General features: G+C 34.9%; 1 protein-coding gene and 3 non-coding genes across 7 annotated transcripts; 2 read left to right on the top strand and 2 right to left on the bottom strand.

Moving 5' to 3' along the window:
* Window positions 1-868: 868 nt before the first annotated feature.
* On the top strand, window positions 869-940 carry TRNAE-UUC (transfer RNA glutamic acid (anticodon UUC)). The gene has a single exon. It is a non-coding gene; the product is annotated as a tRNA-Glu (tRNA).
* A 55,988-nt stretch (window positions 941-56,928) lies between these two features.
* Window positions 56,929-243,366, top strand: LOC118197980 (WD repeat-containing protein 62-like). 4 transcript variants are annotated; one of them, XM_085819943.1, is made up of 31 exons: window positions 56,929-57,069; window positions 127,447-127,538; window positions 133,576-133,696; window positions 138,777-138,869; window positions 145,341-145,457; window positions 153,397-153,495; window positions 160,839-161,024; window positions 164,966-165,126; window positions 166,530-166,605; window positions 166,730-166,843; window positions 169,224-169,364; window positions 173,223-173,289; window positions 175,635-175,749; window positions 180,960-181,051; window positions 183,869-184,068; window positions 184,856-185,047; window positions 187,318-187,493; window positions 192,150-192,254; window positions 193,784-193,901; window positions 194,904-195,081; window positions 196,129-196,217; window positions 199,744-199,937; window positions 202,158-202,249; window positions 203,776-204,016; window positions 206,781-206,811; window positions 219,007-219,072; window positions 222,533-222,635; window positions 225,263-225,355; window positions 228,717-229,475; window positions 233,083-233,159; window positions 239,452-243,366. In XM_085819943.1, exons 1-31 carry the CDS (start codon window positions 57,028-57,030, stop codon window positions 239,677-239,679), a joined length of 4,458 nt encoding a protein of 1,485 aa, XP_085676069.1. In that variant the 5' UTR covers window positions 56,929-57,027; the 3' UTR covers window positions 239,680-243,366. The 4 variants fall into 4 exon arrangements, with proteins under 4 accessions (XP_085676069.1, XP_085676071.1, XP_085676070.1 ...); XM_085819944.1 differs by having other exon boundaries at window positions 56,930-57,069; window positions 194,904-195,051; XM_085819945.1 differs by lacking the exon at window positions 219,007-219,072.
* On the bottom strand, window positions 109,635-109,706 carry TRNAE-UUC (transfer RNA glutamic acid (anticodon UUC)). Its single transcript has one exon. It is a non-coding gene; the product is annotated as a tRNA-Glu (tRNA).
* An 8,545-nt stretch (window positions 243,367-251,911) lies between the features above and the next one.
* Window positions 251,912-252,031, bottom strand: LOC118197982 (U5 spliceosomal RNA). Its single transcript, XR_004759684.1, has one exon. It is a non-coding gene; the product is annotated as a U5 spliceosomal RNA (small nuclear RNA).
* Window positions 252,032-288,358: the final 36,327 nt, after the last annotated feature.

Here is a 288,358-nt window from a genome sequence, read left to right as displayed (position 1 = left end):
GCAATTTACTCAATGCTAAATAGACTTGCCCCTGTATTTTTATTTTTCTGGCAAAGCATCGATTCTATAGATAGATTTTCATGTTACATTATAAAAAATTAATAAATAAATAATTAAATAAAGCAACTATTTCACTAGAATTATTTCATATGTACAACCTTCGTAACAGTACTTTTATACATGTAAACCGTAACGTATTGTTGCAGTTGAATGAGCATTGTTTAGAGATTCCTAAATATCGTCAGAATATTCGTGCAGATCAGACTGAGTTTACTTTTGTTGATACCCTAGAAATAACACAGAATAAAATTAAATTATGGTATTTGTTTCAAAGAATTTATTTTAAATATATTAAACACATAATTTTCTTTCATTTAAAAACAATTAAATTATATGTTAGTCAACTGCCCAATAAAATATAATTCTTAACAAAAAGAAATAATGAGGCAAACATTGAATTATTTTGGTATCAATTTAGAAAAAAACAGTTTTCACACATGGCCAATAAAACCTAGTAAAACATAATAAAAAAATTTCGTGTTACCAGACCTTTGTGTTTATTGGAACAATCCATTAGGTTTTGTTTCCAAATGAACAACCGGAAATGATACTTTACTTAAAGCTCATTGCTGTTTAAAACATGAGTTTAGCGAGAATGCCGATTAGATAATAATTAATCAGCACATTAGATAAAATTAATAACGTGATGTGGTCAGTACATCAATTTAACTTAAATAATTCATCTTCAGAACAGCAACCGTTATGAAAGTTTCTGTGTTTTCGAAAAGCGGCGAATTTAAAAGTGTCCTCCCACGTTGACAGACGAGCTGGCTGAAATGAGAAATATGTTGAGGAAGTCCTATGCAAGTCCCATGTGGTCTAGTGGTTAGGATTCCTGGCTTTCACCCAGGCGGCCCGGGTTCGATTCCCGGCATGGGAAGTTTATTTTTCTTAATCATAAGCTGGGTTTTGAACATAGAATAATTGGAATTATTTGAATCATCTGAACTTCTTTTTTCTTCTCCTCCTCTCTCTTCCCCCTCCCTTCAATTTTTTAATTTTGTGTAAAAAGAATATTTGTTAATCAGTTTTTTATCAAAAATGTTCAATACGTTGAATGAAATAAAGTTAATTAAAATAATTTTAAGTTTACTCTGTAAAAAATAACAAAAATTTTCAATATTTAAGCTGTTTCAAAAAATGACAAATAAAATAAATAGTATTCAGATTTTGCTAACATGAAATAATAATAATAAAAAAGATAATTTATAATTAAAAATAAACTAACAAATTAACAAACGGAAAAAATTATTGAATGATTCAGTTTTTAACGATCCAAAAGGGCTCTTTTAATGTTTAATACACAGCAAACATCAATCTTTTAATGTTTCTTTCATGTGATGTGTTTTCAGCACATCTTAATGATGTGTTTTCAGCACATCTTTTAATGTTTAATAATCAGCACACATTATCAATATATATATGGCTTAGGTCGAAGAGCGAAACATTTTGGAGGATATTAGATGAATATGCGTTTGGATCAACATGGAAATGTTATTTATCTTCTGTATACTTGAAAAGTGAAAACATGTGTAATGTAATTTATAAAAATATTGAATGTTTTTAATTAGATATATCAGTAAAGTGAAAAAAAAATATTATTAAGAACTGCATGTATCACTTTTAAGTAGTTTAGTTTATTATGGATAACAGACAAATTAAATATCCAAGAATAATTAATAGCTTACGTTTTTCCGAATGGCAACCGGCTCGAATGCAAAGTGAAACAAAGTAAAATCCTTTTCTGTGACTCTAATAACTTTTTTGAGCTAATAATGCGATACCGTTATTTTCATGCACACACATACGAAAGAAACATATTCATTATATATAATATATATGTAACACTAAATAGTTAAAAAAAAAAAAAAAAAAATCTGAAATGTTTCAGATTTTAAATTACGTCCAAAGGGGCGTTTTTTAACATTTTGTGTGTTACCTTTCTTTATTAAATATCATGTTCCTCGCACTTAAACCATAAGATCCAGTGCAACAGCAATATCGCAAAATAGTTTTAAAACGAGCATATCTTTAGAATTTCCGATACAGAGACTCACGCGCTGGAGATAAAAATGTTTTTTCTGCACAACGTTGCCATTGCTCGCTTTGAAATCCTTGAGTTTGTTAATCAAAAATTCGTCAAAGTTTTAAAAAATAGGAAATCGATCATAAAACAAATTTCAAATTTCAAATTTGGTCTTCCACATGCTCATATTCGTTGGAGGATTACGTTATTCAAAATTCGATGACTCTATGTACCGTTATTTTATGACAATGTGAGAAATATACATACATTTACGCAGATTTTCATTATTTAATTTCTTCAAATATAATGCAGGACTCTAACATTTTATGGCAACAGTTTGAAAAGTGAACCGACATTTATCCGTCCGACGCAAAATGCCAAAACGAAACTAATAGTCCTTCGGGATTCAAATCCCTTTGGACTAAAAAAAAAAAAACAAAATCTGAAATGTTTCAGATTTTAAATTACGTCCAAAGTGGCGTTTTTTAACATTTTGTGTGTTACCTTTCTTTATTAAATATCATGTTCCTCGCACTTAAACCATAAGATCCAGTGCAACAGCAATATCGCAAAATAGTTTTAAAACGAGCATATCTTTAGAATTTCCGATACAGAGACTCACGCGCTGGAGATAAAAATGTTTTTTCTGCACAACGTTGCCATTGCTCGCTTTGAAATCCTTGAGTTTGTTAATCAAAAATTCGTCAGAGTTTTAAAAAATAGGAAATCGATCATAAAACAAATTTCAAATTTCAAATTTGGTCTTCCACATGCTCATATTCGTTGGAGGATTACGTTATTCAAAATTCGATGACTCTATGTACCGTTATTTTATGACAATGTGAGAAATATACATACATTTACGCAGATTTTCATTATTTAATTTCTTCAAATATAATGCAGGACTCTAACATTTTATGGCAACATTTTGAAAAGTGAACCGACATTTATCCGTCCGACGCAAAATGCCAAAACGAAAGTAATAGTCCTTCGGGACTCAAGTCCCTTTGGACTAAAAAAAAATTTCTCTAATCAGCCAGAATTTGCTACTTCAAAGAGAAAAGAATAAAGAAAAATAATTCAAGAAATCTAAAACAAGGTGTTGAATATCATATAGCATATCTCCAATAAGTAATAATCAATAATTATTATAATTAATTATAATGATAGTATTTTAACATAAAATACGCAGCAATGTTTTAATATAATTAAATAATTATAATATTGGTTACAATTTTCCATCAGACTAAATTCGTATTTTCAACGGCGTCACAAAATTTATATGCATTTCGAAAAAATCTGATATAGATCTTTCTCTAATACGATGGTGTAAATAAAATGAAATAAAATAAATAAATAATAATAATAATAATCTGAAAGGATTCAGATTTCAACATCGCACCAGATGGTTTGTTAAGGTTTCTTATGCTCACGCTGAACTCGCAATTTACCAGTATGTTCTTAGATTCACTTTTGCTAACGCAAATTTTTTTTTTTTTTTTTTTTTTTTTTTTTTTTTTTTTGTCTTTTAAACATTGTTATTAAACATTACTTTCTTCGTCTTACGGTACTTAAAATTCAAGACTAAAGTCTCAAATTTTTTAAAAGTAGCATATTTTTAGAATTTCTGAGAGTTCAGTTCAGTTTCAGTTCTTTTCGTCGTATAAAAGTTGTTTTCTTCATAAGACAACTTTTTTTTATTTTTATTATTAACTTTTTGTCTTTCTATTTAATTTTTTAAACACCCTTTTCTTCGCATTTACGCCCCATAAAATTCAACGACAATATCAGAAAATATTTAGAAACAGCATTTCTTTAGAATTCTCGACAGAGGGCTGAAGAATTGCCACATATTTTTCTATACTCCCTATATTTCTTTAAAAATAATATATGGCAATAATACTGGGTGGCAACATAGTTTCATTTGGAAAGTGGTACGGGCAACAAAGAGAAGTTCCAGACTAATAGCGTCGCTGGTGCTAATAACTATAAAATAGATTGGAAATTCAAAATTCAGCTGTTTGAGTGGAATACACCTGCGTTGAAAATTTGGTAGCTCTAGATACAACAGTTTTCCTAGAGTGCGAGACGCATTATTCATACAAGCATATATACAAACAAACATGCATACAGGTTCTTCAAGGTCTACGCCAGAGACGGTGTACATATATACAGGTACACAGGTTCTTCATATACGGTGTACATATATACAGGTGTACATATATACATATATACAGGTTCTTCAAGGTCTACGCCAGAGACAACCTGTACGGTCGCACAGGGCAGCAAAATTTAGGGCCACCAAAATTTTTAGAAGGATCTGGCTGGGAAATTTAGGACTGGCAATATTTTTAGAACAATAAAGGAGGTGCTGAGCAACAGAATTTAGATATGGTAATATTTTTAGAATTCAGAGGGGCGCCGAGCAGCAGAATTTAGGGCTTGTAGAGATTGTCAAAATGCTTAGTGCCGGCCCTGTCTTCTTTAACGCTTTTTGAGAGAAACGTAGAATGACGCGCCTATTTTTAATTCAGGGTAGAATAATCCTGTTATCAGCTAATGCAGTCGTATTTAGTGAACTTAGAAGTAAAAGAAATTATTCCTTTATCTCTCCTTGATGGCAGCAAATAACGAAAAGCCCATGCCTCGTCGGCGTGCTGCATTCGAATATTTAAAACCGAAGTTTTCTGAGATTTCACTTTTCTACCTATTACCATGGAACATAAACATCGTGATATCAATTTTACTCGTGTACGACAGATGATAGTAATGAGATACATTATCTCGTCGGAATATATCTCATTGTGTTGTCTTAGCTTTGCAATAGGAAAGCAGAAAACATATAATCTATACGTTAAAACGAGTGTCCATTTGCTGCGTTTGCGCGTGTGTTTATAATTCACACAAATCTTCAGTTTTATTCCGATCTTGTTGAAATTTTGTGCATTTGACCTTCAGAACAAGAGAAAGGTCACTGTCTACATAATCGAAAAACTACTCCACGGGGTGAACACTCTTTATAGTTAGAGACGTTTTATTCGAATTTAATGAGGTTTTGCTTGTAGTAGCGATTTGTATCATAAATCGTCATAAACATCTGTGTCGTGAATGATCATAAATATCTGAAGCATGAGTTAATTGTCATAATATCTATGGCATGAATTATCATAAATATCTGTATCATCTATCAGTCAGTTATCTTAAATACCAGTATCATGAGTCGATTATCATAAATATCTAAAGCATGAGTTAATTACCATAAATATCTTTATCATAAATATCTGTATCATCAATGAATTATCATAAATATTTAGAATATAAATTTTCGTGAATATCTCTATTATGAGTCGATTACCATAAATATCCCCATCATAAGTAAATTATCATAAATATCTTTATCATGAATTGTCCGAACGGGCTGGCTGCATGGGCGTTTTCGTGGTTTTCCCCATGTGTAACGTGTATACGAGCCAGTTTCACTCAGAAAGTCCTCCACGAAGGCATCTCTCCCTTTAGGCAGATAGCCCTCGAGGCTTTGCTATAATCACACATACACATGAATTGTCATAAATATCTGCATTATCAATCGGTTATCTTAACTATCTGATTCATGAGTCAATTACCATAAATATTTTTACTTCGAATTGTGCTAAATACCTGCATCATCAATCAATTATCTAAATATCTGTATCATGAGTCGATTATCATAAATACCTAAATCATGAGTCCATTACCATCAAAATTTTTATCTTGAATTATCATGAATATCTGTATTCCGAATTGATTATCATAAATATTTCAATACTGAGGCAATTATCATAAATATCTGTATAATGAATTATCATAAAAATTTGTATGCTAGATCGTCATAAATATTTATATTATCAGTCAATTATCATGAATTATCATAAATATATGTATCGTGCGAGAATTATCATAAACGTCAATATCATGAATTATCACAAATATGTTCATTGTAAATCGATTATTATAAATATCTGTATCATATGACTATCTGTATCATGAATTAATTGTCATAAATATTTGCATCATGAATTAATTGTCATAAATATCTGCATCATGAATCAGTTATCATTAATAACAAAAGCAGTAGGGTATTTAAGCAATCTCGGGTTAAGAAACTTTCATACTAAAATTCCCTTAAAGAAATCTATTTCACACCTACTTTGCACAAAAGAGGAAAAAAAAATTCTGCATGTTCTCCCCTCCCCGATACGCGAGAAAAACGAATAAAAGAGGAGGAAGTAACGCTCACTGGTACACAAATATTCGTAGTTGAAGTTGTAGTACTCCTCCCGACGCTTGATCAAGATTTAGTTCTTTAAAGGAGGGGAAAGAGAAAAAGTAGAATAAAATTTAAAAAAAAAAAAAAAAAAAAAACTAAGTATGGTTTTTTTTCAACTGCAAATAAAGAGGTCTTTTTCGTTGGAGCTCAGAGCCTCCTTCTCCGCTTTTTTATTATTTTATTTTCTCACTTTTTTCAAGAGTTTCTTCAATCAAAGATTACGCACTTAGTTGTCTGGTCGTTTACATCTCAAAAGACTTACGACGGAAACCCACCCCCTTTACACACATGAAATGGAAAAGGAACTTTTTTATCCCAGCTGCTATGCAGTTTTCAGGCAGCTGTTTAGCATATTGACCCGAAAATATTGGACACTTTGTCATTTTATCTGTAATATTAAACAACTAAGAATCTTCTTTGTGTGTATGCATGTATGTTCCTCTCACTGTGAAAAAACGACGGCATCTAGAGTCACCGAATTTTCAGTACGTCTAGTCCTCCATTTCAACATGGGCAACTCGAAGCTTGGATTTTGAATTTGTTTTTGATTTACTTCATATTTTGCATGAATTTAACGAATTTTTATTTAGCTGTCTCATCGGTTTGAAAGCGAGAAGTGGCGACACCGCTCGAAATGAAACATTTTTTTTTTTTTATATCCGGTGCACCAGCCTTTTGCCATTCGGCAAAATATTTATCTTTCAGTTTTAATTCACTAATTCGATTATTTGAGAGCAGTGCGTTGCCACTGTGTTACATACAATATTTATTATCTTCTCGCACCAACATGTTGCCATTCAGTAAAGCGTAACATATTCAACTTTCAAATTTAATCTTCTGCTATTGAGTAGCAAACCATTTTTTTTTTTTTTTTTTCCCTTTAAATTTCTAATGAAGCCGGCAATAAATACAAATATCCTTATGATATACAGAGATCCAAAAACTATCAAAATACAATAATAGTATAATAGAATACACAGAGAAGTCTAAAGTACAAAGAAGAATTACACAAAAAGAAAAATGCAACGATTGAAAAATTATATGTAAAGACAAGATCAAGTCTGCAATCTATTTAAAAGATCTCTAGTCTCCTAGTATCTGGAAAAACACTGATCTGAGAGAGGGCTGAGCAGACTAGGAGATACGTTCATCACTGCACCATTTCAGCAAAGGGGGCAGGCAGGACTATCAACTATTTGGAATTGTGACTGACTACTGAATACTGTGAACAAACCAAGTGACTGAAAAGCAATAAAAGCACTTGAAAAAATTTTTCAATGCATTTAAATGAGATGGCTAATTAGATTTATAAGACATTTTTATGCAGTTGGACCGTTGTACTTATTTTAACCAGTTGGACTTATTTAAAACCATGAACGACTTGATTTTCACGGCTCCTCCCGACATAAACTGCCATATTATGTAAAAAACTTTAGCCAAACGAAGGGTAACCATAAACACTTTCACTTTCGACTTCTGTTTGCCGAATTTGTGGATTAAATGATAATAAACAATAAATGACACAATAATAAATAATAAAATGCAATAATATATCTGAAATAAATCCAATAATAACTCAAATACAATAACAACTAGCTTAAATATGGATATGGATATGGATATGGAGAAATGAGGTGGACATCCATTGTTTAACCATGGGCAGTGTGAGTATTGTCCAGCCACACTAGCTACCCAGATAAATTACACCTCACAGGACTTACCGGCGATCCTGCCAGGCAATGCTTTGAATTTTACCAGACCGCGGGCAGTGCCTTTCTTTTTCCCTTAAATATACATTGGTGTTTTTACAGTTGGTGCCTTTCGTACGTACATGCTATGAAGGGCAGCTCCATGTACGTGCGAAAGGCACCAACTGTAGTCGAAATTGACCAGAGTTTGCTCGCACGGCGCAAAAACAACACTGACAGGGTACTTCCACAACGGTGTATATTCGGGCGAGTTATGCCGTGAAAGTGGCCAGTGTTTTCTTGTCCAGGTCCAAAATCTGGAAGCAAGCACATTGATATCAATGGCTGTAGACCACGTAGTAGAACGATGGACAATATATTCAGATTGCTAGCAATTCTACAAAACAGACGAGCTTGAAAAGGCTGGTTACAATCATTTAACTGTGAATCACACATTTAATTTTGCTGATCCAACAACGGGTGCTTATACCAAAAATGTTGAAAGATTGAGGAGGTCTATAAAATGGTGAAACAAAAAGCAAACGTACATCATCTAGAGTCGTACTCTTCGGAATTCATGTGGTGTAAATTCTGTAAGAAAGATAAGCATTGCGATGTTATATTAAAAGCAATCACGGAGATATGACAGCCACAAAATATGTGCAAGTGGTTTAAACATGGCGATAATCTTGGCGTCATTTTGATAACGGGCGCCTTGAAAATCAAGCAGTACTATTTTTCTTTTTTCATAATAACTATTTTAGGGGGCTGGTGGAGTAGAAAAGGATCTCTCCTTTCCCCCAGTTGTTATGCCGTTTTCAGGCAGTGTTCAGCATGATGACCTGAAAGTTTTAGCTACTTTGTCCTTTTATCCGTATCATTAAATAATGCAGAAATTTGTCGACTTAATGCCGAATGAGCCAGTTCCCAAAACAGCCTTAACAGTGTTGTTCCCATCCGGGCTTACAGGGGAGGATTCAATAATTTTATTCCCAGTTGACTCCTATCGGGGATTGTTCCCTCATTTCGTTTGTAACACAATCTGTGTTCGTACACCCTTTTCTGTAAATAAGAGAAAGTAAACTGCTTTAAACGGCATAACACATTTTTATCATGATTTGTTTTGATGGGATATGAATACGGACGAAAACAAGACACAGTGTACTCTACATTAGTATTATTAGATTGGTACTGCACATATCAGAGGTGGCCAAACTTCATGTCAATAAAAGCCGCATGGTGGAATTCAGGTAAGTTCAAGAATTGTAATTAGATTTTCCGAAAGTTCCAAATCCATATTTAACTTATTTTAAAAGTACTGAAACTTTCAAATCGAAAGAAACGTCTGATTCTAAACAGTCATTCAATGGAAATTTGCCTTCGATGATGCGTCGAAGCCAATGCGAAGTTTTGTGGTGCTTTTGCCCTCTAATTACAGCTTGATGCGGTAAGAAGTACTCTTTTCCACCTTTTAAATCCTTCGATTCTTCCACGAATTCTTATAAATTTTGATCTACGACAATTTTGCAGTGTTTCTGTAACTTCTGATCCTTCTTAAATCTGCACCACAGCGACTCAAATCCTTTTGCTGCCACCTCAAAATTACCCCGTAATTCTCCTTCAAGGTCGTTCCACGTCAGGTAAACCGTTTGTATGTTGTTCCTCAAAATTTAAGGATTCTGGAAATTTTCTAAAGATAGCATCGTCTTCTTAGTCGTGACTATTATCAGATTTATTAGAAATTTCCAAAGTTTTCACTTGCCATAAATTTCTCATCATTTCGGACATCGAATCGGCTTCTAAATTATTTTTAACTCGTATCAAATTTTGTATGATACTAAACGTTTGTGATGCATTTAGCTTGTAATTTTGTGAGGCGTTTGACATGCGTTTTCTGTTCCACTCACTGACCATCCCAGTTTAGATTTCTTTCCTACTAATGACTCAGAAATTCGGCAGATCCTTTCTCTAAAACATTCACAAGCAAATCTAATTTTTAAAGACTTTTTTTAAAAAATTGTTTGATAGTATCAGAACATTTTTTAATAACATTGTTAAGTTTCCTGACTAGCAAAGGGAAAGATAAAATAAATATGTTTCAACATTAACCAGTTTAAGTTTATTAAAAACTTTGTAAAATGATAAATAATTTTCTTTTGGACACTGAGGAGTTTTATTTAACTGTGTTCAATAAATATATTTTATTGGCATAATAATTGCGCTCTGACCATCCTTGCCATATACGGAGTAGCAAAAGTGGTCGAAAGTAAAGTCAATAACACTGAGTCGGCATGGAGAAATCTTTATAACATGGGAATTCGAAATTATCTAATTATGAAGAACTCGAGGCAATAACTAAAATCATATACTAGAATAAATAAGTAAATAAATCTGAAAGGTTTCAGATTTCAACGGTCGCCCAAAAAGGTTTGTTAAAGTTTTTTTCCACTCCCGCTGAGTTCGTAAGCTACCAGTCTGCTGATAAACACTCATATTAATCCCCCTTATTTTTTGTCTTTTTAGCTTTATTGTTAAGCATAATTTTCTTCGCATTTACGTCGTATGCAAATCAACAGCAAAATTACAAAAACTTTATAAGCAGCATAGCAGTTCATCTCTAGAATTCCCGATACAGCGTTGTGTTGGCATACATATTTCTGTTTTTTTTTTTTTTTTTTCTTCCCCAGTTTTTTCTCAGTTTATCCTATCAATGTTCAGTTTTCTTACTAACATGGCTTTATGAAACCTTTTTTCGTCTTTTATTAACGTTTAGTGTATTCACTTTATTTATTAAATATTACGTCTTTGGAGCTTACGCACATAAAATCCAATTCAACAGCAAGCAAAATCGCAAAATACTCAAAAACGGCATATCTTTAGAATTTTCAGTAGAATTCATAATATATAGCTGCTTTTAATCATATATAATCATATATAGTCATATGTAGTGCTTAATCATACATAGTCTTACAATATATATATGTAATCCTGAGATAGTATATATGTATAGACACCAAGGCCATTCAATATGTATAGAAAGATATCATCATGATGCCCTGAGATAGTATATAGAGTATTCAATATTCGATATACAGCCAATAGTATATGGAATTAGTCAATAGTTCATAGACTTTGAGCGAATAAACTTCGAAAAATAACTAAACAGTCAGCCCATTCGCCTGGGTTCGCCAGCTTTATGTGATTACGGTAAAGCTTCGAGGGCTACTTTCCTAAGAGGAGGCATGCCTTCGTGGAGAACTATTTAAAGCTGTTATTTGTGAAGTTCTGTAAAATGAAGGAATTCTATGTAACAGAGTTGGATGACATTATTTTATGTTCCGAATTGCAAATTCCAGAGGCTGTTCGCGTTTGTTTTAGAAGACTTTGCTTTGCTATTAAAAAAAATCGTCTGCTTCGAATTTTTTTTTTAACTGCAACTGTATTTTTGGAAGTTATCGTCTGCTACTTGACAGTTTTGTTTTAATGTAGAAAGGCGCTTTTAAAGAAAAAGCGGGTGGAAAGCTATATTTGTGCTCTTTCCGAAGAAAATTATTCGTATCGAGTTATTAAAAAACGTTGTGAAAGCCATGGATTTTGGATATCGAAAGTTAACATAGGTAATATTGGCAAAAAGAAAGGGAAAAAAGTCAATGTTTTGCTTCAAGTGCAAAAATTGTTCCAAATACATATCCAAGAAAAAAACTGAATGTTTCGCATGTTGCAAAGGTGAGGGCTAAATAAAATCCGCCAAGTCTTAAAATAAAATCCGCCGAGTCAAAGGGCAATTGCAAAATCATTGCTCAGTAAAGTGATTTATGCTGATTTGTATTTTCAAAAGACGAAAAAACATAATGTGCATCGTTTTTCTCCACGAAATATCACCAAACGCAGAGCGCGCTGCAGAATTCTGTAATAAAAAGGGATCCGTTATCATCAAAGAGTAGAGAAAAATCTTAAAACATGACTCAAAGAATATAAAGAAAGTTTTTCAAAGAGATTTATGATTGTTGCTGGTTTTTCAATTAACGGAAAATTATAAATAAAGAGAGCGGAGAAAAATGTTAAAATCAACTGCACATATTATTAGGAACCTATTTTATACCCAATTTTCAAATAGGAAATACCTTCTCTTTACCCATAGTACTATCAGTCAGTACGACTGTATGAAGACAAACCAGGCAGCCACACCTCAAAATTCACTGTTAATTTCCTGGAAAAAAATAGAACAAGAATTGGATATCAATTCCATATTCTTCCTCATATCCCTACTAAGCCTCCTGATGTATCACCCATGGAATTTTCGGCTTCTGGCGACTTTTAAAAAGTGAGTTGTCCAAACGTTGACCTATAACCCTTCTTAGACTTTGAAAGCTGCTCAAAAAGAATGGGATAAAATTTCTTTTCCGATACTACAAAAGGCTTTACTGTCTTGAAAATTACGGTGCACAAAGATAATGATGAAAAAGGGCATTTTTTTTAGCGTTTTGTATGTTACCTTTATTTATGAAATATCAAGTTCTTCGCAATTAAAATTAACATAAAATTCAATTCAATAGCAATATAAAAAATATTTAACATAATAGATAAAGATATGCAAAACAGCAAATTTCCGATACACAGTCTCCCGCGCCGGAGATAAAAATGCACTTTTTCGTACACTGTTGCCATTGCTCGCTTTGAAATCGTTGAGTTTGTTAATCAAAAATTCTTTAATGTTTTACAAAATATGAAATAAATAATAAAACAAATTCCAAATTCAAAACTTGGGCTTCGAGATGCCCATATTCGAATAGAGGACTATGTTATATAAGGTATTTCTCCCGCCTTCTCGTCATGCCTTCGTGGTGTGGTGGTCTGCACGCTGGGCGCGTATTTCAGAAGTCCACGGTTCGATTCCCGGAGAAGGCGTTACTAATTTTTCAATCTCTCTTGCTTCCAAAAAATCCTAAGGCCCACCAGCGGCCGAGCGGTAAAGTCGCTGAACTCTGGTAGTTCGGTCCGAGGTTCAAATCCCGCGAACGGGCTGGCTGCATGGGCGTTTTCGTGGTTTTTCCCATGTGTAATGTATATACGAGGCAGTCTCCCTTAGAAAGTCTTCCCCGAAAGCATCCCTCCCCTTAGCCAGATAGTCCTAGTGTGCTTTGCCGTAATTAAATAAACCAAACCAAACCAAAAAATCCTAATGTCTCTACAGTGGCGCCCGAACAAAAAAAAGGGTGTTGGATGATGATTCTCCACACCCAGGATTTGGCGATTGGGTCCCCTTAAAAACCCCAGTAGCCCTTTACAAGGTATTTCTCCCGCCTTCTTGGCATGCCTTCATGGTGTGGTGGTCTGCACGCTGGACGCGCATTCCAGAGGTACGCGGTTCGATTCCTGGCGAAAAGGAGGTTGCTCATTTTTCTTCTTTCCTGCTTCCAAATTACCTAATGTCTCTGCAGTTAATACCGTTGTTTTTTCACAGTGCGAAAAACATACATACATTCATGCAGCTTCTTCATTAACTTCTTTAAATACAGTAGAACTCCAATTATCTGAATCAATTGGTACTGGATACCCATTCGGATAATCAAAAATTCGGATCATTGGATTTTTTCCGAAGAAAGGGTCTATCTATACGTTAATTTTTTACTGTATATACTGTATGTTGAAAACGGGAGAAAAAATTATTTTAAAAGACAAAGTGGTTTTAATTAATTAAAATGAAAAGGCAGTATTTTTACGTACATCTTATACTATATCATACTGTAGAGTACTTACAAGTGCTGAAAGTCATTGCTTGTTGAACATCTCGGTCAAAGTAAGCTGTTTGACTGCGTTCGTCCGTTTCCGGGCAGCCAAATCCGCTTGATAATTTTAATCCTTTAATTTTAATCCGCTTGACAATAAGAAATTACATGTGGTTACAATCTTAATTTTTTTTAGTCTTAAAATTTTTCTTAATTTCTGAAAGTGATTCGGATAATCGGCAATTCGGATAGTCAAAGTTCGGATAATTGGACTTGTACTGTATAATGCAGTTCTCTAATATTTGGTTCACTTGAAAAGTGAAACGCCATTTATAGTGAAATGCCACAAAATACCAGAACGAAATTAATAGCCCTTCTCGACTATTAATTTTCTATTTGATAACTTTTATTAGCCCAAAAATTATCAAATAGAAAATTTGAAACACAATTGTAGGCAAAATACTTCTGTATTGAAAATATGAAACAATTATATTACGCAATTAGCAGGAAAGCGTTGCTTGTTGTCTGTCAGAGGAATGAAGACAACAGTTTGTTTATTTGGCCTAGCAGAGAGTAGTCCCATTTGAGCAATTTCATCGCAATGTACATTCTGTAATTATCTGAAACGATGTGTCAACATTCGGACGTCTGTGGTGCTAAAATCACCTTATCTGTTGGTCAACATTTCTCAAATACCTCTTTCGGTAACATTTACTCGTTAAAAAGTTATTATGGTATGACTAATCAAAGCATGATTCAGTTCACCCTCTCTGGTTGTCACGGGCCTTGTTGTTTTATGATAAAAACCAGTCATCGAGTGATTCAGCCACGTGTTTGCTTAATTTGCGTGGCGCATTTCTAACACCATCTTTATCGAATGCCCTTTGGATACGTTCTGAAACGGTAAAGAAACTTTACGGCAAAATCAGCAGATGTTTCCTGTACATTGAAACCTCAATTTACGAACTTAGTTCGTTCTTGAGGACCGGGCTTCAATGGAAATGATCCTGAATCGGAAAAATTTTTGCTCGTAAGAATTAATGTAAAATGTAAGATAATCGCTTCGACAACTGATTGACTATTCTATGGATTATTATAGATGAACTATTAACTATGAATAATTGATGAACTATTATCTATTGATGATTGACTACTGACCATCGGGGAATTACTTATGTCTACTGACCATAAATGAAATATTGACTATAGTATCGATTTAAAACTGTAAAACTGTAAGCAGTATCGATTTAAAACTGTATAATATTCGTATATTCTGTTACATCAGTAAACAATGCACCATATCTGTGTACCCAGTTTTTCATATGAATTTTCGGTATTAAGTTTTGAGGGCCGTAAAAAAATTGCAGCGAAAATTTATGCGTAAAAGCGCCAAATCTAGCAAACGCGCCCATTTAACCATTTAACAACGCGCCAAATCTAGCGTACGCGCTGATTTCAGATTGTGTAAGTTTATATAGTTCTATATTTCTTAAGACGCCATTGAAATACTAGTTTAATTTTTAAATCCTTTTTTGATTTTAAATCCTTTTTTGATATCCTATGGATTTAACAATTTGGGAATTGCCCATGACGAAAAGTCGGCAATAGAATTTTGGGTAAAGTGCAGAATCACTCACTGCTTGACGCGATTTTAAGAATTGCACATACTCGGTATCCATGTGCACATCGACCTATTTTTCACTTGAAAAAAAAAATCCTATAATTGCACAAAAAATGGTACTGCGCACACCCTTGACTTTACCTATGTACACATCAACCTATTTTCACTTAGTAAAAGAAAATTGACAAAAATCCAATTGATTTTACCCTTGTAAAAGGCGGCAAACAAATAAGTGAGCTTTTCTGCACTTTACCGAGAATATTTTCAAAGAAAAGCATCATTCATTATAGAAAATTACGTTTGAACAACCAACGAGATGAAATTATGCTTTAGCTATAAGTCGGTAGCGAAATAGCGATGCAGGCATCCATTCAGTTATGTTTAGCAATTTTTATATAAATGATAATAATGATCTGAAATAGTTATTTACTCTTTTGCTTCCATTTAGTCATGTTTAGCTTTTTCATATAAATTATAATAATAAAAAAGTATTATATGAAATTAACCTTTCATCTAAAAACATCAATCTTAGATAGTTATTTACTATTATACTTCCTTTCTTGCCGCAATTATTTTTGGCAGCATTGGCATCAACAATAGTTTGGCGATTTTTTACGGCCCTCGAAACCGAATAGTACCGAATTTTCTTATTAAACGCATATGTATCATCTTTGAGTCTTTGCGAGAAGTCGCGACACAGATCTCCAAGTAGATGTTGTTGCAGTGTATGTTAGTAAAAAAGACTAGATGGTACAGGTGTATAAGAAACTGAACGGCACCAGTAAGTTCAGTGGTCCGGTGCTTGCTAGGCGTTCAAACCAACCAGTAAGTTCATTCGTTATATCCGGAGCTTGTTACAGAGTGTTCGACTGTCTACTCAGCCATATTCTTTGATGCTAATATTTATCACCAATTTTTTTCGCATATTCTTAATCCACACCCGATAGAAGTCTACAAACACACTTCATACGCAGAAATTCTGTCTAAAGCAAAGAAAACAGAACAGACAGTATATTTTCCAAGGCCAAACACCTCATCAGTCAGTCCTCCTACGAAGCGTAGCTTTTTCTGATAAATGAAGAGACGACCATTTTCACTTCGAACGTATTTCTAAGAAAAATAAATGGTTTAACAATAGACTTTAAGCCATAAAACACGACTTACTACGAGAATAATAGGAAAGGGATATATTTTTTTGGCTCTTATACACGTTGTCGCTGGCTCGTAATCGCCGCCTTCGCTCATGCTCAGACCGTTGCCATTCGGAGGTTGCTGAACTCTACAGGGATATGACAAGCGATTAAATTTTGACATTTTCGCCACAAATTCTTTATATTATACTATATATTTCGGGGAATTCGCACAGGTGTTTCGAATGCTTTAGATCATGCCGTTATTTCCTCGCGTATCCTTCCCCCCCAGCTTTTTAGACAAAGTCTGAAAATTTAAAAAACATTCGCATAATTTTGCCCTTCCCTTATTGTACACAGTTTTTCCCTCTGAGGGCCAGTTTACTGGCAAAATATATTTCCTCGAATATTTAATTTTAATGCAATGTATTCGATTTGTATTTGTAGTTTTGTATTAGCATCTCGTCCATTTTATTTTCTCTCGCCTTGATAATTTGAACGTATTTTGTGAAGATTCTTCGTTGAGCTCTTCGGACGTGACACGTGTTTTCACACTTAAGAATTTTTCCAAAAACATGATTTCACCAGTTACTTAAATTCATCCCTCATGGGAACTTCGGTCAAGTCTCATTCATGTGAGGTACCCCTGGGGCTTTACAAGCCACCTGAGCTGGAAACGTCGCGCTCAGTTCCTTTACCGTCAGATCAGCTCAATATCCATCAGATAGTGTAATGTTAATATAAGTATGTATTTTTATTGAAATGAAAGTTTATAAAGTATTTTCTCCCTCCTTTCCTCATCGCCTTTGTGGTGTAACTGGAAACACACTAGACGTGTATTCGTGTATATTTTCTCCCTCTTTTCCGCTTGCTTTCGTAGTGTAATTGGAAACATACTGCGTATTTGAGAGGTCTAAGGTTCGAATCCTGGCGAGGATATCGCAAGTTTTTCCTATCTCCTGCTTCATAATAACTTAATGACTTTACAAGTTTCTTTAAAAGAACTACTACTCTGATAGTTACCCGTAATTTACCCACGATTATTTATCATTTGTTATGCTCTTACTGTAACCGCGTCCTTCGGAAGTGAAGTTATTCGCCAAATTTTTCTTTTACCATTTTCAGACGATAGAATAAGTTAAAAAAAGGGGGCGAATGGGCAAGGAAATGCGCGAATCGCTGGCACTCACAATTATTTCTTGTACTGCTGATCTATGTTTGAGTGTATGCTGGCAAGAAGCACCACAATTATAGTGCTTTAAATCCCTCTTTTGTCGCCAGGACTAGAATGGGAAGTTTATAGGTATTGTAATTGGTAATTTTTTTTTTTAATGGCCGGGATTTTTAAAGGGTAACTGGTAATAAATATCATAAAAATGACAGTGTTGGAAGAAAATGTGATAGACAATTGCCACGTGTAATTAATTATACGAAACTAATTTGAATTTTATTTTCTGTTTTCTTTTGTAAATGTAGAAAAAACGGTACATCCCTTAGGTAAACTCTATTTTTTTCCATCCACCATCGGATAATTCTGCAATTAAATGATCAACTGATCCAATTTATAACTGGGAAATCTTCGGTTCTTCATTTCCTGCCGAGGATGCAATTGATATTTTAACACTTTTTTCTCTTTGCAAATTATTTTACATAAGAAAAGGTATTGGGTACACTTGAAATATATCTCTCTGTCATCTCACAGACATCGTCTACTTCTCAATGTACTTCAGGTTACTAAATTTTCTTTCTCTACCATAGTAAAATATTATATTTAATTAGGTAGCACGCGTTTCATTTTAATAGGAATTAAGCGAAATAAGGAAAAATGTATCGCTTTTGATTAGGTAGCTTACCTTTCATTCTAAACGAAATTGAACAAAACAGAACAAATAATGATTGAAGAAATATTGAACAAATATAAATCACTCATTGTTTAATGTTTCAAACAGAGTTTTCAAGGGAATAGCGTTTAAAAGATTAAACTCTGATGATTAATGAATAACTCAAACCGTTGATAATAAATTTGTAATGTTTGCAAAATTATCTTTCTAATAGTGCTGTAATATCCTACAGATTTATACTTTTGGTACTGTCTGATTGTAATAGGAAAGGCAGGTGCACAATTAGATGTTATAGTAGTCCCATACACAAAATTTCAACATTCTATAGCTAATCGTGTTTGAGCTATGCGAGATTTGTATGCACAGAAGTCATGAAAAAAGTTCATTTTGAATCCATTTTACAATCCATTTAGGAATAAACAGTCCTTTATTCTGTCCGCACGTACAGATGTCAAGCAAAAAAAAAAAAATTGTCAAAATGAATTCAGGAAGAGTCAAAATGGATATTTCCGTTGAAATCTGAAACCCGAAAGTTTTCGCGATTACAATGCTTCGTACAAAGAAGTAAAAAAACCGCATTGGGCATAATAGGAATCCTTCTGTTTACTCATAAATATCGTGATGGCAGCTACAAATCCAGAAGCAGCGATCCGTGCTGCGCTCTAATTTTGCCTTCATCGAAATCTTTCTCGGGCGTTGCTAAAGTATAGGAATTCTCTCTAATGCCTCTATCACGGCTCATTTGCGGAAATGATACTCGTTAATCTACTTCTCCAAGCTGTTTCCAGAACCCCCGCAAAGCAAGTATGGAATATGAGTAAAAGTCACTTTTATACCTGCGTACATATCTCGGTCATACGGCGGCGTTTCTTACTGGAAGAGCAGTTCTCTCTATTGATTAATGGCGCTATTGCAACAAGCTCCCAGAAAGCTCCTGCTTATATCCGCGTCACCGTCGTTCATTTTTCAAATTTATGAGGAGATCACAATGGGCGAGAATGTAATTGTCGAGGGCACATCCTCAAACTGCAGGAAATCTTTCAGACATTTTTTTTCGCGGAGATTCCTAACGATGATATTTCCATTTCTAAATGTTCGAAATTAAGTTAAAGTAAAAACATTCTTTTACTGGTAAATATCTGGATACCTAATATCGTTTAAATGATTTCTGAAATGAAATGATGTTATTTCATTTCATATCTGAAATGAAACGAACGCCATGATGTTGCAAATGTCTCAATTAAAAAAAAGTTGATAATTATTTTAAAGTTTTATTAACAACTAGTTCATTGCCCGGGCTTTACGCAGAGTGAAGAGGCTTCATTTTAGGGGGACAGGATCGTGTTTTCGAAACCTCAAACACACATAGATTTTTCTTTTGTTTTAGTTCAAGATGAACTGTGCAGAATTTTATCAAGCTCCATTATAACTCCAGAACAGAGTAGAACTAAAATGGCACCATGTAACGGGTTTAGTAAGAACTAATACTTGCTTCATTAAAGTTATGTCTTCTTTCGGAAAACCACTATCCATTTTGGCCGATTTCTTCACCGTTTCCGAAATATTGGCGAAAAACTGCTAGAAAGCGCACTTCAGTTCTGCTTAAAAGATTCGGCACCGTTCTGGAATGTTCTACACTGTTCTAATGAGTAAACAAACACGACACCATCCAAAGGTTTTAGTAAGAACTGATATCGGGAAAACAACAACGGCCACGTGAACGTAACATAGATGACGTAATTTCAAAATTAAATAGAATAGAAATATTGACCTTTAGTTTTAGGGAAAAAACAATTGTCAATTCTTTGCTTGACATGCATGACTTCCACTGATAGCGGAAACCTAACAACGAGGACGTGAACCGAAGATGGCTGACGTGTACGCAAAATGGGTATCGTGAGCTCATTGTTCGAATTCAAATGTCCTAGAGTGTGGACACCATGGGTATGGGTTTCGAAATCTTAAGTACACAGTGACCTTCCTCTTATTCTGAAGGTTAGATAAGCAAAATTTCGTTCAGATCCGAATAAACTGTAGATTTGTAACTGTAGACACCCACACACAAATGTACTCTGTTTTATATGTAAAGATGATTTTAGGGAATCCAGACAGGAATTTTAGGGAATCTCACTTACGAGATCAGTTAGTAAATAATAATAACTAAAAAGCTTATTGCTTTTAAATCACTTAATCTGTTAATTAACAACAGAATAAATTTGAACATGTCTTACGCTTTGCTGAACGATAGTGGACTGACTCTTGGAAGATAAAAGCATTTTACATCGGACAGCGGCAGCTCATTTCTTTTAGATCGCGGAGTTTTCTGATAAAATTTGAAATAAAAACATCTTGCACTTTGCAGAATGCCAGTGAAAAGCTTTCAAATACCTGGGTTTTAATCAAAAGTTCATTAAATTCGCATAAAATTTCTATATAAAGAGCGTGGACTACGAGGTGTGGCTTGTGTGACTCACGTTCAAACAGACTGACACTCGTCTTTATAGAAGTTAAAACCATCACAGATTTGTTCATGCCAGATTGCTTTGCTAGTTCAGAGCAAGAGAAAGAGAGTTTAAAAAACTATATTTGTTAAGTTACAAATGAGGTGAAGCCGACGTGCTGCTTCAATGAAGCTGACAGTCAGTTGTGATTGTCAGAAAAAAAGGGCCCAGAAATCTTTGTAACTGTGTCCGGTCATGAGGGTCCAATCCCTTTTATGAAAATCAGTCGTTCTTTGAAAAGGCAAAAATTTTCCTAACTATGTCTTGATATTAAGGCACCCTCATCTTTACGCAGGTAAGTCACTGCTTGAAAAGTTAGAAATCTTTATAACGGTGTCCCATCGCAAGTGTGTCCCCACCTGTACTCAAGTCAATCGTTATTTGAAAAGACGGAAACCTCGTCAATAACGGTGCCTCGTCAATAGGACGCCCTCATCTTTGCACAGGTAGGTCGCTCTTCGAAAAGGCAGAAACCTTTATAATGGCACCTGGTCACATAAGTGCTCTCCCAGTTATGAAGTTCAGTCTCTAAATTGAAGAAAAGTAACCTTGTAACCTTCATATTGTTGAGTTCTACGGGTTCTTGGATTTGGATTAATTGATGACAACACTTGATGAAGAATCAAAACACAAATTATTTAACCAACCAGTATTGCTCAGGACAGCTCCAAAATCGCGTTTACAGTCGTCGAAAAATTACTACAAACGCACTGAAACAATCGAACGACAGCGAACAACAGCCTTCAGGCTATCAGGCTATAACGATGAAGACAGCTTCACGGCAAAACACTAAAGTACAGCTCCCGACTCGGTCGATCGCTCTCGGAGCTCAACACACTCAAAAGAAAACTCGACGATACACTGCTCGATAAAACTCGAGGATACACTCAGTGGCGTAGCTAGGGTGGGGCAAGGGGGGACATCTGTTCCCGGGCGCAGCATCTAAGGGGCGCCAAACTGATGCTAGGAAAATTTTCAATGAAATATTTTCCATTCTTGGCACACAGAAAGGGGCGCAAATCCTTCAGTTGTCCCCCTTCAGGACGTAGCTGGAAACTCTAGCTACGTCCCTGGATACACTCGATATGCTACTACTCCGCGTCCAGGCAGGGTTTATACAGAGGCTGTTCACACATTTTTTAGACGATGTATATTGTATTCAAAAAACTAAATTACATAAAATTCTTGTGTTTTAAATGTTTTATTTGACATCCCTTATTTTGAACTATCTTTCGACACCGCAATTTCCAGGGTAATAATGCCTTTTGAAGTGGCAGAAGAGGTATTCTATCCCATTCCTCCCGAACAGCTTTCCAGAATCCTGTTAGGGTTTTGGGACAACGTTTGGATAATGCAGTTTTTAAAAGTCCGAAAGCACAAAAATCCATAGGTGACACATCGGGAGATTTAGTAGGGATATCAATGAAGTGTATGGCCTTGATACCAGTTTTTTGTTCCATTTCTTTTAGGAAAGTTAGAGTGGATTTTGATGTGTGACTGCTAGCTTTGCCCCGATGCAGTCTTACAGATGTTAAAGCGATGGTATTTCATTCAGAAAAATTGGCGATAAAATATGTTCCTGATAGTATTTGGAGTTAATCTTGACATTTTCTTTGCACTCTCTTTATTTTTAACTTGCCATTATAAAAAAAACCAGCAACAATCATGAATCCCTTAAGAAAAACTTTCTTTCGATTCTTTGAACCATGTACTTAAATTCTTTTCTCCCCTTTTATGATAATAAATGGCTCTTTATTTTGTTACAATCATTTAAATTCTCTTTCTTCAGATTTAAATCAACGTTTATCATTTTGTTTACACCTGTTGTATCTTCGCTTCTAATTTAGCACTGTGGTGTGGAAGGTCTCTATAAAACTTTTGTAAAATATCACTTCTCTTTTTTGCCAAAAGTTCTGCCGTCTCGTTTTCATCACAATGTAATCGGATCCACTGAAAAGCGACCTTTCTCTGAATCCCTTGGATCGGTTAATAAAAAAGAATTCGTGGATATTTATTTAAATAAAGAGCAGCAAAATATGCGGATAATTTAATAGGCCTTACAAGGAAGTCATGTTGTGTCCTTTTTTTAATACTAATTAAAAAAAAGGCAGATTGAAAGAACAGGAAAAGATTGAGAAGCTTTGTTGCAAATCAAATTCTGCTCAACCCTCCTCCTCATTGTACCACTGTCGAAAGGATGGACGTCGATCTCAGAATATTCTCTTTCTTCCTGGAGGCATTCTCCTGCACTCTAAACTTAATAATGTACGAAATATTTTATGCTTCTAGAAATGGAAATGCGGATGAAACTACTCGGAAGGTATACTACGTGATGAACTCGAAACTTTTCTTAAAGTTATGTTGTTTGTTTCGGTTCTTTTCTGCGTTTTTCTTTTCCAAAATCTTTCTTTATACATCCCGCCAACCTCTATGCATTGGTAAGAGGCAATATTTTCGGTCCAGAATTTCGAGAGGGAGTTTGATTGAATAAGCACGAATGAATCTTCCCATAACATGTTATCATTGTTTTTACAGTGATGTCTGTCTGTCTGTATGTGTGTGGTGATTTTTTTCGTCCGCAATAACTCTTACATCAAACTTCCAAAAATTTCTACTTTCCATATTTAAACTTTGCACATTTATATAAAGCGTTGATTTGATGTTGGGGTAAAATTGGACAACCGAAAGGGGTACTTTACTTGAAGTCCAGAGTTTTTAAGCCGCCTTACCGGGATAGTGGTTAGCGATGCTGAGTGCCGTACCTGAGCAAAGTCGTATTGTCACCTGTATGGTGCTCAAGACTCTTGCCAACGACAGACGCAATCTTGCACTATTTGCCACGAAGAATTTCGTGGACTTGCTCTGATGTTACTGTTATACAAGTGAGATAAATAACAACAAAAGAGTTTTTAATAAAAAAAAAAAAATAATAAATAAATAAAAAAAAAAAAAAAAACATGCCTTCACTTCGTAAAAACAAAATGGCGTCATAAAAGAAAAAAAAAAAAAAAAAAAAACTAGCTGGTTGCTGTAGCAGGGTTGGTCGCGCCAAAGTTTCGCCAAAAAATCGCCAAGTTACCATAATGTAAAGATTCACCAAAACTATATTAAAATACAATTCCAAACTCTTCAGTTTTATTATTTAGGGCCACATATTAACAGATATATTAGATTAAAACTAAACAGGCAAAAAATGATCTAAAAAGTAAAAATTGAATCAAATTATTAAAAATAATTAAGAAAAGTTAGTAGACCCTAGTAAATTAAGCTGGATGGAAAAGTAAATATATAAAAATGTAAAAAAATACACGATGCAAGTGTTTGTAAGGTTCATTATTTAAATTAATCAGTTATTTGTTATTTCAGCCTTTACTATAACTTCTGTTTTCCGCTTCCTTACCAGAATGCAAATGAGTTAGAAAATATTTAAGCTGAAATTTTTGGATTGTAAAATAGAGGGTATTTCTGCCTTTCGCGGGCACGTTACGTCAGTTCTGCCGATTCTGAAAAGTTTGTAATTATTCAGCTTTGCCTGATTGCTGCCGACATTTAAACACGATACGCCTATTAGAGTTTTTGATCCAGCTTAGATTTAAATTTAATTGCGTACTTTTCGATTACTAGTCTAAGTTTTAAAATTTGAATTTGACTGTTACTTTAGCCTGCATCGCCACAAGTGTAGTTGATTCTGTCAGCACAAGAAGTGCGTTTATGTTCAAAGCTCTGTTTTGAAAAAAAAAAGGTTGTTCAAACCGTTTCAAATCTCTGTAATTATTTCAAACACAGCAATAATTCGTTTTATATCTGTTAGAAGTTTGGAATTAGTTTGTAAGTTCGCTTAGCTATAGTAAAAAGTTACTAGATCTACCTAAGTGTAACCTTGGCGTCTTCTCGCACAGGAATGAAGATGAATACAACCGCGAAAGGATGTAAAAGACCCTTTTGTTTAATATGAAATGTTTAACAGAAGGTACAGACTTACGTGCTTACTTAAATCCCCGTCCGCTTGCCGAGAGAAGAAAGTAAAAGGTAATGTAGCACTAATTTAAAGTAAAGAGTAGTAGACTACACAATTCAATTTAAAGTAATAGTTTAACTTAGAAACCTATACCAGCAGGATACTAGCTCGACGGCAAGTAGCCGTTATTAAGATTAATAGCCCGTAGAAACTAACAAACGTGCGCTCACAATAGCGAAATCACGCTCTGCCTAACCTTTTTTTTATCTAACAGTTTAAATACTCTTGTTAACTCTACTTCATTTACATGGTGGCGAGGAAACGTGAGGGGAAATAAGAGAATTCAGGAAAGGCTCACAAACTAAAATGACTATCAGTAAAAAGTAAATAGAACCCCAAAGTCAAATCAAACACTGAGTATTCAAGGACTACCCAGTTAAATATTACTAGAAGCAGACTCAGTCACTCAACTGGAGCGTCAGAATTGCAGTGTCAACGATAACATGCCGAACAAATATTAATTTAGAAGTCAAACAAGAAACATTATTAATCAAGCAGTTAAGCAGTTAAAAAAGCAGTTCACCCAGTATTATTAATCAAGCAGTTAAAAAATTCTCATCTTAACACACCAAAATGCACACTCTTGTTTTAGGAGATTATAAAAATTATGTTGTCATTCCTTTCTTTCCATCAATTAGCTATAAAGTTGCACGTATTTTACAGAAATTTAACTTTCGGGTCGTTTATTCTCCCATCAATAAAATTCCGAGTTCCATACTCAAGGATCCCACTCCGGATATGAATTCCTAGGGTATTTACAGGATCCTTGCCAGTGTGGTTTAATTTACGTTGGCCAAACTAAGAGAGCCTTAAAATTTCGCGTTAAGGAACATGAGGCATATGTTAGAAAAAAGGAAACACAGAAGTCTTCTGTTGCCCAGTATTGTTGGTCCGAAGATCACACTTTTAATTTTTCTGCAGCCAAAATTATTCAAAAAACATCTTCCATTGGGGAACTGGATTTTCTAGAGGCATTTAACTTTAAAAAAAATCTTTCCATTCTAGTTAACGACCCTAATTCCAATCCATCTTTGCCTTCAGCCTTTAAAGAAATTATGTTTTACTTCTGGTTTCATCAACAGATGGCGCCAGTATCTTATCTCCTGTCCGGGTTTTTTTTTTGTCTTAGCTTATCTAATCATTATATCTTATCTCGTTCTTTTGGTTTTTGCAGCTGAGGATGATGGTTCGGTAAAACCATCGAAACTAGCCCTGTGAAAATTTAAAAATATAACGCTGATTCTTGTTGCTTGACTTAAATTAATATACCGTTATGGTTTGTTGATCGCTGCATAATTGCTGTGGGGCTCCGTAATTTTTCCGGTTGTCCAATTTCACCCAAAATCTGATCAACTTTTTATATGAATGCGGAAAGCTTCCATACTGAAAAAAGGAATTTTTGGAAGTATGCTATAAAAGCTATCGGGGATTAAAGGATCGTCACACACGTACATACGCACAGACAGACCGAAATCATCGTAAGAAAAAAGTCAAAATGTGTTGTGGGGACTTTCATACGTGCGTATTCACTGGAGCTCACTATCGAAATTTTAGACTCAAGACATTATCTCCTTTCCTTATAGTAAAGCGTGGTGGATGAAGCGGTATGCCCAGGGCGGCACATCTTTAAGGGCGGCACATTTTTGCCCCGAAACATTATTTTACAGCGTCTACTCAACTGGATCTTCGAGGTAGGTGAAGAATAATTAGATATATAGCCGTACAGTAATAAATTGAGAAAAAAGTGTTTTTACTCTATGTAAAGTATTAAAAGAAATCACCACGTGATTTCAACAACTACTTACTTTTGTTATAACCTTTTTATTTCATCAAAACTTTTGAATGCAAATTGCGAATATCAATTGAATAATGACCATGGTGACATTACTAAGAAAGAATTCTTCGTTTAGAAGGAAGTATTTCAAAGATTTATTTCCGGTACTGCCATGGAAATCGAAACAGGAATGTAGAAAAGCGATCTTTTTTGAATTTTTTTGCAGTTTATTCCAAAATACTGTTGCAAAATGCCCAGCTGCGGTGAGATAGCTGGGCATTTCGCATTTGGCGATATTTGGTGACTAAATTGGCGATATACCATAAACGGAGCGAGAACACTCTAGAACGCATTCTTAGCGGTTTTATCAGGAATATTCTCGAACGTAGATTTAAGCTATATATACTTTGCCTGTACACAAAGAAAGCAGTAGAGTATCTTGAGTTAAGAGATTAGCTTGAGACCGATCGACCGAGTCGGGAGGTGTACTTTAATGATTTGCAGTGAAGCTGTCTTCGCTTTTATAGCCTAAAAGATGCGTTACTGATTGTTCCATTTTTTATTTTAGCGTGTTTATTGTAGTTTTTCGACGACTGTAAGCGTGTCTTTGGCACTCCTGTGTAATACTGGCGAATAAATTGTGTTTTGATTCTTCATCTAGTGTTATCATCAGTTACTCCAAACAAACGTGTAGAACGCAACAGTACAATCTCCAAAAGAAAGATCTAAAAATTGTAATTATAGTGCTAACTTTACTGTCGGTTTCTGTTAAGTGTTGCTAGTTGTGAGAAAGCTCTCCTTAATAAAAATCCTTTAAATAGTATTTAAGAACTATAAGTATTTGTTTTGCATTTAAGAAATCTTTCTCAATTGTTTACGTAACAGCGATATCAATGACTTGGATGGTTTTGGAACAAAAAAAAATACAAGCAAAATAAAAACATAATTTTAAAACGTTGCAACTAAAGTTCGTATTATAAAAAGTAGAGTTTTAATTTATTTCTCCACATGTCGTTTTGACATTTTTGTAATTATTTGTTTGTAAATCAATAACCGCGGTAAATTGAGGGACCGCCACGGACGGCAAAAGTTCTAGGTACCCATTATGTATACAAGTTGGCGCGAAATAAAAACGAGGTTAAATAAATGGCATCTGGAGAAGAAGTACCAATGCAGAAATTTACAGGAACATATGCTTATCTAGACATCATAAATTTTATGATGTAAGGATGGGCTGGTTACCTAATCAGACTGCCCGAAAGCAGAACAACCAAAAAATATTCACGTACAAGACGGTAGGCACTCGCAGTGTTCCCAAAAAATTTTGAACTGAAGTAGCAAGAGAAAAGTGCTTTAGTAGCACGAGACGTTATAGATCTCGAGGATGACACACTCGAAGATTCCTTAGGTTACGGATTGTAATTCGTTTCTTGGACGTTGTAGTACGTATGTTAACTTTGACGAGAATCGTAATAACAAACTGTTGTTGATTTTGTATGATTCTATAGTTTTGACTAAAATCTTAAATACAAAATTGCTAATTTTCCTTGGTTCTATAGTTTTGACGAAAATATTAAATACAAAATTGCTAATTTTCCTTGGCTCTATAGTTTTGACGAAAATCTTAAATACAAAATTGCTAATTTTCCTTGGTTTTATAGTTTTCACGAAAATCTTAAATACAAAATTGCTAATTTTCCTAGCAATTTTGTATTTAATTTAGTTTTTTGTCAAAACTATAGAAAAATTGAATTAAATACTTTACTAATTAATTACTAAACTAAATTAAATACAAAATTGCTAATTTTCCTTGGTTCTATAGTTTTGACGAAAATCATAATATCAAATTGCTAAGATTCCATGGTTATACAGTTTTGGACGAAAATTTTAAATACAAAATTGTTAATTTTCCTTGGTTTGTAGTTTTGACGAAAATCATAATATCAAATTGCCAAGTTTCCACGGTTCTATAGTTTTGATGAAAATCATAATATCAAATTGCTGATTTTCCATGGTTCTTTAGTTTTGACGAAAATTTTAATATAAAATTCTTGATTTTCCATGGTTTAAATCTCCATTTTTTATTTTAGCTAATTCTCAATTAATTTAAATTGTTATTTTTTGGTTTAATTTATTTATATTCACTGTTAGATTATTTAAATCCCGTTTGCATTGATAACATTTTTGTATTAATTGTTTTGATTTGGCGGTTTATTTTTGTCATTCATTGTTTATTGCTTTACTTTAATTATTAATGCTGTTCAGTTACTATTCGTTCTGATTATTGAACTTATTTTACTTCGTCAGATTCTCATTGCTGATAGTTCCTTGTTATTTTATTTGTGTTGTTATTTATAATTAGGTAGTTATTTCAATTTTGAGCAAACATTCACGCGGCTTAGCTTCTATAAGTGTGATTCTGTTTTGTTTGAACTGTAAATGTAAATTATTCTTAAATTTTTTCTTTTTAAAAATTAATCAAATAGCGTTTGAAATAAAAATAAGTTACAGAACAAGCGCAGTGAGTACACTCTACGGCAGCTATCCGTTTTCAAATATGAATTTTCGTTTATGCTTTAATAAAGCATTGAGCATTAAATTAGTTCTATGCGCTCTCAGTTCTCAGACTTTTTATAACTCATTTATACAGCTTTTGTCTTGTTTGCTTTAATTTTTTCTAGCTGATTCTCAAACATGAGAATCATAAGCCAAGCATTTTGAAAGAAAGTGTTGAATTTTTTTCATGTTACTCATAATTCACACTTTGGTTAATACAGCAGCTATAATCTGACTTAAACACAAGAATCCTGCTCATAGTTCACCAAAATATTAAGCAAAGCAATCAATGAAACACGAGAAAATATCAGCTTCTAATGTTGACAATTGAGTGCGCATGCTCATGGCTACGATTGCAGGTTGCCAGTTAACACTTTTATTTGAGCCTACATAATTTATTACTTTTTATTAGAAATTAATTTTAATAGACGAATTATATTAACATACATGAATTTTATGATAGAATTTTTAAAACAGTTATGTAGTAAAAAAGCTGAACGAAATGATGAAATAACAGAAAATTCAGAAATTCGCATAATTTTAGTAGTAGAAGTTTATTAAAAATAGCAAATTTGAGAAAACTCTCACGATCTGGCAACATCGAGCACTCGAAAAAGAGGGAAATCAAAATCAAATGGCTAAGCCAGGAGTTCTCAGCCTTTTTTGTCCCACGCAGAGCTTTCACCTTCATTTATCTCTTCCTTTCCTAAATACGAAAAATATATGTATTTGTAATATAACAATCAAACATTGTAATGAAGCAAACTGAGATGTTGAATATCTGAAAAACATTGATAGCATCGAACGTACAATGTTGACTTATAATGAAGAACTACTTGGCAGCTGAGAAAGAATAAATATTATTAAAAAAAAAAGATTTGGTATACTACTTGTGCCTATTTCAAATTGGTTAGATTGTTGCTACGTTTGCAGTAAGAAGAGAGCAGCAAGCAGCAGTCCAGCTAGGCCGAAGTGTAGAAAGCGAGTGTAGTTGTGTTCAGTATAAAATCTTAATTCGGAATGACTTAGTTTTGTTTCTCAGTGCATTTGATTGGATAATTAATTCTGCTGTCATACGACATGGATTAATCTCGAAACTATGGAGTGCAGAAAAAGATTACTGTTTTTAGAATAGAAAGGGGAAATACCAGATTAAGCATAAAGGAGCTATTATTAATTTAAATTATAATTTATCTTATGTATACATTTATTTAAATTTAAATAACTTTTAATGTGTTTTATAAATTAAATTTAAAAAATAAGCCGCCCAGTCGGTAGAGTGGTCAGGGAAACTGACTGCGATGCCGTAGGGCCTGGGTTCGAATCTCGGAGAAGGCATGGTTGTAACTGTCCGCCCCTTCTTAGGAAAGGCGATGGAGACCCACCTATTAGGTGCCTCCACAATAGGGAGATCACCACATCCGGCCTTGTATAAATTAATGGACTGGGTTGCATTTGTAATTGTTCATAATCTGCCATTGGAAAAATAAATAAATAAATAAATAAAACGGGAACAAAAGTACTCTTTTAGTCATAAACTAAAATTAAATACTTAACAGCTAAATGAAAGGCTGACCACATTTCCTGCTAAAACTATAGTTTCCTCCTGGTTGAGAACTCCTGGTACAGAGAGAGCGAACTTTGTTACATAGAGTATCCCTATTAGAAGACCTGAAGTGAACAAATTTTCATCTGAATGAACAGCATTTTCACTAAAAGAAGATGTTTGACTGTACAAGACATTTCATCTTAAACGTAAAATCTTTAATTCAATTTACTTTTAAATATTATGTAAAAACGTTTTTGAGAAACCATCGCAAAACCTGACAGCCCATTAGAATATCAGCAAACGTTAAAGAAGAAAATAATAAGTGATAAATTCTGGCATAAATTGTGCCGCATAATCATATTAATTGATTTTTTTGAGCGATTTTCTCTATATACTATGAATTTTTTATTTTTTAAATAAATAAATAAAAAATCTCGTTCCCCCATGAAACTATGAAATTCCCTTCCCAGGGGGCATTCTCTCCTGGTTGAGAAATCCTGGGCTAGATTGTGTTGAGAGATACTTTTCTAACTTAAAGTTATAAGGTACTTTCTGCCTCCTTGCAGCATGCCTTCGTGGTGTAAGAATAGCACACTAGGCGCGTATTCCAGAGGTCCGTGGTTCGAGTACCGGCGAAGGCATTGCTCATTTTTCACTTCTATTGCTTCAAAATGGAATTCTTTACAGTGGCGCCCCGAAATAAAAGGTGGCAGATGATGATTCTTCACCACCAGGCTTTGGCGATTGGGTTCCCTAATCCCTAGTCACTCTTTAAAAGGGGAGTATATAAGGTATTTACTCCCTCCTTTTAGCATGCCTTTGTGGTATAACGATTGACGCGTATTCGACAGGTCCGTGGTTCGAGTTCTGAAGGCATTGAACATTTTTCACTTGTCCTGCTTCAAAAATACCTAATGACTGTACAATGTCATTAATTGGAAGATTAGGATCAAGAGTAGAATAGTCTGGAATGAAATTCTAAAGAAGACCCACTATGAGCTGTCGAGCCATTGAAGAAGAAGAAGAAAAGCAAGATCAGTTACGCGGACCTGATTACCTTCATGAATCCTTAAAATGTTTTCATGTGCCTCAAAATGCTCGTTGACCTTCATAGGCTTGTTATGGGCAGTTAATTTCTTTACCACTTCATGACCTGTAACGGCATCGCACTCACTGCATAGTTGCTCCCCCACAGAAAGCAATTACATTCACCTCTGCGTTAGGCACAAAATAAGTCTCACATGACAAAAGAGGCTCACTGATGGATTGACCAGACTCTGTATGAGAGCAGATGGTCAAACAAAAGGCGGGTGCATACTGTAACACTCGCAAAAACTCACAAGTACTGTCTAATGCATGGCCTTCTCATTTCACGTCACAAAAGAAACCGCACGATATGGAAGTCTCACATTCAGAATTAATTTCTTTGGAATATGTGTTAATCGTTGAGCGATTTAAATGCCCTACCAGAAATGACTCCACCCTCATCCTTTATGTCAGTGTGAGCGATTTAGCAAGTCGCGATTCTCTAACGAAACGAATAATGTTTGAAATTAAAATTACTAATTAACAACTGCACCTTTTTAAGGGCGTATGTACCGACGTATCTATGTCCTTAACTATGTATAAATTAATGTACACTTTGCACACACACACACACACAAGTGGGGGGGGGGGAACGGTTCTGTATGTACCGTTCTATTGAGCCGATTGACGAAATTTAATTTGCGTTTTTCATGTCTCGAAAGCGCAATTTAGGATATATATTAGATATGTATACAGCATCGTTCTAATATAAGTATTTTGACACAACATCGGACTTTTTCAGAACTCAGGATCACGGCATTAACTAATACTGGACCTTCGGAAGGAATGCTTAACTAACTGGCTAGCTATTCGGTTAGTTTAGCTAGTAACTGGCTAGCTTTTCTTAACTAACTGACAGCTACCTGCCTAAGGGAAGAGATGCTTTCGTGCAGGGAATTTCTAAGGGAAACTGGTTCGCATACACGTTTCCACATGGGGAAAACTACGAAAATGCTCATGCGGCCAGCTCTTTCGCCAGATTCGAACCTCGGACCGAGCTACCAGTGTTCAGCGACTTTACCGCTCGGTGGCTGGTGGGCTTGGGGGAGGGAAGGAGATTTCAAACATTTCATCTCATGATGAAACAGTACAGCCAGTTTATATCTACAGACGCCAGAAAGTCTATGTCCAAAACTAAAATGCTGTTCAAAGGATGAGTAATTGTTTGGAAATACTTCACGTCAATTTAGAAGGAAAAATAAATAAATAAATAAAAGTAATTAATAAAAAAATAGATAAAAAAATCAGAGAGGGTTCAGATTTGAACTGCCTTCCCCCCAAAAAAAGGGCTTTTTAAAAGTTTAATATGGTTTATCAGTGGAGATTATCAATTGAGGCAGTCCAGGTGGAACAGGGAAACATTTTTGAGGATAATACATGAGTATGTAGTTTAGACTAATATGGGAAGGGAACGTTATATACCTTCAGAACATTTGAAAAATGAAAAACTATGTAACGTCATTCGTAAAAATATTGAATAATTAGATATATCATGAATTAAATGCATTTTTATTGATATTGATCCTATTTAAAATTTGAAAAATAATACTCTTGAGAACGGCGTTTATTACTTTTAAATAGTTTAGTTTGTAAATGAGTAACAGACAGACTATATAAGAAAGAACAAGATCTTACTTTTAGCCGAGAGGCAGCAGATTGGAATGAAAAGCGAAACAATGCAAAATCTTATTTCGAGGCAATAAGACCATTTCTACTAAAAAAAAGATCAAAAAGTTTTTAACACCTTAGAAGCAATAATAGAAGCAACTTAAGTGGAATCTTTTTCAATAGATCCAATATTTGATGAACATCCAGTATTTTGATTAACATTTGAACTAACGTTGAAAACATCTGAACGAGTATGAACATCTTATTAACATTTGAATCAAATTTCCCACTACAAACCTTTTCCAATAGAATAGACAGAAGCAACTTAGAACACAGCCTTATTACCAATTAGAAGGAATTCTTCAGTGGCGGTGCTATAGAGCTTTTGGTATTCTCTGAATTGCCGCCTTTTTTGATATACAAACAGATAACTAAACAAAATGGCAAACTAAGAAATAAATTAAAACTCTATGTTTATTTTTGAAGAAAAACTTTAATTCCAACATTTGAAATTGTATTATTATTGTTGTTGTTATTTTTGCTGGCAAAACCATCAGTGACATCGTGCAAGTCAACGTGATTTCTCCAACTGCTGTTATGTAGACCGCGTAGAAAAATTTCTTAAAAATGCAGAATAAAAAACATTTGTAGTTTAAATAATTTTTAAAGGATTTTTACGTATAAACTGTTTCTCGTAACCAACAACAGTTGGGAGTACAACCAACAACAGCTCTCAGGAGTATTACAGTATACTTGAAATTTTGTTCTGGACTTTCTACTGTTACGAATTTTGTACATACGTAAATAATTTTACTGAAATTATATTTGAAATTGTAATATTTTTTTGTATAATGTAACGTGGTATGCTTGAAAGAGAAGATGCTCTACCGGAAAAATGTAGGAGCAAGTCTATTTAACATTGAGTAAATGGCTATCTCGTTAAATTGGCGAGATATCGAATAGCTGGCAATGAGTTTAGCGACTAATTTTTATCGCTAAATTTGGCGAGAAATCGATAAAAGTCGCCAAACCTGGCGGCTATTTGGGGACGTTTTTGTCCGGTCCCTGTATAACTGTAACGAGTATGTAATTGAATAACTGTAATTGATCCTATATATAGCTATAACCATGTCCGTCCCTCATATGTCTTCCAGTAGTTTCGAGAAGTGGAAGATAATTCAGATTTGTCGCCGGCGGGGGGAAAAACTCTATAAGATCAGGGAGAGCATCAGTTTCTGAGTTGTTTAGTTTAGCGTGAGTTCGGAGTACTGGGAGATCTCCGTAGGATCTTCACATTTTTAGATGCGCTTTGCAGTGCGTTGTGTTTAACTTTCTTAGAAGTTTGAAGTGGAATTACTGATTGTGTTGTGTGATACTGGGAAAAGCTGTACGGATATTTTTAGGAAAGTTCCAGAACTGTAAAGAGTTCCTTCTGGCAAAATAAATTTCATTAATATATCATCGGTTCTGTGTGCATTCAGTCTATTACGAACCCGTAACGCACGCAACAATGTTATAAAATAAACTGCCAAAATTAAAAAAGACCACCCTTCCATGTTCCCGTTTCATTTCCCTTCAGAATTATGAAAGTAAAACTCTGATATCTTAAATAGGAATTCTTGCTTATGAATGTCATCGGGACCATTATTTAGTTTATATTCGTAATTTTCATTCAAAAGTTTTGAAGGTATAGCAAAAGTGTGCAGTCGTTGAAATCTAGTGGAGATTTCTTTAAATATTATATCTGCAATAAAAACTAATTTGTTTTTCCTACATACGTAAATACATTCAATTCCATATGGCATTTCAGAATCTCATTATTCTTCATCTGCTTTAACGATTCACGTAACCGGAATAAAATAACGTTTCACGCAAAAAATGCAGCTGTACTTATTCCAGTTACGGGGTCTCAAAAGAGTCCCGTATTGTTATTTTTCGTCACTACCTCCCTGTACTGGGAGTAGGTAATTTGCGCGCTATTTGCCTTCCTTGGATGTGGTAGCCGTTTCTCAGGCTTCCTCTTCGGAATCGAGCCCTGATTCCTCGTCACGCGTTGCGACTATGATAGGCGCCTACAACACGGTAATACCTTTTAGATAGAGCTTGCAGAATTCTAACAAAGTTCCGCGAGTACCAAAAACATTCTTTCTTAGATCCAAAGGCTTTCACCTTAAGTACATTAAAAGCTCATTTACTCTAAAGTCACTAAAAGCTAATATACACTAATTTCCATCCTAGTGAGGAAGTTAAAGCGTGCCCACTTATTGCGTAAAAAATACGTATATCAGAAAATATTTCTGATTAAAATTTGGAAAAACCTCCGAAAGGTTTCAGATTTCAACGGTCACCCAAAAGGGCTTTGTACATTCTCGCTGCATTCTCGAGGCAGCGTTTAAATGTTGGCATAATAGTTTTCCACTTTTTTTCCTGTCTTTTCTCAGATCATCACACGAATGTTCAATTTTCTTACTAACATAGATTTACAAAACTTTCTTTTTTGTCTTTTTCTTATTAATGTTTTGCGTGTTTACTTTATTGATTAAATATTACGTTCTTGTCGCTTATGACACATAAAACTGGATTCAAGGGCAAAATCACAAAATATTTAAAAACAGCTTGCGTTTAGAATTTCCGATAGACAGTCTCAGTCTCGCGCTCTGGGATAATTTTTTTTTTTTTTTTTTTTTCGTAGAGTGTTGCCACTGTTCGCTTTGAAACCGCTGGGTTTGTTAACAAAAAATTCGTTAAAGTTTTACAAAATAGGAAATAGATTAAAAAAAAACAGCCCAAGTTCGGGTGGAGGACTACGTTATTGAAAGTTTGATGGCTCTAGGTATCGCTGTTTATCACAGAGCGAGTACATTCATGCAGATTCTTCATTATTTAATTTCTTTAAATATAATACAGGGCTATAATATTTGGTGGCAACAATTTGAAAAGCGATGCAACGCATTTAAGTATTTAGACGCGAAATGCCATTTCGAGACTAATATCCCTTTTGGGTTAATGATTTTAATACACATGATCCTTTATAGTAATTTTATATGATTTCTTACGTATTACATGACACAGCTTTATACCAATAAACAATTCATTAGAAATTTTATTACTAATTTTTTGTAATCAAGGAAATTTTGATTGTGCCGATCACTTGCCGATGCATATTCGGCTATCGAGCTCCTATCGATCTCTTGATCCTCATTGACCTTCTTTAAAACTTCATCGAACCAGTTTGGAACCCCTGGAATAAAAAGCAGCAACTTAGGATAGAACCTTTTTCACTTTGATGGAACCTCTTCCTATCTTTGATATATAACTACGATAGAAATCTGACAACAAAATTTCTCTCTCGTCACAACATACATCAAATGTATGTAGAAAATGTGGCAAGTTCTTAAGAAATCAAAACCGATCACCCAAAATAAGAAGACAGCAACGTAAAACAGACGACATCCGCTGGTAAACGGGGGGAGGAGGAAAAAAAAAAAACAAAACAGTGTGGCATTCTGCCTGTTTTATATCCAGGGTATCAGAATAACAAGAAAATCATTCATCGCAAGAACTTCTTCAAATCCTTCTGATAAAAACTTGCGCCCTCCCCAAAGAGAACCAAAGCATTCACTCTATTGCTAACACGCTATCATCACCTCCACCCTTTGTGGGGGCCCCAACCTCCGACGCTGCGACACTCCCAGAGTGGAGGAATGTGTCATCTGGAGAGCATCGCCACCTTCGACCTTCTTGGAAACCGTTTAGAAGAGCAAAAGAAATGCAAGTTGGTGCAAACGATAATGGCCGGTGATTAACTTTCGAGTCGGCTGCATATGACACGTGTATATATGTATTTTTAGAAGCTTTCGGGTGTTGTTTGAAATTAAATATGACTTGACACGATCGTTGACTCTTCATTAGTGATGATGGTGGCGATAGGTTTTATGTGAAACGCCGTGGGAAAAAAATGGGGTGCACTGAAAATGATGAAATTCCAGACAAGTTTTTTCCCTCCCTTAAAGCAACAGGACTTTATTTTGCCCTTTTTACGGTAGAAGTCGCTTAATGCAATGACTTCTGCCCTCGGCTGTTTTGATAACATTAAACGATGAGAAGAAATAGTCTTCGAACAGCATCGGAATTTAACTAATTTAAGTATGAACTATAGAAACACATAAATAAATACTTTCATAGAATATTTATTAGGAAAATGTAAAAATTTGCTTATAAACTGTCCATAATTTTAGCGCAATAGTTCGGTTATGAATTGTTCGTATTATTATTTGACTTAATCTTAAAACCCAAGGGGCATCCCTCATTCGTGGTGCAAAGAGAATTTACCAATGTTAAATTTAATATAGGCAAAAAATCAAGCTTAGTTTGTCGTAGATGTTTTCAAGGAATTATATCTGATCACTTTTAGAATCTCTTTAGTTCATAATCTAAGTCAAACTAAGGTTGCTTTTTTTTTTTTGCCTAGTTTTAAATAAAACGACTCAAATCGAAAACAAGCTTCATGGTGTCGCCCAACCGGTATAGTGGACTCTTCTCCCGGGAAGCATATTTCACAAGTGCACATCAGCGTAGCCACTGAGGGAGGAGTTTCGAAAGTGGACCAATGAGCTACTATTGCTCTTGTGACGCTAAATCTTCCTGCATGTGAGCGTATGTTGTTAACGTTTTAATTTGTATTTGTTTTGCAGTTATAAATGTAATAGCAGAAAATCTCATAGTGATTTCGTTTTATGAGTTTAATTAATCGCTGACATTTCACTTTCGCAATTTTTATCACGTATTAATATCTGGATTGATGTTCACGGCATATTATCGCTCTTTACGTCGAGAAAATGACTCAAGCAAGAATTAGCGTCGAATATTATGCATTTACTAACACCTGTGGATTAAGAGAATTCAAGTGTATAGTTTTTTTTTTTTTTTTTTTTTTTTGATTGAGCTGAGAAGGATTGAAAGTGTTACAGTGACTCTAGTGTTTTCTTATTTCAGAGCTTGCATTCTTTTGATTTTTAAAGTATAAGATTCAGAATACATATTGTGTATGATCTGATTATATCCATCGTTAAAAGTTATATGTGAATAAATTGAATATATTCGTTGTGAATAAAATAAATTCATTTTGTTTCATGAGTATTTTTGTGTAGATAGTACATTTAAGAGGGAGAAGTTATTACGTATACGAATGCAAGCGTATACGAAAATGCGTATACGAAAGTGATAGTAAAAATCACTTTGAATAAAATTCTGCATTGGCTACTGTTATATAACATCTTTTTCATGTAGACTACAATAAAAAGTGCTGACTGCTAATAAGATATATAATTGGCGTAAATATTTTTCTCATATGCATAGTTTATGTAAAGATAGCGTTTGGGCTCAGATGTTTATCACATATTTATTTCATCTTATTTACCACTTATTAAGTAATATTTCACATCGATATTCTTGCGGAGTATCCAAGAAATGGACAATGCTTTAATTATTTTTTAAAGAAAATTGCGTGGCAGAATATTTTCAACCATCTTGCTTAGATCTTAAGGCACGCGAAAGGTCATGTGACATGACAGAGATATTGGATGCCCATTGGCCATCCTAGAAGCCACTCCCTCTGTGGCTGCGCAGGTGTGCACTTGTGAAATGTGCTCCCGGTGTGGTGTGGTGTATTTAATTATGGCAAAGCACACGAGGGCTATCTGCCTAAAGGGAGGGATGCCTTTCGTGGAGGACTTTCTAAGGGAAACTGGCTCGTATACACGTTACACATGGGGAAAACCACGAAAACGCCCATGCAGCCAGCCCGTTCGCGGGATTCGAACCTCAGACCGAACTACCAGTGTTCAGCGTCTTTACCGCTCGGCTGCTGGTGGGCCAAATGTGCTCCCGGGAAAGGCATGAATGTTTGTAAATGTATAGTGTCGGTGCGGCATGGCGACACTCTCTATAAGCCGAAAGTCCTCTCCTGTGGTTTGGTAGAAGGGGAGAGGGGTGTGGACCCTTGAACCCTTCCCCCCCCGGGATGCTCCCCATCAATATTGGGGGGGGGAGGAACCGAACTTTTGATCCGAGTAGCTACGTATTTTCGATATTGTCATATACAAGGGGGGGGGCTTTGGCAGCTCGATAACAATATCCTAATGATAAAAGTGATCGCATTAGGCGACGTCAATTACATTTACATTCGCTTTCTGAAAATGACTCGAAATTTAATATTTTTTCAACGAGTTTATGAAGTTGGGTGCTAGATTTAAATTTTCATTACAGTCAATCCCCGTGTTATAATGAACTTCGAGGGACCAGAAGTTTGGTTCGCTATATTCGATCCGATAAAGCGGGTGGGTATACATACATATAATGTGCTTTTGATACCGCAGACTGCAATAAGAATAGGAGATGCACAACTAGATGCCACAGCAGTTCTCTATACGAGACTTCAGCGTTCTGCGGTACTTGTATTTAAGTTATTCCAGATGCATACATACTGTTACGAATTTTGACTATATGTGAATACTTTTAGTGAAATTGTATGCAAAATTTTAGTATCTCTTGTATAAACTAACATAAAAGAATTAAGGGTACTATTCCGTTTTAAGGACCGTAAAAAAATTGCAGCGAAAATATATGCGCAAAAGCGCCAAATCGAGTAAACGCGTTCATCAACCGCGCACCAATTCTAGCAAACGTGCCGATGTGCGTAAATTTAGACAATTCTATATTTATAAGTCGCCACTGAAATACTAGTTTAATCTTTTAATTCCTTTCTAATAACGCTATGGATTTAACAATTTGGGAATTGCCCAATGACGAAAAGTCTGCAATAGAGTTTTTTCAAAGAACAGGCGTCATTCATGATAGAAAATTATGTTCGAGCAACCACGAGATGAAATTATGCTCTAGCGGTAACTCAGTAGCGAAATGGCGGTACAGGAAAGAAACCTATAATGAGGAGAAAGGATTAAGATATCAAAATTGGTTCGAAGGATCGAAAATTGCCTTCCTTACAATCGTTAGGTTCATCTATTTTTGCATCTCCTGAATTTTGTGAACTCCAGCTGAAGATGAACCACAATACAACTGTAGACTGGAACAGTTACATGCGTGAGGTGTGTGCCGCAACTTTATTGACTCGGCCTAACTTGAAAATCGGCGGATGGGGCAAAACTATTGAAGTAGACGAAAGCCTTTTCAGTAAAAGAAAGAATAACGTTGGACGGGTTCTTCCGCTACTATGTGTTTTCGGCGGATTATGCAGAAAATCGAATGTATGTTTCTTCTCAATCGCTGTTCCAGAACGATCGGCGAAAACTTTTTTGAACGTCTTAAAAGAAAATATCGCAGAAGGAAGCATTATTTATACTGACTGCTGGAAATCATACAAGTCGGATGAACTGCCGGTTTTGAACATTTTTCTGTAAGTCACAACTACAATTTTGTAAACCCCGAAAGTGAGTGTCATAGACAAACAGAAGAGCGGCTGCGGGGCAGTGGCGTAATAAAAGTCGCACTGCTCGACAGGCTTTCGATTATTATTTGTCCGAGTTTACGCTTGAACAAAAAACTGAAATATTCCCTGGTATGTTGGAAGACATAAAAAAATTTATTGGATTGGAATGGATTATTTAATTATGGCAAAACACACGAGGGCTATCTGCCTAAAGGGAAGGATGCCTTCGTGGAGACCTTTCTACTGGCTCGTATACACGTTACACATGGAGAAAACCACGAAAACGCCCATGCAGCCAGCCCGTTCGCGGGATTCGAACCTCGGACCGAACTACCAGTGTTCAGCGTCTTTGCCGCTCGGCCGCTGGTGGTCTTTAAAAAAACCTATATCTCTCGTTTAATTTCAGTTACGTTTAGCCTTTTGTTTATAAATTATAATAACAAAAAGTGTATTTACTTGAAATTAGCCTTTAACATATATATAATAATATATGTTAAAGGTTTTATATATATATAGAATATAACATCTAAATTAAAACAATAATCTTAGATAGTTATTTACTATTATGTTTCCTTTCTTGCGTTAGGGTTACCGTAATTATTTTTGGCAGAATTGGCATCAACAGTAGTTTGGAGATTTTTTACGGCCCTTATAACGGAATAGTACCGAATTAAGAATGAAGAATGCAGAGCTCCTTCTCGTTTAATCGGAGGAAATTATAAAAGACTGGTAAGAGCATTCAGTTTTCAGTTCAGTTCAGAGTATTGGGAGTACTGGAAGATCACTCTGAGAGCTTACGCGTTGAGACTTTGTACATTATCTTGTGTTTAACACTCTTAGGAGTCTGAAATGGTAAATAACAATGGTAATAATAATAATGGTAAATAAGACGAAAAAAGTTATAGGAGTAATTTTGCGGAAATTTCCCGAAGAGTTTCTTTTGAGAAAATAAATTTTATTAAGCTATCATTGCTTCTCTTTGCTTTCAGTCCATTGCGAACCCCTACGCATGTAGCAATACATAAATACATGTGTACGTACGTGCGTTCAGACAGACGTCACGAGAAAAATTCCGTTTGAATCCAATTTGAATCTATTTTACAATCCGTTTTGTAAAAAAAGTCTTTTATTCTGTCCTTATGTACAGACGTTATGCAAAAAATTGTCCAACTGGTTTCGGCAATGGTCAAAAAGGATATTTGCGTTGAAATAAGACGCTCGAAATTTTTCGCGATTACAATACTTCCTTTGCTTCGACCATTTCATAAAAATATTTAGCATTTCTAACTGCACATCTCATGATTTAAATGCATTTTCATTTCAATCAATCAGATAAAAAAGTAGAATACATATTTTTCAGAACTGAGTTTATTGCTTTTTAATCAATTTAGTTTCTTACTCAGGAACAGAAAGATTCATCTTCCGCTTTATTGAATGGCAACACGATGGTGAGTGGAAGTAATAGGTATTCTATTTTGCCATTGGCAACATAGTGCTTTCAAATAGCCGAATTTGTGAATTAAAATTAAAAGATAAATATTTTACATTTTGCCGAATGGAAAGATTCCGGCGCTTTGGAGATAAAAATGTTTTATTTCGAACACGGTTGCCTTTTCTCGCTTTCAAATCTCCGAGTTTCTTAAACAAAAATTCATTAAATTTGTGCAAAGTATATAAGTTAAATAATATAAGTTATAATAAGTTAAAAACAAATTCAGAACTGAAAATTCGGGCTTCGAGAAACATATGTTTTGATGGAAGATTTGGTCGCTGTAGGTGCCGTCGTTTTCCCACAATGCGTGGACCTTTCATGCGTATATAACAGATTCATTGTTCATTCTTAATTCCTTTTTTAAAGAACAGTACATGTCGAAAATATGTGGTGGCAAAAAATGGGAAAGGGATTCGGACATAAAAGTAATACGGAAAAAGTTAGTTTCGATACGGTTTGGTGTATCCGATTTTCGTACCAATTTTCACATCGGATTTTCTGTCTTTTGATGCATTTTTGTTTCCTTAAACTTAATTAAAGGTGATTGTCTTTTGCAGTGGTCTTGGTGAGTTCTCTCGGGAGTGGAGCAATTCGGGCTTAAAAAAGTGCGTTTTGTGGCCAAATATAATCAACATCCACGAAGACGAAAGTGATTTTTATTCAATATCTAGGTAACGCAAGTTATTTAATACTATATAATATAGAAAGAATTTAATGTAAATCTGTATTTATTATTCTACAGTTTGTTTAAAATAGCACCGTAATTCAGATCTTATTTATGATAGATACATTCATTATTTCATTTTAATAAAATTATTTAAGCAATTTATTTACAACAACAACATACACACAAAGAGACAACACAAATAAACACAAAGTGTAATAAAGTTTTAAAGAAATCTCGCCATTTTTGAACGAACAACCAACTTTATTAGTCAAAACTTACAGAATAACTGAAAAACATTCTTTAAGCGTGCGCATCGTCTGAGGATATTCTTTGCGGATAATCGTCTGCGGTAATTTACATTTCTTGTGTTTGTGTTTATGTGATTATGGCAAAGCCTCGAGGGCTATCTGCATAAGGGGAGGGATGCCTTCGTGGAGGACTTTCTAAGGGAAACTGACTCGAATTTACATTTCTTAGTGGAATTATGTTGGTAGCGTTTTTGTTATGTTGGTAGCAACGCAAATACGTTACAAGAGAAACAGAAAGCCATCAAAGTAAAACTTTAAAACAAAGTAAACAAAGAGTAAAGAATTAAGTAAACAAAGAGTACTATGAAATTTATATAATACCACTTTTCAGTTTGGATATTTCCCCTTTCCATCTTTTACAAAACAATGATGACGTAGCTAATTCGCAACTTAAAATTTCCAGAAATGAAATATTTCTCATAACCTTAGCTTTCATGTTGAATAACTAAGTACAGTAAGACCCCGCTTAACGCGGGGAATACGTTCCATCAAAGTAGAGCGTAATGCGAAACAGTGCTAAACGAGGCTATCTTAACATGTAAATAATGGGGTTAGGGGAAGATGGATAGAAAATTGGTTAGGTATTAAGTTTAATAATGTTTTTTTTAATAAAAATAAAACCAAACATTTATTTCTTACCAAAATAGAAACAATATAAACGAATATACTTATAAAAACAAATAAAATTCTCAGTCAGTCAGATCATTCAGTCTATTCTGTTTCCAATTTTCTGCCTTTTTGTCGAGAAAGCATTATGATAGATTGGCTTAATGGCATACTGCGTTCAATTTCGTCGTCAATCCATATAGACAGTCGTTTTTCCATTTCCTCTATAATGTTATTTCTAGAACGGGTAATTCTAGTTGCAGAGCTTGACGTAGTTGCTGTAGCCGATGACAGTATTTTTTTCTTTATTCTTAAGAATTGTCCTTATTGTTGAAGTTCACCAGAATCTAATCTTCTAATCGCTTGCATTTTAGTTACCAGTGAAATGCTTTTTCTGGTTGCTTTCTTTTCTTGTTTTTTATTATCACCCATGATAAAAACTAAAGATCATAATACTTGTCACTGTATTAATCGTTATAGTATTATACAAATTTATACTTACAATAATGTCAACAAATGTTTCAAATGATAAAAATGCGTCCGTACAACACCGCACCAAAGAAGAAACACAACTACACTGTTTCGTATATGTTATTTGGAAACCTAGCGCTGCGCGCAATACATATTCTTTGCCCGTAGTGCTGCGAGCAATTTCGGGGAATCCCCGGGTTGAAATAAAAGAGCGCTAAACCGAAACAGCGCTAAACGAAACTGCGTTAAGCGGGGTCTTACTGTACTTATTTTCTGTACCCCGGAGCTAGCTAGGCTGCTGTTTGCTGTTTCTCTTCCTATCGCTATAATATCAAAAATGTAAATATTACTCTCTGGAACAGGCACGAGTAGTGTATTCAGTAGTTTGTGGCCGAAAAATGTTTAATTAAAGTGAACGAAATATTTAAAATTTTCCATGGTTCATCAACATTTTTCGGTTCAACATCTGTCTGCATCATTCCCAAATTATCACATATATATATGTTATTTTACAGTATTAACACCAGAAGCATATAATAACTTTCAGGTCAAAATCAGAGACAACTAAGTAATTACAGTTACCATACATTAATACTTTTTCTGCATTTAAATTAACATTTGAAACTCTTGTTCCAATAAATAAACCTGTCAAGAAGAGGCATAAAACAACTCAAAAGAGAATTATTAATAATTATATAAATTTCTTTCTGTTCGTAAGAAGAAAACATTTGCATGATTTGGTAAACTGAACTTCTATATCTGTGTTTCAATTTTGCCAGATCACTGCCATGTCTAAATAACATAGTCAACCTAAAACATTTTTAACTTGATTTGCAAACAAATGGCATTCTATTCTTACTATATATAAATAAAAAATTGTAGAATTACGTATCTCAATCTCATCGGAAACAAATTTTTAAATAATAGTGCTGCCATCTATGGGAAAATATCGGAACTAATTTTATAAATGAGAAATTTTTAAACTGTTTTCAAAATATGCTAGTGGTGCCATCTATAGAAGGACATAGAAGTTATACAACAATTTACGATCTGACAGGTGATAACGTAGTAGTTTTCAGATGAAAATAGCTAAAAAATCAGTTTGAATCGTATACATGTGAGAAATTAAGATTTAAAATTTATTGAATATTCTATAGATCGAAATTTTGTTACGTAGATTATTCATAGCAAACTGAGGGACAATTATTCTTCATTTTAGCTTTGCTGTTCACTAAGTTTTTTAAAATTTATTTCAGAAGAAGTTGATGAATCAGGTCTCGAATCAACAGCCTTGATAAATCAAGCGAATTTTCCATTAATATCAGATTATTGAAAGTTTTGAATTACCTGAAAGGGATACCTCTGGATTTCTATTAATACAGAATATTTGCTAGTTTTTCGTTAATACAAGATAGAGGTAATATTAATTTATTCCATTAATATAAGATTAATAATAATTAATTAATCCAACAATACAAGATTTTGCATTAATATTAATTAGTAGAAAAATCATACATATTGATGAATACAAGATTAATTCCATTAATATGTTACCGGCAATGTATGAAAGCCTGTTTTCTATAGAATACCTAGGCATTTTATAGAATGCCCAAAACTGCCTGGCAATGTATGAAGCGATTAACATTTCTTAGGCATTCTATAGAATGCCCAATGACAATCCCGCAAAGTATGAAATACATCTCCGATTCGTTTCGAATATCCATACATATAACACATTCATACATAATCCATACATTTAATGCATTCATTCCATTTAATATATTTTCGTATATTGTTTTATTTAATAACTTGATCATAGCCTTTTTTTGGTACTTTGCTTAAATAACCCTTGTCACTCGAATGCTTATGTATTGTATACTGTTGCGTGCGTAAGGGTTCATAAAAAACTGAATGCACATAGGTTGATAAAATTTATTTTAATAAAAAAGAAGCACTTCAGAACCACTATCAACTCACAACTGAGAAACTGACACTCGCTCCAGTCTTATATATTTTCACTTGCCCGCCGAGATATTTCTAGTACTTTCTGCTTCTCAAAATTACTGGAAGGCATATGAGGGCCGGATACGGTTAGAGTTGCATATCAAATCAATGAGATACATTCTGAAAGAGAAGAAGAGGAAAAATGTGGTCACGTATTTAAGAACAACAACATCCGCATGTGCTATGTTTGCAATGGAATGCAGATATTCCTCTGAAATTAATTGATTTTTCGAATTTAGAAATTTATGGCTATTGCGAGAAATTAAAAAAATATACTTGGAAATGATTTCTCTTTTCTTGATATCAACAAGTAGGGTCTTTAGTTATTCAATGAAAAACATGTGAACAATATTTGTTTCAAAGTAATGCCGGATGGCCGAAATAAAGAAATCAATTATGAAACATCTGTGCAAATTTCTGCAGAAAACGAGGTAAGATTTATAAATTTTTCTTATGCGTGATGCTAACCAGTACTAATAATATTTTTATTAAGAATATTAAGTGTATATCAGTTAATTGAAAACGACTCCCAAGACCTTAAATCTAAGTGTAATAATAGTATATTCATAGTTCATGAATAGTTGTTCTAAATTACTGAAATAGCCGAATTCGGGAAAGATCTGTTTATCTGCAAGAACATAAATACAAAGCCAATTGTCTCTCATTAATATTAATTAGTGTCATAGAACATTTTATTCAGCTAAAATTTTATTAATTTCATCAGGCTATGTCTTAATATTTCAGCTGTTGTAATCGATTTTTAATGAATACACATAAACATCGGAATATTAATTTGATTAATACCTTCCATTGTAGATATTAAGGATACCAACAGCTGTAATATTAGAAACATCAGTAATACTGAAACATTTTAATATAAAAGGATGCTTTTATAAGAATTTATATTTAATTCTAAATTTTCATGGGAGATTGCTGATTTTTTTTAGTTTAAATATTAAATTAGCATGTATATATAGTCCTTGAAAATCAGTGGTTGTGTCAGTTCCTAGTTTGAGATAACATGTGCATGAGCATGAGCCAACAAGTATATGCATTAGAATTACACTAGTCTATATCCTATGGTAGATCTTTTCAATAAATACATTTAAAAATCTTTTCAGTTACATGATTTTAAAATAAAAAATTCTGCACATAAATTATGTAATTTACAAGATTAAAAATAACTTCAAATTTATTTTTTGAACATTTAAAATGTATACAGATAGTACTTTTTTATTATTTATTATTATAAAAGGAAGAAAAATGTATTATGAAAAATTATTAGTTTCACAGCTAGTACTGCAGTGAACTCAGTTGCACAAATCTCGATATTTTTCTTTCCGACATGTATATTATAGTATACAAAATGTTTTAATTTGCAGTTTCTACTATCAATAGGATAATAGTCAGTTACTAAAAATTAAATTTTAAGTTGTATAAAAATTATATATTAATTTTGAACTGCGCAGAACATTGGCATCGTTATTCTTACATGATTTAAGGCTCAACTGCATTTACAGTGCTCCGGAAATTTGACTATTACGATTTTCAGAAACCGACTATTTATATTTACCGTTCTGCTTGTTAAGCTGATAAAATTATAACTTAAAAATATCTATAGTAACTTTCATTTCAGTGTAGACTAGCACTCTATGTAAACAGGATTTAATGTAGTCATTTTTCCGTTTTTTTTAGAAATGAATTAGTTATCAGATCAAGGAAAGAATTCATAAATAATTATTAACAATTGAAACATGATAAAGCAGCGAGCAAAATAGTATCATGGAGATAACAGTAACATATGAGTTACCAAAATTATACTCACCAAAATTTAGAATTAAGTATAAATTCTTATAAAAGCATCCTTATATATTAAAATGTTTCAGTATTACTGATGTTTCTAATATTACAGCTGTTGACATCCTTAATATCTACAATGTAAGGTATAACAGTTCATTATTGGATGAAATAATAATTAAAGATGAAATGCAAATTTCATAACTAATTAAAAATAAACAAAGTTCCCGAATTTTCAACACATCTACCCTAGCATTACAATTATTCAAACTGCAATATCTATTGCAGCGATACAGAGACCGGTCAAAAATGTCATCAAACAGTGTCCAAGTGTGGCGATTTTGGGTGACTTCTCGCTAAATTTGGCTACAAAAATCAGTAGACAAACGTCGTCAGCTTGGCGATATTTCGCCAATTTAGCGATTTACGTTAAAGTTAGAATTTCTCCTGTATTCTTATTTTTCCGACAGAGCATCGTTTCTCTCAGCCTTTCATGTTACATTATAGAGAAAAATACATCAATTTCACATATAATTTTACTAAAATTATCTATATATGTAAAAAATTGGCAGCAATCCAATGCCTAGGAAAAATACATAATTCTCATATTTCATACTTTTTCTAGGAAGGCCAGGCAGTTATAAAATGTCTAGGTATTCTAAAGACTTCTGACATTTCATACCTTACTGGTAGCGAATACAAGAATTAAATCCTTAATTTTACTGAATTTTTTAAGCTTTTTGAATTAATAAAACTAAAATTATTTGAATTTGATTCATCCACCTCTAATGACTGAATTCTAGCAGCACCATTTTTTCTATTTAATTTTATTTGATCTAAGTTGTCTTGATATTTATAGGACTTTTTGTAAAGATTCCGCCCGCGTTTAATCAGTTAATGGTTATATTTAAATTTGTTTTAAGTCAATAAATTGTATACTGATGATTTTATGCAAACTTTAGTATGTATAGGAATTGCCCTATTTTCTGGCATATTTTTCTCTCTCTCGTAATTTTTCCTGTAACTTTTAAGCGTAAGGTTCTAATATATTTTTTTTTATTTTGTTTTATTTTTTTTTTTTTATTTTCTCCTCAAACTACTTCGGAAAGTGAGCTCCCCTAAATTTTAAAAATGTATTCGCCTAATGAATATAATAATTTTTAATGAAGATATTTTGAGGTTTTGTGTATTTTTGCCTTGCCGCGGACTGACAACTGAATTAATTGAATAAGAAATCTATCTGTAACGAAATTCGAGGAAATACGTTTAAATGAAATGCAAGAAAAAATGCGTAAATTTAATATTCCGTACAAAGAAGTCATGTGGTGTCCGCATCAGATTTTTTATATTCATGAACTAAAACAAAATGTGTCAGCTGAATAAAATGCAGACGGAATTTCATCCTCCCTTCTAAAATTATGAAATTCTGCCCTGGTTTACGTAGTGATTGTGTTTTTATCTTATATTACTAGAAAAAGTGGATGTGTGTGCCGTGGGCGCAATGTTCACTTTTACAGAGTGTTAAGTGTTGCCACATTTTTATTATTATACTCACTATGTTATTTACATTTAGGACGTAAATTGATGAAAGAATCCGAAAGATTTAGTCTAGATATTGTCACATGTAAGTATGGTTACTGCCTGGAGTTGTGAAAAACGTTTCAAATTTTTGTTTAAGTTTTTTGCTCTTCTGTCATGTTTATTCACAAAGTTTATACGAAGGGTTAACACACAAAAACGCTGCTTCAGTATTTGAAAACATTTTTAATTCCATTTCTCTCTTTTTTGAAGCTGAGGATGGCAACGATTTTAAAGTACTATACTCCCTCAAGTATTTATACTTACGCACGTATTGCCACCGTTATCGCTTGTCAATTCAGTATACAATTGTCTGAACGCTTGTAAAAAATGTTCGAATGAATGACTTCCGAAGATAACAGCATCGTACATGTATCTTTCAAGTTTCTAAGAAAAAAAAAAAAAAAGAAAAAGAAAAAAAAAAAAAAAAAAAAGGGGGTTCGAGTTATAAAGCAAATATACCCCAAAATAACTAATAAATGCAGTTTAAAATGATAGGTGCCCGTTATACACCGGTACGCATTATACGTCGGAATATACGGTATTTTTATTTTCTTTCCATTTAAAAGTACTTTGATAAATAAAAGCTTTTCATCCCTATTCAGGATTTTCTGGGGAATAAAAGTATAAATTATTTGCAAATTGAAGTTAGCCAAAAGGCATAAAATTTAGGGCATTCATGTAGTATGTGATCTACGGCTTTTAGTTAGTTTTTTATTTCCTAGATGGCGTCACTAAAAGCTATTTTTATGATATGAAAATAAATATAACTAATTTAAAATGCGTAAATGAAAATGATTCTATTACACTTAATTTAATAAGCTATTAAACATTTAACTGCACTGAATTTAAATTTCTTCCAGTTTTACAAAACCAAATCAGGAGTGGCTCTCAGAAGGGCAGCTTTCACGAGTCCTTCAGTGATACACACTACTAATAGCGTTTCCCGTGTTTTTATGCTTGGTGGTAAAAAAAATGTAGATGAAATCTGTCGTTAGAATTCTTTAAACAATTATTCCCATTAAAGCGTAAGATAAATCATCTTTCTCCTTTTACTGTATGAATTATCATACGCAGTTCAAATGAAAGATAATCACATTAAAAATTTTTGCCCCAAAAGAACGTTAGTCCCGAATGAGAGTTTAGCCTCGAAACGGCATTGCGTTGAGTCACAATAAACGGTGTATCACTTTTCAAATTGTTGTCACCGAATATTATCGCCCTATATTATTATATTTGAAGAAATTAAATAATGAAGATTCTGCATTAAATGTGCATGTTTCTCGCATTGTGGAAAAACAATGGTATACAGAGCCATTAAATTTTGAATAACGTAGTCCTCCACCCGAACCCTGAAGCCTGAATTTTGAATTTAAAATTTGTTTTATTATTTGTTTCATATTTAGGAAAAAATTAATGAATTTAGATTAACAAACTCAACGATTTCAAGGCGAGTAGTGGCAGCATTGTGCGGAATAAAACATTTTTATCTCCATTGCTCGAGGTTGTCTATCGGAAATTCTAAAAATATGCTGTTTTTAAATATTTAGGGATTTTGTTGTTGAATGGAATTTTACGTGGCGTATGCGCCAACAATGTGATATTGAATAGATAAAGTAAACACATGAAACGTTAATAATAAGAAAACAAAAAAGGTTTTGTAAAAGCCAACTCAGTAAGAAAAACTAAACATAGATAATATAGACTAAGAACAGACTGACCCCTTCCCCGGAAAAAAAAAAAAAAAAAAAAAAAAAAAAAAAAAAAAAAAAAAAACTCGAGAAAAAGTGTTAGCCAACACTTAATGCTGCATCTAGAATTTTAAACGTATACTGTTGTGCTGCTGTTAAAATTTTTGCAATTTTACTGTTGAATTGTATGTGGCGTAAGATCGAAGAAAATGATGCTTAATAGTTAAAAAAACACGCACACAAAATGAGTTAGTAAGCGTGAGGGTAGCAGCGGACTCGCAGACTGGGAGGTCAGCGAGAGCGTAAAAAAACCTTTACAAACCTTTTTGGGCGACGTTTCAGAATACTTCAGAATACTGAATTGGAGAACAAATTCTAGAAATTAAATTCATCATGGACTGTCGATGCTCATCGGTCGGTCGGGTTCTTTTCTGATTAATTTTAAACTACTAAAAAAACTCTGTTTGCATATAAATATATTCCAAAACAAAACGATTATTCTTAGTGCAAAAGTTCACAGCTGAACTGATTTAATTTTTGACAAGAGTGAACAAAAATTAATGAAATCTACATCCTCAAATCTTTGAATAAGATTTATAACACATTGCAAAATTAAATTAACTCTCTTTGTAGAATTTCTGGTACTTTATTTACGTTAATTTTTAACGGTAATGAGAAACTTGAAATCATAAACTCGGACTTCGGATAGCGAAAACGTTGAAATCTTTGCAATACCGTACTTGCAACAAATACATAATTGAAATTCGTGGCCCGCATGCGTTCTCGGGTCTTCAGTTTGAGATCACTTATAGAAGATCGTTTTGCAACAGAAGAAAAAAACAGGTTGGTGTTTATCTCCCAAATCTTTGAAAGCATGATTGGAAAATATCGTCCAATAGCATTACAGAACTATAAATATCTGTGCTCGTTATCTTTGCGTGTGTACAACCTCGACAAAAGATTAAAGAATCCATTGTTTTTACGTGGTCTGAATTTTTAATTATGATTATAAAGAATCTATTGAGTACTTTAAGTTTCGCGACGATGAAAGGACCCTTTTGCTGCTGTTATCATTAAATGCCGGAAAAGAAAAAAGTAAAAAAAAAAAAAAAAAAAAAAAAAAAGAGTCTGTGTTCTTTAGAATAGATTAATACCAGCCTGCTTCTCACATCCTCCAGTCATGACAAGTTCGAATAACTTAGGATTAGAAGAGCGCTCTCAAAGACTCGAAGACAAAGGGATGCCGACACATGCAAGAGGGCTATTCGCTTGGTGTTTTTCATTCACGAGGTGTTCTTCGGGTTCGACAGCCCGACAGAAAATAGTATCAGAGCTGTTCGATTAATTCGGCCGCTCACTCTTTCCAGGCAATCCACGACCAGAACAATGGTCCATCAACTTACCCACAGCTGTCGCCAGGAAAACTGAGAAAAATTCCATTTCCAGTCAAACTGTGGCACTAATAGTATTTCTGGGCAGCTTCTAAGAATGGGGGTCCAGGTTATCGGGAATTCAGAAAATTTTCAGGAGCACTTGGGGTTATAGGCACCATAAGGGCGGAGCAGACAGCCTGGAACTTCAATCAGGAGTGGCCTCCGTAGAACCTTAAGTTTTTTTAAGTATATGTAAGAATATAAAAATCTCCTTTTTTTTAGACTGCTAGAAAATAGCTAGAAAATGGTCTGCATTGAAAACGTTAATGTTTATTGTGGAAATGGAATTCCGACAGTCAATCCCTAATTTATATTTGGGACTAAATACTTTTTTTGATAGTGTGCGTTTCAGCAGCTTCTTGCATACGGAGCTTTTCAAAGTTGAAACTGACTTAAAGCTACCTTTCATAGATAATGGGCAAAGTGAGACTTGACGATTCGACAGTCCGTTCCGTTGAAAATGCGGTAGCTAAACACATTAATTTTGATGAAATATTAATTTTGAATGTAAACAAATTTTCGGAAGTCAAATCTCTCAAAAAACAAATTTAGCTTTTTTTTATTTTATTTATTTATTTTTTTATTGAAAGAAAAGTTACCAGAAACACGTTTTTAAAACATGAAAAATGACAGATTTAAAAGTTTTTTTTAAATATATGTTTGTCTGTCATTGCACCCAAAGGGGCGTTTCGTTAACGTTTTGTGTGTTACCTTTATTAAATACCATGTTCTTTGCACTTAAACCATAAAATTCAATTTAACAGCAATATCGCAAAATAATTTTAAAAAGAGCAAAGCTTTAGAATTTCCAATACAGTCTCGCACGCTGGAGATAAATTTTCTTTTTCGTACAGTGTTGCCATTGCTCGCTTTGAAATCGTTGAGTTTGTTAATCAAAAATTCGGTAAAGTGATACAAAATATGAAATCGATAATAAAACAACTTTCAAATTTTCAAATTCGAAATTTGGGCTTCCAGATGACCATATTCAGGTGGAAACGCACGTTATTCAAAATTTGACCGCTCTAGGTACCGTTGTTTTATCCCAATGCGAGAGACATACATAAATTTATGGAGATTCTTCATTATTTAATTTCTTTAAATATAACACATGCAATAATATTCTATGGCAGCAGTTTGAATAGTGAACCTACATTTATAGTAAACCAACGCTAAATGCCAAAACGAAATTAATAGTCTCTTCAGGACTAAAAAGAGAAAAAGTGAACCCCTTGCAAAGAAAAGTAAACTACGGCAAACATATTAAAGCCCCCGCATAATTTTCAGCTTATGGCGAATATATATAACTAATTGTACCTTATTTTTTACTCTATAGCATTAAAGCGGAAAATTTTCATGTCTCGGAAGACGGACGATCTCATAGAGATGTTATGCAAGTCGGCGATTGTTCGTTAAGACGGAAACCATCGAAAATATACTACTATCAAAAAGTTCCGGCACCCTGGTGGAAGCTGCCTTTTCCGAGTTTAAACTGGGCATCATAATGGTGCCAACACATGATAGGGATTTCGCCAAGACAAGTAATCACGAAGCTGCTGTATTACAAAGGTACTTCGGAACTAATGCAGTTGCCAGCATCTTCCTCGTTTGTATTTTCAATATCACTCTCTGCCTCTTGTCCTTTCTTGAAACAACATCGGCATCACTCAAGCACTGAAAACACGGTGCTATCGAATCGCTATCGAATCAATCCTCGATACTTTTCTGATCGACATTTAAATACTAATACGACACGTACATGCGAAGGAAATGTGTGAGGTAATCGTTGACTTAAAGACGCAGTTCAGCAGTTTTTAATGTATGCTTGGATTTCTGCATGTTTGCTTTTTACACACTCTGTCACAAAGCCTTGAATATGTATGTGTGTGCGGGGGGGGGAAGTGCTCTGCCACGCACGGATGTCTGTAAACCGGATAATCGAATGTACACTGTATATCAATAAAAAAAACTGGCGGCACTCTGTGCGTATGATTTTGGTTGAGTTATAAGATATTTCGCCTGTCTTCGTAGTGTAGTGGTCAGCACGCTCGGTGCGTTTTCGAGAAGTCCGTGGTTCAATTCCCGGCGAGGGCATTGCTCATTTTTCAGGTCTCCTGCTTTCGAAAAACCTAATGTCTCTACAGTGGCGCCCGAACTAAAAGGGTGGTAGATGATGATTCTCCACCCCCAGGATTTGGCGAGTGGGTCCCCTAATCCTCAGTCACCTTTTAAACGGGGGAGTATATAAGGTATTTCTCCTGCTTTCTTCACGCTCAATGCGAATTCGAGAGGTCCGGGGTTCGAGTCTCAGCGAGGGCAGTGCTCATTTTTCATCTCTCCTGCTTCGAAATAACCTAATGCCTCAACATAGTAAGGTTTAGAATCTCTAGAAATTTTGAAGATACTAACAAAAAGAAAAAAGCCAGCTCTCTGCTCATGTGATCCAAGATCCATTAAGATTTAAAAATCCCAGAAATCTCAAAATTGCGAAAAACAAATCTGGCATTTTGCCTACATGACACCTTGCTCAGTAAGGTCTACAGACGCTAGAAATCTTAAAGATATAATAAATAAATCAAAATCGGTACTATACCCATATGGCTCCATAAACTCGAGAAATTTCAAAAATCCCCCCCCCCCAAAAAAAAAAAAAAAACCACCACTTTTTCTATGTCACTTCTAAGGTTTATAAAGTCTAAAAATCTGAAAATTGATAAAAAAAAAAGGGCAGTTTTGCTACTTATTACTGGTCTGTTAAGGTTTATGTACTCCAGAAGTTTCAAGCATGCAAAAGAGAAAGGAGGCACTCTAGCCACATGACACTGGGTTGCCTACATGACTTCTGTCCAGTCAGGTTTATAAACTCTAAAAAGACACTCTGTTCATATGAAACCTGATTTAGTAAACATGTAGAGATTTTAATGACTAGCCGCTTGCGCAACTCGCAGCCTAAAATAGTTGTCAGAAGAAAGAAAATATATATAATGATTTTAGTGAATCCAGCTGATGTCATTTCACAAAAAGATTTAATATTTATAATTAGACGTCTCATGATTTAAATGCAATTTTATTTCAATCAATCACATTGAAAATTAGAAAAAATATGCTCAAGAACTGCGTTCATTGCCTTTAAATCGCTTGGTTTCTTAATCAGTAGTAGACATATCAAATTTGAAAGTTAAATGTCGTACGGTTTTATTGAAGGGCAACACTTTGGCGCATGGAAGATAAAAAGTATTTTATTTCGAGCAGTAACAATACGTTGCTCTCAGATAGGTGAATATGTTGATGAAAAATGCAAGGCTAATATCGCCCATTTTACCGAATGGCATCAGTCTTCCCCGTTGGAGATAAAAAAATTTTATTTCGAAAAGTGTTGCCACTGCTCGCTTTCAGATCTCCGAGTTTATTAAGCAGAAATTCATTAAATTCGTATAAAATATGAAAAACAAATTCGAAATTCAAAATTCGGACTTGGAAGTGCCTACGTTTGCGTCGAGAATTAAAAATTCGTTGGCCGTAAGTGCTGACGTTCCAGTGTGCGAGGAACACATATACGTACAAACAGATTCTTCATTACTTAATTTTTTTTTTTTTTTTTTTTTTTAAATAACGCGTGTCGATAACATTTGGTGGCAACCAATTAGAAAGTGATACGAGTTTGTTTAGTACGATTCTAAGAAACGATACGATTTCTAAAAAAAAAAGGAGAAAAAAAGAAAGAAATCCTTTCAAGAATGGAATGACACTAGCATGCACATTAACTATGGAAGACTTTTATGAGATAAGAATTCCTCTGACATGTCAAAGCACAAAGCTAAGGAATTATCCTCGTTCTGCCGTAACTCGAGTAAGAATCGTCCGTCTGTCAGTCGGATCGCGGGCGAAAACTCCCATCCACCTCCGACCGGCCGGCCAACGCTCCGCTCGTGACGTCACAAGCCGTCAGGTGAGGCACTACCCACTCACGGCGTAGGGGTGGTTGAATATCCATCGCACGGCATACTCGAACCGAATAGAGCCGAAGTTGCCAAACTGTCATGGAGAACGACGATGCGTCTTCGAACACAGCTGCGAAAAAGGTAAGTTCCTATTATTTATCAATTTAATAATTTGATCGTTGCCGTCGATGATGTAACTGAACCCCCCTCCCCCGCCGACTTTCTGAAGGAGGGCGATCGTCGCGCACAAGTGGTGTGGATTTACACGTGGCTAAGCTTCTGTTCCTGTTTTGTTTATTTTCTCTTTTTGTTTCGTTTTAAAAGACCATCATCTGTATTACTCGGAGAATGTAGAATGTATGTCAGAGAGTTTCCACTTCCACATAAATTATTCTTTCATAATTTCGCGTGGATGGAACGTATATCGTCATTTTCAACTACATTCTGTCCGAGAATTTTTTTTAAATCCTCACCAGGTGGAAGTGACAGCTGTCAATAATTTGTGTTGCCAAATTGATCTCCTTAAAATATTCATGTTGTTCTCGAAATTTAATATAAGTTAAAAATTTATCGACGTCGAAGTTCTCCACCCTTGGTTAATTTTGTCTGTATTTACAAGCAAAGATTTTCTGCGAGAATTTAGCTAGACTCTGTGCATTTATTATTTATTTATTTATTTATTTATTTGTTTGCCGGTTGTTTCTATCCCTTTAGTCAATTTTGTCCAACAAAGATTCGGGTAAAATTTTTCACTTAAAATTTATTTCGATGGGCAAAAATATTCTATGAAATATTTTTTTTATGTATTTGCCGGCTGTTGCCATACGCTCAGTTGATTTAGTTTTGTTCTTTAAGAATATTTTTTTAATACTGTATTTGATTAAATGATCAAAACATACTCATGTTATTCTAATGCATGAAAAGCTGTTTAAAACACTTACCGATATACGAATTCTCAATTCAAACCTATTGTATTGAACAGTTTTGCTATATAATATGAATAAGTGCTAATTCGCTTAATATACTTTGCTTTGTAATTAACATTATTCAGCTACTGATGTGATAATAACACATCAAATAATCTTATTAGTTGCATAATTGATGGTTCTTCGATTCGTATCAGAATTGTTATTTCAGATTCACTTTGAGCTTCCCATTTGCAAGTAAAAGTGTTCTATTTATTAATATTTAGACATGTATTTATTTGTCTTTAACTTAAAAGTGTACAGAACTCGCATTTCAGATTTATTTTAATTTGGATTTATTAGTAAAAGTGTTCTATTAATATCTGAACGTATATTTGCCACTTATTATCATTAGATTTGGTTTATTTGATTACGGCAAAACACGCGAGGGCTATCTGCCTAAGGGAATTGATGCCTTTGTAGAGGATTTTCTAAGAGAAATTGGCACGTGTCTACTTTATACATGGAGAAACCCACGAAAACGTCATCCGTTCGCCTGGAATAGAAACCAGGTCGAACTACCAATGTTTAGCGACTTTATTGCTCGGCCGCGGGTGGGCCATTGCCATTAACTTAGTGTTGTAATTACCTTACGTGCTGCGATTAATGAGTCTTTGCTGCTTATATTCGTTGCAATTTCATTATTACTCCCCATTCTATAAAATATTTGTGCTTTAGAATATTTGTTCAGCACACGAAATCGTAAGCCAAATTTGACCAGATTAAAAATTTTGAATTTAGGTTTACTTGCATTCGTAAATAAAAGTATTCTATTATTATTTAATCATGTAGCTTCCATTTATATCTTCCATTCACTTAATAATCCATTTAATTTCACTTAATAATCCATTTAATTATATATCTTCCATTCACTTAATAATTATCTGTTGTAATTAAAATTAACCTTTGTTGCTATATTTGTTGTGATTTTTTATTATTATGAAATTTAAATCTTCAACTACTATATGAAAGATAAGAAGATAGTCTAGAAAGAAAAGCTATAATGAATTTAAAACTATCAGATATTATCCATTAAATGTTCTAAATATGTATATACTATATTACTCTTGGCATTTTCATTAAAGAATTTTAGCTCACGAAATAATTAGTCGAATAAGAAATATCAGTTCGGATTTACTTCGAACTCTCCTCCTAAGTAAAAATATTCTATAAAAATTCAGTTATTTAGTCGTCGTTTGTTCCTTTCTGCTTTATATATATATATTTTTTTTTGGTCATAGTTAAAGGTAAATTATTATTTTAGGTATATTGCATACCATGCTTTTCAAGAAATTCTTATTTTGAACTGCATTACTAATTAAAATAGTCTGAAAAGATTCATGCATTAACAGTTTAAAAGTATTAGTTATTATAAAACAATTATAAATATATAAATTTCTTGATATTTAAATTAAGGGATTTGATTCGACCTGCATTTGTAAGTAAAAGTATTCTATTTTAATTTAGTTATATACTTGCCTTTTGCTGAAATTCGTTTAGTTTTTTATATGTTATAATTAAAAATACTCTTTGCTGCTATATTCGATGCGATTTCATTGCTATATCTTTGGTAAAATATATGAAGCTGCAGACAAATAGTAAGCGAAAGCAAATTTACAAACATGAGTAGTAAAACCTATGGTCGAAGATTACATTTTGCACCTTTATATGCATCGTTCGACAATTAAAAATGTATATAGATGTACACTGAAGAGTCAGAACATTATAACTACCTACTCAAAAACGAGTTGCGCGACCTTTGGCCTGCGAAACAGCTGCGACTCGCCTCGGCTTGGATGCCAGAAGTTCTTGGTAGATGACTGAAGATGGGTTGTACCAAATGTCCGAGCAGTGGTCACGCAAAATCGAGGTGTTCCGACATGATTGTGTTTGAGCTTTGAGTTGCCGTTGCATGACATCCTAAATGTGCTTTCTTAAGTTAATATCCGGCGAATCAGGTGGCCAGGACATTAACTGGATTTCATCCTAATGCTCCTCGAACCATTCCAGTACAGTTCATGACTTGTGACATGGGGCGTTCTCCTGCTGGAAGATTCCATATCCAGTTGCGAAGGCAGACTCTATGTAAGGGTGCAGTTATGTTCAGATAGTCCGCAGCTTTCATGGTCTGTTCTACCACAACTAAGGGTCCCAGAGCCGCACATGGGAACGTCTTCCAAAGCACAATACCACCACCACTAGCCTGTGTAAGACTTGTTGTACGGGGGGGGGAGAAACTGTTCGCCTTGAATATGGCGTACCCTTACGCTACCATCCACGTGATGAAGGAGAAATCGTGATTCATCCGACCAGGCAACTTTCTTCCACTTATCCATGGTCCAATCACGATAGCAGGCATAGTTGACAATGACACTTGGTCAACAGAGGCACACGAGCGGGACGTCTGCTGCGTAGTCCCATATCCAAGAGTGTCCGCTGAACTGTGAGTTCCAAAATACTTGCTATTGGGCCTGCATTGTATTCGGCTGTCAGCTGAGCCACTGTCTGGCGCTGATTTTTCTGTACTAAGAGGACAATACCTGATGTCCTTTTTCTCTGATGACACGTGGACGTCCAACACCTTGGCTTCTATTGCTGATTTCACCGTCATTTATCCCCTTTGCATGAATGCTAACAACGGCAGATCGTGAACAACCTACCAGTCGTGCAGTTTCGGAGACATTTTCGAGTCTTCAGGCCATTTCAATCTTCCCTCTGTCAAATTCGTTTAGATCAGCAGTCTTTCCCATCGCTCGCAAAAGTAAATGCAAGAATGATTCCTTACCTTCTCTACAGCAGCAGTTAAATATTATTCCCACTAAGCCAATTGCCCTCCATATCATCCAGACGAGTTCATTAAAAAATGTGGGGATGGTCATAATGTTTTGGCTCGTCATATATATACTATATACAAAATGTCCAACAAAGGAGTCCCTAATTTCAAAATTTAAAATCTTGAAAACAAAGGTCGATAGAAGAATGCAACAAGCGGTATATTTATTGTGAAAGCTCTCCACAGCATACAAAACTTATACAAAACTTTCACGTTAATAGTTCATCTTCTCTGAATCACTCTCGTTGGTTCCACAGACTAGACCACACATTTTCTGCCAATACCTTCTAAGTTACTCACCAGCACGAACCAGCCCCATTCCATCGCCGTTTAACGGCTGCACATTTTAACGTTTATTCTCCATAAACCGCCACTTGCCTTCGGAGCAACTGCGAAGACTGGTTAAAGCCTACAGTAGCTAAATACTTGTGAATCTCCACGGTCCACTATCGTAAGAGTCATCAGCTTCACTCTTGAAACGGGAAAGGAGGTTAGCATATATAAGGAGGAGGTTGAAATTGTGTATTCTATTGAACAATGTGTGTTTCTGGTACTGGAATACCAAAGGTTAGGTTACAGTCCTATGGCAACAAGGCATAGTTTCCAAATATGATAGAATGTTCCCGAAGGATCCGATGGGACACCCATTCACAAGATCTTCGTTAAATGTCCAACGATAGGCAGCATGGCCTTTGATCTGGTACGGAGTTTTTGTCGCAAGCAAACTGCAGCTACTAATGAAGATGTCACTATTGTTTCTGGAATTATTCTGCAAAATCCAAGGAAATTCGTCCGAAGAATTGCAGCAAAGATTGGTTTGAAGCATTCCAGCATGTAGAAAATACCAAGATATGTTTCCTTTCAAGATCCAAAGTTACCAGGCGCCAGCGAACAGCACCATCTGTTGGCAGTTTTTGTAACTATTATTTCGGAACTTTATACAACAGTCTTACAGATTTCGCAATAAACACACCGCTTGCGGGTATTCTTTAATCGATCTTTGTTTTCAACATATTTAATTTTAAAATCAGGGACACCTTTTCTGGGCTCCCTGTATACATATATAATTTATTGCAATGTACTATATGTTATCCGCAGTGTGTGAAACGATTAATATTTCATACATTTTCTAAGCAGAAATACATGCCCGATTCGTTTCGAATATCTATACATTTAACACATTCATGCATACTCCATACATTCATTCCATAATTTCATACATTTTTATATATTATATTCTTTAATAAGAAAAGCGTAAATTTTGTTTCGCACAAATTTAATTTTTCTTTACGTATTTTGAATAAAAGTTTTGAACGGCACTCTTTCATTATTTTCTCAAAATGAAATTTGTATTTTTGAAGAATGCACGTCTCTTAAATAACAGCCATATCATGACCGTTTTTCCATGTGTTGCCCACCAGCGGCCGAGCGGTAAAGTCGCTGAACACTGGTAGTTCGGTCCGAGGTTCGATTCCCGCGAACGGGCTGGCTGCATGGGTGTTTTCGTGGTTTTCCCCATGTGTAACGTGTATACGAGCCAGTTTCCCTTAGAAAGTCCTCCACGAAGGCATCACTCCCCTTAGGCAGATAGCCCTAGTGTGCTTTGCCATAATTAAATACACCACACCATTTTCCATGGGTTACCTAAACAGCGTTTGTCGATTAGGGAAAGTATATACTGATTCTCATATTTCATTGGCCTATACCAGGCATTATAGAATATCGGCGTTTCATACATTGCCGGTAATGTATATAGATATATACATATATTAGGAGAGCTCGAATCCCGAAGAAGGCATGGTTGTAACTGTCCGGCCCTCCATAGGAGGCAACGGTGGCCGCCTATTAGGTGCCTCCACAATAAAATGGCCTCTACATCTGGCCTTAGGAGTGGCCGTTGCTGAATAGGCGAGTGCTGGCCATTGGATTAAAAAAATGTATTTGGAACTACCAGTGTTCAGCGATTTTACCGCTCGGGAGCGTGTCACGGGCGTACCACGAAAATGCCCATGCAACATCCCATTCGCCGGGATTCGAACTTTGTACCAAACTACCAGTGTTAGCGACTTTATCGCTTGGCTGGTGGCGAGCTGCCTGGTAACACAAAAGTGTGGGATAAAATGAATTACAACTGGCACTTTTCATGCTACCCTAGACATATATAATATTCACAACATATTGGAACATTGCTCAGTAGTAACGTATTATCCGGATAGTTAAAGTTGGATACCATCGAATCATGAAAGTTGGCGGTGATTGGGCACAGGTCCCTCTCCTTCAGGAGCAAAAAAGCTTCTGCAGAATTTTTCTCTCCTGATTTTTTAAAAACAATTTTCTTGGAAACATCTATTCTGAACTAAGCTTACTTCTTTGTGTATTTTAAAATTTTATATTGGCGTGTTCTGCTCCAGCGAATGAAAGATGCTCTCCGAATATTAAGATTAGCGGCACAGCATCGGCCAAATAATTTCCAGTGATCTGTTAATAAAAATGCAATGAAAGAACTTATTTATGATTCTGGTTGTATTTATATTAAATTAATTAAATTATATGGACGTGACCGTGAACCAACGGGATCACATATGAGACGCCTACTCTTTCAGTATTAAGCATCCTATTTTACTAATACAAACTTTAATAACTACGGTTATTTATTGCAGCTCCGAGATTCGGTATGATGAAACCTGAAAGTACAAACACAAAATAATTTTCAAGGTGTTCCGATCTCATTAGCGGTCGTTAAGAATGTAGCACGAGTTCCTCCGTGCGACGCGTTACTGGCTGTCCTTTACGTAACCAGCAACACGCAAAATTAGAATAACAAGATGACGTCATCGCAATACCTGTATTCGCATTAAAAATAAAAAACAGCTCAGTCATAATTCAAGCCTTTAAGCATCTTCATTACTAGCCAGTTCCGGTTAAAATTACTCCCCCCCCCGTTGGCCAGATAAACATTTAAGTTAAAAAAGATAAATACTTTTTTATGTCTGAATATTTTAATTATAATATCTACTATTAAATAATAAATAATCTTGCATGTTTGTATGTATGCATGTGTATTTGTGTGTTCCTCGCATTATGGAAAAACGGTGGAACCTGTAGCCACCAAATTAAGCCTGCATAGTTTTAAGGCTAGTGCTTCGAAGCCCGATTTTTAAATTTTTTTTTTTTTTATTTACCTAGAAGCCCGAATTTTGAACTTGGTTTTTTTATTTGCGATCTTAATAAAATCGATGACCAAACTCAGCCATTCAAAAGCAATGCGTTGCCATTCGACACAGCGTAAAATGTTTATCTTTCAAATTTAAGCAGCAAACTATTTGTTTAAAACAAAAGTGTTGTCATTGCCGGAAATAAAATATTTTGTCTTCCTCGCAATAGTGTACAGCCATTCGGCAATGCTTAAAATACAGGGTGGGCCAAATAAGACTTACCAATGTTAAACACAAATAACTTTTTTTATTTTTTGATATAATTATTTTTTTCTTTTTGTAGGTTAATTAAATTTTTGGAAATTTATTATGGAACCATACACTACAAAACAACGCTTTAAAATTATCGAGTTTTTCTATTCTTGTCAACGATCAATTGTTATAACTCAGCGTAAATATCGGCAATATTTTAATTCAAGATCACCTTCCACAGCCTTCATGATTATTAATTTACGATTCTTTTATGGGGATATTTAAAAGGCAAAGAGTATGTTAGACAGCTGAAGCAGATTATTCGAGACGAAATACTGAGCCTTTTACCAGAAACATTATGGAAAACGCATTAAAAAGAGCCAATCTCTGTATCGAGAAAAACGGTGGACATTTGTCTGATGTCATATTTCATACATAATTTCCATAAAATATATTTAATGTATAAAAATTAATCAAAATAAATGATTATTACAAGAGTTATCCGTGTTTAACATTAGTAGGTCTTATTTGGCCCACCCTGTATTTAAATTTTCTTCCAAATTTAATACATCCGTTACCGATTAACAAACTAAACGATTGAAAAACAATAATCTTTATTATTATTAACGCAAAAAGGACTCGAAATTTTGCGCCATCCACTATCAATGCGTTGTTTCACTTTTCATTCGAGTCACTTACCATTCGACAAAATTCAAGACTTTTATGCTTCAAACATAATCTGTCTGTTATTAACTATTAAATTAAGCTCTTTAAAAGAAATAGATGCATTTCTGTAGAATATTATTTTTTACTTTTGAATCAGATCAAATAAAATAAAATTACGTAAAAATATACTTGATTCATGATATACGGCATTTCCTCGCGTATTTTCTCTCTGAGTTTTTTAGCGCTAACTTCTGAAAATACTCGCCTAATTTTCTTTTTCTTCTCTTTTAACACCCTGTGGGCTAGTTTGTGGGACCCTATGGGAAGTTGTATTTACATTTTTGTACCAGCATTTCATCGATTTTATTTTCTCTCGCATTTACTATTTGAAACGTATTTTGCGACGATTTTCTTTAAGCTACACGGAGGTGGCAAGTGTTCTAATGCTTAAGAAACTTTCCAAATATGAGATTTCGCCGTACTTCTATTATTTACGTTTCAGCTCACCTTAGTCCTATCTGTTGTTAATGTGTTTGATGTTTCGAAAACCGGGTTTTCTCTTCACCCTCTTTCTGCTTCCTTCCTCAGATATTCCTCTTGAGAAGAACAATTATAATTCATTCACGTGAGGTGTCTCTGAGGCTTTACAAGCTACTTCAGCCGAGTGTGACGTATCTAGTGTAATTATCGTGAGATATATTCTTAGTATCCATCAAATATTGTACTGTTAATATTACTATGTTTTCTTACTGGAATGTAGGTTTAAGTCTTGCAAATTTCTTTCCTCCTGATGATGAGCGACCTATTTTCCCTCGAAATCAATTGAGATTTTTTGCCTAAATCTAAGCCAAATAAAAGGTTGTTTCTTTATTAACTTCAGGACTCGAGATATGTAACACTCCCATGTTAGTCTAAATGTGTGTTCATCTAGTATGCTCTAAAATGTTTCGCTATTGTACGTGGGCCATCTCTATGGATAATCTCTACTGATTAATCATATTATACTTAAAAAGAGCCCTTTTGGGTGGCCGTTAAAATCTGAGCCCTTTCGAGCCTTTTTTAATTATTAGCCAGACTTATAAAAATTATCATGTATTTCTCTTTATTATAATAAGTGTTTTAGGTGGTTGGCCGTGAAAGCGGTTATTTCTGTTAAAAAGGTTCTCAATAAGAGTGAGATAACGTTGAATTAAGTATGAGTCAGTAAAGATAAATAAGTTGTTTTTGAAGTTGTCATGGTAACGATGATTCATTTCTTTCAAAATAATCGTAGTATCAGTTGAACGTTAAATTTGTTTACAAAATGTTACTGCATTTAATGAAAACTATTAAAAACAGAATAATATGCTTTTATGACAGGTGATTTCAGACGAAGAGGACTGATGTGTTTAAGCATTATAAAATTCCAATTTCTAAAGCAATGAAGAACAGAGCTTTTAAGCAGTAAAAAGAGCATATGCATTTGATAATCAAAATATTTTTGAAAAGGGGTTCGAAAAGCTGTTTAAATTATTAAAATAGTACCCGGGGGAAGGGTAGGAAAAAATGACGGTAGGCTTATAAGGTATTTCTCCCACCTTCCTAGCGTGCCTTCGTGGTGTAGTGGTTGTGCACGCTGGGCCGGTATTCCACAGGTCCGCTGTTCGATTCCCGGCGAAGGCGTTTGTTAATTTTTCATCTTTCCGGCTTTTTCAAAAATACCTAATGTCTCTACAGTGGTGCCCGAACTAAAAGGGTTGTGGATAATGATTCTCCTCACCCAGGATTTGGCGATTGGGTCCCCTAAAAACCCTAGTCGCCCTTTAAAAGGGGGAGTATATAAGGTATTTCTCCCGCCTTCCCGACTTTTCTTCGTGGTGTAGTGGTTCTGCAGTCTGGGCTAGTATTCCAGAGGTCCGTGGTTCGATTCCCGGCGAAGGCGTTTGTTAATTTTTCATCTTTCCGGCTTTTTCAAAAATACCTAATGTCTCTACAGTGGTGCCCGAACTAAAAGGGTTGTGGATAATGATTCTTCTCACCCAGGATTTGGCGATTGGGTCCCCTAAAAACCCTAGTCGCCTTTTAAAAGGGGGAGTATATAAGGTATTTCTCCCGCCTTCCCGACGTTTCTTCGTGGTGTAGTGGTTCTGCAGTCTGGGCTGGTATTCCAGAGGTCCGTGGTTCGATTCCCGGCGAAGGTGTTTGCTAATTTTTCGTCTTGCATGCTTCCAAAAAATATCTAATGTCTGTACAGGCTCTTCCTCTTTTTGTTTAAAGAGCCGCTGGTGATGAATGCGTAGGATTATTAACAGAAGTGTTAGGATGTTATAGAGCAAACAAAGAATTTTAAACACGCATATGTTTTATTTGCCCAAAGAAACATTAGCCCAATAGGGCCATTAGTCTCGAAACGGCATTTAGAGTTGAATCACTTAAATACGTTGTATCACTTTCAAACTGTTGCCACCAAATATTATCACTCTGCATTATATTTAAAGAAATTAAATAATGACGAATGTATGTATGTATGTATGCATGTTTATTGCATGAATTTTTGTATGTTTCTTGCATGTAATTCATGCATGATATTCACGCACAGATATAAGCGTCTTAATTTTTGTTATCCCATCAGACTGTTATGGTGAAACGTAATTTTACATTAAAAAAAAAAAAAAAAACCTGAAAGGAACCTGAACCTGATTTTAATGTCTCACCAGAGTATTTGATAAGGTTTTTTATGCTCTCGTTGAGCTCGCGGTTCATCTATTCTGTTCTGCTGTTGGATTTACCCCAGCTGCTACAAATTCTTTTGTCGTTTTAAATTTATTACGTTGCTTTAAATTAAAATGACCAACCAACGTACCTGTGTTCTGTCCAACATTCAACTCTTGTTTTCAGTCTCCAATGATCTGTCTGGAATATATATATATATATATTATTTACTAAAGAAATATTCATTTTATTATCTCCTAAGATTAATTTTAGTAGAATTTTCTTAAAAGAGTGAATCCATAGTAAGTTCAGTTCCGAAAATTGTTTTAAAGTAACTTGAATGTAAATTGTTAAAAATGTTTAACGGGGACTTGAATTAAATCATGAATAACAAAATTTCAATTGTAAAAAGAAATAAATTAAAAGCAAGTAATTAAATTAAAAGTAAGTAATCATTGCCATTGATCGGAAGTTATTTGACTTTTCAAGGGAAACAAACCAACTCCCGTTCAATGAACAATAATTAAGAAATAAATACGAAGGTGTTTCGTCCTTTACTCAAGTAATAAGGCGATGCCAAACCGGCAATTCAAGCTAGGCCAAATATTTTCGTGAAGAGAAGGGATCAAGAACCAATGCAGAGCACCAAAGAACTCATTCCGATTAAGCATTTTCGCTAATTCAATTTTGAGTGAAAAGCAATTTCTGCATTAAAACTGATAAATTACTCGAGTAATTGTCCCCCGACACCCTCGTGTTTATGCATTTTAATTCAAAACTATTTGTAAAAATTAAACATTGGAAATTGACATTATGAAATAGAACTCAAAGTAATTGAAATAAACATTAGAAAATTACGAAATATAAGAAATATAATGCAATCTTTGTAAAAACAAATAAAAAAAATAAATAAAAATTTAAATTTAAAATATATATAATAAGAAAAGGGAATGTATATGAAGATATAAAAGGCCAGAAAAAGCATAATTAACTTACGTTCTTTCTAGTGGGAAGTGGGCATATTTGATGTGTTAATATTGATGTTAACTCTCCAGTGGACGGAGGGATTTAAACTTTTTTAACTGCTTGATCCCTCTCAGATCGTGTTTTTGATTACTCTCATTTTCGAAAACGTTTCTCGTAAACGTAAACACTGATCGACTGACTGCGTCCATGGTATACACATTTTTTTCTCTTCATCTTTTCTCATATAAGACATTAATCTCAACTCAGTTTAATGTTTTAAATAATAGCCTTAACATAACCTTTTTTTTTCATACTTTGCCTAAAGAGCTATGGGATGCCTAGGTATTATATACAATGCCTAGGGAAAGTATGTGTTAATTCTCATATTTCATACTTCAAACTGGAGGGGGGGAATACAGTACACACATTATCAGAGACAAGTTAAAATTTATTTCTTATTTCGAAAGGCGACGTTTCGAAATTAAACTTTCTCTGTTCTTCGATATAAATTATTCTTCGAGAAATAAGTTACTACTTTCACTCTCTCAGAATGATGCGTTCAATCGTTTCTGACAGATTCTCCCGCCTGGAACTAACAGTTCATTCAGTAAATTTATATGGGAAAATTTATGGCTCCCATTCTATTGCTTTGTTTGTTCGTGATCAATTGTGTCATTCTTCAACACGCTGCGTTAGCAGTCATAATTTGTAATCACGTTTATTTCAATACATGTAAGAATAGTGCTATAGTTTTAATAGTAGTAAAATAGTGCTATAAATTCATTTAAAATAGTGCTAAAATTAATAGTACTAAAATGGGTTGTAAATTCATTTAAAATCTTACATTAGTGAAGGCAAAGAGAAAAAAGTATGTGTGGTGTGGACGCACTCAAGAAGGGTTGCCATAACACTGTAATGTCGGAATTTCAAATTGGTGGCGTCCCGAATGCGGCCAAGAGGGGGGACCTTGACGTTAATTGCGAAGGGGAAAATGAACAGGTGCGTTAGGGATCATAAGGGGAGATATATTGTAAAAAAAAAAAAAAAAGTGTTTTTAGGTCTCATTCAGTATCAGTATATCAGGAATAAAAAATTGAATGGAACTACAGAGTTCTTGATTCTTCACTGTAAGTCAGTAATGCATACAAGGATGTACATGGTACTAGAATGGAGACAAATTATATGGGATGCGAAAAGTTTTGAAGTTAAAATTCCATTTAATTGATTTTAATTATTTATTTACTATATCGATTTGTTACTAATTATAATGGATTGGAATATTTGAATATGAATTAGCTGAATATTTAAGAAAAATATTATGACTGCGGGAATAGAAAAAACATTTTTTGAATATTTGCTTTTCTATAGAATGCAGATGAATTCATTTATACTCAATGAAAATCAAAATTTAGTAGCTAATTACAGCTACTAAGTATCTTAGTTCGAGCACCTTAGTTAAGTGATTCGTATTAAAGTGCCTTTTTTTTAAAACAAATATTTAAAGGTTTCAAGAATAATTAGAAAAGGACATAATTCTTTTCTTACCCTTAAATTCTTCATTAAAATTAGCTTCGTTTGGCTTTTTTATCGCCCTTTTGGTGGTTTTTAGTTCAAGAAGGACTCGATTCTGGAATTACGTCCATTAGAATTGAAATTGTTTTCTGATATATGCTAGAAAATTGATTCCTTGTTAAGCACAATTTTTTCTCAAAATGGTGGTCTCTGAACTAAAGTACGAGAAGTGTGATACTCTGAACACCTGCATGAAGATTTCTGAGGAAAATTCTTGAACTCTGAAGTGCTTCTATTGATTAAATAAATTTTATTAACCTATCAGCGGACCTGTGTGCAATCAATCTATTACGAATCCGTACGCACGCTACTATATATTTTACAAATTTAATCTAAACTGAATGTAATATAATTATCATTTATTGATTGATGTTATTTTACTAGCGTAATTTATCGTATATAAAAAAAAATCTTATATGGACGCCACATGACTTCCTTGTAAGGCCTACTAAATTATACCCATTTTTGCTGCACTTCATTGAAGCCTATTTCATCGAATTTCATCACAGATATTGTTCTCATTCAATGAATTCATTTCTCACTTCGCGGCATGGCAGAAATACAGAGAAACTGAAAACATCTTAATTAAAAAGTGTAAAATACAGAAAAACCTAAAACACTAAATACCGTTAAAAACCTTTAAAAAAAAACTAAAACCGTCAAAATTAGAGTTTCTACGCCAAAAGAAGCAATTCGGGCCAACGGGCAAGAAGACACATTTTTCGGTGCCCTAAAGTGAAAGTTAAGTTTCGGTCCCGCTGAGCAAATTGACACTGACTACAAGCTTTTGTTTAATTCACTTGTGATTTTTTCTGTGGTCGGAATTTCGCTAACGACTTTTAATCTATTTCATGATAAGCTACGGAGTTCAAACTTTATGTAGACATAATGACAATGCAGTGTGATGAAGGGAATTTTCAAAATTGGATATGGAAATTTTTCTTTTTTCTTTTTTTATGTTTAAGTGATTTTTCGCGCGTATCTTCGTTTAAGGAATAAACTAAACATATCAAAATTTTATTGCTACACGGAATAGAGCGAGAAAAAAATCTTTTCAATGAAACTTATATGAAAATTGGAACTTAATTTCTGAATTCTGACGAATTTTTGACAATGGCTCGATTTTTTAAAACTATTTGGTATTCATTATTTTAAGATTTCAATATCTAAAAGTTCTTTTGTTGTTGTCCTTAATCTCCCTTCTCTAATAAAGAGCAAGCCCACGAAATTCATCGTGGTATGGAGGCATGATTGCACTTATCATTGGCAAGGGCTTTGAGCAAGCGGTCATTTGGCTTAACAGCTGTGACTTTGTAAGGTCCAAAAAATCGGGGACGGAGTTTGATTCCAGTTCCAAATTGAGTACGTTGAAGTGCGACTTGATCACCAACTTTGTATAAGTTTGGCTATTTGCGGCGTTTGTTATATTGACGTCTATTTTCTTCTTGAAGTCTGAGAATATTGTTTTTCGCTTCGTCGCGTAATCTTTCTTTTTCTTGTAAAGTGGATTGGAAGTGTTCCTCTTCAAGTATTTGCTTAATTTTGATATCGTCTTTGTTTTTCATCTTTATTCCAAAAAGTAATTCAAAAGGCGTGAACTTAGTGGCTTGAGATGTAGTGCTATTTATGATTCTCTGCACAGAAGCAACATGTTTAAACCACTTTTCACCCTTTAAGTGACAGCTCGACCGGTTCCGTCCCCAATTTTGAAATATATAATATACATATATATATATAAAATTATAGATGAATTCTGTGAAAAGAAATTTTAATCTGTAATTAGTATTTTACTGTATGGTAATTTTTGTTCTCCTTTTATTGCATCAGCTACCATATTTATTTTAAATAAAAGCTTATCGTATAAAAACCTTTTTTTAAATTTTATTTTTATTGCTTAAAATGATAATTCGTGGAAAGATTCCTTGTGTTACCTATCGTTTCCGAATTGGAACAATGCCATTTTGCCTCAAAACGCCCAAGTTACCCAATATTCGTGCAAGGTTTTTCTTTTCCCTTTTAAATACCTGTTGCGTTCGTATTTCTTACATTGAAAGGGAATTTCGTACAACGTTTCCATGACATGTGGGAGTCATTCTTCACTTCAAATTACAGAAATTTGATTCCCACGCGCATTACTCAATGACACCTGAATGATGGAAAAGATACCCAACTCCCTAATTTAGCAAAATACCACCACAGAATATGTAGCTCTTGCGTAATATAATTTTCCCAGAGACAACCTGGATTTTTATCGTTAGTACTACAGTAGGGGTTTGTTCACGATGATTTGAACATTATTAAGCGCCAGAGTGACACTGAAATGTGTAACTGTTCTCTTGCAGATTTATCTAAATACTATTTATGTTTATTTGTCCAAAAGGAATATTAGTCTTGAAACATGAATGTGTGTTGATTCTTTTTAAATGTCAGCCACTGGTAATGCGTTGATTCATTTTTCATTCGAGTCTGTTGCGATTCGGCAAAATGTAAGCTATTGCTCTTTTCAATCGAATCCTGGCACTTATAGATGAATAAACTGAGCTATTAGAAAGCAATCCATGCAATTCTTAATATTATTTTTTGAACTTTCATGATATATTTAATTGAAAACATTCAATTTTTATAGAATGGTGTTTTATATTTTTTTCACTTTGCCTTTAGACAAATGATATAGAACGTTCCCATGTTAGTCTAAATGTCTACGCATCTAATATCCTCTAAAATGTTTCGCTGCTCCACCTGGACCATCTCTAGCGATAATCACCACTGATAAAACTCTAAAAGAGCCCTCTTTGGGCACCGTTCAAATCTGAACCCTTTCGGATTTTTATTGTAAAATTTTTTATTATTACCAGAAGTGAATTAATAGTCTCGAGCACCACCATTTTGTCCGCATCACTTTTCAAGTAAAATGACGTTGCCCCCCAATGTTATCGCCATGTGTTATTTTCAAAGAAATAATTTAGCAAATATTAAAAAAAAAAAAAAAAAAAAAAAAAAAAAGAGTATGGTAAACTTAATAATCATCTGGAATTCTAAAGTTAGGCTATATTTGTATATTTTGTGATATTGCTGTTGAATTTTATATGGTACAAGTGCGAAAAAAAATGATGTTTGATAAATCAAGTTTTAAAAAAATTCTGAACGCTTTCAGATTTTTATATTGGGCCCAAAAGGGCGTTTAGTGAGCATTTTGTGTCTTAGCTTTGTTTATTAAATATCATGGTCTTCGCACTTAAATCATATAAAATTCAATTCAACAGCAATACCACAAAATATTTAAAAATAACATATCTTTAGAATTTCCGACAGACAGTCTCCCTCGTTGGAGATAAAAATGTTTTTTGCCGTTTCGTGTTGCCTTTGCTCGCTTCGATATCTTTGAGTCTGTTAATCAAAAATTCGTTACAGTGTTATAAAATTTGAAATAGATAGTAAAATAAATTCGAAATTCAAAATTCAGGCTTCCAAGTTCCTGTGTTCGATTGGAGGATTACGTTATTCAAAATTGGATGGCTCTAGGTACCGTTGTTTTTTCACAATGCGAGAAACATTCATGCATTCATCCAAATTCTTCATTATTTAGTTTCTTTAAATATAATACATCGTGATAATATTTGGTAACAACAGTTTGAAAAGTGAATCAACGCAGAAAATGAAACAACGGAAAATGCTGTTTTGAGACTAATAGCGCTTTGGCTCTAACGCCCCTTTGGGCTAAAAAGAAAAGAAAAGAAATACAATGATTTTAATGAGAGTAATTTTAATGGGTCCAGCTATTGTACAGGATTAGTTTAACATTATTGGATCAAGTTTGTGTAATTTATAAAACTATTTATTGATTTTAATAAAAAATTCAAAATATTGCTTTTGTTATTACATTAATCTAATCAATCTTTGCAGTTCAATCAGTCTTTGCAATTATTTTGGACGGTAGACTAGAAGCAGGCGAATATTTTTAACCGCGGGCCAAAAAGTTCTTTTTTGGTACGTCATGGATGTGATAGTTTACGGGGTTTAGCGGTATTTGCACACAAATCGAAAAGCAGGAACACTTGAGCGTAAGAAACATTCATTGTTGGATAGGTAGTAGTAGTTTATATAGTTTATCAAGAGGCATTTCCGTTGAAAACCACATTCTCTTGACTGTTTTCAATGACTTTGAACAGCGACTTGGATTATGAATTTGTATTACAAAATTTTAAGTTACTGGCCAGTACAGATACAGATTTCATCAAAATGTTTATATTATGCAGTTGTTAACGTGTAAAGATTGATAAGTGTCCTAACTTTTAAAGTGCCAAAGTTTCCCCGAAATACAACACATTTTACAGCTCAGTATCTTTATATGATCATGAAATTTTGATACTCATTTCGATATCCTTAATAATGTTGTAGATTTTTCCGTTAAATCCTATGTGATATATCTGACTTCGAATCTAAAATTTCTAGAGAACACAAAACCTTGTCTAAAACTTAAAGGTTTATTTAACTGGAACTTCAAAAAGGATGAAAACTTAACATCACAAACGAAAACTTAACATCTTAGGTGGAAACATTCAAAGTGCTTTAAAGTAACAGCTATGCCGGCACGGTGAAGAACACTTTCCTCTAAAAGACAAAATCCATCTAGCCCTTTCGGCATATATCTCCATTCGCTGGATTCAGACTTCAGCTCCTACGTGTTTTGGATTTAAACGGCTGGACTGGAACTAGAACAGGACTGGATCAGGACCGGAACAGGACTGGATCCGGAACAAGACGGGAACCAGAACAAGACGGGAACCGGAATCTATCATCCCCTGGCTTCTCCCCCGGGCAGGTCTGCTCTGGCTCGAACTAAAATGAACTGCGCCGCTACCAAGGAAAGCACCTCCTTTTATTGACGGCGGTTGCCGTTACTACAGGCGATTATGCAAATATTTAACATCCTTCCACCTAAAAAAAAAAAAAAAAAAAAAGAAAAAAAAGTGAACTTTCACAACAAAGTAAAACAATGCCAAAGAGCCTTAATATGCCAGTCTGTCTGGCGGAGTTACAGTTCTACCAGATCGTGTTACAGGTTTCACAGATTTATCATCTACACTGAGTTTAAGTTCAGACAACGAATCTTGTTTTTCATTCTGCAGCTTCACGGGTACATCATTTTGCGTTACCTCTAAAAGATACAGAGTTCGAACTGCTCTAAGCAAAATTCCATTTCGGGTCTTTACTCTTGCAAGCCGATTTATTCCATCAGGTCCTGGAAGTAGTTCTACGACACGACCAAGTTGCCAAAAAAGTCTTGTCACTACTACCGATCAAAACAATATCATCCAATTTAATAGTAACTTTCTTTTCAGCTCTTTTATGCGAAAGCTTGAGAATTCTCAAATATTTTTTACGAAATCTATTTTTAAATGCTTCTCGTACAGTTTGAATATACTGAAATCTATTTTGTAAATTACTTGATTTAAAACCGTATTTTATATCCCGCAAACTACTAGTTCTAATTTCTTTTAAAAAGTCGGCAGGAGTTAAAGCTTTAAATTCAGGATCGGAAGGAATTACTGTCAACGGTCGGTCATTAAGAATCGCTTCACAGTCACACAGTATCGTGTACATTTCTTCATAATTTAAACAAGCATGTTTAAGAAACTTTAAGGACTTGCATCATCATTCCGATAAGACGTTCCCACCAACCACCCCACCATTTTGACCGGGAGAGTTGGCGAACTGAACACCCTCTACTTGGAAGATTTGCAGGGTTAAGGTGACCAGGTGTATGCCTCCAGTCCTCCACACGTGTCAAAAGCCTTATTTCCTGTACTCTATTTTGTACAAACGTCCCCCATGGTTCTTCCCTTTTTATCCATGCAAGGACAGCAGTTGAATCTGTCCAGAAAAATGTACTTCTGGCCTCAAAGTCTTTTAGAACGTCTGCAGCAAGACGAGATGCAATAGTTGCTGCTAACAATTCTAATCTTACAATAGTAGTTTCCTTTTTACCACAAGGGGAAACTCTAGACCTAGCCTGAAGCAACTGGACTTTAACTGATTCAGTTTCTTCTACACGAATGAAAACTACTGCCGCATACGCTGCTTGACTGGCGTCACAGAAAACATGTATTGAACACTGTTTTGGCTGATATCGTATCCACCTTGGAATTTTAATGTTTTTCAAAAGAAAAATGTCTTTTACCCATTTCAAAAATTTACTTTTAATTTCAGTGTTAACTTCTTCGTCCCATTTTACTTTTGTTTCCCATGTACGCTGTAATAACATCTTAGGTAATATAAAGACTGGACATGTTATACCGATGGGATCAAATACTTTATGGGCTATTGCCAAAATACTTCTTTTCGTGACTTTCTCGAAACAAAGATTTTGCAAATTAGCAACATTTATTTGAAGAGTATCGCCTTGTCTTTCCCATAACAAACCTAATACATTCGCAATAGTTTCTGTTTCTAAACTACAGTCGGTATATTCCCAACCCCGTAATTCAAATTTTCGTTGTGCCATAACATCTGAAGATACTTTCATGAAGCGCTGTAATTCATTTTCACTTCCGACACTTGTTACACAGTTATCAACATAGAAACTATTCATTAATTTAACAATAATGTTGGAAGGATATTTTACATATGCATCATTTTTCTCTAAAATTGAATTTAGGTGATATTGAATAACAGCTCCAAGTAAAAATAGACTACTGGTTACACCAAATACGACTCGACAATGACGAAAATGCTTCAAGCCATCTTCACCCTTTATCCAGAGAAATCGGAGGAAGTTTCTGTCACTAGAATTCAGGTCAATTTGTAGAAAGGCCTTACGAATATCAGAAATCACCCTTATTTTTTCTTGGCGAAATCTATTTAAGATTGTAGAAATAAATGCGATAAGGTTTAATCCTTTTTCAAGACAATCGTTGAGACTCGGAGAACACTTTGCTTTAGACGAAGCGTCAAATACTGGCCGTGACTTCGTAGTGAGTGAGCGCCACCAAGGAAGACCACTGACCTGGTCTTAGCCTCACAGTGTGTTATCTTCCTGGCAGAAACCATCTACTCTCTGCTCCATCCTGCTCCGGGAATGCAGCCGAATAGACGGCTAAGAGCCTCATAAAGTCTACATATAAGCTTGGATATTGTTGTACGGGGAAAGAGTATCCTGTTAGGAACTACTTAAAATTAAGCAAAGAAGCAATCAAAAGACTGTTAAGAATCTCTGTTAGAATAGACAGAAACTTGTGTTAGATAAAGTAAAGATAGGAGGACTCTGCCTGAAAAATTAACTGCCGTGGATTTTCTGGACTTGCTAAATGTCTACATGCGGGTGCTTATCCTGACACAACTGTCATATATTTATGGAGTTTTTGTGAAATCGTTGGTCCTGCATGGAGGAAAGTTGTAACCTATTAAATTATTGCACATAGTAAACTTTAAAAATAAATAAATAAAATAAATAAATAAATAAAGAGATTAAAAGATGATTAAAAAAAATCCTAGCGCCCAAACATAATTTAACGCAGTTTACTTTCCATGTGCCTGACTCTTATGTAAGAACCTTTAAAAGACTGTGTACCTGTTATCACTAAGATAACAAATTCCTGCATAATTTAGTTCTTTGCGCATACTTAAACTGTAGTTGTTTTACAAATTGAACCATTCACCTACATTTTCTTTCGTAGTACTTGCAGACAGGATAATACATACATAAGTACAAAACTGAATATTAAAGTGAAAAACTAACATGATACTGAGTACAGAAATACAGAAAGCTGATCCCTAATGCCTGCATACATAACACTTAAAAATGCATACATAATACATGAAAACTAAAAACAAAACTGATAAGCATAATACATAAAACTGATCATTAAGTAATGCTATGTAGTCTAAATCCTAGCCAAGTACGAACTGACCTTCATAGTACATGCAGAGAAGGAATAAATACAGACTTGAGTACTTTAAAGTGAACATAAACAGAAAAGTACAGCACCGTACTCAGTAAAACTGATATCTGATTCCAAACACTTGAATACATAATGCTGATACATAATTACAAAGAGAAACTTACCTACAATAATTCCATAGTTAGGTTTATCACCTTAGAACATGCACATAATTTATACAAAACATAATTAAGCACGTAATGCTGATCACTAGGAGAGATTCAAACATGCAATTGATCACATAAATACAGATATTTCTTCCCTAAAATTTACATAAAAAGTTGAATATTTACTAAAATTAAGAAGGCAAAAATGCCATACCAATAATAATATCATTCATAAACTTGAGGTGATAACATAAGTTGACCTTGCCCTTCTTGAACCTATTTATCACAAACTTGTAATTTAAATACACGATTAGTAAGTGTAGGAATAGCTCATTGCTGTTGAAGATTTTACTGGCACGATCTGGTCTTGCGAGTCCTAGACCTGTACATTAATTGCAAAAGTAAACATTTTAAAGAATATAGCGCTAAGCACTTGATTATTTCTATTTGGGGACACTTATCGTCGTATTAGAGAATACTTTCTCTGACAATGGCTGATTACCGCTTGTAGATTTTTATTTGCTGTTTTGTTTGTTCTCATATTTGCCGCCCATTGTGGCCAGTAAGCTTGACTTGGCTTTCTTATATGGTACTGTGTCGTGTTTGTGCAGTGGAAGACGTAGTGGTCTGGATCCCCCACCTCTCCACATTGACATCTTTTTGTGTCACTCAGGCTGAATCAATGCAGATAGGTCAGGAATGGGCCATGACCTGTATAAAACTGTGTCTGACTACCACGATTGCAATTTAACTCTAGCGTTTTTTTTGGGAAGAACATATACGTTCTCCTTCCTGTATCTGCTGTGTCCCATCTGGCTTGCCATCTGTCTATCAGTTGTTTTAGAGTGATCTTTTTGAGATGAGACCTAGGTAATTTATCTGGCAGTTCTGTTCTTGAGACCTCCTTTGCCGCTTCTTTTGCCAGGGTGTCTGCTTCCTCATTGCCTTTAATGTCCACGTGAGCCGGAACCCACGTGAAGCATGGCCTTTCTGATGGTAGAAGACTGAGGAGGATTTTTCTAAGTTCTTGGACAGACTGGCTTCTGCTTTTGTAACCTTTGATTGCGTCATGTGGGTAAGTCTGTTCCTCTTCACATAATTAATTGCTGCTTTAAGTGCTGCCAGCTCAGCTTGGAATACTGAGTTCCTACTGCCAAGTCTTCTTTTCCATTTATACACAACTGTATTACCTTTTAGAACGCAGAAGGTACTGCCAGTACACGTCTCGGTTTTTGAGCCATCTGTAAATATAGCTGTGTGATTATCTTTTGGTGTCACATAGTGGCCTAGAATACACTTTTTTAGATGTGTTTCAGCCGGATGTCCTTGCGTCACTGGCTTGTGTTTTTCAAAGTCTTCAGCAAAGTGGTGTTGTTCCCATAGAACTCCATCCTCACCTAGCCTTAACACTCTTGCAATTAACGACTCTCTTTCCGCTTGCAGGTCTAGCGGGGGAATTCCTGCTAGAACCTGCAGAGCTGTCGTTGAAGTAGTTCTGTAGCCCTTGCAGATGAGCAAGAGTTGCAGCCTTTGCATGGACAGGAGTAATCTACGCATGCTTACGTTGAGTGTATTTCTCCAGATCGCTACGCTGTAGAGAACAATTCTTTTTGTTATTGCTTGGTACCACCTCTTAAGCACCCATGGTGGTGCTCCCCACTGCAGTCCTGTTGTGCGTAGCATTGTGTTTGTGAGTGCGATACATCTTTTCCTGAGTTCTTTTAAGTGGGGAATCCAAGAGAGATTATTGTTGAGGATAAATCCTAGGTATTTTATGTTTGGAGAGCATTTTATTGAGCTACCGTTGAGTCTAATGGTAGGATTTCTTTTCATTACTCTTTTACGTCCTATAAATAGCATGGTAGTTTTTTCTGCTGAGATCGTAAGTTTATGTGTTTGTGCCCACTCTAAGAACCTATTTAGTGCATTTTGTGTAATTTTCCGGATATTCTTCCTTCCCGAAGTTACTAGAAGGAAATCATCCGCAAAAGCTTGCAGATGTATTCCGCTCTCCATCTCAAAAAATTAGAACGCTGAATTAGCTATTAGGTTCCACAGGGTTGGCCCTAGACAGGAACCCTGTGGACAGCCTCTCTCCAGTTTATGCTGGATTATTCCATCGTTTGTAGTTACTTGAACTTGTCTGTCTTCAAGGTAGCTCCTTATCAACTTTAAGATCTGAATTGGACAGTTGATTGAATCTAATTCTTTTGTTACATCGGACCACCAGACATTATCGAAGGCTCCCTTTATGTCAATAGATATTACTATTGAGTGATTGTCTTCCTCTCTGTTATTTTTCAGCACTTTAAGGAGATCTGCTACTGCCTGTTCCGTAGATATTCCTTCACGGAAGCCATACTGTTTTTTATTAATTACTGAACTTTTATTCAGGAAATAATTTAGCCTCCTTAGAATGATTTTTTCTAGAACTTTGCTAATTGTGGGAAGGAGACTTACCGGGCGGTAGGAGGTCGGATCCGAGGGATCTTTCCCCTTTTTGTGAAACAGAGCAATTTCTGCCAGCTTCATATCTTTCGGAAAGTGTCCTACTTTCCAGCCTGCTTTGCAGACTGAGTGGATCAGCTCTGGAAACTCATTATGCAATGCCTTGAGTATTATATTGTCTATGCCATCCGGCCCCGGTGCCTTTTTCCTTGCCAAACCATTTATGATTAAGTCTACCTCCTCTATTGTTGGTGGGAGATAGTCTCCATTTTTGGAAGACCAGAATTTTTCCTGAAATTGCGTCCTTATTAATGTATGCATTTCTGAGTCATTGGCGGGATCATCTGAAGGAAAAACCGTTTTCAGTATTACAGAAAGAGTATTTCTTGTATTTGGTGCGTCAGGGGCACATTCGTAGTCAATTGAGTCGGTCTAAAGACCTTACCTGCGGCGATTTTTTGTATTCCCAAAAATTTCCAGTATTCTACTACAGTGTTCCTGCCAGGAGTCGGATTTGGCCTTTATTATCTGTAGTTTGTATTGCGCAAGTGCCTTCTTGTACGTCTGCATTTTTTGGTCCCTTTGTATGGAATCTGTTTCTGACTGTGCCAGTCTTCTGAGCGCCCGAACTCTGCTTCTGTTTGCCGTTAGTTTGTCATTCCACCAGGAAAGTTCTTTCTTCTGGCTGGGTGTTTTTTTCTTATACGTTGGTTTTGCTGCACTTGTTAGAGTTCCAATTAAATGCCTGTAGGCATCATTCAGTCCGTCTACGGTGTTGCTTGCTTGGAAGTTGAAAATCAATTGACCTACATAAGGACGAAGCAGATTAAGGAACCTCTGTTTTAGAGTATAAGTTAACTGAGCGCCTATTAGATAGCTGATTATTCTGTGGTCGCTCAGAGAGGGAATGTCCATAACATGCCATTCCGACATTTGATTTGCTAATTGGGAAGAAACCATGGTTAAATCCAGCCAACCTTCCGCCCTTATAGTGCGAAAGGTGGGCGGTGAGTCTGACGTGTTTATGATGCCTAATCTGTTTGTCATTGCATATTCTAAAACCATTTTGCCTCTTACGTTTTCCACTCGCGCCCCCCCCATAAGGGACTTGAAGCATTGAAATCACCTGCTAATAAGATTTGGTTGTTCCCTTTTCTGACGACAGTGCTGATTTCTATTAATAGTGGATCTAATTCCTCACTTGGTGTAAAGTACACATTAGTAATTTGAAGGTGTCCCGTAGTTGTCTCTAGTTTAATGGTAACTGAGTGTTGCGTCTGAGATGTAAGGAGGGGAGATAGCGGACCATTATAGATTATGACAGCCTGTTGAGAGGTTGACTGGAACGTCTTGCTTGTGGGGGGAATTCCTGGCAGATGACTATGTGCTAAGTACGGCTCTTGTATGAGGGCGATATCCTCATTTTCCTTTGTCATAATATCCATGAAGTTAAGCGTTGCAGATCTAGCTCTCTGCAGGTTTGCTTGGAGAAACCTGAGTCCTGTGACTTGTTGGCGGAATTGGTTACTGCCTACATCCGTTGTTGCTGTGTTTTGCTGCCTCGTTGCAGTTCCTGTCGGTACACGAGACATTTTGAAGAACATGCCGGATGACTTGCGTCAAAGTCTGTGCTATTATGCGTATTTGAGTGAACACAATTCGCACAATTTTCCTCTTCTGCCGTACACTCTTGTGTTAAATTACCTTTTCCGCACTTAGTACAGGCTGGTGGGAATCTGCAATTTTTACTTAGGTGGCCAAAGGTTTGGCAGTTGTAGCAGCGGGTTATTTTTACGTATTCTCTAAACGGACACAATATAAACCCGCTTGTGGTCGAGAAGCCTGTCTTTGAAATCTGCTGTCACTTCCAGTATCCAATTACAGCTAGTTTCGTCCCTAGGTCTCGAGCCTTTTGGAAAGATAACTGGCGACCGCGTTTCTGGCAAAAGATCTTCAAATGCTGCTTTTATTTCGTCTGCCGTTATGTCACAGGGTACCCCAAATACTATAAGAGAGCTCCTAAACGGACGGGAAATCCTTAGTTGTAAGTGCTCTGTCAGCACGCTGGACTCTTCAATTACTTTTATAAGTTTGTGCAGGTGTGTGGCTTCTTTGCACCTAATCAAGAGTTCTTTAGATCTCGTGGCCCTCACTTGCTGTATATTGATGCCAAGCTTATGAGGTTTGATGTTGTTTAGAACTTGCGCTTTTACACTATCTGACGTGCGCTCTGAATCTTTCCCCTTGATAAGTAAAACGTGCTCAGAAGGCTTTTGCTTGGGAATGGCTGTTGCTTGTATGGAAGGGGGCTTCTTTTTCTGAATCTTACCGACCACAGTTGCTTAACTCCGGCGGTCTTGTTGTCCTGTAGGATGAATTTCCTGTAGCTCCGGGACCTTAAAACTGTGCTCTCTTGCTTGAGAGAAGAGACTGGCATTAAGTTGTCGTTCTAGTTGAAGTATTTGTCCCTCCTGTCGTGCAATTAAGATTTCCTGATTAGAAGCTATAGCCAGTATTTCTGTGATATAATTGGACACCGCTTCGTGGTCTGCGATTTTTAGTTTAGAACGGCCTCTGTACTCTTCTAAAAGTGACTTGATGTGCAGAGTCAAAGTGTTAATCCTATCTAATCTGGAAGATGGATGGTCTAATCTCACTGGGCTCACACACTTCGAACTGGTAGTCCTAATTGATCTAGTTGGGGAGGTTTCTCTTGACCCTATTTAACATGAAATAGTAATATTAACTTAATAAAATACTAAGTGAGTCTCTCAACCTGTTAAAGTTGTAATCCTAGCACAGAGTGCTCACTCGTTCGATGAAGAGTAATATTAGCTTAAAAATAAAAAACTCAGAGGATCTCTCAACCTGTTAAAGTTCTAATCCTTGCACAGAGTGCTCACTCGTTCGATGAAGAGAGTCGGAGGAACACAAAGCAAATGTAAGAACAGTATATAGCACTGAAGTTACGGTATTAGGTGAGAAAACTTCATATGCTTGCAAGAACTAGCGCTAATGGCAGGAAGATGAATACTAATAACGAAGAGGGGAAAAAAACCGTCCGCAGCGCACTATAACATTACAAAATTGGAATAACAAGTAGCAACAAACAATACATATAATAAGCAACATACAATAAGCAAATTACTACTACAGGTAAACAATAAAATTGTAGTAAAAAAAAAAGATTAAACAAATTAGTAGACAGTTAATCACGATAAATTCAAAACCAATTGATATTATGCATTCATTAATATATAGTATATATATTAACAATAATGAAAATAATAAAATTATTATTAGTTGTTATAATAAGCAAAATAAAATTATATAAGATAAATTATTGCACACTAATTAAGAATCATTAAGATAAATTAATGCACTCTTAATAAAACCAATATTAGATTAATAAGTCAGCAGAATTTTAACAGTACCTACTATTACAGAAAGATTTATAACAACGCTGAGGATTAGATAATTGCGTTAGAATGTTGTTTGTTAGAGTCTGCATTTAGAATAAAATAATTCACGTTGTGAACTGAACTACTTGAATACTTCGGGGTAATTAAATTCAGAAAAGTGTACCTTTTGCAGTCCTCCCTTGAATGTGTATAATCCAGACAGTAGCAATACAAGTTGGGTAGTTATCTCACATCTAGGAAATGCTGTTATCCTTTCCGCTGAAACTTGAATCCTCTCAAGGTCGAGAATATGGGGGAATTTTTAACGATTCTCAACAGACCTCCAACTTCTGCAAGCACAAAAGAGGCGAGGGGTGAAAACGTTCTTTACAGGTGTCGATTATTTTCTGCAGAGACTTGCCTAAGTAAAGTTTAAATTAAAATGAATAATTAAAATCCTAAAAGCCGTACAGGAACAAAAACCTTTATCAGCAATTTCTTCGTTGATCACTGCACATTTGAATATGACTTTCATAAAGAATTTCACTGAAGAGGCACTTGAAATAGATGCAAAACTGCAGGCATGCTTCATATAGCTGTCAGTTACTCGTAAGACGTGATAAATTCAATCAATTGTTAATTATTTATAAACGATGTATATTATAAGTCTTAAAATTTACACCTCCGTATTCTTGATAAAGTTCTGCAACTATTGATACATGATTCGATGTTCAAGTATCGATTTTTTCCGCCTTTATTTAGTAGAAACGTGAGGGCTTAAAAAATGTGACGCTCCCGCCTTTTGCACTTGTTATCGCTCTCCGTAACTTCGTAGTACTATGTTCCTTAACAACATGTCTATGTGGCAAATAATGATGGGGTAAATCTAATTCATTTACGGGTACTTCCTCTATTATGCCCTCTTTGAGCCATTCTTGGAATATATTTTCATACTCTTGGCGAAATCACTGTCTAATTGAGATTTCGGAAAAAAAAAAAAAGTGTCCTCATCGCTCTAAAGGAAACTTCTTCACTCTTGCAACTGGGCTACGTCGGGTACTTCAGCTAATTTTAAATAAAACTCATTTTTTGTGATGTACATAATATCGTAATATGTATTGCGCGCAACATTATATAAGCAAATCAGTATATTTAGTTTTTTTTTTTTCCAGCATGGAAAAATAATAAATATACAGTTAAATTGGCTTACTTCAAAATAATAGAATTTTACTGTATTAAAAAAATTAATTCTAATTTTTCAAAACTCCAAAATCGGTTATTCTGTAGAGACATTAGGTACTTTTTTGGAAGCAGACGAGATGAAAAATTAGCAACTGCCTTCGCCGGGAATCGAACCGTAGACCTCTGGAATACCGGCCCAGCGCGCAGAACCACACACCCGAAGGCACGCTAGGAAAGCGGGAGAAATACCTTATAATACAGAGTATCATTTAAGTTTCTAATCAGTTATATTATGATAGTTCTCTTTTCTATCAGTCTCGTTTTCATTTCCGTGCCAAAATGTTAATTTCCAACGCGCGCGATATTCAAATTAGGTAAAAAGAAGGAATTATTTAAAGGAAGGTTTTTCAGGGTGAATTCAGAGCGTGTTCTGCCTGCTTGAAGGCTACGTTGTTAACTTTGATTCTTTAACGATCACTACTCTGCGGCTTTGAGTTGTTTTTGCCATTAGGCTTGTTTACGTAGACTTCGATCAGAGCCAGCTTGTGCGCTAGTTATACTGTTAAGCCATTATGCTACACTTAAATTTCATTAGTTCATCCATTCATTATGTTTGATTTAAAAACAAAGCTATTGGTATCTGTAAGCAGGAAACCACAGAATGTGCAACTGTTCCTTCTGAAAGTTTTTTAGGTTATTCTGCTCAACTTAACGGCTTTTATTTAAAAAAAAAAATTCTTTGCAAACAAAATTTTCATATAGTATGGTGATATAAATGTTATAGAAAATTTTTTACACTTTTACAAAGAATGCTACGCTGTTACAAAGAATGTTACATTTTACGGAAAATTCTCTGTGAAGTATAAAATTTTGCTACAGGTATGACGTAGATGTTATAAAAGATTCTGACACTGTAAAATTTATGACAAATTAAAGCGCTGTTGTAGAATATTTTACCAAGCGTAATGCAAAGTTGATGAGCAGAATTGTTAGTCTGAGATTCTGAGAAAGTATTTTGCGAGTTCTAAGAAAATTAAACAGTTTAGAGACATTATTTAACAAAATCAAATAATGTTACAGAAATAAAAATTAAACTATTAAAATAACAAACTAAATAATAAATTTTAAAAATAAAAATTTAAGTAAAATTTTAATTAAAATAAAATTAAAAAAAAAATCTGAAAGGTTTCAGATTTTAAATTACGTCTAAAGGGGCGTTTTTTAAACATTATATGTGTCGCCTTTATTTATTAAATAACATGTTCTTCGCGCTCCTTTTATCTTAAGAATTTCCGATACACAGTCTCGGGCCCTGGTGATAAAAGTGTTTTTTCTGTTTAACTTTGCTATAGTTCGCTTTGAAATCGTTGAGTTTGTTAATCAAAAATTCGTTGAAGTCTTACAAAATATAAAATCGATTATAAAACAAATTTCAAATTACGGTTTCCAGATGCCCATATTCGCAGGAGGATTACGTTATTCAATATTGGATGGCTGTAGGTACCGTTGTTTTATCACTATGCGAGAAACATACATGCATTTATGCAGATTCTTCATTTATTTATTTTCTTTAACCCTTTCGCCGTCTTCTCCTGTCTGCGAAAATTTCTCCCCAGCGGCCCTTTGTTTTTCGCAGCGTGTAATGTTGTTTTCTCTTTACATACATAACTTTCGTAGTGGATGAATGTCAATGAATATTAAGTAAAATTATAAGGAAATAAAGCATAATGGAAAAATAATAATATCTCTGCTTATTTCTAACAGCAGGATTAATTTGATAACATCTGATCCAGGCGATCCACTTCTCCCATTTTGTTGTTGTGATCTTTTACAATTATTGATTTTTTTACAGTTCTTTTCCGTGTTTCAACATCAATCATAGAGTTATTATGGAGTGTACTCATCAAACCGTATATCTTTCTTGTCTTTCCAATTTACAACCTCATTTTTTCTCTTTTTCTGCTGAGTAGACGTTGAAGATCTCTCACTGTCTTGTATATTATGTAAAATGGCGCCAATATTCACACAACCCGGGGAGAAATTCAATTAGAAATAGAATGCCTGATTAGTACTGCCCTCTAGGAGATATTAGAACAAACAAAAATAAAAACTCAAACAAGTAAATATTTAGAAAGCGTTTTAAACGTTTAAAAGTATTAAAATGTAGAAGAACGCTTGAAGCGCGTTACGGCCGCCCTGCAGAAGTTTCACTTGAACGCGCTAGACGCGTTACGGACGACGAAGAGGTTAAATATAATACAGGGCGATAATATTTGGTGGCAACAATTTGAAAAGTGAACCCACATTTGTAGTGAATCAACGCAAAATGCCGAAACGAAGAAATTAATAGTCCTTCTGGGCAAATTGCCCCTTGGGACCTAAATAAAAGTAATAAAATAATATTGCAAAAGTAAAACTATTAAGTATATGTGCGACTTTTGTGTGTCCTACTTATATTAATAACATTAATAGGTAAAAAATTGTAAATAAAAATGACAATCAGATTGCTGCTGTTGTAAGATAAGATAGATAGTTCATTAGAATCTGAAGCTTTTGGCGAAGACATTCATTCCTGAGAATATGCCGAAACCATTCACAAGCTCTGTTTTTTGTACAGGGTCAAAAATGTAGATCCTTGGTTATTTGACACTGAAACGAGTAGTGGTCTAATGTACCTGCTAAGCCACAAATCCAACTGTCTTTGTTATGTAGCCCAAAACAAAATAAGTAGGCCACAAAAGGTTTGTGAGCTTCTGTAAGCACGAGTTCGTGCCGTCTGGTTATTTGGTTTAATAAAGAGTTCTTTACACCCTTTTCCTATCTCTATTATTGTTTGCAAGAAACATCTAGGGGAACGAAATACATCTCTCTATTAGAAATTAAAAAGAAACAGAATTCTTAATGACAGTTAATTCAACTTAAAAAAAAAAAAAAAAAAAAAAAAAAAAAAAAAAAAAAACTGAAAGGTTTCAGATTTTAAATTACGTCCAAAGGGGCTTTTTTTTTTTTTTTTTTTTTTTTTTTTTTTTTTTTTTTTTTTTTAACGTTTTGTGTGTTACCTTTATTTATTAAATATTATGTTCTTCGTACTTAAACCATAAAATTAAGTTCAACAGCAATATCGCAAAATAATTTTAAAATGAGTATATCCTTAGAATTTCCCATACACAGTTCCGCGCGCTGGAGATAAAAAAGTCCCCCCCCCCCCCGGGTAGAGTGTTGTCATTGCTCGCTTCGAAATCGTTGAGTTTGTTAATCAAAAATTCGTTAAAGTTTTATAAAATATGAAATCCAAATTCCAAATTTGGACTTCCAATTGCCCATGTTTTGGTGGATTTGAAAAGTGAATCGGACATTTATAGCGAACCAAAGCAAAATGCCAAAACAAAAATAAGTGCTTCAGGACAAATTTTCCCTTTGAACTAAAAAAAAGAAAATCTCTGAAAGCTTCCAGATTTTATATTGCGCCTAAAAGGACTTTTTTTTAACGTTCTGTGAGTTACCTTTATTTATTAAATATCATATTCTTCGCACTTAAACCACATAAAATTCAATTCAACATCAGTATCACAAAATATTTAAAAACAGCCTATCTTTAGAATTTCCGATACACAGTCTCGCGCGTTGGAGATAAAAAAGATTTTTTTTTCCGTACAGTGTTGCGGTTGCTCCCTTTGAAATCGTTGATTTTGTTAATCAAATGTTCGTTAAAGTTTTACAAAACTTGAAACAGATAATAAAATTAATTCGAAATTAAAAAGTCGGGCTTCCAGGTGTTCATATTCGGTTAAAGGACTACGTTATTAATCATTCGATGGCTCTAAGTACCGTTGCTTTTCACAATGCGAGAAACATTCATGGATTCATAAAAATTTTTAATTATTTAGTTTCTTTAATTACATGGCGATAATATTTGGTAGGAATATTTAGTTTAGTTTAGTTAGTTAGTTTGAAAGTGAATTTAGTTAGTTTTGAAAGTGAATTAATTAGTTAGTTTGAAAGTGAATTTAGTTTGAAAAGTGGGCCAACTCAGAAAGTGAAACGACGCAAAATGCCGTATCGAAACTAATAGCACTTTGAGTCTAACACCCATTTGGACTAAAAATGGAAATTGAAAAAAATTGTAATTAAATAAAAATTACAAATACGTTAAAACGTGGATTTGTGCCTGTCATCAAGTGATCGAGATGTATAATGTTTTATTTCGAAATAAATATTTAGAGGCGAAATTTTCTTTCTCTAAGCTTTCTTTTCTAGTTAGTCTTTTTCTATCAGCATTATTCATGCTGTTTTTCCCCCTCCCCTTTTTCTTCCCTCTTCTCCATTTTTGTGTTTTTATTTGGAACAGAAATGTGTTTTGTACAGAGAAATAAAAAAATTCTGATGTGGGTATCACATGACTTCCTCATACGGCCTATTAAGTTATACGCATTTTTTGCTGCTACGTCATTTAAAATTATTTCCTCGAATTTAGATATACTTATTAATCAAACAATCCATTTCTCGCTTCGCGAAGGCAAAAATACACAAAATTCAAATCATCTTCATTAAAAATTGTAAAATACAGAAAAGTCTAAAACATCAAATACAGTTAAAACTAGTTTTTGCAATTTAAAATTTGAGTTTCCTCGCAAAAACAAGCAATTCGACCAACAGATATAAAGACAAAATTTTCGGTGCACAAAACTGGAAGTTAACCTTTTGATCCCACTGAGCAAAAAGATACTGAAATTGGTGCAACCAACTGACTTAATTGACTGTTCTTCTGAGAGTTTCAAATGTAAACAAATGGCGGAATCGATAGGCGGAATCGCCACTTAAACTTTTAAATTGTTGATATTTCTACAACTATTACATGCAGATTAACTTAAATAAGCCTCAACCGGAACATAAGTTAATTAATAAAAATTTAAGGAAAAAAAAAAGCATAAAAGCCTTAACATAAGAACAAAATACTTCAAACCATTTTACATTCCGTTTTTTGCGATAAAAAAAAAAAAAAAGTCCTTTATGCTGTCCTTACGCACAGATGTCACCCCAAAAAATCGTCTAAATGGATTCGAAAGCGGTCCAAATGAATATTTTCGTTGAAATATGATACCGGAAATTTTTCCCAATTAAAATACTTCCTTTAATTTGCACGAGAAAGTAAAAATCGCCCGAAAGAGTATTTTACCCCATTTTGCTGTAGTAGTCATCGTGTTAAGATACATAAAAAGCGTTATTTCAGCCCCAAAAGAAAACTTTATTCCAATACCATATAGTAGCTCTGTTCGACAGATAGCTGTAAAAAGTCGAAATTATATATATGGATTAATATTAGCATGAAAATCCTAATTTTAAAAATTTGTAAAATAATGAATGTATTTTGTTAAAACCTCTGATAGCAGTATTGCTGGCGATTTTCGCGATTCTTCGGAGGATTGTATATTTAATACAAATTTGACGCTAGCCTATTCGTCAAAAGTTTTCATGTTTCGCATTCAATGTTTCAATTTTCAAGACGTAGAATTCTCAAAAATATTTCAGCTGCTAGTATTCTTTAGAATCGATTATTATCGTATTCTAACATAATACTGAAGCCCCAATTTCATTAATAGTTTATGTAACCAGTGCCTAAATTAAGTTTAAAGCATCATTGTGGCATCACGCTGAAATAGATATTTCACGGCCGTGACCTTCTATCTCGCTTTCGTATTTTACATTGAGAGTGGATGATAAGTCTGGAAGGGACTCGTTTTTTTACTTGTGCTTAATAAAAGAAGCTGAAACGGCACGATTTGTATAAAAGTCTGAATTGGGAAAGCCTGAAATAGGACATAGCCGTTCCACTACGCAGTCATTAAAAGCAGGAATATGAAATAATTTGTATATATATATATATATATAAAACTACTTATAAAACACACCTATAACCCTAACGTTTGTTGTCTGCCCTATTTTCGCCTCGTCAACATATTAGGGATATTTAATGACCATCACGTCAAAGAAGTTTAATTGAACCTCACGCCTACCAGACGTCAAATTGGATGTCGGTTGAAAAGGTCTCTGGAATGAGAATGATGGACGTAAACATTAGAACTTGCAATTAAAACTGGAAAAAAATTTAAAAAGGCGTCTGAATAAACTTGTTTATCACGGAGGAAAAAGATTAAATATACTGACTGATTGCGAAAAATGATGATACATTATTTGTATTCAATCATTCGCCTTCTGTTCTAAGCCAGTCGTTTCACACGGCGTTCAGTGTGATTGCGGTTGATGTTATCATTCGGGTATAGTAGTCATTGATTGTCCAAAGTCCCTCCTGTTTCTATATCAAAGTATTGTGCAATCAATAATTTGGTTAATATTATCAAAGGATTATAGAATAGCTTTTTGGCTGAAGTGCAGTTGAAAAACGAGATCAAAATACATTATAAAAATTGCTAAGCATCAGAGAAATGTCGTCGTGTAAGAGAATATGTCATCAAAACGCCTTACTTTCGGGCCTGGCCAGCGGCCGAGCGGTAAAGTCGCTGAACACTGGTAGCTCTGTCCGAGGTTAGCATCCCGCGAACGGGGTGGCTGTTTCGTGGTTTTCCCCATGTGCATATGAGCTAGTTTCCCTTAGAAAGTCCTCCACGAAGGCATCAATCCGTTTAGGCAGGTAGCCCTCGAAACTTTGCCATAAACAAATAAATCAAACCAAACCAACTTTGTTTTCGATTTTAGTCAACAATTTGAAAAAAAAAAAAAAAAAAAAAAAAAAAAAAAAAAAAAGGGGGGGGGGCTCAGATTTTAACAGTCGCCCCAAAAAGTTTGTTATGATTTTTTTTATGTTCTCGCTGAGCTCGAGGTCTACCCGTCTGCTGTGCGCTCACTCCTGCGAACCCATCCCTTTTTGTCTTTTTAGCTTTATTATTAAGGATTACTTTCTTCGCACTTACGCCATATAGAGTTCAATAGCAAAATAGCATTTTTTTTCTATTTTCTTAAGTCTGTAGAGACATTAGGTACTTTGGAAGCAGGAAAGATGAAAAATTAACTATCGCCTTCGCCGGGAATCGAACCACGGACCTCTGGAACACCGGCCGAGCGTGCAACCACTACACCACGAAGGCACGCTAGGAACGTGGGAGAAATACCAGAAATACCTTATAAGTCTATCATATCAATGTACAGTTTTCTTAGTTGTACAGTTTTATTTCTTAGTATTATTAACGTTTTGTGTATTAAATTTATTAATTAGTATTATATTCTTTGTACCTACACCACATAAAATTCAGCTGTATAGCAGACTATTTAAAAACAACATATATTTACAATTTCCGATATACAGTACCACGCGCTGGAGATAATAATCCGTACAGAGTTGCCATTGCTCGCTGCTTTACAAAATATGAAATACAAAATTCGAAATTCAAAATTCGGGCTTTCAGGTGCACATCTTTGTGTGGAGGATTACATTATTTAAAACTGGATCACCCTAAGTACTGTCTTTTTTTCAAAATGCGAGAAACACACATACGTTCACGCAGATTCTTCATTATTTAATTTCTTTAAAAGCAATACAGGTCGATAATATTTGGTAATATTAACCGGATTGTTGATCCTATAAGCGATGCATTTTCTATACTTTCGTATGCTACCGGGCGGGACTTCTGCTATTCGATTTCAATAATCGAATGATAACATTGTTAGCCCAAACTAGACGTTAGTCCCGAATGGGATATTCATCTCGAAAAGGCATTTCGCGCTGAATCGCTATAAACAGTGTATCACATTTCAGATTGTTGCCACGAAATATTATCGCCCAGTATTATCTTTAAAGAATGTATTTATGCTTCTCGCATTGTGAAAAAGCAGCGGTACCTGGAACCATCCATTTCTGAATAACGTAGTCCTCCACCGGAACATGGGCACCTGGAAGCCCGAATTTTGAATTTCGAATTAGTTTTATTATTTATTTCATATTCTGTAAAACTTTAACGAATTTTTGATTAACAAACTCAACGATTTTAGAGCGAGCAGTTGCGAGCGACACTGTAGGAAATAAAATATTTTTATCTCGAGCGCGCGAAATAACGAAATTCTAAAGATATGCTGTTTTTAAATATTTTGTGATTTTTGTTGTTGAATCAAATTTTATGGGGGATTAAGCTCCAAGAACGTGATATTTAATAAATAAAGTATACACTTAAAACGTTCATAATAAAAGGAGGAAAAAAAAGTTTTGTAAAGCTACCTTAGTAAGAAAACTGAACATTGATATGATAATGCTTCTTTTAAAATTTTTGCAAAGTTGCTGTTGATTTGTATATATGGCTTAAGTGCGAAGAAAATGCTGCTTAATAAGAAAGCTATAAATACAAAAAAAAGGAGGGTCAGTAAAAGTGAGTCTACCGTCGGACTGGTAGATTGCGATCACAACGAGAGGGTAAAAAACCTTAACAAACCCTTTTGGGAGACCGTTAAAATCTCAAAACTTTCAGTTTTTTAACAGTTTAATTATTAGTTTAATAATAATAGAAATATTATACATGCATATTTAGAGGTCGTTGTAATTAAAGTTAGGATGGTAGGGGTTCACAAGCAAAAAAGAGGTCCAGAGGCCTCGATTTAAAAGACAGCCTCTAGCCTTGTTGCTCTCAACAATTTTCTCATTTGATTTATTTCTTCGTTTTAGGCACTATTCTGATTTTATAAACGTTCCAATCATTTCAGATTTTCGCAGTATCACTGCCAGATACCAACTGGTGAACATCGAGCATTTTATTCATCTTTCTAATCTTCACGCAACCCTTTTCATTTCCAACGCATATTTAGATAAATAGATGTTCAAATCTGGTATTGGCCTCAAAACTCTTATCTACTCTCTTACTAGATGAGCATTTAAAAATGTAGGTTACAGTTAATCCCCGGGACATGTTCAATTATTCATAGGCGTTGCCAGAGCGATTAGGCAAGCTCTCAATCAAAAATTCTCGCCGCCATGAAAGTCATCGAAGGGTTTAACTGGCCATGGGCTGCCTGTTTGTAATCTCCGGTATTTTTTACAACGCAGTCTGGCATCACCTGAATTAGTGAATTAGAAATGACTTTCTTCTGGCAAATCAAAATGTGTTTGCCAATTCTGAGAACGTAGGTGTTCTATGAATTATGCAAAGGGAAAGATGATTTAAATTGCGAGTCCTTTGCAAAATTAGCATGCCAAGACTGAGGAATTTTAATACAGTGAAATGCGGCTATAATGAATTTCAAAGAACCGAAAGTTTCGTTCGCCATATGCCGTAGTTCCTTATATTTATTTTTGAAAAGAAAAAGGAGTTATCTGACAAAATTTGTAAAAATTACTGACTGATGATCTTCCCCCCCCCCAAAAAAAATCAGTTATTTTTTATTTTATAAAATTTGTAAAAATTACTGACTGATGAACTCCACCAAAAAACTCACTTATTTTTCATTTTATAAAATTTGTGTATAACGACTCAATACTCCATCGTCTAAAAATTAGAATTAAAACATTTTTTTAACCCGTCCTGCGCTGTAGCTGCAGGATTGAAGTAAAATAAAATTAAAGCACCTAAATTAATTAGTAAATTGCAATAAAAGCAATGCAATACCTCTATAATTTAATTCTATGAATTCTTTCTTTAATTTGATTAGTTTTGATATTGTGCTAAACAGGGCTGTGGAGTCGGTAGGAAAAATGACCGACTCCGACTCTGATTCCGACTCCCTCATATATATATATATGTATATATATGTAAATAATAATTTATTTCCTAAACAATATTGATTAATTGATTATATTATCTCCTAAGTTTAATTAAAGTAGGATTATTTTAAAAGAGTGAATCCATACTGGTAAGTTATATTTTGAAAGATGTTTTGAAGTAACTTGAAAGTAAAATGTTAATAATGTTTTAACGGGGACTGGAATTAAATCATCATGAAGAACAAAATTTCAATTGTAAAAGGAAAAATTAAATTAAAAGCATGTAATCATTGTCATTGATCGGAAATTAGTTGACTTTTCAAGGGGAACAAACCAACTCTCGTTCAATGAACAATAATTAATAAATAAATACGTAAATACGGAGGTGTTTCGTCTTTAGTCGAGTTAGTAATTGCGCAAGTAGTAGTAACTTGTTTTCGCACTAAATGAATTTAAGATCATACAACATTATATATATGTAAAGATATACACATGGGTTACAGCTTATTTTTTTAATATAAAAGAAATAATAGATGCTACAGAAAAAAAAAATGATGGCATAGCAAATTATTTATAGCATTTAATATGAAATGGAAAAACTGGCATTAGTTATTTCTAAGAAACAGTATAGCTTCGGCAAGATTTTCTTTCTTGGATGGCTATAGATCCGATTTGATAAACTTCCGAGCTGAGAGGAGTCTTTCCACACTAACTTGAGTAGGAGGAAGAGCTATTACTGTTAAGGCTACTTCTTTTAACTTTTCAGTATAGATTTTTAGAAGTTCTAAAAGAGGTGTCTTGCAAGCTCAATCATATTTCTCTATTTCTTCAAAGGTTGTGTAGAAATCTTGTTTGTATTTTTTTATTTTAAGGCATTTCCTTTCATTCTAAACGCTCTTGTTTTTTATTTTCATTCGCTTTGTCTTAGCCTTTTCAATATTATCCAAAAATATTTCTCGAAATCTAATTCATCAACGGAAAAGGATGATAGAGACTCATTTGCAATGTCTGCAGTTTGACTGTCCTGATTTGAATTCTCCAATTGTTCTGAGAACAGTTTCAATCTTAATGAAAGTTCATAGATGACTTTCTTTGCCTTTTTAATTTGTTCGTCATCCAAGAAAATTCTGTGTTTCGGATCTCCATATATTGAACCCAGCAAGATCTCATTGTCTAGCAAACTAGTTTCTCTTTTCTTCATTGAAGAAATGATTCCTTCTGCAATAAACCCCCCCATTTCAGAAAGAACAAACACCCCATTCCCGCCTCCTGTCAATTCTTCAGATTGCAGCCTTTTTTTGTGCTATATACGGTATAGAAAGAAGAGTTTCCAATTCTGCAAGATCATTCCGCAGTCTTTCTGTTAGTGAAACATTAGGGTTATCTACATCTTCTAAAAAAGTTCTTAATTCTAAAAAACCTCTTTATCATCAAATATGTACTTCCTTATCGCATTGTTTGATCAATAATTGCTCCTTTTCCTGCCCGCTTCCTAAGAATGGCATCCATTTTAGGAGTTCTTGCTGCTATTGCTGCTTACCTAAACTTACCAGTGAGATTTGTAACTAAATGAATCAGTTTAATCACTAATGGCAAATATCACATCCATCCTCTTTCCTTATATTATTTATTAATAGGTCAATAAAATAGAGAATAACTGTTTAATTATGTATACTGTCCATAAATAAAAATAATAACTCAGCTTGTCATTAATTTTTTTCAATTCATTTTAATTTCATTTCAAATTCAAACTGTCCATGGAGTCGGAGTCGGAGTCTGTTTTTAGCGACTCCATCTTCGACTCCTTTTACCCCAAAATCTGCCCGACTCCATGACTCCGACTCCACAGCCCTGGTGCTAGCTTTTATTCCAATTTCATAATAAATTTAGATGCTTTAAGTTTATATATAATATATATATAAGCTAATATATATATATATATATATATATGTTTATGTGACAAAATGCTTTAGCAGTAGTGCTTATCGATGGACATGGCCCAGGTGGAATAGCGAAGCATTTTGAGAGGCTACTAGATGAACACACATTTAGACTAACATGGGAACGTTATATATCTCAAGTTTCAAAATTGGCGTCGATTTAGGCCAAAACCTCAGTCGATTTTGAGGGCAAACAGGTTCCTCTTCGTGAGGATCAAAGAAATTTGCGAGACTCAAATCTACATTCTATTAAGAATACATAGTAATATTAACATTACAATATTTGACGGATATCTGACAGTAATTGATCCGAACACGTCACGCTCGGCTTAATTAACTTGTAAAGCCCAAGGAGTACCTCACGGGAATGAATTATGACTACTATTCCAAGAGGAACATCAGAGGAAGGAAGAAGAAAGAGGGCGAAGAGAAAAACCCGATTTTCCAAAAATATATATACTTTATTGCATACTTGCCACGCTTCTGTATAACGAAAAATCTTAGTAAAATACGTTTAAAATAATAAATGCAAGGAAAAATAAAATCGATAAAATGCTGGTACAAAAATGCAAATACAAAGTCATTACACTGAATGCAAATAAAAAGAATTAAGGGAATGCAATATTTTACCTAAAATTTTTGTTTTTTAAATGTTCTATTTCATAACTCATATCATTCAGTCTTACAAGTAACAGGTAAACTTCGTTACTTTGGAAAAAAAAAAAAAAAAAAAAAAAAAAAAAAAGACAATAAAGCCTTTTGTAGTATCCGAAGAGGTATTTTATGCCATACCTTTGGAACACCTTTCCAAAGTCGATGGAGGGTTTGAGGTGGATGTTTCGACAATCCGCTTTTTAAAAGTCCAGAAGGGCAAATATCCATTGTACAACAGGAGATTTAGTAAGGATACGAGCGAAGGGTATGGCCTTGAGACCCGTTTTCTTGTTCCATTTATTTTCCAGGAAATTAACAATGGATTTTGACGTGTGGCTCCTTGCTTTGTTTTCATGCAGTTCTACTAATTGTTGGCCCGGAGCGTAAAGAGAACATATTCCCTATTTGAAAATTGTGTATAAAATATATTCCTGGTAATATATTAAGTTGGATCTTAACATTTTTCTCCACTCTCTTTATTTTCAGTTCGCCGGTATATGGAAAATCAGCAACAATCATAAATCCCTTTAAAAAATATTTAGATTCTTTGAACCGTGTTTTAATATTTTTATCCTCTTTGATGATAATAAATGGATCTCTTTTTATTGCAGTCATTTAAATAAACCCAAGATTTCTCTATTGAGACAACACTTTTTTGTTTTTTGCCTGAATAAATGTTTCTCAGAAAGTATTCTGCGTTCGGCGCTATGTTTTGTGGACAAAGACGACGCACATTACGTTTTTTCGCCTTTTTTGACTCAAATCAGCATGAATCACTTTGTTTACAGTTGACAGTGAGCATTTTAATGATTTTACAACTGTCCTTGGAATTGGCGGATTTTCTTTTAACACTGAAGATCTTACAGTGTTTACTTGGATATGTATTTGGAACTATTTTTTCACATAAAGTAAAACTTTTTTCCTTTCTTGTTGGTAACATTACCTATCATAACTACTGATATCGAAAAATCATGGCTTTCACAGCGTTTTTTAAAGCTAGATACGAATAATTTTCTTCGGAAAGAGCACAATCATAGCCTTCCATCCATTGCTTCTTTAAAAGCGCCATTTTGCATGAAAACAAAATTGTCACTTAGCAGACGGTAACTTATACTTTCAGAAATATAGTTGGAGTTAAAAAAATTTTCCACGCAAGTAATTCTTTTTGATAGCGAAACAATATCGTCTGAAAAATGTGTGAATAGACTCTGTGTGTAGCTAGACAAACATAAGAACGTTATATATTTTCTGTCCATTTGAGAAGGGAAAAAAATATAAAAGGCCATTAACAGCAGATTAAATCTGCAATCTTAGATTTTTCCGACTGGTAAGAGACTCGAATGAAAAGTGAAACAACGCATTGACACTGAGCGACGCGAAATCCTGTTTCGAGCCTAATATTCATTTTAGTCTAAAAGTAATAAAAATGAAGAAATGCTTTTATTGCTTTTAAATCGTTTAGTTTGTTAATCGATATTGGACGGATTAAATCCGAAACGAAAAATTAAGTATTTTACGCATTGCCGAATGTCAACAGACTGGTGCGCGGAAGATAATATACTTTACTTTGGGCAGCGGCAAGAAATTTTTTTTTAAGAGATGAGTTTTCTGATTAATTTTGAAAAAAAAAAAAAAAAAAAAAAAAAAAAAAAAATGAATATTTTACACTGTGGGGAGTGGCAGCGCATTGCATTTAAATCGCTTAGTCTGATGACGGAAATTTTATTAAGTTTGCACAAAACAGAAAACAAATAAAAAAGAAATTCGGAATTCGGGCTTCGAGCTGTATAGGGTCGAGTGGGGGACTATGTTATATTTAAAATCTGAAGCATGAGCAAGATTCGTTTCTTCTATCTTTCGGTTCAAGAAATTGAACGTTGAGAAAGTTATAACTAAGTCGTTGTTTTATCTTAATCGCCCTCACCTTCAACCCCGCATCGTTTTTAAGTATTTGTAGTTTAATCGCCCTCGCCTTCAACCCCGCATCGTTTTTAAGTATTTGTAGTTGGTGGGGGCACTTACTGGTCACCTTAAAAGCATTACGAGAGGGCACTGCTTCACGGCAGGCGCATCTCAAACAATGGAATACCTCATTGATCGGAAACCGAAGAAAAACTTTTAATTGCCTCGCAAATTCTACTTGCACGCAACCGATATCACCCGAACAATCCCTCATCAACTTTTCAATCTGGTTTTTATAAATAAAAACAAACAAGCGATCTATATATTTATAGCATCAATTCCATTGCCTTCGGAGTCAGAGGGCATCGAAAGGACCTCGTGAGATCACTTCCGTCGAACGTCTGCGATTGTTGTGTTGTGGAAAATGCCCATTGAAGAGTTGAAATCTCTTCCGTTATCGCCGAGAGTCCATGTGCGAGAGTGAAAATGACAGTTCACACATGCGTAACCCATTGTCGAGGTCGTGCGTTAATTCTTCAGCCGCATGGGGCTTGTTTCGCTGACCGCCTTGGACTTAGTCATCTTCTCTTCCTGTGCGTCTGATGAAATTATGATTTTATTTACAGCACCTGGTAGCTTTTCTTTGTTTTAAACTTTTCCTCTCGTAGCGATATTGTTGATGCTGTAATTAATCTAACCGCAATGAGAATCCAGATTTTGATGGCTTTAAAAAGGCCCTTAAAAAAAAAAAAAAAAAAAAAAAAAAAAAGACTTCCCAATTGAAAAATTATAATATAAAAATCTGAAAGGTTTCAGATTTTAAATTACGTCCAAAGGGCATTTTTTAAACATTTTGTGTCTTAAATATCACATTCTTCGCACTTAGACCATAAAATTCAGTTCAAGAGCAATATCGCAAAATAATTTAAAAAACAGCATATCTTTAGAATTTCCGATACACAGTTTCTTGCGCTGGAGATAAAAAAATGTTTTTTCTGTACAACGTTGCCATTGCTCGCTTAGAAATCCTCGAGTTTGTTAATGAAAAATTCGTTAAAGTTTTACAAAATAGGAAATCGATAAAAAAACAAATTCCAAATTTCAGATGTGGGCTTCCAGATGCCCATATTCGTAGGAGGATCACGTTATTCAAAATTGGATGGCTCTAGCTACCGTTGTTGTATCATAGTGCGAGGAACATACATACATTCACACATATTCTTCATTATTTAATGTCTTTAAATATAATACAGGGCGATAATATTTGGTGGCAACAATTTGAAAAGTGTAACAGCGCTTGTATTGAATCGACGCAAAATTGCCAAAGAGAAATTAGTAGTCCTTCTGGGCAAATCTCCCCTTTGGACTAATAATATAAAAAAATTAAAAAATCTGAAAGTCTTCAGATTTTATATTACGCCCAAAGGAAGGTTGTTTTTCATAAAAGTTTTGTGTGTCACCTTTATTTATTAAACATCATGTTCTTCGTTCCATAATTTCCGATACACAGTCTCTCGCGGTGGAGATAATTTTTTTTTTCCCGCACAGTGTTGCCATTGCTTTCTTTGATATGAGTTTGTTAATCAAAAATTCGCCAAATTGTAAATAAGTAATAGAACAAATTCCAAATTGGCTCTTCCAGATGACTAAGAAACTAAACGATTCGAAGGCAATAAACGCAGTTCTTCATCTCTTATTATTAACTGCCAGCTGGACTCATTGCAGTCGTTATATATTTTCCCCATCTTTTTACGAATTTTACTTCAGAAATTCGAGTGCTGAAAAATTTTGCGAATAATTTATTTCCCGAAAAGCGCGTTTGGAGTAAGCATATAACAAAGAAAAAGGAGTCATAGATAAACTACAGGTAATTGTCCCCATATTATTTCTTTAAAAGAAACCTAAATTCCAGTAAGAATACAGAGTAATATTAACACTGTAATATCTGAGAAAAATTAAGCCAATATCTGACGGTACTGCGCGACTTGTGCAGCTCAGTTACCTCGTAAAGTCCTAGGAGTACCTCACATGAATGATCTCAGTTCGCAAGATTAGCATCGCAGCAACGAAGGTGAAGGAGGGCAAACAAATGACCCGAATTTCAAAAAAAATCGAACCTGTTAGCAATAGATAAGGCAACATTAAACTGAACAGAAGTAAATACCAGAAGTAAGCTGAAATCACATGTTTGGAATATGTGTGAGAACACCTCCCACGTCTGGGTAGCTTAATGAAGAATCTGGACAAAGTACGTTTTAATTCAAAAATTCAAGGTAAAATTAAATGGTTGAAATGCTGACATAAAAGTGTAAATACAAACTGAACACGGTTACGTTAAAAACATAACAAATGAAAAAAAGTCATGGATAAACTACAGGTAACTATAAAAAAAAAAAAAAAAAAAAAAAAAGGAACTTATATTCCAATAAGAATACGGAGGAATATTAACATTACGATAGCTAACAAACTATTTTCGTTTATATTTCCCTGCAATTTCAATCTCGCCCATTCTTTTAGTTGTGTCTGCTATTTCTTAGGCCTCCGTTGACTTATAAACAAACAGAGAAGGTGACTGAGCAACCGACTCGAAGAAATGGTAAGCCAAATGTCTGTTTGTGTTTGCTTCGTTGTGATAAGTCGGTTCTAGTATTAGGCTGGCATAAATTTCAATTGTTAGAATGGAAAGGTTCGGCGTGGTCTTCGCAGGTAGTTTGTCTTTGTCATCAATATGTAAACAATTAACTGCGTGGACGAATCCATTTCGAAATTTAGAGGAGCTCGTTCTCTGAGTGCATTGAGGGAGAGGAAAATAAAAAAAAATTCAGAAACTAACACTGAACAAACAGGAAGAAAATGTGCGAGGAAGTACTTTTTTTTTCCTCTTTTATGAAATTTTATACGGTTAAAATTTCAAAAACTACAATAAAAGATTCGCTGATTCCCTTTTCCTACTTTAATTCACTGCTGAGGGAAAGAGCATTTGTCGTATGTCGTCGCAAACGTAAACCACTTTCGGTTGCCGTACATCAGGTCATGGCCCGTGATTTTTGTGAATGAGATTTTGCGCATGGCTTTTACGCATCATTTAATTCGTAAATGGGATGGAGCGGAACATCATGAATGAGAAACCATAACTCTTACGTTCCGAGATCCAACGAGTAGTGTTTCGGAATGCTAATGGGAGACCAAGTAGCCTTGAAAAGAATGGAAAAAAGTACTCTGCACTTTTGTCAGGATACGTACGTATCACCTCGAACAGACTGAATTGGCTTCGATTGCTTTTACCTGATACTTATATCGGGAGAGTTTAGCGGGTGTTTTAACGTGATGGTAGATTTTTGAGTAAATTATGCATTTTCTCCCCTTCCTGGTGCTTAACGGAATGGGGAACAGGGAAGTGTTTTCAAGATAACGAATCAAGGATATGTCGCTAAATTTGAAATTTTTTTATGCAAGCGCAGACAATATGCGCTAAAAAACAATGACTCTACTTCCTCGCGTATTTTCTCCTTCTCTTAACTAATCTTATCATCCGTAAATGGAGAGTTGAAAATTATGCCAGCCATTTAATTTCGGAGGAATACGCTTACGATAAGAACAAAACAAATGGCACGTATTCATGGATAAACTACAAGGAACTATCACAATATTTATTTATTTTTATTTTACAAATGCCAATCATTAGCCGCTTAAGCCATTAGTTCCACGAGCTCTCCAGTACTTTTTATCAGTGACCTCATACCGAGAAGGGAAGGTGCAATGCAACTATTTAAATGTTTAAAAATCCCAGTAGAAATAGTAGTAGTAGTAGGAACTAAACACTCGGGGTCCTGCGACCAAGCTGACCACTTGTTCAGGGCATATGCTTACGCATCCCGGGGCCCGCGGTCAAGAAAGCAGATTTTCGGGCACTGCAGGCCTTGGCCCATTAGGGCTGTTACGCTACTGAGTTTTAGCTTTAGTAGTAGTAGTAGTACATTAAAGTCCCAATCACATATGTTTCCGCTACGAGGGACTGAACGTCCAAAGGGACAATTCTCAGAACCCGCACATTTCCACGAAACTCACATAGCTAGGTTACCATTTTCACTTATTACAAAGACTTGAACGCCAAACAGTAACCGGTTATCTCTTAGATTGGGATCACGTCATCCTTCAGAGGCAGAACTTTCATCTGGTTGGTTGATCTCTACCCGGGACAGAGCTTCGGCCGAAACATTTTCCGCGAGGTTTCAAAAAATCACATCGTAGTCAGTACATCGTTTCCGCAGCTAGGCGGGACTTCCCTTCCAGCGGAATTGATTTTTTCTAGGAATGCTCCCGTTTAAACCAGTGCTACCAGAATCTCATTTCTCAGAAAAGTCCCGTCTAGCAGGACCCGTCGCTAGATGTGATAACCTCTCAATGAGAAGGGACTCCTAGACCTAGGTTTACAGAAGTCCTAAAATACTTAAGATGCCTCAACTCCTAGGGGCGATCCAAGGAGGCATAACTCTCCCCCGGTCAACCCAGGGAGACAAAATTGCACACACTCAAGGGTTAGGAAGTGCAAGTCAAGGCGGCTGTCAAGCAGCCGCCAACAGAGAAAACGAAGATAAATGTCAAAGACTGTCCCCTAGTACTGACCAAGGGAATCGAAACCCTCGAAAGACAACCTTCGCTATCTAAATATGTATCGTCCCCAGAACCAAGGGGCAGACAAGATAGTACCAGTACGGTCCCGTCGAGCCTGAACCTACTACCGCATAAACGATGGTTCTAGTCAACTGTGAAGACTGATTTACCCCAGAAGTCGATTTCATCTTCATAAGGAGCTTATTCTCTCTGCATTTGGAATAATTCCAAGAATACTTTTAATGTGTATAAATATGTTATATTTTTTTCAATCACGCGTCTATTGTAAATATCAAATCTGAGAAGTTTTGGATTATCTCATAATATATTTTTTATGAAATTCTCTTCAAAGTTTCATGTAAAGTATCACTTCCGGTTTATCCATTTGATTCAAAATCTAATATGTTGTTCCCATCGACGTAAAAGTCTTAAATATTAAAGTTAAATGTTTTGGATCTTATTTTAATAATGTTATGAATTTTGTGTAAATGTAAATAATTTTAGTGAAATTATATGCGAAACTGTAGTATCTTTTGTATAATGTAAAGTCTCTCTGCCTGAAAAATAAGATTACAGGAGCAAGCGTATTTAACATCGAGGTTTCGCTAAATTGGCGAGAAATCGCCAAACTGGCGATGGTTTTGCCAATTAATTTTATTGAAACACGGAAAAAGCCAACGCAGTGGAAATTATTTATTGAGAAGATCCTTTTTATAATGAATATTTTTACACGACTTTTGCAAGACAGTGAAAGTTATTAACAGTCTGCATTTACATGTTATGTTGAGCTAAATTTTGATATACATTTATGTATATCAAAATTAATTATATGTAACTGTAACCGTATCCGGTCATTAGGTGTAACTTTAACGGTATATGCCTACCAGTAATTTCGAGAAATGCAAGGTACTAGAGATTTCTCGGCGGCCGGGTGGAAACTATATAAGACTGCTTTCAGTTGTTCAGTTCAGCGATGAGTACGGAGTATTGGGAGATCTCTGTGCGAGCTTCTCTTTTAGATGCGCTTTGCATTGTTGTTTAACCCTCTTAGTAGTTTGAAGTGTAACTATTGATTGTGCTGTGTGGTGCCGATAAGAGCTGTACGAATATTTCTGTGGAATGTTCTAGAACTGTGAAGTATTTCTTTCGGTAAAATTAATTTATAAAGGTATCGTTGGTTTTGTCTGCATTCAAAACATTACGAACCCGTACGTACGCAACAATATAGTTTTCCATTAAAACTTGTTGCATTCCACTTCCGGTTGTCCATTAAACACTGTTATTTGGCTTTCTATAAAGTACCACTTCCGGTTGTCCCATTTTACCCAAATTCTAATCAATTCTATAAAAATGCAGAAAGCTTAAATTCGAAAAATAAAAATATTTGGAAGTTTGTTATAAGAGTAATCGTGGAAAAAAAAAAAAAAAAAAAAAAAAAATTCAGTATGAATGAAATTGGTTTATTCTTTCCCAGCGACAACCAAATCGTAAAAATAATTTTTTTTTTTCCTTACCAAACCAAGAAACGAAAACTTTTGACACACCAAATTAATACGTATAACGTATGACGTCATGGTTTAAATTTAATGTAACCTAATAACTTTTTCTCAATATCAATAGAAGCAGTGACGTGACAGTAACATATCGTGGCAGTTATCCTAATCTGAAACTAAAAGTTGCCAACAGCAGCTGTTTATTTAAAATGCTGACATTAACGAAAAATTTTCGACATACTATGACGTCACAGCCAATCGCCACTTTCTTCAAAGTCAGAATGTAACCGTATATAATAATAACGTATTTAATTTTTTAGAATGCTATTTTTATTTCATATTTTGCAAAACTTAAAAAATTTTTGATTAACATACTCCACGATTTGAAGCGAGCAGTGGCAACAGTTTTCGAAATAAGCAGATTTTTATCTCCAGTTCGCGAGACTGTTGCCACTCGAAAAAAATGCGTGAAAAAATCAGCATTTTCGGAATTTTGAATTAATATCTCGATTTATTAAAGTCGTACGAAGATGAGAATGAACGAAATGGCTTCCCAAGAACTTTTGGAATTCGGTGGTACCTCTCTCGAAATTTATAACACCCACCGTTCGGGAGGAGATGATGTTACAAACAAACAAACGGACAGACAGACGTGCACAGATTTTAAATAAGTACGCATAGTAACAACGTGTTTGGGGGACCCTCATTCTTGCTTATTCACTGAAAATTCGCAATCGAATTTTCGGACAGACACATTACATCCCTTATCTAAGTATATTGGTGGGCTGGAGGTAAAAATTTATCCGAAAGCTATTTCGAGTAGAATTTCGGCTGAAACGAAAACGATAACACGAGAATAAACTTAGTTAATATTTTTCGAAAGCTCAGGTACACTTTCTCCTGTACACAGATGAGAATAATGGGTCATTAGTTCGAAGCTCCGAAATAAAACACAAGCTGCAGAAACAAAATTTTTAAGAAGTTGTTAAGATTACATAAACCTATATAATACAAGAAAGCGTAACATTAAGCTAAAAAAAAAAAAAAAAAGCTTCTTAATTCAGCAGCTATTGGAAAGGAGGAGTCTATATTTATAAAAATAGACGGAAGTCACGTGGAACGAACGGAACCCTAAAGAAATATAAGAGAACCTTTTGCTGTTCCTCCAGACGTAATAAAGGAGTGTTGCGATCGTAGAAGACATGGATGGACTCTTTCGGAACAGAAAGAAGCTTCAAATGCTGTAACCTTGATGACGATAATGATAATGATGATGATGATGATGATGATAATGATGATGCTGGAATTAATCAGTTGTAAAGCGATAAAAAAAATTACTTATTTTCTAAACGGTAACCAGAAACTATGTTTCTTCTTTGCAAATTGTTCTCTGATAAAAAAAAGTCTGAGTAATTTTTTTTTTACGTAATTTTGTTTTTTACGTATTTTAATGAGTAATTTTTTCTTTTTACAGGAAATATTTCTGAACTCTAATCCTGAGAATTAAACTAACGAGGGAATTTATTGAAACTTCCTAAACTTAAGGGATTTTATGTTTTAGTAATCAAAATATGCAAAAAATACAAGCACTTTAAGGCTTGATATCTTTACAACTGATGGTTTATGATCGTGAAATTTTGCATTATTTCGATACCCATGATACAGTAGGCTTCGATTAACATAATCACTTTGTCCATGACTATTTTAAATCGACTGTTGACTACTAATTATTTAAAATGGGTTTTAATATATCTCTATATTAAGCGGCGCCTAAGCTATCGTATTTGCTCTTTATTTTCCGAATACTGAAGCATTTTAAATATAAAAAAATAAAGTACCTTTATCAACACCGATATGAAATTCTAATATATTCAAAACCCACTAAAACGAACTCCCGGAAGTAAAGAACGAACCTTTTAGTCACGTCTAGTTCTCTCTACACTTAATGCCGTTATACCGAATCCTCCAAAGACATGAAGTCGGATATAACGACCCGTATGGATATTTTCAATTGAAACGTTTTTTTGTATTTTTCATATTTTTTTACACATAAAAAGTAGAATGTACGTAAAACAAAATATACTATAAAGTAAAACATATGTAAAACAAAATATAAAATAAAAATAAATAACATAAATACAATACAAAAATAACATTTAAAAAAGTTGAAAGGGTTCAGATTTGAACGTTCGCCCAAAAGGGCTCTTTTTTTTAAAGTTTATCAGTTTATCAGTAGCAGTTAGCGATAGAGATGGCCTCAGTGGAAATAGCGAAACATTTTATAGAATGTTAGATGAATATAGATTTAGACTAACATGGAAACGTTATGTATCTTGTATCGATTGGAAAAGTGAAAAAATAACATGATTCTATAAAAATGTTGAATGTTTTTAATTAACTGTATCAGAAATTAAATGCATTTTTGTTTAACTGAATCAGAAGTCAAAAAATAATATTCTTAAAAATTGCATGCATTGCTTTTAAATCGTTTAATTTGTTAATTGATAACAGGCAGATTAAATTTAAAGGGAAAATTTCGTAACTTTTCCCGAATGGCAAGAGACTCGAATGAAAAGTGAAACAACGCAAAATCGCTATAGGCTACCTTTTGGGCTAATGCATGGGTTCTTAATCGGGGTGGGGATTTCATATTTTCAAGGGGGGAATGTGATCAGTAATTATGAGTGATTAATAAGTCATTTTTTCTTTTTACAGGAAATATTTCTGAACTCTAATATTGAGAATTAAACTAACGAAGGAATTTATTAAAACTTCCTAAACTTAAGGGATTTTACGTTTTAGTAATCAAAATATGCAAAAATACGAGCACTTTAAGGCTTTTATTTACCAGTTAGTTTTATTTCGTAAATATAAAAAACTACTTTTGTTCGAGTTTTGATATTTATTATCATTTTTGTATACTTTTCTTGTCCAATTTATAAAACGTATTTAAAAAATAATTTAAATTTAAATAAATGTACATCAGTTCAAATGTTCAAGTTTTAGAATGGAAGGGGGGACTGATCATCTAGTAGTGGTGAAAAGGGTGCATGGAGCTAAAAAGATTGAGAACCACTGAGCTAATAAAATAATACAAATATAAAAATAAGATATATAATTGGCAGAAATTGAACCCAAATATCCGATTATTCAAAATTTGGAGTAAAGTTTTTGTAAAAAAAGAATAAAAAGTACATTTCGTTTGCGAGATATCTAAATGTTTGGACGCAACTGAATTTGAAATTCTTTACTGCGCAATTATGGTAGCATTTCTAACTAAATAACTGCGTCATAATTTAACTATAAACGACATCACATGAATCTTTTTTTTAGTAACAATTCTGCCTTAGTTATACAGTGATCTCGATGGTATCACAATTCATTGAGAATTTTCGAACGGTCGTGCTACGCCAGCTCAGAAAAACTAGTTTTAAGTCGACTCGCTCAGCTTCATGCGGACCGGAAATGACGAAACTGGAACGGAAATCACTCTTTTTATTTACAGTTTTCGTGACCTGTTGAGGATTTACTCTTTGATCTTCTACTCGAATCCCGCCTTGTTCACGGACAACGATGGCACAAACGACACTTCCCTTTCGGAATAATATCGTCGTCTTTAGAACGTTGCGAAACATTAATTTAATATTTATTTTTCAGAGAACGACGTTCCAGAAAAGAAGTTTAAGATTTTTTTCTCGACGGAACTAACGGAATATTTAAGCGACAATTTATTATCCTTTAATTTATGCCGGTGTTTTATTAAATTTTTATTTATTATCCGGTTTATTATTATTAATTATTTTATCAATTACCCGGTTTGCTATTATTAATTATTTTATTAATTACCTAGTTAATGCTTATTAATTATTTTATTTCTTTTTCCTGAATTTTAGAAATTTTATTCGCATTTAATATCCGACATTTTATCAATTTTTATCCGGTAATTTTCTTTAAAATGCTAATATAGTTTTACAGATATTTATCATTTTTAAAAAAATTTTTTTTATAAATAATTATTCTTTGGAAAACAAATTTATCTGCTAAAGTGTTATTTTGTAAACAATTTTCATCTATCACGCATCAAAACGTTTTCCCATGTCGAGAATTGAACCATCATTTTTTTTAAAAATTTGTTTTATAAATAATTATTCTTTGGAAAACAAATTTATCTGCTAATAAGTGTTATTTCTAAAACAATTTTCATCGATCACCCATCAAAATTTTTTTCCCATGCCAAGAATCGAACCCGGGCCGCCTGGGTGAAAGCCAGGAATCCTAACCACTAGACCACATGGGTCTTAGCTCAGATACCTTATCGGCGAAGCATTTAATTTTTCAGGGAATAAAATTCGGTATTAGTGTATCTGAGGATAATGATGCTCAAATTTCTTTTGAAAGAGGTAGTCGCTAAGGTGTTAAATAGATTTTTCTTACATTTTATTGAATTACACGCTTTTATCTTATTTTAATTTTAAAAAAAATCACCTATTTTAGTTATTTTTGCTTTTCTACTTTTCTTTTTGTTTAACGCGTGCGATTTTTCACATGCGCCGTTTTCAACTGATAATGACACTATCTGAATTCCACCGTAAGTAGAAAGATTAGTATAGCCAACACCCGCTCAATGGCGTTAGTCACATGGATCCTCGAGGCAGAGGAAGAATCATGAGATTCTGAGCTGCCATACAAAAGTAGAAAAATAGCTTTTGCTCATAGAGTATTTAAAAAAATCTCTTTGGGATTACAACAGCAATATGCTCTTGTCATACCCCTTTTGTTCCGTCAACGCTTTCGAATGACTCTTACGAATCTGAACTAAATTATTATAATATAAATAAAGAATTTCTCGTTAAGAGAGAAGTACTTTAGAGTTTCATTCCGTTGCTGCTAGGGAAAACGAAACAGGAGAGTGGAAGGACAGTCCTTTCGAATTTTAGAAAAAGTTCCAAATATTGTAACACTGTAACGAACTTTCCTAACGACTGCTGTAAGTGTTGCTGGTTGTAATCAGATTTTCTAAATAAAAATCATTTAAGGAGCATTTACGAACTATAAATATTTATTTTGCATTTAAAAATATTTTTACGCTATCTGTACTAGAGCAACCGGAGGGATCAAGTAGACCTCTATGACATCATTTACGGCTAATTTAATTTCTGAAAAGCGCGTTTGCGGTAAGAATAGAACAAATGAAAAGTGGTCATGGGCAAACTATGTTGGATTTCAAAACAATGTAGTTTGTATTTTGTATTTACTTTCCTTTAAATTATACTTATAATTTTACAATACTTATTCCTTTTACTTTTTGGCCACTAATAATTGTTGTTAGTTTGGTTTCTTTGAAGTGGCAGCACGGCAATTCATAGAATTTGGAAAATATGTTTCTGTAATTAGTTAGGCTTATTGAAGATGAATTGTATGTTATATACCTGAGTGATGTTTTATTAAATAAATGAATACTTTAGAATATAGTAGTCTCTTTAGAGTCCGTGATACCCTGGTAACGTAATAGTTTGACGGGTAAGCGAAAAAACTACTGCTAACTATCACAATATTATTTCTTTTAAAAAAATCCTCTGTTGCGACAAGAATACATAGGAATATTGGCATTACAATATCTGGCGGATCCGTTCTAATATCTGACGGTAATCTGACTGGCTCTGTAAGCTTGTAACCCACCAGCGGCCGAGTGGTAAAATCGCTGAACAATGTTAGTTTAGATAGAGCCAGAATTAGACTTGATAAGGCCCTAAGCTGTTTGAGATATGGGGCTCTTTATAAGACATATAATATATCTAAATACTATTAATACTATATTTTATTTTGGGAAGGGCCTCAAGAAAGTGGGTGCCCTAAAGTGTGTAGCTTAACGTAAATCCGGCCCTGAGTTCAGACCGGGGTTCGAATCCCGTCGAACGAGCTGACTGCATGGAAGTTTTCGTGGTTTTCCCATGTGTAAACGTGTATAGAAGCCAGTTTCCCTTAGAAAGCCTTCCACGAAGGCATCCCTTCTTTTAGGCAGATAGACTTCGAGTGTTTTGCCGCAAATAAAGAAATGAAACCAGTAACCTCTTAAAGTCCCAGAGGCACCTTACATGAAGAAGTCTTGACCTCAGTTGCCAAAAGAAACAACGGAGGAACGAAGAAGGGGCGAAGAAAAGACTCAGAAATCAATGAAGAATCTCCACAAAATTCGTTTCAAATAATAACTGCAAGAGAAAATAAAATAAACGAATTGCCAATACAAAAGTGCAAATACAAATTGAATAAAAATTTAAATGATCAACGGAATGCAATATATCCCTAACCTAGACCTCAGAGTGGAAAACTATGTACAACAGAGAAGGGGAATATTATGCGAATTATTTTTAATTCAAAATCTAGCTTTGAAAAGCTAAAGAGAAAAAATACGCGAGGAAGTAGGGCAGGCACATATTATGGCATGGAGTTTAGAAACGTCTGGGATTGGATTATTCAATTATGGCAAAGCACACGAGGGCTATCTGCCTAAAGGAAGGGATGCCTACGTGGAGGACTATCTTAAGGAAACTGGCTCGTATACTCGTTACACAAGGGGAAAACCACGAAAACGCCCATGCAGCCAGCCCGTTCTCGGGATTCGAACCTCGGACCGAACTACCAGTGTTCAGTGTCTTTACCGCTTGGCCGCTAGTGGGCCCAGAAATGTCTAGGTGTGGTGGTGTATTTAATTATGGCAAAGCACACTAGGGCTATCTGCCTAAGAGAAGGGATGCCTTCGTGGAGGACTTTCTAAGGGAAACTGGCTCGTATACACGTTACACATGGGGAAAACCACGAAAACGCCCATGCAGCCAGCCCGTTCGCGGGATTCGAACCTCGGACCGAACTACCAGTGTTCAGCGACTTTACCGCTCGGTCGCTGGTGAGCCCAGAAATGTCTGGGAAAATCGGTTGTAAGCCTCCGAAAATGTGCATTACTGAATCTTTCAGAAAGTCGCCAAGCTGACAAAAAAATCGGGAAGGCCTGTCAGGAGCGAATTTTGACCATACTCGGGGCCTATTTGGACTATTTTTACAATTCAAACGTTCATGAACTCAGACCTAAAAAATAACATAAACACTTAAATGCAAAACATGTGGCCAAAAGTTAAAAATAAATCCTAAAATAATGATCCTAAATTAATAAATACACAAAACAATTAAAAACACTCCAACAATGCAAAAATACAATGCAAAAGGCTTTAGATATTTACACATATTTACAGTATTTTATGACTGGCACCTGGACGGATCGACTGTGTGGAGGATTTGGGTTTTTAAGCTGAGAAATATGTAAGCCGTGTAGTTTCCCATTCACGTGTTTTGCTGTGGCTATTTATAGAATTTACTGTAAAAAACAATATCGTGCGTTCCTTTTCAATTTTCCCTTCTATTATTCTGGCTCATCCAATTCTATTTAAGTCGGTGCATATCGCCATTTTTAATTGCAACAATGGAATCTTTCCGACTACCGATATGCAAAGCGTAATGTGTCTTATCGCTGTGCTGGATCTACAAGCATAACTCAAAGCTATTTAAAACGTCAGCATTTGCCTTCGAATTTGACATCTTTTCCACCCTCCCCCTGCCCTGTGATTTCCTCGACAATTCTGTAGGAAAGATGCATATCTGTGCTGTCATCAAACACTCAACCCCGAGCTGCTTCAGTCTCTATGTGCGTTTAGAAGCAGAGCGCATTTTTAAATGGCATCTATCAATCAATGTGCATCTCTGTATCAGCCAGACTATCATTCATGTTATTAAATCGTAAAGAATGTGCGTATGTATGCATTGGAAGGTCGTATAAGTGTGGTCTGACCAGTGGCGTAGCTAGAACTTTAGTCTCCCAGAGCGGAATCTGAATTTGCCGCCCGTCTTGACACACACACACACACACAAAAAAAAAAAAAAAAAAAAAAAAAAAAAAAAATTAAAACAAATACAAAATGACATATAAGGAAATAAACTTAAACTTTACATTTATTTCTGAAGAAAAATTATATTTTAACATTTTAAGATTATCATTTTGCTTTTCAGCCCTATTTCGAAAAAACAACGGTACTTAGAGACATTAGATTTTGAATAACGTAGTTCTCCACGCGAATATGGGCATCTGGAAACCCAAATTTCGATTTTGGAATTTGCTTTTATTATCGATTTCACATTTTGTAAAATTTTAACGAATTTTTTATAAACAAACTCAACGATTTCAAAGCGAGCAACGGTAACAGTAACGGGGGGAGGGGAGATGTTTCCAGCGCGCGAGACAGTGTATCGGAAATTCTAAAGATGTCCTCTTTTTAAATATTTTCTGATATTTTTGATGAACTGAATTTTATGGTTTAAGTGCGAAGAACATGATATTTAATAAATAAATTTAAAACACAAAACGTAAAAAACGCCCTTTTGAACGTAATAGAAAATCTTAAAGCGTTCAGATTCCCCCCCCCCCCTCCCTCAAAATTCTCCTTGACAGCAGAGGGGTCCACTTGATTGTTCCAATTTCTGTTATGTAGGCTACACAGAAAGATCATTCAAATGAAGAGTAAATATTTGTAGCTCTAAACTACTTTTTGAATAATATTTAACTTAGAAAACACTTCTCACAACCAGCAGCGCTTACAGCAATTGTGAGGAAAGTTCGCAATAGTATTACAATATATTTAAATTAGTTCCAGAGAATGTATTTTAAAATAAACTTCAAAAATTCAAAAGGACCGCCCTTAAACTTTCCTGTTTCGTTTTCCCTAGCAATAACGGAAATAAAACTCTTAAAACACTTCTCTGTTAACGAGGAATTCTTTCTTATTAATGTCGCCTTGATCACAACTTAGTTGATATTCCTCATATTCCATTCAAATGTTTAGACGGAATAAGAAAGGTTCGATAAGGATAACTGTTAAAAAAATTTTGTGGTGTGAAGTAGAAATACTTTGTAGAGACATTAGGTTATTTTGATGCGGGTGACGTGAAAAATGAGCAGTGCCCTTTGAAAAATGAAAAATGGAGCTTTTGAAAAATGAGCAGTGCAGAGACATTAGGATTTTTTTAAAGGCAGAAAAGATGAAAAATAGCAAACGCCTTCGCCGGGAATCGATCCACGGACCTCTGGAATACCGGCCCAGTGTGCAGAACCACTACACCACGAAGGACGCTTGGAAAGTGGGAGAAATACCTTATACCCTCACTGGGACTCGAACCTGGACCTCTCGAATACTCGCCGAGTGTGCTACTGTTACACCACAAAGGCATGCAGAAAGGAGGGAGAAAATCGCGCGCTGGAAGTTTGCATTCTGACAGGGAAATGAAACGAGGCTTGTCAGGAAAGGGAATCAACACAAAATAATGGGTTATAAAAATTAAAATGATCTTTACAACCTCAATAAACCTAAGAAATTACAAAGAAGACTGGATGTCTTTTCTACTTCAGAAAAAAAAACACATTTGCAGTCTATTCATTTAATCAGTTTCATGCTGCAAGAACTACGTTATATACTATTGATAAGAGTTAAAACCATGATGTTTAAATGCTTACAGATATATGAAGGACTTATGTCAAAAATAACTTTATTCATATTACGACACCCTTCTCAAGGATGCTGATGTTTATTTAATGATGTTCATTTACTTGATTAAAAATTTAAAGCCTCGCAAACGGTAAAATCGCTGAATATTGGTAGTTCGTTAGGTTAGGTTATTTAATTATGGCAAAGCCTCGAGGGCTATCTGCCTAAGGGAAGGGATGCCTTCGTGGAAGACTTTCTGAAGGAAACTAGCTCGTATACATGTTACACATGGGGAAAACCACGAAAACATCCATGCAGCCAGCCCGTCCGCGGGATTCGAACCTCGAACCGAATTACCAGTGTTCAGCGACTTTACTGCTCGGCCGCTGGTGGGCATTGTTAGTTCGGCCTAGGTTGGATCTCAAGCGAACCAGAAAGTCCTCCACGGAGGCATCCCTTTCTTAGGCAGATAGCCGTAGTATGGTTTGCCATATTATACCACACTATCTATGATTAACAATTTTAAATAAATATGAATCAATATAAGCGGAGAAGTGTATTATCTGTTCCCGTGCACATATTACATGGAACATTGATTGCCAGAGCCCCCACAGACTAGAGATTGGACTTCTATTTTCCACCCCAATTTTGAGGCAGTGCACCCCGGCGGGGATCCGGGGGTCTCCCACCTCTCTCCACTCCCACCAATCCACATGAGAGCACTTTCGGCTCGCCGCATATTTAGAGTGACTTCATGCCGCACCGAGACTATACATTTATAATCGTCCATGTTTTCTGCGGGACTCGAACCCGGGCCACTCGGTACCGTGGTAGGCTCTACTAACCACTACACCGTTTGAGCAACCGTGTATTATTTAAAGTCTACGCCGTCTGAGCGACGGTGTATTATTTAAAGTTTTAAATAAACAACCCAGTTCGTCTGAAAAGTATTTAAATTTATTATTATTATTATTATGTTACGTACCATTGGAGGTATTCTTTTGACGTAATTAACTTTACTAAATATTAATCAACATTTACATGATTTTCAAAATTATTATAATGTTTAAAATTTTCTGTATGAGTTTTCCCAGAAAGCAAGCTCGTGAAAATTGTGTACAAAATTTTTATTCCTTGAAATAGACATAATTTCACATAAATAATTAAACTCATAGTATCTTAAACATTATTAATGGGCCAAATAACATTTTTATGCCAGATTAAGCGTCATGGCACATCTTTGCTTGGAATATGAGATTAGTTCAATTGACCGAATCTCTTTCGAAAGCACGACATTGAAAAAACTTAAATTTTAGGTTTTCATTTGTAATTATTCATTTGAAATTTCATAAAGTTGCCTGTATTTCTATGAGCTCTTTATGTTTCTTAAAATTATTTTATGGTACTACATTTTAATTATACTGCCTTGTAGATATTGCTAATGAAGTAAAAATTGGGAAATATTTCTTTGCGCATCTTAAGAATTGACACGTTTTTCTTATTTGTTCAAGGAATTAAGCAGCGATTCAGGTAGTCGGAGTTATAGTGTATATTTTTCGCCTTATGCAATGTTAATTTACCCGAAAATATACGTATATTTTCCTTTATCGTAACATACCCGAAAACATACGTTTACGGATCCAAAGGTACACATATTTTTTTCCGCTTAATGCCACATTTTTCTATACCCAAAAGTATGCGTATATTTTCCGTATTATTTGATGTCACGTCTATATATCTAAAGATATACTTATATTTTCCGTATTATGCGAAGTCAGAAAATAAAATTCGCTCTTTTAACAGGGAAAAAAAAAAAAAAAAAAAAAAAAAAAACCGAAATGTTTCAGATTTTAAATTACGTCCAAAGGGGCGTTTTTTTAACGTTTTGCGTGCTTCCTTTATTTATTAAATATCATGTTTTTTGTGCTTAAACCATAAAATTTAGTTCAATGTCGCAAAATAATTTAAAAATGATCATATCTTTAGAATTTCCTATACACAGTTCGACGCGCTGGAGATAAAAAGGTCTTCCCCCGTAGAGTGTTGCCATTGCTCGCTTTTAAATCCTTGAGTTTGTTACTCAAAAATTCGTTAAAGTTTTACAAAATATAAAATCGATAATAAAACAAATTCCAAATTTGGTCTTCCACATGCCCATATTCGTAGAAGGATTACGCCATTCAAAATTGGATGGCTCTAGGTACCGTTGTTTTATCACAATGCGAGAAATATACATACATTTATGCAGATTTTTCATTATTTAATTTCTTCAAATATAATGCAGGACTCTAACATTTTGTGGCAACAGTTTGAAAAGTGAACCGACATTTATAGGAGTCCGACGCAAAATGCCAAAACGAAAGTAATAGTCCTTCGGGACTCAAATCCCTTTGGACTAAAAAAAAAAGAGGGTACACCAATGGTGACACCATTAAGGAATGGAGTTACACCCAAAGTAAATATTACACCAGTTTTGTTCGAATTTCCTTGTCGGTCCTCCGAAAGCAAATTTTACGCATCGCGTAGTTGTGAAAAATGTGCAGGTGAAATAAATTGTTGGAAAATACGATATCACTGCATCCCGTCATGCGTGAGGCGACCACTTTAACACAAGTCGGCGAAGATCTTTCGTGTAAATAGCTCGCCTAATCTGTCGTCTGAATTCTTCGGCAATTCCGCACGGGTGGTCGTAGCTAAATCGTTCTGTTAATGAATTTCGTACGTAAACGATAGAATGTTCTTTCACTTTGGGATGAAATGTTATCCAAAGAAGTTAATTTTCAATGTCTTTATTGTCACAATCAGGTTCAAATCATTCTTCATGATGATTTCGACTTTCGTTCGTTGATACTGCTGCAAGCTATCATCTCATGGAGATCTCTGTAAATAATCACTTCCAAATCAATAGTTAGAAATTTATTAGAATTAATAATGGCACACAGCAAAAATTAATAGGCGTAAATAATTGAAGAACTCGAATGCCAAGTAAATACTTCCTAACGGGAAATACAGTTGAACAGTTGGAAATTTATTATAATTAATAATGGCACACAGCAAAAATTAATAGGTGTAAATAATTGAAGAACTCGAATGCCAAGTAAATACTTCCTAACGGGAAATACAGTTGAACAGTTGGAAATTTATTATAATTAATAATGGCACACAGCAAAAATTAATAGGTGTAAATAATTGAAGAACTCGAATGTAAAGTAACTACTTCTTAACGGGAAATACAGTTGGAACAGTTGGAAATTTATTATAATTAATAATGACACACAAAGAATAAATAGGTGTAAATAATAAGAACTCGAGTGTAAAGCAAATACTTCTTAACGAGAAATACAGTTGGAACAGTTGGAAATTTATTATAATTAATAATGGCACACAGCAAAAATTAATAGGTGTAAATAATTGAAGAACTCGAATGCCAAGTAAATACTTCCTAACGGGAAATACTGTTGAACAGTTGGAAATTTATTATAATTAATAATGGCACACAGCAAAAATTAATAGGTGTAAATAATAAGAACTCGAGTGTAAAGCAAATACTTCTTAACGAGAAATACAGTTGGAACAGTTGAAAATTTATTATAATTAATAATGGCACGCAACAAGAATTTATAGATAACTGAAGAACTCGAATGTGAAGCAAATACTTCTTAGCGGGAAATACAGCTGGAACAGTTGGAAATTTATTGTAATTAATAATGGCACATAGCAAGAATAAATAAGTGTAAATACTAATTGAAGAACTGGAATGTAAAGCAAATACTTCTTAACGGGAAATATTGCCAATTCCCCGGAATCACACTGCCCGTAAGTCAGTTAACTCTGTTTTAAGTGCAAAACCCTCAGACTTGAATAACAACTGAGTGCTCCTCATTTTCCATGATTAAACGGTGTTATAACCAGGGTTCCTGGGCGTAATGCCCTACTCCTAATTTAACAAACTTACAAATTTCGAAATAACTTCCAAAGCAACTTAAGTGATTTTAGAATTTTCACATATAATACATAATAAATTCCAAGAAAAATAGAAATATGAAAATAGCTTCATAAATCAAGAATAATCTGCTTCTTTACTTCGTTATAGGAAGTAAGGAAGTAAGGAAGCATTGTAATTGCTAAAAATTTTGAGCATCATATTTCAACGAAAATACCCATTTTGACCGTTCTCGAATCCATTTGAATGATTTCTTTTCGTGTCATCTGTATGTGTGGCTTCTATGTGAAAGAATTAGTGGCGATCACTCCAGTAAGAGACTTAAAAGGCAGAGTAGCTCCATAAAACTGAAGATATCTCTTTTTTTTTTTTTTCCATGTAAATAAAATGACAACTGTTTCGCCTACATTCACTTGAACTTTCCATTTTATTAACCAGATCTCTAGTTCCTGTATATGATTTTGTAAATATTGGGTGACTTACATTTTGAGCAAGGATCGCTATGTTATGCTGGTTGTACATGGGATGTCCTTCATATAAATATTGAATAATGTGGACTCCAAAAGGAATCTTGTGGCACACCAGATGCGATAGCCCGGCGGGTTGAATATGTATCTGAGCTGTAAACGACAAAATGCATACCTGTCGGATAGAATTTAATGATGTGAACTCCTCCTCACACTTTGAGCCATATTTATAACGTGTTGCACAGACTATTGGAAGCTTTGAGGAAAAAACAGTCGCCCCAGAACTTCGAAAATGCGTTTTTATGAATCTATGGTAAGAAAATCTGCAAATTACGGAGAAATCACCAAATACCGTATTTCCTAGCATATTCCCCTTCCCCTTCTTTTAAACTTTTCATCGTCCGAAAATCCAGAGGGGGAATTATGTGAATCATTTAATTTCCGAAGGATCCGATTGCTGTAAAAATATAACAAAGGAAAAAGAGTCCTGGATAAACTACAAACGACTATTCCATTCGAATCTCTCCCCTTCTTGTTGTTGTCTGCGCTATTCCTCAAGCCTCGGATCATCCATAAATAATTAGAGACGGTGAATATGCAGCCGACTCGGCGAAACCGTAGACGGAATATCGGTTTGTGTCTTGTATTAAGCCGGCATAGAGTTCAGAAGTTAGAAGACAAAGGTTCGGCGGGACCTTCGCAGGTAGTTTGCGAGGGTTGTTCGTTGTGAGTAAGTCGAAAACTGTCACGACATGGATGAATCCATTTTTAAAATTTAGTCGAGCTCGTTTCCTGAACGCATAGCGAAAGGAGAAAATGATGCGAATGTTTTTAAAATTTTCAGAACCTGGCATTAGAAATTTAGGGTGAAATACGCAAGAAATACGGTACTGGAAAACTGTCGAAAGAAAATGTCGCTGAAAAATGTCTAAATAAATATACATGCATACAGATTCTTCGCTGGATATACGCCGAATTAATATCGGAGAGCTATAAATAGAAACAAGAAACAAAGAACACATGTTTTTCTTTCTATTTTTTTTATTTATTTGAGGATGTTAATTATAATAAGTCAGTTTCTTTATCGTCATTATTTTTAAACAATTTTCTTTCTTCTGGGCCTTCTTTATTTCGTTCCCATGCTTATTATTCTCCGTCTAATACAGCTAATTTGTCTTTTGTATTCGAAACCCCCTTTTTCTTTCGCAATTAAATATTCGGGAAATTTTACACCTCTTTGTCCATTCTTTGCTAATGACAGCAGTTTTGACACCATTCTTAAAAGTAGTACAAATTCATTATCATGCTTAAATTGCGATGTTCTTTTTATCGAAAGAAAAGCATTGAATGAAAAACGTACAACTTTTTTTCCTCGTTGTTACAATGTTATGGTTTCGAAATGTATTATCTAGTACAGAGCTGGAGAACAAATTGAAAAATTAAAGCTTTAAAGGTTTAAGTCATATAAATTAACATTAAAAAGAAATAACTTATCGTAGAAAACAACAAAGAAGTAATTTTCGTAAGCATTTTTTAAAATATAATTCTAAGCTTTAAGTATTTGAAGGTTTTTTTTTTTTTTTTTTCTCTTTTTGGGTCAGTTTACGAGCAAGGTCAAGGAATAAGTCCGTCGGGTTCAAAACCAATCATCATGCGGAACTCGTGTAGGTCAGCATTCGCAAGTATCATTCAAATTAAAATTAATTACTTTCGGAAAAAAAATAGACACGTTTTATTCATCAGAAGTTGAAAACATTATAAAAACGTGACCTGAAAACGTTATATAAAGATTTAAATCAGGCATATGAGACAATATTTGAATCAAGTTGTATTTGAGAGGCTCAGCTTTCATATTTAATTTTCCAAAAAAATACATGTAATTTATTCATTAAGATTACAAGGTATTTTTTTCCTGCTGTCTGCGTGCTTTCGTGGTGTAACTGGAAGTTCATCCGTCACGTAATCCGGAGATCCAGAGTTGGAATCCCGGCGAGGGCATTGCGGGTTTTTTCAGTTTCCTGGTACTGAAAATTCTAAAAAGATTCTACAAGATTTGAAAACGTTACCAAAACATTTATGTGTGACATATGAGATAGTATTTGAAGGAATCTGCTTTTCTGCTGCGCAGCTCTCGTAATTAATACTCCAGAAAGTAAAAGCATTAACAGTTGAAAATACTGAAAGAAAAATTATATCTGGCATATAAGACAGTATCGGGATCAAGTTGCATTTGTGTTGCGAAACTTATTTAATTCTAGGGAAAAAAAAAAAAAAAAAAAAAAAAAAAAAAGACATATTTCACTCATTAAAACTGGAAAACTTTCGTTGTGATACTGTGGCTCCGGTGAAAATTTTTTTTAACATAAGTTAAAATAAAGTGCAATGAAAAGTGTAAATACAAAATAAACGAAATTATCACTAGAATACTTACAAATAATAAGTGTATTTAAAACTCAAATCGAATTGGAAGTAATATGTTGATTAAAGTTAAGAGAAGCTTTAAACATTTGAATAAAAATACAGCTGTTATATAAGACAAGCAAAATACAAAAAATACAAAAATGCGGTAAGTGCTAAATTAGTCCAATTCGAATCTCATTATTGACTCGTCAAGGGAAATACATAATGGTTTTTCGAATCCAGCTAATTCCATATCGCGTTTCGTCAAAGCAGAAAATCGAGATTGTACACGAAACAAGGTAAGTGTGTATATACACCCACCCCCTTACCCAGCTTAACAGTCCTTATCCGGCTTTTATTTTTGCAATTCCAATACAAAAGTGTTTTAAATGACAAAATATGCATGTTTTGCAGTGAAAGATGTTACAAAAATTTAATTTTCGGCAAATAGCGAAAATATAAACTCTTAATGCGATCTACCGGTTCCTATGCTTATATATATATATATAAGTTTTATATTCGTTATGAAAAGATAAAATTAGAAGAAGTAAATAAAGATTAAGCAAGATATTTAATTTCAAAATTTGCAATTTTTGACGTCATTTTCAACTTGCCTGGAGAGATTGGTTAATTAGGTTAAAGTAATTTGAAATAATAAGTTTAAATGAATTGTAGCAAAAAGTGTGTATCATTTAAATAGGCCGTGCATGGACGTCATATGATGTCCACATCATTACATTGTTTTTTTTTTTTTTTCTTTGCTTAATGTTACCATTCGGCTAATGGTATCAAAATATCGGTGGGCAAACAGGATCGCATTAAACGGGGCCTTCTGTATTGAAAAATTTTCTAGACGTATTTCAACATTCTCTCAAGAAGATTTTGGTAATAGGGGTTAAGAAAACATATGAAAAATTAAGCAAATATTTTCGCAAAACATGGGTGCTTTTCATTGTTGTATGAATAATACGAAATCCTGTCAAGCAAGTATAGGGTAAAAAAGAAAGAAACTGGCAAGGAAAGAATTCCCTGTGGAAGGTTCAAAGTATTTTTTTACTTCGACACTATTTATTTTACCACATCGGCAAAAAAGAACAATGAAATGGAAAAGGTTGTAGGAAAATACATCTGGGAAGGTAATGGAATGTTTGATTGTTTTCTGCTTTGTCATGACTCGAATTCTTTCACATGTGATCATCGCAGACGATAATGATATGATTCTTCTCGCACGCCGCTCTGCTTCCTCCAACGTAGATTTCAAAACTGAGAACGGGGGCGTAGAATAGGTGTAGATGGAATTTAGCATTTCAGAAGCAAAAAATAAATGCAATCCGGCTATTTAGATGAATATCGTGCCGCGGCTCGTAGGAATTTATGAACTTATTCGCTGTCGGTTGAACAGAAAAGGCAACTTAAATGTAAGATTGTTACAAAACAGCATTCGCCTTCCCCCTATAAAGGGTTAACAATGAACTGTTTATAGCTTTCATTTTATTGCGTTAGTTAAATGATTGCAATACACGCCGTTTAATGTGATGACGAGTATGTTATCTCGCTCGGATATTGTTATCGAATTGTCGAATTCGGATATTGTTATCAAAATCCCGCCCGTTTGTATAAGAAAACATGGAAAATACTTCGCTTATTGGTATCAAGAGATCGGTCTAATAGGATAAAAATGTTACAAAATATCTTTTTATACTAATAAACAAGCCATACAACTAAAAGCCACTAAATAAGCTGAAAATGCATTTTAAAAATTGAAAAGTTATAGAGAACTTATAGCCAAGTAAATTATTTCGTTTCCAAGCATTTTAGTTTTGATTTTAGTCAATCAATTAAAATGTAAGATGAGGTGAAAAATGTTTAGTTCACGATCACGGAATCCGAGCGCACAGAAAAATGGGGCTTGTAGGTAGATGTAACGACGTCTGTGAGAAAAGGAGACAGACAACAACGAAATTGAAATTGATTTTGGAAGAAACAATGGAAAGCGTGCTTGTGTAACGGTGCACAGCGGTTGACAATGCCAGGCCTTGCGTGAAGAGCTGTCCTCTCGCACGAAACTCTAAACAGATGTCTCAACAGGTGGTGAACATTCTCTTTCGCTCTTCATTATGAACTCGGTGATGCTTAGACCAGCGGTCTCAGACTTAAATTGCATGCGAGCCGAATTCACGATCTGAAAACAGCTGACAGGCAATTTTGTTTTAACCGAATGAATACTTTTTATTAATAAAATAAAATAAAAAAACCCTTAAATTTTGCTTGCTAAATGTTTATAAAAACATGCGTAAACGGTAATAATAAATCGTAAAGGGAATATTCCAGATTATATTATTAATTTCCTATCTCAAATCTTAAGTTTGGCGGCTGCAAGAGAGTTTTGTCAGTTACACTTTGTAATTCAAATTAAACTTTCAGATTGACATCTGTTTCAAATATTTCTAATATATTTACTGTTTACTGCATAATATCCTTTAATTTAAACTAAAGCAAATTATGAAAAGTTTCTAAGCTTTCAGGGAAGACTGTCGACGTGGAACAAAATTTAAGAGAAAATAGGGACAACCTTGTCCCTTTCTCTTATTTATTGCGATTTTCCTCGACGCATAACTAATAAACACGTTTGTATGTAAATAAAATTACTAAACTTCTGAATTTTTTACTACACCTTGATATTCGATGGCGTTTAGAATCTGATAAAGTTCATGGCTTGGGGGGGAAAAAAAATATTAGAAATTCAGTGGGACAAAACCTTGAGATTAAATTATGGCAGCTCAGTCCGTTTCTTATTTATTAAACGTTTCTTCGTTGAATAATTAAAAAACGTATGTGTTTTTAAGTAATTAATTATAAACATCTTTATTTCTTACTACAGATTGACATCTGATGGCGTTTCGAATAAGATACATTTTTTTGGGAGAAAAATTACTGGTAATTAACTTCATTAGGATGATTTATTAGGTAGATGCCTATCGTCAATCGGTTCTGCATCTTTTTTTTTTTTTTTTTTTTTTTTTTTTTTTAAATTTCAAATGGCTAAGCAAAAAGTTACAAAGTTCTAAAATCTTATAAGCAAAGGTTACAAACGATAGCACTAAGAACAAAAAGACCGAAGTCATGGCCTAAAGAACGTTTCTTGCCTCCCAGTATCTTGACTCTTCCGTAAAACCACGAAGGACCCCTCATGGGAGTATGTGACCTTTGTCCATTTCTTCTTCAGAATCACAAAGTGGGCAAATAGGATCATTGAAAGCAAGACAGGACTTAACATTCTGCAACTTTTTAAGGCTGTGCGAGTCTGAAGCTCTCGTAAGATATTACCTGTAAATAATAAATACATTTTTTAAAAGCAATTTAATCTTTCAATAAGAAATGGCAAGATTATAATGTTGTAGTAAGCTGGTATCGCTTTGCAAGGAAGTCCACTTGTTCATTGCCCCAAAGGCCCCAATGGCCAGGCACCCACTGGAGAACGATTTATTTCCCGGTTAAAGTGAGAGTTTTCAGGAATTCTTGACAATGCAAAATTTCAGGTGTTAATGGGTGTTCAACAGAGCTAATTGATAGAATAGCTGCATGAGAATTAGAAAATATGACTGCCTTTGCAAACTTGTAATGGATAGCTAATAATTGCTGTAGGGCTATACAGATGGCTACTACTTCGCCATCAAAAGAGGTAGTAATGTATCCTACAGGGGCGTAGAAAGAAAAAAGATTCGAAAACACACCAGCCCTAACTTTAAAGTGGCAGTCAAGCTGAGAACCGTCAGTAAAAATGCGCAGCCACTGTTTCTGACCCTGCGCACGCTGATACTTGCTCTCAGAATCCCTGTAATTTTATTTGACAGTATGTTTTGTAGTCTTATCCGCATAGTGATAAGTCGTGATATCACGTTGTGGTTTCGCTTTTGTGACGTCATATTTACTCCATCTATTCTAACCTCCTTAGCTCACTATAAACGGCATATCACTTTTCAAATTTTTGCCACCAAATATTATCAGCCTCTATTAGTCTTATAGAAATTAAATAATAAAGAATCTGCAGCAATGTGTTGCTACGCTACGAAAGCAATGTGTTGCCTGTAGTGTATCGGTAAATTGCATTCTCGGATTATTTTTATTTTGTGTATTCAGTTTGTATTTGCAATTTTGTCTTAGCATTTCACACATTGCATTTATTGTTGCATTTATTGTTTGAATTAGATTTGTGCAGATTCTTCGTTAATCTACCAGACATGGCAGGTTTTTCACGTTATTCTTTTATTTACGTTCCAGCTGTTTGTAATCTGATTTACAGTTGATGCATTCGATCTTTAGAAATCCGGGTTTTTGTTCCCCTCCTTCTCCTTTGTTCTTTCGTATCTCTTTTGGGCACTGCGATTAAGACGTATTCATATAAGGTGCACCATGAGGTATTTGCAAGCTAATTGAGGAGGAAGCGCGAAGTTGTCCGGCTCAGTTACAATCAAATATCTTAATATTACCAAGTATTCTAATTGGAATATAGGTTTCATTTAAAGAAATAATATTTTAAAAGTTACCAGCAGTAGACCCATGATTGCTTTTCATTTTTTTTTCGATTTTCGATCAATAAAATTAGTTAAAAAATCTGACGTGGACATCACATGGCTTCCTTGTATATGGTTATTAAATTAAACCCATTTTTCTGCACTTGGTTTAAACTCATTTCCTCAAATTATTCTAATTTGACTAACCGATCCCTGAAGGCAAGTCGAAAAGCACATCAAAAGTCACTAATTTTGAAATTAAATATCCCCCGTTAAATAGTCAAATTTCTTCTTATTTTATTTTTTCATTATATGCACACACATATATCTATATCTATCCATCTATATACATACTTTTGGTACCGTATATTGCAATAAAAAAGGTGCACAACTAGATGTTATAGCAGTAACTAGATGTTATCATTTTTGAGTTATGCGAGATACTTATATAGGCACGCACGTACAGACGTCACGAAAAAAATCCGTTTTAAGCCCATTTTAATTCTATTTTACAATCCGTTTTGGGGGGGGGAAAAACAGTCCTTTATTCTATCCGTATGTACAGACATTACTCAAGAAAATAATCCAAATGAATTCGAAAACGGTAGAAATCGATATTTCCTTGGAAATAGGATATCTGAAATTACAATACTTCTTTTACTTCGTACAAGGAAGTAAAAAGGGGAGGAATACCCGAGGAAATGCGGAAAATGTACTGATAGTTCAAAACTCTTGGTTTTCAACCCCTTTCACCATTGCTAGCTGATTCGCTCCCTCCCTTCCAAATCTCTAAAAATACATATAAGTTTATTTAACTTTAGATTATTTTTTAACGTATTTAAAAAGTACAGAATATTTTAATAAATACCAGAACCTGAATAAAATAAATGTTTTACATTCATAAATCGAAACTAAATAATTAACAGCTGAATAAAAGGCTGACCATATGCACCCCTGAAAGTCTGAAATCCCACTCTGGTTCAGAATTAATTGGGCGAGGGGGGGCGAGAATGTTTCTAGCTAAAATACGAGGCCAATGAGTATTAAACAACAACGTATTTTGCACTGAGTGATTCTGTAAAATGTTTATGCCATAACATTAAAACTAAATTTTTTCTGTGCTGCTAATTAAATTTTTTCTGGAGTTTCATTTTCTTTCTCAAATGGTATTTGTTTCGTTTTGCAGGTAGAACTGCAGCACGTTTTAGGTGTTACGGTTACTAGTAACTCAGCTCTCGACAGCGATCCTCAAACAGGAACTGTAGCTTATCCTGCTGGGTAAGTATATTGTTGTAAATATTTTAATACTTTTTAATGTATTTTGAATTTTATATTGTTTTATTTATTGATTTTTGAATAATAATTTTATGGTTTATTTTGTGTTTAATGTAATATGTGGCCACATGTCTGGCATTTATGTATTTATTTCTTGCATAAAACTGTAATTTTAAGTGCAACTGCTTTGGAACAGTAAAAGTAACTCATTTAGACGGAGAGGTAATTTTGGGCTAATTTGGCGATTTGCTGGAAGATTCCCGAAAACACATTTTATAATCCCTACGACCGATTCTTCCAGAATTTTCCAGAGCCTATGCTACAAGGTAATAACTACAGGGAGAGCTAGGGAATTTGAGTAGTGAATCAATGGCGAATCAGCTATGAGACTTAGCGGTTACTTGAATGACGAGCTAGGGTTTGTCTGAAAGTTATTTTAAGAACTTTACGATTTATTATATCGTGTGTTAAGGAGGATTTGCTAAATACTCGTGTTCTCTTTGAGTTCTTTCACGCCATTATTGTGCTGTTTGTGTTTATATTCCTAATAAATTGTTTATGTCTTCCTGCTTATCTGGAATCATGAAAGGAACATCAAGGACCCCGTAGCTCCCCATAATATCATAAAGCTTATGACGCATTTCCAATTTGCATAAACATCCACAGCCTTGGATATTTATTCAAAAAAAAAAAAAAAAAAAAAAATGGTTCTCCTTGAATATTTATTCACGTTCAATAAAATCCATTTAGAATGTCCAAACTTTGGTTAACTTTTTTAGTAGTTGTGTAGCAATTATTATTGCAGTAGACGCCGCTTAATGCGATCGCGGTCAATGTTATCATTTGAATAATTTTATGATTTACTAAAGTCCCACCCTTTTGTAGGCGAAAACGTAGAAAATATATCGCTTATTGGGATAAACTACTCAAAGTGGTGGAGGGGCTGTTCTGGCAGAATGGGCGAAGTACGTCGGGAGTTTTTCTAGTAATAGGGCCACCCTAGGCGTAAAGGCCATTATGCCCAGCTAACACAGTTAGGCACTCGGGGCTCAGTCTTCTTCCTCTGGTGCCCCAAGCCTTTTGGCGAATTGAAGTTACTCTTTTCCCTTTACCATGAATCCATTACTATAACACTCTCTCTAGTTACAATGATAAACATGGAACCTGTGCCTACCTTCATGCTTGGACAGACAACAACGCTTGAAGAAGCTCAGCCTCTTTTCATTTGGTAAAACTCTGGGACTTCCCTCTACAGATGTGGGACCTCATTCTCTATATCATCTGGGTTTGAAACTTGGATTCATTTTGATGAGACCCTTTTGACTAGTGTGAAGAAACAGCCGGCTCTCATGAAGCAATTAGCCGTGGAGACTATGAATGAGATCCTACAATCTTCTTTGAAGATATACGCTGATGGCAGCAGAGGAGATAAGGGAATTTCTGGCAGTGGAATGTTCATACCAAGTTCTACTCCCTCTGTGGAATTTAAGATAAGAAACCCCGACTTATGTTTGATTTTTAGATCGGAGCTTATTCCTGTCAGGAGGGGCTTACAATACGCGTATCAAATTGAGAAAAAATTACATGCTGTCTGGATTCTAACTGATAGTCGTGTTTCGATATTTTTGGCTTTATGGAGATTGTCTAGCTTTGCTGGGCAGTCTGGGATTAGTAACAAGAACGAGAACAATTTGGTTAATTATTATCGAAAAATATTTTCTTTTAAAGTAAAGTTGCCAGATAAAGTCAAAATAGATTATAAAAATTGCTGGATTTTTTTAGGTTTTAGTCAGCTATTTAAAAGTACACAAAAAAGCAACGTTAGCACGGCTTAGATTTTGAATAACTCGACGGATTTGCGTGTTCTCTTTGCATGAAAGAGGAATGTCCTCCGAGGACTAAGATCAGGGGTAGAGCATCTGTCAAATAATTTCCAGAAATGTTATAAACAGTTCATAAATGAATTATCGCGTTAAAACGGTATAAAATTCCTAAAACAAATTGCATTTTCCTATTTAAAATGATGTAAAACTACTTATTTATATATTTCTAATTGTATTTGTATTGAATCACTTAGATTCCATTGCTATTTTGGAGGATATTTTTTTAATCATCTTTTGTTATTGTTGTTGTCGTGTCCATATTACATGGAACAATGGTTTATCATCGTTTAATATCATTATTTGATTAATGTCATCAAAATACCCGTGGACAGACGGAATCTCATTTAGCAGAGCCTATCGTAGACTGCTTTTTAAATTCCCGTAAATTCATTTGCTCGCATTACTGTTTTTGTGTAATGGTGTAACATTGTGTACTGTGGGGTGATGCCTGTGGTGTACTAATGGACTGACTCCACACAACGATCGGTAAATGATAAAAATTTCCACTTGGTTAGGTTGCGTGTTACGTACTGCATATAGAACAACAACAGATTTGTTATAAGTCTACCAGAACATCTATTAACAATACAATTACGACAATAGGGGAAAATTCTAAAAGGTTTCAGATTTTAACGGTAGCTCAAAAGGTTTTCTTAAGGCTTTTTCACCCTCTCGCTGAGCTCGCAATCTAGCATTCGGTTGTTACACCCACTCCTGCTAACCCTCCTTTTTTTTTTTGTCTTTTTAACTTTAAGCATAATTTTCTTACGCCATATAAAATTCAAGAGCAAAATTACAAAAAGTTTAAAGCAGCGTAGCAGTATACGTATAGAATTTCTGATGCAGCGTTAAGTGTTGCATATATTTTTCTGTTTTCTTTTTTCACTCTTTAGTCTTGCGCACTGAAGATAAAAATACTTTATTCCGTACAGTGTTACCAATGCTCACTTTGAATTCGTTGAGTTTATTAATAAAAATTTACAAAATATGAAACATATATTAAAACAAACTCGAAATTAAAATTCGGGCTTCCAGGTGTCCATGTTCGGGTGGTTATTCAAAACTGGGTGGCCCTAGGTACCACTGTTTTATCACACTGCGAGAAACATGTAAACATTCATGCAAAGTCATCATTATTTATTTTCTTTAAATGTAATATAGGGCGATAGTATTAGGTGGCAACAATTTGAAAAGTAATACACCGTTTACAGTGATTCAACACAAAATGCCGTTTCGAGACTAATTGAAAAGTAATACACCGTTTACAGTGATTCAACACAAAATGCCGTTTCGAGACTAATATCCCATTCGGAACTAGCGTCACATTTGGGATAATTAATATTGAACTCATAAGGAAAGATAAATATTTTCCTAATTATGTGACGATCTTTCTAGCAACAAGTCTCTCTCTAGTCGAGAGTCTGAGAGCGTCCTGCTTTGTTTGAAACATTTACAGACTGAATTATAACGCCTTCTTAATTTTTCGGTTGTAGTTTACGTCGTGTGATTCTTTGTAGTCGAAGACGATGTCAGAGGAACTAGAGATCTTGGCGTTACATTAGATAGGTTACTCACTTGGTCCCTCACATAACACAGTTTCTTGCTAAGTTCCGGGCACGTAAACTGACACTAACTCCGTTAACTGAACGAAACTCGGTTTTATCTACTGGCAATAAAATCCTCATTTATAAGACCCTTTTGCGACCCATTCTCACTTGCGCCTGCCCTGTATGGGGCTATGCATGTAAAACCAGCATTAAGAAGTTGCAAGTTGCACAAAATATTGTACTTCCGCAAGCGGTGAACGGTCGGTGCTTCATTAGGAACTCGGCGATTCACCCGTGAGCTCGAAATTCCCGAGATTCAGCTTTATATTGCTGAACTTGCTGAGAAATTCTTTGCAAATATTCCTGATGTTAGTAACAGAACAATACCGGTTCTGAATGGTAGCCACTGAAACAGAAAAGGAGCGCTTGCGGTCTTAACGCATCTCACTGCCTAACTTACTGTACCTTGTCACTATTATTTATCTAATTTACAGTGACCCACTCTGTGGTCTCTTCGCATTAAAGCTTTTCCTTATCCTGTAGATAACTGTATATATCTTATCATTATTTATGTATATACTGTTACTATGATAATTGCATATGAGTGTTCTGCGTAAAGGCATATTTTTATACCATCGATAATGTCATATAATTGGTTATGCACGCACTTACTCTTCAACTTCGGCCTGCAGAGCAGGTGGTGTTTCCTTCGGATTCGTTACGTGTACCCCGTATCAAAGACTTTACTATCCTGTGAACTGTTCCTGCTAATTCTTTGACACTATTAGGACTTCTCATGTATTCGAAAATTGGCAAATTACTACACCAAGCTAGCGATTACACGCGGGAACCCTTTTGGGAACGACTAGAGTTTGCCTGAGTCGAGGAACTATAGAGTCATTGAGTCCAAAAAAATCTTTCACCCCTTTATTCGATGGGTCTTGATGAGAGAGACAGTGCAGATAGCCGAAGTTTCTTGACACTGCTCGTGAAGTCATGACTCTTGTAACGTGAAGTAGAGACATTAGTGAATACGTTATTCCTCGAGTACGTCGTCTTACACTTCGTAACAAATAGAAGACCGGGATTGTGAGGAGACAGCGCATGCGAATTTCTTTTCTTCGCGTCCCCCGCCACATTCTGCTTCCAATATCATTGTTGTATACTGTATAGTTTGTTTATTTATTTGTTAGTCAGCCACGATGAAATTAATTTTTCATTGATTAATGGCCCGAAGCTTTTTTCTAGTTAAAAACTTTCAGGGCGGCAGGGATTGCACCTATTGTTGGCTTCAACAACCTTAAAGATGACAAAACAAGTTTGCCAAAATCCGAGTTTTGAATGGGTCCTACGCCCTCCCACCCTTCTTTCTCTATCACCGAGCTCTCGACAGAATTTTTGGATCGATAGTATTTCAAGTGCTCATATCCCGCAGAAACATTGTGTATTTGCAGAAGAGGAGGAAGTGAACGAGAAATTAGAATTTCCCACCTGTTTACTCCTACCACTAAACCCTCCAGAGAACTTACTCTGGAGAATGGCAGTTGATCTGTTTGCACTTGCAACCAAAGTTGCCAATATGTGGCAATCCAGTCCCTGGCAGACCCAAACCAAAGGCCGGAGTTGGTAGGCCAGATCAGCGTTTATCAAATATTGAAATTCTTTTACGAAGTCCAAATTTTGCATAGTAATATCAGTCTGTAGTCTTATAAAATTTATATGTGGCCAATAATCGTATACTATAATAGTATATTATGTGTATTATCAATATTTCGGAATGAGTGGATAGGACTTTTGGCTTAGTAATATTTTAAGTGCCTCCATACCACACAGAAACTATATACTTACAACAATCCAAGCTTTTTCCGGGATTCGAACGCCAGGCGTACGATACACCAGCCAACATCGCTAACTACACTATCGATCATTCATATTCCATGCAATTATTTGCTGAAGAGGAGCCCATAGACATTCTATCGTCTGAATGTCGGTATCATAGCTGGATGAGCGAAATTTGTCTGATGATTTACCGTTGCGAGAGCATATCATTTATTCATGCTTATAACGAAATACAGGGCAGGTTACCTGTTGTGAAAATAGCCATTTGAGAATGTAGGAGTTTTCATTTCAAAACTACATCAACTTTTATTTATTTCTCTACGCTTCCATGCGAATATGATCTCATAGCTCTTTTTTTTTTTAATTGAGAGGGATCACATACGGACCGCCCTGGGAGATAGAAACACTGAATACGCCAATACGTCGGCATAAGGCGCCCTCGGCGGTTGACCTATCTTATCTCCCCTTAAAGTCGCTAGTGCAGAAATTCTTCTTCATTTCTTAGATGGAGGCGAAATGGGAATCTTCTCAGAGTTTACGCGAAAAGAAACAACTCTTCTTTTATGGCCTTTCGTGATAGTTAAGCATCTAGCTCGCTGTTAACCAGCAGAGCCGTTAAGCAAAAATTGTCTACTCAGGCGAGAGCCTCACATTCTTGTCCATCTCGACTGACGTAATCAATGACTCGCATCTTGCAGTTCAAATCAAGGAAATACTGATAGTATCTATCTATCTAGCTTCAATTGACTCTTCTTTTCCTTTTGTTCACAGGTGCGTGGTCGTTCTCTACAATCCTAGGAAAAACAAACAGCGCCACCTAGTGTCCGATGCCAAAAGGAACATCACAACTCTATCCTTCTCCTGGGATGGCAAATACTTGGCAACCGGAGAGGTAAGTAAAGCTATTGTTGCCGCGTTATCGCAGCCATCGGAAGGGCTTTGTTCGAAGGCGTCATCGTGCACCGGTAACGTTGAACAGCAGCGTGATGAGTAATTACGGTACACACTACCATTCATTTTTATTAACGCGGAAGCAGCGCGTGAATGTTCGTCGTGATTCAATTTGCGTAGCCATGACTAGCGGAATATTTTTTTAAGCCTCTCGTCTGTTTCAGTCACGTGTTGTATTTTCCATCATTCATAAAACTTCATTGGAAACAAGAAACTAAAACTCTTTCACTATATATTGAAAGTTGTAAATGTCCAGATATAACGGTACTGTTTTTGTTATCGGGACCGAATTCAGAAATGTATGCGAGTGTGTATGTATGTGCATATATGTAAGTGTACACACATACATTTGTGTTTACATTATGTACATGCATGCATCCATCTATCCATACATTTCTGGATCCGGTCCTGATAACAAACAGTATAACCAGTATTCTTGAAGGTTCATAATACTAGATAGCGAGGCGCATTTTCAATTGTGTACCTATTTGTTATAAATACGGTATTTCAGAGATTTCAAGATCTTAGATATTTCAAGACCGAGTTTATATAATTTTCATTTCCATTGAAAACGAACATAAATAATGCACCAGAAAATCTATAAATAGAGTTATTCAATATACAATGTGATATAGACTGTATTCAGTTTGTCAAAAGATAAATAAGCTCAGTTAATTTTTTCACTAAGAATGATCGTTTTGCTTGGGAATGCATTTATACGTGAATGGCTTTTTTTCAAATTGGAATTGAAAATTAGTATTAAAAAAAAAAAAAAAAAAGATTGACCAATGAGCATGTACAACTAATATTGAAACTAAATTCTAGTAATTTCTTTGAAAGGCTGAAAACTTTGTCAGAATCGAAACGCCATCCGTTGTCAAGTTATATAGTATGAAATACGGAAGTTTATAATTATTTACATAAAAAAAAAAAAAAAAAAAAAGAACCCTCATCTGTCTCAGCTAGCATTTATTTCAACAGGCATGTTACTGACAAAACTTCCCAACCTGGATCTGAAACATCTCATATGATGAAAGTTCGAAAAATTTATTTAAACTACTTTAAATTAAAATTTTAATCTTACCTCTCCGATTTTACTAACGGCAAATTAGACAGATTTAGAAATAATGTGGCCACTGATAATGTGGCCTCCCTGTTGATTGTTCTTTCAAACATTAACCACTTTTTTTCCTTTCTTTTTCTTTTCTTTTTTTTCTTTTTTGAATATTTCCTTAAAGAATTAAAGTAGTTTTATGCACTATAATCGAATGTAAGATTTTTTGATGAATACCTTATTGACACATGCTATTTTTCTTTTTTGTTTAGTCTTGATAGCCCTGTCAAGTTAATAACTTCAAAGCTATTTGACGTCAAATAGAGTGTAATCTGAAACACGTGCAACATAATTCAGGTAATGTTTGCGAGCTAATTTATGATATGCCATTTCGTGCTTTCCCAGTTCAGGTTTTTGGAGGTGGCAACAAAAATCGTGCCATTTCAGACTCTCTTTTCCCCCCTTCTTCAGGTGTTCTAGATGAAAACATGAAAAACTGTACCTTTTTCGCCTTTCTATTTTTCACCTTTCATTTAAGATGATGAGAAGACACTGAAGGAGTAAAAATTGTAAGATAAAATTAATTTAAACTACTCCAGAGTAAACTGTGAGCGAAACAAGGAAAAATAAAGAAAGGAGGATTCTTAATATGCATAAAGAGGAATTATTGCAGCCCATAAGACTATTTTGTTTTCGGCACCAGATATTGGGTTGGGAAGGAAGTTATTTCTGTCTGGAGAAACTGATAGCGTTATGTCCAGCTGACACTTAGGTCGCTATAGAAACAAATGCCTTGTATTTTTATTTACAGCTGGTAGTTTACGGTCAGTATTAACATGGAGTGCTAAAATAAACATTTCAGATATATTTTACTTTTTAAATTTCATAAAGGGAAGAAAGCGGATGTGGCTACCTGAGGCTCACTAAGAAGTATGTGGAGATTATAGTGTCAGAATGTGTCAGAATGGGTTTAAAAAATTTCATTCTGAAGATTTTTCACTTGGCCAACGTTCTGGTCGACCTTCTGAAGATGATGATGACAAAATTAAGGCCATAATTGAAGCGAATCATCATATCACTGAGCGAGAGATTGTAAAAAGTTTAAATGTATCACGTGCAACAACAAAGAACCACATAAGGTGTTTGGACTCGTAGAGAAGCTCAGTATTTGGGTTCCTCGTGAATTGAAATAAATTCACCTAACAGAATGAATCATCAATATTTGCGATACGCATTCCAAACGTAATGCAATCCACCCTTTTCGAAATGAATTATCACCGGTGAGAAAAAGTAGATCGTCTACATTAACATTAATCGAAAAAAATCATGGTCCAAGCATGAGGAATCAGCACAAATCATATCGAAAACTAAACTGGACCAGAAAAGATTTTGCTGTTAGGTGGGTCAGATTACAAAAGTCTTGTGGATTTTTAGCTGTTATCAAGCGACCAGACAGTCACTTTAGATGTTTACTGCCAACAACTTATGGAACTGGAGAAAACAATCAAAAATAAAGGGCCAGAACTGGGAAATCGCAAAGGAATAATGTTCCATTACGACAATGCAAGAACTCGCACATCTTTTAACAACATGTACAAAATTATTGGAGCTTGGTTGGGAAGTGATGTCGCATCCCTTCATATAGCTCCGATCCTGCCTCATCGGGTTACCATTTATTTCGAAGTTTTCAAAACTTCTTAAATGGCAAAATTTTCAGCAACAAGGATGACCTCAAATCGCACTTGGTTGGTTTTTTTTACTCAAATCGCACTTCGTCTTGGTTACTATCGGGTTAACACTTGTCTCTTTTGTAATAAGGATGGCCTCAAATCGAACTTGATTGAGTTCTTTGAGCGTGGAATCAAGAAGTTATCAGAAAGGTCGGAAAAGGTTGTTGACTAGAATGAAAGATATTTGACTGATTGAAGTGCATTTTTTGTATAGAAAAATTGAGTTTTATTTCACACTAAAATGTCGAAATTACTTTCTTGCCAACCCGATGGTAACTCGGCAGATGGTCGTAAAAAAATATTGTTGTGTGCGTGCGGGTTCGTAATAGATTGAATGCACAAGTCCAATAATAGGTTAATAAAAAATATTGTTATCAAAAGAAATATATTTAATATATTCTGGAATTTTCTACAGAAATATACCTACAAGTATTTACAGTATCACACAGTATAATCAGTAGTTATACTTCAAGCTACTCAGAACGTTAAACACAACGCAATGCAAAGAGCATCTAAAGAGAAAGCTAACTTGGATATGTCAGTTCACGCGGAACTAAGCAACTTGCAACAACAATAACTAAGCAACTAACTAAACAACTGAAAACTGATGCTCTCTCTTCGGCCTTAAATAGTTTTCAACCGGCCACGGGATATTTCTTGTTATTTCTGCTTCTCGAAATTAATGAAAGCAATACGAGGGTGGAATAACGGTTACAGCTAACACAGAGCTCAACTTACATTTATTCAATTTCAATACATATTACGGTGATACAGGGACCGGACCAAGGCGAAGTTTGGCGATTCCCCACCAAATTACCGAGATACCCATTTAAATGCATTCAATGTTAAATGCACTTGTTAAATTGTCCCTGTGTTCTTACTTTTCCGGCATAGCTATCTCTTAAAATTTGTCTCGCGCTATACTGCGCAGAAAAATACAACAATTTTACTTATAATTCTACTATAATTACCTATCTAAGTACAAAATTCGTAACAATATTTATAGCTGAGTATTCTCCTCTTCAGTCTCACAAATTCGGGAAAGAATTAATCTATATTATTAAAAACTATGATAACATTATTACTAACGATTTCACGATTCTTTGGGAGCACTGTATTTTTAACATAGATTTAATGCAACTTAGTCTCTATCACATATGATAGTTGGTTATCTACCCTGATTAGTTGATCTCTACCCGGGATGGAGCTGCAGACGAAACATTTTCGGTGAAGTTTCAAAATATATCGCGTAGCTGGGGCATCGTTTCCATAGCTGGATTGGACTTCGCTTCCAGCGGAGCTGTTTTTTCTAGGAATGCTCCCGTTTAAACCAGTGCTACCAGAATATCTTTTCTCAAAAAAGTTCCGTCTATTGGGGACCGTCGCTAGATATGATAACCCCTTTACAGGTGACAGTACGATATAGTCCAGTTCCGCCCCCAATTTCGATGGAGAGCATCCCGGGGAGAGACAGGTCGGAGGGTCTCCCACCCCCTCTTCGCCTACTCCCCATGCCGCGCGGACACTATACGTTTACAAACATCCATGCCGTAAGACCTCATGTCGCACGAACACTATACGTTTAACAAACATCCATGCCGTAAGGCCCCATGCCGCACAGACACTATACGTTTACAAACATCCATGCCTTCTCCGGGATTCGAATCCGGGCCCTTCGGCACAGCAGTCAGCGACGCTAACCACTATACCGGTTGGACAGCTCATTATTTCTTTAAAATAACTTTTTTTTTATTGAAGATGGCCCTCTTTTGAATAAACTTTGACTAATTAATATTTTCATACTTTACCTAAATAGCATTTGTCATTCTATAGAACGTTCCTCTTTGCCTAGGTAAATTATACAATAATTCTCATGTATCGTACTTTGCTAAAAACGACAGGCATTCTATGAAATGCCTAGGTATTCTATAGAATGCCGGCTTTTCATTTTATTGCCTGTAACAGATGTATTGTTTTCTCCTCACTCGGGCTCTCTAAGATCGGGGTTTGGGGGCACTGCCCCGGTAGTAGTTACTGCCATGATCATAAGTTATCTTTCGTTATTTCTTTATGAAGTGTATCGGATGCCGTTTACAGTTATCTGTATAATTACTACGCGAGAGTACAGACTAATGAACAATCAAATGTAGTTTATGATGTAATAAAGTAACAGGTGTAAAAAATGTATAACTTTATCTATATTGAATGAAATTCATCGAATATTTATCATATTTCAGTGTGGAGCCGTTTCGCACGTTCGGATATGGGACGTCCAGAAACTCACACAAATCGCAGACCTATCAGGCCACAAACATGGGATCAATTGTGTGGTGAGTATTTTCATGTCTACCCAACACACTGATTTTATTGTTTCTCTTTAAACTGATATTTCTTGAATGAAAGCAGAAGAAAAACACTCTAAGTGAAACAGAAAATCAGTAACACATCAACTTAAGTTTGGCATAGATTTAAGTCAAGATCTCACTCGATTTCGAAGGCAAATAGGCACAGGTGCCTCTTCATCAGGAACAAAGAAACCTGCAAGACTGATCGCAAATTTCTTTGCTCCTGATGAAGAGGGACCTGTACCTGTTTGTCCTCAAAACCGATTGAGATCTTGAATTAAATCTACGCCAAACTCAAGGTTGCTGTGTTACTAATTTTATGATATTTATTTGCTTATGCGTCAAAATAAACTACCGGTTTGCGGTGGCTGTGCATGGCTGCATGCGTAGCTGTTGAGTGTGTGTTCGTGGCTGCGCATGCACAATCAGTGCTATGTGCGAGAAAGTGTGAAAAATAAACACGCGTAAGTTCGAGCAGGCTCTAAAAAATCGCTGAATTTAGTTTTTAGGTTTAGTTTCAACGATTACCTTTGTTTCGGCCACCAGAGCTCTCTGCCTGTCTGTGAGATATTATTTCGCAATGCGCAGATTGTATGCGTAGCTCGCATTTTGTTCTTGCATTCATAAAACCGCTAATTGTAACTCTGTCGTTTTACTTTGTGCTGTGTTGTGTTCGAAAGTTCAAACTACCGAATAAAGGTTAATTTACGTAGTGATGTATTCTTAGGTTTATTAATTTAAAGTTAAGATACCACTTCGCTACATTATTTGGTCGTCCTACGCTGGAGCTTCGAGAAAAACCCGCGCTTGTGAATAAGAATTCTACGTGTCCGTAATGGAGTTGATAATGCAATTTCGGTTTAGAATTCTCAAGAGTTACGCAATGGATACAGTGTACGAGGTGAGTGAAATAGTTAACGCATTTTAATTGCATTTGACATTTCGTTATTGCTATTATTTTAGTGTTTAAAGTATTAGTAAAATCGTGAATTTAGAATATTTTCAAAATGTCAGATATAGGAAAAAAAAAAAAAAAAAAAAAAAAAAAAAAAACGAAAGAAAATTTTGAAAACGCAGTTAACGAAACTTATCGAGAGAATAGATTATGATAACTTAGATAATGCTGAAGCTGAATTAATCTTAGAAAAATGTAAAATCTTTAAGGAAGATTTTAAATCTTTATTTAGAGACATTTATACAAATTGTGATGATGATAAAATAGACACTTTCGTTGAGGAAGAACAGTCGATTTTAGAGAAAATTGAGGAGGTTCACTTAAAAATTATTGGTAAGTTAAAGATTTACGAGGTCGTAAATGCAAATGGCGATAAACCTGTCATACCTGAACCAAAATCTGTAAGTTTAAAGTTACCGAAATTATCTTTACCCACATTTAGCGGAAATTTAACTGAATGGATAACATTTAAAGATTTATTTAACGCTAGTGTTCGCAACAATCCAAATCTTTCTGGAGCTAAAAAATTACAATATTTAAAGAGTTCTTTGAAAAATGATGCTTATCGCATTATTCAGTCAATTCCCATAGCTGATCAAAATTTCAGTATTGCTTGGAATTTACTAGAAGAGAGATTTTCTAATAAGAGAGAACAGATATTTGCTTTTATTAAAAGAATTCTTAACGTTTCACAAATACAAATGGAATCTGCATCATCGATATTAAATTTAGTAGATAACGTAAACGAAATAACTCGCTCATTGGAAATATTAGATCAAAGGATAGATAATTTTAGTGATACTTTGTTGTTGTATATTATTTTGCAAAAACTTGACGTTTCGAAAAAATTGTGGCGGGAGCGTCAATTAAAAAAAGACGAAATACCAAAGTTGAATGACTTGATAGAATTTTTGAAGAATTACGCTAGAACATTACAGAACAGTAAACCTTTAATTAGTAAAACGCATAAATCAGATAAACCAGTGTATAATAGGGTTACTTCTCTGATTACTAATTCTACCTGCTTATTTTGTAAAGAAGATCATTTTTTATAGTGTTCTAATGTTTTAAATTTACCAGTGCAAAAACGAATAGAGTTTGTTAAGACTAATAAACTTTGTTTTAATTGCTTGTCTAATGTCCATAAAGTTAAAATGTGTAAGAGTGCAAACACCTGCAAGCATTGTTTTAAGCATCATCATAGCATTTTGCATTTAGAAAATAATTTCAAACCAAAAAATGCATCTAGATTCCCTTCACCGGAAGCACAAGTGTTTGTTCCGAAATCGCAAATTAAACCAGAAAACAAGTTGAGTGAGGTTTCTCCAACTGTTTGTAAAAACAACTATGAAAATAAACATTTTGGAGCTCATGCTAATGGTAAACGTAGTCATGTACTTTTGTGTACTGCTTTAATTAAGGTTGAAAACTCAAAAAAATGAATTGATAAATTGTAGATGTTTACTAGATTCAGGTAGTGAAAAATCATTCATTCGTCGGAAAACAGCTATCAATTTAGGATTGAGCATAAAGGATTCGAAGATATTAGTGTCATGCTTAGGTACTTTCAATACAACTACTACTGGAGAAATTGAGTTGTTGTTTACACCTCATTTTAATACTAATTACAGAATTTCAACGTCCGCTTACATAATAGACAAAATTACAGGAAACATTCCAAGTGTAACATTACCTTTGAATTTATATGAAAGTTTCGAAGATTTAACTTTAGCAGATCCTACATTTCATGAATCGGGAAAAATTGATATTTTACTTGGAGTTAATGTATTCCTTACTTTAATAAATGGCGAGGTAATTAAAAGGGGCAAAAATCTTCCATTTGCATGTTGTTCTAAGTTAGGATGGGTAATTGCTGGAACTACACATTTTGAATTCCCAAACCGTAAGCAGGTTTCAGTCAATACGCTAAACGTAAACACGGAGGAATTAGTTAAATCATTTTGGAATTTGGAACAAATTCCCACATCGAAACCTTTAACTAAAGAGGAAAGATTGTGTGAAAATCATTTAGTGGAAAATCACGTCCGTAGTGAAAATGGTCGTTACTCAGTAAAATTGCCATTCAAGCCTAAAAGAAATTAGTTGAAGAATTAGGCAATTGAATCAATAAAATTATTGGGTTTGGAGTGGTATCCAACGCAAGACGAGTTTACTTGTCACTTTGGAAATCTCGAAAACAGAGAGTGTTCTACTAAAAGAATAATTTTATCTTCTATTTCGAAAATCTTTGATCCACTTGGTTGGTTAGCACCTTTTATAGTTGCAGCAAAAATCTTGCTTCAAGATATATGGAAATTACAAATCTCGTGGGATGATCCCTTGCCAGATGAAATCAATCAAAGATGGAAAATCTATTGTGAAGATATCGCAAATCTTGAATGCATTCATATTCCTAGGAGAGTATTATTGCCCAAATCTACAAATGTAGAACTTCATTGTTGCTTTGACGCATCAGAGAAAGCTTACGCCGCAGTGATTTATTTAAAGTCTTCAAACAATTCTTCAGTTTCGGTGCAGCTACTAACATCAAAAACTCGCGTAGCTCCCCTGAAAGTAATCTCTATTCCTCGTTCAGAACTCTGCTCTGCAGTTCAGTTAGTGCATTTGGTTCAAGCTGTGCAGAATTCATTGCAAATTCATGTTGACGATATTTACGCATGGAGTGATTCAATGATAGTTTTGTCCTGGATACAATCAGAACCAACACGCTGGCAAACCTTCGTAGCCAACCGCGTTTCAGAAATTCAATCAGTCTTACCTTCATCGCATTGGAATCATATAAAAGGAAAGGAGAATCCAGCTGATTGCGCATCAAGAGGTCTTTTGCCTTCAGAGCTTTCTACTCATGACTTGTGGTGGACAGGTCCTCAGTGGCTTAATTCAAATAATATTCCATTCTCTATCAACTTACCATTTTCAGAAGAGTCTTTAAGGGAACAACGGAAAAATATTTCTTGTTCAATTGGAACAGTCGCTTTGCAAATTCCAGTCCTTAATGAAGTTTCATCATTTTTGAAACTTAAAAGAATCATCGCATGGTGTTTTCGGTTTGCGAATAATTCAGCTAAATCTACCGCAACAAGGATTAAGGGTTACCTTAAAACCGAAGAATTGCAATACGCTAAAAATGAATTGTTAGAGTAGTTCAAATGGATGAGTTTTTTAATGAATATAATCTTCTAAAAAAGAATCAACCGTTAAACTCAAATAGTAAGATCCTTTCTTTGAACCAGTTTATCGATAAGAATGGACTTATACGCGTTGGAGGAAGATTAAGACAATCCAACATCGCGCAGGACAGAAAATATCCTATTTTGTTGCCCAAGAAACATCACATAACACAGATTATAGTGAATCATTTTCATATATCCCATCTCCATGCTGGCCTCCTGCTATTGCTGTCAGTAATTAGAAGAGAATATTGGATAATCCACGCTAGGTCAGTTGTAAGACAACAGATTTGGAAATGTGTGAAATGTCATCGTGTACGATCTAAAACATCTACCCAGATAATATCTGATTTACCATCGTCTAGAGTCGTTCCGTCAAAGGTTTTCTCCAAAGTTGGAATTGACTACGCCGGGCCATTTCAAGTGAAGCCCAGGCAAGGTCGAGGAGTAAAACCAATGAAATGCTACATTTGTGTATTCGTGTGTTTTACTACAAGAGCTATACATATTGAATTAGTAGGTAATCTTACATCAGAATAATTTATTGCCGCTTTGAAGCGCTTTGTATCTCGAAGAGGAAAACCAATACAAGTGCATAGCGATTGTGGCACAAATTTTATTGCTGCAGATAAGGAATTGAAAAGAATAATAAACTCCTTGAATGAAAATGAATTGGTTAATAAATATTGCTCTACTGAAGGTATTAAGTGGATATTTAATCCTCCCGGCAGCGCCACATTTTGGAGGATTATGGGAAGCTGCAGTCAAATCTACAAAGTTACATCTCAAGCGAACCGTAGGTGAACAACTTCTAACGCAAGAAGAATTTACGACATTGCTAGCTCAAATTGAAGCTTGTTGAAATTCGCGACCTTTGTGTCCACTGTCTGAAGATCCATCAGAATTTTACTTACGCCAGGCCATTTTTTAATTGGTACCCCGCTAACTGCCTTACCAGAATAAAGTTTACACGATCAAAAAATTCCTATATTGCAACGTTGGAAGCTTGTTGAGAAAATGTTTCAAAGTTTTTGGAAAAGATGGTCAAATGAATACATTTCTAATTTGCAACGACGTTCAAAATGGTTGAAAGTGCAACGTAATTTAAAGGTTAATGATTTAGTTATCATAAAGGAAGACAATTTACCCCCGCTACGATGGAAATTAGGAAGAGTGCTGGAAGTTTTTCCTAGCTCAGATAATATTGTGCGTATCGTGAAGATCAAAACTGCTAACGGAGTTTTCAATAGGCCAATTCACAAACTTAGTGTTTCGCCTATCAATGGTTAAGTGTTTTTCCCTAAAGCATTATAACATTGTACTTTACTTTAATTAAGTTCCTGAATTGTATCAAGGCTTCTGTGCATCTGTTTTGAGAACAATTTAGTTTCATTGCATAATTTCATAGTATGTTTTCTTGTGAATATTTTAATGATACATTTTGCATAATTTAATATTGTTATGATAATTTCATTTTATAAAAGCTATCTATTTTGAAACGATGTTTCAACGCCTGGCGGAATGTTTCGGCCACCAGAGCTCTCTGCCTGTCTGTGAGATATTATTTCGCAATGCGCAGATTGTATGCGTAGCTCGCGTTTTGTTCTTGCATTCTTAAAACCGCTAATTGTAACTCTGTCGTTTTACTTTGTGCTGTGTTGTGTTCGAAAGTTCAAACTACCGAATAAAGGTTAATTTACAGTCCTCTCGTAGTGATGTATTCTTAGGTTTATTAATTTAAAGTTAAGATACCGCTTCGCTACAACCTTGTACAATTCTTTCTGCATAGTAGAAGGCTTCGTTTCGGTTGATCACTGGGATTGTTTTGTTTCGAACATATTTTGATGCATATTTTACGTCCTGTTACGTACGTTATACGTCCTGTCTAAGTTTTGCATCTTAAAAGGACGTATAACAAGTTGGAAGTTTTTTAAGGCAGAGCCATACCGAGGTACCACTGTATTTTGTAAATATTTTGTGGCGTCAAATTAGGTTGTATCGATGCAGGAACGTGCAAAATGTGCAGTGCACTCGTCGGCATTAGAACTACGGACCTCCCGAATATGCGTCGATCGTGCTTCCAGTTATACCAGGAAGGCATGTGGAAAGGAGAGAGAAAATACCTTATAATTTTTATAATTTATTAAGAAGTAAATACTTGCAATAACAACGCAAATGTTTCTAGAACTTATCATTTGGATGCACCATGAATTAGGCACATTTCAAATTAATATCAATTACACGTATTATTGAACTAATAGACTCTGAAAACTGTGATGTAAGTTCATTAATTTATTTTTACTTTCCTAGGCATTTTCCCCTAACCTGAAATACGTCGTGTCCGTGGGCTCTCAACACGATATGGTAGTCAACGTATGGGATTGGAGAAACAAGCAGAAAGTTGCTTCCAATAAAGTCTCTTGCAAGGTGAGTGACAATGTTTATTTGAACCCCATTGGAAATATGTAGATGTAGCATAGGAAATTTAAATTACAGTCCCGTAAAGGAAATTTAAATTACAGTACAAAAGTGGGTATGCAGTAGAAAACACAAATTGTAATATACCATAGTTTTATTCTTATGAATTCTCTTAAATATTTTTCGCCCACCAGCGGCCGAGCGGTAAAGACGCTGAACACTGGTAGTTCGGTCTGAGGTTCGAATCCCGCGAACGGGCTGGCTGCATGGGCGTTTTCGTGGTTTTCCCCATGTGTAACGTGTATACGAGCCAGTTTCCCTTAGAAAGTCCTCCACGAAAGGCACCCCTCCCTTTAGGCAGATAGCCCTCGTGTGCTTTGCCATAATTAAATACACCAACACCAACTTAAATATTTTTCTCTACTACCGTATTTCCTCGCGTATTCTTCACCCCCCTTTTTAACTAATTTTATCGCCTGAAATTGAAAGGGAAAACTTAGGCGAGTCATTTAATTTCTGTAAAACGCGGTCACAGTTATAATGTAACAAATGAAAAGTAGTCAAGGATAAACTACTGGTAGCTATCACAGTAATATTTCTTTAAAAGAAGCCTACATTCCAATAAGAGTACAGCCAAGTAGCATTACAATATCTGACAGCTATTGAGCCTGTATATGGCGGATATCTGATTGGCTCGATTATCTTGTAAATCCCCAGGGGCACCTCACATGAATGAGTCTTGACCGCAATTCCCAAGAGGGACATCTGAGGAAGGAAGTTGAAGGGGACGAACAAAAGACCCGGATTTTGAAAGCTCAAGCACATCAGCATTAGATAAAGCTACAATGAGCTGGAACGTAAATAGTAGAAGTAAGTTAAAATTACACTTTTGGAAAGTTTCTTAAGTATGAAAACAGCTGCCACGTTCTGATGGCTCAAAGAAAAATCTGCACAAAATACGTTTCAAATAATGAAGGCGAGGGAAAGTAATTTGGATAAAATGTTAAAACAAAAACGCCAATACAAATTTGAATACATAGAATAAAATTAAAATACTGAGAGGAATACAGTTTGTTAACAAACTAGCTCTCACGGGGAAAAACTCCGTACAGTAAATTAAAAATATTTTTGAAATTTTCAGAACATAGCGCTAAAGGACTAGAGGGAAAATTACGAGAGAAAATACAGTATTATGAGTAACATACACCTATAAACTTACATTACAATTCATGGGTCATCAACCCGCAAATCCGTTTTGTGAATATAAACGTTACTGCCCGCGTGTTTTACATTTTTCCATTTCAAGTTGGTGTCGTCTCAGCAAAAGAGTGGGCTGCGAACAAAACTGAGGACGATACACGAACCCACGATTCACTATCCCGCCTTCTGGTTCTGAGAAACCTAAGAAAACCTCTCCCAGATTTTGCTGGGTTGTAAATTTGAGAATAGAAGAACGAATTCTAACTTTTAATGATGCTAACGAGCATGATACAAAGACTTTCATTTTGTAGTGCAGTTTTCAAACTTGTTGTTGTTACTTTTATCCAATTTCGCTCGGAAGTTATTGATAGCAGCTTCTCCCTGAGTTTGCCGCTTCGAGAGGTTCCCGAATTTTTCTCATCTCTTGATACACAGTAGCCGCCACTTAATAGGAATATAACTAACAATTTAGGAATATAACCTTAAGCTACAAACAATTGATTGTCTGGAAATTTTACGCAGAATTTCATTTTCTTAAACTGTTCATAACATTTCTGAAAGTTATTTGACCGATGCTATATCGCTGATCTTAATCCTCGAAATGTATCTCTTGTTCACTGAAAGAGAGCATGCAAATGTAAAATTTAAAATTAGGCAAAAAAAGCAATTTTGTTTTAGTGTAGATGTTTCCAGAATATTCTTTTTTCCTCAGCAAGGAAACTTTTCTGCAGAATTTTTGCTACTGAAGAAGAGGAACTTGTGTTTCATCACCTTCAAAATCAATAGAGTTTCTTAAAACTCTAAAATGCTGTTATTTTTAGCTAGTTTTAAATCAGTCATTAAAACCGAGATCAAGCTTTTTTGCCACCAACATTCAGCTAGGTACAGTGGGACACCAAAATGAGGTGAGCGGGTCGCCAAAATTTGACCATTGGTCGTACATGCGTAGTCCGGATGGCTAACTTTTTAGTTCCGTCTTAATTTTGAGGATGCATACCCCCGAGAGCGGTATGAGGATCTCCCATCCCTCTTTCCCTGCCACCTAGGCTGGATTAAGAGCTTTAGAAGTCCTAAGCGCTTAAAAGATTTTGGTGCTCTTTCATGCTAAAAATGGCAATGGTAAATTTTTTGGCGTTCCCTTTCCCGAATATTCAAGGACTTTTTCTCAGTGCCCTCTTTCCTTGTTCCATGTAAGTACGTATTTATATTGCTGAATGGTTACTCCGGGCCTGATTACCATTAACTTCTCGAGTGGATATCGGATCGATGCGTATTTGAGTGCATCGCATCAACTACGCACCGATCAAGCCTATAGTGTCTGTGCCTCCGTAGTACACAGGCACTATAGACTTGCAAACATCCATGCCTTCTGTGGGATTCGGACCTGGGACCGTATGTACGGTAATCAGCGTCCCTAACCACTATACCATCTGGATGGCTAGGTGATGGGATAATATCGTGGGTGTTATTTCTGTAAAATTCGATGCAATTATTTATTTTTTTTCGAGTTCCTTCCCTCCCTCAGACATTCTATCGTCTGAGTGCTGGCACGACAGCAGGATAAAAACATTCGTCTGATGATTAACTGTTAGGTGGCGTATCATATGATTCTTACTCATAACAAAGGAAAATGCATGGTGTTGTAATAACACCCAGTTTTCTGTAACCGTATAAAGCAGGGGAAAAATATTATCAGAAGTTGTTATGTTCAGAAATGGATACGTAAATGAAGCGTGGTGGCGTCTTTTTCCGAGAAATGTTTTAAATGGATATTTCTTATACAAAATGTAACTTATAAATTTAAAGTAAATAGTTATCTTACTCGAATCGTTGAATCTGTTCGAAAATTCTTAGCAAAATTTTCCATCGTTACCTCCTTTAATTTTCCCAAATTCCCAAACTTGATACTTAATCCGTAATGGGTATTCTGGTGCTGCCATCTGTATTCGATTAATGAAACTATTTACCTAAGATTGCGGAATAAATTAATATAAAATCCATTGCAACAAATTTTATTCTTTCAAAAAAGAAATAGCGTGTTTATAGCTTATGGAAGGTTTTTGATACTAAGCTCGAACAATTATTTTAGAAGAATTTCAATAAGTTAATTTTGAAAAATATTTATCCATTAAACTTACAATATGCATTTAGCGCATTTTACGTTTTCTGATGCTTCCAGAAATGTAGTTGGAATGTATGAAGAATTTAGTTGAAAATACGTGCTGCAGTTTTAGTATATTTTATTGAATTCGAATTGGAATTAAATTCCTTGAAATATCCGTTCATGTGAACAGTTCAATCGGCGGGGCCCTTCGTCCAGAGGTTAAGTGGATGAAATTCAGAATACTAGTAATTACAGGGAAGTAGAAATGAAAATATCTTATTAGAAGAAGTTTCGTGAAGACAGTCAGGGCGTGCAGAAGAAAGTGCCTAAATTTTACTTTATAAATTAATGCAAAGGTAAACTTTGCACAAGTTTTTAACCAAAAATGATAACCAAGCATAAATGGACATAACCAAAAATGGAAATCATTAAATATAAAACAATAAACACAATGTCTAACAGATTAAACAGATGAGAACATAATTTAATTTTACTATACCTCTAGAAAGGAGTGCGGACGGCACAAGCGGGAAATGATAAAAAATTTTACTCTTTGGAAGCGAAATTCCCTTCCGTAAAAACATCAGGTAAATATCTTTAGGAGGCCTATCATTTTCATTTTCTTTGTCTCTAAGCCTCAATGGACCCTTCTTGGGACTCACTGAACTTTCTGTTTCACTCAAAATTTGGCCTACGAGATTTGTTGTTGCGTCACTTAAATCTTCCTAGGTTTTAAAATGTTTCAAAACTGAGATATCGTTGTTGTTGCGACTAATCTCGCTTGTCTGAAATCAAAGCAATTCGAAATTCTTGGTAGCTAGGAGTCAAGATTGCTTTTCTTCAAGGTTGCTTTTTTCGTTGGCAAGAGCCTTGGGCACTATGCAGGCTACAGTACGAGTTTGCTAAGTTCCACCCCCACCCTCACCCGCAATTTTGACGGAGAGTACCCCAGGGAGGATGAGTCCAAGGGTCTCCCACCCCTCGTTCCCAACTGCAAACCTCTCGAGAGGATTTTCGGCTCGATGCATATTTAAAGTGCCCCCATGCCGCACAGACACTATACATTTACGAACATCCATGCTTTCTCCAGGATTCGAAATCAGCCCCTTTGATACGGTAGTCAAAGTCACCAACATTAGAAGTGAGCAACAGTATTGAAAAGTGAGCTATAGCATTACTACTAAAAATGTTTATGCTGCAGCTTGCAATTGCTTTATCAGGGTAAAATCTTTAGATGAAAATTCTGAATCTTGCCCAGTTTCGCGGATAGGGTCATTTTTCTTTCTTCTTCGTCTTTTAAAATCGCCTTTTGTTGCTACTTCTGAACTTGTTATTCTTTCACATTGAATTCATTTTTATGATCCTCTAGTTACTTGTTCACATCTTCATTGATAACCTAGCCCATGGTTTTGCCAAGAAATATAATATCACAAATAACAAACAAAGAAAAAATATCGTAAATGATCAAAGTCTGTGCTAAGCAATTACTGCTAATAAGGTTAAAGCCAATACAAGTCATTCAGCCGCCCGACCGGTACAGTGTTTAGCGTCGCTGACTGCCATACTGAAAGGCCTGGCTTCGAATCCTGGAGAAGGCATGGATGTTTGTATCGTGTCTATGCGGCATGGGGGCCCTATAAGTATGAGGCGAACCGAAAGTTCTCTCGAAAGGTTGGTGGTAGGGGAAGAACGGTGGGAGACTCTCGGATCCATTTCCCCTTCCCAGGGTGCTCTCTATCAAGATTGGGGGCGGAGCTGAGCTAAATCGACGACAGGCGTAAGCTTGCGCTCCTTGCCACGAGGAATTTCGTGGGCTTGGGCTGACTATAGGTCAGACAAGTGAGCACTAGCAACACGAACAATAAATCATTCAGTCAGTGAAGGAAATTGTAGCGAAAGGGTCAGGAAATGTAACCAAAAGCTATATCTTAAAACCAAGAGCTCTGCATGTAATGTGCATACATTACTTTGCATCCTCATGGAAGCTGACGAAAGCAGAAGTAAGAGCTGACCACCCCAATAGATGGTAACGGGTCACCTTCTAAGTCACTTGAAATTCTCAAGAAGCTATCCTCGGCCCTGTCAGCATTATACCTGTAAACAGGTAGAGTGCACTCGCCAATCGAGAGACGCTCTGAAAATTTCGGGCAAATGAGAATACACGAATCCTTTCCGCGTTAATCTTTCCTGCGACTAGAAGGAGTTTAAAGACTGTGCGCGACTTATTCTCCCTTCTTTCGGGGGAAAGGAAACCTGTTTATGAACTTTCTGCTGTCATTAATAAACTTCGAATGTATTAGACATTCTTTCTTTGCAATTTTTTGTTCATACTCAGTGTAAAATTTTAAATAATGTCGAAACGCTACCCCTGACTGTTTATGCATCGCTACAATACTAACGAAATTCAAGCTCCACACTGCGTTTAATGGTTTGTTTACTTTGCTATGTGCCCGCCCGCTAACGACAGGAGATCTCCAATCAAGGTTCCTAAACAGGAAGTGGTGGAAATAGATTTGCATATCTTAGGCCCTGTCGCAGTTCTGACTCCAACTCGAGCGATGATGACATCGCCAGTATATGTGCCAGAGACTTATCCTACCGATGTCGTCATCATTGAAATATTTTCTTTTGTTAATATTTTCACGAAGCGCAGACCACGTCTTCTGCTTTGAATGAAGAACATTTTCTTTGTTAATTTCTAATGTGCCAAATTTGAATGTATTTTTCAAGCCCTCTATAACGAGCTGCAAGCTGGATTGTGGATTGTGGATTGTCGATCCGCTAAGAAAAATGGATTATCTTACAAAAACGCCTAAAGACATTTTTAACATTGCTACATCTGCCAAAAGAAGTGAATATTAAAACTAATTAAAAAACGCACTAAGGCTTAATTACGGTTAATATCACGCGCAGTTACTAAATTTGTTGTTGTTTCTTTCCTGTTTCACTATACTTCAATAATTCCCCAGGTTAAATAATTTAGCATAGTTATCATTGCCGTTCGTCAAGTCGGGAGATTTCTGTACACTAAAGGCTGAACTAATCTTTAACATAATAAAGGAGAGGCAATTAATTTATTAAACATCTACAGTGATACGTAAGCGCAACCAAAGAATTTCGCTATATATAAAATCTTTTCTTTGTACTTCTAGAGCTATGATCTTAATTTCGGCGCAGGAAATATAAAAGACATCCCGACTGATATCCAGATGTGCTTCTGTCAAACCACGAAGGCATGTGCTAAGGTGGGAGAAAGGTCCTTACATTCTCCCCCATTTAAAGAGCAACTGGGGAAGAGACGGGGCCCATCTTTTATATGATGGATATTTTTTACGTAAGGTCCATTTTGTAATAAAAAAAATATTTACTGAAGTTACATATAAATCTTCATTCGTAAAAAAAAAAAAAAAAAAAAGAGAGAGAAAGATTTTTCTATGTAATTTCTTTGCCAGTTGAACATCTATCATAATCAAGAACAAGTTTTTGAATACTTCCTTATCTAACCTGTAATGAAATATGCATACGCTGCCTGTGATGATTGCACGTGTAAACCACTTAACAACAATTTATTTTAGGCATACTAGGCGACGTGTAATATGATCGCGGTCAGTGTTATCTTTCGGATATTGTAATCGAATGACCTCGCCTATTTGGCCTCGCCTATTTGTGTACGAAAACATGAAAAATAGATCCTTTATTGGGATCAATAATTCAGTTATTAAGATTTAAGTATTGCAGAATAAATTTTTTAAACTGAAATAAAGTCGCCAAATAAAACTAAAATGGAATATGAAGTTATCAGGTGGCAGAGAAAGGTCGCCAAGTAAAAGCCATAAGTCGCTAAATAGCTAGACTTTAATAAATTAATAAGCCTTCCGAATTTCATAAATGATGTAAAAGTAAGCCAAAAAAGCAACGTCATTTTAGCATAGATTTTGAAAAACTCCTTTGATTTTGCGGTCGATCAGACACAGGTCGCTATTCTTCAGAAAGGGAGAAATCCTGCAGAATTTTTGCCTCCTTTTCCTTGCTCCTGCAGAAGGGGGGAGAGGAAAAATATCCATGAAAGCATCTACTATTTCTTTTTTACCTAATTTTTTGTTTTCATTGGCATATTCTCTTTCAACGAGGGATGTCGTCCTGGTAATAAGATATCAGATACAGCACTGGTCAAATAATTTCCAGGAACATTATTAACAGTTCATATCTGAGCTTTGCATTAAAAATATTGGGAACAGTTTATAAACAACCTTTTCCTAATTAAAATGATCTCAAAGTACCTATTTATATGTTCCTGGTAATATCCATAATAAATCAGTTAAATTCCGCAGCTATTTTGAAGGGCATTGTTTTTCCTCATCGATTAATGTTATCATTCGGTTACTGCTATCAATATAATAGTATAATAAAATAATCGTAGGCAAAAGTGATCGTATTACCATGATTCACGTTAAATGTGATTGCAGTATATCTCTTTTTCTTTGAGGCAGTAAAAACCATCATAAGAACGACCAGTAACTACTCTGGTAATGCATTTTGCGGAAGCTAAATGAATATTACCATTAATGTCTATTTAACAATAAATTGTAAGTTTTTACTACTTTTTTTTCACAGAAAAATTAATTAATATTTCATGTATTTCAGGTAAAAGCCCTGTCATTTGCCGCAGGCGGCAATTATTTCGTGACCGTTGGCAACAACCATGTGAAGTTCTGGTACTTGGAATATTCACGATCGACTAAGGTATGGTAATGACTAATTATTTTATTACATTAAAACTCTTTCTTTACTGTTATGGCTATCCAAAGGCTCAGACTATCTCGGTTTTTAAATTATGGTAATTTTTTTAATAATATCGTAGGAATGTAAATATTCTTTCCGTTTTAAATGTATATATATGTATAATTATGTACGCATTGCATGCGGTTAAATTGAGTTACGGCGACGTTGTTGTTGGGCCGCCTTCAGTTCAGCCACTTCATCAGATTTCCTGAGATAGACTAGCCGTTTTGAAAAGTGTTGTCAGGTATCAGAAACGAGACACACTCGTTGAGGCTAAGTGTGGCCTGGATCGTTACCTCCGAGATAGAATCGTGGCTTCTTGTTTTCCAGAATGCGGCGAAAATAATAATAATAATAATAAAAAAAGATGTTTATTGCCTAATGGGTCACGCTTTTGGGGTTGTACCAGAATCATAGAAAGTAAAATTCACTTAAAAAGGGGAGAAATAGGATTGTATTTCCATCACCATTTCAGCTGTCATTGCAATGGCAACTACTAATCGTCTGAAAGTGTGCGGGATCGACCGTGTTAATTTTCAGATTAGGATCTGGGGAACATAAAAAAATTTTTTTTTCTGGGTTGGATGGCGCTATATAACATACCTGAGTGTGACAAGGCAGCACATATTTGAGTTTTGTAGAACGTGAAGTGATTAAGGGATCTTATCCGTTTCGTAGCGCCGTCTGTAATTTGCAATAAGAGCCACTTGCTCCTGGTTTATGTAGTGAGGAACTGTTAATGCCATGCTCGCTCACAGATGGCACCTGTCAGGATCACTGAAAGACACCATGCAGGCTCTTGTCCTAAAGGGGGTATCACATCTAACGACAGTCCCTGCTAGACGAGACTTTTCTGAGAAACGGAATTCCCGTAGCACTGGTTTAAACGGCAGGATTTCTTGAAAAGACAGCTCCGCTGGAAGCGAAGTCCCACCTAGCTACAGAAACAATGTACCGGCTATGCGGGATTTTTTGAAACCTCGACGAAAATGGTTCGGCTGCAGTTCTGTCCCGGGTAGAGATCAACCAATCAGACGAAAGTTCTGCTTCTGAAGGATCACGAGATCCCAGTTTGAACGATAAGCGATTACTGTTTGGCGTTCAAGTCTTTGGCGATCCCTTCGTGGTGACCAAAACATAGGGTAATTTATCATTAAGTTCAATGGGTTTTGACACGATCGGATGTAAATATTTTGTAATTACGTCGTAAATATACATATAAATGTATCTATTTTCTTTTTCTACAATACTTCAGAGTCCTAAGTATATGAAAAGAATACATTTTTAAACAACATTTCATTCTGAACGGAATTAAATGCTATACTTTTCACAGAAAAGTTTGCTCAGAATGGTTTAATTTGAAAAAATTTAAAGTAATTCGATTTTATTCGATTAAGGATTACAAAAATGAAGATAAAAGTTTATTATATTATTAATATTAAAATTATATTTTATTTCCTTCCAATTTATAGAGCTTTTTCCTAAAATACTTTCTTAAATATGGCATGATTTTTTAGCTTCTGAGGTATCTTTAAAATCGAAAAATATAAGTCAATTTATAATTAATGCTCTATTCGATCCATTTCAAATTAGAGCACCTTTTATTTTAATAGCGAAATACTTTAAATAGTACTTAACTTTCTCTGAATATTTCTGAAAGAGAATAAAATAAGAATTTTTTTCTAAATATTATTTAAAACTTGTAACTAAGTTATTTTAAAATGTAAGGGGAATAATTCTTTTAATTATACTTATCAGATCTTTTTACCCTTAATTTCAACAATACATATTCCAAAACTCTTCTTTATTACTTTCTTAAGTACGCATCTCATAGAATTTTTTTTACAATACATGTTAACAGATTGCTTTCCAGTACGAACAATTCTTGCTTAAATAGTTTTATAACGTATTTGTCAAGAAGATTTCAATTTATGTTTACAATTCAATGTTAAGGTTATTATATATTTAGATAATATTTATAATAATTATATTTTCCAATCGGTCGGACCAAATTTATCCTCGCAAGTTACAGAACAGGCTAGCTCGATAGCTTTCTCTTTTCGCCATACTGGTGACGCTCTTGTGTGGTTGTCTTATTATTGACAACGCCGGAGGGTATCATTACCAAAAACGTGGGTTAACACTAGCTTAGTAAAGCACAATGCATCATGCAATCAGTGATCAATGATGTCGTGCCAAAACAGCTGTCTAGGCTCGAGTGATTCAGAACGCTGCTCGGAGAGCAATGCGCTACAAAGTGTAAACAGGCTTTCAACCTTACAACTTGACACATAATACTTAGTATAAATCAGCTGGGCTGTGATACTTCGAAATTATAGGTCTACGAAGTTATTGCTAGTAATGTTTAAATTAAAAATCGATGATGGTTGGATCTCAGCGTCGTAAGGAAATTAATTCCATAACTTATATCAATTATAACTGAAGATTATCAATTATAACTGACGTTTTCTGAGCAAGTGAATGGGATGAGCTGTACAGGTAGAACTCAACTAAATTGCAAATTATGACATAATGGTTTTGATTTCTCACAGTTGGTTATGAAAGTGATATGCAACAAAACTGGTCTTTCGAACAAAAATATTTCCCCTCGCTTAAAAGACACTTAGAACTGACGTCGAGTTTCTGCAATAAATTATCTTCTGAAGACAGCGAAAATATATTTAGGGGCTATCTGGATATTTAGAAAATTTAAACGGAATAGTATTAGCTCGATTTTCTAAATTTCGGAATTTGTAGAAAACACTGCAGTTTATTTCAAGACCTCGTTTTCCTAAAATGGATGATCTTAAGGTGACATTTATTTGACTGGTTGTATATTGACAATTTTTAAACGGAATATACAAAATTTCAAGGAAATTCTACGTGGCTGAGCAGATTTGTCTAAATTAGTGAAGCATTAGAAGAAATGGAGTGTGCAGATTGCAGATATTGCATCCAAAAGTCAGAAAACTTAATCCTTGAACAATGGAACGATCTGCCACAAAAGTCTTCTGCCATGAAAAAATTTGCTTTATAATGTTTTTTATTGTCCTCATAAGCTTGTGAGCAGGTGTTTTCACCAATGAGCTCTGTAAAATCGATTGTAAGAAGCCGCCTTGTTTCGGATTTTAGTGAATCTTATAATATGATTAATAATATACGTGATAATTTATAATAGTTCAAGTGTTTCAAAATAGTTCAATAGTTTCAAAATATAATTCGGTCAAAAGTGTTTAGAGGTGATTTTAAAAAAGAAATATATATCAAGTGGCACGTTGAACACCTGAAAGCAATAGATCGTAATTCAACTGGCAAACTAATCGGAAAAGATTCGCCACTGTTGTATTGAATCAGATTTTGTATTTGCTGTTTTCCTTTGGCCAAGTGTTCAAATGATTCACTCCGGGAATTTTGATTTTCAGCGCTGTTTTCTCTTTGATGCGTTTGAAAGTGAGATGTTTATTTTACTTGTTTATTCGTGTCTTTTTTTTTTCTCTCAGCAGATGATTATATAGTAAACAGCCATGTTTTAACTCATATGCGACGGAATACAGTAGTATCCTTTTTAACCGGCTGCAACGATACAGCGCCGATTCCGGATAAGAGGTTTTTCAGTATAATTGAATATGTATTTCTAGAGTATATTTTCTTACTTGGTTGTGTTTTTCTTACTTGGTTGTGTTTTTCTTACTTGGTTGTGTTTTTCTTACTTGGTTGTGTTTCTTACTTGGTTGTGTTTTTCTTACTTGGTTGTGTTTAGTATATTTTCTTACTTGGTTGTTTTGTGATGTATCTGTAGATTTCTGGCACACGATGTCCGTCGATAGCTTTTTTTTTTTTTTTCTTAATCTATCGGCCAGAATTAAATAAATACTATAAAAAATCATACAGATCATTTAAAATTAAAACACTTAACATGATTTTATAGTTCAGAAAAAGGCAACTAAATGAAATGAAATTAACGAATTTCTTAGTACGAAAGGATGTGCCAGGAGTGGCCAGAGAGCGGGTCGCAAGCCGCTTGCTGCTCTTAAATATAATAGGCAAATAAAATACATGTATGAAATATGGTAAGCTAAAATTACCAATGTCCAAAATAATGTAATTAATTTATTTCTTTTTACAAAGTGACCTGACGTTTAGAATGACTTTTAAAATGGTATAAATATGTACTTTTGGAATACCTAGTTGCGGCTCTCGAACTTTCCTGAATTCCAGCAGGCAGTTCTTACCGACACGAAGCTTGCCCATCCTTGGCATAAAACTGAATGTCAATTTGCTTATAAGTTAATTAGTTTTAAAAATTTGCTCTGTGTATAGTAAAGCTTCATAACATCATAGAATGACATTTTCTGGGAAATCTGATGAAAATTTGCAATTCTTCGTCAACTTTCTTGCTCTGCGTCTCGTCTTCATCTTCATTCTTCTCCTTCTTATCGTCCTCCTTTCTCAGCACATGTCCGATTATTACTTTATTATCTTGACAGAGTGTTACGGAACAGAATTTTCTAAATCCATCCAGTTCCGCACCTCCTCCTTGCTAACGCTTATTTTCTCCGTATATATATAAGTAAATTTAAGATGCCTGACGTGGGCGCCGGACGTATCTTTCTAGGAAAAAGACAAGTTAACATGTCGTCCTTCAATGCGAATTGTTTCTGAAAATGGTGGACACTTCCTTAAAAGTTCGCACATGAACGGGGCATGAAAAAGGATCGCTGCTTCACCCTTAATATTTTTGATAATTCCTTGATCCACTATTTGGATTGAGTGGCAGAAACGAAGCACAATGTTTTCAACATCTAAGTCTTCAGATCAAATCCCATGACATAAATTTTTATTTCATAGGTTTAAATTTCGGATTTAAATCTAGAAGTTCCAATAGTGCCGATATTTTGATATTGCCGGTTACTGGATGCCGGTTAAGATGGATTTTACTGTCTTCCTATTATTCTTTTATGGCAACAAGTTCAATTCAATTGCATTCAATCCAGTTATTACTAATCCACGGCAGTCAAATCTGATTTTAATTCTGATTTCGCTCTGATATGTTTGATAGTGACATGTTTTTATTACTTTCCTTTTCGTGCCTTTTCTATAATCCAATCTGTTTTGCAGATACTTATACAGTTAAGAACCTATATTTGATATCCATCATTTATTATCTACTTTCAAAAAGAATAGAATAACGTTTCTGCGCGGCTGCTTCCGAGGTCTTCCGTGACAGAAGAGTTTACAGTCGCATCGTATTCGGTAAAAGTTTTTGTTTTTGCGCGACATGCTCAAATGGATCGTAATGAATCAAAGATAAGCAGTCCATAAAAAGTATATCAGTGCTTTCGCTTCGCTTGCTGCTTGTTCGATAAAGATGCCTTTCAGTTTATTTACTAGTATTCTTCCGTTCATTTAGTTGATCCAGACACACGCTAACAGCGTAAGGAAAAGAGTGTTTGAGCCACCGTCGGTTGATTGCAGCCTGATCAAAGATCTCTTAGCTGTCAATACAGTCCTGTTTAATGTTGATTTAAGGTAAAGTATGTAAAAGTTCATAGGGATTTACGCTTTGATAAATCACTGACTTATCATCTGTCTTTATAGAGCTGCGATTATTTATTAAGCATTGTTTAATATCAGATTTGGTCAATCGACAGCCTGCGGGCACATACTGCTCTTGAAATCATTTTTTGAGGCATGCAGGGAAGTAAACTTAGTTTCAAAAGTGAACAGAAACACGCCACAGTAAAGCTTAAAATTAGCAAAACAACAATCTTGTGTCTGGGGTAGACCTTCAGTCACAAATCTATCGATTTCAAGGGCAAAGAGATACTATACCATGCCAGACGCAACGTTGTCGCTTTGCCTTTTGTGTTACCATACCTTAGTATTGCTGTTGACTTAAATTTCCTAACGCTTTTAAACTTTTGATCGTCTTAGGACCATTTTTCAGGACTTGTTGGAAGACTTTTCTCAGGATTTGTCTTAGGATTCATCTCATGACATTACCAGGAATTGCCTCGAGATTCATGCTAGGACTTTCTCAGGATTTATCTAGAGATCCATCTCAGGACTAGTTGGAAATATCAACTGTATTAATGAAATTGTCTTCATAAATATTGTTAGGTATTTTAGATCCAGAAACATAAAAAATCAATTCGCACACTCACTGGAATTCGAACCACGGATCTTTCAAACCAAAAGTGGACATGATAACCACTTATTCCTCGAGAATACGTGTGGGAGAATGTCATTATTCTTTAACCATAGAACGATTTTTATTTCGCTTAGATATCCGCAGATCTGTAAATGAATTTGCATTATATTTGAGTACTAATATTAAGACAAGGCTTGTTACGTAGGGCGACAGAAACGTAATAGAAATGTTTTCAGTGCTTAAATCTTCAGGTTATTAACCCGTAACATACTTTTTTATCTCATAGACTTACTAAAGTGTACAAATGTCACTTTAGATATAGATACTGCTGTAGAAAATTCCAGATTCAAAGCTAGGCTTTCAAAAGTACCGTTATTTTGATATTGTCGGTTAACCCTTTCCGGCACGCTACCTTTTAAAGTCGGTGTTTTGATAAAAAAAAATAATTAGGCCTAGAGGAGGACACAAGTAAAATTTTGTGAAGAAAGCTTTTATCGTTTTAATTATGTGGGTGTGCCCAAAGTGGCACTCTGATTGAATAGAGCTTCGAAAAGAGTGCTGAAACGAGCATTGTTGTCAATGAACTGACCGATGAGATGCGGAGAAACAAGGAATACAGACTCTCAGTTGTCCTAGATTATCGGTGAGCCCGGTCTGGGCACACCTAGGGTTCGCCGCTTGATTTTAGGCAAGATTTCAAGGTAAAAATTTAAAAATAATATAGAATGAGGAGATTAGCATCATACAGCCAAAAAAATAGCATAGAAATTTCTTTTCAAACAATTCCTTTTATACCCTAAAAAAAATCTGGAAGATTTCTTTGAAAAATGAGGGTCTTAAAAACTAAACATGGCTAAAATATATGGACTGGTTTGTGTTGAGCTGCCATCTACTATAAATAAAGAAGGTTCAGAGTAACCTATAGTAACTTATAAATCCTTTTTCATTCAATTTTTCTGTGCGTACAGAAGGAAATTTTTAGGTGTATCCATACCGGACACACTGTGCCGCAAAGGGTTAACTGGGTGCCGGCTAAGAACAATTTTATTTTACAAATGAGTAACAGGTATAATCATTAAATGACTACTGCATTTGTGCTTTGCGAAACATATGCTGATCTTTTTCTAATCATCCATACTATCTTCCTTTTCAGTACAAACTGGAACCAGTTCCTCTTATGGGCCGGTCCGCCATATTGGGCGATCAGAGAAATAATTATTTCTGCGATGTCGCCTGCGGTCGCGGGGAATCTGCTGACAGCACTTTTGCAGTCACCAAATCAGGACTACTCTGTGAATTCAATGGACGACGACTGCTGGACAAATGGGTCGAACTGCGAGTAAGGATTCTTTGAAGAATAACAATATGCTATCATTTTTATGTAAGTTACGTAAAAAAAAATCTGACCTAGCCATCATATGACGTCCCGCCATTTCCATGTTTTCAACAGCAATGGCCCACCAGCGGCCGAGTGGTGAAGTCGCTGAGCACTTAGTAGTTTGATCGGGGTTCGAATCCCGGCCATCGGGCTGGCTACGTGGGCATTCTCGTATTTTTTCCATGTGTAACGTATTTTTTCCATGTGTATACAAGCCATTTTCCCTTAGAAATCCCTCCACGCAGCCATCTCTCCCCTTAATCAGATAATCCTCGAGTGCTTTGCCGTACTTAAATAAACCAAACCAAAGTAAAGCAAACCTAAGAACTTTCGAGCCGAAAACATTACCTCCTTTACCTATATATAGAGGTTGACGGGAGGTAAAAATAGCGTTGAATATCACTTTCAGGTATACGTGTTTAGCCAAACGTGTGCTTTTTGCTTAATTCTCCATTTCCTCGCGCATATTCCCCTCTAATGTACTTTTCCCCTTAGTATCTTAGCGCGAGCTTCGGAAAATTTACACAATATTCGTGTCATATTTCCCTTTACGAATGCATTCAGAAAACAAGCTTCCCTAAATTTCAAAATAGATTCTTCAAAGTCTTGATTGTGGGCTTTCCAATAAATAAATAAAAACACCCTCGCAAACTGCATGCGAAGGTCCTTCGGAACCTTTCCCTTTTAACTCTTGAAGTTCGCGCCAGCCTAATACGAGAACCAACACATCACAGCGAAGGAAACACGAACCGATATTCAGCCTACGACTTCGCCCAGTCGACTTTGAAAGTGTTCTCTAATTTTTTATGGATGATTGGAGGCCTAAGGAGTAGCATAGGCCTAAGGAGAACGAGCGAGCTTCAAATTACAGGGATGTTAAAATGAAGATGATATCTTATTGGATATTGTAACGATAATATTCCTGTGTATTCTTATTGGAATGTAGATTTCTTTTAAAGAAATGATACTGTAAGAATTGTAAGAATTGAAGGCTCCCTTCAACTCACCTGGACACGAGTGTCCCCATAGCTCTAAAGAAGGAGCCCCGTCTCTCCACAAACAAGGGCAGCCAGCAGCCCAGCCACCCCCAAACAATAAAAAAAATACTAAGTCAAAAATAATTAAGCACATCTAACACAAAATTACAAACAAACAAAAACAATAACACCAACCAATAAATAAATAAATAAATAAACACAAATTTACAACATAGAGCAACCCCAGATATCTAAAACCCATATAAATACAGAATTCAATTTTTACAGAAGATTCCTACAAGCGCCGTATTTTCATTGATAAACTTCATTTGAGCAATAGTATATGATTTAAACACTTTTAAATTTATGGCACTTACAATTAAAATCGGTAATGTTAAAAATATGTCTAATAGGGGCTGTTAAACTACAATCAACCACAAAATGCCTAGCATCGCCATCAACCTGACAACTATTACATAGTTTATTTTTCGGCAAATTAAATCGGTTGAAATAGAATGGAAACCTACCATGTCCAGTTAAAACCTGATTAACATCAATATTGTTCATACATTTCATCTTATTCGTGATGTTAATCAGTTCCATAAATCCTTTGTGTTTAAGTGAAGAGAACCTCTGCATTTTCCATTTGTTAACATAAAACTCTTTCATTCTTCGAATAGCAATTTTCTTCGAACCTGTTACTTCAATATCCATTGCATTGACATTTGAGACCGCCTGCTTGGCCAGGCTGTCGGCCCTCTCATTACCAATAAAGCCTATATGGGCTTGATAGCTAGTTTATCTTTGACTATTTTTCATTTGTTACCTTCTTAATGCAACGGAAATTAAATTATTCGTATAACTTTCCCCTCTCGATTTTCGGACAGTAAAATTAGTAAAAAAAAAAAAAAAAAAGGGGGGGGGGGCTGGGAGAAATGGACGAGAAAACACGTCATTTGATTTGACTGTTGAACTTAAAACACTTCATTAGACTCTGACTGCTAATAAGTATTTATCTTCTTTCACTGTTAAATTTGTATGTGAGACATTTAGAAACCTGTGTTGCTTTCATTTTAAATTAATTTCAATTATTTAATTCTTCGCAGAATGAATTTGAAATATATGGCTCGGGGAGCCGCAAATCGACACGATATCATTTTAGAAATGTGGGAAATACTCACTTAAAAACGAAATTTTCGAGCAGTAAATTTGCCAATATTTAATATTACGATGTATAACTTTGTTTTATACTCTTTTTGTAGGTTCGAGGAGCTACCAATCGAGTTTATCATTTTAGCATTGTGGGAAAAACTGACGGTACTTTTCCGTTTCGCCAGCGCAAATCCCGCCAAGCAGACTTTGTTGGCGACAACATACAGTACACACATAAAAAATGTAACAAATATTAGTTCTAAGAATTTGTTATTTTGAAAGCGCAAACATTTTAATATGGTTTAAAATTTTGTAAAAACCAATAAATAAAGACAATAAATTTGTAAAAAGACATTAATTTAAGAATTTACTGCGCTATCATGGTTCAACATCCTGACTCTCCAATTCGTATCACGTGACCACAAGTGATTTCATCTCACTTAAACTACGCTACAAAAATATAATTCTCTCAGTAATTATCTACATTCATTTCAAGTTAAGTCTTAATTTGGAATACAAGTTTAAATGCAAGAATTATTTCAATTCGTACGAATAGCTTACTCAGAAATTATGTAAAACCGCAGTGCTTTACTTCGCTAGTGCATTCTCATTAGAATTGATGAAATTAACCCTTAATTTTGCCTTTTCTATATTTTCGCCTTCGGGTGAGCGATGTGATTGCATCCTAATTGACTTAATTACCGCGACTGGTCTTATGGCAGACATAAAATTTAATTATCTTTGTAAATACTCTATGTCATTGTATGCCAGTATTGAAAGAAACAATCAATCTCGTAAGAAATGGCTGCGACTTCTTTTGAAAATGAGGCGTAAAAGGTTACCAGCGAAAATATTCCGTTTGGCATCAATTGTACTATTATTAGCGATTTTATCGTTTGCGCCGGCAAAATGGAAAAGTACCAAACTGACTTAAAAATGAAATTTTAGAGCAATAAATTTTCCGATATTATTATTAAGGTGCATAACTTAGCTTTATACTCCTTCTGTAATATTTTCCTCTTTATTGCTATCTATTCCTTTAATAGAGCTGGGATACGATACAATCTATGGACGAGTTTAAGGAATCATTTCTTAAATCGCCTTTTACATAAAAGAGAGGCAACTTCAGTACACAGTTTACAAGCTTTTAATATTCATTTTTGAAATTATATGTGTCATTGTCTTTTCAAGTATTAAGTCACCTAAGCTGAAATCATTTGGACGGAAAAGAGAAAAATTACCTATGTACATGAATAATAAGGAAAAGGATAAGGAAAAAGTGATAGCTTAGAATTTTGTAGCTACAACGAGACGGTTTTTCAAACTCTAAATACATATTTGTGTGTTCTAAAATTTTGACTCTGTTTTGTTTAGCTGTAATCTATCAAATATGCTAAAAATGTTTCATTTGAAAATTAATCGAGTAGCGTTTGAAATTTATTATAGAACAAATACAGTAAACAGTAAGACAACCTCCATTTTCAAGCATAAAATTTTGTTTGCGCTTCATTCGATTAATTTTAGATATTCAAGTAGTGTTCGATCTACCGATTTTATTTATTTAATTTTTAGATGGTCCCATTAAAATAGGCTGTTGTTTTAATGATTTCGTTTTGTAGTCATTTCATTGCACGTTTGAATGTGTGATAATCCATTAAAAGAATTTAAACAAGAAGTTTAGGCTAAAATGTTATTATTTATTTGTCTTTACAAAATTTTGCTTTCGTTTCTCTTCGTTGATCGCCATTTGCAAAGAAATGCTTCTGGTTTCAGATATCTGTGGCGTATAGCATAACCGTTGGAGAGAACCTGATTCTGGTTGGGTGTTCGGATGGTATCGTGAGATGCTTCAGCCCCTTAGATCTTCATTTCATTTGTACACTGCCCAGGCCGCACTACCTGGGTGTCGACGTTGCCAAAGGCCTCACTGGCAGGTAAGTTTACGGACATTCAAACAGCTAATTACTTGAAAAAAAAAAAAAATAACATTTTCATCACATAGCAGGGATGGCCAGCGCATAGCTCTCGCAGGCGAGTAGTGCGGGTTTCATGCAAATAAAACATATGTATGACACACAATAAACTAAAACTATGTCCAAATAGAAAGTAATTTATTTATTTCATTTCTTTTTACAAAGTTGTGTGATCAGTGTCTACACATAATTATTTTACTTCGCTTCTTGTTTAATAAACTTAATGTAATTCAGTTGACTTAATTAAAAAAATTGTACTGAATCTGTCAAACAAGTTTGCAAAGGAAATCTTTGAAAGTTAGATTTTGATTGATCAGTTTATTTCTTTCAACTGTAGTTTTGAGATTTCCTAAAAACCTCTTTTCTGTTCAGAAATAATGATAAAATTCAAGAACAAAAATTTTTTCAAAAAGTTGGAAACCGATAAAAGTTATTTTTAACAAGGGAGAATAAACACTATTTTCTCCTCTAAAATAGAAGTCGAACTTTGCTGCCACGCTTCTAGCAGAAGCCTCGTTCCTTTTTCAAGAATCAGGCATAAGCTCGCTCAGTAAAGTGAATCAGCTCGTGAACAGATAGATATATCCGTATTACTGGCACACTTCCAATAGGAGCTCTCCGTGAACTGTAAAAGAGCTTCAATTCCGTTTTCTGGAATCGGAATAAATTCGCTCAGTAAAGCGAATCTGTTCTTTGAATCAGTTCCGGAGCGCATCGTCCAGTTCCATTGATGTAGGTGTACCACAGGAGGAGGCCGATTCAACACCCGCGAGAGCGGTCAAATTCCTTCCCAATATTGACGAAGAACACCCTGGAGGCCGATCTAAAAGTATCCTACCCCTCATTTCCTATCACAAACCTCTCGAGACGACTTTTGGTTCTCCAGTATTTTAGTGCTCTCTTGCTGCACAGACACTATGCGCTTAACAGCGAAGCTCAACGATAAAGCAGACAGCATATACTAATCAGATCGGCTGGCCTGAATATTATCTGACGCCTGTATCCTGATATATGATAACTATAATTTATAATAATAAGTATTACAAATTATTTACGCACCACTGTACATTATTAATATTAATACATAATATAGTTAGTAAATACTATTAATAATTTGTAACCGTATATAAATATAATTATTTTATAATTTTTCTTGTTGTGAAATAAATGTGATTAACTAATAACGTATTTTTATATTATTATTAATAATAATCTATCATTTTATAACGTTATATAATAAATTAATTTTATTAATAATGTTGCACTATTTTGCTTCAATACATTTTACTCTCAGATTTAAACTCATGCGACTGATGTTTTTTCGTTAACTGAAATTTTTATTTCATGTGTATATAACGTTTCAGACAAATGTCCGGCCATCCTCCTTCTTCGAAATACCCGGATGTAATAGCGTTGACTCTGGACGAAACGAACAAAAAAGTGAGTTAATTTTTTTAATGATATTTCTAATCAGCATTTTGGTCGATAGTAGAATCATACTTTCATGAAGTTTCTGTGGTATAATTATTCTCTTATTACTATTATTCTTTTTTGTTTTGGATAGGTCACATGTGTACATAGCGATCACAGTCTCTACGTCTGGGATGTGAAAGATGTGAAAAAAATTGGTAAATCTCATTCATTTCTCTATCACAGTGCCTGCATCTGGGGCGTTGAGGTAAGTGGCTTTTTTACATGATTGAAATTATTGCATGTGCACAGAATCATATTAAAACTAGACACATAAAGTAGGTATTGTTACGAAATGCTTAGTTGAGGTAAGATAGCTTGCCTGCAAAGCGGATTTAGGATTGCCAGAAAATACCAAGGAAAGACAGGGTTCCCGGATTTGGCGCGAAATCGCCCATTTGACAACAGAAATTGACAATATGCCATAGACGGAACGAGAACATTCTGGAACGAATTCTTACCGATTTTTCTGAGAATGTTCTTGAAAGCAGGTCAAAAGCTATAAATATAGCTATACCATGCCTGTACGCGCAGTAGCAGTTTTAGCGTGAAGAGTATCTTGAATGTGCCGAGTTCAGCAGCAGTGCTTTGAGATCAGCTTGAGAGCGATCGACCGAGTCGAGAGTTGTACTTTAGTACTTTGCCGTAAAGCTGTCTTCACCGTTATAGCTTGAAGACTGTGTTGTTGATTGTTTCAGCGTGTTTATCGTAGTTTTTCGACGGCTGTAAATGTATCTTATGAACTCTCCTGCGTAATACTGGCGAATAAATTATGTTTTGTTCCTTCATCAAGTGTTGTCATGAACCACTCCAAATTTACGAATCGTAGAACGCAGCAGTATTAAAAAAAATGCGTAATGATTTTAATGAGACCAGTTAATATAATTTCATACAAATATACATCGTATTCGCAAAAGTCCTTATCCAGCCTTTATTTTCGCAATCGTTGATTACAAAATTATGAATACTGCTGTAATAAAGCGTTTAGATTTGCAAAGGATTTGATGAACTTTATAAATGGCAATAGAACAACAATACTGGGAATTTTGGTTTGATAATTTTTACTGTATTTCTGTTTTAATCTTTCGGAAAGTAATTCCCCCCCCCCCAGCAGAAAGCTTAATTGTATTTTTTACAGACAACTTCACACTTAAGCCGCATAATCATTATATATTTTGACACCAGATATAGTAAGGTTTGCCTGTGGAAAAGCTTCATTAATTTTACACATTAGTTTTTGGTTGGTACCTTTTCAAATACTGGAAGTGAAAAACAGCATTTTCAGTATATTTTACTTTTTTACCGTCAAAAAGGTTAAAATAATGTTTAAACAAGAAAAAAAAATTATTCAACGTGTATGGAGAAGATGTACTGACAGAACGCTAGAGCCAGAAACTGGTTTGCAAATTTCCGTCCGGCAATTTTGATCTTGAAGGATCTTTACACTATGCGTATATCCTTTGCCCAATTAAAATATAATTACCTAATCATATATCTAATGATGTATTTAGATTGCTTAACATTTGTAGCTTTGAAGGTATAAGCATTCGCGTGCACCTCAAATAGCGAAATAGCGTCTTAAATTTTTGCTTTTCCATCAGACCATTAACCCTTTCTGGCGCGCTACTTTTTAAAGTCGGAGTTTAAAAAAAAAAGGTAGGCAGTCTAATTAGGCCTAGAGGAGTACACAAGTAAAATTTTGTGAAGATAGCACTTATCGTTTTAATTCTGTGGGTGTGCCCAAAGTGGCACACTGATTGAATAGAGCTTCGAAAAGAGTGCTGAAACGAACATTGTTGTCAATGAACTGACCGATGAGATGCGGAGAAACAAAGAATACAGACTCTCAGTTGTCCTAGATTATCGGTGAACCCGGTTTGGGCACATCTAGTGTTCGCCGTTTGATTTTAGGCAAGATTTCAAGGTAAAAATATAAAACTAATATAGAATAAGGAAATTAGCATACAGCCAAAAAAATAACATAGAAATTTCTTTTCAAACAATTCCTTTTATACCCTTAAAAAATCTGGAAGATTTCTTTGAAAAATGAGGGTCTTAAAAACCTAAACATGGCTAAAATATATGGATTGGTTTGTGGTGAGCTGCCATCTACTATAAATAAAGACCTGTAAATCCTTTTTCATTCATTTTTTCTGTGCGTATAGAAGGAAATTTTTAGGTGAATATTAGGTGTGTTATGTGAGTATTAGGTGTGTCCAGATCGGACACACTGTGCCGCAAAGGGTTATGAAGGAACGTAATACTGCGTTAAAAAAATGCGTTGCTACTACCCGAAGTAAAATATTTTCATCTTCTATGCGCCGATGTATTGCCATTCAGCAAAGCGTAATATATTTAATTGTTCTTTCGAATTTAATATTTTGGTTCTTGGGGAACAAAATAAGCGGTTCAAAAGCAATTAAGCGTAATTCTTCATGTCTGATAGGAATGACTAACTGGACCTGTGAAATGACATTAGATGGACTCATTAGAATCATTATATATATATTTTGTTTTTTATAACAATTACTTTAGGCGGGTGTCCGGACAAACGTTTTATCTTAAAAAAAATATTACTTTTTTTCCAGACATATCCTGACCTACCAGAGGGCAGTCCCCTCCCCGGTGGAACCTTCTTTACGTGTGCCAGTGACGATACCATTCGAATATGGAATTTGGAACAGAAAACTTTCCAGAATTGTGCCTTAAAACGAAATATTTATTGTTATGTGAGTATTAAATTCCAGAAACAAGAAACTCATTTCTGTTATCTTTTAGATTTCGATTCGAAACCGACATTATTCCAAAATCATAATGTCAAAAATTAAGTGTAAATAAAAAATTGTTAATATTTAGGATTATCGAAACAAAACTAGCTTGATTTGAAATCACTATATTTTACTTTATCGTAAATCAGTATTCTGAGTTCTTGTACTAAAATAATTATTAAATGTCCAAGTCTTTGACTGAATACAGCTTTCTAGAGGGTCGAGCGAGGTAATCTGAACATGCGCGGTAAACGTGATCGTAATACAAACAGCTTTAGTCTGTTATAACTGTTCAAATGAATTGTAGGCGAAATTAAGGAACATAGTCACCTGTAGCAAAATGATCAGTCTGTAGGTGTGAATGACTCAACCAACGTGTTGTGTTCAGTCATGTCCGGGTCACCGCTGAAGGTGTTGGTTCTTCATCATAGAGATAAATAGCAGTTTTTACTTTTAAATAATGAGTAAATTATTATAAACTCTATAATTAACAAAATATTTAACGAAGTAGCCTAATTTTGCAGTCACTGATCACGTAGCAAATCAGTGACTGTGGAATTTTGTTAATATCATAAACAACGGACTCATCTGCTGATGCCGCACACTTGTGCTAGTCTGCCCGCAAGACCAATTTCGGGTTTGAAATTAATCGCCGGTACTCTTACTCGAATCCGGCGTTTTAAATAAAGGTGCACATCCGCGTTTCTTTATAGAAATAGCCGACCCTGCTTCCGGGAAATGCAAGTTTGAAACGCTTAATAAGCTAGAACAGCAGTTCTCAAAACACAGGTTGCTTTGTGAAATAATTTTCGTTGAGGAATGAAAAGACATTTGAACGTTTTTTTTTTTTTTTTTTTTTTTTTTTTTTTTTACAGCTATGCCTATTTTATTTACGTCGTGAATTAATTTATAATTATTAAATGATTTTACTATTTTTTTAGTTATGAGTATTTATTTATTATTAATCTGTTATAACACTGTTTTCTTCTGAATTTCTTCATTCTCTTTCTCAGACAGCCAATGATTTCTAGAGAATTTTTAGAAGACAACTTCCTTTTCCCTAGCGAGCTCATAGGTCACGATATTAAATAAAAAATTTAGGAAATACTAAGGGCGGGGGGAGAAATTATTAAGGGGAGGGAAGGGATTCAAAAAGTTCATTACTAACTGTAAAAATACTTTTGTTATGCTTGTTATCGAAATGTGCATTGACAGCCGAAAAAAATCAGAAATGCTATTTAAAAACTATTAGACAGATACGTAGTTCGGTCACACTCCCTTATATCGCGGCACCGTTACGTAGATCTCTGTCTTTCAGAACAGCAACCACACGTAATTGTTTATATTGTTTATTATAACAAATTAATTGTATGTAACGGTTTTTAAGCAATCACTAGCATTTCTTTCTACACTCTGCTTGACATTGGCCTTTCGCACTACCATCTACAAACGAATACTCGCAGTTTTTTTTTCGTCGCTTGACTTGGATTGTCGGCAGATAGGAATAGCGCGTCTGTCTCTCTCCGTTCCTGACATCATCTCTGATGAGCTACGACTTGTGAACTATAACTTTTAATATGCATAATTGCTGTTTCCAAGATCATGAAACACTCCCATACTCATTTTGAATTAGAAACTTTTTCGAAAATCTCAAATCAAGTTATACTGGGGTAGCGAAAATTATTGCATGTATCCCATCCGTTACTAAATGTTGTCGGTTATACAACAAGAAGGTCATTCTTGTTGTATAACCGACAACATTTAGTGCCGGACAACTAAAATTAAACTCACATAACATCTGAAATCCAGGAATTGGTGATTTAAGATAAATTAAAGAACATAAATCATCATTTTTGCAAAGTAAATTATATTGTTTAAAACTCTTTAAGTCAGTTTCTTTACGCTGAAATGAGATATTATCATCTGACTTTTCTAAAAACACTTTAACCTCAGTACAATAATTCCTGAACTCTAGAGATACCCACAAACACTTTTCATTCAAAAACACCCCACAACACCAGTGAAGGATAATCCACGCAATTAAAATTTCACCCACCAGTTCAAATAAAATAAATCCAATCGTGTAGTTCAAACACACATACAACTAATTCCTCAGCTAAACCGCAATAAATTAGCCAGGTTCGTGTTAGAAGTTCCACGTTTTTTTTTTTTTTTTTTTTTTTTTTAAGAATCTCATGGGGAACAGGAATAGACCACTAAAATAAACATAAACAGAAATTTACAATAAAAACATTTATTAATCAATGGTTAACATATATTAAGCTAGCCGGCCAGACTACCCCTACATGAACATTATTTTAAAAGTACTCACAGTCTAACATGTGACATTCTGAGTAATGGACTCTACCGTAATTATTTAGTTATCATTAAACGCTAAAACTCAGTTACTGAAATTTCTCATTTTAAATATTTTTCAAATCGTACCAAATTTATAATAAAAACGTCTTAAAAAAATCATTAACCCAAAGGGGCAATTTGCTAGGAAAGGCTACTAATTTCGTTTTCACTATAAACGGGCGTTTAGCTTTCCAAATTGTTGCCACCAAATATTAGAGCTGCATTATATTTAAAGAAATTAAATAATGAAGAATCTGCATGAACGTATGTGTGTTTCTCGCACTGTAAAAAAACAACGGTATCTATAGATATCAAATTTTAGACAACGTAGTCTTCCACCCGAACATAGGCACCTGGAACCCCGAATTTTGAATTTCGAGTTTGTTTTATTATCTCTTTCATATTTTGTAAGCCTTTTACGAATTTTTGATGAATAAACTCAACGATTTCAAAGCAAGCAGTGGGAACACTATACGGAATAAAATAAAATATTCTTTATCTTCAGCGCCCAAGACCGTCTATCGGAAATTCTAAAGATATGCTGTTTTTAAATATTTTGTGATTTTTCGGTTAAATCGAATTTTATGTGCCATAAGCACCAAAAACGTGATATTTAATAAATAAAATAAACACACAAAACGTTAAAAAAAAGTCTCTTCGGGCGTAATTTAAAATCTGAAAGCTTTCAGGTTTTTTTTCTATAGTTACAGATACATATTGTTAATAACGAAAGAAGATATGAAAGTACTTTTAACGTGTTAAGTAAAGCTGCGTTCAGACGGTGGTATAAATGTCATAGACGCTTAGTCATAAGGCATAAAATGCGGGAGTTCCGTTCACACCTCCGAGGTAGGGTACAAGCTGTAGCCAATTAGAAAGGCTGAATTTGCGTTATGCTTTGTATGTGTCTACAGCTTTTCCGCTCTGTTTTCCCTTTCTTGTTTCTCTCGTTCGCTCTGATTGATCGATTCTGATATCGGCATAAAGTTGGAAACTTTGAACTTTATGCCAAAGCCTCTAAACCAGTTTTCATGACGTATCAAGGTTTGGTTACCTTGCAACGAAGCTCGGCTTAAACCAGAGCCGCAGTTGTCCGCCGATTTGTGACATAGTGTTAAATGATAATACATTAAATACATTAAGAATTAGTACACATATACTCGTATTAACATTCATAAATTCATCAAGCAGAGTGAATTAATACGTAACGCAACTTACGCGAAAAGAATACCGTTTTGATATCTGTAGGGACACTTAATGGAGCTTTTATTGTAATTTTATTAATTACATGGTTAAAATATTTGAACTTTTGTATTTATTTTGCAATATAATTTGTTTAGATTTTCTAATAAAAGTGTTTCAAATTAAATCCGTGTTTTTGATAATTGTGTACTCATTTTGTGGTGATAGAGGTGTATTTTCCGTTTTTGTAATTCTTTTTTAATTTCATTCTCATTTTAGGAATTATTAAAGATTTTATATACAGACCCAAATCTGGTCTTCATATGTGATATCGACCTTCTGCCAGGTAAAATGCATTTCCTTCTTTTCTTCCTTTCATTTTTATTTTTTAAATAACTAATTCATGTCTTTTGTAAGAAATATAACAAAAAGAACACACCGAAAGCCTAAACGTATTCAAAAATAAACAAAATAAAGTAGGCGTAAATGAATAAACTTGCATATTTATTGTTTCGAAGGTTAATTAGAACCTTCTTTGACAGCTGGAAATGGCGAAAACAAGGGAACATGCCTACGTATGAACAACAAAGAAAAATTCTTGAATATTCTAGCTACAGCTAACGCCGTTTAACGTGAGTGGTCACTTATGACAACGGCGGTTTTGATAACATTAACCGAATAATAAACATAACCGAATGATAATATTAAACGAAGTGAAAAAAATGTCCTTTAAAAAAGCGTTGGAATTTAACCAGTTTAATATAAATATAACTATAAAAATATATAAATAAGCATTCTCAGAGCGAGCATTTTAAATACGAAAATTCAAAATTTTGTTCATAATATCTTTAATTCAAAAGTGCACTTAAGTACGATTCATAAAATTTCTGGTAATTATTTGACTGGTGCTATTATTCTAATCTTAATACTCAGTTTCTGATTGCCCTCAAATTCGATAGAGTTATTAAAAATCTACACCAAAACTGAGATTTTTTTTTTCTGTCTAATTTTAAATGATTGACTAAAATCGAAACCAGCTGTTTGGTGACTTAATCCCTGACTTAGCGACATTCTGTATATCTTGGCAAGTTTTCTAATCAATTTTGAACTGACTTTACTTTGTGGTTTTTGACTTCACTACGGTACTGAAGGGCGCGGTTTCGAATCCTGGAGAAGGCATGGATGTCATTTGTACCGTCCTCTCATAGGAGACGACGGCGGCTCACCTATTAGGTGGCTCCGTAATAAAGTGACCACCGCTTCTGGCCTTAGTAGTGGCCAATGTCTATGGGATTGCAATAAGCAATGCATTTTCAGTGTTTTCTTATACAAACCAGCGGAACTTCTGCAATTCCACAACAATATCTGAATTATTACATTAATCGTAATCAGATTAAGCAATGTCTACTGTAAATGGTAGAAAGCGAAGCTATTGGCGCCATCCATTGACCGAAAAGTGAAAGAAACGTAATTTGGGGGGGGGGATCTTGAAAAGCTGATGGTGAAAGAAGGGGGAATTTAATTCCCAACGAAGATTTTTTTTTAAAATAATTTTGGCTGCAGTGAAAGGGAAGATATGAGCCTTTGCCCAGCAGTGATGACAAATAGAGGATATATGAGTTTCTTCATACCGAACATAACTATAATGTTCTTTTTTACAAAAATTGGAAGTCAGACGTATTTTAATCAATAGTTGAAGATTAAATTGTGTTGGTAAGGAATTTTGTGAATACCATAAAAGTTCAGCTGTGCAGTGGGTCCTTATTCAAAAGTCCGTTTATTCAAAAGAGAGTAGATTCATCCTCTGTCATCCACCATCAATCCCTTCTTCCACACTCACCCTCTTTTCGAAAAGGTACATTCTGAGACAGCGAACACCTACTTTCATCAATTAAATACGGTAGGTAATTTCACTCGATTTAGTTTTCGATTTCTAATACATTAAAACCTCGGATCACGAATGCCTCACTTCACGAACAAATTATCAGAGCAGAAAACGTCTCGGATCACGAACGATGGATCAAGCTACGATCAGTGAAGTCGGCAGCATGTGACTTTCAATACCGGACTCTCATTAACAATGTCTGGTAAAAAAATATAATATGCTCTTCAACTGCACAATAAATTATAGTTTATAATAAAACATAAATAAAGTGGGCAAACATCGAATCATGTCGGTTTAAATTTGGATAAAATCAGTTTTGACACATGGTTAATTGTGTCTAATAAAATACAAACAAAAATTTCGTATTTCAGCCTCTTTTTGATACCACCGATTATATATTTAGTTTACAAACCATCAAATGGATGTGATAACTTTACTTCATGATACCCACTGCTACTTAAACATGGAATTGGCGGAAGGGAATATGCTGGCCATATCAGATTTTTTAGCTCTTCATTCGCTGTTCATTCTAACCTTGTTAATCGGTCTCGATCCCACTGATCGTTCAATTCTTGCCTCTCTTTTCTCCATCCTTGTCAGCCGCTCTTGATTCATCTCTCGTTCCGGATCTTTTTAATCAAGGTTATTAGTCATAAAAAGAATCGATTATTTGAGTGAGTAAACCGTTCTGATGCGATTCCATAAAAGAACGATTTTGTCCATCTCTGTTTTGAAATAATAGACCACAATCTCATAATCGCGTGTTGCTATAAAATGTTTAACTTTATGTCTTTTTTTCTTAACAGCGGGTACGAATGAAAAACTCGTCAATTCATATGATGGCAGGAATGGCGTTCGGTGCCTCAAAGTCCGGCCAGATGGAAAGCATTTAGCAACCGGTGATCGTTCCGGCAATGTCCGGTAAGTGGATTGTTTGTTATGCGTTAAAATTATAATCACTTCGTAAAGGTGTTCTATTCTAAAGCGAACCCTTGCAGGTCGATCGCAGTTCGAAAAGACTGTGTAAAGTTATTATTTATTTCTAGCCAGTTAATATGACTTGGATTTGTACTGTAACTTCTCCTTTCCGCATTCCTCACCAGAATGCGAATAAGATAGCCAACATTTAAAGCGAGGTTTTGGGATTTTAAGACAGAACCTGCTCGTGGGCTTCGCGTGCACGCTACGTTGAGTTCCTGTCAGCTGTGATAGTTGTAATTAATAGTTGTAATTATTCTTCTTTGCGTTATAATCGAGTTTTACTTAAATTAAGTAATGTTTGACTACTCTTATATGTTATAACTTGAAATTGATTCTTCGTTTAGTTACATCACCACCAGCTGTGGCTCAAGAGAGTGCACTTATGTTCTAAATTCTGGTTAGATAAAAAGGTTATTTAAAACTTTTCATGGCTTGTATGTCACTTCCAGACATAACAATAATTCGGTTCACGTCGAATGGGTTATTACTTCCAGGTCAAGCAAAACTCCACAAATCGAATACTTAAAGTGTCCTGGAAAAAAGATGCCGCACCTTTATAAAAATCAATTTCTAACCTTCAAAAAACGGTTGAGTCCCATTTCAAGCTTTTTTAAAAATTCGTCCAATTTCAGGGTCAGGGTTAAATTCGAAAATTTGTTCGGAAGTCAAGCAACTGTGAAATGTGTATGTAATGACGCTGCAATGGAGCTTTGGCCCTGCGTTTTCAGAATATTATTACATAATTTTAATTGTTATTTAATAATGTAATTGGAAATAATGCCAATATAATTAATTATTTTGGGAATAATATTTAGCATAATTGGGATTAATATTATATAATATATTGTGTTATAGCTAATACAGTAAATACGACAGTAATCTCTACTTAATTACAGTTTTATACGATACAGAAATAGAACTGAGCTTGTAGAGTCAGTAAGATTTTTTGGAAGCACGAAAGATGAAAAATTCTCCTGGAATCGAACCGCGGATCTCTGGAATACGCGCCCAGCATGCAGACGCAGCACCACGAAGGCACGCTAAGACGGGAAAAATACCTTATATACTCCGCCTTTTAAAGAGCGACTGGGGATTTAGGGGACCGAATCGCCAAACCCTGGGTGTGGAGAATCATCACTCACCACCCTTTTAGTTCGGGCGCCACTGTATAGGCATTAGGATATTTTGGAAGCATGAAAGATGGAAAATGAGCAACGCCTTCGCCGGAAATCCAACCGCGAACCTCTGGAATACGCGCCCAGCATGTAGACCACTACACCACGAAGGCACGCTAAGAAGGTGGGAGAAATACCTTATAAGCTGAATTAAGGTTGGCGTGGAGTGCCGCAAGTGACGTCACTGATCGTTCATAATTCAGAACTTTACGAACTGTACAATTAGTTTAGCTATGTCGAAAGTTTGTTCTTGTGCCTGAATTTTTTTTAAAAATATATTATGCTTTTAATGTTTTTTTATTTTATTATTTTTAATTTATTACTTATTTATTTATTAATTTTTTACGAATTATTTGTTTTCATGAGCTTTATAAAGGCCCTGCATCAGGCAGATGTAAACCTTGAAGTATTGTTACAAAATGCCCAGCTGCGATGAGACAGCTTCCCCGCAGAGCGGATTTAGAGTTGCCAGAAAATGGCAAAGAAAGGCACGGTTGCCAGATTTGGCGCGAAGATTGGCGATATGTCATAGGCGGAGGGAGAACATTCTAGAAGTTACAGATTTTCCCCAAAATGTACTCGAAGGTAGGTCAAAATCTATATAAACCCTGTCTGTACGCGGAGTAGCAGTTTACCGTGAAGAGTTTCTTGAGTGTATAGAGTTCAGTAGTAATGCTTTGAGTTCGGAGATTAGATGGAGAGCGATCAACCAATTCGGAAGCTGTAATTCAGTGCTTTGCTGTGAAGCTGTCTTCACCATCATACCCTGATAGCCTGAAGGCTGTGTTGCTGATTGTTTCAACGTGTTTATCGTAGTTTTTCGTGGGCTGTAAACGTGTCTTTGGAACTATCCTGCGTAATTCTGGCTAATAAATTGTGTTTTTGATTATTCATCAAGTATTGACATCAATCACTCCCAAATCCACGAATCCGTAGAACGCAACAGTATGAAATTCAGCATTTTAGAATGCCGAAAACTGGCCGATGAAACGATTAAACATTTCATACATTGCCTAGGCGTTTTATAGAATGCAAATAGCAAACTGGTAAACTATGAAATACATCTGCGATTTTTTTCGAATAACATAAACTAATTCCCAGAAGTTAATAAATGATGCAAAAAAAGCCAAAATAACTACCAAGAAGGAATCATGGGATTAATGGTTGCTGAATCGCTATGGCGTGATGTTTGAGGAAAATAAAAGTTAATCCATTTTTCCTGTTAAAAAAGGCGTCAGTACTATGTAATATTATGGACCACTGAGTTATTTCCCGTACTTTCATGAAACTCATTTGGCTATTGGATACGGTGGACGAGACAGAATATTGAAAGAACTTTCAACCAAATACAAAAACGTTACACTTTATGATATTGAACTGCACTTCCACCTACGTGAGCCCTGCCAGGAAAACCGAAACGTTATTAAAAAGTGCACTGTTGTGAAACCTATGATTTTTTATAAATTTAATGCCCATTGTGAGGCAGATCTTATTGATTTCCAGTCTTAGTTGGCTAGAGAATACAAATTTATTAAGGTATTCCAAGATAATTTCACTAATTGTTTTTACATATTTTGAATAAAAGGATTTAATGGCAGTCTTTCATTATTTTTTCAAACTGACATTTGTATTTTTGAGGAATGAACGTCTTTTGAATGATAGCCTTATCATAACCTTTCTTTCTTATATTTCCTTTAAATATATTTGTCATCCCATAGAATTCTATAGAATGCTGAGGTATTATATACAATGCCTAGGTAAAGTATGCATTAATTCTCACATTTCATACTTTGCCTAAAAACGGAAGGCATTCCATAAAATGCCAACATTTCAACCATTGCCGGTAACATGAAATGGATTTGTTTTCGACCATTTGCCAAACAGAATTACTATGTGTTGTTCAAATAAAGTATGCATCCACCTTCTCCGGCTGAAATAAATATTTTATGTCAACCTTAAAAAGCTTTCTTTTTTAGGTTTTTCTCCTTTCTCAAACAATTTATTTCAGAATTATTTAAAATAAGTGGATTTTATTTTAGAATTCCTGCTTGGAAAGCAAATAATGACAGCATTTTCTTGCTGACAAACATGCGATGGTCAAGAAGTAGAACTCATTTAGTGTACGTCAGTGAAATCAACTAGGTACTGACTCAATACAATTTAAGCTTTAATATATTTTTTAAATCATTATTTAGTAAAGAAAAAGAATTCTTCTATATCAAAGAAAGGCTAAAATTTAACGATTTTTTATATTGCCGCCGCAAACACCCTCCGAAAGAAAGAAAAATGTCTAAAATGGAATGGTTTTTGTTGCCACCTCTCGAAAGCCTGAAGTGGGAAAAGCTGAAATGGGACATCGCACACACACACACACACAAACCTTTAGTAAGGGTGCGTGCATGCTTATGCAAGTCTGATTTTCCTGTGCGTTACTGATTAGTTAACTGACGAATAGCTGATGAAATAAATGTAAAGCACATTTATGCAAATTAACTTGCACAAAGGTGCTGGCAATTTTGTGTCAGCTCAGCTGTTTTCATAGAAGTCCGTGCGCCTTTATGCAAAGTCCCGTTTTTCATAAAGGTGAGGAAGACTTATTTCATCCCTTCTTAATTAATTAAACAGAAAAATTGGAGTGCAGATTGCTCATTAACCTAATAACAGAAAGGTAAATGAGTCTTTTCTTATCAGAATCTAGCGAAGAACATTTTCCAATGATGGGATAAAGACATTTATTGATTGTCTCGTACGTTATTCACGTGGTGAGTCCATGTGAGGTGATCGTTAAATAATATTCCAAGGTTTTTTGCTAGAGAGACGACAGGAACAGGTTCATTGAAAAACATAAGTCCTTTTTTGAGCGGAACGCTCCTTTTTTTGTTTTGGAGAAGTTGTGATTTGGACGCGTTGATTTAAACTTTCCACAGTGCACACCATTTTTCAATGTGGAAAATGAAGTTTTAAAATTTGCCGAGAGTATGATTCACATTTGCAGATTTCACCGCTAAAGAAAACGCTTCTTACAACTGACAGCATGTATAGCAGTTGTGAGAAACGTTCGCATTGGTATTACGAAGTTTGGAAATTTTATTTTATAATAAACAGGAAAAATTTAAAAGGACTGCCTACCATGTTTCTGTTTCGATTTTCCCAACAATAATGGAAATAAAACCTCGAAATATTTCTTTCTTAACGAGGAGCTCTTCGTTATGAATGTCGCCATGATCAAAATGTAGTTGATATTCATAATTTGTATTCAAATGTTTCGACGGAATAAAAAACAAGTATGACATCAGCATGTATGCAGATGCAAAGTATGACATTTCAGCATGTGCTGAAATCGCTTGGAGATTTCTTTGAGTTCTTTATCTAAAGTAAAATTTCTTTTACCTCTCAATTTCGTTCCGTATGGTAATTTAGAACTGAATTATTCCTCTCCTGCCTCGACGATCCATCTAACTTCTATAAAGTAATTTTTCGCGCAAAAAATGCCGCCCAAAAATGTGTTCCCCCCGGACGGACTGCCTTCCTCCTCCAGCTACCGCATGTATAAAGGTTTTTGCCCTTTTCTTGTTAGATACTGATCTTCATAAAGGTATTATTCAATTATGGCCTAGCACACGAGAGCTATCTGCCTAAAGGGAGGGATGCCTTCGTGGAGGACTTTCTAAAGGAAACTGGCTCGTATACACATTACATATGGGGAAAACCACGAAAACGCCCATGCAGCCAGCCCGTTCGCGCGATTCGAACCTCGAACCGAACTACCAGATTTTCATAAAGGTGTTGCACCTTTATGCCAAAGCCACTATATGAAGGTTTCTGTGTTGGAACAGCAGCCGATCTCTTATAAGGGTGCCGGCACATTTGAGAGAAGTTGTAAATATAGCACACAGCTACCACAGTTATGAAAGCGTGTCTTGAAATTAACGTATTTCTTAATGTGGCAAAGATTAAAACCTTTGTTCTTTGCAGGGTGTATGATCTTCAGTACTTAGAACTTCTTTGTAAAATAGAAGCTCACGACGCTGAAGTTCTGTGCTTGGAATACTCGGATTCCGAATCAGGTAAAGTGTTCATTTTTTTAAATTCTATTTCATTTTCTATTTTTTCTATTTACTTTATTTTTCAGCATAAAAGATGTTGTAGATCATGTATAATATGATAATCAAGTATGTTAAGCAGGAAGAACATGCAAAGTTTTTGCTCCCGGGGCAGAACCTCTCATGCAATCCCTCGTACTGTAATTCTTTTCAGTGTAAAAGTAGGTGTCCATTAATGTGATCCCTTTTGTCCACCACTCTTTTGATAACTTTAAACGGTGAGCTAACCTAGCCTTCATAAAAGCAAGGAAATAAAGTCGTTTAATACAGGTATAACTAGAAGTATTCATAGGTACTTTCACAACATTTTAGTTAGAAAAAGGCAAAAGTCCATTTATGAACAGTTTACAATGCCTTTAATGCAAAAATTAATTTCTGAACTACTAATTACGGTTTTGAAAGTTATTTGAACAATGCTGTACCTTAATCTTAATGCTCGAGGGGGGTATCCCTTGTTGAAAGAAAACACGCTAATGCGAAAGTTAATATCAGGAAAAAAAGCAATAGCAATCTTAGCTTAGCGGAGATGTTTTCAGGGATTTTTTTTTTCTTTTTCGGAAGAAGGGAGAAAGAAAAATCTGTAGAATTTTCTTCTTCTTTTTTTTTTTTTTTTTTTTTTTTGTTTGTTCTAAAAGAAGAAGAACCTGTGTCTGACCGCTCTTCTAGATAGAGCTGATAGAGTTATTCAAAATCTACGCCAGTCTAAAGTTGCTTTTTTTCGCTTAGTTTTAAATGGTTGACTAAAATCTAAACTAAACTGTTTGGCAACTTAATCCCTTACTTGGCGAAATATCTGTCCCACATGGTTATTTTTATAATCTATTTTGACTATGTTTGGTGGTCTTACGTCAGATTAAAATAAATTTATTCTGTAATATTTTGATAGTATTAACGAAATTGTCAATCCCAATAAGGGAATATTTTTCATGTCTTTGGTTTTTCAAACCGGAGAGATTTTGGCCATTTGATAACAATACCTAAATGATAACATTAACCGCTATCCCATTAACCGTTGTCTGCTGTTACTATAGCTATTATCGATTTGAACTATACAGCGTGTGTCCACAAAAGTCCTTACCTAGTCTTTTTATTCGCAAACATTGGCCATACCTATATATTTCTAATTACAGAAATATTTATATGACAGAAATATTCACTTTTCTTTATATTTTGAAAAAGGAAGTTTCATAAAATTAAAAAATATAATTTTTTATTCTCTCCCGTTTTTTTCTCTCCTTATATTAAAAAAAATTTACACTCATTGTAAAAAATGAAAAGCAGAAAGTTCGACTCCCGTCCGATAAAAATTGACGAGAAATATTATTTCAAAACTTCCGATATTTGACGTTATTTTGGACTTGCTTTGAGAAAGTCGCTTGATAAATAAATTTGCATAATTCGAGGTTGATTTCCTATCTCAAAGGACATTCAATGATATTCTTTTGCAGTTTACTAGTGTGTAAAATTGTTAAATCTTTTATTTGCTAGTATTTAAAAAATGGTAAATTATTCATAAGTCTATAATTAGGTTTCAAGTAAATAATGGTAAATATTTTATAACGCTGTAATTTGGTTTCAAGTAAATAATGGTAAATATTTTATAACGCTGTAATTTGGTTTCAAGTAAATAATTGTAAATTATTCTTCAAGTCTATAATTTGGTTACATGTAAATGATGGTAAATTATCCATAAGTCTATAATTTGATTACAGGTAAATAATGGTAAATTAAGTAAATCTATAATTTTGTTATTGGAAGAAATTTCACGCAAGTAAGTTTTCAAAGTCTAAAAGTGTGTTATTAATATTCTCACGAAGATTTATTTCTTTATCTTTAAAACCACACTCTAATAATCATACAAATGATTCATTGAACTAGAAATATTTTAAATTTATGTATGTAACATTACGAATTGAGTATGCGCCGATACTGATTAATATACTGGAGGACTTTCTAAGAGAAACTAGCTTGTATACACTTTACACATGGCGGAAACCACGAAAATATCTTTGCAGTCAGCCATTTCGCCGGGATTATAACTCCGAACCGAACTACCAGTAGTCAGCGATTTGATCGCCGACCGCCGGTGGAGCGAGTTTACGTAGTGTGTAACGTGATTACGAAAGAGTTTTCATTGTAAAGTTTCACATGAAAGGCATTACTACTTTGGCAAATAGCTGTCATATATGACGCCTCAATTAAATCAATTAAGTTCCAAAACGATCTTGATTTGGTTGATTGGATTGTGACAAAACACTTGATGGTTATCTCTAAAACGGTTTATGGTTTATTTGATTATGGCAAAGCACACTAGGGCTATCTGCCGAAGGGGAGGGATGCCTTCGTGGAGGACTTAAGGGAAACTGACTCTGTACACATTACACATGAGGAAAACCACGAAAACGCCCATGCAGCCAGCCCGTTCGCGGGATTCGAACCGACCTAACTACCAGTGTTCAGCGACTTTACCGCTCGGCCGCTGGTGGGCCCTATCTCTAAAACGAGGGAGGCTTTGTGGATGAATTTCGAAGGGAAACTGGCTCGTATACACGTTACAATGGGAAAAACGATGGAAGCGCAAATACAGCCAACCCTCTCTCCTGGATTCGAGTCTAAGTCGAACTATCAGCGTTCAACGATTTTACCGCTCGTCCGCTGGTGCGCGAAAACGATCTTGAAATATTTATTCAATAGAATTATTATGAAATTGCACGAATCTTTAAAATATTTTGGGTTTTTAAGCATCAGAATTAAAAATATATTACGTGTTATTTTTTTCAGATCCCACTCAACTCCTGTCGTCTGCGAGCAGAGACCGGCTGATCCACATATTCGACGCGCAAAAGAACTATTCTTTTGCTCAAACATTGGATGACCACACATCATCTGTGACTGCTGCCAAATTCGTGCGCTGTGGAAACGAACTGCATTTCGTGTCTTGCGGCGCTGACAAAACTGTGATATTCAGGAAAACTAAGTGGGTGAGTAATTCTGTACAAAACAATCTCCAAAATTCACATCCTCGTTTTTTAAATGAAAATAGTCGAAATCGTTGGTTATTAATTGACCCTTTTCCCCCGAAATTTTCTAAGAATGATATATGCACACAGTCTAAGTTTCTAAGTATTACATATTAGATCACACATTTTCAGAAAGATTTCGATAAAGAATTAAAGGCATGGAAATACGAATTTCTGGCAACAGCTTAGAATTCATAGAAATAATTGGCAGATGTACTATACTGCCTTGTAAATAAATGAAATTATACTGAATACTGATGAAATAAATCATAGATATTTTTCCATGGAAATTCTTTTTCTCATTAAATCCTGACGAATGAAATTATAGTGCTATAGAAATAAATGAAAAATATACTTATTTATATTACCATTGACATTTATGCCATCCCAGCTCGAAGAAATTCTGACATAGACTGCCATAGAAATAAATGACAAGCATTTGCCCATAGAAATCCTTTTCTTCTATTGAAACTCTTTTTGCTCTAGAAACTCTGACAGATCAACTTATGATACCATAGACATACGTACTTTAAACATGAGAAATTGCCATAGAAATTCTGACAGATGCACTGCCTTAGGAAGAAAATCACAAATATACTGCCACAGTTATAAAGTATACATACACTGGGTATTATTTTCAATTTTCTTTGCCTGTTATAAATAAATGTATGAGAGATATTTAAGTATATTTCTAGAACTCATTCGCATATATTGTTTAAATATAATTTCTCTGAAATTGTTTTTATAGAAACCCAGTATCAAAGTTGTACAGGGACAGACGTTAACGGAAAAGACAACTTTCTACGACATGGAGAAAGACACTTCCCAGAGCTATGTCCTCTCCGCCTGCCAAGACAGCAAGATAAGAATTTACGACGTTCTCAACGGCAAATACATTCGTTCTATGCCTGGGGCCCAAGGAGAAAGTTCCTTGATAAAGGTAACAAATTTTAACACTGCTTTTCATTAATCTTCACATATGGACGATAAAGCCTGCTGCTTTTATTGCAATACCCCCGATTTCTTTTTAATGAATCGAATAAGCGAATGCGAGAAACCTGTTACAGTTTGGACTTCATGAAAATGAGAATGAGAGAAATAAAAAGAAGAGAATCTATCCAACTTTTAAGTTGCATCGAAATTTTGAGACTTGGTGATGAGATTAAATGAAATGAAATAATAAAAAGTAAACGCATAAAACATTAATAATAATAATAATAATAATTTGAAAGTTTTCAGATTTTAACGGTCTTCCAAAAGGGTTTTTTAAGGTTTTTTACCCTCTTGCTGAGCTTACAGCCTATGAGTCTGCTACCGCTCTCACTCCTGTTGATCCCCTTTTTTTGTCTTACATTAAGAATGATTTTCTTCGCTCTTACCCACATAAAATTCAACAGCAGAATTATAAAAATTTTAAGAGCAGCTTAGCAACATATGTTTAGAATTCCCGATGAAGTGTTAAGTGCCGGTATACATTTTTCTATTTTTTCAGTCTTTTTCTCAGCTTATGATATCAAGGATTTTTTGTCTTTTTATTATTACCGTTTTGTGTGGTAACATTAAATATCATCTTCTCCGCACTTAAGCCACTTAAAATTTTCATTCATTTTCATCATTTTCATCAAATTCAGTTCATCATCAAAATAAGAAAATATTTAAAAACAGCATATCTTTAGAATTTCGATAGACAGTCTTGCGTGATGGAGATCAAAAAGTGTTATTTCTTTTCCCCTACAGTGTAGTGAGTTTATTAATCAAACATTCGTTCAAGTTTTACAAAATATCAAATACATAATAAAATGAACTTGAAATACAAAATTAGGGCTTCCAGGTGCCCATGTTCGGACTACGTTATTCAAAACTCGGTGGCTCAATGTACCGTTCTTTTTTCATAGCTCGAGAAACATGTAAATATTCATGCAGATTCTTCATGTTTTAATTTCTTTAAATGTAATACAGGCGATGATATTTCGTGGCAACAAACTGAAAAGTGATACATCGTTTATAGTGTGTAGAGATATAAGATATTTTTTGGAAGCAAGCAAGATGAAAAATTAGCAAACGCCTTCGCCGGGAATCGAACCACCGATCTCTGGAATGCCGGCCCAGCGTGCAGAACCACTACACCACGAAGGCACGCTAGGAAAGTGTGAGAAATAAGTGATTCAACGCATAAGTGATTCAACGCAAAATGCCGCTTCTAGACTAATATCCCATTCGGCACTAACGTCCCTTTCGGACTAATAAACATAGATCAGCCGAGTGTATCTATATTACACACATTTTTCTCACTTTTCTTTTTATAATAAAATATGTCTCAGTTGCCTAATTCGTTAAAGTTGTAGAGACATTAGAATTTTTTGGAAGCAGGAGACTTGAAAAATGAGCAGTGCCCTCGTCGGGAATCGAACCACTGACCTCTCGAGCGTGCAGACCACTACGCCACGAAGGCACGCTAAGAAGGCGGGAAGAAATACCTTATAAAGTATTTAAAAATATATAAATTAATATATTTAAAAAATCAAAAATTGGGGAGAAAACCGTAAAAGTGAATTTAACAGAGAAATCTGAGACATACTGAATATTCTGACAAGATTGCAAGGAGCATTATTTATAAAAAATGGGAAAATTAAACGAATAAAATTAATTTCAACACATTTTCATAGCTTTATTTTACTTTTGCTATACAGTAATTTAAAAAACTGTGCTTTATAACATTTACAATCTTTTTAAATTTCACATTCGTGATATTCGAAAATCTCTGAAATGAAAAATAGAAGTACTTGAAAATATGATAGAATAAAATAAAAATTTTTTTGTTATTTTTTATTTTTAATTGTTTTATTATCTTTTAAATGTTTCCTGCTCTTAGACAGGCACACTTGCTATGTTTTACGATATTTAAATGATTTACCCTAAGGACAGATTTGTCAGGTACGGTTTTCGATGCTTTGCAAAATCTGTGAAAAACGGATTTTACGCGTACGATCGTGAAACTGGGGCAGTTTTCGTAAACACTGCGAAAAATTCGTTAAACTGGTCAGCTATGTAAATTACCAAAATCTCTTCATCGTGAATTCATAAATTTCAGTTGTTAATTAGTTTTGGTTTTTTATTTAGTTTATTTCTTTCGAAACGATGAAATGGAAGTTTCTTTTTTTTTTTTTTTTTTAGTACTCTTTTATTCAACACGACTTTTCTCCCTGACAGGTGGCAGTGGATTCTTCTGCAACGTACGTGGCAACGAGCTCCACCGACAAGACAATATATGTATACGATTACCTCACCGGACAGTGCGTGGCGTCGATGACTGGCCATTCGGAGCTGGTCACGGGACTAAAATTCATGCCATCGGGAAAACATTTGATTTCAGTTTCAGGAGATGGGTAAGTAAAGACTGCCATTTCTCTGACACAAGAAAGACACAGTTTATCATACACTGCTAGTTTAATGTCTTTGGATTTTGGTATATTCATGAAAGGAAAAGGGAGGAGGGCAAAACTAGGTGTACATTTATATGATTATTGGAGGGGCTAGGCCAATAACGATCACAATGATATTCATACATTTGCAGAACTAGTTATGAAGGTTCAAATATGTAACCATCTTCGTCAGCTGCAGAATTTAAAAATGACTAAATAGAACCTTGGCTACTTCTGATACGTTCTAAAACTTGTCATTATACGATTGGCTACTTCTATTTATGAAAAAACCAAAGGTACACACTAATTCAACCTAACAGTACTTGTTTACTAGTTTTAAATCAAAGTTATCCCAGGAGTACTTGTAGAGTCATTAGGTTAACTGGAAGCAGAAAAGATGAAAAATATGCAACCGCCTTCGCCGGGAATCGAACCACGGACCTCTGGAATACCGGCCCAGTGTGCAGAACCACTACACCACGAAGGACACTAGAGAAGTGGGAGAAATACCTTATATACTTACTGACCATTCATAATTTGACATTATTCAAACCCTGGTACTCGCTATTCCTAATTCAGCACCATTCCAAGAGTATTTACTAACTGGTCATAATTCAACATTACTCAATCCTTACTCATTAGTTCTAATTTAATATTATTCGAAGAATACTAATTCTAATCCAATACAGATGCAGATTAATTCTAATTCAACATTATCCCAAGGGTATTCGCAACTATTCTATTCACGAACTCGTCGTAGAATTCTATTCTACGACTGCAATTTCCATTCACGAAAATCTCAAAAGTACTTACTAACTAGTCCTAATTCAATATATTCAGTCTCAAGGTACTAGCCCTGATTCAACATTTTCATAACAGTACATATTCACTAGTTCTAACTCAGCAGTATCCTAACAGTACATACTGTTATGAATTTGGTATTTAAAAAGCTAATGTTAGTTCAATTATAAATTAAATGGTTTTATTTCTCGCGCAGTGCAGCGCGTGACGAATATTAAAAGAAAGCTAAGCCGGAAAATTGAAAATACAAGAGCGCGTGCATTAAATAAATAAATATCTCTTTTTGATTTCGAGAAAGTACTGGAAAATTCTAGCGCGTGATTTTAAAATCTTTTAAAAGGAGGAAAATATCTCAGTTCGAAATTGTTGCTTAGTTTGTTGTTGTTTAGAAAACTGCTCTTGTTGACTGTAGCGAATTCGCGGATTAGCTTTCTTTAGCTGTTTTGAATTACGTTCTATTGGACATTTGAGTAGTTAAAAGGTAACTACTGTGAGATATTGTAATACTGCATGATAATTTGAGAAAATTTAAGCATTTTTGTTGTGATAATAATAAATTTTTGTCCATTTTTCATCGGACTTGTGCATTCATTTCGTAACGAACCCGTACGCACGCAACAGGTACTCCTTACAACAGGTAGTCCCAAGGTACTAGCCCTGATTCAACATTTTCATAACAGTACATATTCACTAGTTCTAACTCAACAGTATCCTAACACAGGGTTGCCACTCAAACAGGAGAATGAAATTCCCTGACTTTTCCAGGTTTTCCAGGTGTGTTTCAAGAAAATTCCAGTCTATCCGCGTAATGTACATTGGCTGTACTAAGAGGTAAATTAATTATGGTATTACTTGTATTGTGTAGCAAATTCACTTAATTATTTAATAAATCCCAGAGGACATTTATTCTTAATTATTCTTGGTATACTTTGTTTGATAATTTTGTTTAGTTTTCCACTTAAGAAACTTAATAAAATTTAAAATATATATATTGGATAACAAATGTATGTTTTATTTAATTATTACTCATGATCATCACCAGTTCAACACAAGGCTAATCCGGTCCTTATAAATCACAATGCAATGCTAAATAGTTAGGTTAGATTTTAGGTAAATTTAATTTGCGTGAGGTATGTTCTTAAAAGGCACCTTAACACTTGAAAACACAAATATAATTATAATAGTTGTTGTTTTCTCCACTGAAGATTGAAATTAGAATCTTCCCAATCTGGAATAAAATAAGGCTTTTTTTGCAGACATTCTGCAGCTAAACGAAAGAAAGAAATCTATTTTAATAAATTGAGGTATTTTATATTTATTTCGCAGCATACATAAGGAAAAAATGTGTGCATTAAATTTGTATTAAATTTGGTATGTCATCATACTGCTATAATTAATTTCAGGATTATGCCAGAGAAAATTTCCTGAAATTTGGAAATATTTACTAATAATAAATAAATTTAGAGGGAAGAAGCGACATTAAATTATATGAATAACATAAAAATAATTACTTAAAAATTGAATTAGAATAATCAACGATATTTTAGCGAATATAGTTATATTACATGGCTAGCCTAGATGACTGATTACTATTTTTTTATTTTACTGAAAAACGGCAAGGTATTTATTAAAAAGAAAAAAAAAAGGTTTAAAAAGATTTTGCGGTAAAATTCTAGTATACGGTAAGGCTTTGGCACGATTTTGAAAATTGTCGCCAAGACCAAAATGACCCGTTTACTGCGCATCAAGATGTCGCCAAATCCCATTATTATTCTAACCAAAGAACGTCTATGTAAAGAAGAAAAGGTTCCATACCAGTAAAATGCTATTACGCCGCTAGAATGCGGAGGGAAAATTTGCCAAGGGATTTGGCGACGGAACCTAGCGGCCAGAATTTCCCTCTCCGCGATGTGTACAGGAAATTGAGAAACACGTGTTAAGAAGAAACGCTTTTTGACAAAAAGAAAACTACGAAAATCTGTTTTTAAATTATTGCGAAAAATCCAAGAAGAAACGTTTTATCAAAGGACGTTTCTTCTTGGATTTTTCGCAATAATTTTAAAAACGGATTTTCGTAGTTTTTTTTTTTTTTCCCTGAAAATAACTAATTCATGAATTAATTTACTTGCGCCAAAAAATATTTTCTTTTCCTTTAGAGTTTAACCACTTGCGCTAAGACTAAACTTCACGGTTGCGGTGCCGTGCGCTACAATATAACAAGCGGTAAAGTGTCTCATTTACGCCGCTCCGCATCTGCGAGTGCAATCCAGAGCTGTAACTCGAGAAATAAACAATCTCGTTGTTAGGCGACGTGCACCACGTTATTTTCATTTTTGCGATAAATGCTTATCGACGTGTTCACGTCGCTCGCGGTTTGAGACAAAAGCATCTTGACGTGCGTGGCACGTCTTTTTAGCGCAAGTGGTTAAAGAAATTTTAAACGATATTCATTTTATGAAATCTTGATAACGTGACCTTCGAACTTCGACACCGGTTTCGAGCTTTGGCAACAGATATATCAGACATGCACAGCTGTTTTCCCTCTATGATGGAACGGAGCCACAGCCACGTCTGTTGCAGAGAGGTTTTCCTTCTTTACAATACATATTCTTTGATTCTAACCTCCATGGTACCGTATACTAGGATTAAACCCATTTTGTTTTATATGGGAACAGGTACTTTCTTTAGTTCATGCACTGCACATGCGATTCTCGAGAATATTGGAAACCAAAAGTTGCTTTGCCTTTCTAAAAGCCAATCAAATCGGAGCTGCGAAAATTGGCTCTATGCCAGCTACCCGAATGACACTCACGTGATACATAATTCGCCAAAAAAGTTACCTCTTCCGACGTCGGCGCAAAAATCGCTTTTTTTGGCTGGATCGTTGTATGAACTTCCCTGACTTTTCCAGATTTTGACAAAAATACTTAAATTCCCTGACTTTTCCCTGAATATTTTGGTCAATTTTCGAATTCCCTGACTTTTCCCGGTTCTCCAAGTTTTCCAGGTAGCGTGGCAACCCTGCTAACACTACATACTCACTAGTTATAATTCAACATTATCTCGTTATTTATTAATTATTCTTGATTCAGTATTATTCAAACCCAAAGTATTCCCTAGTCTTAATTCAACAAGAATATTTACTCACTGGTCTTAATTAATATTATCCCAAGAGTACTAACTCGTTAATCATAAATCGACATTATTCAATCCCGAGTTACTCAACAGTTCTAAATGAACATTATTCTAAAGGTTTTTACTGACTAGTCATAATTCGACTTTATTCAGTTTCAAGGTACCACTAGTTCTGATTCAAGATTACCGCAAGAGTACTTACTCACTAGTTCTAACTCGATAGCATTCAATCTCTAGATAGTCATCAGTCTTAATTTATCATTATCCCAGAGGTACCCGTGATTATATGAATGTAACTTCTATTCACGAATCTGACAAAGGTACTCATTGACTAGTCCTAATTCAATTTTATTCAGGCTCAAGGTACTCACGAGTACTGGTTCGACTAGCATTAAGAGTCGTTAGGACCTAATTAGAAACCCGAATTCAAGGTGATAAGGAGAATCTTGTAACATCATCATGAAGGAGTTTCCTAATTCATGAAATACATTTTGAAAAATATTAAATGTATTGAAATATTCGAGAATTAAAATGGTAAAAATTTTAGGTATACAAATAATGTAATACTGTGAATTACGCGAATTGATACGGAGGTGTATAAACTAACATGGCCAGTATGTGATGTACTTAAAAATGAATATCCTATCCATTTTAACTGTTATTTATTTATTTTTTTTGATGCAGTTGTATATTTGTATGGAAATTAACTCTTCAGTCTTCGAAGTCCTTAAGCAAGTCTGGGGATGTTTCAGCTCTGCCTACTTCTTCCAGTATTTGGCAAGACTCTAGGTTCGAATTTTTTTTTTTTTTTTTTAATTTTAAGTAATTTTATTTGTCCCTGTGATTGTTAAAATTATTTTTCAGCTTTCTTCTATGAATTTTTATATTCTTATGTAGTAACCAGTAAGCCCACGATTCTCTAACGAATCAAATAAAGCTTTAAATTAAAATGACCAGCCAACCTACCTGTGTCCTGCCCAAGCTTCAATCCATGTTTTCAGTCCTCAATGATTTGCCTCAAACAATATTTTCGGTGTGTTAACATTGATGTTAACTCGTCGAGTGCACAGAGATAACAAACATTTTTTGACTGCTGAATGATATCTCTCAGACTGTTTTTGATTACTCAAATTTTCGAAAACATTACTCGTAAACATAATATTAACCTGCCGAGTACGTCCACGCCACACACAGTTTTTGCTTTACGCTCTTCTTTTTTCTTCGTCATTTTTTCTCTTCGCCTTCCTGAATCTTATTCACCGAGATGTTGATATGACTGTTAATGTTAATCTTGGAATTCATTCACTTCATAAAATTTAAAAAAAAAAAAAAAAAAAAAAAAAACCGAAAACTAATATCGAAGCAGTTCGCAGAATACAAATCATAAAATTATATAATAATAATGAGAATTATAATATCTTATTGATTGCAGTATTGGAATCCTAAACATCGCAATTTCAAATATATAAGAATAAATGTTACCCTTTTTCCAAAATAAAATTTGAAAACTTTGGATTCCATTTTAAGCTGCTGTATGTATTGTTGCCACCCAAAGCTTCAAAATAAAGGAAATTAAATTAAACATTTTAGTATTTTTCAGTATTTTAAGGTAATGAATTAGTATTTTTGTGTCAACAGCTCGTATGAACTTTTCAATAAATGTTCCAGAAGAGCATAAAAAGTGAGCCAAGCACAATTTTTACAGTAATAATTTTTACAGATAAAGACATTCGGAGCAAATCCGGACACCTTCATTTCATCATTATACAGTTTGCTTGAGAATTTTAGAATTATTTGAAAGAAATGTCAATCTAAGAATTTGATATTTAGTTGTTAATATAGTTGAAATACAAAGTGAGCAAAAATGTCTCGCAGGTACCAAACTTTAGATTTCGAATAGAACATAAATACAATTTTGAATATTTTTCTTTGCGACATAACCATTATTGCTTATATGTGTTTTAATAAATATTTCGAGAGATAAATTTAAAATTTATTTAAAATATTTTTATTTTTCTAAGAAAAATTTTATTTTGTTTCTGGGTGCTTCGTCAGCTGTTTTCAGATCGTGCATTTGGCCCACATGCAATTTAAGTTTGAGGCAACTGTCCTAGAGTCTCAAATGAGATGGAAAATATAAATGCTGTGCAGAAGTGACGACACACGAAATGAGGAAAGGGGAAAAGACCTTGAAATGCCCGTTACAAAGAAACATCTAATAGAATAAATATTTATCTGCATCTTAACAGTATAATGCATAATTTGTGTCAGATAGTCAAAATTTGAAATTTCAATGAGAGTTTAAATCAATTTTTCAGAAAAACCACAGTGGCAGTTGCAAAACCCATTCAGACAGGAAAGCAGGCAACTGAAAGCAAGGAAACTGTACCTTTGGACTTTGGAGATGGGCAGCTGCCTTCGTGGGCGAAAAAGCAAGTAAGTGGATTTTAATTTTCGAGAAAATGACAGCTAAAAGTGTATTGAATTAAGTGTAAAAGTCCTGAAGCTGAAAAATAGGAAAATTATACGAATTTATAACACACACACACAAATCTGAAAGCTTTCAGATTTTATATTACGCCCAAAATGGCCTTTTTTAATGTTTGGTGTGTTTCCGTTATTTATTAAATGTCATGTTCTTCGCACTTAAAAACCACATAAAATTCAATTCAACAGCAATATCACAAAATATTTAAAAACAACAAAACAGCGTATCTTTAGAATTTCCGATACACAGTCTCGCGCGCTGGAGATAAAAATTTTTTTCTTTCCCTACAGTGTTGCCGTTGGTCGCTTTTCGTTAAAATTTTACAAAATTTGAATTAGATAATAAAACAAGTTCGAAATTCAAAATCCCTATTTCCGAGTGCCCATGTTCGGTTTGAGGACCACGTTATTCAGAATTGGAGGGCTGTAGCTACAGTTGTTTTTTCACAGTGCGAGAAACATTCATGTATTCATGCAGATTCTTCATTACTTAGTTTCTTTAAATCTAATACATGGCGATAATATTTGGTAGCAACAGTGAACTAACGCAGAAAGTGAAACGACGCAAAATGCCGTTCTGAAACAAATAGCCCTTTGGATCTGATGCCCCTTTGGGCTAAAAACGAAGCAGTGCATTGCGACGCTGTTTGGATAAATGAACGAATAATTCAAATAACAGCCAAAGTTTGAATGCAATATTTAGCAAGCGAAAGTTAAAAAGGTATTTAAAATGTTTTTCATTTTGTCAATAATTTTTCATTTTGTTAAAGGAGGGCGGAAATCTGGGCCATCAACTGTTTTCAGATCATGCATTCCACCCGCATGCAGTATGAGTTTGAGACTACTGAGTTAACATACATAAAACTGTACAAAATAATTTCGAATAGCCGAAGTGTATTATATAGCTACACCGTAAAAATGTTTTGTTCATTCTGAACTTTTTATTTTCAGATATCGGATGACTGGAAGGCAGTAGGAAAATCTTCTCCACCCCCCATGCAGCCTCGTGGTAGATGGGCGCAGAGGTTAGAGGGTCAGGCGCTCATTGTCAAGTCATACTCATACACAGATTCAGTCATACCCATACCACAAATACCTGGTACGTCATTTCCTGTATCTCAAATACCTGGTAAGTTTTTAACTGATCTTTCGATAATCGTGAACGAGCTCAGCGCGCATTCCAATTACGCACCGCAGTGGACACAAACGAATACAGCTCGCATTATAAATTTGCAACTGGCATACTAATATCGCAAGTATTGGGGAAGAAAGAATTGTTTAATTTCGCAATTGCCGAATGGCTAACTGTTGGCATTCATTAAAACTGCTGCACCAGCAATGTCGAAAAATCCTAACATTTAATAATTCTCTCCTAACGATGAATTTTTCTTTATTAATGAAGCAACTGGCGCTCGAACAAAAATGCGGGGAACAATAATTCGTCACTATCTGGATTTTTGGACTGGGTCTCCTTCCCAAACGTCCTATAAGTCGGGGAGAATATACGGAGTCCTTTCTTTTCTTACGATTTCGTGAGTAAAGCACGTTCAGTTAGCGACCAGAAGATCCAGAGATGGAATCTCAGAGAGATATAGCTGAGTTTTCCTTCTCCTACAAATAGGCTAACGGACTTTGTAAATATACTTGTACTTTAAAAAGCAACCTGCAAAATTTTGTAAGGTATTTTCTCCCTTCTTTCTGCATGCCTTCGTGGTGTAACGGTAGCACACTCGGCGCGTATTCAAGAGGTACAGGTTCGAGTTCCGGCGAGGGCAATGCTCACTTTGTACATATCAGCATATGTGAAAAGTGAGCAATGCCCTCGCCGGCTCTACAAATGTCTCTACAATTTATAACTCGACAACTAAAATTTTTGTATAGATTTACAAATAATCTTGCACAGGTTACAAAAACCTGCAGAGGAGATACCTATTCAACAAATCTGTATATCATAAGTAATTCTATATCTTTCCTGTATCCTACGTGACAATATTTTCGTACAATAGGTGTAAATGTAACTATATCATTATTTAAAAATAAAATTGCATAATGTGTTTTACAAAGTTTTATGAATTAAACGATGAATATTAATTCTGTTTTGTTTCTCATTTCTAGTTATTAATGTATTGAATATTATTGTCTGTACGACTTACTTAATGTGATATTTTTATTGCAGCCGAACAAAAGACAACTACCGAAACAACGTATTCTTGTTCTGAAACCGAATCTTTAAGCATTAAAGAAGATGGTTCCCAAACAAAACAGGTAAAGGCTACCATATAATATACGTATTCCTACCGTATTTCATACTGTATTTCCTCGCATAATTTTCCCTTCCTCAATGCGTTCAGGGAACGAGTTTTCCTAGATTTTATTTTAACCTCGCAACCATCGTAGAGTTAAAAACAATGTGCTGTCATTCGGCAAAGCCTAAGATATTACTGTTTTAAATTTAGACAGAAAACTCGGTTAAAAGAAGTGTTGCCATTCGGCAAAGCGTAAAATTAGATTCGCTGAGTCTTTAAAATTTAACCACTAAACGCAACAATTAAAAAAGTATTTTGCCCCCGCCCAAAATAAAATATTTTTTATCTTCTATGACCGTTAACCATATCATAAGATATTTCAGTTCCTCCAAATTGAATCTATATTTGCGGAAGAACGAACTACGAATTGTTTAGTATTATTGAAACTCGGAAGACGGAAGTCAGGAATACTGCAATGTCCCAAAATAGACTTATCCAAAAAGAGCTATGGCGGTTTGATTCGACCATCTTTCCCATATTAGACTTTGTTTTCATACCCCTCCACGCGATTCGTATTAGTCGATTTTTGCATTTAGTCTCTCTTAAAGATGAATTTCTAATGACAGCTATATTTCCTCTCTTTTTTGTTTTATTAGTTTGCCTCAGTATAGTGTACTGGTTACGTTAAGAGCTCTTTCAACAAGATCTTAGAAAAATGGAATACAGTACAAAGTCCGAAATCCGAACTTCCATTATCCGGAATGATCTAAAATCCGGACCTCAAAACCACCAACTTTTTCCTCGTAGGCTTTACGCATGAGCATTTGATTCCCCCCTCTACGAATAATAAAATATCTGGAAATTTCCGATTCTTAATTTCACTTCGACACTAAATAAAATACCTTGTTATTGAAGAAACAATCATTTTAGCATAAATTTGTACGATCATTAATTTGGCTCCTTTGCTGCATTCAAACCGAAACATTCCACATAGATACATCGCTGATCTGACGCCAACCTAGCGAATCATTATTTATTATACTTTCCTTTCATCACGGCATGTTTATCAACACACGACAACTTGAGTAATGACTCATGTAACGACGCCTAAACATTTTTTTTTATGTTAGTAATTAAATAACAAAGGAGTATGGTAACCTTTTATTTTGACATTACGCTTGGCGATGATTACAGATTTAAGTTAAATGCGCTAAAAAATGTTGACGAGGAAAAATTTAACAAAAATTTTTTTCGATATGGTAAAAATAAATTTTGTTGAAGATACTCATAGACCCAAAGATTACATTTAGCGCTATTTGAATTAAGAACAACTGATTTGTTATTCACATAAACCCAGAACCAGCGCCAGGGCTCGTAAGGCAGCACCGGTTCGCAGAATTTAGGACCAACAGAGACTGCATCGGGTGGTAAGATATCTAGCGTCGGCCCTAAGGCTTACAAGTATATGGGGGAATTTATTTATTCAGAACTCTGATAAGCTTTAAACATGTGCAAGAAATAGACATAAGTATAATAAATAACTGAACTAATACAATTCAAGCTAAATTGTCTCAGTGCACGACAGAAGCAAAATGAAATTTAACGGAACAACTTGTCGTTAGTCGCCAAGCTCATGATGCATAGCCAAATATGTATTGTGAACGATAGCTAAATATGATGATGATAGGCGCGAATTTAGGTTTTCGGATATTGCAAAATAAACGTGAAATTTTCCAATTAACTGATTTTGTAAAGAAATATGGAGAAGCGGTAATAAATGAAAATGATATAAAAGAAGTTTTTCATTGTGATGACAATGCTTCTCAATCATCAAGCAATTAATGAATGGCGAAATCTATAGTATGATTCTAGATCCAGAAAATACCGCTACCGATAGTGAAGAAAGTGACAGAGAAGTTACTGAAAACGAAAACATTTCGAGTGACAAGTTAGTCGGAATTCTCGACGCAGCAGTTACAGGACCTCAACAATGTAACTGAAGAAGAGATTATATCTGTCGACGGAATTAAAGAGAAAGTATTAGCACAAAAAAAGGAAGCAACTTAAACAACTTACATTGATAGAAATGTTTAATAAGGTAAACAAGTAACTATTAAAGTTTTTTTTTTTAATAAATTTTGATACCTTTTAGATCGTAAATACTTCATTATTTCAAAAATCCCGATTTCATATTTTTAATTTTATAATTTCTACATGCCATCTTACTAGATTTAAACTGATGATCTAATATCTGCAGAAATCCCATATCCGGAAACGCCGAAGTTCCGACAAGTCCAGATTTCGCACTTTTTACTGTATAGTAAAACTCACAAGGTCTAAGACCTAGTTTATGATGGAAGGTTTTATTTTTTTATTTTGGGATTGAAAACAACATGCATATAAAAGTGGAAATAGGCATTGGGTTTTCTGATCTAGTAATAGTAATTGAAGTTAAAGAGCAGTCTAAAAAAAAAAAAAAAGAGAAACAAGAATGATATTCATCAGAAAAATTATATATGGGTAGCAGATCAAGCAAAAATGGATGTATGGAAACATGAAATGGTTTCTTTTAGAAGATGTCTGAAAGAATTGACAGCCATTCCGAGGACACATGCATATCAAAAAAGACTAAAATGTGTAAAATAAGGTTAAAATAATACAAAATAAAATTAAAACCAAAATATATATATTTTATTGTTTTCATATATAATCATACTCCAAAAAAGATAAATCACGATTAAAAAATGTGGTTTGCAATTGAAAGCGCTGACTTTATGTTCTTTTATTTATTGAAGCAGGTGTAAAAACATAGACTGTGTTACAAATGAAATGAGAGAACATTTCTCGATCGAGCTCATTTAGGAATAAAGTAAATGAGTTCTCTTATCTAAGGGTGAAATAGGAACAACACTGTAGGCTGCTTTTTGGAAATGGCTCAAACGACGGACTGATTTATATAAGCCTACTGAGTTACAAACTATTATATAAAAAACTGCACAAAATTATTGAAATTAATGCTTATTCAGTATACAACTCATCATTACCATCACAACTCCCTACTTTTAACTCCCACTGAAGTACAGAATAGCCTAAGCAACAGTTTTTCCAAATGCATTTTATCAGTTCATTTTTATTGCAGACAATCTTGTACTTAAAGAATTCATTTGTGGTTCCTTATCTTTAGGTTAAAGGTGACTTAGTATGCACTTGAAGGAAGCTACTTTGTTAGGAACTAGAAACAAAATTATTTGAAATCTTCACACACCTCTTTGTTCATTAATGAACGGAAAGAGGGGAAATTGCTGTGAATCTCAAATGGAATTTAAGGCATTTTGGTTTTTTAAAGAAACATATGAGTGAAGGCCTTAACATTCTAAGGGTTAACGCGCACGCCATCGTCGATTTGTCAGCCAGAATGCCGACTTTGGCGCCAGCATTAACATTGTATAAAAGCACTTCGTTTTTAAACACGAAATTTTTAAAGAAAAAAGGGAATCTTATACGCGGGAAAATATGGTAATCGATTCCTCTTTCTTTAATTGTAGGTGTCTATCAGCCGAACGAGTGTCGTACAAAAATCGACAGATGGAGGAAGGGTCAGGCACCCAACTGACTCCAGTAGCGCCAGCAGCCTGCGGCTCGACGACGGCGATGCCGAAGACGAAAGATCCGACAGCGGGACCACGGAAACCAGCGAACTAGTTTACTATCCGGAAGGCAATGCCGACTTCAAAGACAGGTAAGCAACAATTTACAAGACACTGAGAACACATTTACTTCCTCGTTATTGGATACGCTAGGTTTTGATCCAAATAATGGGTTTGAAACTGGAAAACAAAAGCGTTTGACTACGTCTTTCAGTGCAGCCTTAATTAATCAAACTTCACTTTCCTAATTATTTGATTAGCATTATTGGTTCTTTTTTCCGTAATAGATCATTCAGCATTAAAGTTGGAAAGGCATATTCGTTGCAGAGGCCGATTAAAACAAGGTGCTCAAAGGATCAGATCTAAGTCCTTTATTAAAGTTTTAAATTCAAAGAGCTGTCTTTGCTGAGGATGCAGATATGATGTCTCAGACTGACACACAAGAAATAACAGAGGGTGTTTACTCATATTCAATACCATTTCGATAACAAATTTTAAAAAAGCAAACCTTTTGGAGTAAAAACTTCTGGCAACAGCTTTCTATTTGAAATGACAAATATATCTGTTTTTTTTTAATTGATTCTTCATTCAAAACATTGCATGTAAACGAGCTGTAGATTGTAGGATATGATTTTGCGTTTTCGAAGAGAAATGTTCCCATTCTGTAATTCAAAAAACATTGTGAAATGAATGGTAGTCAAATTCTTAGGTGGAAAAAAGGAACATTATCAATTGGAAAGAGAAAAATGTCAGTCACTACTTCTATTTAAAAGGAGACTCCAAATGAACACTCGAAAAAGATGCGCACTGTTTCTAATGTTTCTACAGTTAAATCTTTGTTCATAAGGGAAAAATCTGTCGTGACAGAAATTGACTGGAAAATCTTTAAATACAGCAGCAATAAATAAGGTAATAAACTAGATTTACAGCTTAAAAAATAATATTCATAAGATTTTGCCGGGGCATGTGGCTCGTCGCAGAACAATTTGTGGAACTCTGTCTGAAAACTATTTAGCAGGAGGTAATTTCGGTACTAAATCCCTAAATGAATAGCAGTAAAACCTGCCCTTGAACTGGTTTTACAATCCAGTCTGTCCTCTATGTTTATTAGCCCACCAGCGGCCGAGCGGTAAAGTCGCTGAACACTGGTAGTTCGGTCCGAGGTTCGAATCCCGCGAACGGGCTGGTTGCATGGGCGTTTTCGTGGTTTTCCCCATGTGTAACGTGTATACGAGCCAGTTTCCCTTAGAAAGTCCTCCACGAAGGCATCCCTCCTTATAGGCAGATAGCCCTCGTGTGCTTTGCCATAATTAAATACACAACACACACCTCTATGTTTATTAGAAACACGGCAAAGTAAAAAAAAAGTGAAGAATCCGGGTAAATCGGTCAATGTAGGGAAAAAAAACTGCCCGTGCGGTGTACGGGCAAATCAGGGAAGTCCCCTTTCGAGGCACCCGAGCGGTACTCGTATCAAAAATGTTTTCAATTGCAGAAAATCGTAAGAGAATATTTCCCTGAAGAAAAAATTAAACATGATTGGATGAAATGTCCATTCGAATACGATAAATCAAAAGACTTGCCAAAACAGATTCGAAGTTAAATTCTAAATTTAAGCAAGAGCAACTTCTAAATTTTGAGTTGCAGATTCGTTCAGAAAACTTAGAAGTTTCTCACACGACTATAAGCATTTTTAAAGCCATTTGGGATGACACATTTAAGTGAAAAATCTTTGTCGGCATATTTGGCAACAAGAACAAAATACTGAAACCAATTAAATGCAGAATATGAAATGCGACTGCAGATAACATCAATAGTTTTGACAATACTTCGACAGTTTATGTAAAAAAGTGCAAACACACCCCTGACTCAAGGGTAAGGGATTAACGATAACTGCATACAATTTATGTTAAACGCGTTTTAGTCGATGTCAGTGCATTTTGAAATCAATATTTCATTTTTAGATATTTAGTATATTAAAATATTCTCATTGTAGCTGCGTACGACATTTATGTACAATTTAAGTGAAGTGGGTTACGGCTGATGACATTTAATTTTTTAATCAATATTTCACTTTCAATTTTGTACATTAAAATATTCTCATAGCAGGTATGTAAGGTAATTATCTGCAGTTTATGACAAATGGGCTTTATCTGATGTCAGTTAATTTTTAAATCAATGTTATGTTTGCAGTTTTTCGTACATCAGAGTATTCTGATAGTAAGTGTGTACGATAATTACGTGCAGTTCATGTTAAATGAGTTTTTGCTGATCTCTTTTCATGTTTAAATCGATAAATATTTCTTTTGCAGTTCCTTTCAGATATATGCTCCTCGCGAAGAGAAAAGGCTTATGAAGAGCAAATCCGGTCTGCAACACTCTCTTTCCTCATACGGTGTTTCAGGTAAACATTTTAAGATAGTTAAATTAGTTTTTGATTAAGATTTCAGAAGTATTCCTTCATGGCTGCGAAGGCTTCATGGCTTATCGTTCTTAAGCCAGGCGTATAAACCACATGGTAAACATTGGCTTTATTCCTGTTACTTTCTCCCTTTTCTTATAGCTTGATAGGTTTCTCTCATGTCATTTTCAGCTCTGCAGCTGAAGAAGATTGTTCTATATAACTTTCGAAATTATAGTCCCGGAAGTCCTGCTCTTTGTTGTTATATTATGTTCAGGTATATTTAATAGGACAAATCATGATTCTAGTTTGCCTTAAAAAGTTGTTTTATCGCATCAGAGATAACATAGGAATTTCTTTTCTTTTCTCTTTTTACATTTTATAACACAATTTTCTTTGCTTTTTTAAAAATAAATTAAGAATTTCTTTCTTTTTCTTTAAAAGATGTGCATTCCTGATAAACATAATTATTCTATTAAAAAAAAAATGCATTCAAAATCTTTCATTCAGAATACATTAAAAATGAAGTGGTATAAAACCAAATTTATGTCTTCCTTAATAAAGAAACCAATATATGGAATATAAGTGTGCTTTGCGATATGAGGTACAGCACTACAGTGTACCACTACACACTAATTAAAAGTAGTGTGATTCACTTCGCTGTAATTCGCTTAACTAATTAAATCACATGTCATCATGACAACCTAACAGCTTTTATATTTAACAAAAAATAAAAATAAAAATAAAAATAAAAATAAAAAAAGTTACAACAAACGTGCTCTGCGAACGAGCACGAGTGAGATTACACTACTTATCGAGATACAGGTATAGTTACAGTTACTTACATACAGTTTCTTTATGTTTACAGTTTCAGGTATATGAGATAATGCAGTTACAATTAAAATGTAAATGAGAGTTCAAAAGTCTCATTAACATAAGCCGCCAGATATGTATTAAATGTATGGAGTATTGCATGAATGAATGAAATGTATGGATATTCTATACGAATCCGAGATATATTCGATATTTTGCGGGTTTCTCATTTTGCGTTCTGTAGAATAACTAGGAAATTTGTGAAATGTTAGCCATTTCATAAATTTCATAAATGTTAGTCATTTAATACACTTCTGGCCAGTTTTCGGTATTCTATAAAATGCCTAGTTATTCTGTAGCAGGGGTTCTCAACCTTATTCGTCCCATGCATTCCTTTTACCACAGACGACTTTTGACGTGTTTTATAAATTAAACAACAAAATGTGTAGAAAATATGTTGGTAAATACCAGAACTGGAATAAAAGTAGATTTTTATATTCAAAAATTAAAACTAAATACTTAACAGCTAAATAAAAGGTGAGCACTTTCTTCCCCCCCCCCCACCGAAACTACAAAATTCCTCCAAGGGGCGGAATCCCTCGCCTGTTTGAGAACTTCTTTTGTATAGAATGCCAGCTTTCATACATAACCGGCAACATGGATATGTTTGTGTACTTCAATAATTTAAGGCTTTAACGAGTTGGTTTTCTTTTTAGACAAAACGGATGGCAACACCGATGACGAGGACTCTGGCACGCCGGGTGAAACAGAACCTTCTTACTCCAGTTCTTTCAGCATGAGCACCGAAAATCTGGACAAGCTCGGTTTGCGTGAAAGATTTATGCTGGACAATTTCGAAAACATGGACAAATCTCAGAACGAAGAGGGGACCAATCACAGAAGTCGTTACAGCATTTCTTCTAAATTTCACACTACTTCCACGAACAGAGATTTCAAGTGAATTACTTTGTCATTTTTCGCATATTTCTGTGTTTTTTAGTTAAATTTTAATACAATTGTACTTTCGATTACTTGGTGCGGATTATTCGGTTTGCGGTTTATATGCTATGCGCGAAAGTGTATATATACTATATAAAACGCGCAAGTCCGAGCATCCTCTAAAAATGGATAAACTGTGTCATTAGGTTTAGTTTCAACGATTACCTCATGCAGGTCGTTCTTCATGTTTATAACCGAAGGCACCGCTTCGGTTATCACTGGGATTTTCTTTTTTCGTACGTATTTTGTGCATATTTTCTTCTTTCTTTAAAATTTTATTTAAAACTTGAACTAAAAATGAAAAAGTATATGTTTCAAGCACTAAGCTCAAGGAAGTTGTTTTAACATTAAAACAAGAAGTTGCATTAATCGAAAAATTTGAACACGGCCAATCAACGATAAAGCATGAAATAGATTATGGAATTGGCCCTTACGCTATCCGTGTTCGTTCGACACAGCAATGACTTTTGTTGAAACTCTTTTGGACTTCGTCGACTAAAGAGGATTCCAATACAGTGATATAGCGCTTCGGAAAACACGCAGGGAAATTCGGCAATATTTAAACGTTCTCAAAAGCAAAGTAAAATTATTGATTTTTCTAAAGAAGTAAGCGCATAGCATCTGCATAAATATTGGTAGTTTGGATTATCCGTGTTTTTCAATTATCTGTCACCTGCTTCCCAGGCAATGGCCCGGATAATTGAGAGTACGCTTTAGTAGAAAAGACGAAGTGCACGCTCTACCTTATATGTTAATAACTAAATTCTACAGTTAACTACATACAAGGCAAAGTAGATGTAGCAAAGTAGAGATGAGCAGAATATTCTTTTTTTATGATTTGCCGCCCATTAACAATCACCTTGATCAGAAAGATTGGGAACGAGGGAGGAATCAAGAGCGATTAGCCAGTATGGAGCGCGGAACGAAAAGAATCCGTTCCGCGCTCCATACTGGCTAATCGCTCCATTGCTGGCACGGATTCTTTCCGTTCCGCGCTCCATACTGGCTAATCGCTGGCGAAGGAACAGTGGGATCAGATTATTAACGAGGCTGGAGCGATGATAGAAAAGAATCGAATCGGAGTGAGATCGGATGTTTCAATCAAACGTTAATTCCCATAATTGATTTCTTGCAGTTGTAGTTTTTAGATTTCCTCCTCTTTACATAGAACTAACAGTAAAATTCTAGAAATAATGAAAATTAAACTCACTTTTAACATGGGAAGATAATCATTCTATTTTGACCTAAAATGGGAATCGAAATTTCCTGGCATGCTTCCAACAAGTGCTCCGCTCTTTTTTCGTGTTCGCTCGCTCAGTAGAGCGAAACAGTTCGTGAACGAATAACAGACCTCCATTGCTGGCACGTTTCCAATAAGAGCTCTCCTTAAATTATAAATGTGCTAAAATACGTTTTCTGAAATCGGAATAAATTCGCTGTATAAAGCGAATTTTTTCTTTGAATCAGCTTCGGAGAGAATCGCTGAACTTTGTAACAAAACCATTGTTGATTGACATAGATTTTAATCAAGAGAGAAGATAAGCATGTCAGAGTAAAACATAAAATTAGGCACAGCAAATTAAGCTCGTGCTTGGCATAAATTTAGTCAAGACAGTATTGATTTGGAGGGAAAACAATCCCGGGTTCCTCTTCATCAGGAGCAAAGAAATTAGCAAAAAATCAGTTTTGATCATGTTCCTTTGCTTCTGATGAAGAAGAACCTGTAAATATTTGCCTTTGAAATTGATTGAGTCTTTCTAAATCTGGTGTCTGTCTGAGGCGAGGGATGTTTCTGATGGATGACTTCAGTTCTCGAGGGCAGATTGTTTTTTGTATTATATTAGCTGATTTATTGGAAACTTTGTATTATTGAAATTTTGATAATTATTTTTTGAAAACTTTGAGTAAATTTTATATTAATACAGGGTGTCTATAAAGTAAGTATCTATTTTTGTGAAATCGGACGTTTTAAAAAAACGTAAGTTTTGTTAGTTTGTTTAAAATGTGGAAAATGTATACTAAATTTTATTTTTGGACTGACATAGTGTTCTGAAATCAGTTCGAGAAAAATTTGACATTCGCTTTCTAGAGTGATGAACTGGACATGAAGGATCTCGACCTTAACCACCGTGATCTCCGGATTTGATCCCTTAGATTTATTTTGCGCGGCATTTCATAAAAATAAACTTTTACAGAAAAAAAAAAAAAAAAAAAAAACCTGGTTTAGCTGAACTCAGAGAACGCATTTGTCTGTTCAGGAGATAATTTCTAAAATGCTTCAGAACGTGTTTCGCATTGCTAAGGGTAGATTTTGAAATTTTTAGGAATAGGGACGGAGCACAGGTTAAATATTTTCGATAATGTTAATAATAACAAACATAATACTTGCAAATATCTTTTTTCGCATTTATATTTGCTTTCTATGAACTTATAATTTTTGTAATCGTAATTAAGTTGCAAAAATAAACCTAGTTTTTTATAAGTCTACCAAAATAGATAGTTAATTCTGAACACAAAATAAAAATTTTGGAACACTTGCACATAGAAAAATATAATTTTGTATGTACATTTTTATCACATTTTAAACACGATAAGAATTAACACACTTGAAAAAAAAATTTTAAGTGTCCGATTTCACAAAAGCGGGTACTTACTTTTGGGACACCATGCCTAACAGTATGTGAATTTTGTATTCAATTTTCATTTTATATTCAATTTTCAGATCCAATACTCTTGGTAGGAGAACGAGTACGGTAAGTAATAAATTAATTTTTGTACATGATTTTTGATCAAGGCATTAAAATGACTCTCGTTGTTATTCATAATAACTATATGACCAGAGTAGCTATGTATCATGTAATAGTTGTACCACTTTATACCCCCATTTTTTCCCTCAAGAGTCATTCTTTTTGTCGTAACTTCGAAAGTAGTACTAATATTTTAAATTTGTAATATGTTTTGGAGCTCTTGTGAAAACTTCTTAAATAATGTTAATATTTCTTATATGATAATATATTGTTTGGAACTGACGCCGTTTTTTAAAATGCGTTGTACTTCCCAAAACAGATGTTTCTTGCAAGACTTTTACAGCAAGTTCTGTTTATGCAGAATGTTTCTTAGTCGTATCGAATAAAGTTAGTCTAATTTTGATTAAGTGACATCTTTCAGTAAAAATATAAAAAACTTAAATTTTAATATTTCCCGGTACATAAAATGTGACTCTATAAAAATGTTTCCACATCTGAGCTACGCAGGGAAAAAAAAAAAAAAAAAAAAAAAATCAAAATTGTTAGATTACTTGAAGTACCGTATTTCCTCGCCTATTCCCCCTGACTTTTTAGAACCAGGTTTTGAAAATTTCAAAAATATTCACATAATTTTCCCCATTTCCACCGGCTGTCCGCCGAAAACATCGCGCAGAGAACAACGCAAGGCGAAAACGTGGTACAAACATCGTGGAAGAAAAAAAAAGCAAAGAGGAAACATTGCAGTTTCTAAAACACCATCTTAGAAAATATAGTCATGGTCGAAAATAAAGCGGTTCAAAAACTTCGCAGTTTAAAAACAGCGTCGTCGAAAATATCGTGGTAAAAAATAAAGTACCTATAAATCGTCCCATGACGATAACATCGCAAACGTGCGTTTTCAGATTTTAAAAGTTGTAAACGCATGTTCGCACAATAATTTGGGAGCACAAGAAGGGAAGAGGAATTCTTTTGTTTCTATATTTCATATTTTTGAATGAACTATTAAATTTTGCTGAAAAAATAAGAAGGAAACTTAAGAATTTAAAAATTTTAAATGAGTAGAAAATTAATGCAACTTATAGAACTTAATAGGATTTTAAATTTATATCGTTAATTAACAAATATCATTAATAAATTAACCTACTTTTTTTAAAGTTTTACTGATAATGTTTTTAAGAAAAATACAGTCTAAAAATGCTTAGAAAATGGAAGATAAATAACTACATGACGTTGCCCGTATAAAAATTGCTTAGTATAAAATTGCTCAAGTTTTTTTCTTTCACATTTGTTAATTTGATATTGTTTTAGTGAAAATTATATTTTGTTTTGTTTATGTTTATTCTTAAAGTGTCGTTAACATTTCCATGTATAGCGTGTAATTTTTTGGATGTCGATTTTTTAGTTATGACGAAAGTTAGATGTCAGTATGGCATTTGAGAAACGAATGTGTGCGATGTTATGTATCTTCATGCGATGATTTGTAGGTACTTTATTTTTTACCGACGGCGATGATTTTAAACTGCGAAGCTTTTAACCGCTTAATTTTATATTTTTTACCACGGTGTTTTAGAACTGCGATGTTTTCTCTTTGCTTTTTCCTCCCACGATGTTTTGTACCACGACGTTTTAACCTTGCGTTGTTTTCTCCGCAACGTTTTCGTCCGCGATGTTTTTGCCACTGTGTTTTCGGTTGTAACTTCTCACTGTATTTAGAGAAGAAGCGCCCCTATTGTTTTCATCTTACAAACATAGCAAAACCTCGCACATTAGCTGCGTGCATCACGCCGAACTTTCCCTTCTAATTATGCCAGTCTAATGCGAAAACCGGCCCGTCACATGGAAGCAGATACGAACGGGACATTCAGGCTATAGTTTCGCCGTGTCGGGTGAACATTCACCTTCTCAAATTTTTAATGGGTGACTCGAGGCTTAAGGAAAAGCAGAGACGACAATAAGAACGGGTGAGATTCAAGTTGCGAGGAAGCAGAAATGATGATATCAAGACATTGTAGTATCAGTGTTACTGTGTATTATTATTGGAATGTAAATTTATTAAAAAAAATAATTTTATGATACGTACCTGTAGTTAACATCCTTGATAACTTTTCCTTTGATATGTTCTTATGGCAAACGCGTTCTTCGGAAACTCAGTTTTTCGCATAATTTTTCCCTTTCGCTTTTCGGGCGATAAAATTAGAAAATGAGGGGGGGGGGAATACGCGAGGAAGTAGGGTCAATACAAATATACGAAACTTGAATATACAATAAAAATATGCTAAAATTTTATACTTCTTCGTACACAATTGAGAAAATGGTTTCGACAATAAGTGATCGACTGAGGTAAGCTCAAGGGAGATTGAGTAAAAATATTACCAAATATTCGAAAACTTTCTTGATTTTGGAAACCGAGTTTTATATTTTGCTTTATGAAAACAAAAGCAAATATTTTTAAATGCACAGTCTTTGCAGAAATAAAAGGCGATGAAGAAATAAATATAATTCCGTGTTTTATTTTTCCATTATAATTTTGTGAGGAATATACCTAATAACCACACCTGATTAGCAGGAAAAATTAACACTTTGTTTAAGTAAATAACTACTCATGCAAGAAAAACAGCTGTAAATAATTCTAGGAGAGAAACGTAGATAAGGCAGATTCTCCTTAACAAAACAAAAAATAGCTCAGTTTAGGAAAATAATTTTCAAGTCGCACGAGCTTGAACTGAATCACTGAATTGAACTGACTGATACAAAATGCATTTTCTGGAAACTTCCAGAACATCGCCAAGTTAATCACGCATACAAATTCATCAATGTAGGAATAATTTTCAAATCTAATTTAAGCAAATAGTACGGGTTGGCTGTGTGCGTGCTAGTGTTTTTCAGAGCACGAGTTCTTGTGAATAAGTTTTCCTCTTTGAAAAAAGTTACGTTCATAAATGCCTTTAACGATGATCTTCTAAAGATGTTCGTCATTTAATCTACTAACATGGGAAATCTTTTCCTAATTTGATATTTCCCATTTAGTTACCTACAAATGCAAACACATCGCTGTGCATAGTGTTTACAGCCTCCGAATATGATCTACCATTTAAAAATTAAATATCTCGATCAATTTTTGGCTTACAGGAGCTACATTTTTATTTCATTTTTAATTTTTATAATGAGTATAAAATTTTGCTTTGCCAGCAATATAATTGCCAATTATGGTTTACCTAAGGCAGTTTTAAAATGCCTCTCGTTTTTAAGACTAGGCATGAAATAGAATTATTATCTACTTTCCCTAGGCGTTTTATGTAATACTTAGGCCTTCTAAAGAACGACAAATACTATTTAGGCAAAGTATAAAAAAAGTTTACGATAAGGCTTTTATTTAAAAAATGAGCATTTCTTTAAAAATACAAGCGTTATTTCGAAAAACGTAATTACACAATGCCATTCAAAATACACAGAGAAACATGAAACGTACTAAACAAAATTTATGTATTTCTTATTCAAGAAAATAATGTATGAAATATATAGAATTATGGAATGAATGTATTGAATGTATGGATTACATATGAATGCATGAAATGTATGCATATTCGAAAAGAATCGGATATGTATTTCGTACTTTGCCGGTTTGTCACTTGGCATTCTGTTTTTTTAAACTTCAAAATAATAATAATAAAAAAGAATACATATAGAAGAATATTTTTTGTAACTGGAAGTATGTGCCTACGGCTTACGGTTGCAGCAAAAAAAAAAAAAAAAAAAAAAAAAAAAAAAATCTGATATGAACACCATATGACTTCTTTTTTTACGGCCTATTAATTATGTAACTTTTTTGCGGCATTTCATTTAAACTTATTTCCCTGAATTTCATTAGAGATATATTTCTCATTCAATCAATTAATTTCTCACTTCGCGACGAGGTAAATAATACATGAAAATTCAAAATATCTTTATTAAAAATTGTAAAATACAGAGAAACCTAAATACCAAATAGAGTTAAAAACAGTTAAAAAATAATTTTTACAATTAAAACTAGTTTAAATGAATTGTCATAAAATAGGCGGAAAGAGAGATTTTTCGATGCACAAAACTTTTGACCTCACTCGACAAAAAGACACTGAAGTTGGTGCAGAATCTGATTTAATTCACTAAGTTTCTGCGTCACTAAGCTTGCTAAGTTTCAAATATAAACAAATAAAGGTATCGTTAAGCTTAGTAAAACATAAACAACTTTTAAATTGTTGATAATTCTACAACTATTGCATGCAGATTAACTAAAGGCATAAACTTAACCGGAACATAAGAACAATATAATTCAATCACTTTTAAAGTGCACAATTTACTAACATATAAGAATAAAAAAACTTAGCTCACCAAGTATATATATATATATATATTTAACCTCTCCTTTTATTATTATTCTATTTTAAAATTTGAAGTTCAACGCACAATTTTTGAGCAACTAGGTCTCACTTTTTTTATGATTTACTATTTGCAACTTTTACAAATATATATATATATACATATATTTACGTACTTTTGATTTTTAGCCTATTGCAACCAAAAAAGGAAGATGCACTTCTACATTTTACAACAGTCCCATATAGAAAATCTTAAAGTTCTGAGGCTTTTCGTTTTTGAGTTATGCGAGATACATATACGTACGTGCAGACGAGGGGGTCATGAAAAAATCTCTTCTGAATCCATTTCACAATCAGTTTTTGGGGAAAAATGCCCTTTAATTCTGTACGTGCGTACAAATGAATTCAAAAACATCGTTCAAATAGAATCCAGAGCGGTCAAAATGGATTTTTTTTTAAATACGATACCCGAAACGTTTCGCGGTTACAACACATCCTTTACTTCGTACAAGGAAATAAAAATATGTAAGAACATGGCGTACATTCGAAATATAAAAACACGCATCGTCGGATGCTAAAAATTAATCGCATGCTTTTACGAAATCAAAATCCAAATATATTGTCAGTCTTTCATCTGTAATTTCTGATGAAGCTATAATTTCTGATTCAAGCTATAATTTTTGATGAAAAATGGCCTTTTTCTTATTCTGCTGAGAGCGAACATTGTTTTTTTCTGATAATCATTTGTCAAATCTTTCATTATTATTATTATGATAGTAATCCGTTTTAAGAACTGTTGACTGCTTATAAGATGTTTTCCAAACATTGAATTAAAAAGATTGAATTTTTCTTCTGAATGTTAAACGCAGCTTTATTATATTATTTTGTAATAATCTGGTAATAAGTTCTAGGCTTTCTGTTAATAACTCGAAGCTAAACGTCTTAAACAGCTCAACTACTAAACAAGTTTAAAAAAAAAAACATTTTTATTTAGTAATGTAACAGAACAGGCACAACTTGTGCTACACACAAAACATACACTACTTCTGTATATTTGAATTAACGTAACAAAAGTTAAATTCAAATGACTTGACGTAGTTGAAGCCAGCATGCAAAACAGACTAAATTAAGTTGGCTCTGATAATTACCGGCACGTATTTTAAAACATCGGTTTGCAAAAACGCTGAAGCCGCAATGGAATTTAAAGCAGACCAGAAATAACCAAATATCCAAACTAACATTCCTCAGCTTAAAGACACACAAAGCTAATTTGCATTCCTGTAAGGAATACGGAAAGGAGAAGTTATGGTATAGACCAAAATCGTAATAACTGGTTAATTAACATATAGCAAAATATCACTCAACCTACCTTTCAACAAAAAATTCTAGTATAATGGGAATGATGGGAAATACATTAAATGGATCTTAAAAGTCATCAGAATTATTTAATCCTTATCAGGGGTTCAACACAGGGGTGTATGGACTCCCTAGTGTTCCATGACATTTTAAACGGGATATAGAATGATCAAGGGGTTGACTGTGGGTCGATAGCAGAATATGCATCGGCAATTGATCGGCATATATTTATGATCCCATTGATTACCAAAAAAATAATAATTATAAAAATTGATAAATAACTGTTAATTGATATAAAGCTATAACGTGAAATAGGGAAACAATCATATAAAATAAGGGGGAAATACGCAAAAATTATTGAATATATTTTTAAATCAATAGTATTTTTTTAAATGTATCAGTATTTTCTGGAATAAGCGCAAAACGCTTTTACCGACGTTATTGACTTGGAAAAACCGGCTTTAGTCAAGTCAGTAACTTCCTATGGCGGAACAGGTCGAATATTTCAACTGTTAAAAATATTGCATCTGTACATCAAGCACAGCCATCACATTAGTTAAAACGGAATTTTTGTGTAATTCGCGTCTATAATTTAGTTTTTGAAAACTTGTTTATATTTGTGGAATTAGAAATAGTTAAACAAACGTCTAATGAACCACTTTTTTCAAGACATTTGTCCATGTTATTAGTCTTTGAGTAATTTATTTGCTATTATTTGTAGTGTGGATATGTTGTATGCTGTATATTATAGAAAAAATATAAGGGTTTTGATGCAAGAAAAGAGTTACGAACTCCGATCTAAATAATCCAAATGATTGCAACATTCTAATTTGATGCATTTTATCAGAACAAGTATACAGTGTTATAGTATCCAGTATTTCTAGTGTATTACAGTGTCTGTAGCCTCCAGATTTCTAGTGTATTCCAGTGATAGTAGCATCTAGTATTTCTAGAATAGTATTTGTAATGCATTCCAGTGATTTTAGTATCCAGTATTTCTAATGTAGTATTTGTAGTGTATTCCAGTGTTCCGTGGTAACCAGTATTTCTAGTGTAGTATTTGTAGTGTATTCCGGTATTCATAGTAATCAATATTTCTATGTAGTATTTGTAGTGTATTCCAGTGTTCTTAGTAACCAGTATTGCTAGTGTAGTATTTGTAGCCTATTTCAGTGTTTATAGTATCCAGTATTTATAGTGTAGTATTTATAGTATTAACCCTTTCAGTCCCAATTTATTTGTTTGTCAGATAAGAAATATTTTCTGCAATATCCATCAGTTCTTTATCGGACAACGATTTATTACTGAAACAGAAAATTACATATTACTTCTAGTAATACAAATATCATCCCACCACTGATCCCACTGGGCAAAATTATATCCCACCACTGATCCCACTGGGATATATGTGACCTGTCAACAAATTTTATATAAAATATTCAATATACGTCATTTTTACAGGAACAAAATATATTCTATAAGTAGTAATCGAATGCAAACTTACCTAGACATTTTTTTACGTGTATTTTATGCAAAATCAGAAACTAAACAAGTCTAAAGACGTAGTACACGCTCGCCTTATAATAAACAAACTCACTAAGTCTCTATAAGAAGATGCGCGCGACAATTTTGTAGTGTGGATATTAGAAATGATGCCTACTACCAGTAAGACATCAATTACATATTAAATTGGTGCGTGTAATTCTCTCTAGGCTTCTTTAAACATCTACTGGGACTTATATAACTCATTGGGACAGGAAGGGTTAACTAACAGCATTCCAGTACTTGTAGTATCCAGTATTTTTAGTGCAGTATTTGTAATGTATTCCAGTGTTCATAGTAACCAATATTTAAAGTGTAGTATTTGTACTGCATTCCAGAGTTTGTAGTAACTAGTATTTCTAGTGTTAGTATTTGTAGTTTATTTCAGTGTTTGTAGTATCCAGTATTTCTAGTGTAGAATTTGTAGTATTAACCAGTAGTATGCAAGTGTTGTAGTATTAACCATTGGAGTCTCGGGAATAAATTTCTGGCAAGCTTCATCCTGCTTCGCTCCGGCTGACTGTCATGAAAAATCACGGCTTCTGTACAAAGATATTAAAACAACAGCACTTCCAAACCAGAGTCCGAAGATCTCTAGTAGTCTATAAGACAGAATTGTATTTTGGGGATTCATTCTATGAACTAAGCCATAATAAGAAATAAGAGAGAATTGTATTTCGCGGGTCCATAATATGAACTAATCCATAGTAAAAAATAAGACAAAATTCTGTTTCGGGTTTCCATAATATAAACTAAAACTTGGTTTGAAATAATACAGAATTGTATTTTCACATCTATAATATCAGCAGCTCAGTGAAAAATCAAAACTCCTGTACAGAGTGACTCTAAACCAGTATTTCAAAATCGGAGTCCGCAGAACCTCAGGCGTCTACAAGACAGAATTGTATTTTTGTGGTCCATACTATGAACAAATTCGTGGTAGGAAACAAGACATAATTGTATTTCGGGGGTTCACAATATCAACAATTAGCTGTCGCGAAAATTCGAAGCTCCTATACGTAGTAATTGTAAACAAAAATTGGGGTCTGTAGAACCCCAGATGTCCTTAAAAGAGAATTGCATTTCAGGAATCCATAATATGAACTAAGCCGTAAGGTAGACTTGTATTTCAGGGATCCATAGTATCAACAGTTGATCGAACAGATAAAAAATCGAACTTTCTATACAGAGTGATTCAAAATCAGCATTTCCGAACCGGGATCCGCAGAAGATCCAAGAGTCCACAAAACAGAATTGTATTTCGGGGGCCATATTATAAACTAAGCCCTAACAGAAAATAAGACAGAAATGTATAAGTCGGTACTATAATTAAGCCATAATATGAAGTAAGATCGAATTGTATTTCAAGAATCCGTGATATGAATTAAACTGCAAGACAGAATTGTATTTCGGAGATAATATCAACAACTGACTGCCGTGAAAAATCAAAGCTCATATACAGAGTGATTTTAAACCAGCATTTCCTAACTGGATTCCACAGAATCCCAGGGATCCAGGAGACAGAATTTATAAAATGATGTCACAGGAAACCACTTTTTCAGAAATTCGCGGGTAGAAGATACTCGTATTTTCTGGGACATTCTTTAGTTAATGGAGGAAAAAATCTCTTCATAGCAAAGTCCACGAAGAAATAGTTATTTGAAGCACCAAACTAATCTACAGAAAGTCAGTCAATCAGAGACAAGTCGTTTCATTCTGTAGCAATTAATCGGTATCGTTGTGATGAAATTTATTGCTTGTGTTAACGAAAGTTATTGTTCAAATGAACTATGTTTTCTTAAGTATCAAAATGCAGCAGTGGCTCCTGGGGTGAGCGGTGGTACATCTAAAATTAAAAAAAAAATAATTCTAGTTTCACAATTTACTATCAGATAGTCTGTCTTTGATGCTTAAAATTTAAAATAACTGCACAAATACTAAATATACATACACTATTTCTGTAAGTAAAGATACGTTGGAGTTTTACCAATTAAAGTTTTCAAAATTTGTAATTTACATTTTTGGTATTATGTTGGAATTACTTCATTATTAGTTTTTAGTATCGTACAAATAAATATTTCATTTAGGAATATTACATATGGGTATATAGGGGCCCACATACTTAAAGTTAGAACATAAGGGTTCTACAAGTAAAAAAAGACTTCCAAACTTGTTCTAAGCTTTAGCAAAAATATAAATGAGTTTTGAGCCGACCGATTTAAGCAGGTTTTGTAATGGAATTTGTGTGCTCGGGAAAATGGCGCGTTATGAAGTTGGAGATTGAAAAATGGTCCCTGTTCGCCATGTGGTTGTTTTACGAAATAAGCCTAAAGCTCGCCGACATGCGTTCTATCTATGAGGCTGCGGACGGAAAAGGAACAGCTGCTCAATGAAAGCACTCGATCATTCTCTGATTATCCGCTTCATTTCAGCCACAGTTCCATTGATCAACGTCTTCAAACTGTGTTTCGAGAGTCAAGATAAAAATTCGGCATGAAAATCATAAAGCACTCGCACTTGTTGACTAGTGGCTATTAACTAAGAAATGTAAAGTTTGGTTTTACTTTATGGCAAAGCACGCAAGGGCGGTCTGCCTAAGGAGAAGGATGCCTTCTTGGAGGACTTTCTAAGGGAAATTGGCTCGTATAACACGTTACACGCTGTAAAACTACGAGAACGTTCATACAGCCAGCTCGTTCACCTAGATCGAACTCAGGTTGAAATTACCAGTCCTTAGCGACTTTACCGCTTGGCCGGTGGTGGGCAAGCTATATAAAAATAAATTTAATTATTCTGAAAATTAATCGGAAGCTTCATGTGTGGGCTGTCGGCTTTCGTACCGCGTCTTCAACAGTGACATACGTGTGAGAGTAGCTCCGGCTTTTCGATTGTTCAGTCGATGAGTGTGCAAAAATGTTTCTCACACAGCTATAAACATTTTAATGGAAAAATTTTCTCGATTTGTTTGGCAACAAAAACAAAAAAGAGAAACAAATTAAATGTAGAATATGAAATACGATTGCGGATAATATCAACAGAGCTAGACTTCGAGAGCTTGTGTTAAAAAATTACAAGCACTCCCCTGTCACAAGATTAGTGACACTTGGAGCAGAAGTTATTGCTCTTAATAAGTAACATACATTAATTTTATATTAGAATTTTTTTAATAAAAAATGGAATACTTTCATTTAATTATCTTTATACAAAGTGCTTATGTTAATCTACTTCAAGTATTATTTTGAAATATATTGTTCAAAGAGTGTGATAGGGTTACCAGAAAAAACCTTATTGTTCTAAGGGTTCCGTGAGTCCACAAGTTTTGAAGCCCTCTGCCATTGATAACATTCATATCGGGAGGGTAGCTATGCATTCTGCTCGACCATTCGTACGGGGAAGAACGATTTACTCCTGCGGAATGTCTTTATTCACAACTCAACAATGCCTTGTGCCTCCCAAACTAGTCATTTCCGCACACACATTCCATTACAAAATCTGCGTATTTCTGTCTCTTCTACCTTTTAAACATATTTGCCAAGTAGTTTAGAAGAGGAAACAGTACATAACGGGAGATCAATGCAGAGCCCGTGAAAGCTCTGTATTGACTCCATGGGGATAGATGAAATTTTAAAGGGCGTCAATGGTGATTAAGGCATCCACTGCGGGTCCCTTAATCATCAGCCATTGATCGGCATAATCAAAATCCCATTAAGTACTAAAAAGTTATTAATAAACCTGAAAAATAAATGTTTACTTATAAAAAGCTACATTGTGTAGTAAGGAAGAAATCGTATGAAATAAATATAAGGGGAAAATATAATAAAATTATGATGCAAAAAGAACTGATTTCATTGAAAGAGGAAATTCAGGCACAAGTCTTATTCAAAATACATGGTACGCGAAGTTTTCGAATTTAAAAGCCGTCCGAGAGAAATATACACAATCAAGGTAGCTACAGAGTCAACATTATTGACTTTTCTCTCATCTAGCGTAGTGGAAGCAAGCTTTAGTCAACTCAGTAAGTTACTAAGTAAAACAGAAAACAGGTTTGATGAGGTGATAAGGATTAACGTAAGCAATTTCATGCCAGATATTTAAAATATTGCATCTATTCATCAGCACGAGCCATCATATTATTTAAAATCGCATTTTCATGCCATTCAAATCTGTGATTTGGTTTCTGAAAAGTTTTTCATATTTCTAAAATCAGAAGTAGTAATTCAAAAATTAGAAAACATAACTCTAATGAACCATTTTTTTTCAAAACTTTTGTTTATATTAGTCTAATTGCTATCTTTAAGTTACTGATGTACGAATTACTTGTTTTATAATTACGCTACATGCTGCATATTATAGAGAAAAATGTAAGGAGATTGTTGAAGAAATCCATTATTTTAAAAGGGCTCAGCGAATGAAAAGGATTGGGAATTATTATTTTACAATCCCCTGTATGTGGAAAACTACGATATCAGGTGAACAAGCCAAATAATTGCTGAAAAGCGATTTTTGCAAGTGTCGAGAATACTGATTCTCTTTCCTGAAGAAATGCATCACGATTGTCGTTATAAAATCGGAAATTATTGAACAACTAATCTTTCTAAGAAAAAAATTAACCAGGTATTTTTCGTGGATTGAACATGCTTTTCAAATTCCTCACTCATTACCACGCAAAAATAGACTTCGTAAGCTCTCTAAAGGTATTCTTAAGTATTGTTTACAAATAAAACAATTTTATACAACTCCTTCTAACCATGTGATAGGAATTCATGTTAATTTATATGGAGGATTCGTAAGTATCTTTCAAAAATTGGAAACTGTTTTTTGGTTCTGAATTCGGTTTCTTAGATCATCATTTAGCCTGATATAGATTTAGTAAATTCAAATCTTACTCTGGGTTTATCAGTAAGCATTCTAAATTTGTTGCAAAATTTCACCTAAAATGTTTTTTTAGATGTCATCAAAAAAGAGGGAAGAACTTACAAGAGCTTTAAACGATGCCAGAAAAAAACTGGAGACTGTAAGTTATGTCTCAAAATTATTGCGTTTAATAACATTCGTTTTTATATTTTGAAGCGCCATATACTTTATGGAATATACAGAGTGATTCAAATAGATCCAAACTCAAAGTTTTTGAAAACAATTGGGAATAACTGGACAAATATTGTCTAGAATACCTTCTCACCTTATACATCATATCACTGTGGCTATGATGAGCTAAAATGTGAAAGACCTTGTAGCTGGTTACATGATATCATATGCTGTTCTGCCTTGCATTGGGTCATCTGAAGCTGGATATGCTTGGCAGCAAATCATAATGTCACTCCATCAGCTTGACTTCAGATATTCGCGGCTTAGTAAGAAAAAATTCTTCGTCAAAGAAACCCCGTGAAAATAAGTCCGCGCTGGTCATGACCTTAATAGCCATAGATTAGTATCCTAAGGGACTATGATAGTGTTCTAAGCCTATGATAGTGTTCTAATCCCTCACAAATCATAGGCTCCTAATTTTCAGGTCCACATTGTGTGGGTCCTAATCTGTCCAGAATCTTCGTGTCTTTATTTGGCAGGAATGTTAGTGTTCTAATCTTCAGGTCCAAATTCTGTGAGTCCACTAATGGCCACAGATTAGGATCCTAAGGCAGCGGCTATTAGAGTCCTAATCTCTCAGGAATCACAGGGTCGTAATCTTCAGGTCCACGCTCTAGGGTCCCAATCTGTGAAGAATTAGTGTCCTAATTTGTCAGGAACCTTAGGTTTCTAATCTTCAGGTCCACACTCTGTTCTGCAATCTTTCAAGAATCTTAGTGTCCTAATTTATCAGGAATCTTAACGTCCTAATTTGTCAGGAATCTTAGGGCCCTAATCTTCATGATACGAAAACAGAATTTTAATTTCAAGAATTTTAATGTTCCAATTTTTCACGCATCTTAGAATCCTGACTTGCAGGTTCAAACTCTGTGGTACCTAATCTGCAAAACAATTAATATTGTGCGGTTAGCATTAATTCCTGCGGGGAAAATTGTTTCGGTTTACAAGCATTTTAGTTGACGAATGGCCTTTAGAAGAGAGTTAAGTTTGTGAGACTAGGTTTTTACTGCATATAAAATAAACCATTTGCAGCGATCCAATATTTCAGAACATTATGTCATGTTTATGCAATGGTTACGAGACAAATAAAATGTTGAGAAGTGTTCGACAACTTCTGTCCATGTTTTCTTAATCTACATCAAAAACGTAGGTTCTGTATGAATCCCTCTGTACTATTCGAAACCCTAACATTATTATAATATTATTTTCTATTAGATTTGCTTTTACTTTGACTCCCAATTTAACTATTAGATACTTCTCTAATGGCATGATGAATGAAAATCATTTTTGCGACGCTCTAACACTTGAGGATTTTCCGTAGCAATTAATTTTAAATGTTATTCTCAATTTTCGAATAACGATTAAGCAGTGACTTACTAGAAAAGTAGTTAACAAGAAATTTATATCATTTTTGGGGTTGGAAATGTCTACCCCTCCTACAGGAATAAAAAATATGCTTTCGTGGCATTGCTTCTAGGTCATTAATGCATCAAGATTTATAATGCATTTTCCCTTGTCTAACCTAATTTCCTGTTAGATGCCATTTTATTTTATCGGTAATCTTGGTGCTTCATATTGGCAATGAATCTATAGTAGACCTCCAGATGTATCCCGAATTCTAATTATATGGACCATTCAACAGCCGAGCTGAAAAATTGTTGAACACTGGCAGTCCGACTGGCTGCATGAGAATTTTCCTTGTTTTTCCCTGTGTAACTTAACTTAAATACAAGTCCGTTTTCCTTATAAAATTCTCCACTTCTGTTACTAGTGACAGTTCTCGCGTGCTTTGTCGTATTCTTAGCAATCCAATCCAGTTATATGAATCATTTGCTTTCGTTTCTAAGCCAAGTAAAATTTAACTCATTTTCAGTTCATTTATTTGAATTTAGCTTTTTGAATTAAATGAAATATATAGTACAGTGTAGTAAAGTATATATTTTTGTAAAAGTTATTGAATTAACTCAACTTAAATTGAGTATATGGACGACATATCGACTGGCCTAGAGAATGCGGCAACCTGTAAACATTAACGGCAAAGCGCACTGTGTACAGGCTTAGGACCGCACCCTCGAGGTGCATGCTCTCAAAATTTGGGCGGAAGCTTAACGGTTAGCAATGTCCGGCGATACCTAATATATAATAATGGTGGAGGCTTTGCTTCAAACTTATTTGCATGGTGTATATTGCCTACTGTATACAGGCCTCCTGTTTGTATTCTGTATATTCTGTAACTGCGTGTTATATATTGCTAATCTCATATTGTCCGCATATTGTATATGTTCTAACTGTGTGATATATTTGTTAAATGCATGTTGTCTGCAAATTGTATATTGCATATACTCTAGTAGACTTATTGCTTGCATGCTGCATATTGCATATATATGCATATCTTGTCATATGTTATGCATACTTGCATATGTTATCTTGCAGTATGTTATGCATATCTTGTACCTACAGTTTGTCTGCTGTAATTGTATATATTACAGCAGATTACTGTTTGCGTGCTCTATATTGCATATATTGCAGTAGACCTATTGTTAGCGTGCTGTATATTGCCATGTGTATATGACTTATTGTTTTCATACTGTATATGCTGTCACTGCACGACATTAAACGCGTACTGTTTGCATGCTGTGTATTGCTTATATTGTATCAAACCTACTGTTCGTGTGCTGCAACTGCATGTATTGTAGTAGACCTACTGTCTGCATGCTGTATATTGCATATATTATACTAGACCAACTGTTAGTGTGCTGTATATTGCCCTCTGTATATGGCCTACTGTTTGCGTACTAGTTTCCCCGACCAGGAATGACTACTGGCCTGGCTCGAGATACGTTAAACGTATGTAGTACATATCTTGATATTACGTTAAACATTATGTACATAAAGCCTTTCATTACATCATCATCCCTGCAGATGCCTTTTATTCATATTTCAAAACAAAGGTTAAATAATCACATCGAAATGGCTTACGTCATTTCCATTATTCTTGTTACATTTGTATTTGGCTTTTCAACTGTTTGGGTACTGTATATGCTCTAATTGCGCGCTCCATAATGGCTTTTTTCTTTTCTTTTACTCGCTAAGTCTCATTGATTAGCGAATTAATTTTACTGAAGACAGCGGTAAGAATTTATTAGTTGTTTTACTTTAATAAAAACTAACTAGTTGAGAATTTTTGTTGAAGTGAACTATGAAAAAATAAATAAATAAATAAAATATCTTATTCGCATAACAATTTATGCACTACCAGTTACAGGTGATATCTGGAGTTCTACTATAATTAAGTTATATTTTCCTTTTTAGTCTTTTATGTAAAATTATGATTGAAGTGTGTTAACTGTCAGCTATTTTCTCCTCTTTTTTTTTTTTTTTGGCAACAGCTCGGATACAAAACAGGACTGAGTTCAAGCAAGAGTGTTGGCGATTTGAGCAATGCTGGTGACATTGCAGATATTCACGAGAAGCCAAGATTTACCCTGAAAGGTAAGGAATTTTGTACATAAACATATGCTCGTAATAGATATTATTCAAAGATCATAGTAGGCATTACCATTGTCGCTGGAGCTTTCGCGTATTTCATTGATTCCTTTGTTTAATATTTTGGTGATCTACAAAAAGGTGTTTACATTTTTTAAAACGGTTTCGAGACCATTTAATAAATGTAAATGTTCAATGTAAACAGAAATTAATTAAAACACATATTTTATTAAATGTTAGACCTGATAGTCTTTTTTCGGATCTATAATTCTGTATCACGTGTTTCATGATCTAATGGTTTTGCGTAAAATTTCCAGGGGTATTGATTTCCATTCCTTTTCCACTACTTTCCAGAGTTCATCAATTGTGATGGGTGTGAACATAGAAGGAGCTCTTTTCTTGTATCAATCTTCATTTTTTCAAGAATGCAGTGTTACTTTCCGAAGTATGACTTGTTTCTTTGTTTTGGCGAAATTTCACTCTTTGAAAGACACTGGGGTAAAGAAACGGAATTTCTTCTGTAAATACCGCATGTCAGAATTTCTCTTCATATTAGGATGAGTTGATTTCAACTTTTTTCCCCCTCTCAGGGTATTTTAAATTTCCCATTGTATGAGAATCCTGCAACGATCACAAAGCACATAATGAAACTTTTTTTTTTTTTTTTTTTTGGCTTTGACTGAATTGTACATTTCTTTCTCTTTGTTTTCTATAATAAATAAACTTTTTTCCGGCTATTTAGGTAAGGCCGAGCTCTTCATCAAGGGTCACGATGTATTTTCATTTATCTCCTACTAAATAATTTTTATGTAGGGTTATATTTATTGTTCTTCATTGAATCACATGCCTCGGCAAAAGCTGGTGAACATAAAGTGTTTTAGCTTTTGTAAGTTGTAAAACTTTGTTTGATATTTTATTTATTGTTGCTACAAATGTATTTAAAAATTTTGTAACTGAATTCTAATGATGATTTAACTTTAGAAACAGTACGTACTTTTTTCGAGTATACGTTTGAAGTATTTTGTTTTTTTCATGTAGAGGTAGTGATGGACGGTTATCCCTTTTCCGATTAATAACGTTGCTTATTCTGCTCTTAAATTTTAATACCATGTACTTCACGATGTTTTTGAATTATGGAAAAAGATTCCGAAAGCGCAAAAGCATATCCTTTGATGATACAAGATGGGCTTTCGTGGACGTGGTGCATATGGGTAGTGTATTCTGTATGAGAATAGAAGTCCTATGATTTATTTTCTGTACTTGTCTTCAGTAGCGGCCTTGGCTAGAATGTTAATTTGGCGCTGTTTCGGAATTGGCATGAAAACAAAGGTTACCGATCAGCGCATGTGCGAGAAACAAACAATTACCTATCTGCGCATGTGCCAAAGACAAACAGTTACCGATCTAACTGGTTTTTCGGAAGTCCACTGTGCCAATATCCGATGTAGTCTTCTGATATGTTTATATATGTTTCTTTAAATAAGTTGCTTTTGCAATTACATTAAATACGGTAATTAATGCCCATGTTAAATCATTTCTCTTGAATTATGGGTATTTACATATTAAAGTAACCATCTTGGCTCAGTTTGGCGATTTTTTACAGCTAAAAGGTAAAAGGTACTTATCGAGTACAAGTTGACCGTTTTCGTGCCTTTTTGTTAGAAAGAATCCCAGATAATCGATATTTATCGTAAGTCGGTAAACATTATCAACATATGAAAAGAAAACATACTTTGGCAATTTAATATACAAATTTTAATTATAAAATAAGAATTACGTGATACATTGAAAATAAAACACTTACATTCGGCTTCAAGTTTTGCTGTAATTTTTTTGCGCTAGTTCTCTACCCAAGTACACAGCGATTTGTTTTCGCTTAAAAGCATCACAGAATTGCGAAGATTTGGCTTCGTGCAAACCTCGGCAATAGGGGCTATCTAAGAAATTCATTTCTTCTAATTCCGTTGAGAAAATTTTCATCAAAATTCTGTATTATTGCAGAAATTTTACTGAAATTTCTTCCATTTTTTGTATATTCCATAAAGCAGGCAAAACTAAGGCAAAAAATATCACGCTTTGTTTGTAAAATAAGTTCGAACTTAGAATAGAACAAAAAGGAGTGTGTACGAAAATGGCACGTAGCTTGATTGAAGGAGGATTATGAGGAGGATTCCCGGAAGATTGGTTATACGCATGGCTGCCAGAGTTTGGCAAATTCTGAAAATTTTATGATTTCCTCTAAGGTCGTTGCAATAAATGTGAGCACGGAATAATGCTGTTATTTTAAATAAATTGTTAACAAAATTGTATCAAATAACTGTAATAAATATAAATTTAAATTGAATTCCTTGAATTGAATTGAATTGAAATTGAAATTGAGTTCCTGGAATTGAATGCATGTATGTATTAAGTAATTTATGTAGGTATCGAATGAATTACAGTTTATAGTAGTAATTTCTTTCTTTCTTTCTTTCTTTTCCGATTTAACATTTGGTGACAAGTCTGGAGTCGGAATTACGCCAACTCCATTTTCTGTCACTAAGGACAATACAGAAGGCAATGCCCTCTTTTCTCTTTGTTACTGTAAATATTAAAACATCCGGACTTAACTGATAACTTTTGAAATCTTGCAGATAGCTTGATCGACATGAAGAGAAGTACATCTTTTGGAGATATTACGGGAAGCAGTTTTCCCAGAAGGAGGCTGCCTTACACCCCTCAACCAGGTAAAGTGCGTTAATTCTAAATATCCTTTTTAAATACGATCGAGAATAATCGACGTTATGTCTTCTATTAAATACTAAAGAAACTGTTTCTATGTATGTATGTTTTACCCTTGTATTGTGGACTAGAGATTTCGAACAGCCGCAGTCCAGACCAAGACATGTTCCCCTCGAACCCCGAATTGTGAATTTCCTGTTGTGTTTTTTTACTTAACTCATGTTTTGTGGAAAATTAGTGAAATTTTGGTTAACAAACTCAGCAAGAAGGTAATTTCGGTTTATTAGTCTGAAATAAAATTAATTTTTTTCTGTATAAAAAAATGAACTTTAATCAGACAAATATTTTCCATTTTGTTCAATGACCATTTGTCATCTTGAACTTTTGGTCTTGAACGCAAAAAACTTAACCAAGTGCAATTTGAGGTCATCGTTATTACTGAAACTTTTATCCTTTAAGAGGCTTTGCAAACTTAAAACGGTAAAAATAAAACACAGTTAAACGCCTCAACCCCTAGAGGCGATCCGAAGAGGCATAATCCCCCCCCGCGAACCCAGGAAGACGATTTTTGTTTCACAGAATCTGGGATTGAAAACACGAGTCAGCAGTGGATGGCTACGCATCCACCGCAAAAGCACAAAGGACAAAGTTTGACATTGACCGTGTCCCAGTGTTGACCAACGAGAGCCATCCTTCCACGAACACCCTTGATATCAATATCATGTAACGTCCCCACAATCAAGGGGCAGACAAGACAGTACCGTATGGTCCCTGCCGCGTCTGAACATCCCGCTGTATAAACGATGGTTCTAGTCACTATGTCTAGAATTTTACCCCAGAAGTCAAGTCTGTCTAGATATTGATTTAGCCCAGAAGTCAAGTCTGTCTAGATATTGATATAGCCAGTACGCCAGGATTTGCCAGTCTCAGTCATCCGAACCCTGGGATAGGTCATTCGAACGTGGTTAGCCCAGGCGATGCTGGTTACTAGCGGGGCCCGAAGACGTCTATGCCGGATTAGGACAGCTAGAGGTATGTGTATATATTGTGCGTCATTGCCCCGTAACTAATCCTCCCTCTCAGAAGGACTAGACTAGAGCCCGGTCTCCTCCCAATAAATGGCCGTTTCCGAAAAATCCGATCCAGCTCCTCCTCAAAGGAGTATAGCTACTCCCGCCAGTCTGGACTTAATGCGTGCTTCCCAAGAAGGTGAGACTCTATAAATTCTTTGCTTCGATCATAATGAACACTGCGTGGCGATGGCGTCCTAAGAAAGTGGTCCAAAAGTGGCTCAGAGAAATTTTTTAACAAAATAAAAAGTCATTTTTTTTAGCAAAATGAAATTTTTGAACTAAATTTTAAATTTTCCTTACTAAATATTTCTCAAAGCATGCATAAACCATAATAATGATACTAAGGTCAGCTTCAAATTTATATTCACACATTGGTTGAAATTTAAAGGTCGGTATCTTCAAGAAATTTCTATTAGTTACACTTCAAATCAGTTGACAGCTAAATATTAAATTTTTAGACGACCATTTATTTCAAATAATTCTAATATGTTAAATTAACAGTTAATTAACTTATTTTTAACTTAAAGTAAAAATAAAGAAATTACGAAATATTTGTAATTGGGATAAAATTTATGAATAAATAATGACAATTCTCTTCTGTTATTTGTTAAATTTTTCTTAAACGTATACAGAAAATCTACATATATTTGCACGCTTCATATAATTATTTATAATAATTATTTATAATAATTATTTATAATATAATTATTTATAATAATTATAAATGTCTTTATTTCTTAATACAATTTTCAACTACACCTCATGGCCTTCCGATTTTGATAAAGTTTGTAACCTTGCAGAAAATTTAATGCTTGTAGAAACTTTCTTCATTATGAATTGTGGATGCTGTTCCGTCATTCTGGTTCGTTTCTGAAACTTATTAATTTTAAACTGCAGCAAAAATTGTTCACATATTAACGAACTCCCAAACAAAGCGATTATTCTTATTGCAAAAATCCGTAACTGAGCGTATTTAGCTTTTGACCAATACGAATAAAAGTCAATTAAATCTTTAAATAAGATTTATATCATAGTATAAATTGAATAAGCTCCATTTATAGATTTTCTGAGACGTCACTCATATTTATTTTTAATAGTAATAAAATAATACAAAATTGGACTTCAAATCGTTAAAACTTCAAACAGTTTCTTCAAATTCTTGCCTTAATAATGCTAGTTAATTTACGCAAAACACAGTTGGACATCTCCGAATATTATTACACCGCTTTTATTGCATGTACTCCGATCAGCAACTGAGGAACAGAGCCTCAGGCGTTTAACCTTCGTAACAGCCCGTCGGAGATAAAACCAGATTCTTATAGAATCAACTTGGCTAGTTCAGACTTGAACTGAGTTCTTTGGCAGAATCCGCTAGGTTACTGTATTTAACTGAACATATTTTGTAGAATCCACTCAACCACTGACTTGATCGGACCTTCTTCGCTGCTCAGTCTATACTGCGTTGCTACACACTCGAGATTTGATTGCTGGCGGTTACTGCTCTTTCGATTGGTCAATATCTGAAGTCCTGGTTCTCCGAGAATCAAGTGTTACGCCTGTCTATTTACTAGAACGACCAACTAAACTTCTTTGTTCTCACATTAAACGAACAACTTTGACAAGTTTGCTATAAAATTTGCAAAGTAGATGGACAGAGGTAGAGGTATGACAAAGGACATTTCGCTTACTGCCAAAAGTTAATACGGAAATAAAGACCCACCGTGCTAGCCTAACACAATTCTTGACAGGCTATGGACCATTCCTCAACAGACTATGGACCATACCTCAACAGATTCAGACTTAGCGATATCCTTTCTGCGAATTTCTAGTTTCATTGTGTACATACAAGAACTCGGCATTTAAAGAAACCAGCGAACTGTGCCTGGGCAATGTGGACGTCTAACACACTCAAAAACAGAGTAGCCCTTGGTAAAATAGAAAAAAAATCTCAAGACATTGTTTAAGGAGAAACAACCGTAATTAATACTATGTTTGAAGTGTACAGTAAATAAGTAGTAAATTTTCAGTTAAAACTTGCAGTAATTTTGGAAAATTTATGAAAAATATAAAAGAAGTGTTTCAGTGGAAGGTATTCATAAATTTCGTTATGAATAAGTTTCACACATTCGAAAGTTGGCTATATTCGTATAAAATAACATTAAGCGTCTGGGAAGCTGGACGGAACCCCAAAATTTGTTCATTATATCCGAGTGTTTTATTATAAGCCGTGTTCACTATAGAGGAGTTTGACTGTATTTTCATTACCAATAGGTTAATATTTTTCTCTTTTCAGGTGGTCAAAGTGCTCCTCTGTGGGAACAAGCCAAAACTATACGTTTCGATGACACACCCTCCACTGCAGAGCCGACCCAAAACCAAAACTCTAAACCCTCTCTCCAACCCAAACCGATTAAACTGAGCGCCAGTACCACGTGTCTTGCCTCTCCAAACATGTCTTCGACTCCGAGAGCACACGTTAATAACTCTAACAGTCAGACTGTTCCAGATTCTGGACAAGTCCTGCCACTTAACAAGTCCATGTCCAGCCTTACTATCAGTACGACAAGTGGCCGTGCCTTATCGAACACCAGACGCTTGTCTTTAGCTGGTGTCAATCGCCGGACAAATTATTCTGACTCTTCGTCTTCAGAAGCCTCACCCACAGAAAGCCGATCGAACAGCATGGTACCACGGGGTATTGTGGCTAGGCGGATGAAGGCCTTCTGCTCAGAACAGCTTGGCGGTGGCCAAGGTAACGACGGTTCGAAAAGGCAAAGGCATAAAAGTGCAAGGGAACCCTCTAAATCTAAAAGCGACTGGGACTTGAGAAAATTACATGACGATGTGCTATCGCCAGCACGTTACACTGAAAAGAAACAAGAGTTTAACTCATCTCCGTCCAAAACCCTTCATTATGGTCTGCTGAAGCAGAATAAAGAGAAGAGCCATGTGGACTATATGGAACAACTAGAAGCCAGTCCTAATGATCTGCCAGTAAAAGATGGCAGTACAAGTGTAGCAAGCAACTACTTAGATCTAAATACAACGCCGTGTAAGTTGAAAAACGAAATCTTTCTTCATTTATTTTATAATTAGTTTATTATTTAATGTAACATTTGTCGGGTGCAAAAATAGGTATTAAGTAATCAAATCTGTAAAGCAGATGCAAATTATAATACAAAACTAGGTGAACAGTAACGAAACTTCCTTAGAAAACATAAATTATATTGCAAAAATAGATAACAGTAGTGTAACTATCAAAGAAAATGTAAATTGTAATATAAAACTAGATGGGTAGTAACGAAACATCCTTATAAAAAAAAATCGTAATGTAAGGGCACGTATAAGTTAATAATGCATTCATGGCATTTGTAAATTATAATGCAAAAGTAAGTACAGATAACAAAACATTTATGAAATATGTAAATTATACTGTAAAAGTACGTGTACGATAACAAAACATTCATGCTTTAAATTAAAAAGTACGTGTACGATAACAAAACATTCATGCAATACGTAGATTATAATGAAAAAATATGCATAAAAAGAAACAAAATATTCATGGGAAACTTAAATTATAATGCAAAAGTTATTCGTTAGAATATTCGTGGGTCAATAATAATATTAAAGTACTTGTGCGATATCAAAACATTCATGGAACTTAAATTGGGAAATTCATGCGAACCAGAAGTACATATACAGTACTGAAACATGCACAGAAAATGATAAATAACCCAGAAGTGGGTATAGAGTAGCGAACAAAAAACAGGCAAAGGGAACGTGAGTCATAATGCAGACGTTCGTATGCAGTAACAAAACACGCTGGAAAGCGTAAATTGTAATTGAAAAATTGGTTTTTAACAAACTATGAAAAAAAAAAAAAAAACCTAAATTGTAGTATAAAAGTAAGTATATGGTATCATAGGAAGCGAAGAAAGCTTAAATTATGATGCAAAGGTAAGTAACGCAACATGCTCGAGAAACTTAAATTGTAATGTAAAACTAGGTACTTTATGCTTCTTTTAGGGCTTTATTAAATCCATTATCTTATTATTTTTATCTTTATCGTCATTCGACGTCTGCTCGCACCTAGGTGCAAATTAAATAACGTAAATAAGAGCAGAGTTACTGAATTTAGCCGAGAGCTTTTGGCAGCTACCACTGTCATGAGTACTGCAGATTCATTAGGTTTATTTCGGAGGAGGAAGCATAAAAGAAATTAGCAAAGGCCTCGCCGTCCAGTCTTTCCACTTGCTATCTCGAAGTGCTTCCATTTCGATTACGAAATATGCAGAAGGAAGAACATAAGACTAAGCAACAGTAGGATCTACAGAATTTTTCCTTTCGCTTTCAATAAAACCTTAAAAAAGGTAAATCTTAATTCATAAGACGAAAAACGCTTATAAATTTTGGCTCAAGTCCTCGACTCACTCGAGCCAACACGACCAACAAAGGCATGTTTCCCTTCTGCATGTTTCTTGGTGTAATTGGAAGTACGCCTGCTAGCAATAGGGTGGACCGGACGGTATTTATACTTCATCTTGCGCATCGGACATTGCTATTTATACTTCATCCTCCCAAATAAGCCTAATAAATCTTCAATACTCATGAGATATTTGTGATTCGTTTTGAAGATTTGTGATTTGCGATTTGTTTTAAAGAAGGTTAAAATAACCTTTTTATTTAGTCTTAAACTGAACAAAACAGACACAGCCTGTGTTTTAATAAACTTCCGCTACCTTGCGAATATTTAAACTAACATATAGAAGGTTAAATTTCAGATATGGATAACGTAGTCGGCAACTGCACATAAAATAGACTAATTAAAACTATTGCACATAAAATAGATTAATCAAACTTTTACCAGCGTTTATATTAGAACATCAGCTAGCAAGACTCTAGTTAACATTATCGTGAGGAATAGCATGATGTTAGAGGAAAAAATGCTATAATGGTAGAATGCAGAGAGAAGTTATGGTAAAAGTTTAAATAACAATAATCTGTTAATTGAAATAAAATGCCTAGTTGTATGCGTTCTGTTAATCTCACAAGCAGTGGAAGTAACCCGTCCCTACATGAGTGTTGTGAGCAATGTTAGGCTGAAGTCTCAATAAAAGGCTTTGTTTTAAACCTTCTTCTGAATTTAATGTTATTTTACTGGAGGATTAGAACGAAGCAATAAGTCGCCTGTTGTCTGCATGATGCCAGAGACTAGCCTATAAAACTCATACATTCCGTAAACTTTTCCTCCTACTACAACAAGGTATGTAGTTGTATACTTTCTTTTACACCCGTCTATTTTTCTTTTTAAGTTGAATTACACTGCTGGCCAGAAAGCAAACAGAATAACAGAATTTTGTTTATTGTGCACATGCAGTATAACGGAAAGAACACATGATTAAATATATGTGGTTTGGGGTATATGGCATGTGGAATTCAGCTCACAGGCATTCCACCTCTGGCACCAACAACGACTGGGCATTGAATCGAATTGAGTTTGGATTAGAGGTACGGATACTTCGTTCCAGCTTAAGCCATAGCTCATCAATAGTATGGCTGCCAAGTGGTGGCGTGCCAATCTCTCGGCAGATGTTGTCAGTGAGTGAGAAGTCTGAAAAACATGCTGGTCAGGGCAACGGCCTGATACTCTCTGTATCGAGAGAGCTCAAGACAACACAGGCAAAATTCTATTAATGGCGTAATGCAGAGCTTGAAGATAGGTCACAGCCACGGGCCATAACACGCCAGAAACGTAACAGCGTCTGTCCACATTACTGGCTATACGAACAAGAGATGACCGCGATATGCAGAAGTGACACCCCATACCAACACGCCTATGCAGAACCGATATTTAGCTGAAAAGATGTTGCGATGCCACTTTTATACCCAGTGTCTTTGTTTGGTACACCATTGCAGTAGTGCCTGTCTTTGCTGCATCGTCAAGGGAAGTCGGAGCAATGGTCGCCGTAATGAAGCGGACGCCTTTCGCACTGTCCATGCGAGCACATGTCATCCTGCGGAAAAGCCATGTTCCTGATTTGGGGTACGTTATTGGCTGTACGACTTCACAAAGCCGATAAGGCAGCATGTCTGTCCTTTCGGACGTTAGTGTCCTGGGCCCGCTGAGATACAGCACGGCGTATGGTAAGGAACTTTTGGATCAGTCGATCGATCCATTTGCATGACAGCCATGAATTCCGATCAACACGAGCAGCAGCGTTGTGGAACGATAAACTGCAGTCTCGATAGACCATGAATTTGCCGCGTTCGAATATCGACACATGCTGGTATAAGTTCTCTTTCTTATACGAGGCGTAAACGACTTCTACACAAAACAATCAACCTTCAAATGCGATTTCCAAATCAGAAACCCGCTGTTCTATCTTCGCATCTCTTCATAATGCAGGTGGGGTTACTCGTATCTTCTTCGTGCGTATGTTCTGGAACGCTAATCGTTTGCATATCCCAGCAAGCAATACCTTTCATGCGAATTTGAAGTTTGTTGCATATCGCCTTCATGGTGCGGCAATTTTAATGGCCAGCAATGTACTTCTTTCATGAAAAAATATATTTTCAATGTTCTCTTAAATTGAATGTAACATTACATTAATTGCTTCGTTAAAATATTTTAATTTCTGAATTTTTGTATTTTCTTCTAGTGACAAAAGAATTGTGCGAAAAAGTGTCCGACGATCTTAAGAAAGTCACATCTTTCGCTGTTCAGCTATTCCAAAGGGTACGTATGTGCCGAGTCATTTAATTTAAAGGTAGCATTAAGAAATTCTGCAGCTAGTTACAGAGAACATTAGTTAAAAATGATACTCAGCAGAAAGAGAGAGGAGAGTCTAAATATCTGTGATACAAATGTACATATTTCTTAGACTATGTCTTCAACGAATAAGTATGTTTGGGACATTCTAGGTATAGCATCACAGACAGCCAGAAAACTTTGTCTCAACAGATTTCGTATTCTCAACGACTTCATTATTATGACTCTGTAATTAGTAGATAGTGAAAAAACACGTGATGCTTCTGAGCAACCGTAGCCAAATAAAGGGCTAAAGCTAGAAACTGGATATTACTAGGCTCACGTAGGAAAACTGGTCAAAAATATTTGTGTCAATAATATAGTGGTTTGAATGATTTCCAGATTATACAAGGTATGACTATAAAATTCGTTGAATAGGTTCCTAAACAAAAGATTCTTCCCTGCATCAAGGAAAACGTTTTATATTACTTCCAATGAATGGTTACGAGTTCTAATGCGCTTTTCACGATGATTGTACAGTTTCTGTAAACTATGGACAAAGCCTTCAGATGGAGAACCTTCGCCACATGGCTTTAATTGTCTGAATTATACCAATACCAGCCTTGCCAGACCTAAAGTACACTTTCGATATATAAAGATATTAGGAATTAATTTGAAGTCGAATGCCTACCACTTGGAACAGTGTCTTCTCATCCAAATCTCTTTTATTCCGAAAGCGTTTCAGCCATTCATAAATGCACTTTTAAGATATGTAGCTTGCTTAGCTTGAAAAAGAACTTTAAATTCGTTCTGCGCTTTCTTTTATAGCCACTGCTACACCTTTGCTTGCTAGAGTGTTACTGTAATTATAACTCTGCTGAGGTGCATTCCCGATCGTATAGCTAGAAAAAGACTTTCGGCAATAGCATCCATCTAGCAATTGATGTCTATCTGCCACCCACCCCCAAGTGGATCTTCAGAAGGCATTCATTAATCTTTAAGGTACAATTTTACAAGTCTAAAATTTTAATATAGTTTTCAACATGGTAAACGTGGTAGTTTTCAAACAAGGATCGTAAAAATAACCCTTAATTTATAATATAGTCTACATAGTCTACAGTTCATAATTTTAGTTCATGGTTCTTAATAATAGTCCATAATTCATGGTAATTTTGTTTATAGCTCATAATTTTAGTTCATGTTTCCTAACAATAGCCCATAATTCATGATTTTTTAATAACTCATAATTTCGTCCATAGTTTATAATTGAATTGGTATTTTGAACATAAGTCTAATATATATAATAGTTTTAAATGTAGTAAATAGTTCTAAATATAACGATGTTGTTACTGCTCTGACTAATCTCATTTATCTGATATCAGAGCAAGTCCATGAAATTCATCGTGACAAAAAGGGAAGAATGCGCCTGTCATTTGAAGAATCGTGACAAAAAGGGAAGAATGCGCCTATGAGCCTTGGGCACCATAGAGGTGGCAGTACGACTTTGCTCAATTCCTCCCACCCTCCTCTGCCGCTATCCACAACCTCTTAAGAGGACGTTCGGCTAGCCACATATTTACAGTGCCCCATGCCACACAGACAGTATGCAGGGTGTCCCGTAAATATTGCGACAAACTTCTGGGAGAGGTAGGGCACGTCATAAGGATTACGAATTGCATAGGAACAGGGAAGTGTACAGGGTCACTTTCCGGAAGTGTCAGGGGTTAGTGGCAGCAGAGGTAGAAGATGGAAAAGGATACAAGAGAGTGATTAATTTGAAACATTATTGGACATGGATAAAGAGGGTTTACGACAGCTTGAATATTACAACAGATGCTCGAAGTTTGCATCGTCAGATGCCAAACATGCCTGACACATGTTCAAACACGTCGGCAGTTTCTTTGATTGTAGCAGCTACACAGGCGAGGTCTTGCCACGAGATCCATTTCAGACATATCAGGATCGTGATACAAGACACTTTTGATGGCTCCCCAAAAAAAGAAATCAAGGCTCGATAAATTCGGAGAGCGTGAGGAGCCAGGGAACCGGTTCACCACGCTATCCAATCCATCGATACGGGAATGATCTGTTCAAATGGTTATGAACATCCAGTTCAAAATGAGCAGGCGCTCCATCATGTTGGAACCACGTGTTCACAAGCTCTCTGATCGTATAGCGTTCCATGCTCTTCGTATGGAGCCTACCGCTCGAATGACGCAATCCTTACTTTCCACTAGCACTCTCCTGTACAACACCCCTTGGCGGCGTACAATGACGTTTCTGGGCAGGGGTTCCCATGCAATTCCTAATCCTTATGATGTGCTCTACCTCCCCCAGAACTTTGTCGCAACATTTACGGAACACCCTGTATATTTACAAACATCCTCGTCTTCTCTGGGATCCTAGCAACAGCAATGACTAGCAGTCAGAGTCACTAACTACTATCCCAGTTGGGCGGCATATAAAAATATTCGTATCATATGCTTTCTATAACAATTGTTTAACACAGTTCTAATTTTGAATAGTCACAGTTATTACATAGTTGGAATTAACATAGTCACAATTTTACATAATCAAGTTTTATCAATGATCTTAAATAAAATATTATTAGTATACAACTAATATATATATGTTACCGCAAAGTTTGAAATCCGACATTCTATAAAATGCCTAGACATTTTACATAATGCCTAAAACTAGCCGGCAATATATGAAATGATTCATAGTTCTCCCATTTCCTGAATGCTAAATGAGAAACCGGAAAAGTATGAAATACATCGTTTCGGAATACCACGTGTATTTCAGTTCATTCAATATTAAATACATTCCGTTTCTGATATCTTTTGTGTGCGTTTGAAGGAAACGAGTGATGCACTTGCATGCAAAAAAAAAAAAAAAAAAAAATGTTGTCAAAAAATTCATGCCTTCTGTGGCCATGCCAGTAAAGATGATAAAAAATGGGTATTTTGTGCACCCTTTGTTTCAAAGCTGAAAATGCTATTAAAGGTAAAATAAATTATAAAATCAATCTGGAAATACAAGCGAAAAAAAACTGATAATGAATTCGGAAAAACAATTTCCCTCTTTTTTGGGAACTGCTGTGCGAGTTCTTATTTCTGACGTCGACAAACGGCGAGGTAATTCACGCAATATATTGTATATTTTTTGATATTCTATATTCTACAGAATGCCAGCGTTTCATACTTTGCCGGTAACATATATAATAGCTTTATCAGGACTTTTTTTTATATTTTACCTAAATAGCATTTGTTATTCTATAGAACGCCTAGGTATTATACACAATGCCTAGGGGAAGTATGTAACAATTTTCACATTTCAAAATTTCCCTAAAAACGTCCAGCATTATATACAGTGCCTAGGCATTCTATAGCATGTCGGCGTTTCATACTTTGCCGATAACATATACGTAAATAATATTAGCATACGAGTAAATACAATAAATTTTGCTACATGTTAGAATGATAGTGCGTATTTTCCGGGCGGGTGGCGTTCGGCCTCCCGAGGACAAATGTCCAGAACCGACTGCCTAGCAGGAGGAGACCTGGCTTTTGATCCGAGGACCGAACTGCCGGATACCTGACCCGAGGGTCGGATGTTTGGAACCGGCTGGAAACCACTGTAGGCGGCGTGAACCGTGCGCGGGAGATCGTCGTAGGCAGTGGCGGAAGGCAGGAGACCCGGCGTTTGATCGATGGGCAGGGACTGTGGTAATGGCTTCAGGTGCGCCTGCTTGCGTCTCCCACAGCTCAGCGTCAGCTTCCTTGTGGCCCCGCTGGAAACTATACGGTGCCTTGGTCCAGGCCTTGGCTCGTATAGGCTAATGACGCTGCGCAACCCATCCCAGGGGATCGATTGGTGTGGATTTCTGGTACCGACCATTTATGGGAGGAGACCCGGGGTTCTACCAGACCACTGGCTGGACTTGTGTCCTGACAAGCTTCGATTCGTTGGGTATATAATCATTCTTCACAGGACTAGAACCATAGGTTCATTTTATGGTCCGTTCAGGCTCGGCAGGGACCGTACGGTTACTGTCAAGTCTAGAACCGGGCTGTGTGAAGCGCTACATCGCCGATAGACTTTCTAGTGACGGGATATTAAATCCTAGTATACACGTAACAGTGAACAGTGGAGGCCCGCTCTAGTGTTTTGAGTGTTTTGAGTACATATTTTCCTATATCTTAGAAGCCCTTTTTCTATATGCAGAATTTGAAGAAGGAATGTTATTAGCAGAAATTCGTAATAACCAGGCCATTTTCAAACATGCTATAGAGTATCTGTTAAGTACTTCGTCGTTTTCCTACTACCATGTGTATGCATTTTATCGCGCCAATCACTGGACATTATTGCCCAACTTTGTTTACAAGTTATATGGCTGTTATTTAAAACCAATAACTTTTCTTTGGATATTGCACAAAAGAACTTTGAATAATACGCGCATTAACTTATTATATGCATAAAAAAAACCTGCTATTCGTTAAACTGCATATCATAGAAATCTTTTTTTTTTTCAATTACTGTTTCCTTGTAATCACAAACATAAATCAAACTAAGCAGTGGAAATAAAACTATAGTTAAATATAACAACAGAAATTATGCATTCAATCATTCATATTTATAGCTGTTTCTTAGCATCTGTTTCCAGCATATCTTAACACATGTAAACTCTGCAAACACAAAAAAGAGGACAGTTCTATATCTCTTACTCTACTGAGCCGATTCACGAAATTTAACTTTCGTTTTTCATGTCTCGAAAGCGCGATTTAGAATATATATTAAATTTATGTATAGAATTATTCTAACACAGATATTTTGGCTCAAAATCGGACTTTTTCTGAAATGGCATACCGATTTTTTTTCCATATTTCGATTCAAGACTCAAATAATGCTTAAATGTTAATTTTTGTAAAATTTGGTAAGAGACTTACCGAGGAATTTAAAAATTTTATCTTGGCGCACCTTTTATAGTTTGCGCCAAGAATAATTCACTCGGCAAAATTCTTAATTTATGGTAACCTATTTTCCTTTCCCTTTCGTTGTGCACGAACGGGAGAAAAAAGTGCATTTTGCACTTTCAAATAATTTTAACAAAGTGCGTAAACCACATCTAGCATTATTATACCAACATTTATTCCGAATTTCAATACGCTGGTACTCATAAATTTATGTATATCTTGCGAAATTGTGAGGGGAAAAAAAACTAATATTTTGCAGGTGTGCCTTAAGGTGAAAGGATAAATTTTATAGATTATAATTCAAAAATATTTTGAAACATTTTTAAAGATTATATAAAACAAATAAGAAAATAGCTGCGAATTTTATTTGGATTGAATCTAAATTTCGAACGGTGAAAAAAAGGAATCAAGTAAGTTTAATAAAAAAACCGATATTAATAAATGTCTACCAAATTCAGTTAACATTGACGAGCTAAAATTTTGAGAATTAATTTTTTTGAAAACCGCATGTGCGATTTTTACAAAACTTGCCACTTTGGCATATCTTAGAGTCGCAGAATCGGAATATGAAAAAAGTATCGGTATGTCATTTCAGAAAAAGTCCTATTTTGTGTCAAAACACGTATGTTAGAACAACGCTACGCATAAATCTAACATTTAATCCTAAGTTGCGCTTTCGAAACATGAAAAGCGCAAATTAAATTTTTCGTCAGTCGGCTCAGTAGAACGGCAGATATAGAACTATCCCAAGGTCCCAAAGAAGGTGCATTTGAAGAAGAGAGCTACTTTTAGTAGCTTTAAAAGAAAGATTGGTATGTCATTTAACAACTTCTGAAACCAACGAGTCATGCACTAAGATGATGGGGGGAAGCACCAGGTAGAATGTAGACGCAGGGCTTTCGGATGAACCGCCGATGTCTGAATGTTCGGCCGTTTCCGACGACTTCGTTATGAAAAAGTTGATAATTTATACATCTTTGCATTCAAAACTAAAATATTTACAGTTCTATAAAAGAATTATATACAGTAAACTTACTATACTCAAGTGAAAAACATATACATACGTATAAAATTATACACAAAACGTTTAAAAACAAATTCACGAAAATTAAACAAATAAATAAAACAGTGTACAAAAAAATATAATGCAATCAGATGATTTTAAATATCTACCGAAATTTACAACAGTTTATATAAGCTGCGATCTGTGGCATCGGATTTTCAGTTTTTGAAATTTGTTTATCAGTGTGTTGTGAAAGTAACCTCATCGTTTAACTTTCAATTGTTTAATTTTGTTTCATTAGGTCACAGTCGACCCCCAACTGAGCACAGCAGAAAAGACATCGATGACAACTACGCTAGCGCAAGGTGTGTGGCAAGCTCAACAGAACTTACAACCCACTGCTTTCGGTGCCAGGACTGCCAACCCTGAAGCACAAACAGAACCTCAAGTAGCCATGATGTTACTTCAGCAGTACTCAGACAAATTACTAAGCTTAGTGGAGCAGAGGATAACGAAAGTTGAAAAATAGTGCTAGAATTAACGTACCTATTCTACAAGACTGAAATATTAATTAATTTTCCCTTCAGCAGCTGTGAAGCCTCGTACTGATGCAATCAAACCCAGATATAACGAAAGAAGCTTCCGTTCCCTTAAAATCTCCGCTGCACTTAATTTTATTTTATAAGACTATAGCGGACATCCAAAATGCATAAAATAGGACATAACGAACGAATGTTTTATTTCTGTTGAATTTCCTCCATACTTAGCATTATTTTACACCACTATAGATAACATTCGAAATGCAAGAAAAGTAGATATAACAAACGTTTTGGTCCGATAGAAGTAGATATAAAAACGTCAAAATTCACAAGACTAATAACGGACATCCAAAATGTATCAACATCGGATGTAATGAATTCTAGGATAAAGCAGACGAACGCTTTAAATCTGAAAACATCTGAAATGCTTGAAAATCGGATGTAACGAACTATCTGTTTCCTTCAAATTTCCCGTAAAATGAATATTCTTTATATGGCTATAACGAACGCCCAATACGTATGGAAGTCAGAAATAACGAGCTTTTTCGTCCCGTCTCATGTTTAATATTATTTTATACGACTAAGCGAAGATCCAAAACCTATAAAAATTGTATATATCCAACTTTTTGTTCCAGCTAATTTTTTCTATACTTAACAATATTTTATTCCACTAAAGCAAACATCCAGAACGTATGGAAATCCAATATAACGAGCTTTTTGGCTCCGTCAAATTTCCCGTATACTGAATGTTATTTTATGCTGCTATAACGAACATCCAAAACGCATGAAAATCGGATATAATGAACAGATGTTTCGGTCTCGTCAAATGTCCTGCGTACTTAAAGTTATTTTATACCTCTATAACTGACAGCCAGAATGTTTGAAAATCGGATATAACTATCTTTTTTGTCAAATTACTTGTCTACTTAAATCTATTACCGCTGTAACGAACATCCCAAAAGAAAGAAAATCCGATATAACAAGCTTTTGTGCCACGGTCAGATTTCTAGTACTCTGAATGTTATTTTATAAGGGCTAGAATGAGCGTCCAAACTATATGGAAATAAGATATAATGAGCTTTACGGCGTAACATATGAATCGCAACTCCGAATGTACAACAAAAATCACGTTTCTCACAGACTATATTTCATCGCCGATTCTGGTGGCGCATGCGCTATTAGACAAGATTCTCTTCTGTCGCCAAGTATTTCTCAGCTAATACAAAACAATAACGAATATTTAAAACGCATGAAAATCAGATATTTGGTGCCGTCAGATTTACCGCATACTTAATGATATTTTATACTACTATAGCAAACATCCCAAACGCATGAAAATCGCATATAACGACGTTTTTTGTGCCCCGTGAAATTCCTGTATACTGAATGTTCTTTTATACTGCTATAACGAATATCTAAAATGTATGAAAATTGGATAATACGATCTTTTTGGTCCCGACAAATTTTTACTCCACTTAATATTATTTTACAAGGTTATAGAGATGATGCATAACTCATGGAAATTAGATGAACGAACTAACGTATATAACGGACGTTTCGGTTCCATCAAATTTCTTGTATACGTATCGTTATACAATTATAGCAGATATTCAAGACGCAGGAAATTCGGATATAACGAACTGTCTAGTCCGGTGAGATTTCCTCTATACTTAATCATATTTTATTATACTCTAGCGAACATCCAAAATACATGAAAATCCATTTAACGAGTTTTATCTCTAGCTTTGAATTTTTCATAATTTTTTTGTGAAATTTTTTAGTGTTTTGGTTGAAAACTTACTAACATATAAAATCATCACCAATTTATTGTTGGCTATTAGGAAAACGAAAGCCATTTTCCCCGCAGTTGCCAAATATCTCAATATCAAATCAAATATCAGTCTTGCCGAAGAGACTTGCGGTTTTTCAACACATTTACCGGTACGTCGCCAAATCTCCCGTTTTTTAATTTTTAGCCTTTCCGAACAATAAATTAAATTTTGTTCCGTTCCGTTTGCCGTTGTTGCCGCGTCTAGCTTGCAAAGATGCAAGCTGTATACCGGCTATCTTCAGTTGGTTGCTTCATGTAGCGGTGCAGAGACAGAAATGATTAAGTCCTGAAGACAAGAAATAATACATAAAAATACAATTTTTGTCTCATAAACTGGAAGACTCTATACACAATTAAACTTATTGAATTAAGGAAACTTAAATTGTGCCAATTTCATTCCCCACCCCTGGCGAATTTCGGCATAATTTATCTTATTTAATTTCATTTGGTAAAAATTGTCTTACTCTACCGTAGACATTGTTAGAACTTTGAAAGGAAGATTCAAGCAATCTTTGAACTGTTAATATATGATTAACTTGTACAATAATTAAATAAATTTAAAAAGTACTTCGATAAATAAAAGCATTCTTTGCGGACTGAAAGTTTTCGCACTGTAAGAGAATTACGAAATAAATTTAGGCAAAGAACAAAAAAATTTAGAAAATCAAACTAAGTAGTAATATATTTTACATTAGAATCAAGCTCTTTATAAATGAATTCATTCCAGTTTAGATTTTTTTTTTTTTTTTAAACTGGCGTTGCTTTCCAACTTGAAAAGCTATCGCAAACGGGACACCGTCATAACGGTGCCTCATCTTAATGCAAGTCCATTGCTAGTTCACATTAATGGAAGTTACTTTCTCCGCGCTCTAAAATGAACTTCAAAAGAGTGCGGGCATCTTTACGCACGTCGGTGACTACTCATTAAAATAAAGACTCGACCATGGGCGCGCCGGCATCTTGACTGAGGTTTCAATCTTCCTGGTGTAAACCGAACTTCATAACGGCGCCGAGCAGCCCTTATGCCTTGATGAATAATGACTAACTTGCAAAGGGTACTCACACTTCTGTTCCAGTCGGTGATTGTTCACTTAGATCTTCAAAGGAAACTGAAGATCCTAACGAAAGTTGCATTTTTTATGGTAAAATTTAAAACTTGGTACAGTACCAGGAACCTTTTATGTCTTAATGCTGAGGCACTCTTGTACCTTAGTGAACTTACAAAAAGGTGACAGCCCATTTATTATGCAGATTAACCGCGCCGGTCAAATCACTTCGATCATCCTTCTATGGTTGCAGGTAATAATAACTGTAATCAAATCTTAATATAACTTTTTTATTTAAAGAAAATACAGTTATGCCTTTCTTTCAGCATTTTCAGCCTTTTATTTCATTTGTGATTTATCAGTTAATTTTTACACTTTTCAGCGAAAAAAAAAGTTTATTTTCTTGTTTGATCTCATATAACGAGACAAACTTCCAGATGCTTGAAACTCGTTATAGCAGGGTTTGATTGTATAACTAAAGTGTCAAATACGTTCATCTTGTTCTAACTTGGAAACAGATACAAATGCCTTTGAGATAGTGATTCTTGAAAGAATTTTCAGATGAGAATAACGCATGGCTTCGTAACAGAATTTTATAACCATTTACAGCTTTTAGAAATATAATAACAAATTTTCTGTAAAAAGGGGAAAACGAAGAACATTCTCGTTATGTGTATAAAGGAACTCCGTATTTGTTTCATTAAGAAATATTATTTTATGTGTCATTCATTCTAACTATTTTGTTGTACGTCTATATATATTTGTGAATATTTAATTAAATCTTTTAAGTTTATTGTGTATATTTACTTAAATTTTGAATTTATCGCCGGCAGAACCTGTTTGGATAAGTTTGCTTTTTTTCCTGACTGATGAAATGGGACGTTCGTTTTAAATCAGATTGACAAACCGAGTTGTAGTTAAGTTTGAATGACAGACTGGGATATTTGCTCAAGTCGAACCAACAAACTGAGACAAATCTTGTCACTACCTGGGACACTTATCTTAAGTCTGACCGATGAATTGAGACACCTGCCTTAAGCCTGACTGACAAATTGGGACATCTGTCTTACGCCTGACTGACTAAACGGGACACCTGTCTTCAATCCAACTGACAAAATGTGACATCTATTTTAAGTGACTGACTAACGGCGACATTTGTCTTAAGTCTGATCGATAATCGGGACTTTTATCTTACTCTTACTGCCTAACCAAGGTATCTGATTTAAGTCTGACTATGAAACCAGGTCATCTCTCAGAAGTCCGGCTTATAAACCGGAATACCCGCCTTATTACTAGCAGCAAAAATATTAGTGATAAAATAAATTACTCTTTGTCCTAAAAATAAATTTTAATGGGGATCTGGGATATAAACTTGGGAGTCTTCGACCTGGCAGCCTTTACTACCATAAATTAGTTTTACCTGTAGGGCAGGCATTTTTGTAATCATCTTAAGATCCAATACGTGAAGGAACATCTGCACAGAAGTACTGGTTGCTGTTTATGTGTGCAACATTACGTGAATGAGTAAGTAATTATTAGTCGAGGCGTATGACAATTATGGCATTTCTTTTGATGAATTATATCATATCTTCTGATGAGAAAACTTGAAAATTGACACTTTGCAATAGTAAATAAATAGGATGAATTTTTGAATAAAAGTGAAATATTATGAAGAGAAAATAAATAACATATATAAGTCCCTAGTTATGTAAGTTACTATGGAAATTTAATAATGGATCTTGGATAAAAAAATAAGAAACCAGAATCATTATTTTATAATATTAGTAATGGCAATGTAAAAATTGCTACTTTCATGTTTTGCAATAAACTGCTTGAAGTATTCTACGAAAATACCCCATTTTTATTCCATATCATCCCAGAACATTCCCCGAATATCTGCAAGTAATTTGGAATATTCCTCACCTACCTTCAAAAAATAGTTTGATTTTCGAAGACTATTCCTGTAATGTTTCGATTAAATTATGTTAGGTTAGTTTATTTGAATACGGTATAGCATACCAGGATATCTACCGAAGGATGGGATACCATAGTGGAGGATATTTAAGGAAAACTAGCTGGTATTCGCGTTACATATGGAGAAAACCAAATATGCCGAAAGCCATTTCGTCTGATTTCGAGCCCAAGACGAAATACTAGTATTCAGCATTATTTAGCCGCGTTCCGAACATAAACCATGTTGAAATATTCTTCTAATATGCTATAAGAAGTATAACTGAAATATTTCAGGGCTTACTTCTTATAATTTCAGGGCTATACTTCTAAGAGTATTCCTATTTTATAGGAAGGAATGCTCTTAGCTTATTAAGAGTATTCCTTCCTATGAAATGGGAATTATTTATACTATTCCTTCCCATCATATTCCATTTATACTATTCCATCCCTATTATTCCTTCCCATCACAAATACTCCTTGACAAGGAGTTATTTGTGATGGTTTCTTGTACTCAAGCCCAAAGAAAATCTTTAGATATTTCTGTTCATAGCGTAATTTCTGGACCCTTCCTAAAATATACAATAATTATCCTTCGCACATTTCTTTCAGTTGAAAAGAGGCGAATAATGGGTTATTCCACGGAATTTTTAGTGCTCGATTTGAATTTTTCTAGAATATTCTGAAATATCCACTGGAATCTCTCATGGACATTTTTGTATGGTGTGGGTCATTATCACATCTAAACGCCAAAGGGTATTCAATGCATACATCGTAGAGATCATTTTTATTTTTTAAAGCCAGTAAACCGAAAACATGTGTGACGTTCGACCTGGATTCAAGTGCGGACCACTCTAAGCCAAACGTACTTCAGTTTACACCACATAGCCACCCTGTAAAGAGGGAGAAATACCTTACAAATATCCTGGGAGAACGGCCACCAACGAAAGCTAAAGACAAGTCACGTACGTGACTTGTGCCTCTCATGACATTTAACTCAGAACTTATTGATGATTAGGGAGACCATCGAATTGCTATCCAGAAGCAATGATCGATGAAATGGACAGCGGCTCACAAAATTACCAGGCAGGATCAGACCATCAACCGTGCACTGAAAAGTCAACATTGCCGCAGACGGCAGACATACTAATTGAGAAATTAACTTCCAACAACGGCAAGATTTAGGATGCAAGAAATGTTTCCAATTAATTTTGAAAATTTTATCGTGATTAAATGGAGTCAAAAGCAGAAATGGAGCTCTGTGTAACTGATACAAGGCTTTTAAAGCCTATCATCGAACAAACGATGGTTCTTGTCCAGTGTAGACTGAATGTGTTTCCCCGGTGGCGAATGCTTTAGTGTACTGATTTTTGTTTCCCCGGTGGCGAATGCTTTAGTGTAATTGTAAAAATTACTACCAAAGTCTGAGCGTGAACGTTCGCCATTAGCCGAATGACACCACGTTTTACTTTCATTCATTTCCAATAGGTCGACCTGCAACATGACTAAAAATAAATTTTCAAGATTATTTCTCCATTTACGCAAATTATGAAAGTGAAAACTTTCCCATTAGCTGGTTCACGTCACGTGATCAAGAAATCGCAAGTTTCAACATTCTGCATATCTAAAAGACGGTGCAAATAGTGCATATATGCATTAGAGATTGAATTTTTAGAATTTAAGACCGAAGTGCTTAATTCATTCGCTAAGAACTTTGTGAATTTACAAAATTAGCTTTCAACTTTGGACTTTTCCAAAATAACAGCGCTCCCTTCAGGTATAACGGGCGATTGCACCATAATTCCAAAAAATACAGTGATTGGCCTTAGGACTGTACTAGTCGACTAGTAAAAACTCACAGTAGCTGAAGCTATTAGCAAACTGATGATCCATGATTTATGATGGGTGGCGAGGCTGCTTAGGTACAGATTCTAACCAGCACGCAAGAGGATTACATCCGTCGACACCCAGGGGGGGATATGTTTCTTTTGGCAGGAGCTATATTTACTACTAGAAGGAGTATTATAACAACTTTATTTCAGTTCAAACAATGCAATTTATTAAGGCATCTGACTTGTAATCCCGCGAATTCAAGTCTGAGTGCATTTGAATCACAAGTTATTTTTCCCTTTTCTCGAAATCCTAGAACAACATTCTTGTACACATCTGCATTGAATACAACCTACCGTCTTTGCAGAATCATTTTCTCCTTCAAGCATTCACCACATACATATTTCTACGAATTTTGTATTTAGACAGGTAATTTCAGTTGAATTATAACCAAAATTATTGCATTTACCCGTGCAATTTAGTAGAATTGTAGTTAAAATTATGGTATTTTCCCGTGCAATGCAGCGCTAGACAAATTTTAAAAGAAAGCTATGCCGGAAAAGTAAAAATACAGGGGCACGTACATTTAAAGGGTACCTCGGTAATTTGTATTTAAATTGAATAAATGTAACTGACCACTATGTTAGCTGTAACCGTAATCCCGTCCTCTTATTGCTTTCCAGAAATCTCGAGAAGTAGAAATTACTAGAAATTTCTTTCGACCGCTGAAATCTATAAAATGCCAGAGAGCATCTCATCTCAGTTGTTTAGTTAGCTGTTGTTGATTATTGTTGCGAATTCAGCGTGAGATCGGATCAGCTTTCTCTTTAAATGCGTTGTGCATTGCACTCTATTTAACGTTTTTAGTAGTTAGAAGTATAGCTACTGATTATTACTGCGTGATATTGGGAACACGTATACGAATATCTCTGAGGAAAATACCAGAGTTCTGATATATTTCTTTTGATAAGAATAAGTTTTATTAACCTATTATCGGACTTGTGTATTCAGTGTATTACGAATCCGCACTGAGCACTTTTTGGTGTCAGAAGTGGGATGGAATGCCAGTGACAAAAGCGATGATTGAATAATTAAGGGAGTTGGTGGCAGCACTTTGACGGCAGGTGTTTAAAAGATTACTGCAGGCTTCAATTGAAATCCATGAGAAGCCCACGGAAACACTCCAGGAACTTACCGCGAATGTTGAAAGTCTGTCTAATCTCACATTTTCGTAATGCCTGGCAGAACCAAGAGAAATATTGTCCTTGCAGTACTTCACTTACGGAATCCGGAATCCTGAAGTAAAGAAAGCTCTGCAAGTTGCAGATGTCAAGGACTTAAAAAGCGCTCTAGTCTATGCCGTGAAATTCGAGGCAGCGCAGGAAGCAATTCGCAGATACCGACAGCCAATCAGAGCTGTGTAAGTCCACGAGTCAGTGGATCAAATGATGTCTCCTGTAGATGATTTATCCAGACAAGTCAATGCTTTGATACGGAATAGGAGTGAGAACAAACTGACTCAAAGTGTTGGAAATGTGGTACTGAAAACCACATACGACGGAACTATAGAATACTCCAGGGCACGGAAAATAAAACAGATGATTTAACCAGACAGGTCAGTGCCTTCAAACGGAATAGAAGTGACAAGAACCAAATTCTAAAGTGCTGAAACTGCGGTGTTTAAGGGTATATACGAAGGAATTGCAAAACATTCCAGGGCACTGAAAATAAGACCATTCCGTAGCAGGAACGGAAGAAACAAATTAATGGCCATCTTAGGAAGCGGAGTTTGAAATATACCGAAAAGCCCCATTTTAAAGCGCTTCAGATTTATGTAGTGAGTGGCGGCAAAAACGGACTCTTCATCATAGGACATATCAATGGAGTTCCTTGCAATGTGGTTATCGATACAGGAGCGAATGTTATCATTCGGAAAGATTTAGCTCAACAGTTTAAAGATGAACTCATTTGTAACGCCATCCTGTGTTACCATCCAGACTGTGTCTAGTGATCAAATCGACTTAGATGGGACGTTAGTCTTAAAAATCACGTTTGAAAGTGCCGTCTACTATCACACGGCATATGTGGCAGAGATTACAGATTCTTGTATACTCGGATTGGATCTTCTAAGGAAACACAATTTTTCCTCGGACTTTAAAAGTAACGAACTGCATTCAACTTCTGAGGACATAACTATCCATCATCAGAAGGGATTCCCATCTGGAAATGCCGACGGCTTTTCTGGTAGACCTTGCTCAGAAAGCTGTCGATATCGTACCAGCGCCAAAGAGAAACCTGAGTTGCTGAATCTGGTCGCTCAAGTTACCATTTCAACATCGACTGATCGACAACGATGGAGTGACGAAGAAGTCAGGCAAGACCAGTTGGAAGACGACGATATTAAACCCATAATTTATTTAATGGAGTCTTCAAACAGAAAAACCTGCCTGGCAGGACATTTTGATGTATAGTCCGACTACAAAACAATACTGGGCTCTCTGGGACTCACTTCATATTCGAAACGGTATCTTGTATCGGAAATTCGAAGCGGATGATCGGAAGGCGTTCCGATGGTAACTGATACTTCCAAGATCCCGGATATCCTTAAAGAACTTGTCCTTAAAAAGCAGCCCTACAGGAGGCCACTTCGGAATGACGAAGACTTTGAAGAGATGTTGAAGAGACCGCTTTTACTGGAGTAATGCAATGAATGACGTGCAAAAGTAGTGCCGATCTTGCTGTACCTGTACGGGTTTGAAAGGACCGAAGAAATACAGCCGAGGAAAGCTGCAACGTTGCAACGTAGGAGCGCTTTTTGAGAGTATTGCCTTTGATATCTTGAGACCTCTGCCAGGAACTGCTGATGGAAACAAATACATCCTCGTTGCCATTGATTACTTTTCCAAGTGGCCTGAAGCGTATCCTGTTCCTGATCAAGAGGCTGTCACAGTAGAGAGGTAATAATACAGCAATGGATTTCCAGGTTCGAAGTGCCTCTTCAGTTGCATTCCGATCAAGGAAGAAATTTTGCATGCCTGTAATGAAAGAACTCTGCAAGCTACTCGACATTGACAAAACACAGACAACACCTTTACATCCCCAAACAGACGGCATGGTTGAGAGATTTAATTGAACGAATCTTAATAACCTCTCGTTGGTGGTTTCCAGAAATTAACAGGACTGGGACTAGAAGTCACCACTGTTTTTACTGGCTTATCACAGTGCTTGCCCATCCAAGATGCTCTTGGGTCGTGCCCTTTGTCTGCGTTGTGAGCTTTTGTCTGGTCACTCTCCGGAGGCGCTTTCATTGCCTGAGGAGCACATCTAAGATCTCCAGGCACGGTTTGAAGTGATGCACAAGTTTACACGAGATCGAGAGTCAACTTGGTGACAGAGAAAATGAAGCCCCGATAAGACACAAGAGCTACAGTCCATCCATTCAAGAAAGGAGACGGCGTGGTTGTGGACTCTGATTCAACGGAAAGGACTCTGTCCTAAACTATATTCATCTTGGGATAGTCCTTACACAGTTCTAAACAGGCTGAAGGACCTCGTTGTTCGGATCCGTAAGTCATAGAATTCTAAGCCTACAGTCGTTCATTAAGACAGGATAGCTCTTTGCTATGACCATAGTACGTAGTGTATATAATGTAAATAGTACAAGATGATGGTCCTCTTGCTTCTAAAATTTGTAAATTTGTTCACTCATTTAATGATTTAGTATTTGATTTAAGTACTTATTGAAATTATTGTTTATGTTGTTTGCTAAGGGGCAGTGTTACGAATTTTGTATTTAGGTAGCTTATTTTACTAGAACTGTAATTAAAATTGTTTTATTTCCCCGTATAATACAGCGCGAGTCGAATTTTAAGAGAAAGCTATGCCGGAAAATAAAAATACAGGAGCACGTGAATTTAACGTTAAATAAATGGATATCTGGGTAATTTCTATTTAAATTAAATAAATGTAACAGAATACTATGTTAGATATAACCGTGAGTCCACATTCTTTTTGATATCCAGAAATCTCGAGTAGCCGAAATTACTAGAAATTTCTCGCGACAGCTAAAATCTATAAAACGCCAGATACGGAGCATCTCAGCTCAGTTGTTTAGTTAGCTGCTGTTGACTATTTGTGTGAATTCAGCGTGAGATCGGTTTATCTTTCCCTTTAAATACGCTGCGCATTGCGTTCCATTTAATGTTTTTAGTAGATTAAAGCATAACTACTGATTATACTGCGCGATAGTGGAACACTTGTACAGATATCTATAAGAAAAATTCAGAAGTTCTGATAAATTTCTGTTGATAAGAATACATTTTATTACATTACATTATTATCAGACTTGTGCTATGAATCTATTACGAACACGTATGCACATAACAATATTTTTTAAGTCATTATTACACCGCCCCTTATTCTGCATTATTTACCAATAATATTGCATTTTACTGCATTCTTGTTCCTGCAATAAATTTTTAGGGATTCGAAGTCTGCGAAGTTGTGACTCGAAACACGAGCTTCTTAAATACCTATTTTATTTCCTCGACTTTATTTGTTTTTTTACTGTGCTGTAGCAGTGTCTAATTTGTTCGGCACCCATAAGTGGAAAATGTAAATTCGAGCATTGCCAACTCGTAAACGAAACACCTCATCCAAACAATGAAATAAATAATAAATGAAATAAATTTTAAAATGGGAACTTTTATGATAACTGTAAATATGAGATGAAATATAAAACATAAATATACCAGGAAACAAATCTGAAATAAGTTTAGATTAATTGATCATTGCATATTACAGAAACTTGCAGCACTCCTTTAAAGCAATTCAAAAATATAAACACGAAATGAAAAAGGAATGAAGTCTACTTCCGCATTGGGGACCTTTGCCGAAACTTCTGCCAACAGTCGACGAGATAATACGTGAGGACCCTAAAAATTTATTATTTGGCCTAAAATAATTTTCGTCGTCAACACAAGGCGCACATCTCCCCAGTTGACAGTGCGCGGCTGAAGTCTGTAAAGGGATTATCACACGTAGCGACGATCCCCGCTAGACGGGACTTTCCTGAGAAACAAGATTCTGGTAGCATTAGTTTTATCGGGAGGATTCCTAGAAAAAAAACCGCTCCGCTGTAAGCGAAGTCCAGCTTAACTACGGAAACAATGCCTCGGCTATGCGGGATAGTTTGAAACTTCACCGAAAATGTTCCGTCTGTAGCTCTCTTCCTGGTAGAGATCAACCAGTCAGACGAAAGTTTTCCTTCTGAAGGATTACATGATCTCTAGCCTGAGCGATTATCCAATATGGTTTGACGTTCAAGTCTGTTGATTAAGTAAAAATGGTAACCTAGCTACGTAGGTTTCGCGGAAATGTGAGGATTCTGAGAAATGTCCCTTTCGAAGTCCAGCCCCGCGTAACGGAAACATGTGTGATAGGAACTTAATTCTCCTCTAAGCGACAAACGTTACAACACTGAAATAATTTGCTGCTCATGCGTGAAACATAAAATGTGCTAAGGTGAGAGACTACTTCCCCAGACAATTCTTCTGTTCTAAAATTATCCCACCATTCGGTTAGTTCCCAAAAATTGAGCTTAGGTTCCTTAAAATGTTCCTCTCCACGGTAATCTTTAGTAAAAGGCGAAAGGTTAACTCGCTTGATGAAGAGAAACCTCAGTACACCAAACTACGTAGGAAAAATACTACATTGATACTTTGAATACTTGTTTGTGTGCTGGTTGCCAGTGCGAATTACCCATTATGGTTTGGTGCCGTGTTCTTACCAGCACCTCTAACACCCTGATTAAGTGAAAAAACGGAGGACAAAAAGTGTCGGTGATCAAGGAGAAGTTGAATGAGTGGCTGGCGGTAAGCAGGTGGTGGTCATCCGCGCTAGTGCTGACCGCCGTGAAAGCAGCTGGGAAAAGAAGCGTGTTTCAGGAAGAGAAATATGAAATGTAAATGTGGGAATTTAGGCAAATATACATTAAATATCCTAAGTAAAAAGGTGTGTAGCATAGGGCCGGATAATTAAAGTCATACCTGAAATTATCCGCGTAATTATCCATATCGTTGGTAGTAACCTTGGTATAGAAATCGTTGTTAATCCTTCCAATATAAGTTTTGACGTCTTCGAGTTTAAAATCCCGTTATTATTAGAAAAATAACGAAGCTCCTGTTATATTTCTCAGAAAATTATTTTGAAAAGTTTTAAGCTTTAAATAATTAAATTTTGAAGCTGTGCACCAGGCCAAGATTGTATAAGTTAAAATTGGAAGAAAAATGGAGGTTTAGATCCAAGGCAAGCTTAGCAAGTCTAATTAAATGGCTTTAACAGTTATATTTGAAAAAACAAGCATTACATTAATTAAGCAAAATACTTTCGTTTTACTTAGCATTTATAACCTATGTGTTTAAAGTTATAAGCATTTACACGAAGAACTAGTAAAATGCGTTAATAAAAATACACTGTTCTTCGCGTTATTTGCAGGTTCACAATAAATGCATCCGTATGAAATCCATATTCACAGATTGAGGAAACAAAAATATTGTTGAAAGTTTATACAGAAGAAATTTCATAGTAATTTTACATGTGTATACGCGTCAGTACTAGTGATAGTATTTTTCAAAACTCTTTCATCTTCCCATTATTAATGCAATTTAATAATATTATTCCGAGCAAATGAATAGTCTTTTATTAGTCAGTTACTTTAGGAATATGGTTTGTCTGAGAAAATATATTTTAATAAATACATGCTCACAAGAATAATGTGGCAATCCTTTAATAATCTATCAGAAAAAGCTGTAACATATTATTTCATGTATAAGTATAATTACACTGACTAATAAATACATTATTGTCATATATTTTTCTTCGAGGTCATTTTTAAACGGCCTAGCTAGATTCAACAATAATTTTGCATTTACCTACATCTTTGTTCCTGCAATCATATTTCAGGGATCCGAAATCTGCGAAGTTGTGACTCAAAACACGAGCTGCTTAAGTACCTAATTTTATTTCCTCTACTTTAATTTTTTTTCACTATTCTGCAGCAGGGATTAATTTGTTCGGCACCGTTAAGTGGATTAAGTCAATGCGAGCATTGCCAACACTTAATTGAAACAGCACATCCACACAGTGAAATAAATAAATAATAACTAAAAATAAATTTAAAAATAGGAGCATTAATGATAGCTGCAAATATGAGATGAAATATTAAATATAAATATATGAAGAAATAAAACACTGTCGATTAATGGATGATTGAATGTTACAGAAACCTGCAGCATTCCTTTAAAAAAATTCAAAAGTATAACCACGAAAGAAAAAGGCATGAAGTCTATTTCTGCATTGGTGTTTTCAGCTGGCAGTGCGCGGCTGAAGTCTGCAATTGTCCTCGAAAACACGTAACAACAATGAAAGAATCATCTGCGCATGCGTGAAACATAGGATCTTCTAATCTGAGAGACTACTCCCTATACAATTCTTCTGTTCCAAAATTATCCCACTACTCCCAAACATTGAGTTTAGGCTTATTAAATTTTTCCTCTCCACAGTAATCTTAAAAGGTGAAAGATTAGCTCGTTTGAAGAGAAACCTGATCATGCTAAAAGGATAAGTTCTAGGATCATATCCTTTCTTCTGGCATCAAATTCTAAGAGTTATAACCAGTAGTTAAACATTTTACCAAAGGCAATTAGTAATTATAATAAAATAAGAGGTGTATTGAAAAATTACACCACACCCGAAGGCGAGATCGATATCATGAGATAAACTCAGTAAATAGTAATCACCAATCATTCTGTGTAGCCATAGGCAATTCAAGTTTGTTAAATCTAAAGGCAAACCTATTTGTCTGACGACGAATGTCAGTAGCAGTCAAGAGGCAAGTATCAGTCATGGCAGCAGCAGTCGAGATGAGAGAGAGGCATCAGTGAGCGAGGAGATAAGTGCTAGTTCACGTGAGTCGAGGAGCTATGGGATTGGTCGGTGCAAAATAAGTCTTAAGTTTCATAAAATTGCTGAATAAAACATAAAATAAGACTGTAGAAGTTCAAAAAGGTGAATTTGAAGAGATAATAATGTCCTTATTCTTCAGAAACACAATTCGGGTACAGTACAATTAATTAATCATGCTAGGAAATTTATTTCTTTAAAGTTGCAGAGTAAACACCACGTGATGCGAGGTGGCCAGTAGCTAGTGAAGGAGTCATAAGACCGCGAACTAAAATTGTTCACTGTAAGCAAATAAACTTTGTTATAAAACACTACGCAGTACTAAATAAATTCTTGGTTAAATAGAAATATTAAGTAAAATAAGTAATTAATATAAGTTACAATCAAAGTCCATAAGCTTGTCAGAGAATAGTCCAAAATGTAAGCAAAACTTGATTAAATGAAGAGTATTAAAATACGTGAAATAAGTAGAATAAAATATATACACTGTACACTACCACCATAATGTATTATGATGTATAGTTCGCGGTCTTTTTACTACATGTTCCTCTGTGGGATCATAGTTTGTGAGTTCTTTAAAAGCCGGGTATTGCGAGTTTTTCATTTTTTTAAAGAAGTTATGTGCAGTTGTTAGTATTTGATCGTGAATCGGTAGAATCTTTAAATCCTTATGAATTTGCGCGTTACGCACAACCCAAGGTGCATTGGTTATGTTTCGAAGAATCTTATTCTGTAAGACGTTTATTTTCTGGCGTTCAGTTTTCCCAGCAGTCGCCCATGCAGGAACTGCATAAAGTAGCAATGGTCTGATGAGGGTGATGTAAAGTTTTCTCTTGGTGTTTAGATTTAATTTAGATTTCCGTCCAAGCAGGGAGTAAAGAGACATAAATGCTGCACTAGCTTTATTGATGGTATACTGGATATGATCCTTGAAATATAAAGCTTTGTCGACGTATACTCCTAAGTATTTATATGGGATTGCTACAGGAACTGGTGAATTATTTAATTTTATATTGTAGATAACAGGATAATTTTTCCTGTATCTGTGGTATAAAACAACACAACATTTAGATGCATTAAGTTTAATTTTCTAATCTTTATAGTATTTGTTGATTGGTGTCCGCTGATAACATTGCAGCAAAAACATCGCGGACGAAAACGTGGCGGAGAAAACAACGCAAGGCGAAAACGTCGTGCTACAAAACATCGTGGGAGAAAACATCGCAAAGAGAAAACATCGTGGTACAAAACATCTTCGTCGAAAATAAAGCGGTTCAAAAACTTCGCAGTTAAAAAACATCGTCGTCGAAAATATCTTGGTAAAAAATAAAATATCTACAAACCATCGCATGTCGATAACATCGCAGACATGCATTTTTCAGGTTTTAATAATTATAAATGGATATTCCCATAATGATTTGGGAACGCAAGATATAAAGAAGGATAATTTTTACCTTCTTTCATTTTTCACATTCTTTTATTACCTAATAAATTTTTGCTGAAAAAGTAAGAAGGAAACTTAAGCATAGAAAATTAAATGCCACTTATAGATTATACTTCTTATGAAAAATTACCAGTAAAAACTTTACAAATAATTATTTATTAATGGCCTTTGTTAGTTAACTATGTCAGTTTAAAATTCCATTTAAATGTGTAAGTGGCATTAATTTTCTATGCTTAAGTTTCCTTCTTATTGTCTAAGCAAAAATTTATTAGTTAAAAAAATATGAAAGTAAAAATGCCATGCTAAAGCCTGAATAAAGCATGTCTGCGATGTTATCGACATGCGATGGTTTGTAGATACTTTATTTTTTACCAAGATATTTTCGACGACGATGTTTTTTAACTGCGAAGTTTTTGAACCGCTTTATTTTCGACGACGATGTTTTGTACCACGATGTTTTAGAACTGCGATGTTTTCTCTTTCCGGTGTTTTCTCCCACGATGTTTTGTAGCATGACGTTTTCGCCTTGCGTTGTTTTCTCCGCGACATTTTCATCCGCAATGTTTTCGGCTGTAACCTTGTTGATTAGATTAACTTCCATTTGGAGTTTGTCAAGAGCATTTTGTGGATTTCTTCAACTGGTTAAGGTAACTGTATAGTCAGCACATTTATAAATACTTGAGTGTAGTGGGAAAGGCATGTCATTTATAAAAATAATAAAGTATTTCGGTCCTAAAACTGAACCTTAAGGTTACGCACCGGAAAATCGTTTTTCTTGATGAGAGAACTTCAACGCATCTTACTTAAACGTGCATCGGTAGAGATAAGCAGTAGGCAGAAGGAAATTTCATAATTTGTGGAGTAAGCCAGCATGCCAAACTTCGAAGCATACCAAGCTACCTACGAAAAATATTACATGTAAAATGCCTTACAATATACTATAGTGGTGGTAATCAGATTGTTTAATCAATTTTCCTATGCTATCCACTTCGATGTCTGTCGATTTCTGCGCTAAATTAATGCATAAGGGCACATTTTATTCCATGAAATCTGATCAAAGATTTTCAATCGACGCGTACAAACACTGATTGACAAATAATTCATATAAAATTACACTAAATAAACTAACAGTTTCAACTGTTAAAATTCATGTAATATGACACTTGATAAATTACGAATTTCAATTGCTTTTCTTTATACACATTTGATGCGGAAATATTCATTACTTTTGTGTTATTTCGGTTATTCTTCCAATTCATAAAAATGTACAGCAGCGTACATTTTCACGAAATGAAACAGAAAATTTGCATTTCGTTTAGCTACTTTTACTCTCTTTCTAATTTTAATTTAATCTGAAGAGAGGACAAAGGATTGTAATGTGCTAAATGAGAAGTTAAGTTATATAACTGTTTTGCTCTTCAAGTATATTCTTAAAATTAAGAGTTCAGTCAGTCATAAAACAGGCGTCAATGATCGAGATTTAGTGACAATTACTGTATGCGTAATGTAACAACACGTTCATAACATCTGCTCTTTTGTTTGATGTAGTCCCGATTGGCAGGTTACATTTTCTTTTTATGAACAAAGACATAAATTAACTGAGTTTTCTGTATATTTTTCCTGTCTTTCGTTCAAAAAAATGACTGCAAGTGGTCCAAAAATACTAACTTTTACCTACTCAGAGAGAAATTTTCTACTCAGGCATAATTTTCTACTCAGGCTGTTGAGCAGGCAGGAGACAGACTTATCAAGGGGAAGTTGCCTCCAAACCTAACTCTCCAATCATTAAATTCGTGTTTCGTCATTCATGCAGGCAAGGGTAAAAGTCAAAACCAAAAGTAAAAAGTGAAGTAACAACACGTTCATCATCCCGATTGATTCTAGACATCAATTCATGACGTGTGCACTTTGATTGATTCATAACATCCGATTCATTCATAACATTTGCACTTTTGACTGATGTAATCCCGATTCTAGACAGGCTGAATTTTCTTTTTATAGAGAAAGACATAAATTAAGACATAACTATTATAAATCCTTAATGTGCAAGTTTAAAGGTATCTTACGAGTTCATATAGGAGTAAAACACATCAATGTTCATCAATGTTCATAAGTGTTAAGCGAGCAGTGCTGTAATTATCACTAGCAATTAAAAACGCTTTGGATACACTTCAGGTGACATCCACATTTGGGGAACTACTTTCTGCTACATAAGACAATATCTCGTGTGGAAATGACTATTACTCGAAGATGAAAGGGACATTCATTTATTTAGCACAATGTGGTGATCGTACATCTCTTTCAGTTTCTCTATTCTCATTAGCAATCGGGCTATGAAAGGTAAACACATCACCCATCCAGCCTTTTTCTATTGCAATTTTGCTGCCTTCATTCACTTAAGCCTGTACCATCGTAATCTGCATCAAAAGTTATATCCTGGTTTAAAATTACCACATCGGGCTATCTCAAAAATGATTATCGTTTTATCAGTAATTATGGACTTTTATTGAAATGCTATTTTATACCTTACCTTTTCCTGCAATTTTTCATTAGCCTGTGATCCTGTCCAGAACCCGTGCTTCGGGATTCAGCATTAAAACATTCAGAGCTTTCGTACTTTTGAGGACTAATGTTCACCGCAATGTACGAAAATGTGATATTTAGCAAACAGAAATACGCATATTATTTCATTTATGAAGACGTATAAACATTACACCGGCACCAGAGTCTCAACTAGACTGAATTAGATATCTCAGAAATGCACATGCCTTTCGTCGTGATTTTGTTGACCATATCACTTGCTTAACATATTTCTCGAAGCATTGTTAGTGAAAACTAAATTAAGGATTCTATGATATTAATTTTAAATAAAAATATGATTTCATATGCTTTCACCGCTAGCATAATAGAAATGTAGCTACTGCCTTAAGGTGCGGCTACTCCTCATTCTATTTCTAAGCCCTTATACATCTTTAGAATTTCCGATCAACAGCCTGGCGGGCCGAGGCTAAAAATGTTTTAATCTCTACAGTGGTGCCACTGTTTGCTTTGTAATCGTTGAGTTTTTAAATGCAAAATTTAAAAAAATTTTACAACTATGAAATAGAGTACAAAACAAATTAAAGATTTGGGCTTCCAGGTGCCTATGTTGGAGTGGAAGACAATGTTATTTAAACTTTTGTGACTTTAGGTAACGGTGACCTTCCCAGTTGCATACATTAAAGTAGATTCTTCAGTATTTAATTTCTTTAAACATAATACAGGCCGATAAGATTGGAAAAGTGATACACCGTTCATATTCAACGCAAAATGCCGATTTGAGACTAAAAATCCCTCGGGGTAATAAAAAACAAAAGAATTACTTTGATAACAGCGTAGCTTGATATTTTAAATTAAATATTCACGCTCTGTATTTCGCAAAAAAATGACGAAATCACATCAAATCTGTCATTTTAGTTTTAATCTTATTTTAGTTTTAAGCCGCGCCTACTGTGAAACTTGATTACGTACTGTTAAGCTACCTTTCAAGAAAGATATTTGCTGGAAATGTACTAAGAACCATCGTTCCAATACGTGCCCACTAAAACCAGAAGAAAAGCCCGTTTGTTATTTCTGCCGAGGAGAACATGTAAGTTCTTACCGTGGATGTCCGGTTTATAAAAAGAGGTTCCAAGCTCCCAAAATAACAAAAAAACTCAGCAACTACCCACCCAAGAAGATTTCCAAGCCCTAAAATCTAAAATTCAAGCAGAAATTGAAAATATCCAAAGGAACATCCCATTGAGTGCCGTATTTAACCAGCAGAAAATCCCATTTAAAGAAGCAAAAGATATCCAAATCTTTCAAGATCGGAAAGTTTTTAATTTCATTAGGGAGATGAACAACATAGCCGAAAGAATCATTCGAAAACCAGCACTGAAAAATTTGTCATAGCCTTCGAAGCAGTAAAGTTAACTCTGGAATTTGCCGAAAATTAAAATTAAACTTTAATTCATTTCTACGCTGAAGTTCTCATGGCACTCACTAGATGGCGGCACAGGTAATCTACACTCCGGAATTTTTATCGATACGTCTTGTATCGTACTTCTTCATTTTTCGACCTAATTCTACAACTTCCTTGCTACTTCTACCATTCCTCTGCTACACTCAACGATCGAAAATTAGAGTACCAAGTTCCATTGGGATAGTGGTCTAACACAGGCGCCCGGATTAATTGAGCTTCAATCAACGATCTACCTCCTGCACCAAAAGTTATATCCTGGTTTAAAATTACCTCATCGGGCTATCTCAAAAACGATTATCGTTTTATCAGTAATTATGGACTTTTATTGAAATGCTATTTTATACGTTACATTTCCCTGCAATTTTTTATTAGCCTGTGATCCTGTCCAGAAACCCGTGGTTCGGGATTCAACATTAAAAAATTCGGAACTTTCGTACTTTTCAGGACTAATTTTCACCACAGTGTACGAAAATGTGATGTATAACAAACAGAAATTCGCATATTATTTCATTTATGAAGATGTATAAGCATTACAGCAGCACCAGTCTCTCAGCTAGCCTGGATTAGATACCTCGGAATTGCACATGCCTTTCGTCGTGATTTTGTTGACCATATCTCTTGCTTAATATATTTCTCGACGCATTGTTAGTGAAAACAAAATTAAGGGTTCTATGATATTAATTTTTAATAAAAATATGATTTCATATGCTTTCACTGCTAGCATAATAGAAATGTGGCTATTGCCTTAAGGTGCGGCTACTCCTCATTCTATTTCTAAGCCCTTATACATCTTTAGAATTTTCGATCAACAGCCTGGCGGGCCGAGGCTAAAAATGTTTTAAACTCTACAGTGGATCCACGGTTTGCTTTGTAATCGTTGAGTTTTTAAACGCAAAATTTTAAAAATTTGTACAAATATGAAATAGAGTACAAAACAAATTAAAGATTTGGGCTTCCATGTGCCTATCTTGGAGTGGAAGACTATGTTATTTAAAATATGGTGACTTTAGGTAACGTTGACCTTCCCAGTTGCATACACTAAAGTAGATTCTTCAGTATTTAATTTCTTTAAACATAATGCAGGCCGAGACATTTTAAATTAAATATTCACGCTCTGTATTTCGAAAAAAAAAAAAAAAAAAAAATGACGAAATCACATCAGATCTGTAGCCACACCTTATTCTAGTTTTAAGTCCCGCTACTGTGAAACTTTCTTACTTACATTGAAACTACCTTCTTTGAACCTATTAACTACTGCGTAACACAGTACTAAACTATTAAGAAATGATTACTTTTTAAATATCATTATAAATATATATTTCTGAATTCCGACAGATAGTTCAATTACTTTTATCTAAATTCAATCTAAAGTACTATGCATACTCTCCATATGGACTTTTATTAAAACTATTCTTATTAATTGAATATCTTTCAACAGGTCCTAAGCTTTTCATACATATTCATGTAAAGCAATACCTAAGATATACATTGTATTCGTCAATTAATAAATTTGCAGAAAATAAATATAATATCGCTTATACACAAGAGTGTTTTAAACGAGTTTGATAAATTGGTAACAAAGAGCAGAAATAAATTAACATTATTAAATTTACATAGATTTGATTTGATTTAATAACAGGAGTTGTAAAGATAAGGAAATACCGAAAATTCTGTTAGTACTGAAACATTTTATTTAGTAGTAAATAAAACTGATATTGATGCTCACTGCCCATTATCAATACCTCAATATCCCAGAAAACATGGACAAATGAGAAGGAACCTGCCTGTGTCGAACTGGTATTACTTTCGGAAGACGATATATACGGGCTGTGAGTATTTGGTCAAGAAAGCTTCGCCTCTATTCATTTGGTCAAGAAAGTTTCAAATACGTAGATTAAAAGGCAAAACAAGAAAGCAAGTAAGTGTAGCTGGCTTCGAATGCACATTGTTTAAAATATTTTTTTTCCTTCTTCTGTATTCATTCTTGTTTACTTATCTTTCAAAGATTTTGTTATTTTACTCGGGTTTAATGAAATTTTAATTTATTAATATTTTACCCATTTTTATTTATTTTATTACTAATTTTTTATTTTTGTGACATTTAATTTTCTACTTATTTAATTCTTTATTTATACTTTTATTTCATACAGGATTTCTTTACAAATTGATTCAACTTAGCCTGCCCAGAGATTTCATTCTGATCCTAATGTCCTTTCTTGAAAAGCGCACTTTCTCAGTGAAACAGCGCGACTACTGCTCCTCCCCATGTTCTATCCAAGGTGGTGTATCTCAAGGCTCTATCTTAGGCCCAATTTTGCACTTGATATATGTTCATGATTTTCCAAATTTCTCACAGGATCATAACTTTATGCTTGCGTGTTACGCTGATGATACGGCGCTCATTGAAAGATCTCGGAGACCTAACCACACCCTCCAGAAACTTCAAAATAAAATCCCAGACATCGAAAAGTGGTGTACTACATGGAAAACCAGCATTAATCCTAAGATTCTGCTCATTAGAAAATACAAGTTTAAAGACCCCATCACCAGCTCAGTAACCCTTTTCGGAGAGCAAGTACCGATCGTCAACTCAGCAAAGTATCTCGGCATAACATTCAATAGGTCATTTACCTTGAGCACTCATATCAGAATCACCCGGGTAAAGCATATGGACTTATACAAAACCTTTACTTTCTTCTCTCGGATTACTCAGGCCTAGATCTCGCAAGAAAGAAAAGATCTATACAGCGATTATAAGACCTATCCTCACTTATGCTTCACTCGTGTGGGCAAACGCTACCAAGAACGATGTCAAGAAACTCCAAGTTCTATAAAATAAATTTCTAAGGATAATAACCGGAACACCTTACTTTCTCAGAAATAAGAACCTCCACAACGACCAGAAAATAGAATACATTCAAGATCATCTCAATAAGTTAAATGAAGCGTACGTGGCCCACTTATTGAATAGTCATAATAAGCTACCTTAATAATAATAAAAAAGAGGTTTAATATAGCAATTTATTCTAACCCTGCCCTCCTACTCCTGATTGTCTCCTGCTCGCTTCTGGCTCCGCCTCGAAGTGATTTCTTTCTGAAAATACAGTTCAACAGCTACTGCAAGAAACCCTGACCGGCAGATGGCGCCACACCTGCGGTTTACTTCATGATTTCTCTGGACATTGAATTCTTACTGAGACAAAGTGTCTCAAGTTTCTCGCATACGAGTTCGCGTTTCGAGAGCTTCACTAAGGAAATTTTATCACAAGGCCCATTGTGGACAAAATTGATAGAACAGGAATGCAGTAGAAACCTGTATAAAAATGCAGATAAAATCAAATGCAAATAAAGTTTCTAAAATAATCAAGAATTTTATTTCAGGGAAAAATTGTTATCTTCATACATTTCATAATAAATTATATTCTTCAAAATGTAATTTCTGTGGAAATTTTTTTGCTTAAATAAAAATTTCATGCAATGTACTTTGATGGTCTCAAAACATATGATTGCTATTGCTACAGTAAATTTCGCGATTTTCAGCATTTATAGACGCAAGCTTTCATTTGAAATTTATTACAGATAGATACAGTTTAAATTATTTTTTATCTATCAAATGACAAATTACAATTTGAAAGCATTTTTATCAAATAACATTTACCAATTTTATTTTTCATTTTAAAATAATGAATAAAGAAGTATGTTATCTTAACCATTATGTTAAATATATTTGATATATAGTAAAAGCCAGACTATCCGGCTTTCAGTAACCAGAATATTTTAAAATTCTGGAAACATTCCCCTCCCTCAGAAAATTTAATAAATGAGAGATTTTTAATGCCATTTTAGATGCTCGTATTACTGATACATTGTTTACTGATACATTGTTTGCCAGTGTGATTTATACTATACATATATATGTGTAAATTATGAAAGTAAATTACTAACTTATTTGTAATAGCCCTTTACATTTTTTCTTTATACACTGGTTATCATAAATTAAGGAAAAATCACGATTACTGAAAAAGTTACATCTAGAATTTTATGAAAATTATGCACAACATACAACACATAGTAAGGTATCAAATAATATAAAATGAAATTACCAGACAATTATGGTAGTACAGAAATTAGCATATGAATAAAATGAACAAATCGAAGATATCAGCTTGCTATAGTAAAAGTACCTTCAATACGGAATATAATCGCCTCTAGAAGCAATACAGCCCATTCAGCGATGTGTGATGCTTTCAATTATGCGTTCTATCAGTTCCATAGGAAGCGAGAGCCATTGCTCTTGCAAAGCAGTTGCAAGCAGGGCAAAGGTCTAAGGGGCAGATTGAGAGCAACTAAACGTCTCCCTAAAGCATCCCAAACATGCTCGATAAGATTCAAGTCCGGGGATCGAGCTGGCCACTCCATGCGCATAATTGTTTCCTGTTGAAGATAATTATATACGATGCAGCCCTGTGTGGTCTTGCATTTGTCGTCCTGTAACAGGAAAGCATCACCTATTGCCCCGGCATATGGGCGCACATAATCATCAAGGATGTCATCTCTATAAACATGAGCATTCACGGTTCCCCTTGGAAAAACATAGAAGTCTGTGCGTCCACCCAAAGAGATGCCACCCCAAACACAGACACTGCCTCTTCCGTATGCATCTCTTGAACGGATGTTTGACAGATGATAACAGGTTCCAGGTTCTCTTCATATCAAATAAAGCCTACTATCGCGTTCTATACTAAACCTGGACTCATCCGTAAAGAGAATAGCCCTCCTTTGCTCAGGCGTCCAGTGGACATGTTGTTGTGCCCACTGCAAACGGACCCTCCTATGGCGTGACTTGAGCAGCACGCAAATGGTTGTTCGCCTCGCATACAGACCACCTTCGTGAAGCCTTCCATGCACAGTTGATGTTGACACTAACTTTCCGGTGGCTGCAGCAAGGGAGGATCTAAGAAGAGTCGGAGTAGCGGTTCTATTCCTGAGTGCACATAATGTCAAATATCGGCGCTCGTCGTAGCAGTTGGCCGTCCTTGGCTGAATCTCCTAGGTGCCGAATCTGTGATTTGAAATTGCCTCCAAAGTCTATGAACCACAAAAGGACTCACATTCAGCCGTCTGGCCACTTTGTTCTGCCCAGGGATAAATAGAAAGGGCTAGCTTATTTCTTTGTTCGACTCCTCGCCGACGCGAGCCTAATGGGGAAAATTAACAGGCAGTAATCTGACGTCACTCTGATGCCACCTGTTCTGATTTCCCGCGTTTAAAACTGTAGTTTCATTCAGCTGCGAGACGATTTTCTAGAGGTTACATATCCCAAATTAATTTTAATCATATATATATATATATATCTGTTTTCTAATAATGTATAGATTTAAAATAATTTATATATATGTAATTTTAGTCAGTTTTTATTTTAAATTCTATATTGTAAAGTGCCATTTACGTAATATGACTTTTTGCGCTGTAGTAACTTGCCGTAGTACTTACAGAAGTACGAAAGGATGAGATATTTTATTTCATGGGACCAAAGGATCCAAATGAGGTTTTGCTTTTGACGAAAGAATGGATACACAAATGTCAAAGACAAGATTCTATTAATGCGAAGAGCGGAAAAATCTGCAGCGAACATTTTCTATGCAGTGTTTATGAAGATGATATGAAAAATCGCTTGTTTGGATAGCCACAAAAAAAAACTGTTGAAATGGAATGCTGTGCCGAAAGTAAATTATGATGACAATAATAAATTGAAATTGATGATGAATAGTAAATCAAATTTTAATGATTTTGAAATAAAACTCACAAACTCACAAAAGTATTGAAAAATAGAGAAAAGAAAAATTTTAGAATGTTTGTTCAGCGGCAAAGAAGGTGGACGACATCTAGACAGAAATTGGTATCAGAAATTAAAATCTCAAATAACGAAATTTGGGGGGGGGCACAAATCGGAGAATTTGAAAAAATGTCTAAAGCCTACTTTTATAAAGACGCAGATTAATGCATTACTGAAAAAGAAGGAAAATATCAGGTGGACTAGTGAAGATATTTTCACGTTGCATTGTCATAAGAGCTCTGTCATCTTAAAGCTATGATTTTTGGAAAGAAAAAAAAATTAAGAAAAAACTGGAATATCTTTACCTAGTATTAGCAAATTAAAGAAATGGTGCGCTAAATTTTAGTGTAGTCCAAGAATTCAAAATAATGTTCTTACTCTAAAAAAGGAAAGAGGCGAATATTTGTATTCTGTAGAAAAAATATGCGTTCTCAGTTTCGACGAAATGCATATAGATTGAAAACTCTGCTATGACTATAAACTGGACCAAGTTCTCGGTTCTTTTCAAAATGTGCAGTTTGTTTTAATCAGAGGTCTCATTTCGCGCTCTGCCTCAAATTACTGAGAAACCACGTTTTAGATAAAGGATTTGTTTTAGAAGATGGAACTGTTTTAAATTTTGTTATTATTAAAGAGGTTTTAAATAGAGATTGAGAAGAAATCAAATTATGTCACAAACTAAAACCGAATTATTTAATGGTCAAGGGAAACGAGAGACAAAAAGTCGCTCCAGAGAAAACGTTATTTTCAAAAAGTACCCCAAAAGGTATACTTCATCCCACAGGAAATTAAAAAGCATCTGACTTCTATGAGTTAATCGATAATATCTTCGGTATTATGAATAGTACCAACAAGAATAACAAGTATTTAACAAACTAATTTTGTTAAGTACTTGTTAAAGTTATTCTTATTGTATCCTTTGTAACTAATTATTGATTATATTTTGTGCTAAATTAGCATTCTAGATAAAATATAATAGTATAAAACATTAAAGTAATTGGCATAAAAAGACTTGCTCCTTTACTTACACTTTTGAAAAATTAAATAACTGTATTAGGTACACTGAGTAAAGCTATTTTGTCAAAATTAAGGTAACAATCTTACATACATTTATTTAATTGTAATATAGATATAAGTATAAATTACAAAATTATTTAAAAAAATTATTATATTGAATCGGAAGAGAATTATAACAATGTAAAATTTACAATTAGGCAAAAAATCAAACGTAGGTTAGCAGAAATGTTGCCATATATGTCATATATGTTTAAAACTATGTCAATGTAAAATTGCTTTTTCAGTAAATTTAAATAGCTGCTATTATAGTTATTTTAGAAGCAGTATAAAAATTCTCTCAGTTCACATGCAGATAAAGAAATGATTAGAAATAAACGTTCATTAAATAAAAAACCTGTAAATAAAAATTGAAAAAAAAAAAAAAAAAAAAAACCCACGGAACTTTATGTTAAAAGAGTAGCACATTTTATCTATTATTTTAAAATTGAGTAAGTATTATTAATTTTTTTAATGGTTCAGTCTAAAATGCATAAAGCAGTAACATTGTCTCTTCCAAATTATAGCTGTCTTTCACACACAGCTTTATTTACATTTCAAACGCTGGTTCAAAATCGCTAATTTTCAAGCTGTGAATTGCATCTGCGCGCACAGTGTCATCATGACTAAGTCATCACTTCTCACTTTCTGCTTCAGGGGGAAAAGCTCTATGAGCTAGCCCTTCTCTTCTAAGTCCTGGTTCTGCCGCTAGTCTCCCAATGGCTTTCTAACGTAGTTCTGCAGGCAAATGATGCTTGGAGATCATTGTTACGAATTGGTTATCTCAGATTTCAAACTTCACTGTTGCCAAAGCACTAAAATGTTTTCAGAACTTGATTTGTGATTAGGAAATAAAGTAGTAAACATATACGCTGAAATCTTTTACAGTAACTATTTCTAAAAGGGATTATTTTATACAGGAATATTAGGTATATGCTATTATTGCAACCACCTTAGTAGAAATTGCCAAAGTTTCAGAATATGATCAATACTCATTATATCTAATGATCATACATGCCTTTAAGGCAGTGTTTCCCAAAATGTTTAGCTTCCCAATCCATGTGCATGGTGTGGCCTTTAATGAAACACATGCATATAGTTACTCTGAAAGAAAAACAAAAAAATTCAGAGAAAATAATGTAACAATAAATTAACATGTCTAATTATAACAGTTGATAATAAAATAATATTCAGAATTAAAGGCAAAGCCGGATTTAGAGTTGATAAGGCCCTAAGCTCTTCAAGATATGGGGCCCTTTATAGATCTGTTATATTTTATTTTAACACTATATTTTAATTTTTAGGTGGGCCTAAGCTATAGCTTGTGTAGCTTAATGTAAATCCTGCACTGATTACAGGTAAATATATATAACTATAAAATAAAGAAATAGAGTACCTCACTTCATAACAAATGCTTTGGAAATTACTTTTCCAAGATGATCATTAAAAAAATGAACGTTTTACTAGAATATATAATCTAAAATTTAACAGAATATATTGCATTATTCCTTGACATGATAATATTAATTCAATGTTCAATATAAGTTTTGAATACCATCCAAAAATGAATCATTTTCCACACCACCTTAGAGGTATGATGCTAGGTGCGTTACCCCTTTCTGGGCGGGTCCTCCGGTAGACCTATTTCCCTTTCATCTTTTGGTAAATAAGCTAATGCTTTATTGCATATTTTGAAAATGTTGAACAATTATTGGCAATATGTGGTCAAAATATGAAACATGTAGGATAGATATCATATTTTTTATGAAATCAATATCTTTCTCTACAATTATTTTTATAAAACTGTTATCAAAAGATGAGAATTTAATAAAATCGCATATGTTTATACCAGTTAAGTACATGCCAAACTGCACTTGGCCATAAAATTTGTGTTTTTTCTTTAGTGCATATTTTGATTTATCAACTGTTAAATACGAGTAATTCAGATCACGAATGATTTCTAAAGCAGGTTTTTTTTGGCTTCCTTGAATGGGACATTTTATCTCAAGTATCTAACATCTCCATTTTTGCAGAAAATTATTCCATCAGGGCTATAACCAAAAAAAGGAGCTTCTGGGTGTACAATTAGTCCACATTTACTTACTGAATCACCACAGCTTTTTATGTATGCATTTCTTGCTGCCTCTTCAAATTTCAAACCATAAAAAGTAGCCAGGTTGCCTCTAAAATCAGAATTAAGGAGCCTATTTATTTTGGTACTCCAGTCACGACTTTTGTTTTTAGAGTATGTAAATATTTCATATCTTGTTATTCTTTTCTGCTTTTCACAAAGCCATGGCTTTGAATCTTGATTAATTGTAGATAATGCCAAATTTTTTTGCTTCATCTTTAGTAACCTGAAATTATAAAATTATTTAGTTTAAAATTCTGAAAAGAAATGTAATGCAAACTACAAAAATATCAAGCTATATGCTTTTATATCTACGGTTTATTTAATGATAATTTTTTTTAAAAATATATAAAATGTACCATATGATAAACATGTGTTTAAAAGTATTGACGGTACTTACGTATTATCGCAACCAGGTTGGTGCTATTTGTAACTTTGAGTAAAAAAGTATGAATAGAAAGAAAATGTACATTTATTAATTACAGATAATTTTTAATACAGTTTTTTATATTATTTTGTTTTAAAATATAAAATAGCAATTAAACCTTTCCGGTTTCGAATTTGAATAAGTTGAACCCTACTTACGGCTTTAGACCCTACTTACGGCAACCCTACGTGTTATACGTAGTTTTGTAAAAAGAGCATGTGGAGATTCACAAAATTTTCCTGCATTTTCGTGCAAATTTTTGTAATTTATGAGAAAATAGCAGTGTACATAGATAAAGTCAAGAGTGTGCGCAACGCCATTTTTGTGCAATTCTGGGATGTTTTTTTAAGTAAACATAAGTCGACGTGTACATGGTTATGGCGAATACGGTTTTCAATCAGTGCTAAAAGCAATAGCCAAAAGATTTCCGCCGAAAAAATAATTCTGCAACTTATTCAAATTCGAAACCGAAAGGGTTTAATAAGTTGCAGAATTATTTTTTCGGCGGAAATCTTTTGGCTATTGCTTTTAGCACTGATTGAAAACCGTATTCGCCATAGCCATGTACACGTCGACTTATTTTACTTAAAAAAACATCCCAGAATTGCACAAAAATGGCGTTGCGCACACTCTTGACTTTATCTATGTACACTGCTATTTTCTCAATTACAAAAATTTGCACGAAAATGCAGGAAAATTTTGTGAATCTCCACATGCTCTTTTTACAAAACTACGTATAACACGTAGGGTTGCCGTAAGTAGGGTCGCCAAATTTGGCAATTTATGCGAATTTTGGCCTAGTTGCGATAATACGTAAGTACCGTATTGACATTCCTTGTTATTAGATAAAGAGTAAAAATTCTCTTAGCTGGGAATATCAGCACTTTTGAAGATCTAAATTTAAATCCGAAAATTAGCTTTATGAGGTAAAGAAATTAATTGATGGAATAACAAGCTGGAGATTAACAAGTATGCACATGCTGCAGTTTCTACAGGAAAACATTTGTATTTCATTTCAGCCACCCAAAGTAATAAGCCTTATCCAAATAATGTATCAAGGAACTTTCTAGAATGTAAAAATTAAATAAATGAAATACCGATCCCTTTTTATGTTTCTGTGTTTGGTCTTATAAGTAAAACATGTTTGGTGCCCTTCGTGAATATCTTAGATTTAGTTACATATTTGGAGAAACTTAGTGAAGAGGAGCTGTAGGTTTGGCTTGATGTACAAAATTCTGTTTCCATCGCACTTGACATGTACACAACATGTAGAGTAAGTAAGTTACATGGAATGAAGATGACGAAGGATTTCAGGCTTTTATAAAGTTTGCTAAGAAATGCTTATCTATGTCAACACATGATGTTATAAAACTTCATCGAACACACAGAAAATTTTTTAAAATTACGATGACTGTCTTATAAACAGGCAGATATTCGAAATTATATGACATCATACCAAGAAATTCATAACTTTCATTTGATAATAAATATTATAAGTTTAAAATGTTAATTCAGAAGTCAAACAACAAAAATCAGAAAATTTGGTAAATATAACGCTGATTTTTGTTGTTTGACTTCTGAATTAGTATTTATTCGGCGTGTTATTGTGTCTTAATTTTAAAATGTTGTTTAATTTTTTTAAATATTAAATCGTGTGTGTGTTTTAAGTAATCTGTACGAGTTTTGATTATTATTTATTTAATAGTGGCTGACATGAGCACAATCAGAAACATGATAGACAGACTTCACATGCTGCAGCTTCTACAGGTTTGGTTTATTTAGTTACGGTAAAGCACACGAGGGCTATCTGCCTAGGGAAAGGGATGCCTTCGTGGAGGACTTTCTGAGGGAAACTGGCTCGCATACACATCACACATGGGGAAAACCACAAAAACACCCATGCAGAACAACCTGGAATCAAAGACGGTCAGAACAACCAGGGTTCAGCAATTTTACGTCGCGGGTGCTGGCCGCCAGCACCCGCGAGGTTCGACAGATTTCGACAGATGGCATCATAAAGTAAGAACATGTAAGTTCTAGAAATATATATTCAATTATCTAAAAAAAAGCCTTATCCATAATTACAAGTTACTAACAATTAAAAGAATTCTACTGTATCAGCTGAAAATAGATAAAACTGAAAACAGATATAGAATTTTTAATAGATTTTTTTATTATCACTTTATTGTCCTTATAGGAGACATTCAGTATTTATAGCACTGAGAAATTAATAGAATGTGAATTGCGCCCCTTTCTGTGTGCCAGAAGTAGAAAATATTTAATTAAAAAATTTTGTAGCATGAATTTGGTGCCCTTTGGATGCTGCGCCCGGGGACAGATGTCCCCCCTTGACCCACCCTAGCTACGCCACTGATGTGTGCGCTTGTGAAAATATTATTTCAGATATTGTCGCATAACTAACTATACTATAATCTCATATTATTCAGTTCTCATATAACTACGATCGAAATATGCTTCTATTATTTACTTTAAAAACGCAGTATTTGATAGCCTTCCACATAGTAGCCATTCTAGAATTAATTCTGTAATGTTATATAATGTTGATTGTCTTATGCATTATTTTGTCTGAATATTCATTTTCATAAAGAATATATAATCAATGTAGAAAATGCGAGTTTAGTATATTTTAAACACAGAAATAATAAACAAAAAATAAAAGGGAGGACTACACATGCAACCAGATAAAAGTGACGATACTCTAAAGAAAGTTAATAAACTCAAAATGATGTGAAAGTATAGCCCATGCCACAAAATTCGCTTAAGTATTATTTCTGAGTGGTAAAACAGAACATATATATCTGAGTGCATTTTTTATATCTATAATAATAAAAGCAAGTGTAATGTGTCTGTCTGTCTGTCTGACCGAGCTCTCCAGCCAAATCTATCGCACGCAGGGACCTGGAATTTTTTATACGGAAGCACAAAGGGGCTGGCCACCAGACCTCGAAGCCCGATTTTCGATTTTTGAATTAGAAAAATTTTAAAAAAATTATTTATGATTAATTAATCACGGTTTTTTTGACTCACTGATATTATTATTTGTTTTCAAATAACGTTCGATTGTAACAATTGATTTCTTTATTCTAGCGTTAGTTTGCTGTTTTGACGATACATTAAATCGATTAATTACAATTCATTTCTTTTTTGTAGCTTGTGGGGGGGGGAAGAGACAGAGACAGTCTACATGTCCTACACTACTATTCCTGCGCTATTCACTTATCTGCATTTTCTAAATGCACGGGCAACGCCGGGCGGGTACACCTAGTCTAAAATAAAATCTGTCATTAGTTGCTGATGAAAAAGTAAGAAAAAAATTTTTATGAATAGAAATTTATGTAGCTGAGTATTGAAAGTCTGATACTTCATCGACACTGAAATAGCAATTTATATATTGTATGAAAGTGAAAAAAAAAATGTTGCTTTTCAAAAACTTCAAAAATCTGAATAATTTTCAGAACATATTCTTTAAACAAATTAAGAATATACTGTTTCTTAGAGGTTATTTTTTTATAATTATATGCCATATACTTTTTGTACAGATCAAGCATGGCCAAACTGAGACTCGGAATTCATAATTTACTCACGTTGTATTCATAATAAGCAACTCACGTTGTTTTGCTTTTGAAACGTAATTGTTATTTGAAACAGAATTTGTGTGTCTTTTTAATAATTACTAATTTAATTTTTTGAAATCACATTGTGTGTATAATAATTTCAAACTATGCCTTATTTGCTAATCTCTGATAAGTAAAAACAAAAGTCAAACAGTGCCATATCTGTAACTACCATGTTGATATTACTCTTGAAATGTGTAGTGGTCATCAGTGTAGCAGTAAAGATAAATGTTTTTTATCCTGGTAGCACCTGCATTCATAATGTACCTCAAATTGTACTGAATGTCCTATAAATATCTGTACTGTGATTTGCATTAGGAAACACAAAACATATCTAATGATCCAAATTTCCAACGAATTAGTTGTTATGTGATGCAGTAGTGAGGTTTGATCCCTATATTGATCCTGAAGTGGGCTGAAGGCCCACGCAATAGCAAATAACTAACTATATACATTTCTATAATCCCAATAGTTTGACAGCTTACAGTTTCATTCCTCCCTTTTTTCTCATGCTTTTTACCATTACCATGAGGAGATTGTATAGATTAAGAGTCAAGTAAAAATCCATAGTTCTGTATTTTCAAATTACTGCTTTATTTTTACATTATTGTAAACAGCTGTGTATCGCTTCTTTTGTTTTCAGTTTACTGCTATTAAAATCTGTTTTTAATTATAACCGAAAAAGAAAAATTGAAAATCTGAAGGAAAAGCTTTATTTATTAGCTATAAAAAGTAAAGTATAGAAAAGTTTACAATTCGTACATCCAAGGAATGTACTTCCTCGTATACTGAGCAAAAGCAGTAACAGTTATTTTGGTACTGTTCTATTATCAAGGTACTAGATTAAAAAATGTATGAACATGTGTTGGTATATATGAACATGTGCTTATATGTGTATTTGTATGCACACATATATTTGTACTTATGCATACAATGAACATGCATACATAAACGCATAAATACATTTCTGAATTCGATTCCGATAACAGAACAGTACTGCTATTTCTTTATTCGTGTAAGTAAGCATTATTGTTGAAATAAGAAAACCTTGGCAATTTACTTAAAATATTTCTTTTTTATTGAAAAGCTTTGCTAATTTTGAAACATGATAAACACTAATTGTGTTTCTTGAATATTTCTGAATTGTAACATGCAGTTCTTACTAACATGATGTTTGGTGACTTTGAAACAGAATTAGGTAATACAGGAATATAACTGCCTATGCAAATATTCTTAAATCTTTGAGAAACTTGTCCAGTCTTTATGAACCAACATGTGCAAAAGATCATTAAACACCAACAGGTGGTTTCTGGAGTTGGTTACATAGTATGATTTTTACTATTTTCATCTTTTCTTAATTTTTAGTATCTACTCAACATTTTGTGAACTTATAAGTTCTGTGCAATAAAACATTTGCGAATTTATTTTTCTTTTTAGTCACACTAAAGTTGTAACCTGGAAAATGATAATACAGTGCACAGGTTTTGAGAACATAAATGTTACAGTAGCATGACTAATCTGAGAATACAAAGGAAGTACAGTACTTTATGGCCTTCCCTTTCACAAAAATTCTTTCTACATACACATTTTAGATGAATATTTATGATGGTAATGTGTTTTTGAATGAAGATTAAAAGGATATTACTTTGATTCATCAATTATAAAAGTATATGAAAAGCATGGCTTTAATAAATACTATAACATAGATGTATTAAAAACATCATTAATATAGATGAATTAAAACAACCTATTCTACCTCATGCATCTCTTTCGCCATTGCTAGAAAATCCTTCCCCCCCCCCTCTCCAACTCTTGAAAAATGCATATACATTTATTTAGTTTCAGACTATGTTTCAACTTGTTTTATAAATTAAACAACAAAAGTGTAGAAAATGTTGATAAGTGTCAAAAAACTTGGAACAAAAGTAGATTTTGATATTCATGAACTAAAACTAAATACTTAACATATAAATAAAAGGCTGACCATGTTCAGTCGCCTGAAGCCCCCTTGGTTGAAAATCCCTGTTGTAAAAAAAATATATCAAGATAGGAGAGGAAAGAAAATTTTTTAAAAAGTAATGTATTTTTCAAACCAAGTTGAATGTTTACCTCACAAAAGCATTCAAGGGATGGCTGCTATGAGATATATACCTGGCTACAGGGGTTTTTCAAAGGATTATTAATATGTATGTATGTTAATTTTTTCGCCACTGAGAAGTGAATGTTTTATCAAGTGAAGTGTATTTTGAAAAATATTTTAGCTAATGGAAATCATTTCATAAAATATTTAGAAAGTTTCAATTAGGCATTAGCAGTTGTTACCTGTTATATACAATGATGAAATTATATTACTGGATATTCAGTAATGATAATTAACTTGTGTAATTATGAGTACACATTCAGTGTATGCGACATCATAAATACTGGATCAAAATTTCACTAATAACAATCATGGTAATACAGTAAATTTTAACTTCTCTTGAAATCAGTAACCTATATTTGTTACATATAATACATTGTAGCATTTAATGGTGTTAAAATTAACCAGCTCTATTTTCTAAGTATAATGATGTTGGTACCGATATAAAGGACTCGATTTAAAATATTGGAGGCCATCTGATGTTTTGAATGTAGCAGATGTCACTAATGCATGTTAATGATATTATTCATGTAAATAATGTACAGTGCATTCGCATATAAAGTGTTTTGTGAAATAGCCTTATATTATTTAACAATTTGAATTTGTTGTTATTTAAAGAAAAAAAGTAAGTCACCTTTTTGAATGTTTTGTTTTTATGGTTTCAGTTTATTATCTACTGTATTAAATATAAACTTACACATTTTTAACACAGTTTTTTTTTTTTTTTTTTTTTTTAAAAATCTGAAAGAAACAGAAAATGTGAAGTACTTTAAAATACATACTAAATTTGTGCTAAACTCTTATAAAGTTACAGATATGTGACAGTTTAATGCAATTAAATTGTTTATCAATTCAACAATGAAGTCTATGAATAAAATATAAAATTAAAAACCTTTTATTTCAACTGTGAAAGAAATAATTTTGTCTAATGAATCTTTCATTGGTATTTATATATTAAAACCATCTTAAAAATTAATTTTGATTTGTTTAAGAAATCATGTTATTTTGCTTTTCATAATTTATTATATAAAAGTTTAAATGAATAAGATGGCAGTTCTTTTTATATTTTATATCTCTATAATTAAATAGTCATCAATTAAAATTTTAAAAAATGCTTAAGTAAGTAGAATATTTTAACAAAAATGGTCAGGTGAAAAAGTGACATTGATATAGTTTTGATTAGTCTTTATTCAAAAATATCACTGCCCTGCAAGAGTACGAGATAAAAATACAAATTCTGATAAAAAGCTGAAATACAAATTTTGACATTTCATACCTACTTCTTGTAGTTTTTCTAAGTCGCCCACCTGCGACCAAGTGAATAAGAAAGCTGAATATTTTTAGTTTGACTCGTGTTTAAATCCCAATGAGCATGCTGACTGCATGAGTGTTTGGATGGCTTTCCGTATGAAACATAAATACAAACCAGTTTCCTCTAGAAAGTCTTCCACGAAGATATATGTCTCCTTGATCAGATATTCTCATGTGTTTTGCTTTAATAAATTAATCTGACCTAACCCTGATTATCAGTATACCCCTACAGAGACTGAAATCTCAAGCATACCTGAATTCTGTAGATGTTTGTGTCTTCCATACTATAAACAAACATCCACCAGTGGCGAAATCCCTAAATATGGATGCTTCAAATCCTTGTAAATGGGCTGGCTGCATAAGAGGTTTTGTTGTTTTGGACATGTTTAACGTAATACAAGCCAGCTCACCTTAAGAAAGTTCTCCACAAAAGTACCCCTCCTTCTGCAGATAACTCTCATGTGCTGTGCAATATAAATAATCTAACCTAATTTAGTAAAAAGATATCTATTAACAACAGTTTTGCCATATAACTGTGGCTCAAGTCTATGGTATTAATAACAAATTATCACCTACTTTTTTTTTTTTTTTTTTTTTTTAGAATTAAAACTATTCTGCCTCTTTTAACTATTGCCTGTATGTGTGTGTCATGCCTTCAGACATAACATGAACATTTTGATTTTGTATCCTATCACATGCAGAATAACAAAGTTCTTTAATATTATCAAAATACATTGAAAATCTTGTGTCATTACGAAACTAAATTTAGTGACAGTTTTCACACAAATTGAAAATTTTTTGTTATGACCAGGTAGATTCTGTAAACAATCTCTGAAAACAATACATTGTCACTTGTGAAATGTGGTGTTACGTAGTTTACTGCCATATAATTTTTTTTTTTTTTTTCGGAATTTTGTATAATCTTTGCTTTATTTTCTCATATAACAGCATTAGTGCTATGTATTAAACAATTTTTATTGCTTGCATATTGAAATCTTGCTTTCATGTTTGAAATCATACACATTGGAAAGGAATGGAACATAGGGAACACACTGAGATGGCATAAAATCCATAAATGTGATTAACTGTATCTGTAATATATACAGCTGAACATTGATAGTTAGACAAACTCCAAATTATGGTGAACAAATTCGCTCCGTGGATGCTTCCGTGGTTTTCCCTAAATATAACATGAACAGAGGCAGTTCTTCGCAGAAAGTGATCCATGAAGGCATCTTTTTTCCTTCACAGCCCAGCAGGTAAGACAGCTGAGCACTGATAGTTAAGTCCAAGTTCAATTTCCAGGGAACAGATTGGCTGCATGATGTTTTCATAGATTCTTCCTTGCATAACATGAGTACAAGACAGTTTCCGTCAGAAAGCCCTCCTTAACAGCATTATTCCATCAAGGAATATACACTAGCATACTTTTCCATTACTTAATAAATCCAAATCTCTTTAGGCAGACAGTTTGTGTCTGAAATCTGAACTACAGATATTAAAGTCTTTTTCCGCATAAAGTCTTTAATCCGTACTCGTCGCTACTTCGGCGATTCCGGATTATCGGTTCTTCCGGATTATAGATCATCAGTTTCAGTCTGGTAAGATGGCATGCAGAAATTATAAAATTAAAAACATGAAACCGTAATTTATGAAATAAAGAGCAATTATGATCTAAAGGGTATCAAAATTTACAAAAAAAAAAAAAAAAAAAAAAAAAAAAAAAAGCTTAATATTTATTTGTTTACTTTATTAAACATTTCTTTCAACGCGCGCATGCGTAAAGCATACATTACGCATAGTCGAAATTAGAAAACTGCAACCAGAAAACTATTTGATGTGTATTCGTGATATTTATAATGACGAGGAATTTGATTTAAATCATATCAAAGACTGAGTACATCGAGATGAAATACTACATTTAGTAAGGAATTATAAGCCGAATAAAATAAAAACATCTGCCCTGAAGATAAGGATAGTGCTGATAGACCAACTTTCAGTTCATTGCGCGCCGCGAAGTTTCCTTCCCGCAGAGCAGCATGAAATTGATAAACATATTTCGGAATGATTAGAGAAACAAATGATATACCTTTATCCATTTTTTGCAGCAATTCCACTTTTTGTTTAATGGACGTGAAACATGCTTTCGCTTTGTATATTCTTTGGCAGCTCCAGAACCGAAAATTCTTCTTGACATAATCGAAAGTTCAAGCTTACTTTTATAAAATTGCTCTAACAGTCTGCAGAAAAGTAATAAGCCGGATCCAAAAGAACAACGCAATCTGCAACATTAACTGAAATAGATAATTTTAGCTTAGCTTATACCGTCCGTTATACATTAAACGCGCATGCGTAAAGATATCATGCGCAGAAAGTCTGTAGCTTTGAGGTCCGGATTATAGATCATTCCGGATTATGGACGTCCGGATTAAAGACTTTTGACTGTATTTAAAAAATACCTCAAATAAAATATTAATTTTTTAATGTTTCTTGTATATTGTTAAGTGTATATCTAGAGATTGATAGATAAAATCTATGTAAATCAAGATTCTAATTTAAAGTTGTTTTGCCCTTAACTCATCATTTTAATTTAGGTATTTTTAGTTTCTGTACTAAAAATAGTAACTGCTTATAATAAACCTGGACTGCGTATGTCTGGGCTGCGTCATTCCTCTATTAATTCATGTCAAGTGACTTCCTACATACACATTTTTAGTAATGTCTGTCTACATAGTGCTGGTGATGTTTTGTAATTCGAAACTTAACCAGCCAATATTATTTTAGAGCGCTATTTATCAATCAGTCAAACAACGTCGAAACTAATTCACTCTGAATTAAGATTTTGCACTGACTACAAAAAAACTCTATAAATCATTTTGGATTTCCCCCTCCCCCACACACTGTACATTTTTTTATGTTGCTCCTAATTTTTAGCTTTGAAAACTTCCTGTACTAACAGCATTTATAAGAATTTTCGAGAATACAGGAAAGGTTGTAAATAAATTTAGGTATATCAAACTATGTTTCCGTTAATAATCATTTTTAATATTATTTGAGGACTATTAAGTTTAAAAACACTGTTTAATTTTAGGGAAATAAATCTTTTCACATATTCTATCATATAGAAGTTTCATTCATAACATCCCAACTGGAAAAGGCAGTTATGGGTTAAGTTAATTGGTAAGCACCCGTTCCATTCTCGAAAGTACATTATGTATTGCTGAGTCTTGTTAACTAGTAAGCTGCATCTCAGCTTTTAATGGAAAATGGCCCTGAGAGTGTTCCGAGGGTATCCCAACTTTTATTCCTCTACTATCAGCTTCTCGAGAGAATTTCGGCTGGCCTTGTATTTTGAGTGTTCGCTTGCTTTTGGCATGAAGAAAGCATGGATGATTGTAAATTTATAATAGCTTCACATTATAAGCTGACAAACATCTATGCACGTGGTGGCTTATAATGTGAAGATATTATAAGTTTCCAATATCTTCGGGATTCGAATCCAGACCCTTCACTACGGCATTCAGCGTCATTAACCATTATACCGCTATACATATATACATACCAACAGCATAGAAACACCAAATTCATACATAACCAAGTGTTTGGATTTTATTCCTTAAAATATATAGGTCGAACTAGGGATCTGGTGGCTTTTTTGCATGCACGCACTGCGCACTTAACATAACTGGACCTGGATATCAGATAGATTCTGATATAAAGATGCAAATATCGACGGTTCAAAAAATTAGATTGTAGTACAGATTCATAAGAAGATAACAAATACGGTGCTGTTCATTAAAATTTCTATACCAGGAAGCAAAGCAAATAACAGAATCATATTTATCGTATGTATTGTATTTATTAATATAATGAGAGGAAGATATGATTAAATTAACAAGTGGTTTGGCGTTCCTAACATGCGGAATTCAGTACACAAATCTGACACATCTGGCAGCCAGTAACATCTGTAATCCGGTTGAACATCTAATTGAACTTAGCTGATACAAGTACTCAGAGTCGTAGCTAGGTTTTTCAGCGCCCAGGGACAACTGAAGATTTCGCTCCCCCTACTGCTTGCCAAGGATGGAAAACATTTAATTCTAAAATGTCGTAACATCAGTTTGGCGCCCCTTGGATTCTGCGCCCGGGGACAGATGCCCCCCTTGCACCCCTCTAGCTACGCCCCTGCAAGTACTTCACTCCATGCAGCTTTAGTTCTATTTTCTGGCGAGTGATGGCATGGCAATCTTCCGGCAACCTATGATAAGATGTTCTCAATGAGTGAGAGGCCTGGAGAATGTGCTGATCAGGGTAACACTCGGAGACATTCTGTCTCAAAGAACTTCAGAGCAGCACAGGCAGCATAAGTTCGTGCATCATCCTGTTGAAGATGGCGTCAAACAGGCCTTGAAGACAGTGCACGGGCATTAAGACATCACAAATGTAACGACATTTGCCCACATTACCGGTTATGGGAACAAGAGGTGACCAGGATGAAGGTGGAATGGCACCTCATGCTAACACGCCAGGTGCTGAGCCCGTATGACTTTCACGAATGCCACACACGGATGCGTTCGTTCTCATGCTGTACGCAGAATAAGTTTCGTTTGAATCACGATATGGTGCACTCCTGTGCCCTGTGTCGTCGATGACGTCCATTGTAGCGTCATGGGAAGCAGCAACAGTGGTCACTGTCCGTGGTGCTGCAGACGTCATATTTATTAATGTAATGAGAGGAAGATATGATTAAATTAACAAGTGGTATGGGGTTAATAACATGCGCAATTCAGTACATAAAGCTAACACCTCTGGCAGCAGCAACATTTGTAATCCGGCTGAGCATCTAATCGAACTAAGCTCGAATGGCAAACACAGGTACTTCATTCCATGCAGCTTCAATTCTATTTTCTGGCCAGTGATGGCATGGCAATCTCCCGGCAACCCATGGTAAGATGAGTGAGAAATCTAGAGAATGTGCTGATGAGGACAACACTCGAACACATTCTGTCTCAAGGAACTTCAGGACAGCTCAGGCAACATAAGGTCGTGTATCATCTTGTTGAAAGATGGTGTCACGCAGGCCTTGAAGACAGGGCACAGGCACGGTCATTAACACATCAAATGTAAAGACGTTTGCCCACATTACCGGTTATGGGAACAAGACGGAACCAGAATGAAGGCGGAATGGCACCTCATACCAGCACGACAGGTGCTGGGCTCATGTGATTTTCACGAATGCAAGTTGGCAACGTCATTCTTCTCTGTGCCTCCGCACACGAATGTGTTCGTATCATGCTGTACGCAGAATGGGTTTCGTCTGAATCACGACATGGTGCACTCTTGTGCCCAGTGTCGTCCATGACGTCCATTGTAGGTTCACCTGTTTCTGTTGTAGCGTCATGTGAAGCAGCAACAGTGGTCACCGTGCTGACTGTCTGTAGTGCTTCAGACGTCATCTCACTGCCCGCAACGTTCTCTCGGGTTTTAATGCCCCCAGGCCGCTGAGATTTTGCACGGCGTTCAATATGGACCCATTGTCATGGTGTCATGACCATTACACTCATGGGATCCCGACCAACACGGCCAGCAATGTCGCGGAAGAATGAATCGTAGTCCAAAGAGTCCACGATCTTGCCGTAGTCGAATTCCAATGCATACTAGTAAGAGTTTCTTATTTTTATAGGGGGCGTAATATAATCTTAATCCGTGCAACTAACGCTTAAATACGATTTCTGAATGAAAAATCCGTTGTTCAATTTTTTCCCCATTTATATGCAATGCAGATGGTATTACTCATACATGCTTTGCGCGCATGCGCTGGAATGCTAATTGTTCTTATATCCAGGATGCAGTACTTGAGGTTCATGCAAATTTGACATTTATTGCATGTCGCCTTCATGATGTTGCAATTTTATTAGGCAGTAGCGTAATCTTATCAGCTGATAAATAAGTACTCTTGCAAATAAATTGAAATCTATCGTACGTACATACAGGTATACATACAGCCTATAACATAGAAATCGACTCATTGAGAAGTTATCCAATTAGGTAGAAATTGCGTATGGCTATACCTTACGACGAAATATGGAAATGATTAACGTTTAGTGTTGAATGATTGACAAGCTATGGAGCTCCAGTGGAGCATCCAGATGAAATGGATAGCTGTGTCAACACCTCTACACTCCACTGCTCTGCCAATTAAGCTATGGATGGATGGTACATAAAACGGAAGATATTCCACTGCTAATACATAACTTCCATGCGAGTATGGGTCCGTTGATCTAGGTGGACTGTACCAAATTCTCGTAGACGGGTTCGTCAAAAGTATGAGAAGATGTCACTATTTAAGAATAAAGGAATGAGGATAGCCGCAGGATAGCTAGATATTTGGATCCGAGCGATCTGACCATTCTATGATGTTGACAGGAATGAGTGAACCATGGTTGTAGAGAGCGTCAAGAATGTAACGGTCGAGCAAAAGCGACGGCAGAACGCAAGGACAAAGTGAACGTCCGAACACGCTCACAACCTCAGCCTCTGATGCTTTAATCCGACGTGTAGCCGGAACATCAGTGCAATGACAAGTGATAATGAGAATCTGGTAACGGGGGCTGAAGTCACAGAAGGCTATCCATCGTCATTGCACCCATCGTTATTGCACACCGTAAAGCATGTTTGCAGCGGTGCCGGAGGTATTCGACCTGGGATCTAACAGACTGGAATATAATTGCTTTCAGCGATGAGTACTGCTTTAAAGTGAGTTCCGACGACTAGCGAAGACATGTCTGGAGACGTTCAGAACAGCAATGCATACCCATCTGGATACTGTCAACGAGACAACCAGGAGCTATAGTATGCAGTGCCATTTCATTTGACAGCCAGCCTCGTTTGGTGTGGCACCCTTATAGCACGGCAGCACTTCGATGAGATTCTAGCCCTTTATTTTTGCCCTTCCTTTCACGGATCTCTGGGCTTACAACATTTCAGAAGGGTAATGCTCGGACGCACACGTCATGCCTTTCTACTAACTGTTTTCGTGCGTCTCCAACACTTCCTTGGCCGGCGTGATCGCCAGATCTCTCCCCAACTGAGCACGTTTGGGCTCTGAGGAGCCATGTCCGACCCTCCCTGGATGGCGCCGATCTAACTTGCCGGTTTGAAAGTATATGCCAAGAAATCCTCCAGGAGCACATCCGCCAACTCTACGAGTCAATGCCTAACCGGATTAGAGCTTGCATTAGGGCTAAAGATGGGCCATTGCATTATTTATTTTGATTTTGCAGCTGTATTGCCTAAATAAAAAATTAAATTCCTATCATACTAGTTTCGTTTTCAATCCATCTACAGATTTTCGTCTCATTCAGATAACTCCTTTTTGGTGTGTCGTTTTATATGTTACAGAAATGCAACTGAAATTGTAGGTTAAATTAATTGAATATGGCGATGTTTACAAGGGGTATCTACTTAAGAGGAACGATACTTTCATCGAGTACTTATTAAGATAAACTGGCTCATATTTACGTCACGCATGGGGAAACTACGAAAACCAATAATGGCCTTTATTTGTGTGCCTTTCTAATAAAATCTTACATAGACTGCTATATATTTTATAGCTAGAATAGAGCATTTTCACAGACTGATTTCATAAATGTGATCAAAATAATGTTAGAATTATGCTTAATGAATTGCTTTTTCCTACATTAAATAATTCTTTCACTACCTAAATGCTCAACTTTCCTCTTATTATTCATTAAATACCAGGGACACAAGTGCAATTTCTCCCATATTAAGACAGATCTTTTTTTCAGTGTCCTTCAGCTGTTTATGAAAAATACTTTAGCTATATAAATTCTATCTTCTTTTTGTAATAAAGATTATTTACAATTTTTTTCTTATTTGCTATAACACTTCAGTTTTGCATTGATAGGACAATCAAATAAACCTCTTTTGCAGTTCTTGATAAAGATGCCTATAAATCTGAAAGTAAGGCATTAAATGGTTTTAAATTTTACATACTGTGCATGCAAGTAATTTTAGAAAAAGTTATATAATTTCATCTTTAAATCTATGGAAGATTTAAGGATGCTTTCAATTGAACTGCTGCCATGGTTTTGGTGCTAAGAAGCATCTTGTTCTAAGCAGATAGCACTTGAAATGCATATGCTTATGATTAATAAAACATTAAACCACATGGTCAAAATTTAGTTTAAAACTTCTCATCCTTTTGTAGAATGTTTTTCAATACTGACATGTAAAGTTGAAAGCCTTGTGAACTTTCTTCTTCTTGTTGCTTTATTTATACAAGATAATTTATACTGTACAATGGTTCTATCTATAACGAATTTTATTTTAGAATTTCATTCCCTTCTCTATATATCATTGTAATTTGCAATTTACTACTCTTGGTATTCTGAATAACTATTTACAAGAAATTACTCTTGGTATTATAAAAATTTCTAAAACTATTAATCTCAATGTTTTTGAAAGAGATAGTTTTTGCCCCTCCTTGAATTTTGCATTTACGGTAAAAGAATTTTAAATGCGAGTTTAATGCAAGACATACCAAAGTGTCATCAATTATAATACAGCAGAATTTATTTTACTCAGTGTAAATGACAGCACATGTCTTATAACTCACAGGTAATCAGTGGCTGAGTGGTAAAAAATCACTGAATACGGACAGTTCCTATTCGATTTCAGAAGAATTGGGTTGGCTGCATAGGTGTTTTCATGGTTTTCCCCACCTGTACCATGTATATGAGCTAGTTTCCCCGAGAAAGTCCTCCACAAAGGCATCATCCCCATAGAAAGAGAACCCTAGTTTGCTTTGCAATAATCAACTAAACCAAACCAATTATGACTCACAGTTCAAAATACCTCTAATATATTAAAAATATACCAAGTTTATGAAATGAATTTAGTTACATAATGTGAATGTGCCTAATTTCTTATTAACAGTTTCAGATATATACATACTTTAAAATTTATGATATACTGAGATTTACAATAGCCTGAGATATCTGAATAATTACTTTTGTAAAAATTAAGCAAGTTTAATTAATAAACTGATCACTAAAATTTTGAAATTCTATAATAAATACAATTTTTTAAAATAATAAATGATAATTATGTAAGTAATAAATGAAAGTCCCATTTTGGCAAATGTGCTCTGAAGGCTCAGGTGCTGGGCACTTCTTCAGGCGCCTCGGCTGGGAAAGCCGCATCCTGTGTCTATCACGTGTAAGGTGGCATATCTTTTACTGGCATATCATGGCATATTACTTAGAAGAGGAAGGTTCCTCGTGATAAGTAGTGGACGTGATAATCAATGGATGAGCCTTTCGCATAAACAGCACGGAGAGTTAGTCGTGTTCATGGCAGGAGCTGCGAGTAAAACCTAAGTGATGCTACTGCTACGTTGGCCGGCGCTCAAATGAAGATGGAATGGCATAGAGACTGTCGAAGAGGTGCCGGGAGGAGCTACTGGTCACGTGCGCCAATGGTCGATCTGTAAAGAAAGTGCACAGGCTTGCTTGTCAGTCATTGGAAGGGGGAGGGGTTTAGCTAACAGTTGTAACTTATTGAGGATTTGACTTTAAAGACAGAACTAGGAATTATATGCAAGGATAAAATAATAATTAGAAACAAAAATAGGGAGAACGTTATATAGTGAAAGGATCATGTGCTGAGATAATATGTGGCCTAAATAACTATTATGTATGGTCGTAACAGTGTTAAGGATATGGAGTAGAATAATAAAAATTGAAGTCCGTGTGAGTGCATATAGATGGTGACACTTGTCTTAAAATTCCACAGAAATAGTATTGCCAATACAATTGAATTTTATGAAATATGGTGTGAGAAATTAATTTATAATTTGGGTAAAACTACAATAAATGCCGGAGTACAGCTCCTGGTCTCTTTTTATTTTCTTCAATCGTATAGTTGTAGGTCAGCCTGGGAATGGAACTATTATTAACTTTTTCAATATTGTTGAAAAATTTTTTTGCAATTTTGGCAATACAAATACTGATGCTATCTATATTTAGTTCGTTATGGATGGCTTCGTTTCTGAAGTACCAGGGCCTGTTAGAGATTCTTCTCAGTGTAATGTTCTGGCATTGCTGGATTTTTTGCATGTGTGTTTTACAAACATACCCCCCAGGCGAGACAGGCGTAAGTAACAATTGGTCGCAGCATGGATCTGAATACATGAAGTTTGTTATGGATAGATAAAACCGAGTTTCGGGCAATTAGGGGGTTGAGTAATGCTTTAGTTCCCCGAAACTTACTCAGGATATGTGTGATGTGTGGGGCCCATGTGAGTTTTTGGTCTAAAATGACACCAAGGTATATGACTTGCTTGGCCTAGGGAATGTTGACTTCATACATCTGGAGGGTGATACTCAGGTCGACGATTCTTTTTTTGGTGAAGTAAACAGCTTCGGATTTTTCGACGTTCGTTTTAATTTTCCATTTGAGCATCCAGGACTCTAATGCATGGATGTGTTCTTGTAGTGTTTATACGACTGTGGCCATGGACGCATCTTGGTATAGGATCGCAGTATCGTCTGCATAAAGTGCGAGTGTAGTGCGGGGTTGGTGTGGGATGTCGTTCGTATAAATTGAAAATAATGTGGGCGAAAGTAAACTTCCTTGAGGTAAACCCGCAAGAGTTACTTTCCGTGTGGAGTGAGTATTGTTATAGCGAACGACAAAGTGTCTATCTTAGAGATAGGAATTAATGATTTTTATGATGTAATCTGGGAATCCCAGAGTGAGTAATTTGTAAGTGAGGCCCTGTAACCATACACTGTCAAAGGCTTTCGAAATATCGAGGAAGAGAGCTCCTGTGATTTGCCTCCTCTGGAAGCCATCTGCAATCATCTCAGTAACTCGGTAGAGTTGGTGTGTAGTTGAATGTTTACTTCTGAACCCATATTGCTGTGGGATGAGGACGTTGTTATCTGTTAGGAAGTCTTGCACTCTCTTCAAGATGACTGCTTCTGCAATTTTGCTTAGAGTCGATAGCAAGCTAATCGGCCTGTATAAGGTAGCCAGGGTGGGATCCTTCCCTGGTTTTAGAATTGGAGCGATGATGACTGTTTTCCAATTGGTCGGAAAGTACTGGAGGCGGAGCATGGCGTTCAGAAGTTTTGTAAATTTGCATATCATTTTTGCTCCCATCTCTTTAAGCATTTTATTACTGATTTTATCCAGTCCAGGGCGTTTTCGGTTTTTTCTCTTCTCGATATAACTAATAACCTCTGATGGCATAACTAGGGGTGTGTTGTTTGTGTGTGTTTTTGTTTGAAATTGTGTGATGAATGATGCGACTGGGAGTTCTGTTTGGGGGTTAGAAATGTTGTGAGTGCGAAATTGAGAAGCATAGTGATCTGCAATAGACTCAGCTTTCTCAAAATCGGTGTATGCGATCCCGTTGGGGCCATTAATGGGCGGAATATTAGTGTTGCGTCTTTTAAATTTAGAAACAGCGTTCCACAGCGAATTATCGTCCGTGGAAAGTGATTCTAAATGTCTGGCCCAGTCAAGTTGTGCATGTTTTTTTAATAGAGTCCTGACTTGCTGGTTAAGTTGATTTAATAGTGCTTTGTCCGTAGGGCATCTGAATCTCTGTCACTGCTTACGAGTGTGATTTCTGCGTCTGATGATTTCTCTGATGATCTTGTTCTTGTAAGCGTTTATCTGCTCGCATAGTTTTGCTGATTTTCAGAAGAGCATCGTGAAGTTCATCCGTGAATTCTTCCGTGAAGGCGTCTAACTCATCCCTCGACTGTATCGTATGGATAGGGTACTGAGTGTTGTTGAGAGCTTTGGCATAACCTGCCCAATTCGTAATAAGGGCTCGTTTGTGTGGTGTACTATAGGAGTCGGTAGAAATTTCCATCATCACAGGGTTATGATCTGATGATAATTCAGTCAGACTTTCCACATAACTGGGTGGATTGATGTTTTTGAGGATGAAGAAATCCATGACTGATGGTCTACCTATCCCATAGTGTGTTGGTTTTTCAGGAACTGCGAGGTGAATATTGGCCGCTTAGGCAAT

The sequence above is a fragment of the Stegodyphus dumicola genome, chromosome 7 (assembly GCF_044657685.1).
Source record: "Stegodyphus dumicola isolate Sdum_Otavi_A_Nest chromosome 7, ASM4465768v1".
Classification (NCBI taxonomy): Eukaryota; Metazoa; Arthropoda; class Arachnida; order Araneae; family Eresidae; genus Stegodyphus; species Stegodyphus dumicola.
This window is presented reverse-complemented; position numbering and strand designations above follow the sequence as displayed.

Excerpts from the sequence above, each read along its gene's own strand:
- LOC118197980 (XM_085819943.1), top strand. The coding sequence starts at position 57,028 with ATGGAGAACGACGATGCGTCTTCGAACACAGCTGCGAAAAAG. Across the intron at positions 138,870-145,340 it reads AACATGGGATCAATTGTGTG|GCATTTTCCCCTAACCTGAA; the intron begins GTGAGTATTTTC and ends TTACTTTCCTAG. Across the intron at positions 175,750-180,959 it reads GATCGTTCCGGCAATGTCCG|GGTGTATGATCTTCAGTACT; the intron begins GTAAGTGGATTG and ends TGTTCTTTGCAG.